The following is a 271,269-nucleotide window of genomic DNA, read 5'->3' on the forward strand; positions in this document are numbered from 1 at the left end:
TGTGAAGAGCTATCAGTTTGGTGGAGGAAATGTTTGTGTGCTAAGAAGGTTACAGAATAAATGCTTCAAAAAAATGAAGAGAAAGCACAGGGCGGTTGTGATTATTGACAACACAAAGTGTGGAACAGTAGTTTGAGGATTGCATTATTATAGTTGTTGAAGACTTCATGCACTTTGCTCATTTCCTAGGGAAACATCTGGCTTGTTTGAAGTGATCATTGCAATTTAAATTATTGGAAAGGCAGCCTGCTTTGTTGTGCTTGGGATGGACAGGATGTCAGGGAGAAGTGCCAGAGACAAAGTGGAGTTGTGCAAAGACTTTCTGCATCTGATGGTCCTGATTCAGAAAGCTGGGGTGTGCTGTGTTCTAGGAAGAGTTTTTCAGGGAACACACAAGCTCAGATCTTCAAAAAGTCTTCAAGGGTATGTGTTTGAAGTGGCTGAGTGTCTACGGTTTGGCATTGGGATGAGACTTAACAAGGCTAAGTGCAGAGTTCTACACTTTGGCCACAACAACCCCAAGCAGCACTACAGGCTGGGGACAGAGTGGCTAAAAGCAGACAGGCAGAAAAGAACCTGGGGGTACTGGTAGATAGTAGCTGAACATGAGCCAGCAGTGTGCCCAGGTGGCCAGGAGAGCCAGTGCCCTGGATCAGGAACAGTGTGGCCAGTAGGACTAAGGAAGGTTATTTCTCCCCTGCACTTGGCACTGGTCAGGCCACACCTTGAGTGCTGTGTCCAGTTCTGGGCTCCTCAACTCAAGAGATACTGGAATATGTTCAGAGAAGGGTGACAAAGCTGGTGAGGAGCCTGGAGCACAGCCCTGTGAGGAGAGGCTGAGGGAGCTGGGGGTGTGCAGCCTGGAGGAGAGGAGGCTCAGGGGTGACCGCATTGCTGTCTACAACTACCTGAAGGGACATTGTAGCCAGGTGGGGTTGGTCTCTTCTCCCAGGCAACCAGCATTAGAACAAGGGGACACAGTCTCAAGTTGTGCTGGGGGAGGTCTAGGCTGGATGTTAGGAGGAAGTTGTTGGCAGAGAGAATGATTGGCATTGGAATGGGCTGCCCAGGGAGGTGGTGGAGGCACCATCCCTGGAGGTGTTCAAGAAAAGCTTGGCTGAGCAACTTAGTGTCATGGTGTAGTTGATTGGCTAGGGCTGGGTGCTAGGTTGGCCTGGATGATCTTGGAGGTCTCTTCCAACCTCGCTGATTTTATAATTGCTTTGCTGTTCAGGGCCCTAAATGGAAGCTACATATTTTTTCTGAGCCCTGAGCAGGTATCATGACTTCAGTGTACTGAGCTTTTAGAAAACAGGGCCAGAAGCAGCTGGGGTATATTACACAGGGGAAACATTTCAGCCTTTACAAGTACATATAATCATCCTGATGAAATTCAAGTCTCTTTTATTATCTGAGACAGTAAGATGCTGGTGTTTTCCCCAGGGTAATGAAAAGCTGGAACCCTTCAGCAGGGATAATGTTACATGCTGGATGCAGTGGCGAGGCTTTAAGTGGGAGGTGAGCTAAGTGGAGGGAAACGCAGGCCAGTTCCACACCACTGTGTGTCCCATGCACTGTTCCTTCCAACAGGTGCCTGTGAGGGAAAGCACTCATGACCTTGGCTGCCAGGTGTCCTGTTTGGGAGAGGAGGGTCACAGTATCACAGTATCATCAGGGTTGGAAGAGACCTCACAGATCATCAAGTCCAACCCTTTACCACAGTGCCCAAGGCTAGACCATGGCACCAAGTGCCACATCCAACCTTGCCTTGAAGTGCCCCAGGGACGGCGACTCCACCACCTCTCCGGGCAGCCCATTCCAGTGTCCAATGACTCTCTCAGGGAAGAACTTTCTCCTCACCTTGAGCTTAAATTTCCCCTGACATAGCTTGAGGCTGTGTCCTCTTGTTCTGGTGCTGGCCACCTGAGAGAAGAGAGCAACCTCCTCCTGGCCACAACCACCCCTCAGGTAGTTGTAGACAGCAATAAGGTCTCCCCTGAGCCTCCTCTTCTCCAGGCTAACCAATCCCAGCTCCCTCAGCCTCTCCTCGTAGGGCTGTGCTCAAGGCCTCTCCCCAGCCTCGTCGCCCTTCTCTGGACACGCTCAAGCATCTCAATGTCCCTCCTAAACTGGGGGGCCCAGAACTGAACACAGTACTCAAGGTGTGGTCTAACCAGTGCAGAGTACAGGGGCAGAATGACCTCCCTGCTCCTGCTAGTTTGTCAGAACATGACCAACGTGTGCTTGCCTAGATTACTGTTCCTGAGCCACTGTGCACCAGATAAATGAGATGAGAGTATCCCTGTTGTTACAGATCTTCTGTTTATTGACTGTTGAAATGCAGCTTTGGGGCTGTGAATCTGCTTTTTGAAACAGATGAGTGGAAAAAATACCTCTTTCAAATGAGTTGTAGGAAGGCTGAGTAGGGTAGGAACAGATCCGAGGGCTCTAATAGCTCACCTGGTGTGCTAAACTGCAGGGCACACCCAGCTGCGGAGTGGTGTCGACACAGCAGAGGGACCTGGACGGGCTGCAGAGGTGGGCCCAGGTGAACCTCCTCGTGAAGATCAGCAAGGGCAGGTGCAAGCTGCTGCAGCTGGGGCTCGTTGTCAGCGCAGGCTGGGGGAGGAGGTGTTAGAGAGCAGCCCTGAGGAGAGGCCCCAGGGCGTGCTGGGGGCACGAGGGGCTGGGCACAGCAGGCAGCGCAGGCTTGCAGCCCGGAGGGCAAATCGTACCCTGGGCTGCCTCGGAAGTGTGGGCAGCAGAGCCAGAGAGGGCATTCTGCCGCTTTGCTCTGGTGGGACCTCACCTGGAGCTCTGCCTCGTTATGGGAAGGACATGGACCTGATGGAGCAGGTACGGGGCGGGGGGGGGGGGGCACAAACGTGATCAGAGGGTTGGAGCAGCTCTGCTACGAGGACAGGCTGAGGGAGCTGAGGGTGTTCAGCCTGGAGAGGAGGAGGCTCGGGGCGGGGACCTAATAGCAGCCTGCCAGTACCTGAAACAGGCCTAGAGGAAGGATGCAGAGAAGCTGCTTACAAAGGGTGCTAGGTTGGACTGGATGATCTTGGAGGTCTCTTCCAACCTGGTTGATTCTATGTAAATCTATGTAAAAAGGACTTAAAGTGCAAATGTGCCACATACAAGGAACAGAAAAGCATCTTTTTAAGTCTAACTTCAATATTTTACCTGAGGTTTTGCTCTGTTCCTTAAGCTATGGCTCACACAGCTGTTCAAACCCCGGAAGATACAGATATTTGCTTTCTTGCAATCCAAAGAGTGACTTTTCTTGAGGTTTTGGATAATAGTTTGATATAAGAATAGGGTTTTTTTTTCCAAATATATAATAATCATCGTCCCTGAGGCTGTTCAAGGCAAGATTGGACGTGGCACTTGGTGCCATGGTCTAGCCTTGAGCTCTGTGGTAAAGGGTTGGACTTGATGATCTGTGAGGTCTCTTCCAACCCTGATAATACTGTGATACTGTGATAAAGGCCTGCAGGGACAGGACGAGGGGCAATGGGTTCAGGCTTGAGAAGAGCAGATGTAGATTGGATGTTAGCAACAAGTTCTTTACTATGAGGGTGGTGGAGCACTGAAACAGGTTACCCAGGGGGGTAGTTGAGGCTCCTTCCCTGGAGACATTCAAGGTGAGGCTTGAGAGAGCCCTGGGTGACCTGGGCTGGTGGGGATGTCCCTGCTGAGTGCAGGGGGACAGGACTGGATGAGCTCTAGAGGTCCCTTCTGTGCTGGACCATTCTAGCAGCAAGCTAGTGGAGTTCAGAATCACAATGTTGTGTAGAAGCTGCAAGGTTTTGTATTTTTTGATGTTTATTGTGTTTGGGTTTTTGTTGTTCAAGGTTTTTTTTTCTTTTTTTTTTTTCTTACAAAAGCTCAGTTTTCATCTAATATTCATTATTTGCAAGGCCAGTTAGCAAATTAAAACAAATAGTACCTTGTGAGCATTTCACCTGTTTCCTTTCTGAGGGGGCCCACACCTTCCCTAGTCTTCTTTTTACCGTTAATATACCTGTAAAAATAAATTCTTGGTGTTCCCTTTGCTTTCCCTGGCTAGATTCAATCCAAAGTGTGCCTTGGCTTTCCTAACCACACCTCTAGCTGCTCGGGCAGCTTCCTTAGATCCCTTATATACATTCCAGCTGTCCTTTCTTCCACTCCTTGTGGAGTTTCCTTTTGTGTGAGAGCATGTCCAGGAGATCCTTGCTCAGCCAGGCAGGCCTCTTAGCATTCTTTCCTGTTTTCCTCTTTGTTGGCACACATTGCTCCTGGACACTGAGGAGGTGATCCCTGAATACTGGCCACCTGTCCCGGGCTACTCTTCCCTCTGGGGCATTGTTCCATGATACTTTGGCCAGCAGATCTCTGAAGCAATCAAAGTCTGCACGCCTAAAGTCTAGGGTCATAAGCTTAGAATGCATCCTCCTGGTTGCCCCGAGGATCTTAAATTCAACTGCTTCATGGTCACTGCAGCCAAGGCTGTCCCTGAGCCTCACACTGGTGACCAGCCCTTCCCTGTTGGTGAGAACAAGGTCCAGCACAGCACCTTTTGTTGTGCATATTTATTTCCTACCGTTTCTGCATTGCTTGGGGTGTGTATTCTATTGCTTATGAAGTAGGGCTTTTGTTTTGCATCAGCTCTTTTTATTTTACCATTCTAGTGATGCAGACCATGGGCTGTTTCTGTTCCAGTGCTGTGATTGCAAGCCTGGATAGCCTCCAGTGCAAGCTATTGTTCTTTCTTTCTTTGAGTTGCAAGTGACAAGTGAGGTCTAATTTTTAAATTTATTTATTAGAAACCCTAAGCAACAATCTTCCCATTTTCAATCAGGGTCACCATTCATCCAAAGCTAGATCACTATAATTACCCTCAAGCTAAACTTAGCATTCTCCCTGCTGCTTCCTATTTCCTGTCATAATGGGAATTGTTCAGACCAGCTAGGGTTGGAAAGATGTTTCAACAGAGATAGACAAAATCAAGCACCATTAGTGAGTGGATTTACTAATATGGATAATTAGGAGTCACTTAACTGATTTGTGTATTGTGCCTAGGTTCTTTTTACAGATGCACAGGTTGCAGTGTGTTGGAGGGGGTGCTCAAAGGTCATCTAGGCCAACCCCCCTGCAGTGAGCAGGAACACCTTCAACTAGATCAGGCTGCCCAGGGCAACATCAAGTCTGATCTTGAATGTCTCTGGGGATGATGCCTTAACCACATCCCTGGACAACCTGTGATAGTATTTCACCACCCTCATTGTGAAGAACTTCCCCTTGATGTCCAACCTAAGTCTACCCTGCTCCGGTTTGGAACCATTTGCCCTCATCCAAACCCTTCTAAACAGTCCTTCTCCAGCCTTCCTGTAGGTCCCTGCTGAGATACTTGCATAACTATTACTATGGTACTTCTGTGGTTCTATGTCTCAAGTTGTGTCAGGAGAAGTATAGGCTGGATGTTAGGAGGAAGTTCTTGACAGAGAGAGTGATTGGCATTGGAATGGACTGCCCAGGGAGGTGGTGGAGTTGCCATCCCTGGAGATGTTCAGAAAAAAGCCTGGATGAGGCACTTAGTACCGTGGTGTAGTTGAGTGGACAGGGCTGGGTGCTAGGTTGGCCTGGATGATCTTGGAGGTCTCTTCCAACCTGGTTGATTCTATAATTCTGTTCTAATATGGTTCATTCCTAAACTGCTTGGCTTAAACACTTTAGTTTCTTCCTTACAAAGAGGCTGAATGAATTATCCAAGGTCAGAGGCTGAATTTTTAGAGCCAAGTAGTAGATATACATCCTCTGACTTCCATTCATGTGTTTTGATGACTAACATTTCTTACTCATTTATTCTTGATCCTATGAAAGAGGTGACAGTCACTAAAGTGTTTTTTATTAGCAACCCAGGAAGCAGAGGAAGCAATATTCACTGTTATTAAAGGTTACAGCCTTGTCACAGCTAGGCCAGAGGACGAAGCATTGATTACATTTTAAGCCAGATTTTTGTCTTTCACCAGAGCTCATTTTCAAAAGCAAGAAGTGTGGGATCCTTTAGCTGAAGGCAACAAGGTCTTCATGTTGTCACCTTCTTGAAAACTTTATTGCCACCAGTTTGAGGTGACTCTGCCATTTTGTGGTTGTTACTCTCCTGTGCACCTCTGTTGCACGGCAAGCACAAAAGGAAAATTAAAGCACGCTACCCTAAAAAGAAACCGCGAGCTTTAGTTGCCAGTTTGGTGCTAACCCTGTGCAGCAGGGACTCCAAACATCTGTCCCGTGCTTAGCTCACCCAGAAGAGGGCAGTGGCAATACACCACTCATCTTAGAGTGCTCCTACAAAAATGCAGCAGGGCTTCTTCCCTCAAGATGGTAGCCCTTGTGGAAGACCTCTCTGAAATACCAAGCACTAGCACGGATTTTATAACAGAGTGTATTGATAAGAGATGGGGTAGGTGTCTTGGGACCAGCAGCTGAGAGCCAGTCAGCATCCCAGTAATCCATATGAAATGCAGATCCTATTCTGTGGAACCCAATGTTACAGTTTTCTTTTGGCACTAGCATCAGTCCAAAGAGAAAAAGGATTCACTGTTGAGACCATCTAATTAGAGTCAGGTGAGTCAGTGCCTTTTTCCTTCAGTCTCATTATTGGCTCATTCTCTCTGCAGAAGTCTTACTAAAAAAAATAACCTGTTGCTTTACTTCAGCAACATTCTGAACTCTTTGTTTCCTTTGACTAACTAATGTCATGGGTCATATTTTACTGAAAGAAATGCTGGCATGAAGGGAATGTTTTACAAGTCTTTCCATGAACCTGAGCTAGATTGCACTGGCAGGGGGGCTGGTCTGGATGATCTCTTTGAGTCTCTTCCGACCCCTGACATCCTGTGAGCCTGTGAATGTATTTTGAATGGATGTTCCAGACAGAAATGCTGAAATGGCAATCTTGAAATATTCTCACATTTCACAAACATCAATCTGGAAAAAGAAACAACAGAATAGAACCACAAACATTCAGGTAATCATGGTAGTGGTATGAGTGACAGTGAACAGGACCACCAACAGAATGTTTGCTCTCAGTCTGCTGCCTATGAGGCTACTTGAGTCTTAGATCTAAGCTAAATGCTCATTCTCTTCAGATATTAAAGAAGTAATCCTGTCAAGCTCATTGTACATATTTTTGATAGAAGCACTTTATTATCATTTATCTTGCAATTGCATCCATTTAAAGCATCCCATTTACTGCAAGGTAGTTCTTTAAGCATCCTTATGTCAAAATACAATCTTGCCAGTATCAGCATTTGAGATGCTGTATTTTGGTGGCTGTGCTCTGGAGAGCCTCTTTGTGGACTACTTCTGGCTTCATGTGGCTGGAAGGTAATTTGCTAAATGACTTAAGTGGCAATATTTTCTATCATGTGCTGGGGACATATTTGGGCTTGTGTAAAGGAGAGGACTGCAGCTAAAGGAATGCAGTGTGGACCACAGGCATAGTGCATCTCATTGGGATGTTGTAGGCTGCTCACCTTGATTTATATCTTATCTGGGGCTTTCTGTAGGAAGAATTAACTGTGCATCTTCTGAACTTTCTTGTTTTTCTTATTGGTGACAGATAGAATAAATTGCTTGAAAATAATCTTCACTAAGCTGAATTACAAGCTAAAGGAACAAGTATGAATTTAATTAAAGGCACTAAAATCAGACAGGAAGGGAGATTATCTAGTAAAAACTCTTAATCTGCTGGGTAAACAGAAGTTAGTAGCAAGCCCTGTTAGGAGATGCAGCAGAGTTTTGGAATGTTTGTTTGCTCTCTCAACTTTGTTGTGTGTGTAACTGTTTTTCCTCCCATTTTTTTTCTCTTTTGCTTTATCTCATTACAAAATATTCACAAAAAATGAAAGTTGGTTCCATCTACTGCCGTTTTTTTCAGCAGTTTTTAGTGGCCAGTAAGAGTCTCAATTTATCTTCGGTGCCTGTGTCCCATGACAGACCCCAAAAGTAACATATTTCAGGTCACCTTCTCACATACCTTAATTCAGAAGTGATTCAAAATTCTCTGTTAGTACTCCTTTCCTTCACCCAAATTTCCCTTTGGTGGAATATCTTTCCCATGTCATGAATATTTTCAGTTTGCTGTTTTGTACATGCAGAGCTCTCTCACAGCTCTCAACCTGCAATTACAGCTCTCCCTCATAAATATTTAAATGGCAGTTCAGCTTTCAGACCGAGCACACCAGTGACAAGGATCAAGCTTTCTGACCTTTTGTTAATTTGCTCACTGAAATAAGATTCCCTTGGTCTCGTTTTTTGTGCTTAAGAGAAGAAATTTGCATGTACAGAGGGTGTTGACATTTCTCATTTTTGTTGCTAATTTGACTTTGGTGCATTTACTCTGATCTTAAAGGGAAAAAAAAAACCTCACTAGAAAGTTTTGTCAGTTCTGCATGAGAATGTGCAAGAGGGAATTTAAGTAAGAAAACATTTAGGTGCTTTATCCAGAAATTACAGGAATTTTCTCTCACAATGGGATGGAGACAAAATTCAGCAAACGAAGCGAAAGTGGAAACGTGTCTAGACCAAGAGGAAATTTTGCTATTCCAAATTGATTTGGTATCTCATTGCCTTTTGCATAGGTTGTTTGGCCCTTCCTGAGAGATCAGTTCCTGCTTAGCACAGCAGAAAGCTAAAAAGTAATTTGCAGGAACAATCACTGCTTACTTACAGATGGAAAAAGGCAAGTTGTTGTGTTTGGGATGGCAAAGATTTTGCCCTAATCAAGAAACAGTCTGATGAGAGCCTGGCAGTAAGTTCTGGTAATCACAGATATGGAGGGATAGGTAAAAAAGTCAGTGTTTGTATAATGTAAAGTAGAAAGAGATGTCAAAAATAGCTCCTATGTTGTAAAATCTAATGATCAGGAGGAGATGGCTGTGCCATCTGCAACATTGTAGTAAGGAAAGAGCATGAATTAACTTTTATCTCTCTTCTTTGAGAGAGAGAGAGAAAAAAGACTCAGTAGGGCTAAAGATAGAAGGGCAGAACCTATTCCTAGTCATTCCAATCTCTTTCACTGGAAGTCACTGAAGAACCATCACATTTCCCTTAGGCCCAGTTAAGAAAATGGACTTCTAAGTGCCTTTTTTTAGGACACAGAGCCTCTCATGCCTCTGATGACATGCCCACCAAATAAGAAGGATTCTGCAGGTTAATGAAGAATATTATGATTCTTACTTGGAAAAGTCCTTTTGCAGCAATGGTTCTATTAAGCTTTTCTATTTAAAATGGCAGTGGTAAACAATTAAAAATTGTATTCCACTGTTGTTAATTATAGTCTCAGATATTGACATTGAACAGTTCTGTGTTTACAGACTGCTCTTTAGATCCAGTGAATGTTTCTCACTATGAGAATGCTTAGGTGTTCATGTATTCCTGGGCTCAACATTTAATGAACACCTCTGCTGATGGCTCATTCAGATGCTTTGTCTGAGGCTGATGTTTGCTTCTTATCTCCATGGAGAAAGACCTTGGAATCCTGGTGGACACAAGTTATCCCTGAGACAGCAATGTGCCCTTGTGGCTAAGAGGGCCAATGGCATCCTGGAATGCATCAAGAAAAGTGTGTCCACCAGGTCTAGGGAGGTTGTTCTCTCCCTCTGCTCTGCTTTGGTGAGACCACACCTGGAATACTGTGTCCATGGTTGGGCTCCCCAGTTCAAGAGAGACAGAGACCTGCTGGAAGGAGTCCAGTGGAGAGCTATGAGGATGACTGGGGAACTGTAACATCTTGTCTACAAATAGAGACTGAAAGACTTGGGGCTGTTTAGTCTTGAGAAGACTGGAAGGGCATCTTCTCAACATCTATAAATATCTGAGGGGTGGGTGTCAAGATGAAGGTGCCAGTCTCTCTTTGATGGTACCCAGTGACAGCACAAGGAACAGTGGGTACAAGCTGGAACACAGGAGGCTCCATCTCAGCATGAGGACACACTTCTTTATGGTGAGGGTGACAGAGCCCTGGAACAGGCTGCCCAGAGGGGTTGTGGAGTCTCCTTCTCTGGATACTTTCAATACCCACCTGGATGCATTCCTGTGTGGCCTGCCCAAGGTGATCCTGCTTTGGCAAGGGGATTGGACTCAAATGATCTCTTCCAACCCCTAAAATTCTGTGATTGAGAGGAAGCTCAGTTTGTGTTAGCAGAGAGACATTTGTTTAAAAAATGAAATCAAATTTGAGAAGTATGAGCAATGCTTTTGTTTGAGTCAGAATACTCTCCTTTTTATCTGAAATACAATTTGCTGAAAAAGGAATGCTTCTTCTTGTGTAGTTGTAGAGATAAGAGGGTCTGCTGAAAATGAGATTAAATTTGGGCTTTCCTGGTCAAAGGATTGAAGTCAGGATTTATATACAGCAGCATGATTTTCAGAATGCATCTGAAATAGAATCATAGAATGGTCTAGGTTGGAAGGGACCTCAAGGATCACCCAGCTCCAACCCCCTGCTGTAGGCAGGGACACCTCCCACTAGGGCAGGTTGCTCAAGGCCTCATCAAACCTGGCCTCAAACACCTCCAGGGAGGAAGCAGCCACAACCTCCCTGGGCAACCTGTTCCAGTGTCTCACCACCCTCACTGTAAAGAACTTCCTCCTAACATCTAGTCTAAATCTCCCCTTTCGCGTTTAAACTCATTACCTCTTGTCCTGTCATTACAAGACCTTGCCAATAGTCCCTCCCCAGCCTCCCTGTAGCCCCCTTCAGATACTGGAAGGCCACTATAAGGTCTCCTCAAATCCTTTTCTTCTCCAGACTGAAGAGCCTCAACTCTCTTAGCCTGTCCTCATAGCAGAGCTGCTGCAGCCCTCTGAACATCTTCGTGGCCCTCCTCTGGCCTCGCTCCAACAGTTCCATGTCCCTCTTGTGTTGGGATCTCCAGAATTGTACACAGTACTCCAGATGGAGTCTGATCAAAACCATGAAGAATAACAAATATTCTGTCAGCCAGTATATTTTGGACATTTTAGGAGCCTTAAAGTCTTTGAGCCTGAACAGACAAAAGCATATACAATACCAAAGGAATCTGAAATTCAAGGAATGCTCAGCATCATATTGAACAGAAATTCATGCAAGATATATGTTGGGGTATTTTTGACCTGTTTGGATCAAACATTGACTACTTCTAAGAACTAGAATTGTGTTTTGCTGAAAACTATGTACAGGGAAAGTATTTATTTTCATTCATTAATGAAAATCTTTTTAATATACATTGGCACTTCAGTGATAATATAAACAGAAATAAAATCCCCAATACAAATATGTGCATCTTTCTGCATAGAATATACTTCTAAGTGGGGTGCAGGACTCAGAATGGCTTCCACATCTTCCCAGTGCAGAATGGTTAAAAAGGGCAGCTTTCAAAGCAAGCAGCATATTCATTTTGTGGCTAAAATCACTTAATTTGAAAGCACTTTGCTCTGGAGAGAACCACAAATTATTTATGATAATAACAATGTATGATGTTGGAAAATGTCTATTATTGATTTGCAAATGAAATGATCTATTCAGAAAAACGTAGCAGATGCATAGCCTGAAAAGTGAATGTTTTAACTGGAAAATGTATACAGAAATACAGGATGGACTTTTCTGCAGCCGTTGTAGCAAATTGGTGAAAATAAGTTTGTGTGGAAAGAAAAATCATATTTGTGTATATGGACATAGAATCATAGAATTAACCAGGTTGGAAGAGACCTCCAATATCATCCAGTCCAACCTAGCACCCAGCCCTGTCCGCTCAACTACACCATGGCACTAAGTGCCTCATCCAGGCTTTTTCTGAACTCTTCCAGGGATGGCAACTCCACCACCTCCCTGGGCAGCCCATTCCAATGGCAAATCTCTCTCTCTGTTAAGAACTTCCTCCTAACATCCAGCCTATACCTCTCCTGACACAACTTGAGACATGGAGCAAACCATATTAGAATAGAATTATAGAAGCAACCAGGTTGGAAGAGATCATCCAGTCCAACCTATCACTCAGCCCTAGCCAGTCAACTAGACCATGGCACTAAGTGCCTTATCTAGTCTTTTCTTGAACACCTCCAGGGATTGTGACTTCATAGCTCTTTCAGTGAGAAATTGAGAGGCTTCTTCATAGTCTTTTAATATATATATGAGTAAAAATTAACTATAAAATGTATGCAGAAATACAGGATGGACTTTTCTGCAGCCATTGAAGCAAATTGGTGAAAATAAACTTCTGTGAAAAAAAAAAATCCTATTTGTGTGTATGGACATAGCTCTTTCAGTGAGAAGTGGAGCGGCTTTTGTAAGTCTTTTTATGTATATGAGTAAAAAGAGAAAACATATCTAAACAGTTTGCAACACTTTTCTTTACCAGACTGACTGGATGAGGCACTTGGTGCCATGGTCTAGTTGACTGGATAGGGCTGGGGGTTAGGTTGGACTGGTTGATCTTAGAGGTCTCTTCCAACCTGGCTGATTCTATGATAGATCTAAGAAGGTCCTGAGGTAGACAGGGACAAGGATTGAAGCCCTGAACTATTTGAAGCACATCTAGATTTATGTGAATGAATTTGAACTCAGAGACATCCTAAAAATAGCTTTGCTGACCTAATTGCACTGCTCCAATCAGGTTACCTTAATCAGCTAGGCTTCCTAGAATACATCACCTATTTCCAATTGACACTCCTTGTCTCAGTATTGATTCCTGTTTTCCATGTCAGGATAGGATGTCCAAGTGTGTGATAGAAGTGTGGTGTGAAAATCCCAGTGTGCTCTCACAGTGTATGGATCAAAGTTCTGCCACGTGAACTCAGCCTTGGGAGTCACTGCAAAACTGTGACTGATTAAAGTGTCTTCAAATTGGCATGAAACTAAACAAATATTCCCTAAGCAATTGGATTTTCAGGAACTGCAAGATCACAAATTTATCAGTTGTGATGTTGTGAAATTGGAAAATGTGTTTCTATGTATTTGTTTGTTATGGATATTTAAAAGGAAAGAATGCTTGCAGGCCTGGATCAGGAAGTGTGGCCAGTAGGACAAGGGAGGTTATTCTTCTCCTGTACTGAGCACTGGTCAGGCCACACCTTGAGTACTGTGTCCAGTTCTGGGCTCCTCAGTTCAAGAGAGATGTTGAGGTGCTGGAAGGTGTCCAGAGATGGGCGACAAAGCTGGTGAGGAGCCTGGAGCACAGCCCTGTGAGGAGAGGCTGAGGGAGCTGGGGGTGTGCAGCCTGGAGGAGAGGAGGCTCAGGGGTGACCTCATTGCTGTCTACAACTACCTGAAGGGAGGCTGTAGCCAGGTGGGGTTGGTCTCTTGTCCCAGACAACCAGCAACAGAACAAGGCGACACAGTCTCAAGTTGTGCCGAGGTAGGTCTAGGCTGGATGTTAGGAGGAAGTTGTTGGCAGAGAGAGTGATTGGCATTGGAATGGGCTGCCCAGGGAGGTGGTGGAGTCACCATCCCTGGAGGTGTTCAAGAAAAGCCTGGATGAGGCACTTAGTGCCATGGTCTAATTGACTGGCTAGAGCTGGGTGCTAGGTTGGACTGGATGATCTTGGAGGTCTCTTCCAACCTCACTGATTCTATGATTCTTGGAGCAGAGGTTAAGGCCAGCCCCATACTGTATGAACTCTTGTGCTGGCTTCATTGTTTTGCAAGTTGCTCTTTGTTTCTTATTTTATATACAGCTATAGAGATGATTAAAGAAGGGTCTTAATTAAGAATTGTAATTAAACTTATGGAGGAAATTACAATGGAATTGAAAATTCAGAATGAGCCTGTGTGATGTAAAGGCTAATGGTGTTAAGGCAGTAATCTCTATGAAGTAATTGATTCTGTAGCCATTAGTCTTCTCTAATGAGATTAAGGAGGAGGTGGCATGATCTTGCTAATTAATTTGATTTATGACTTCAAAATATGAAATAATATTACAAAACTGGGCATTGTTAAATATACCAGGAGGCTCTCAAGTAGTAGGACAAATACCATCAAAGTATTTCTGTATTGCCAGTTGTAATAAGGATGGAGGATCATGTTTGACTTATAGCCTTGAAGATGAAAACAAACATATTGCAGTCATAATTTTTCAAGGGCCTAAAAGGTTGGTTTTTTTTCCTTCCTCAGATAGCAGTTTTCATAATTTTTCAATGCTTGCTTCCTAGAAGGTACTACCATATAAAAGCTTTTTGGTGGTGTAGAAAACTTCTTACTTCGCCATTCTCTCCCTTGTTCACAGATATATAATTTACTGATAGCTTCATACGCCTCTGTCGAGGGCAAGATTTGGTGGAGATGTAGAATTGTTTTGTTTCTTTTTGTTTCTTCTTGTTCAATGAAAGAAAACATGACATAAGACTTCAAAGCACATGTGGAGTGGTTCTTCTGCTGGCAAAGCTGTATGAAGAGTAAAGCTTGTATTTTTGTGTCACGTGTAAAGGTGGTTGCCTGCAGCCAAATCACTGCACTGTAACCCAGTTGGATATTACAAACTACACAAGGTCAGGCATGGGCTAGTGATGTGGTATGAAAGTAAGAACTGTCCCTGGAAGCTGCAGGCAGTTGTACTGAAAAAAGGATTGTATTGTTTTATGTTTCCTTGGGATTTGATTTTTGGATCAGCTCTTTGGTCTAGATATAGGAGGGACTGTTTGTGGGGGTGTCTGGAAGTTGTGGTGATGGCGCCTTTTGGGTAAGATGTAATACCCTTTTTCCCCCCTCTTTTTTTCTCCTTCTTTTTAAATGGTCAAGTTCACACTAGTTTTTGCACACAATGCAGTGCTGCTTCAATCTCACAATGGGTTCAGTTTTTCTTATTAGTGAAAATGTGTGGGCAGATGTAAAATTTTGTGATTTTTGGCTTTTTAAACAAGGTGCCCTATGTGAACTGCTGTGGACAAACAGAGCTCATAAGCCTGCTGAGGCATGCAGTGTTTTTCTGTGTTGTGGGTAATACAGTGTGCTGTGCACCTTGCCTGACACCCTGCAATATTGTATTGCTTTACCACGACACAGATAATTAATTCTGTGATATTTCTAACATGAAAAATGAAGAGGCATTTTCACAGTGCTGTTAGTTCAGGGTTTGCCTTATTGTTACCTATTTAGACTCAATAGGACTGGAATAATTCCTAATAAATTAATCATAGACAATAAATAAAATATATTGTCCAGCTTGGCATGTGTGTTAAATATATTTTTCTCACACCCATGCCTGCACCCACACAGTGCAGAGCTGTGTAATTATTATACAGTGTAATACTACTGATTATTCCATTGATACTGAATATTTCTCTGATAGAGAAGAAAAGGGCCATGCATTAAAAGCAGAGGCAGGTCAGGATAAGCCTTCCAGTTTAAGAGGAAAGATCGAAGTGTGTGTTGTGAAATGCATTGCATTACAAACACAACATTTAAGAACTGCTCCAGCAGACTGGTATCTTTATGATCGTTGACACTTTGCCTTTTGTGTTGAGTGTTACTGTCCTGTGTAACTTGGCTACTGATTCTTCATTCACAATGCATTTGTTATTTGCAGTAGAAGATCAAAGTTGATTGCTAAAGGGTTTTTAATATATAGCTAGAGATTGTAAAATGTATGACACGATGACAGCATCGTTTCTGAAACACTGTTCACACCCTGTCCAGTAAGTAATATTGATGCAATTTGATTTTGTAGCTCCATTGTTTTATCTACAGAGTTGGTAAAGCATTTATACCTCACCAGTCAGAAAAGGTTCAGCTGTGACAAAATACATTGGCTGTTGTAATGTGCATGAAATATTGTTTAAGGCCCTATCCAACATGACTTACAGATTTAAGAAGACTTTAAGGAAGGTGTGACTTTATAGATGCTCCTTAGAATCTCAGTATTTGGATTTAGACCTCTGCCTTTTGCTGATGCTTGCCTTGTGCTGATCTCAGCTTGGAAAGAAATATATGATCACATAAAGACTTTGATCTATAATGGGCCATGATAAAAAGTCTCATTATGCTGCAGCTTCTATGTAGCAATGCTTTGGATCATGTGTTATGAAACAGCATAAAAACTAAGTAAAGTTTAAGATACTCTAAAGCAATTTTTGGTTCTCAAACACTGATTTTTGCCTCTTTACTCTTTTCTGAAGGTCAGTCACCCTGAAATATTACAGCCTTGGAACTGTTTATTGTGATAAAGTCTACTTTAGACAATAGTGAGCCATATGTATTAAATATACTTTAGATTATATAATGAGTAAGTATAATCAAAAGTTTTTTTCGTAGGGATGGGGTGAGGAAGAAGATTAAATTAGTTAAGATTGCTAAAAGACTTGCAGAAAGGTCAGTTGTAAAAGCATCACCCAAGAAAGATAAAATGAAAGATCAATGAAGGTAATAAAGGAAATGTCAGAAGGCAATATCCCCAAGGAAAAGTTTGTCAGGAAAGTGACAGATAGTCCAGTCAACTGAACACAAGGAGAAGTAATGTCTTACCTGCATTCACAGCAATACTGTAGATATTAGATCTTTAGACTTGTGAAACTCCTCTTGGCTCCTTGTTTAGACTCAGCCCTTTGCAAAGAGGAACATTTCAGAGCAAAGGCAACAGCTCTGCTTGAATCGCTGACTGCAGATTCTGTGCTTGAAAACCAAGCCTTGAGCACTTCAGAAACTATTCTCTTCCAGTGCACCTGCAGCTCTGAGCTTACATTTTCAAGGCCAGTGCCCATAAAGCATCCTGCTGCTCATAGCCACAGCCCCTGCAGCAAATAGCATTGGCACAGGTGTGAATGTGCTTCACTGAATTTATCTTTTTAAGAACTAAGGCTGTCTCTCCAACTCAAACTCGGATAAACTCCTACTGCATAAAGTGGCTTCTCAAAACTTCTCTTCTGCTAACAAAAGGCTCTGTTATTATGAAATAGAGTTCTTTAGCCGTCAGCATGCACCTTAATGAGTCATTCAGATAAACAGGTTCCACTGAAGATTGAATTACGATCCTATTCATCTGACACAAAGCAAGCACCAGTTCCTCTCTGGAAGGTGATGAATAAATAAAAGATCCTGTGTTTCCAGGCCTAAGCCTCACAGAAATGTAAGGATGCCTGTTTTCAGTGTGATTTCCCATGTCCTACAAGTACAGCCTTCGTGTTGCCATCAGAATTAGGTTGGTGCTGATGAAGACATCAAACATTATGTAAGTAAAGGCACTTAAAAATAGATGGAAACGTGGGGGTATGAGTGGAAGTATCTATCATTAACTCTGAACAATCTGTTAGACAATAACCTCTGATATTTAGCTTGTGCTTATAGGATGCAATTTGTATGCCTTGCCATTACATGTGTGGAGGGGCACTATCTAAAGTTATTTTTAGAATTCCAGTTTAGTGACAAAGATGAATTTTAAGCCTTTGCTAGAACATACTCATGCTTATCATCTGCTGAGGCCAATAAATGTCAGCTCTTCTCTGTTGTTATGTTATGGGTTTTAGCACAAATTCATGCTGCAAAGAGTGTTGTGCTGCATACACCTAACAACAAGAGTGATGTCTCTGATAATTTCCCGGTTTAGCAGGTGATGTAAAATTAATAAGAAAGAAAAAGGGGGTGGGAGGAAGTCATGGATCAATACTGATGGGGATGACAGTAACCTTGGTGTGTCACCTGGCTTAGTCTTACTTAGTTTTCATAGGTATGGAAGCAGCTGTGAATTTTAAGGACCATTGAATGCCTCTGGCACGTGCACATAGGGAAGCTTTTCTTGGGCACAGGGAGGAGGCACAGAGATGCTAATGTGAAAATACAGATTTTGAGAGGTGAAAGGTGGACACGTTGGCTGAGCAGAGGTTAGAACTGATACTGTGATGTATCTTGTCTGGTCTATGTCCTGTTAAAAACCAAGTGCTGTTGACTTTGCCACTATCAGTGGGTCAGTATCAGTTGGCTTCAGTGACTTTGAATTGTGCATTTCTTCATAACTGATGGTCTCTATTGAGTCATTTTGCAAATGGTATTTAATTGTTGGCCAGAACACAAAATGCTACACAAAGGGTTAAGTAGTTTTGAACTATCCTAAATTCAGGCTCTTTTAAGGTTCCTTAGAAACATGTGCATTTCAAATTCTGATAGATGAAAATGGAGGTGGTTGTTCCCAAACCTTCTTGCACAAGGAATTCATGTATGTTGGTGTTGCTGAGTCCATCCACAGGGAAAAAAAAATGAAATACTAAAAAGTAATTTTCCCTCTTAAGCTGTGGAGCACCATGAGTTGTGTGGGTGAACTAACAAAGAAGCTCCAGGATTTCTAACAGTATTTTGTGTAAGCTTTGTTGGAATACTACTGTTAACATAAAGAGGCATTCTGACAAACTTCCAGGCTCTAATGCTAAATTTTAGTCACATTCTTTTTCCTGCTTAGTTCTGTGCTCCTACATGTTACAGAGAAAATATTAAAACTGATTTTTTTCACTTACCTTTTGAAGTTGATTTCCTACAGAGGGGCAATGACCACAAAGCTTTAAGTCTTAATTTGGAAGTCTATGTTAGATTTCAGTCTCATTGCTTGCCCTGACAAAATGTTTATTCATCAAGGCTGAATATATTAGTTCAGATTGACTTCTGTTGTATATTTAACTTGTATATTCTTGTGTATGTGTGTGTATTTATATATATATTTTAAAATGTATTTATTGTTTTCAAGCAGCTTTTGGGAGCAGACACAGTGAAAAACTTGATAATAAACCATGCTGTGTTGTAGAAAGAGCAAGAGCTAGTCAGCTACTGCAAATGCAGTTTTGACAGATTGGTTACTTGACTTGTTTTGTTTTCTTCAACACAGTTTGGAAATGATCCATCATGTCTGCAGCCTGCAACATCACAGAAAATATTTGATCAGACCCAGTTTTTAAAAGAGACCCAGATTTCCAAGTCTGATGTCACCACCTTAAATCAACAGCATTATCATTGGCAGTTTTTAGTAAGTCCTGGTTTTGTTTTTGCTATTTTATGGCAGTTGGTGAATTTAAAGAGGAATCCAGTTCTGCAGTCCATGCTGCAGCTTTTTGGTTGGATGGGTTCTTTTGTTTGCATGTGCACTAATGTCAGATATCAGAGTACTAGGTTGGGTTCCTTGGGGGAGAGGGTGTGGATTTGGGAAAAGGAGAGTTTGGCTCCACAATCATACAGCAAAAGATTTTGTGTTGATTACTTAGACTCTTATAGATTGATAGTAGTGTTTCAATGATATACATATGTACCTGGGATATAGTTTAAGCAGAACTGATGTTATATCTGTATTTAAAGTCAAGAGGCAATCCAATAACCAGACTGGTGTGTTGGTATATTTGCTACTAACAGCATATGCCTTCATTCTATAAACGAGCATGTATGTCCTGTGTGAGGAATATGTGCATACTCTGAGTCCTTTAGACCCTTCAGGACTGGCAGGTGTTAGGAAAAATAAGATACTGTGATTTACTTTCCAATGATAATGAATTCTGAGGAGCATATATTTTGGTCACTTACTTGATCCACACCTCTTGGATCAACTTACGAGTTAGAGCCCATATATGACCTTTGATCTTCAAAGCACTATTTAACCATTAACTAATAGAATAACCTAAAGAGAATTCATAAAAAGATAACCATTTTTCAACTTTGTGTTCTCACTATTCTTGTATTGAATTGAACTGAAAGTAAAGGCTTAAAGCTTTGCTTTAGGAGCCTGATATTTGAAGCTCGAGGTTCTAAATTTGGTGCTGGACTTATCCATTTGAAGGATATGAGTTTGATTGCATCAGAAGTAATTATATTTAATATGACAAGAAAAAAGTGCATAAATGTGGTATTTTGAAGGGCTTCTAATGCCTTCTTTGCATCTCTGCTTCTGGAAAGAATAATTACGTAGCTGGGATGTGAACTGAATATTAAGTTCTGGGAAAAAGAGTCAAGTTGATCTTCCAATGTTGTGTGCAGAAATTGCTTCAACAGAAGAGAAGGCATTTGAGAAGTTAGGTAGTTCTTTGCAGGCCCAGAGCTGGTATCCTTGCAAAAGGCTAACTTGGGGCAAAAATGGGATGCTGTTCAACTCAGGAGGAATTTTCTTGTTAATTTCATTCATGCAAATAATTTGTGTTTTCAAGAAGCACGAAGTTGTGTTGCAAAACAAGCTTTAGGGTCTGAGATTGACTAAAGGATTGATAAATATTGACAGCAGTTTGTTTCAGTCCAGTGCAGGCTGTATCTTTGCATCCATTGCTCAGTTTGTCAGTGTTTCATGGGAACACAAAAAGTCTAAATGACTGATGGGCAGTAGCAGCCTTCTAGATACAGGTAAATTTTGGACACCCCGACCAGCCTCTGCTCAAACCACTACTTTTTACGTAGAGCTACAGTGTGGATGTTGAGAGCTAAATACTCTGATGCCAGAGTTAAGAATTCCTAACAGAATATTAAATAATATTTCTTTCATATTGTAGTTACAGTACCTTGGGGCTAAATTTTATGTTACTGTTCACTCCTTTGTGAATTAATGCTGCAGCTATGTCAGTAGCAAATACTTTTAATCCTCTGCACTGACAATGAGAAGAAATAAGTGCAGTTTTTCATTCTGCTACTGTGTGTTTCAGCAGTGGCTTCACTGCAAGAGGAAAATGCTGTGTGTTAGTAAACAGAGACCACATTTTTATCTACAGATGAATGTTCCCTTCGCCTTCTGTCATTAGCTTTCTGGGTACATAAATATAACAGACTTGCAGCAGTTACCTGTTAGTTACCAGGCAACAGCAGCATTTGACACTGGCTGCAGCTGCAGTGAATGACGTGCAGCTCCCTGATTGTAAATTAAAGTGCTCTGAATTTTGAACTGAGGTTGATAAAAAGGACATTAGTGCAAGCATAATGCCACCTTCACCATAGTAGCAACGTGACAGCAGAGTTTCTATAACAGCAGCAGTTTGCTGAGATATAACCCTTTATCATATGTTCACAATGGAAAAACTATTATTGCTTTAGTCTTTTGTGATACATAGTTTTGTCTAAAACAAACACTGTCCTTCATTTAAGCCTTTTTTTTTTTGCCACTGTGCAAAGCTGGAATCTCGTTCTTCCCAAGCATTTGCTTGGATTCATTGTTTGCTATGGTCAGAGCACTAGATATTTACCCTAACAGACAAAAACCAGCCAGCTGTGTGCCCATGTGGCCAAGAGAGCCAATGGCATCCTGGCCTGCATCAGGAACAGTGTGGCCAGTAGGAGAAGGGAGGTTATTCTTCCCCTGTACTCAGCACTGGTCAGGCCACACCTTGAGTGCGGTGTCCAGTTCTGGGCTCCTCAATTCAAGAGAGATGTTGAGGTGCTGGAAGGTGTCCAGGGAAGGGTGACAAAGCTGGTGAGTGGCCTGGAGCGCAGCCCTGTGAGGAGAGGCTGAGGGAGCTGGAGGTGTGCAACCTGCAGAAGAGGAGGCTCAGGGGTGATCTTACTACTGTCTACAACTACCTGAGGGGACATTGTAGCCAGGTGGGGGTTGGTCTATTCTCCCAGGCAACCAGCAATAGAACAAGGGGACACAGTCTCAAGTTGTGCCGGGGTAGGTCTAGGCTGGATGTTGTTAGGAAGTTGTTGTCAGAGAGAGTGATTGGCATTGGAATGGGCTGCCCAGGGAGGTGGTGGAGTCACCATCCCTGTTCAAGAACAGACTGGCTGAGGCATTTAGTGCCGTGATGTAGTTGATTGGCCAGGGCTGGGTGCTAGGTTGGACTGGATGATCTTGGAGGTCTCTTCCAACCTGGTTGATTCTATGAAAAAAAGAACTATTTTACTGTATATGTACTTTGAGTACTGCTTCCTATTCACAATTGTTTTGCAGTCTCTAAATAATGACAGAGCAGTGAGACTGGATATTAATATAGCTGATCTAGGAACATTTCTGATTATAATGCATGATGGTTAGTCTAGGTAGCTGGCTCTGCAAAACGAACTCTAAGGTTGCCTCTCTTTCCTGTGTCCTCTCCTTGGGTGAGAATTTTGGCAACGAAAGCAGCAATATCCATGGCCAAACCCAGTATATGGATTTTGATAAGTGCTGAAATATATTTAATGAGAATGTATTTGCATTTTTATCATTTGGGGGGCCTTTTCACACTTAATGGAACGAAGTGCAAATGAGCTATTTTAATAGTTTAGTTCCACTTTGTCATAAGCATCATCCATTTTTCTCCACCATCTCAATGCACTGACTTATATCACCTTGCATTTCTACCGATAGCTTCTCGATTAACTGTTGCTTGTGCAAATGTAGAATTCTATTTAGATTTTGTTGATAGGGTGCCAGTATAATAAAAACCTTTCCTGTCTGCAGGCTGTGAGGAGAATTTCTGTCAAAAATAGATGTTAATGTGCTTTTAAAACCCTTTTTTCTAATCAGAGTTCCAGCAGGTTGTTAAATTCCTGAGTGAAAGCAGTGAAAGATATTTAAAAGCCCAAACAATGAAATATATTCAGTACAAGACTGGATTAAATTAGTAGCCATGAAAGCAGGTTGACCTTTTTTCTTTCTCCCCTAGAACATACTATTCTTACTCTCTCAGTTTAAAAAGATTGTTGACTCAAATATGACCTTTTAATACAAACACTCTTGTAACATACTTTCCATCTTTTTTCCTCTTGGTGGACCGATCAGAGCTTTAGGCAGGATAGGTCAAGGTGGGGCATTAGCTAGGAGCAGGTACTCTCAAACACTGTTGCTGTTGCTGCCTGGGACTGGGTGGTTTAAGTGCATGGTGGTGGCTATTAAGTGAGCTCTGGAGAGATGAGGCATGCTCAGATGTTCAAAACAACAAAGGTAAGTAAGGCCTTTAGCAGAACCTGGAAAGTTTTGCCTGTGCCAGATGCAGTGCTGCCTTGCTATGACTGTGGAAGAAAATATGCTCCCTACTTTTTGAGTGTAACAGGTCTGTAGGTGAAATTTGTCTCAAGAATGCATACATTAATCCTGTTAGGTTATAAAATTCAACTGTAAGGCTTTCTGATAACCTTTACTGTATGATATATTCAAACTGTGCAGATTCTTATACTAAAAACAAGACTTTGGGGGGTCATGGCTGCAGATTTAGAAAACATTCCAGAATTTATATATATATATATAGGGGTGTGTGTGTATAAATGAGATGAGCAGTGAATCCACTGTAAACAGACAAATGCAATGAAACATTCTTATCTCTGTTCCTCTACAAGGATGAAAATAAATGAGCTAATTAAACTCTAGAGAAAGTCAAAGATAGATTCAGGAGCTAAATGCAGATTTTCACCTTCTCAGGTAGTGCTTGCAGAGCATATTTTTTTTCTTCTTGCCCTTTGTATTCTTGTCATCTAAATGCAACCATCCAACAAGCAGCCAGTGATGCAAAGCTTCAGAGATTCCACCTCCCTCCTAACAATGATATTCTGAACCTGGAATGTGAGTTAGGGTTCTGCTTAGGAGACAGTGTCTAGGTTTTATTATTATTATCTTTTGAATCTTGATGTTTGTATTTATGGATGTAGACTCTATTTTCATAAACCTCACTACCCACTGTTCTGTTCATTGCTTTCTGAAAGGGCATCATCTGCACAAGCCTAAATATATATATTATCATTCTCCTAAATGTACTGTTTGTTGTCACAGTCTGTTACCTTATAAATTGCCTCAGCAAATGTAGTGCTTCTATCAGGCAAGAAAGCTGAAGGATCTCAATGTGTTATCACTTAGAGCAAAACAAAAGGCGTATGGAGCAAGGTGATTTATTACTTCATTTGTCTGAGACACATTATAAGATTAATTTTTTTGTTTACACTTTTCCCTGTCCTTATTAAATTTGCTTCTTGTTTAACCATCTCTAAGACAAAATAGTATGTCTGAGGAGAGAACATGATTTAATTAACTTTTGTCCTAATGAATCAGACTACAGAGTTTTGCAGTAGCTTCATTTGCAAGGCTTCTTGTCCAGCCAACTGGTTGGAGATAAAGTATTCAGGCAATATGAAAACAGGTATATGCTGGACTGCAGTCTCGGAAATACTGGCAGCTCTCATGTGAATGGAGACTTTTTCTCCTTGGAGAATGTTGAAACATCTTTTGGGACCTTCCTATGGATTTTTTGCTTTTATTTTGTAGGGCTAGAAATTAACTTCATTGGCTAAAATAGTGCTAAAGCACTCATCTCTTGGGATGTTCTTTCATACTCTTTCCTTACACAGCTGTCTAGAAGGTACGTGCTCTTGGTAGGTGATTTTATGTATTTTGGGGATAGTTGCCTTGCTTCTCAAATCTAATGACACTGAGATCTTGTTTTTGGGTTGCACTGAATGTTCCTCTAAAGTGGCTGCACTGGTTAATTTTTTTTTCCTTTTTTAAGAGGAAAATAAGAAGTGATAGTTTCAGGCACATTCAACCATTAGTTCATCCTTACCTGAGAGGCAGTGGGTGGAAGAGGGAAATGAGTCGTGCTCAGCATAGCAAGGAGATAATGAGCTATAAAAATAATTAGCAATACAGTTAAAAAATGTGCTTATATAGAACCAAAAGTTTCTTGGCTCTAGTGCATGATCTCAATGACGTAATTGAGCCTATTCATGTCAGCAAGGCAAATATGATTTAACTCTTTCTCTGTGTGGGCTTTTTAGAATTTGTAAAATGTGAAATGTTAACAGAATGCAATTGAAAGCAAAGCTTGCTACGTTAAGACCATGCATGAATGCATTCGGGAACTTTCTGGTATCCTGAGCAGTTGATAGCATGTTTGCTGTAGTTGCCATGAAGGTTTGCTCGTCGTTCCTAGCAGCTGATATACCCAAACCAAAATGGCATAGGCATCTTCACTTGCAGCAAAAAGGTTAATGTGAACAATGGAAATATGCTCTAGCAGCAATACCATTTCAGTTAACAGGAGATAAAATGAAGTTTTATCTCAAGTTGTGACAGAGGAGGTCTAGGCTGGATGTTGGGAGGAAGTTGTTGCCAGAGAGAGTGATTGGCATTGGAATGGGCTGCCCAGGGAGGTGGTGGAGTCACCGTCCCTGGAGATGCTTAAGAAAAGCCTGGATGAATTACTTATTGCCATGGTCTAGTTGACTGTCTAGGGCTGGGTGCTAGGTTGGACTAGATGATCTTGGAGGTCTCTTCCAACCTGGTTGATTCTATAATCCTATGAAATTCTAAGCAGACCTTCCAAAGAAGACTAGAGAATGCACTTTGATGAGATTTGATCTTTTACCAAAAGTCAAGGCTAATATTTAAGCAATTTTATTGAGATATGAAACCATCTATGTAACTGGATACCTAGTAAGAAAGGGATGACCCATTATCTCCTTACTAACAGCTCCCTAATTCCCTGTGGGCAGACAGGATTCACTTGTCTAGAGCAGGAGGGTGTCTGAGGAAGCTGCTAGACTCACAGCTATGGTTGCACAATGAAACTGTTTCTGGCTGCATCACTCTGTTGTGTTCCTGTAATCATATGACTAAGCCTCGTAGCTCTAAGTATTCTGTCTGAGCTACTGTTGGTATTTAAAGAGCCTGTATTTTTGTTTGTTTGTTTGTTTCTGTGCTAGCAGTTTCCCCACGAAGTGCTGACATATTTGTGTGCCATTAACCAAGGGCCTTTGCTCTTTAAATTTCTGGTTTAGTTTTATAAGATTAGGAGTTAACAGGTGGCTTGAACAAGTGTCTAGGTCTTATCTTTCTCCAAAATAATATTTTACAACTTTTTGGCCACGTTGCTAATAAACTATATCCATTTTAATAAATAATAGTGACAAAATTGTCTTAGGTTGATTTGTCCTTATCACAGCAAAACACTGAAGAAAAGAGCTGTTCCAGATGATCCTGCTCTGGCAGGGGGGCTGGACCCAGATATCTTTCGAGGTCCCTTGCAGCCCCTGATATTCTGGTGAACTGCCCAGTAGATGAGCTCCATATGCTTTCAGAGGAGGAGTGCTGAAGCCAAGACCTAGCAACTTCACCTCAATGCTTTATTAGATATAAGAGTATGAGAATTTTAAGTGCACACTGAAGACGCATGTGCTGGCCTCGGAGTGATGTTTGGTGCTGGATTTCAGTGTGTGCTACAAAGCGGCTCATGGGCAGCAGTCCAATCCCAGAAATGCACTGATTGCTCTGATTACTTTCTCTGCTAGTTAAAATGAGAAGCAAGGCCAAGGATGTGAGCAGGCAGAGTCAGCCTGTGACTTAGAGATGTGAGATGTTTGTTTGCTTGTTTCCTCTTTTGCTCACACGGATTTAACTGGAGCTGTGCTGGAGGAAAGCTGGCCCAGCCACCGCCCTGATGGTGCCTTATTTTCTTTCTGGATTAAGAGGGAGCTCCAATCTGCAAGGCCATCAGTCTGGGCCCTTTCATCAGCACCGAATCACTTTAAATAGGAGAAGAGTGCATGTGATTATCAAAAGCGTTTCCATTTATAACACGCTGTGGTAGTTCAGCTCAGGCACCAGAAAATAAGAAGGTTCTGTATGAGAAGAGTGATGAATGTGGAAACTCAGGAAATAGAAAGAGGTGGCAATAAAATATACACTTGGCTGTCGCTTTGTGGGGTTGTGAGTACCTACCAGCACTCTAAGTGTTGGTGTTCACTTCACTGTTTAGCCTGTTTGTGAGATGTGTGCACCAGCAGAGACATTAGAGATTGGATTCTGAAGGAAAAGTGATTAGCATATTTTAAGGTTTCCTGCACTGACTGCTTAATGCAAATGTACTTAGCAGAAAGATGAGACTCTTCGTGATGCTCTCTGCGTGACAAAGGCTAAAAATAGTTTTTATTAGAACTTTGGCTGCAGTTCTACTAAATTTTAACGGTTTGAGGGAAAGGGAAACACTTTTGAAAGGTTATAATTAATGAGTTATGTGTCGTTGTTGTGTTTTTTAAGTACTCCAAAATAACACGAAGGAATTGGGACAGGGATGCTATTTTGTGCCTGTGGCATTTGGATAGTTTGCAGCCTAGCTTCCCACTTGAGATGGGGGTGGCCTGTGCTGTTGCCTGCTCTTAGCAGCTAGCCCTCTGCAGCTGTTAGAATTTGGTGTGTGCATTTGAAGATGATTGCACAGAAAGAAACTTCTGCTCTGTATTTACAAAGCAAAATATTATGCCTACCACTCTCTCATGTTGAAAGGAAATCCAGTATAGTGTCACTTTATTTGAGCCTAAACTGTGTTTTGCATAGTGATGTAGTGCTCCTCTAGAGGACTGGTGTTTGCTCTAGAGGACAATCTGTGAGATTTTGTTTTTAAAGGAAAAAAGAATGGGATGGGGAGGGGTGTGTCAAAGAAAAAAGAAGAATAAAAAGAAAAGTAAAAATGGGGAAAAGACCCCATTCAATCCTCCGTGCTTCCAAAAGAAGCATTTGGATGTATTAGCATCCTTGTGTCAGATGTGATGTAAATATGGATGAGTGACGGAATGGAAGACATAAGGATGATTCACAGCCTTAGCAAGCCAAAAGTAGTGAAATAGGTAAGCTGCTCTGATGGTATGGTGTTCAAAGCTCTTCTAGGAGTTTCCCCCAGCATATTTTGACAACCAGTGATAATTTGCAAGCAGTTTGGAATATTTCAGCCCAGCTAAACCCACCATGTGAGAAGCTTATTTGTGTTTTTTGAAAGGTTGGATCTTTTGAGGTCGTTAAATTCTGGCCTTTGGAGCTTGAGAGAACTGATTTTATCCCCCTATTTCTGGCATAACATTTTGTATTTCAGCACTTAGACTTGTATTATTCTGTCAGTTGGCTTCTAGCAGAAACTGCAGATTGATTTCATTTGTAAAGATAATCAAGATCTTTTACATTTCAAAATGTTAACAAACAAAAGGCTCAGTTCATGGCTAATTTTATCTCAACTGTAATTTTCAGTCTTAATCTTTTATTTCCATCTTCAGCTGTGCTCCTGTAGGAACAGTTCTGTGATCATGGTGCCCACTGTAAGGGAAAATTCTGAATAGAGCTAAACGAAGCATTTTCATGTTAAAACCTTTTGTCTTCTAATTAACAGTTTTCTATATTTACATTATGATTTGAAAAGACAAGAGAGAATGTTGGTCATATGCTGACCTCTATGTGCATGCTTGGGTTTTAGGCAAGTGCAGTTTCTTTGGGACATAATCTGGAAGAGGAGGAAAGAGTCGAATGTAGGCACTGAACTTCAAACCCATGAGCTATAACTTTGTAATGTAGGCACTGAACTTCAAACCCATGAGCTCTAACTTTGTAATGTAAGCAGTAGGCTTGCTAGAGGCAGTTCCTGATTATACAAGAGAGATCTTGAATTTGCTGGATGGTGATTACGTTATGGATCTCTGAAACCTGTCTTTAGATGCAGCAGGCTCTAGGGCAATATTAGGTTCCAGAGCTCCCTAACAATTTCATCTCAAACTTGATTAAGCCATTAAATTGCAGATCATTGCTGACAGTAAATTAATTCTTAATCCAAGTCCTATTCTGCACTACAGTGGGAGACTTTTGCCAGGAGGCCAGTGGCTTGAAAATGGGTAATTAAATTCTGCTGTAAATACATTTTTATCTATCCTTCTGTTTGCAGGAGCTGGCAAACAAGCGAGAGCCATTAATTTATACCTCTAATTTGCTTTAGTGGAATAAGCCCTCTTCTGTCAGATTCTGAAATGTAAACCAAGGCCATAAAGTGGGGAGGAAGTGACAGATAAAGAAAGCTGACACAAATATATTCAGGAGAGAATCTGTTCTTCTATCTCTCTGGAAATAACGCTGGCTAGTTTGCAAGTCTAGAATTACTTTGATCTGAAGTTGGTGTCAAAAAGTTAAAAAGCCTCTGAATACAGGAAAAGTAACAATAATAGCAAGATGTATTCTTAGCATTCCTCAGTTATGTAATTAATCCCTTATGACCCAACTTTACAACTTCAAGAGGTAATTTTAGCAGGTTGATCATCTCTGGTGCACACAGAGTTGTGCATTAGTTGTCACATAAGTGATTGTTTTTTATTGCTTGGGTTTGAACCAAAAGGGTTTTTATTCTGACGCATCAGAAGGAAAGTAGAACCATGATTTCTAGCATTGTGTCATCTCTATGCTCTTCATATTTCTCTGAAACAAACTCATTTTTCCCACTTTGCTTTCATAGTTCTTGCATTTTTTTGAAGTCCTGATAGTTGGGCAAGGATAGTTGATTGGATAGGGCAGGGTGATAGGTTGGACTGGATGATCTTGGAGGTCTCTTCCAACCTGGTTGATTCTATGATTCTATGAGAGTCACTCTTGTTAAGGAAAGATGTCTCCCAGTTCCTGTTTGAGAAAAACAAGTTTCTCCACATTATTTGCCTATTATAGCTTTCAGTATTCTAAGAGTTCAGGGGTACTTCCAGGTCTCCTGATGGATTTAGGTCTGCCACAGGGAGTCTGGCTTTCATTTACATTCTTACAAGATTCATCTCAGGGGACTGAGGCTCATCCAGGACTCATGGAAAGTTTGAAAGGAGTCAGAGTTGTGACACATTGTTTAGAAGGGATGGTTTGAGTGACTAGGGGAGAGAGCTGCCTTGAGAAAGGACCAAGTATGAGTAGTTGAGTATGTCTGTGTCTGAATACTGGAGGGAAACATCTTCCTTGCTTTCTAGTACTTTGTTTCAACTATTTTGTAATGATGTGAATAATTTTCTAGAAAAGATGGAACGAGAAGGTCTGTGGAGATGTTTTAACAGCATTACTGTCCAGCTGTCTTTAGCTGTGAGTCAATCTGAACTGCATTCAAAGTGTCTCTTGGCAACCTAATGACATTAGCCTCAGCAGTGTGTGGCTCATTTGCTGCTCCGTGTTTAATGCTGCAGACAGAGCTGAGTTTTTGATAAGAGGCATTGGAAAGTTCAGCAGGTAACTTTCAGCAGGAAAGTTTCAGCTCTGCAAAAACATGTCTATAAACCCTATCTGAAATGAGCAGGTCCTGTAAAATGGACACCACCAGGAAAATGGATTTTTTCTGTCAAAAATCATGGGAGAAAGAGCTGTAGTTCAGTAAACCCCAGAGGTGCTATACTTCATCTACCCCTGAATTCTCAGGTTAGTAAACCCAGAACAAGAGGAGAATAAATTTGAAGATTTAACACATAAAGGTGGGGTACTTGATAAAATGCAAGTTAGGGAGAAGCCCTAAATGGGAGCCACAGAGAGACAAGGAGGAGAACACAGCTGCAGTTATGAGAAATGCTTTTTGATGGAGATGTTTATTGACAGCTGCCTTTGTCCATGAGTAAAAGAATTTACTTCATGTGAGGGTATTTTTGTAATGAGTGCTTTGCATTAGAGCTATGAAATATGTAGTCAGCAAGCCTGTGCCACCATTGTCTCTTGTAGCCTCACCCTTCTCTTAAGTGACAAAATTCCACAAGTATGGTAGTTAAAGGATAGGGTTTCTGGGGCTCTGTGCAATCATTTTTGTGCAAGCCTATGGAGACTTATGAGCTTGATATTTTATCTTCTGAACAGCATGAGCATGAGGGCTTATAAAGAATACATGCATATAAACATATGTTTTGGTGTTTATATATTTTATAGTGAGAGGATGCATATTTATATAGATAACATTATGCCTATAAATACATACAATAGTCCATGTGTGTCTGTTTAAAATCCACAGGCTGTGATTTGTTGCTTTGCTTTCCAGTGTTATTAAAAATTTAACCATGTCTCCAGCTGAGACACTTTGTCATTTTGAGAGCAATGTAAATGTTAATAATTAAAAGCAATTAAAAAGTGTGGTAAAAGTCATGTAATTTTCATAGATTGGCTGACTGAATAATGGATGCCTCCTAGATTTTCTAGAGTGCCAAAAACATTATTAAACAAAGCCTTCTGCCCTCCTAGAAGTCTTGTAAAAAGACAATAACCTGTTTTGTCACTTGGGGAATCCAGCTGAGGTTTTGGACTGAAATTATAAATTATGGATTCTGGAGAGTCCCACAATCACCATGCTGTGGACTGCTCTGAAGGAGCTATTTCTTTCCAAGAATCCAGATGTACAGGATTCATAGAATCAACCAGGTTGGAAGAGACTTCCAAGATCATCCAGTCCGACTTAGCACCCAGCCCTGTCCAGTCAACCAGACCATGGCACTAAGTGCCTCATCCAGTCTTTGCTTGAACACCTCCAGGGACTGCGACTCTACCACCTCCCTGGGCAGCCCATTCCAATGCAAATCACTCTCTCTGTGAAGAACTTCCTCCTAACATCCAGCTTATACCTTCCTCAGCACAACTTGAGACTGTTCTGTTGCTGGTTGCCTGGGAGATTCCAACTGACAGGTCAAAAGGAATATAAGTAGAACTCTATCTCAAATGCACTAAGTTTACGTCTTCTGTAATGACCATAAAGCCAACAACATAACCAAATTTTGAAGGCTCAGAAGAAAATACTGCATTTCCTGCAAAGAAGAAATTTTGATCTCTTTTTTTAATGCAGAAAGACCTAAGAAAACAAAATGCCTCTTTAGAATTAGTCAGGGTTGGAAGGGACCACAAGGATCATCTAGTTCCAACTCCCCTGCCATGAGCAGAGACACCCCACACTAGATCAGACTGGACAGAGCCTCATCCAGCCTGGCCTTACACACGTCCAGGGATGGGGCTTCCACTGCCTTCCTGGGCAACCTGTTCCAAAGTCTCACCACCCTCATGGTGAAGAACTTCTTTCTAACATCCAGTCTGAATCTACTCATTTCTAGCTTTATTCCATTCCCCCTAGTCCTGACACTCCCTCATAGCCTAAAATGTCCCTCTCCAGCTTTTTTGTATGCCCCCTTAAGATACTGGAAGGTCACAATAAGGTCACTTCAAAGCCTTCTCCTCTCCAGACTGAACAGCCCCAACTCCCTCAGTCTCTCCTCACAGGAGAGCTGCTGCAGCCCTCTGATGACCCTCGTGGCCCTTCTCTGGACACCTTCCAGCACCTCCATATCCCTCTTGCAATAGCAGTGCCAGAACTGGATGCCGTACTCCAGGTGGGCTCTCGCCATTGTGGAGTAGAGGGAGAGGATCACTTCCTTCGAGCTGCTGCCCACACTTCTCTTGATGCAGCCCAGGCTGTGGTTGGCTTTCTGGGCTGCAAGAGTACATTGACAGCTCATGTTTAGCTTCTCATCCACCAGCACCCTCAAGTCCCTCTCCTTGGGACTGCTCTCAAGCCAGTCACTGCCCTTCCCTTCCTTCCTTGGCAAAGGAAGAGCATTTGTTCTGGTTTTCTGAAAAGACTTGTTTATTCTGTGACCACTGCTCCTACAGAGTCCTTAGCATTGGAAGTTGTAGATTGGGGAAGGGCTTTTAGGCTCATACCTTTCTGTATACTTTCTTTGTGATGGTGGGAGAGGACTCAAAGACCTGTATTGGTATTGGCAGTATTTTGAAAACACGGAGTTAATATAAAGGAAAGAGTTGATTCTGAATCATTGCAAGCCACATATGTATTCTATTGAAAGCTCATCCCATCTAGTTAGTAAAATAGTTTATATTTTTCAATGCAACTGGGCATCACCTTGAAAAAGAGAAATCATTTACCAGAAGGAAATGTTGGAAACGAGTTAAGAAATCTGATTTTCTTCCTGTCTTTGCAATGTCTGCATGCCATAATTTTGTGTGCCTTTGTGTCTCCATTACCAGCCTCAGAGCTAGACTTTCAGATGATGATTTAGAGAACAAAAAAGTTTGATGAAACAAACGTTTGACTTTGCTAGTGATTGTCTGTGAACTGTAATGTATGCGTTTGTCCTTGGTGGATAACTGGGGAGGGGGAACTACTTTTGCAGAGCATCACCAGTGCAGAAAACTGCTGTGAGTTTTCCCTACTCCACATCTTTTTGCTGCTGTATTGGGGCTGGGAGCAGGGTGGGGTGGGAGGATTGTTTCATTTGTAGGCTTTTTATACTTAATTTTGGAATTTAGTTTCAGTTCTGTTCCTTGGGTTCCAGCCTTGTGAGTGCATCTTCTTGTAACACGAACCAAATCAGATTGACAGATGAGCTGGGACATACCCTTTACAAGATGTCAACTATTTGGATTCTGGGAAGAATTTTCCTGAAATAGGCCTGTGTCCTTATCTATGAAATGAATAATACTGCAGTACTCCTGTGTAACAGCATTTTTAGCACTTTCCTCAGTAATTAAGTTTAAAACAACTCCTCAAGTGGGACTGGGAAATCTCTACCTCTGGGAAAAAGTAAAACCATACTTAGTAAGCTAAAAAGAATAGCTGAGAAGGCACTGTGAAAAAATGTGTGTCAAACAAGGTTTAAGTAGCTGCACACTGTGGGGTGTTAGTTAGGTGTCTGCTGTTATAGGGAGTGAAGTTGTTTTTCTTCAGAGTCATTATTAACCATTTAAATCCACTCAGGATTGCCATCTTGTTGTCTTAGCCACTGCATAAGAAAGTCATCTGTGCTTTAGCACACTAGATATTTTTGGACTGCAGTTTTTCTTAGAGAAAGCACAGATTTAGTAATGCCATTTTTTTTTCCCTGTGAATTCTTGTCAGGAGTTTGATAGAGCTAACAACTAAGAATAAATGCAGAAAAATGTTTAGTCATTTCAAGCTGAGAGCATGGAGTGACATTTTTTTCAGTACCAAATGTCGTTTGCAGGCTTCGATTTATACACTTCTGATTTGTGAGTACAAGTAATAGACATACACTGCTCAGTGTTGAATAGAAATATAGTGATGACTTGGATAAAAGCAGGTGGTTTTGAGTTTTTATTTCATAATAACTCTTTTGATTTTGAAAAAAAAAATTGAAATATTTTCTGAGTTATCTGAAAATATGTTTCAGGAGCTTAATTTTGCTTCTCTTCTGCAAATAGAAGTGATCTGCATTCTCTGTGACCTAAGATAGATTGTATGGTCCTGCTCTGGCAGGGGAGTTGGGCTCAATGATCTTTTTTGGGTCCCTTCCAACCTGTAACATCCTATGATATAGTACATATGATGTTTTGGGAGCCCTACATTAATGGATACTTGATACAAAAATTAGATTTGCTTGAAAAACAAGTTCCACAGCTCTGAAATACTGATGAAATAAGTGCTACAGAAGCCCTGTAATAATGTATTTATTATAATTTTCCAAGGCCAAGTTGCTAACTTGATCTGTGAATCATTTGAAGTCCTCTGGGCATGCTGCTGCTTTCTCCGTCTGGTTTCCATCAGTTCTGTCCTTCTCCAGACTTCATAGTTCTAAGAGCATCTGTCAATGAACGAGAAGGGAGCTTGTGTCCCAGCTGCAGAGCTGTGATCCAAATGTGACTCAAATGATCACAGGGAAGCTGTGGGGTAGGGATGAGGTGTTCCACACAATAGCAAATGAAGGAGCAGGTTTCTGCAGGAAAATGATGGTTCAGTCCATGGGCAAATGTTTCTTGCCCACAGCCTCAGCCCATTAGTGGAGTGAAAGATATAGACAGTTGATAAAAATGACTGCTTTGTAGAAGTAGATTCTATTTTAAGTGGTGGCTTAGAAGAAGCAGAGCATTCTTGTTTTCTTCCAGTTTCTTTCACCAAGCCAGTGAATAAAAGTGAGTTAACTGTTTCTACTTGTGAATAACAGCTTCAATATTTTCCTTTCCCACTTTCTTCTCCCACAATTCTTGTTTCGAGTATTTTCTTGAGAATATGGCAATAAAAGTTCCCAAGCAGGTTTGGTTCAAGTTCCTTTAATGTCTCCCACCATGTAAATGCCTCTTCTGGTTTCTAAGAAGGCTGCAAAAGCAGAGCCTGTGTTGAGCTGTTAGAACACATGCAGAGATCTGTGGAGAAAAATGAGCCTTCCTCACAGGCTGCAGGAATAACGAAAAGGAGAATAATGACAGAAGCTACTGCTGAACAAAACAAATTATTTTTAGAAGCCCTGTTCTCTTAGCTCCCCCAGCTGAAAAGAGAAGCCTCTGTGTCTGCCTGTCAGTGTATAGCATAGATACACTGAGTATGTGTAATAAGCTTCTTCAGAAGAACAGGAAAGCCCCTCTGTGACTTCTGTGCTATCTGTGCTTTTGAGGAGCCACTGATAAGAGCAGTGAGTTTTAGGTCACAGTAACTCAACTGTCTTCACAGGTTACTGTAGTTGTGGTGGGCACAGTGTGGTTTTGTAGCTTTGGGTTGTTGGTGTACACTGATTCTCTTCTACAGTCAGATAGTATTAGAAAAGAGCTTACTTTAATTGACATAGGTATTACCTAATTGTTAAACTGAAAGAGTAGAATTCAGAGGAAGAGAGTTAGAGGTTTCTCTCAAGTTAGTGGCCTAAAGTCTGCAGTGTACTGAATGATTTCCATTTTCTGTACCTTTTGTGAACATATTTTCTTGTATTTTTTGTTGACATCCTTTGAACTCCCATCATTACTGTGTGTAATGATAAAGAGGAAAAATCAAAGAAGAAATGTTTGGTAGCTGCTTATCATATCCTCCATACTCATATGTACCAGTGTGCTGCCTAGGCTTACAAGATCAGAGCGTACATACGTAGTGACACAGACCAACAAGTAATACACTGCAATGCTTAAAGCTCTGGTCCAGTGTAGTAAAAGTTGTCACTGAAAGTGTAAATACTGCTCTTCTAATCTGTGGTGACATTTTTCTGCCATAGCAAATGATCATCCTGGTAAAGAGCAGTAAATTTCTGAATCTGCAGGATTCGACTGGAGACTCACAGGCTTTCTTCCATATGCTTGTTGACAGCTTCCCCATGTTCAGTGAGAACGCAGCAGCACCTCAAAAGCAGTAAAAAGCATTTTGCCTTGGAAAATTCACCCGTGTATAAAGCAGGGCCATCCTTTGCCAGTGGCTAGCAAGGTGATTGAGTCTAACGAGGGGGGTTTATTCTAGGAGAGAAAAGTGATTGTGCGCTCACACCAACATTATGGAGAGGAGTAAATTTCCCCCTCTTCCCCTAAGTAATGCAGTAGTCAAAGGTAACGACTCTGGGAGTTTGCTGTGCTTTCCACAGAGGCTTCTGATTATTAGTGGCTGGTGGGACACCCTTCTTTTATTTGTCTGTCATTTCAGTTCACTACCAGCACTGTGCAGTTTCATTTGGGTCTCACCTTGATTCTTCTTGAATACTTACCAAAGTTAATTGGGAATTTGGTCTCTGGGGGTTTTGTTTTGCCTTTCTCACCCTGACAGCAGTACTGGTGTCCAGTCCAGTGAACACCGTGGCTTAAACATGGATTGTGTCTAGCACTGAATCTTTTTCTCTGTATTAATTCATAGAGAGTATCAAACATATGTGAAGCTAAAACCTGTACGTGATAAAGAGACCATTGCTGAAATATCAGGAATTATATTAATTATCTGGTTGGAGATTTGGCAGTATATTTGAAATCCACACTGCAGGGCTGATGAGATTAGTTCAGATCAGGAGATGGCAAACTATGCTGTTGCCAGCTTGTTCACTAGTCTTTCAGATTTTAGAAGCTAAGAATTCAGTCCTCTGAAATCTTTGAAATCGAAGACAACACTCACAAGATTCTAGTTGGCAAGTAACTGCTCTAGGGCAACAGTGTCAGGTAGACTGCACTTAAAACAAGACATTTCCTTCCTCACTTTTGCACAAAGAGGTTTGAAATGTCAAACACTGGTTCAGAATTCTCATAAAAACACAACAGGGAAGTTAAAATCCTCCATGGAAAGAATATTAGCTAGGAGAACTGTGCGGTTCTATTTGCAAAGCACTGCCTGGCTATGTGTTGGCTGACATCTAAGCACTGAGTATTGTTCCTTTCTATGTGTTCTGATACAAAACAAGCACCAATGAAAACAGTAAACAGCAACAATGGAATTGAAAAGCTTTGCTGGGGTTTTTTTGAAGGTTTAGTGCTTGTGTTTGCTGAAGTCTGAATCGGTGTTTAGAAGGAGGACTTGCCTAGAGGAGGTTATTTTCTTTCAGTGTGCATTTCACTGGACAGGCAAGCAATTACATCCTAAACTGAGAAATTATTTTCTACCACATTATAACAGGATGAGATCTATTTTGGCATTTCAGGAACCTTTCAGCACAAAGAAAAAATGATGCCATTTGACAGTCTGGCAGAGAAGAAAAGTTCAAAAATTGGATTGTTTTCCAACCTGTCCAAGGATCAGGACAGGGGTTTTCATTTTTCTATGCCAGAGATGCAGATTGCTATTACATTCAGTTGCCCATCTGTCCTCTGCAAAGGCATATCACTTCATTGAGGGCAATTTGGGACCCTCAGGGAAAGCTGCTCTTTCTTTTTCTACATGTGGCTCAGCTAGCAATGGTTAAGAGACTGAGCTTAAGGAGGCAACATTCACTTAAATCCAGTCGTTCTCAAAAGAAGAATAAAGTGATGTTAAGTCATTTGGTTGATGATGTAGTTAAAGTCCATTTAAGGTGATGTAGTCCTGGCAGCACTGAGAATGAGTCATGCTCAATTATGCTGAAAACTGCAAAGAAAAGGCTCAGATTCTGGTCCTCTCAATCAGGCACAAAAACAGAGTGCAGAACATGCTGGCAGAGTTTTGTTTCCTCTGGATAAATAAAGCACCATCTGAATGTTTGAAGGCTGCAGTAGTTTGCATTTGGTCAAGCTCCTAATCAAGTGGCAATTTCCATTTTGACAAGGAGTGAAAGGAAATCCTCAGTTTGAAGAAATAGAGTTAACAAGCTTCCTTCAGCTGGTGCCTATTCAGCAGGAAAGACAAGCAGAAAGGTAGCATGGGTTCTCTAGCTGGTGCAGTGTCAGTAAGAGGTGTAACTCAAACTTTCTCCCTTGTGGTTCAATTTCACTGCACTTGTTTTTTGAGGAGAAATTGCCCCGAGGCTGTATTTTTTTTTTCTCTGCTGACTCGCTGTGAACAGCTCCTCAGGTCTCTTAAGCAGAACTAAACTTTGCATAGCTGCATGAAATCTGAAATGCCTGGGAAAAAATGGATTAAGCAGATAATCTCCTATGATAAGTCAAAAACAATTGAAGCATAGGAGTTTAAAAAGCAGTAATTTTATATGGATCTTTTTAATTTTTTAAAAGGAAGGTTATGTTTATTACATACTGCCAATAATGAATACTGTTCTTAAGAGGATTTCAGAGCATTTTGAAATTATGCCTTTACCTATAATTCTGATGATAGGTAGATTGCTTGTGCATAATGATAAGAATTTATTCTACATCTAATTCAAATGAAGGATACTGATTTTGTCTGTTCATTGCTAGTATTATTTGTGAAAAATGGAAATATGTGAGGGTTTTGTGCCTTCTTCCACGCACTAGGTGTAGTGCTATAAAGGATAAGTAGAAGGGAAGAGACATTATCTTTCATATAAATACCACTTTTGGCCTTCACAAGTTGTTCCAGATCAAATCTTTTATTTGAGAAGAAGCCAGAAATAGACAGGAGCGAAAATCTTCTGAACTGTAATAAGCATAAACAGCACAAATCAATCTGAAAAATAATTTCCACCATTAAATGTAGCGTGAATTGTAGGAGAAGAAAATGTGATTAAATCAGGCTTGGAGGAGAAAGCCTTTAACATCTTTTTCGATGGAATTCAATTTAGTGTTAATTTGCTGGAAGCTTACAAAATAGACCAACAGTAAACCACTAATGGAGGGAAAGGATCATTAATGAGGGGCAAATGAGCAAATTTAGGAGAAAGTCAGAGCATTATCATTGCTATTGAAGTAAATGATGAATGAAATGCTAGGTCTTGTGTTCTCATCCTGCACTATAGAAGGTTTCATGGAGGAAAAGCATATTGTGTTTTCGTCTAGCAGGTAGAGACGTGTTTGAATTTTGCCTGTGACCTATTTTACAATGTAATTGTTGTTAGTTTATCACAGCATTGCTTTAATTGCAAATTCATGGCACGCTTTAAGCTGGTAGATAACACAACTTTTCCTTTTCCTTCATTTACCATATGCTCTTTCCCCAGCTTTTCCATGCAGAGGTCCTCTTTCAAAGTGCTATCCTGCTACTGGGTATGTCAGGTCTTTCAAAGACCTGTGGTTTTATGCTGCTGAGGTTCACCTGATTTTATATACATGGCTTTGTCTGTCCTGTGACCATAGCTGCAAGAGTAGTTCTTCAAACTGATAAAAACCTCATTTTGCTATTATTTGGAGAGACTTGCTATCTCTGATCATGGGTGTATTTTTTCCCCCTCTTCTCTTGAGCAGGAGAACATGCTCAAAAAAGCAATTCATCTGTTTCTAGATTCTGCAAAAATAAATTGTATGCCAGACTGGCTTGCACAAAAATCTTACACTCACATTAATGGTGCTAGTATTTGAAAGTAGGAAAATAGTAGTTGACTGTGAAAACTGAGTTTGCATTCCTAAAAGCAATTTTGGGTTTTATAAATGTCTGATTTCTGTCAGCTAGGGTTCACACCAAACTGACTGTAGTGGAAGGAAAGAGCTGGCAGAATGTCCAGAGTTACCCCTGAATGAAGTGAAAGGTAGGCTGAGTGCCAGGGCAACAGAAACTTTTAATAACCAGCCAAAGTGTGGTTTCCTTTGGGTAAGAAGTGTAAATGATTCCAGAGCTGATCAGCTGTCTGTCTTACGTTTTGCAGTCAAAAGATAACACAGGTAACAGTTCTCCACGTCTGGAATTTTTGGTTGGTCCAGCAGCAATCTTTAAGTCTAACCTATAAAACTGGAGGTTTTGCAGGTTGCTGAGTTGTATTGCAATTGATTTTTGGTTTGCTGAGTGGAGCACAAGTGTGTGTGTGTGTGTGGATATAGTTTGGCATGTTTGCAAACATACATAATCCTTTCTACATGGCTCACTTTTTCTGGGGGAAGAAGCTGATAGAACATTAAAAAGTGGTTTGTCCCCATTGTAAATCATAGAAGTGTTGAGGTTGGAAGAGACCTTTGAGATCATTAAATCCAACCTCACAATTCCACCCCTACTGCTGAGCTACTCTTACTAAATCACATCCCTTAGCACCACATTCACATGTCATTTAAATACCCCAAGGGATGATGACACCACTACATCCCTGGGCAACCTGTTCCAATGCTCGATAACCCTTTCCATGAAGAAATTTTTCCTAATATCCAACCTGAACCTACCTTGGCACAACTTGAGGCTGTTTTCTCTTGTCCTGTCACTTGTTGTATGTGATAAGAGGCTGACTCTCCAACCTCAGTTGTAGAGAGCAATGAGGTTTTCACTCAGCTTCTCTTCTGAAGATTAAACCACCTCAGTTTTGTTCCTACACTATGAATTGTGCTGTAGTGGAACAAACTGTGCCCTAGATTACAGCAGGAAATAACCTGAAATAAATGAAGATTATACAGAAGAGTAAAATGGTGCAGATTTTGTATGTTGAAATTGCCCTCTGTTGTGGTTATCTCTCTTGGATATATATATAAATAGTTGGAGAAGGCCTTTAAGATCATCAAGTCCAACCATTTGGAGAATAAATCTTGTGAAGAGCAACTGAAGGAGCTGGAGCTGTTTAGTTTGAAAAAGAGGAGGCTGAGGGGAGACTTCATAACTGGCTACAGCTACCTGAAAGGACATTGTGGAGAGGTTGGTGCCGATCTGTTCTCACAGGTAATTAGTGATAGAACAAGAGGAAATGGCCTCAAACTGCAACTGGGTAGGTTTAGACTAGATATTAGGAAAAAAAATTTCCCAGCAGGAGTGGTCAGGTATTGGAATGGGCTGTCCAGGGAGGTGATGAAATTTCTGACCCTGGATGTGTTTAAAAGTTGTTTGGATGTGGTGCTTGGTGATACGGCGTAGAGTGAACCTTGTAGAGTGGGGGTATTGGTTGGACTTGGTGATCCTGAGGGGATTTTCCAACCTGAATGTTTCTGGTATTCTCTAACTCTGCCAAGTCTGGTGCTAAACCATGTCCCTCAGCACCACATCTTCACCTCTTTGAAACCCCTCTAGGAATGGGGGAAATTCAACCACCTCCCTGGGGAGCCTGTTCCAGTATCAACATTGTGGAAGAACTTTTTAGTAACTGAATATGTGACTAAATTTACTTACATGCATGTCAAGGAAACAAAGGAAACTCTACCTTCCTGTTTGCCTTGTATTTATGGTAGTTTGGGTGTCCACACATGCAGGGAAATAAACAATGTGTTCGTGAGAGCCTCTGTGGGGCTGAAATCAGTCGTTTACCTATGATGGGTTGGAGCATTAAGTCAAAACTGAGTTTATATGATGAAATGTAAAAGATTTAATCAAAAGCAGCGTTTTTAGCTGCTGCTTTTCTTTCAATAGATTGTGACTGTAAGCCCATGATTTTCACATATTTACATCAATTTTCCACAGTCATGGTTCCTCCATTTCACAATGCATATTAATGCTGAAATGGTAATTAACCAAAAGGCAGCCTCCTCACAAATGTAGATATCATTTGCAGTGAGATGCTAAGAAATAATTCTCCTAGATGTACATTCCTGTCAAAATGTTTTTGTGAAAACAGAAGTTAGTTTAGTGCTTCAAGCAGTGGAAAGACCTTAAATAGCAGCTCTGGAGCTATATATTCTGCATTAGAAATTTTAGGAGAAATATTAATCTTTGATGTGCTATTATGCCTGTTAGAATGATAGACATTTTGATTGTCACTGGAGCAGGGGGATCTGTCAAGACGTCTGATCTCTGGTACCTCAATGATCTCTGGTAATGACGTTTTTGCAAGCAGGTGTCACTCTTCAGTAGATAGCTGGAAAAAGGAATCAGCGATATGAAATCCATGGTATGGGAAGCCTCATAAACGTGCAGCCATCTGAGGCTATCTGTAATTTTCAGTTTAATTCTTCATAGCCGTATCAGAAAATTCAGTGATGCTCAACTTCATTTAAACCTGGTGTCAGCGAGATGAGATTTCATCTAGATCTCAAGAAAACGCCTGGCATCCTTTGCATTTGACATCTCTACTCTACCACACTTTAAATTCATGTATAGCTGTTCCCACAATCTGCTTTTAAAATGCAGAAGGTAGCTAGCTGATTTACTTCTCTGTTCAAGTGACAGATGAGACATCATGCAGTGTCCCTTGGAAGCACAGAGGCAGAGCTGATTTTCAGCTAATGCTGATGTTGCTTTTGAATTAACGTGTTCAGAAACGCAGGTAAACTTTGTTCTTTTGAATATTCTCTGCTACCTTCTGGTCTACTTTCTTTCTTCCTGAGAGACGTCTCATGAACAGTAACATTCTTACTGTCTTTATCAGCTCTTCATGTGCCTAGAAATGCTGCCTGGCTCTTCCTGAGACCCATCATATGAACTTAAACATTCTTACTGTCTTTATCAGCTCTTCATGTACCTAGAAATGCTGCCTGGCTCTTCCTGAGACCCATCATATGAACATAAACATTCTTACTGTCTTTATCAGCTCTTCATGTGCCTAGAAATGCTGCTTGGCTCTTCCTGAGACCCATCGTATGAACATAAACATTTTCACTGTCTTTATCAGCTCTTCATGTGCCTAGAAATGCTGCTTGGCTCTTCCTGAGACCCATCGTATGAACATAAACATTTTCACTGTCTTTATCAGCTCTTCATGTGCCTAGAAATGCTGCTTGGCTCTTCCTGAGACCCATCGTATGAACATAAGCATTCTCACTATCTTTATCAGTTCTTCATGTGCCTAGAAATGCTGCCTGATTTCAAAACCTCTATTCATAATGAGATATAAATTGAGTGTCCTCTTTCATTAACCTTCTGTTTTGAAATTCAGCCCACTGCATTTCAGAAGCATCACTTAAATTTGTTATCTGTTAATACCGAACCCAAACTAATTTTCTTCTGGCTGTATTAGAACTAATTAGTTTGCTGGAGGACTCAAGATCTCTCAGCATTCCTTGCTACAAATAAATATATCAGGAAGGGAAAAAAAAAATGTATGCAATAAATGAAAGTTACTTCAGTGTGAATAAAAACTATGTATTAAGGAGATTCATAATAGACAGTGGGCAGTATGTGGTCTAAAGTGGTGGAAATTTCTGCTCATTTTTTAAATGTTCTCCTGGGATTTATTTTGCATACAGAATTGTAATTACCTTGCCAGATGTCTTGGTCCTTACTACATGAATAGATTTTTCAACCTCAGGTTTGCTTATAATTGATGGGATGGGAGAGCTCAGCAATGACGCTGTCATTGTCTGTGTGTTGAGGTTGGTTTCTGTGTGTTGTGGTTGAGGAGGTTTCTATATAAAGATGAAACATCAGGCTCACTTTAATCAAATATAATCTTTTCCACATTATTTTTTTTCAGTTGATGATTCATTTAAAAGAAATATTGTTTTGATAATTTCAAGAAAGATGCAGCAAACAAATTTTATCTTTAATGAATAAAGATACATTATTGCTGCTCATTGTTTCCCTCGGTTACACTGATAATAATGCACAGCATGGTGACAGTCAGAAGCTGGAAGTGAATGTAAATTCAGGCAAAATAAAATTGGGGGTGGTCTGTGTCTTCCCAAAATTTAAACTGAATTAATTATCTTCAGCTTTTGAGGTGGTTTGTATTACTGTTGGTGTTTGTAAAAATGGTCTGTGAATGGAAAAAAAAGACAACTGGTGAAGTAGATAACAGAGTAACTTGATTTTACTATTTCTGGCATTGATTGCAATCCTGACATATTGGTCTGGAGCACAGCTCTGTAAGGAGCAGATGAGTGAGCTGGGAGGGTTTAGCCTGGAGAAGAGGAGGCTTGGGGGGGACCTTACACTATCTACAACTACCTGAGAGGAGGTTATAGCTACATGGGGGTTGGTCTCTTCTGTCAGGCAATCAGGGACAGAACGAGGTGGACACAGGCTCAGTGTGCACCAGGGGAGGTTTAGGCTGGATGTTAGGAAGAAGTTCTTCACAGAAGGAGTGATTGGCATTGGGATGGGCTGCCCAGGGAGATGGTGGAGTTGCCATCCTTGGAAGTGTTTAAAAAGGCACTGGATGTGATGCTTAGAGACATGGTTTAGTTGATTAGATGGTGTTGGGTGGTAGGTTGGACTTGATGATCTTGAAGATCTTTTCCAACCGGATTGATTCTGTGATTCTCTGATTCTGTGATTCTCTGGTGTTAGGGTTTATATCAAATCATACCCTGTATTTAACAGAATTATTATTTTGTTAATCTGTTTCTCAAATTTGCCTTTTACTTGCTTGAAAGTTAAAATAAGTTTGGATACCAGCCTTTAGGGCCAGGCTGTCCAGTCTTTAACTTATTTTAAGGCTCCTCAGTGGGTCAAACCAGAGCAGAGATGCACACTCCATCAGTTATTAACAATTCTAAACTGTTTGATGAGTTAGTGTTGATACAATAGAAAAATGTGATAATGGTTTCTAGACCCATGCTGCGTGGTAATTGAATGAAGGCATTGTTCAGATTAAAAGGCATTCAAATGCAGGTGTGAGGAACGTTACCATTCAAAGCATCCTCATTTCTCTCACGCAATGAAGCTCCGAGGCTTCTATTTGAACTATATTTGTTAGTATGAACTGTATTTGTTAGTTGAACTATATTTGGCAGTATCTTTCAATTAGATTAAAGGCAGGTTGAAGTCATAACTTCTATAGAAGTTATTTTTTAGATACATAGGGTTAGGATCAGTTTTTTACATTGTTTTGAGGAGTAGTAAAATAGAGAAAGTAAGACAACCTTTGTGACTAGAGTTCTTCAGCATAGCTCTTTCTCTTTTTTCCCTTTTTCTTCCTTGTCCTCAAAGTGTTTCCTGAGAACTTCCACAGAGCTTCGAATCTGTAGCTGCCACAGCAACTGATTTTTTATGAACTGGGAAAAAATGAATACAACAAGCCCTAAAGCTAAATATCATTAATGTTGGAATTATTTCCTTAGTTTTAATTCAGTATTAAATATTTTCAACACTTTATTTTGTCAAGTGCAGTATTATATTGCAGGAGTGGTAGTAAAACCTTTGCATTATGTCACCAGTTAAGAGATTTCCTTGAGTGGGCTTTTTTTCACTGTCCACAGTTTGTTTGTGGTTGGTTGGTTGATTGGTTTGTTTGTAATTTCCCTTTCATATGTAATCTGAGTCAAATTTTTACCTTTTCAGTCAGTTGGTAAATCATAAATATTTTGCATCATAAATCCTCTCCTTCCCATTTCCCTCTTTAAGGAAGATTATTTGCTAATCATCTGGTATTTTTTTACAGGAGATGAATTAGAATCATAGAATTCTAGAATCAGTCAGGGTTGGAAGGGACCACAAGAGTCATCTAGTTCCACCTCCCCTGCCATGCCCAGGGACACCCTACCCTAGATCAGGCTGGCCTCAACCACCTCGCTGGGCAACCCATTCCAGGCTCTCACCACTCTCAGCTGAAGAACTTCTTCCTCATGTCCAGCCTGAGCCTACCCACCTCCAGCTTTGCTCCATTCCCCCATGTCCTGTCATTCCCCGATAGCCTGAAAAGTCCCTCTCTGGCTTTTTTGTAGGCCCCCTTCAGATACTGAAGGGCCACAATAAGGTCACCTGGGAGTCTCTTCTGCAGACTGAACAGCCACAACTCTTTCAGTCTGTCCTCATAGGAGAGGTGTTGCAGCCCTCAGATCATCCCAGTTCTATGCTGTGATCAGACTCTTTCCTGCTTGGTTGCCCTAATGATGGCCAGACTTCTGAACCATTTTTTACATTGCTTGTATTTTAAGTGCATCTTTCATGAAGTATCAGCCAATGTACAAATCAGGACATCAAGGATTTTATGTTTTTATGGAGGATATAATGTGAATTTGATATGAAGTGACAGCCAGAAAGATTTTCAAAGCTATATGCAGCATGAGTAGTGCATCCTTGTATTGAAAAGGTTTTATGGGCAAAATCAAATTTCCTAGCGCTCAGGCTGTTTTGAGTGACAGAAGGCAAAATCCCTTTGCTGTCTCTGTAACTGGTTTATTCACCTCCTTTCATAAATGAGAAAGTAGGGAAACCATAAATTCTGTGGCTCCCTAATGTGTCAAGGTTTTAATCTTGAAAATGACTATGGATAAACTCTGATTATTTAAATAAATGCAAATGCCTGCAGTCTCAGAATGTCCTGGTCAGGTTCAGAGATACAGCACTAGCAAAACAGAAAGGGAGTGAAAGCTTACAGGGTCTTTCTGTTCATCCTCAAGCAGTTAATTATCAACCTTTAAACAATAAACCAAAATGCAAATATTTACTGATGTTGCAGGTCACAAAAAGCTTCCCTGTCTCAGGTACTTAAGGAAACCAGAAGCTCAGCATGGCTCAGCAGCCTGCCTTGCATAAATGATATCAATCATACCTTACCAAATTACCCATTTTAATGTGCTTTTGCCTCATCTCATCAGGTGGCTGAGAGGTGTCAGGCACAAGAAGGCCCTCCCCCTGAACAGCCCCCAGGGGAGTGATGTTCTCTTTCCAGGCAGTGGCTAAAAGGTCAGCTTCAGCTAGTAAGGCAGATTAGTTTTAATTTAAGGGTACGATGCGGTACAGCTTGAATGAGCAGAAAGCAACTCTTGACTCTTTGTTTGCCTGTGGGATTGAGAAGGGAAGATGGATGCAGTTGCATGTGCACAGGACTGCTTTCTGAGTAAGTGGGGGTGAAATACATTTCCTTGCTACCACATGTAACTCTAAGTAATGAAATAATTAATGGTTTGAGACTGAGGGTAATAGATACCTAATTAGTCATGGAGAAGCAAATTTAAAACTAATTGGTGATGCCAAATAATATGTTTGCTAAGACCTGGAAATGGCAAAGAAATAGGTTTGATTGCAACTTCAGTGGAGATTTCTAGCTGAGGATTTTCTACCCTGTTAAAAACAGTCAAGACTTTATCTGGATTTGTGTTAGAGCTTAATAAAGGGGAAAATATTAGGGGGTGCTGATAAATCCATATGCCACTGCTCTTAAGAAGTTAGTTCCTTTCCTCAGTTGGGCCCTTGATGATTTAGTTTCCTTTTTATTTTATACTGAGCAGAGTAGTATATAAATAGCTTCCTGGCAGCATTCTTTAGATGTAGGAAAGAGAAGATAAGGAGAAGTAACATAGGGAATGTATTGTTTGGATTTTCTGTAGTTTCTTGTTATATATTAACACAAAGTATTTTGTCTTATGCTCTGCTCCATTCAAAAATGCGTAGGGAATTGTTCTTGTAGACTACTGGGATGTAGAGCAGATTTATAACAGCTAAATAAGAAGTTGTAGTAGTTCTTTAAAGGCTTAAGGACCTGTATGTTTGTGTAGAGTATGATACACAGGAGGATTGTTCATGTTAGTATCTGCCTCTGACTGCTTTCATAGTGCTGTTCACTGCCAGACAAATCATCCAAGACCACATTTCCAAAGTGTTCACTGCTGGTGACTGCTTCAGTTTCTCAGGGATCTCTACAACCAGCAGAAGAATCCAAAATGAACATTTATTTCTGGTCTTCATTACCCAGTTTCTCTCTGTGACAAACACATATCATGTATTCCTCCCAGGTTTACCATACAAACGATTGACAAACTCTGCACATACATTGTTATGTGTACCAATATATGTAAGCATTATTCTTGTGGAGCTATTGTTCTCATCCTTTTCATTTGCATGCCAAGCTGCAAATTGTCTTCAAGCAGCTATTCTTTAAACCTTTTAATAGTAGTTATCTTTTTCCATATGCAGAAGATTTCTTGCCTTCAGAATTATATATTAAGTAGAATTTATTCTAGTGCTAGTTTTGTCTCAAGCTTTGAAAACTAATGTCATATACTTAGGCAGGGACTTTAGTCTAGTTGGGTAGTGCCTAATGTGGAGTTTGGTAAATTACTGACATTCAAGGTTGAATTAAAGTTCAGGTGATAAAGTAATGGCACATTGCTTGGAAGAACATCATCACTTGTGGTGAATACTAGCATTTGCCAGCTATTGTCTTTCTCCTTGATATCCTTGTGACAGGACTTTAGATGATACTGAGTAGAACAATAAGAAGCAGCCCTGCTTTAGTTAGGTGATAAAGACATCTTCTCTGTTATGGCACTGCGGAAGGATGAGTGTGTTTTTCACTCGTTGCTTGCTCAAGGACTGTGAGTAATGAATATATCCCAAGTTCTGTCTGGCAAACTGTTCAAACTCCTTGCTGTGTGTCTTGAAAATCCTTAGAAAAACCACATGTGCCATTTTTCACACCTGTAAATACTCACATGGTAGAAATATCAGGCTTTGTTAAGGCCATTGCATTTTCCTAGCCAGTGGAAAGAATCTGTGTTGTTTAGAATAATCTGTGTAGCCCTTTCAGATTTAGTGTTGTATTAAGAAATCACATCAGATTCCTTTCCCCCCCCCTAGTTTTCATATCATGTTGAAAATTGTTTGGAAACAGCCTCGATTAATAGAATCTGATGGATGGTGATCTCCCATTGTTTGAGAGCCTTGCTGAGGAAAAGAAGGCTTTGTGACTTAGCTGCATGCCTGTTCTCTCTGAGGAAGGAATGCAAAGTGTTATTTTGATCTCTGCAAGTAGCAATTAAGTGTTTTGAGGTCAGCACTTACTTGCAGACATTTTTTTTGTCAGCTGGGCCAAAGAAAGACAAACCTGCAGTTTTGTACAGCTTTTATGAAAGAAAACAATATAGTGAAAGAGTAGTGTGTTTTGGTTACCTCATAGATATATTTAGTGTTTCTATATACAATCTTAGCTTAACAGAAGATGAAAAATTGATTGTTCAATCTTACTTGAAGGCTGTAATGTTATCCGTTCTGAAAACGGAACATTTGGAGCATGAAGAGCTGGTTTTGAATGATGCTTCTGGCATCTAACCCTGAAAATTATTCAGCATATTTGTCTATTAGCTGTCTTGGAATGAAAAATGATCTCCTGTTTTCAAGTCACTTATAAATTTTACAAGTTGTCCTAAGCACTGCTGTTTCCAGAGTCACCCAATATATATTTCTGCCTAACAAAATTATTGAGACAACTGAATGCCACCAGAATTCACACAGGATTTTTAAAGCATTTGCTTAAAAATATTCCAGTCTACAAAGAAAAAAACATTTAACTTTGTGAGCTTTACTTGATACTATGCTTAGGTTCAGAACATTTCATCCTTTCTTAGTGCCACTGGACTGAGTTTTTCACCTGCTGGGGCATGGCGTTACCATGACAACAGTTGATCCTGTTTGCTGTTCTCTCCTCTTTGTGCATGACAAAAAGGAAAGCCTTTCGAGAAATATTTGTGAAAGCTGATCTAATGTATTTTAATTGGCAGTGAAATAACAGCAAGGAATGGCTTGCTCTGTTTCAGTAAGAATAAGGAATTTCAATTACAAGAAATAGCACAATGAGCTTGACAATTTAATCAAACTTGACAAGATCCCTCCACAAGCTCTATTCCTACATAAAAGTGTCTGCAACTGACGTGTTAAGCAGAATACTAACATACATGGTCCTCAGAAGATCCTCTGAGGTATTCTTCTGAGACATCTCTGAGTTCACATTGCTGTTCACCAGTTTTCTGTCTGTGTCCTGTTGATCAGCAAATGGAAGCCTTAATGCCTTAGTAGGTAATTGAGTAGATGCTTTCTGTTGCAGCTTTCTCCCTAATGAGCTCCAGTGGTGATCAGAACAACTTTGTTCATGTGTTTTAGCTGATGAATGTAGTTTGCCTGACAAGTTCCTTTATGAATTATTACAAATAGTGAGTGGAAATTCATGCATGTGCAGAAATCACTAAAACCACACTGAGCTTTTCAGGGTTTTCTTTTTTAAACATTTGGTACCATTTGGTCTGACCTAGGAAACTAAGTTAGATTTTTGGCACATACACTGGACTTAAGGCTATAGAACAATTTACTACCAAATTGACATGTAAAAAATAAATAATAATAATGTAGTATAATGGTAAAATAAAAGGGAAAATATTTGTTAAGGGGGCAGTAAGGAATTTTCCCTTCAGACACTGTCAGCTAAATATCAGGATTCAAATGGGGTTAAATGTTTAAGCCACACTGTGTTTCCTTTGTTCCTTTATACAGGACCCAGAGACCTTGTTCACTGCTTTCTCCCTTAGCAGTGGATAATTTTTCCTTCTCTTGGGTATCAGTTTTCCCTGAAGGAACTGGGACTTTGCCATGGTAAATGAGAATTAGCCCCTCTGACTCTCAGATGCACAGATTTGTTGTGTTGGGAAGTGAGTGTAAAGGTAATTGAAGGGAAGTACCCTGAATCAATACTGATTTTGCTTTAGCCCACGAATCAAATTATCTTTCTAATACTGTCCAAGGGAAAACACTGCTGTATCATTAAGTTGAAGATTAATTATTACTAAACTCTGCAGAAAAATAGTTTCTATTTTATTTTTGGCCATGTTTATGTTTCCAGCAGCTGGATGTTATTTGAAAGGTAAACCAAGAGGTTTACCTGAAGAGGTTATTCTGATGGAATACTTTGGCTAACTTGAGGTGAGGGGGTGTCTTCAGGAGGGTACACTGAACAAAAGCTAAATAGAGCTCGTTGTACAGGTGCTAAATTAGGATCAACTCTGTTGTCAGTGGTAGAATTACTTCGGTGCAAAGAGCATACTAAAAGTTAAACCTATCAAAATAATTTTTATGTGGTTTCTGATGAAAACTATGAATATTGCATAATTTTAATTATCTGAACAGCCTCAGGCTGAAAAGTGTTGCAGTGCTAACGCTGCATCAGTAACTTGTTACTGATGAGAATTGACCTCTCCATTACCCCTTATTTTATTTGGAAGTTGATAGCCCTCAAACTGATTGTTCAGTTAGCAGTTCTACATTTGTATGTTCTTTTTTTTCCAGAACACAATTAGATATGATTTTGTCATTAAGGATTTAAGCATATGTCCAGTAAAAACAACATTTAATTGAGGAGGTTTTAAAAGCTGATACTGAAGACATAAGGGATAGAATTTCTGTCTTTGCTTGTTGGGATACTGTTGCTTTCTGCAGAAGTTAACAAGAAAAAAGTAATTCCACTTACTGACAGAGGCTTCATTCCATCTCTGTTGTGAACTGCAAGTGTGCAAAGACATTTGGGGGTGCTGATTGATACCCACCTGAACATGAGCCAGCAGTGTGCCCAGGTGGCCAAGAGAGCCAGTGGCATCCTGGCCTGCATCAGGAATGGTGTGGTCAGCAGGAGCAGGGAGGTCATTCTGCCCCTGTACTCTGCACTGGTTAGACCTCACCTTGAGTACTGTGTTCAGTTCTGGGCCCCCCAGTTTAGGAGGGACATTGAGATGCTTGAGCATGTCCAGAGAAGGGCGATGAGGCTGGGGAGAGGCCTTGAGCACAGCCCTACGAGGAGAGGCTGAGGGAGCTGGGATTGGTTAGCCTGGAGAAGAGGAGGCTCAGGGGTGACCTTATTGCTGTCTACAACTACCTGAGGGGTGGTTGTGGCCAGGAGGAGGTTGCTCTCTTCTCTCAGGTGGCCAGCACCAGAACAAGAGGACACAGCCTCAGGCTGTGCCAGGGGAGATTTAGGCTGGAGGTGAGGAGAAAGTTCTTCACTGAGAGAGTCATTGGACACTGGAATGGGCTGCCCGGAGAGGTGGTGGAGTCGCCGTCCCTGGGGCTGTTCAAGGCAGGATTGGATGTGGCACTTGGTGCCATGGTCTAGCCTTGAGCTCTGTGGTAAAGGGTTGGACTTGATGATCTGTGAGGTCTCTTCCAACCCTGATGATACTGTGGTACTGTGGTCTTTTGCTTTGAGCATCAGGTTCAGCTCTTACATTCCACATACCTCATGGGGAGAGCAAGGCTTCATAAAATACAACTCCAAGATCCAATGCTACATAATGTTATTGTGCCTGCTTTTTAAATGTTTTCATGACTACTTCCTTCAGCCACAGTACACACAAAATCCAAAAGCAATGTCTTGAAGAGAGCTTGCATTTTTAGTAATTCATTATAAGCAGCTGCAGCTAGAATGTCTGCTGTGTTATTTATTCATGAGTGTGGGTGCTATGATAAAACCATTGCACTTAGGTATACATACATTTATCAGTTGATCTATTTTCATTATTAAAAGAGATGAGAGGCTCTTGTCATGTTCATACTATGTGCCATAGGTGAGGAAAATAAGATGGAGAGTGTGATGAATTTTTTTTTTTCAGTGATGTCCATAGCCTGAACAGCAACACATCAGGGATCAGTACTGGGACCAGTTTTGTTCCTGGATAAGGACATTGAGTGTACCCTCAGCAAGTTCTCTGATGATACAAAACTGGGAGAGGTGGCCAGTGGCCTGTCAGGTTGTGCTGCCATCCAACGAGATCTGGACAGGCTGAGAGCTGGGGGAAGGCAAACCTTATGAAGTTCAGTAAGGACAAGTTCAGAGTCCTCCATCTGGGGACGAGTAACAACAGGCAGCAGTACAGGCTGGGAGCTGCCTGCTGGAAAGTAGCTCTGGGGAGATAGACCTTGGAGCCCTGGTGGACAGCAAGTTCTGCAAGTTACATACACACCTTGAATACTGTGCCCAGTTTTGGTCTCCCTAGTTCAGGAGAGACAGGGACCCACTGGAAGGAGTCCAGCAGAGAGCTATGAGGATGAGTGGGGGACTTGAGCATCTGCCCTATGGAGAGAGACTGAGAAACCTGGGGCTGTTTAGTCACAAGAAGACTGAGATGAGATCTGATCAATGTATACAAATATCTGAGGGGTGGGTGTCAAGTGGATGTGGCCAATCTCTTTTCATCGATCAGCAGCAATAAGACAAGGAGCAATGGCTACAAATTGGAACACAGAAGGTTTCACCTCAGCATGAGGAGAAACTTCTTTACAGTGAGGGTGACAGAGCACTGGAACAGGCTGTCTGGAGAGGTTGTGGGGTTTCCTTCTTTGGAGACTTTCAAAACCTGCCTGGGTGTGTTCCTTAGCAAACTCCCCTAGGTGATCCTTTCTTGGCAGGGAGGTTGGACTCGATGATCTCTGGAGGTCCCTTCCATTCTCTAAAATTCTGTGATTCTGTGAAATCAAATATGATAATATATAAGATTCTGAATCTGGGGAATCTTCCAGGACCTCGGATGCATCTGATGTTGATCTCTTCTTTTCCTCTCTGATCATGCAAAACATGACAGTGATTACCTTATCATGTAAGTCAGTGTTCTTACAGAGGTGTTGGATTGGAGATAACAGAAAAGATTGTGGGACGAGTTATGAGAAGTAGTTGCATGAAAATCTAGTACTCCAAAAGACAAGATGAAAAAAGTCAATGAAATGAGCTGGTAGCACAAAGCTTGTTAACTTAGGAGTCTTACTGAAGTAAAAAACAAAGCCATACATTAATTATTTGTGCTTCCTACATAACATCTGGTCCTAGTCACTGTAGTGCCAAGACAGTGGTGATTTCCAAGTCCAATAAACTGCTGCAGTTCCTGTGTTCTTTATTTAGTAGTGCTTTTTAAGAAGCACTATTTTTGTGTAGTGTTTCTTATGCTAAATTCAGCCTACTGATTAGAAGAGCAAAGCTGCATTTGTTTTCCTTTGTTAGAACAAAGTATAATTTGCCTGGGTGAGTTTCCTATTTTTAAAATGAAAGAAATGCAGGAATTTCTGAGTAGATTTTCCTTTATCTTATGAGTGGTAGTGGGGAGACAATATCTTCATGCATGCAGAATTCTGTATTTTTCTGTAGAAATTCCTTACATTTGAAATGTTAACATCACAAAACATCCAACTTCTTTCCTGGACAACTTGCTAATACATGCTTCATCATGGTAACTAAGAGGAAGGATCAAATGAAGTAGGATAACACCTCAGGAAAAAAATACTCTAGTTTGATTAATTTTCATTGCATTTAATAGTTTTCCATTAACTTCTAAAAAATTACATATTATAAGTGCAACTTTATAACTGTCAAAGTGGAAGTCTGTGCTGCATATAGCGACCCTCTATTGGATGGGGGAGGGACATTCAGCACCTTTTGAGTGCTTCCTTTGAACCCACTTTTATTTTACAGGGATGCATCCATTCACAGGATCACAGGAGAGGCCTGGAACACAAACCCTATGAGGAGAGGCTGAGGGAGCTGGGGTTGTTTAGCCTGGAGAAGAGGAGGCTCAGGGCAGACCTCATTGCTGTCTACAACTACCTGAAGGGAGGCTGTAGCCAGGTGGGGTTGGTCTCTTCTCCCAGGCAACCAGCAACAGAATAAGGGGACAGAGTCTCAAGTTGTGCCGGTGGAGGTCTGGGCTGGATGTTAGGAGGAAGTTGTTGTCAGAGAGAGTGATTGGCATTGGAATGGGCTGCCCAGGGAGGTGGTGGAGTCACTGTCCCTGGAGGTGTTCAAGAGAAGACTTAGTGCCATTGTCTAGGTGACTGGCTAGGGCAGGGTGCTGGGTTTGCCTGGATGATGTTGGAGGTCTCTTCCAACCTGGTTGATTCTATGAGAGGATATTAGGGGTTGGAAGGGACCCAAGGAGATCATCGAGTCCACCCCTCTGACAGAGCAGGACCACACAGTCTAGCACAGATCACAGAGGAATGCATCCAGACAGGCCTTGAAAGTCCCCAGAGAAGGAGACTTTCTGACATTACAGTCAGTTATAATGGAAGAGGTGTTAGAACATGGATTAACAATATTACAACAGCAGCATCTCTTGTGAAAGCCATTTTCCTATGCCTGTTTCTGGTTCCTTTTTGCTTAGTGCTGTGTTACATAGGGGTTAGACCTATGCAGGACAGCCTGTATTTTTCTTGCATCAGTCACATGCTAATTACAAGGAGAAAATCTGGCAGGTTTTAATGTCAGTTTGTTGTACAGGCTGTGCCTCTCACCCTAACTTTGTTAACTTGTCCATGCTGAAGTTCTTAAAAAGATCTACTGTGTGATATCCCAGATGAGTCAGCTTTGCATTTGAAATCTAGCTCTTACAGGAACTAAAAAAGGAATTGGTGGTGATGAACCTGACCTTAGAAGTGAGTCATTTACAGGGAGAAAACACATGAGAGAAGATCAGAAGATTCTTCATGTTTCCTTTTTAAGTACCTGCAGACTATAGGTCTTGGATTAATAGAGAACTATCACAGGGCACTGTAATCAGAGTGTTCTGACACAGTCATTCCGGGTTACTGGCAGAAGTAAGTCTCAAACAAAAAGAGCTACAAATAGGTGAATAGTCTATAACATGTTTTAAAGCAAAAAATAATTGATGGAGGAGCAAAGTAGCACACAGGGGCAACAGATGCCTTTCTCCAGGCAATGTAGAACCTTGTTACCCAGACAGTGGTGTCAGATTGTATTAAATCTACAGAAGTCATCCTCCTACCATGAGTTTTTACAGTCAGTCCTCATAACCGTAGGACAATTTTTACTTCTGTTATGCATGCACAGTTTTGCCCTCATTTCTGCACATAAAAAGATGCAACTAATATATAAGGTAAGACAATTTCCTTTTGATTTCTCATATATTTAATTTTTTTGTGGATGCTTCTTTCTTAATTGTCTTATGTTTTGTTCAGTATGTAGTGGTCTGTGAGCCTTTAAATCTGTGCAGTGCTCTGGGCACCCCTTTAAAAATAGCACACTGAAAGGACTACTTGTGTTTGTGTCCATTTGGGAGGGCTGTCAAATTTCTGATTCAGTTCAGAGTATGAAAATATCATCTCCAGTGTTATTTTCTTAAATTAAAATGCCTGTCCAGGCTGAGAAGTATTCCTTACATCCAGCAGGAAATATCCTTGCTGTTTGAAAGTTTGTCTGACATGCTGAAGGCGTTTCAGAGTCTCTTGGCAAATTCTACTTGTGGCCCTGACATGAGTATGGAATGACTCACATAGCACCACATATGTAAGATGTGTTAGTATGGTTTGTGCTTCTATTTAACTTGGTAAAAAGCTTAAGCAGGAGCAGTCTATCAGGCTCTGTCCTCACATATTATATAAAGTTTGGGTTTGGTTTTCTCTGTAGCTACTTAGAATCAGTCAGGGTTGGAAGGGACTACAAGGATCATCTGGTTCCAACCCCCCTGCCATGGGCAGGGGGCACCTCACACTAGATCAGGCTGTCTAAAGCCTCATCCAGCCTGGCCTTAAGCCCCATCCCTGGAGGTGTTTCCACCACCTCCCTGGGCAACCCATTCCAGGATCTCACCACCCTTGTGGTGAAGAACTTCTTCCTAGCATTCAGTCTGAATCTACCCATTTCTAGCTTTGTTCCATTCCCCCTAGTCTTATCACTACCTGACATCCTAAAAAGTCCCTCCCCAGCTCTCCTGTAGCCCCCCCAAGATACTGAAATACTTGATGCTAATCTGTAGCAATACTTTTTTTTCTGGGGGAAGAGGAAAGAGTTCTACTTAGAGCTTCTACTGTTGCTTTAGTTTTTCATAGTAATGTTTTTATTTTAACATTCTTGAATGCATTATAGACTAGTAAATTGATTGCTTCAAACCCCTAATGTTTTTAAAGTGGGTATTGTGTAGAACATTAGAAAAGGGATGACTGACTGTTCAACTAATAATTGAAACCTGGTGTCAAGACTGGTGAGAAACTGTTGTGAAAGGCTGAAATATTGCTTCTCTTTCCCTTGCACATTAGCCTCCTAACAGTTAGTCAGGATTTGCCTTCATGTTGTGTCTTGGACTAAGTGGCTTGCTGAGTTCTCAGTCTTTGCTCTACTTGTCTTCATAAACAGCTGCAGTGGATTCATTTGCATAGGTTCAACGGTAGACCTCCTCTGACTCTAGTAAAATGCTGTTTCTTAGGCACAAGTAAATTGTCAGAGTTGTTACCTACAGTGAATAAATGAAGAACAGGGGAGAGGGCAGCAGTGGGGAAAAAAAAAAGGACAAAACTCTCAGTTTGTAAACAGGAGTCAAAAGCTATTTGTATTAAAAAGTAGGATAAGGGATGAATGCATGGTAATGCTTTCCACAGATTTTTTTTTGGGGGTGTGTGTGTGTGTGCAGAACTGGTACTAGTTTATTATGTTCAGAAATCTTAATCCTGTCAGACATTGAAATGAACTGTGAAATCCCACAATATCTCCTCTTAGGTCCAAGCAATAAGAGAGTGGTGCCTCTTTGTGCTCCCTTCAGAATTTTAGTTATTAAACTGAAGTGGGGAAATGTGCAGCAGAGAATCCCTGGCATTCACAGGCCAGGTGGAGGGAAGAAGCTCATATCCAGCCTACCGGCAGCGTGGCTGTGATTTGTGATGGCTGCCCTATGTATTTGCTGACCTCTTCTTTCTGTTGACTTGGAGGTTCTGTTTAGAATTGGCAGTTGTAAGAGCTGAAGCGAGAAGTGTTGCCCTGTTGTTAATGCATTCAGTGCCAGCTGCCAAGTGGAGAGAATGGAAAAGTACTTCATTTATTTCAGTGTAGTATCTTATGGAAGTGTAGCCTTCATGTGAGAGAAGCTGGGATTTTCAGAAAATTTAAATTGTGTTTGAAGTTCCAAAGCTCTTTCAGCATGCAGTCATAAAATCCTGATGAAAACAACTCACAACATGGTAAAATCACAATCAGATGTGGTGGATTGCCCCTCAAATGTGTGTGCCATTCTGGTCCATGTCAAATGGACATACACCCAATGGTGGTGTGACAGCATCTTTAAGAAGAGCAGCCTTGAACTAGCAACTTTCAGGGACTAAGTGTGGGCCAATTAGAATTTATACTGGAAATCTGAGTTTTCTGGTTTGTAGATGGAAGCAAGCAGTAAAAATATCATTTTGCTCTGTGTTATTGGAGTTTAGTTCTAGAGTAACTGGGATCAACTTTGGTCTCTCTTTTTTTAAGGCTTATATTTAACTAACTGGGAAAATATTGAGGTCTATATTAGGGGACCAAATCTCTGAAGTCAGTGGATGAGACAGAAAATGACTGTCGCGGAGGGTATTCTGCCACCTACACCAGTTGTGGCAGAGGGGAGAAATTAATTGGTGCCAGATGAGAGTCTATAAAAATATATCATTTAGTAACTTCAATGTTCTGAACTTTCACCACCCCCAGCCACTGATTTTTTTATATTAATGTTTGTTCTATGTGATTGTGGAAGACATTCTAGGAATAATATCAAACAGTAACTTGTTAATAATTAGCAAACATTCAAACTATAAACAGAGAGTAATTTCCCTGCCCAGTAGATGGGCCCATGCTCCTTCTGCTCTATGGCAGAAGGCAGTAGAGAATTACAGAGGTGTTAAAGGATTCACTCTCAAATTCTGATTAATTATCAATCACCCTCCAGAGCTACATCACAGCCTATATAAATTCCCAGTCTTCAGGGATCTCTGCCTGTGGACGCCGAGGCTGGAATCCTCCCAGCTTCAGGGGAAAGGACAGTTTCTGACCTTGTTCTCTGCCTTCTTCTGAACTCTCTGTGCCGGGATTCTTAGGCAGCACCACAGGTGCAGAAGGAGTAGGATGCTGTGCAGTCTCAGCACGGTCTCACACTGACCACACAGGCCGGTCACGAGCAGACAATCCAGAGTCTGCTCCTGGTAGCTCCGCGGCAGTGGAATTTACCAGGCATTAAAAAGGCAGTGGGCGTGCAATAGGGTGCACGGCTGCACGGGAGACTGAGCTCCGTAGGTAGAGGCAGGCAATACAGGATCTAGTCCTGGTAACTCAGCACAGTGGTGTGCAGGTGTGCACGGCTGGCTAGGAGCCCGTGGGAGACTCTGTCTCCGTGAAGTAGATGCACTGTGGGTGGGCACTGCGGGTGAACAGGCAGGCAGGCAGCAGGCAGGCATCAGCAAGAGGCAGTGCGGGTGAGTCTGACTGCTTTGTTTGCCTGTGTACCTCTGTTTGTCAAATGTGGGCCGAGATTAACGGCCCTTTGGCAACCACAATGACCAATCAGCTTGGCAGTTAGCCAGAAGCATACCATAATAGGCAAAGTCCACAAGTCTGGACCTCCCAAATATGGGGATAGCATGGGCCTAGCACCCAATGGGCCATAAGCTAGGTGCATAGGCTTATGCAGCCACCTTGCGCAACCAGGGGCCCTGGGCAGGCCAGACTTTATGGCACCAGGTTTGTTATGCCCCTTTGTGGTCATTTATGTGTTTCCTTGTGGCATGGGCAGAAAAACATGTCCAGGCAAGGCATGAGTAAGCCTATTTTCGGGCCTATGGGCCCTCCACGACAGTGACAAACTGTGGTGGTGCGTAACTGTCATTTGCACAAATCTCAGTGATGTTTCACAGCCATGTGGCAAGAGGAGATGGCTAAGGAGCACTGTAAGTGTATTTCTTCAAGTAAGCCCAGCTGGAAACTGATCATGAGGCATTCTTGGAGGTAACTTAACTGTTTGTTGAACTACTATTCCCGTTCCCCTTTGGGTAGTCATGTGTGCTGCTTCAGTTAACAGCATCATGAGTTACTTCCAGAGACAGGACTGGTAATACCATGCAGTAGATAAGCTTCTGCAGCTGAATCTGCCAGAATTCTCCTGTCAGAGTCTCTGTTGTAAAGGTTTGTTGTTGCTGAGATATGACTCAAGTCAACAAATTGAAACTAATGCTGTGGGAACTTGAGCTGACAGCAATTATGACCTGAATTATTTCCAGAAGACACAGCCAATAAAGAACTTGGCTGAAATGTACAAGACTTTGGTTATTTTTGGCTTTTGCCAGATCATAGAATCATAGAATCAACCAGGTTGGAAGAGACCTCCAAGATCATCCAGATGTTATTACTCTGAGACCTTTGATGAGCCATTTAGGCTTTCTTCCTTAATACTGCTTCTGAGAGCAAGCAATTTAAATGTTGTAAGCACACATGTATTGATTTCACTTCCAAACACACTGATAAGACATACAAATGCATTCTATGTTTATTGCAAATGCTGCAAGTGGAATTTTTGCACCTGAATTTTAGTTGCTGGGTCTCTCTTGGTGCATTATTTAGGCTAGAAGTGTGCCATTAACTCTTGGTTGAGTTGGGATGGGGAACATTGGTGGGCAAATGCAAAGGAAGGCTGAGAAAAATAGTCACTTTATTGAGCAGAGGTATATGTGAAAATAAGCAGGACCAATGAAAACAGGATAGTTAGTGCCCTACTTCTCTTCATCCTTGCAAATAACAAGACATAGTGTCTTTTCTTCAGGTAGGATTAACAGCCAGCCCAGTTGCTGTGTCTTCTCTCCTAAACTGTTTTCCATTCTGGAGAATTTAAGTAGGGTGTGAAAGAAGCTGTCCTAGATTGCCTTCAATTACTCTTCCCCCTCCCATTTGTGTTTAAATTCCTTTTAATAACTTTATTAAAGCCTGCTAATGTGTTGTCACTTGTTCCTCCCTCAAGTCAGCTGAGCAGTATTGATTTGTAACAAATGCTGACTGATCCATTAAAGTCAGTGTCAAATATGGCTTGGCAGAAGCCTGCGTTTATAGCGCTCTCCAAGCTGGTAGTGTAGCTTATTTTCACCTCATCAAGTGCAAAAGAGATAAAAAATGCTCTACAAGTGACTGTCAGCAATTAATGGGACACAAGGATTTATTTGCATATCCAAGGAACTGTTCTGTGCAGTTTGTTAGTATTACAAAAATATTTACTGATTTAATTCACACCTTTGAACACGCACCCTGAGCTAAGAAAACCTTCTTGCTTTGGCCCTCCGAGCTGTCTAGCGTCTCACACAGCCTGGCTGCCACTTTTAATTGCACCCTGAACAACAGATTTAACAGGCTGGAGAAATTCTAATTGCTGAGCTCCTTATGTGCCAGGTGATAGGTTTCTGCAATCAGGAAACTGTGAATATTCTGCAGTTTGTCATCTTAGCTTGATTCAGTGTGGTAAGCACTTAACGCTTCCCACAGATGATGAGATGTTCTGATACTGTATGATGATGGTGCTGTAAGGTGTCGTTATTTAAGCCCAACTGATTCTCACTATGCTTTGTGTTCAAATTTAACTATTAGTCTGACAGTCTAGGTGTGGGCAGAAGTGCAGCATCCTCTGCCAGATTAATTGATAGCTTAAAAAAGTCACTGTTACTGAGAATGGCCTTCATTGTCTGAGATGAATTTATAAAAGCTGACATTTTGATCTCGTTTTCTATAGATAAAAAATATTCCCGTGATCATCTTGGGCCCAAAGAGTGGTGGTGAATGGTGCCACATCCAGTTGGCAGCTGTCATTAGTGGTGTTCCCCAAGGATCAGTGCCGAGCCCAGTCCTGTTCAATGTCTTTATTGGTGATCTGGATCAGGGGATTGAGTCCATCATCAGTAGGTTTGCAGATTATACCAATCTAGGAACAGGTGTGGATGTGTTGGAGGGTAAGAGATACCTGCAGAGGGACCCTGACAGGCTGGATGGGTGGGCAGAGGCCAATGGGATGAGATTTAACAAGGCCAAGTGCAGGGTTCTGCACTTCGGCCACAACAACCCCATGCAGCACTACAGGCTGGGGACAGAGTGGCTGGAGAGCAGACAGGTAGAAAGGGACCTGGGGGTACTGGTAGATAGTAGCTGAAGATGAGCCAGCAGTGTGCCCAGGTGGCCAAGAAAGCCGATGGCATCCTGGCCTGCATCAGGAACAGTGTGGCCAGCAGGACAAGGAAGTTTATTCTGGTCATGTACTCAGCACTGGTCGGGCCACACCTTGAGTACTGTGTCCAGTTGTGGGTTCCTTAATTCAAGAGAGATGTTGAGATAGTGGAATGTGTTCAGAGAAGGGCAACAAAGCTGGTGGAATTTCCTAAGATCCAATCTAAACTTATTCTCCTTCAATTTAAATCCATTTCCTTTTGTCCTGTTGGTGGACACTCTTATAAAAGGTCTCTCTGCAGCCTCCCTGTAAGTTCTCTTCAGGTCTTGGAAGGCAGTTACAAGGTCCCCCCTCCAAGTCTCCTTTTCTCCAGGCTGAGCAATCCCAGTTTCTTTAGCATATCCTCATAGCAGAGGTGTTACAGTCCCTGGATCATCTTTGTGGCCCTCCTCTGGACTTGCTCCAACAGATCTATGTCCTTCTTATGGTGGGGACCCCAGAACTGGTGGGATCTCACAAGAGCAGGGTGAAGAGGGAGAGTCACTTCTCTTGATCTGCTGGTCACAATCCTCCTGATGCATCCCAGGATACGTTTGGCCTGCTGGGCAGCATGAGCACGCTGAAGTAATGCAGTTTAGGAAACAATCTGGATAAACAGTTTAACAATTTTTGTTGTTTGTTGTTCATTTAAAACAAATTTCATGTGCAAAGAAAAGGATATGATTAAAATAGCAAGTTTTTTTGTTCTAGTGGTATAGAAAACACTTAAATATTGGAATCTTAAATTCCTCTTCTAGGGTTTAGGTTGTGAAAGATAACAAACATTTTCAGAAGATAATGTATAATGCAGCTTGCCCAGTATGACAGATTGCAGCTTTCACAAGGAATTCAGTCTAAGAGATGTGACCTTGTGCAAAGAAGAGATGGTTGGAAATACCAGAGGATGCTGCAGTTCTTTCCTGAGCTGCATGAATTTGTGTAACCTGAGAGAGCATTTCCACTCCTCTATTTTGACCTTTGACTGTGTATTTGAGTTTTATTTACTCTTCCTTTCTTTGCTGTCTACATGAATAAAAATATATTCCTGAGGTTGTAGCTAATACTTGATCTTTACTTAACTTCTGACTTCCAGTGGCATTTATTTGCCAGCCACTGTAGTACATAGATGCTTCTACCCAGATTATGACAATGTTCCTATTAGAATGTTTATACATCCAGACATTATAAATAGATGTACATTAGAAGTTAAGCAAAAGATGTGGCTATGAAAATGGGTGTATGAGTATAAAATCCAGGTTTCGGCTTTTGACATCAAAATGTGTTCTTAAGACCTAAGTTTGACAGCATTTCTTTTTTTCTGGGAGCCAGATCTCTCTCTCTCCCCAGCTCTGTAGGAGGCAGCCAGGTTTGAGCCCTTTGTTACATCCACAGGGAGATATTTATTGTTCTTTTTACAGATACCAGGCCTGTGAAGTGAGGCCACCTCTCTCTGATCTTTAATCAGATCATCTACTGAAAACATATGGGTTTACCATGGAGCCAACTGGAATTGCAAACTAATCTGCTGCTTCTGCACCTTCAGTGCCTCTGGCTCTGTGCCTGATATTACTCTTAATAGTTTGTTAATACCAAATAATGCAAAAACATTGCTTCCTTAAGCACTTAATAGGATGTACTGTAATAGAGACAAGTGGTCTATAACAGTCTTTACTTCTGCTTTAGGGAAATGAACTGAAGGATGCTGTGCAAGAAAAGAATCGCCTGAGCCTTCAGTATGCAAATATATGTCACAGAGCACTGCAACATGACCAGGTAAGATCATGGGCACAGCCCTCAGACATTATTTGTTACAGAAATCAGGCTGCAGGGTAAATAAAAGTGGATTGTATGTCTTCTTTTTTTTCTCTCACTCCTTTCTACTTTAGAACATAAACTATTTTATTTTAAAATAAATTGCCAGAAATTCTTTTATGGGAAAAAAGTTCTTTTCAAGTGAAAATTTAAGACACTAATAAACCTTAGAGAGCTGCATCACTCCTCTGATTCCTGCTTATTTAGTATTGCGAGTTGTATTAGGATTTTGGCAAAAAGACTGTTTTTGGTGATTTTGATGAGACCTGATTGAAAAATTATCTTCCTTTTCTGAAAAAAAATACAGATAGAAATAATTAGTATCCAGGAGGGTTTTTTTTCCCCTACCCTTTTTCATTTTAAAGTTTCTCAAGGAAAATGTTTAAAAAACTCTTGTCCAGCAGCATGGCACATGGCATAGTGTCAGCTATTCCAAGTCCCAATTTAAAGCCTATTTCAAAAGTGAGCTTTTTTTTTACTTCCAGTTATTTTTTGTGCCTTTTATGGGACAAAAAAAAAATCTTTCTGACTACAGTGTGATTATATCTGTGGCAAATACTGCATGGCGTGACTAGCATGGGAGGAGAGGTTGATGTGGCTTACCTCACCATATATGCATTCAGTGGAAGAAACATCATGAACCAGCCACTTTACAGGGCTACATTTAGCTAAAAATAAAACTCCAATCTGGGATTTCTACAGGGCTTAAGTGAGTTGCTCGGCAACCTCATTCATATCTCAAGAGCTGTAACTCACATAGGCGCTGATGAGAGCCCATCCTCAAAGCCTGCACAACAGCGGTAGCTATGTACTTGGAGATCTCTGACGTGCATGTGTCACCAAGTAGCCCACTGTTGAATTCCCAAACCAAAGGAGGTCTGAATAAGTCCCTGACACAATGGAGATTAGTAAGAGATGGCTAAGCTGATCTATAGATTTTGTGTGTAGCACCTGGTATTGAACCAGACTTGACATCTCCTGTTGCTGAGGATTTTAACTTGTTATCACATGGAAAGACAGTGTGATAATACTTTCTGATAGGAGGATGCCATGTGTATCACAGCATCACTTAATTTTATTCATCCATCTGTCTAGAATTTCTCCCTTTCCTAATGTTTTTATTGTTGTTTACATATTTCCTTTACTTCATGAGGCACATAAAGATAAAATCTCACTTAGGCAGGTTTGTATTCTCTCTGCCACAGGAATAGCATTAATGGAGTGAAGGCTCCATATCTTGGTGACACTAAAAACGTTAGCCCTCTGACTATCAGAAAGTGAAGAACAACACAGTTAACACTGATTTATTATAGGTAATGTTTGTCTCTTACTGTAGTGAAGAGTTTGAGGTGCACCTAGTAAGAGCAATTTAAACTATAAAGCTAAAATGTCAATCTTTGATGCATTAGCCTCTAAGTGAGGAATAAAATTACTTTCTGCTGTTGTAGTGTCAGAATTTGCTGTGCTGTAAGTGTTTGTTTCTTTGAATATATTTACTACTGCCAAAGGCATAATGCAATAATTCTGGGTGCCTGTTTTACTAATTTAATACCACAGTCTCAGCAGAGTGAAAGACTTACTTTAAGCGTATCCTCTCCCTCTTAACAATATAAACAATATGCAATCTTTGCAGAATACTCTGAATGTTAACAAACTTGGGGTTTTCCTTCTTGCATAAGAGGCCTTCTCAGGGAATTATTTGAGGGGTTCTGTTTGTTTGTTTGTGGTTTGTTGGCTTTTTTTTGTTACCACACACAATGAGATTAAGGACAAATTGTGCAGCTTAGATTCCATTTTACTATTCAGAAAGTGTTAAGCTCTACCACTTTGGATGTGGAGGTTGGAGCAGAATGATAATAGAGTTAGGGCTCAGCCCTGAAGGGGAAAACATGCCTAAAATAATTTATTCTTTTTCACCCTTGAGAGCTGGCCTGAAAACCAGGCCAACTTTGTCCAAGCAATTGGAACTGGAGGAGTGTTTGTGTATTCTGTTATGTAGCAGAAATAAAGCTCCTGCTCATTTTTGCACAATGCAGTTGCTGAAATTTGACTTTTAGAAAGGAGTAGGTAGAAGGCTGGGTACCTTTACATTCACAGGTAAGGGGTACATAACTTACATGATTAGCTTCAGATGCTCTGCATAAGAGAGACAAAGGTGCTTCCCTGGAGCTGAGTACTTGAGAAAAGATTTTGTGTCCTTAGGAGTGCTGTAACACCAGGCTCTGACTCATTTTCCTGCTCATCTGAATATATATATATGGGTGAGTGGCTTTATGTTAAAAAGACCAGGCATTACACATTCACATTTTTTTTGCTCCCACAATACCTGAAATCATAACCATTTTCATGGTACTTTCTGAACAATGTCAGTAGTTGGAGAAATTGGCAAGCGTCTGAAGTCTAGAATTAAAGCACATGCTGGGTTACAAGGTTGATGAAGCTTTTCACCAATGAAATAAAATGCCAGCTTGTTTTGGTTAGCTGGTTTTCAATAACTAGTTTCTGTTAAAATATTCAAGAAGGGGAAGATATTTTAGCACTGTTTTGCCCTCTGTAACTGACTCAAATGAGGATACATTTGATAAGTGTGTAGGTATGGGATGAAAAATGAGTAGGTTGATGTGTTGAATAGGGAAACACCACAGATCAGAATGTTCCCCATTTCTGTCATGAAATTAGAGCTGCTTATCATGGCACTCTGTTTAGGTCAACTGTTTTTGCCACTGGGAGCACTGATGTTTTGATGTGCTCTCTGTGTAATTCAAATTCATGTATACCCCATATGTTCTTAAACAGCCTGCTTGGAGAGAGCGTTAAATTCACATTTAAGAACAAAGGTTGTCTAAGCAACAACAACAACAAAAAAGGCAAATCATCAAGTTTTATGCTGCCTTATGGATTGTATAAATGTGTGTATCACAGCATTTTGTGTGATGCACAATCTTCAGAGGAGGAAGTCCTGGCAAGAATGCCCTGGAGAAATACTAAAATCTGCCACTGGATGTAACAAGAGTAATTATTGTAGGGTAGTTGGTAGGTTTGGTTGTGTTCTTTCCAGTATGCAAAGTGGAAATATACACAGAACTTTTTTCAGAACTGATCTGCCAAATGAGAAGGTGTAGAAATGATTAGAACCATTTTAGTGAACCTCAAATTTAACTACTTTAAGTATGTGCTTTGGGATCTGAATGAATGATTCTACAGTTCTACCTCTCTTCAATTCATCTGTTTCCAGAATTACGTCAGCAGCCTGATAGGTACCATGTGTTGTCATAGCCTCTTCACTGCCCACAGGGCAAAGCACATACAAAGGGCCTGTGCTCACTTGCTTCCTGAAATGTTTCAGACTGTAGTGACCGTTAAGTTTTGGACAATTCTTTACAAAGGTAGTCAGTTGATATCTGTTGTTTCAGAGATGGGGAAAAACTAAACCCTGAGGAAAACTTTTCTTGAAAGTTGTTCAAAATATTGTACTTAATTCATCCTCAAGCAATAACAAAATGGCATTTGATAGTGAGACCTCATGGCTTCCTTTTCCCACTCCATTCTTCTTCAGCAATATACACTGACTGACCTGAGCAATGATACCCAATGCAAAGGATATAGAGAGTTAATAGATTCTGAAAATCCATTGTTTAATGGTTCCCTTAGTTGTAAAGAAATGAGGGAAAAGAAAATCTTTGCACAGGAAAAAAAAAAACAACAAAAAATCCTGAGACTGACAATAATTGCATCAGTTCTTGTGGAAAACATGATTTGTTCCCTTTTCCTTTCTCTTTTTTTCCAGTCCACTGCACTCTAAAGAGTCCTCTTGCAAAGATGAATACGAAGCCTGGCTGCAACCATTTAGATTGTTTGGTCCATGGCAAAATTTGCAAGTACAAACTGGAGCCAGAAGGCAAATAGAAAGGCTGAATCAGTTTCTAAAACATCACTTTAGAAAATGGCCAGCAGATATTCATGTCACAGATTGCTTAATGCAAACAAACCAACCAAACAAAACCCCCCAAAAAGCAATCCAACGTAAAACCTCCGAACGAACAGAAGTGCCAAACAACAAACACCAAACAAACCAAACCAGCAGAACAAAACAAACAAACAAGAGTAATTTGCGCTTCCTCTAAATGAAGTTAGAATGAAACATGAGGTGCACCAAGGTTAGAATACCTATGCCTTATCCCAAACTTTGCCTTTCCCTAGCCAGTAATCCTGCCAGCACTGTTTATGCTTCTGTGCTGTGTTGTAGCTACAAAGGAAGATATATACTTGGAACTCTGTTCACCAAAATCATTATGGTTCACTCTTTTGCTTTCTTCCCTCTATCAGCATTGCAAGGAAGTGGAAATAGAATAATAGAATCAGCCAGGTTGGAAGAGACCTCCAAGCTCATCCAGTCCACCCTACCACCAGGCCCTATCCAGTCATCTAGAGCATGGCACTAAATGCCTCATCCTGTCTTTTCTTGTTTGTTTGTTTTTGACCAAAGTGTTTATTGCTGGTGTGTTTTCATGCCAAATGTAAAATACCAGTTTCTCATATGCTGCAAGCTGAGCCAACCCTATTGTTATAGATCAATTCAGGGTATAAAGTCATAAAATAATCAAGGATAAGAAAATCAAAATTTAAAGTGGTCTGAAGTGATAAAAGAACATTTCCACAGTAGGATGAAACAGTTTAATACTGAATTTTCTCTGTGTGTTTATGAAGTAGTCACTATTGCTACTGATTCACCAAATGCTGTTCAAAAAGACCTAGCCATACTGATGGCTAAACTGACACCAAGTACATTTTATGGGAAAACAAATGCTACTTGATGAGTATCTGAACCTTTCAAAGCCTCTGTGTGCAAATACGTTAAGGGAGACCAAGGGTTTTGTTGCAGGAGAATGTTTTTGTGGTGTAGAACTGATTACAAATGTTAACACAGGCTGATCATGTATATTTAGATTTATTCTGAAGTTCATTTACACTAGAGAATAGTAGTGAAAAATGAACTGTTGAGTTATATTGCCACAGATATGTTAGATCTCTCTCTCCTTACAAAGCACACCCGTCTCTGAAAGCCTCTGATTCTGAGAAATTAGGATTTTTTTGATAAATATATTTTGGTTGCCAAATTGCAGTCCTTGTCCAAAGGAAATGTATTGTGCATATATGGATATGAGTTGCACACAATTTCCTCCATGAACATTCCCTTCCACCTCTTACCTTTCTCTCCTTTTTCAATTTTAATATGTGGAAATATTTGTGTCAGACACTGTTTTCCCTTAATGAGCTGTTTGGGCAATAATCACATTGTTTCCCCCCTCCCTAGGTAAAATCAGACTATGACCATCTTAGAGAAACCCTTCTCAAAGTGACCAAAGAACGAGATTTGGCTGTAAAGGGAAAACACCAGCTCCAAGCCAAGCTGGAGAACTTAGAGCAGGTCCTAAAGGTATGTATAATGCATTGAAATCCAACAGTCCAGTACTTCTGTTTCTTGCTTAATCTTCCTGATGTTCATTTAGTGAGCCACAGACACAGAAGTGCATTGCAAACTAAGGGGCCGAATGCTCCTATTAGTTATGATAAAACACATGGAATGCAATAGACCAAGTACCTACAAGGGGTCTCAAACTGTCAGAGGAGAGACATCTTTAGAGGTCATTACCTGATACATTATAAATAACTGGATGTAGGTTTTAACTACAGAGGTAAGCAAGATGAGAAGCAACTATGCCAATGAAGGAAATAGGAACAGCAGCCAAAGTATTTTACTTTAGAGAGAGCTATGCCTACCAATCTAATTTATTGGAGCTTCATGAAACAAGCTTTTCTACTAGTTTGTATTGCCTGTGCAGAGTGTATCTCATTGTTAGGGCAGGGTTGGAGAATCTGCCTTGGGAGAGAGTAAAGCAACTTAGATTATTAGGATAAAAAACAAAAGTTAAAAAAAAAGGGCATGCAGTTACAGCTGTTTGCACCAATGGAGGAACTGCACTGGAGAGAGATAAACACTTGTCTGGAATTCAGGCCATTCAGAAAAATGAAGGATGTATTGGGTTAGAATGGAGCATTGATCCAGTGCTGAACCTTATTTTGATAGACTGCCAAGGAGCTCCTTATTTTTCTTCTCAAGCCCACTGAAGTGTCAAGTAAAGGAGGGATGGATGCCTTGAGAGTAGGAAGAGGTGGAAATGAAAATAAGGGGTCTGAGACTTCAAATTTTGGGCAAAACTCTTCTTTGCAGAATGCTTTGCTAATGCTAAGTGACTTCAGCCAATGCTTGTTGTAAGTACAGCCACTTACTTAAAATTGGACCTATTAATAATTTTGGCTTGCATCAGACCCACTGTAAAGGGGAAAATTAGTTTTGCTGTTGGCTGCATCACAGTAGAGATGCACAGTAGTGATGAAAATGGCTACCTGTCATTGTGAATTTCAAGGAGAGGTTTTATTTTTAGCTTGTTACACTGGTAAATACATTCTTGAAACTACTTCTCCAGCTTTATTTGATGCTGCTCAAGAGATGAGGAGAAGGTTTTTAAGTGCAGATGGAAGTTTCCAAAGTTTCCACCCCTCTTGCTGAGCCTCCAGAACACTGTAGGGTTATCAAAAATAAGCTGGCTGCTCCATAAACCAACATATTCCAGCAGCTCCTGGAACAAGTTGAGCTGTTGAAATCATATGCTAGTCAATGCCATGGGTAGTAAACTGTTATGTGTTCTTTTATACAGTGAATTATCAGCGTCCTATTCCCACCTGTCAACAGGTAGCACTGATGCAATAAATCTAAAGTTATATGCAAATAAGTAATAGCTCCACTGGGAAAGGAAAAATAAACTACTTAATTAAATAGAAGAGTGATACACTGTTATCTGTCTTTAGACTTTCCCTGGGAGCAAGTAGAAAGTTTAGCTCTGGAAGATAATTTACTCTTCCTGTTATTTTCTTCTTTTCCTTCTGGGGAATACAAAACTGACAGTTCCACAGACCTTTATCACTAATTTTCTCTGTTCCTGTGAGCCATGTGCTACTACCTGTAGAAAACAGGATCAACAGCTTGAAGCTGTTTCAACAGATATGGCTTGCCTGTGCTGTCTGTGTAATGATTGTACGATTCTGCAGCTTGATAACTGCAGAAACTCACTTCTTCAAGTAGCACATAGTAGAAAGATAAGAAGGAGGGAACAAAAACAAGAGAAAATATGAAAAATGAATTCATGGCTGATGAGACAGATGAGGATTGGCCTTTACTCTGAGTAAATTAGAATTAATTCTAATTTTACCAAACCAAAATACAAGTTATTATTCCCTGAGCAATAAAACTCATCTCATACCTCCTTCAGATACTGCTTTTGTTAGGTTTGCATGGTTTTGAATATGAAACTCTCCTAATGCTGGAAAGTGTTTTATTTTCTTAAAACAAATTAAAGAATGTACTTTCTTCTTTGGCCATACCAAACAGTGTTCATTTTACCATTCTTTAGCTTATTTATTTGCATTTGACTTATTGCTTCCTCTAAATTTCTTCTGCAGAAGAGCTCAATCTAGTTATTGAACTACTTTTGATTAACTTCCACTGCAATAATACTTCTAATAGATGTGATAGAAAGCTTCTGTAAATCTCACTGTTCTGCTTAAGAACTTCAAATGTTTTCCTTCACTGATTCTGTGATCCTGGCTCTTCATATTCAGTAATTCTCTGTCTTGAGCTGAAGCCATCTGAGCTGTTAGAGTACCTTGAACAGACTTGAAACCCTACATTTCCTTTTTAGCGCTAAACCATGCCCAAGCAGATGCAGTTAATTGTGAATTTCATGTGTGTTAGCATATGGTTAGGAAATTAGTAGTTTGAAGAAATGGTTTGCAGCTTTCCAGCCATTGGAAAAGTTTGAGGGGTATTTAGCCTAGTTTCTCGTGTCAAAAGAGAAATTCAGTTTCTCTTTTGAGAACTTCAGGATGTATCAACTGAACAGAAAAAGGAAGATGAAGAACTGCTGAATTTGCTAACTTCTGAGAATCTTCACAGTGTCTCTCAGATAGAACAGTTCTGATTTTCTGATGTGTTCAGCCAGCTTTTCCCATTCATTCCACTGTAGTGGTGTTCACCCATCTGCAGGCACAGATGACAAGTCCTTTGATAAGAGTACTTGGGTGCAAATTAAATTTGCTCCCCATTCAGTAGCATGTATGAGTTCTGTCTCATAAATGAGGTGTTTGAAAGCCATTTGAGTTTGTTCTACCATTAACCAGTTGCACATTTTAGAGCTGTGAAAGTCACTGCTGTAGGGAAGAATGGGTTTCTTTGTTCCCTTTGCAGCTGTAGGTAATACAGTGGAACCACTGAAGTGGTTGGAGATAGGATGGACCTACTTACTGGCAGTCCTCCTGCTGCCCATGAGAAAGCTGGAAAAACAAGAGCTGTTTGGGCAGATCCCTTAAGTGCTATTTCAGAAACATTTTATACTGCACAGTTGCCTAGCTTTAAGGGTTGAGAGAAAACTATGGTATGCATGATGTCCCCAGCCCATTCTCTGCCACATAGCAAGATCCTTGCCTTTGATCTGGAAGATGCACTGAAAGGGTTCCATTTTCACACATTCTTTGAAGGGTACATCATTATTTGCCCATCATTTTGAAACATGAAGTCCTTACTGTAGTTTTTTCTGTGCAGCTTTTGGATGTGGATTTGCTTTCAGATATTAGGGTGATATTACTAGAACCTCTAGAAAGGGTGCAAAAAGGGAAGTGCAATTTGCACTAACCTGCCTCGTGTCGAGAGCAGCAACAGCATAGACAAATGGATCACCACCACCTCACAAAGTATGGCAATATAACCATTGTGGAAATCAGCCCAGAGGTGCTCTTCTAGTGATATCTGCAGTCCTTTTCCTCTGCCCTAACCACTCAGGCTTGGAAGAAGAAATGCCAGGAGCTCATATGCAAGATAGGAAGCACAGATCAGATCTTTAGACAGAACTGATCTTTGAGCAAAGCAAGAGAAGAGGAATTGCTTCTGGTTTGGGGAATATTTACTTGCTGTGCCAGAGGAGGGACAGATACTGGGGTGAAGAGATCCTTGCTGCTTTAAATGCTAATTAGAACATGACAATACTGGAATGGCTGAAAGGGATTTTTAGGTTGACATGGATGCCCAATGGTCTTTTCTGATGCTAAAATCTGTGAGCTGTGTGTTTAGGAAACAGAGATTAAAAGCTGAGGAGAATCGCAGATCATGTATCAAAATCTGTTTCTTTATTACATTTTATAGATTCACTGTATGGTCATGACATAAATTATTCATTGATCTCTGAAAAAGTCTAGAAATTATTCAGTACCAAATTATTTGGGTGCCAAATCTGGTATTAAATCTTGAGTGAGTGAAGTGGGACCTTTGTTGTTTTTCTGATAATTAAAGATTTTAATTAAAGTTGTGGGAATGACTTAATTTTCTCTCCACGTAAGGAATGTGCTGATGCTCCACTGCTGTCAGGTTTGACATAAGACTTGATGGAAGCTGCTGGGCTCAGCAAATGTCACTTCATGCTAATTTGAAACATGAGTTGATACTAGTCTGCAAAATAGGTTATGTTCATTCCCAAGAGATGAGGATCAGATCCATTCTTTTTGGTCATTATTAAGCACTGAGAATAGATATTACCCATCAACAGATCCATTTCACTTCTCTGCATTATGCAGTATTTAGAAATATCTACAGTCAGAATACTGAAGCCTCACAAAGCTCCTAGAAAACAAGGCATAGTTGAGAGTCAGAACAGATGAACTGGGAAAATATTTGCTGATTTGTCATTGTTATTATTAATCAGCACAACAAATGAAAATAAATGAATCCTAAGCAGAGGTGAAGACATTTCTGCTTCCTTTGCAAACCAATCCTGAGTGAAGGAAGTCAGCCTCATTGTGCTGTCCCCCTCTTCTGAGCACAGGAGCACAGCTCATTAAGGGTTAGCAATATGCTTGAGGAAATTTTCTCTGCTACGCAGTAAGAGATATTTTGGTCTGCTCTTGTCAATTTTAGCCACCCATTTGTCTTTCCAAGTGCTGACTCCTAATAGCTTTGTGTGCAATAACTTATGGTGCTGCAGATAAGACATTATGTCTCTGCTTGGAGAGTATTATGGGAATAATATGTAATTTAGAAAATAAAACTCTTTAATACAAGTTCCACCAGAGAAGAGATCAGAATCTGTAAAGAGATCTTTCTTAACTCCCCTTTATTAACAGTGTTTGAAAGTTATAATGATACTGGCAGAGTGATATTAACCTGTAATGAAAAAAAGATTTCTATCTGCAGAGGATATCTTGACAGTGTTCAGCTTGTGCTCTTCCCAAGAACCTTTCTCATATTGCTTTAAATCATTAGTGGCAACTCTGCTCTGAGTGTGGCATAGTCACTTCTGTCCAGATCCATGTCATAGTGTTGCTCTGGATAATTTGCTGCAAATACTAGGCAGAGGTTAGCAAAAGTAAGCTATTTCTTTTGGGTCATCATTTGCAAAACGAATCACAAAACTGCATCCTAGATAAAGAGGTCCTTAGGGAATTGTCAAGCTAATTTTTTTTTTCTCTCCAAGCTTTGATTTTTCAGCACAAAACCACCTATAAATGTGTGCCTGGTGAATAAAATGGGTGCTGCTCACTTGTGCAGCACAGAAGCCATGTTGCTGGCAATGACAGAGTCATATATTCTAAAAGAGATTGCTGGCAAAATGCCTGAGTTTAGCATTGGCAATATGCCTCTAAGTGCTGACCGAATTAAAGTCCTATCCAGTTTCCTGCTTGTCTGTCAGTGATACCAGAGAACTTCTATGTTTATCTGCATGGCTTGGAGTGGCAGCATGTCTGGCTGCAGGTAAAGTATATTAGTGTCTCCTGATGGTTTTTCTGCTTCCTTTGCAACAGCATATGCGAGAGGCTGCTGAACGGCGGCAACAGCTGGAGTTGGAGCATGAGCAAGCCTTGGCTGTTCTCAACGCCAAACAGCAGGAAATTGAACTCCTGCAGAAGGTAAGTGGAGAAAAGGAAACCAGGTGAAGTAGCAACTTGCAGTGATAGAGCACAGGCCATGAAACAACTTTCCTGGTTTAAAGGAACTGGTTGCCGTTCTGGAACGTTCTGTGTGATTCTTGATGCTGTTGTTACAAGGTGATGTTTACTGTTGGGTTTATGTGACTGTACTACTGATATGTAAATGTTTATGCCAGTAAAGATTAACCTGATCATAGAATCAACCAGGTTGGAAGAGACCTCCAAGATCATCCAGTCCAACCTAGCACCCAGCCCTATCCAGTCAAGTGGACCATGGCACTGCCTCATCCAGTCTTTTCTTGAACACCTCCAGGGACAGTGACTCCACCACCTCCCCAGGCAGCCCATTCCAATGGCAAATCACACTCTATGAAGAAGAAAATTGATACAACTATATGTTTTTCCTTTGTATCTCCATTGACCCTCTCTATATTTGGCTCAAAAATGTTTGTGTATTCCTTAAATGTCAAGAAGGAACCTGGTTTTAATTTCATGATAATCAAACTATAGGGAATCCACCATTTTCTTGGCAGTTTGCTGAAGCATTTAAACTTTTATACTGATACATTTTGTTAGGATTTCTCCAACTTCCTCTTCCAGACATTGGCAATTCTTACTACCTTTCTCCCCTAAATGAGATTAAAATAAGTCCTTGTCAAGGCATTTATGCTTCACAGCTGACCTTGTTTTTTATAAAGTAAACAGTTGTTTAAGTACCTCATTTTCAAACTCTTTCTCTAATTCACAAATCACTTTAAGACTTTTTTTCCTTTTCACACTGCAACTTGTCAGCATTTCTTATGCTAGAAAGAATAGGATATTGCAGCCTCACCAAAGTCACTTAAAGCTGCAATTGTCTGAATGCTGATGTTGATTTTTTCCAATTGCTTGACTAGATCAAAACACAGAAATAATAACGTTAATGATAATTTGGTAGAGAATTGGCATGGAAGAAGATCCTCAGCAGGATAAAACAAAATATATCAAATATAATTTGCTTGAAATAGAAAGTTTTACTCAACCAAATGAAATCTTCCAGTTCATTTTCTCTTAGCTCTTCACAATTAATCTGGTCAGGCATATTTCCAAATGCCATTTCTTGTTGTATTCAGCTTCTACATAAATTCTTGGACTTAAATTTCTTGGCAAAGCAAAGATATCAAAGCACTGTACAGCATTTATTCTTGCTATTTTTCATTACATCCATTTAATAAATCCACATGACCTGGGTCTTTTTGTTACAAGTTGGAAATAGGAGACAAATATCTTCAGTACTATTTTCCTCCAGTCATTTTTGCTAAGCTGTAATGTGAGACTTCAGGCACAAACGAGTTGTATTGTGTTTGCTATTTTACTCAATGTGGCTAGCTCAGCATCTGTAGCCAGTGATTAAATTCTTGTTCAGCAGCCCTGAAGCAGCATGGAATGCAAGATCATTTATGGTAAAAATTATTATCTACTGATCATTTGCAACTAGGTTCCACTAGAATTTTAGCTTAGAATTCCTATGCTAAAGTCCATTGTTAACAATTTGTCTGTGCTTCACTTAAGGATTTAAGGAATAATTCATCATTCTTACTGGTTTCATTCCTTAGCCTGAAATATTTGTTCTAGGACTTTGCACAGACATTTCTGCCCAGGGAGGTGGTGGAGTTGCCATTCCTGGGGATGTTCAAGAAAAGCCTGGATGAGGCACTTGTTGCCATGGTCTAGTTGACTGGATAGGGCTGGGTGCTAGGTTGGACTGGACGATCTCGGAGGTCTCTTCCAACCTGGTTGATTCTATGAGTCTATGAATTCTTCATGTGATTAAGTTGCTATTGTGTGTTTTTCTTTCATTATTGCATTTCATGATAAGGATCTATGACAACTTAAATGAGAATTCTGCCTGTCACATCTCTGGGCAAAGTCTGCATGTGATAGTCACTCAAGACAACACTCAAAAAGAGAGAAAAAAAAAATCTTTTCAGCCCTTCCAAGCTTAGGTATGTTGTGACATGTTGAGTTCTCAGTTTGGTTGACGTACTTAGTTGGTTCTGTAATGCTGTTGTTAATCACAGAATCACAGCATGTTAGAAATTGGAAGGGACCTTGAAAGATCATCCAGTACAACTCTCCTGCCAGAGCAGGACCACCTAGAACTGGTCACACAGGAATGCATCCAAGTGGATTTTGAATGTTCCCAGAGAAGGAGCATTCAAAAACTCTACGGGCAGCCTGTTCCAGGACTCTGTCACCCTCACAGTGAAGAATCATAGGATGGTTTAGGCTGGAAGGAACTTCAAAGCTCATCCAGTTTCAACCCCCTGCCATAGGGAGGGACACCTCCCACTAGAACAGCTTGCTCAAGGCCTCATCCAACCTGACCTTGAACACCTCCAGGGAGGGAGCAGCCACAACCTCCCTGGGCAACCTGTGCCAGTGTCTGACCACCCTCACTGTAAAGAACTCCTTTCTATCATCCAGTTTAAATCTCTCCTCTGCCAGTTTAAACCCATTACTTCTCATCCTGTCATTACAAAACCTTATCAATAGTCCCTCCCCAACCCTCCTGTGGCCCCCTTCAGATACTGGAAGGCCACTCCAAGGTCTCCTTGAGGCATTCTCTTCTCCAGGGTGCAGAGCCCCAACTCTCATAGCCTGTCCTCATAGGAGACATGCTCCGTCCCTCTGAGCATCTTTGTGGCTCTCCTCTGGACTGGCTCCAACAGTTTGATGTCATTATGTTCATGTGAAACCTCCTATGCTCCAGCTTGCATCTGTTGCCCTTGTCTTGTCATTGGTCATCACTGAGAAGAGCTGTAGTATAAAACTGAAAATAAGACTGCTGTAGAATTAAGACTGAAAAGCAGATTAATACACTGTAGGTAGAAGAGAGAGAGTATCCCAAACACTGAATGATAATTGGGAGCATGTGCATACTGTGCACTCTTCAACCTTGTAGAGAGACACCCAAGCTACCTGTAGTTCTCTAGGCATGCTAGTGGAGATCAGCAGAGACTAATTTGTTCTGCTTGAAGCCTCTGGTGATACCAAACACACCAGCTTTTCAGCATTGTAATGCAGTGTGCATTGTCAGAAAACTAATTGAAACAAACCTGTTACCTCAGTAACTATAACAATTTACTTCCATCATTAAGCTGAAATTGCTGGCTCGCTTTTCATCCGGAGCTGACCTCAATGTACCTAGTACATGTGTGTTAAATGCCTTTTTTTTATTAGAGTCATCTAATTACTTGAAAAAGTGCCATGAAATGAAAGCTGTAACTCCAGGCAGTAACAGGATGCCATTTGACAGCATATCTTGTTACTGTCAGAAAGTTGCTGATGAGTCACAGAAATGTGCCCTTCAAAACAAAGCAAGTTCTTGGTACAGTCTGGTGTGCTTGCTGTCACATCTTGATAGTGTAAATGAAATTTCGTTGTGCTCTTCATATATGGACAGACTGATCAGATTTTCAGCCTAAAAGGAGGCATATGATACTGTTCATCAAGGTTTTGTGATTATAGGGAAGCTGATGTGCTTTTTCCTCTAAGAAAGCCTTAATACAGGTCAGTTGGATGTAAAAGAGAGATAGCTACTGATGCAGGTTTTCTAATCATTTATCAAGAGCTCATATTTGGGGTAGACTTTATTAAACTTGTCATGATGGATAGCACAGGGCTTTCTGCCACCTGTCACCTTATGTTTGCTAATGCTTGTGGAGCCAGTATTTTATCAGATGCTAGCGACAAGACTGCTGCAGTACAGGAAGAAATATGACTCTGCTTGCAGGACTGAAAGTGAGGTTATTACTATCCATGACAGTGAAGTATAGTTTGGGTATATGTTTTTTATTGTGATGTGTTATGTCCTGACCCAGCTTCCACCAAAACCAGTAATGGAATAGGGTGTTGGTCATGGCAGTATCTCAGTCATTAAATCAGAATGTCCGTGGGGTATTTCCCTCTGCTAAACTGCAGAGTTTTAATACTGTTCTCTAAAGTGGAACGTGCAGAATGTGGTCTTTGGGTTAGAGTAATATGGAGCTGAAAGGCAAAGTTAGTGCATCCTGATACAACGGTTAATTACAAGTGTTGCTTATCTTCAATAAGGAAGAGAGTGAAAACTGAAATGAAAATGAAGTGAGCCTTACACAAAGTTACAGTGTGTGTTTGTTTAGAAGTTCAGACTTTGCAACCAAAATGTGGTAGCTGAGTTTCTAAGCTACATAACACCCACACACACACACTTTCTACTTTTATTGATTCCTTCTTTTCTTCTTTGACTCAGCTGATTGGACCCTGAATGTTACACTCATGTTCACAGACAGCTTTTCTTGTGGTTGCCTTGAAGTGTTCTGTGAGCTGTTTGCTTAGATGATAAATACTGTTGCTGCATGTAAAGAATGAGCTGGATTGGTGTGTTCCTTTCTCCTAGCTAGTATGGTAGGTTTCTGCACGATGAACTTCCTACAGTGTAGAATAACAAGCTTATTTTTCAGTTTTAACTTAGAAGGTTTCAGAGAGACTTCTGATGTGCTCTTGCAGTATGTTGAGCGTGCTTATCTTGCTCTTAACAAAATACCCATGCTATTGAGCTTTACTGAGATTCAATCTTCACAAAATAAGCAGTTATTTCAGTGGCATGGAACCAAAGCACTGTAATAATATTGGTGGAGTTGTCCCTTCCAGACTGTAATTTGCTCTGGATTTGAGCATACAGTATGCTGCTTGATGTGATTAGAGCACGCTACATGTGACATGACTAATTGACCTCTCTCTTATCTTTTTTTCCCCCTCTCTTTTTTCTTTGTTTTGAAAACAAGGCTCAGGTTGAAGCTAAGAAGGAACATGAAGGAGCAGTTCAGTTGCTAGAGGTAAGATATCCATTTTTACCTTGGAATTTCTATGGAATTTCCATTCTGAATGTGTTCATTTTAAGGTATTATAATTTTTTATAGTTTCAGGTGATGTATAAGCAGAGAGGGTTTTTTTTTCTCTTGTCATTTAGTTGCATCCTTTACAGATTGTAATTCAATTGGAAATGCATTAAGCTGAGATGTTGGAAATTACATGTATCCCTCAATTTCCCTTTGTATAGAAAACCAAACCAGTTTTTCTGGCTGAGGAAAGGAAAAGGCACTAAATGGTTATTAAGTATTAATGTACATACCATAAAGAACACACAAAACCATAAATTGATGATGGCAAGTGCCTTGTCAATATTGCATTTAGAAGTCTAGTTTTAGGAGGAGGTAATTTCTAGTCTCTTCACCTTCTCACAGTTGTTCTTCTCTCTTTGTACTTGTCATGCACTGGTGGAAAGTGATTTTTCTGGTGCCCTGATCATCTTTTTTTCTTTAAATAAGAAAATAAATATTGAAATAGTTTATTTGTATCTATAAAAGTTCATATTCCCACAGAAATTGTTTGCTCATAGGCTTTCATTGTCATCCTACATAGTAAGTTTGTTTTGCCTTTGAGAATATGAGATTAAATTATTATTTAATGCCTGGTGAAGGAAAACATAAGCATCAACAAAGCTAGCAAGTGATTAGTTATCTCCCTCAAGCTAACCAGATTTCCTATTTAGTAGATTTATCTGCAACCTCCAATTTGCATAACCCCATCAAAGTTTCCTCAGCTTTTGCTTTTTATTGCCATAAGCCCATTAATTTGTAGCATTTGTTTTAATCTGCTTTTTGCAATTTGAGATCAGCAGCAGTGTTGCTTTCCGAGACGTTCTGTGGCGTGGTTTGTGTTAATGCATGCTTTTACACATGTCAACTGTTCTAATACAGTTTTGCTTTGAAATGTAAAAGTGTTCAAAACTGCTTTTATTTCTTTATTTCACATCTCTTTGTTTATTTACTGTGTCTTGTTTGGAATTTATTGCTTTGCACTTCATCCAGAACACCCTGGACAGCATGCAGGTATTTTAGGGTGTAAATTCTCTTTTCCCTGTCCTGAATCCTGCACTTTTTCCTTTAAAATGAGTATGATAGTCCTGCCTCACCTTGCATGAGATGTGTGCTAGAGCCATTGTTATGCAGCATGCTTGGCATTTAGTGGCCTAATACCAAATCACCAAAATCAGATTTATTTTTTTTTCCTATGAGAGATTAATCTTCAAATTTGGCATGATCAAATGAGAACTCAGATACTGGTTTTGAAAGGTAATTTTCTATGAGCATGCCCAGTAAGAATGGTTTGGTAGTTTATTCAAGAGTGTAGCTTTCTGCCTGTGTGGATTTTGTCTGAATTCAGACTCTTTCTTTGTTAAAGCAGAGTTTTATGTGATATTTTCTCCTGAGGCTGATTTATTCAGCCACCTGCTGAAAGCCACTGCCGCTACATAAACAGTTAAACTATGAGATTGTATCTCCATAGCGGAATGTGAGAGCTAATTACTAGTCTGAATTCAAGCCTGACCACCTGGAAAGTTGCTCATCCTCTCCTCTGTCTTGTGTGAAAAGTATCTGTCTTGCAATGGATAAAGCCAGCTTCATTTTCCATTTAAGGAGCCATTAAAGCAGTAAAACTGCATTGTATGAGAAACTTGGCAAGTCCTAGGTGGTGTATGTTTAGTATGTTCTGTAGTAGAGAATTTTCTTACAACCACTGCCATAGACAGATCCCGTTTTAGGGAGATCTGGTAGACTTGGCATTTTGTGCTGTCGTTCCTGAAAGAGGCAGCGTGGGCAGAACCATGACACAGGATAAACAGGCAGTACTGCTCAGAGTGTAAGCGCATGGCTCGCCCTGCAGTCACGTACATCAGCATGTAGATTTGCCACAGAGAGGTGAGTCTGGCTCACAGCAAATCAACCACCTGCCTGAAGTCAAGAAACAAAGATAGGCCTGGGGATTCCTCATTAGTGCTGTTGTAGGTCTCACAGCAGTTCTTTCTTTATAGGTACCAGCTTTGTGCTCACTTGTAACTCGCAGCCTTGATTAGATACAAGTAGTAATGACAGGATTCGTACTGTCACAAGAGAACAAACTAAAGACTCTAGGTGCTCAGAAGAATAGTCAAAACAGGCATATACCAGAATCATAGAGTGATTCAGGTTGGAAGTGTGATGGTTTGGGTGTTACCTGCCCCCCCCCACTCTTATGAAAATCACCCAGACTAGACTCAGCTGAGCTGGAAATTAGAATGAAGCTTTGTATTTACAGCTTAGCACAATATACAAGCAGGTATTTACAATATCTACAGCTATAGACAGAAATACACAAGTTAAAAAGTGATACAGAAACACTACAGCCCTCCCAGAAACCAGAGTCCCCAGGAGGGGCTCCCTTTCCACCCTTCTACCTTATCCCAGACTTTGCCTTACATTCAAGGTGAGTTTGGATAATTGGTCAGGGGGGTTAGGAAGCAAATGGATTAGTTAAACAGCAGGTTAGAGAGAAGTGCAGGCAGCCAGACCCAGAGAACAACTCTGTTACCTATGTTTGTGTTCTTGTTTTTATACATCTCAGCAAGCCCATGAGTGATAGTAGGCATCAGCACAGTCTGAAGTTGTGCCGGGGGCGGTCTAGGCTGGATGTTAGGAGGAAGTTCTTGCTAGAGAGAGTGATTGGTATTGGGATGGGCTGCCCAGGGAGGTGGTGGAGTTGCTGTCCCTGGAGGTGTTCAAGAAAAGCCTGGATGAGGCACTTAGTGCCGTGGTCTAGTTGATTGGCCAGAGCTGGGTGCTAGGTTGGACTGTATGATCTTGGAGGTCTTTTCTAACCTGGTTGATTCTATGATTCCTTTTCACAGCCTATAATCTAATTCCTCCCACTAAAATATCTCAGCTAGGCTCAAACTAGCACAGGAAGGGATCAAAGATCATCTAGTTCCAACCTTCCACCATAGGCAGGGACACCTCCCACTAGAACAGGTCGCAAATGAGTCTTTAATAAGTAACGCTAATACAAGTAATTAATATTTTTCAACCATACTTTTAAGGGCAGCCTTAGCATCTCGTTGGAGTCTGGATTGTGATGTTTTTGTGTTTTATTTTGTGCTAGAGTTTCCATAACTGCATGTGGAAAGGTCAGTATCTTTTCTTAGAGAGTTGAATAGCTCATCTCTTGGAAAAAGGGGGATATAAGACCCAAACCACTTTACTACTTTCTTTGTTTCGTGTTCTTTAAACTTGTACATCAGTTCATTCAGCATATTAATAAATAGCAAAGGCTCACATTTCAGTTGCACAGAGCAACAGAGAAAAGATGAAAGAAAAAAAAAAAAAAATCAAAGATTTTAATGTTTGTATAAAAGTCTGCAGTGTCTCTGTACCTTACTGTTTTCTGTTTCATAATGAGTCAGATAGATACCCTGGGACTCTTTTTTAGCAGAACTAAATTAATTTGTCTCTTATGAACACAAAGAAATTCTATCCTCAAAACTCACTGGGACTTTTAAAAATGGATTTGTTACTCCCTCAAAAAAAAAAAAACAAAGGAGCAAACAGTACCACCTTTTGTGGTAGGAAATTTGGATTTTTATGTTCTTCTGGGATTGTAAATGTTATATCTTTACCTGTGATAAGATCTTTTGTAGGTTGTATGTAATATGTGGTGTGTTCTTGATATGTGTTGTGTGAAGTTTTTTTCTTATGTGAACTGAGAACATTTTTTCCTCTTTCAGTAAAAAGAAACCTTTAGAACAGTTGAATGAACCTAGCAGATATCCAGGCCTTGTTAGTGTGGCTGTTTGAGTTGGTGTATACCGTGAAGGGGCATTTAATGAAGCGATGTGTGTTCATCATAAAGCATCCGTGATGGTTTGGGTGTTCCATGCCTCCCAACGCTTTAGAAATCACCCAGACTAGACTCATCCAGCTCTGGAAATATGAATGAAGCTTATATTTACAGCTGGCACAACATACAAGCAGATATTTACAGTATATACAGTTATAGACAGAAATATACAAGGTAAAATGTAATACAGAAACACAACTCCCCTCCCAGAAACCTGAGTCCCCAGGAGGGGCTCCCAGCCACCCCTTCACCTTCCCCCTACCCCTCTCAACCTTACCCCAGTCCCAAGGAAGAATGGAGGTTTGGCCAGGGGGTTAGGAAGCAAAGTGGATTAGTCCAAAATGGAGGGTGAGGTTAGAGAGATGCAGCTCAGCTCAGCCAGCAGCCCAAGCAAGAGTGATGCCGAGTGTCTGATTTATGTTTTGTCTTATGTTTTTATACATCTCAGTAAGCCTATGAGGGAAGTAGACATCACCATTGTTTTTCTGTCCACAGCCTGTAATCTAGTTCTTCTCACCAAAACATTCTAGCCTGCTTCAAACTAACACAGCATCAGAAGAATATTTAACACGTTAGCTTTCATATAAAGAGCCTATTACTGCCTCTGTTGAGCTACTCCTGCTTGCAGTGTTTGGGTCGCAGCACATAAGCCATAAGTGCTCCCTAGGTCTCAAATGGCACTTTGCCAGACCACAGACTCTCTCCCTGTGTGAAAATCAGAGCTTTCTGATTCATCAGGTTTTGCCACAGGTGTTAATATGCTGTCTAATAATTCTCTGGGTACTCCACATATGTGGGTTTGTCTTCAGGAATATCTGGCAGTGTATGCAAACAGGATATGCAGGCTATTTGTAAATGAAGATTGACTTTGAAATGCATTGCACTGAAAACATTAATACTTCCTAGTCAGCACACCAGCTGATCTTTTAAGTTCTGTTTTGTTAAAACCTGATGCTTCAAGATTAAAACAAAATTGTTTGCCAAGAGTGACATTTTGGTACTTAGCACAAGCTTGCTAACAATATCCTCTTGGCTGGTGTCTGAATTACTTCTGTGTGGTTTGGCATCTGTAGTGAGGAGCATTATTTTTTGAAAGGGAATTCAGCCAGTAGCTAGGCCAAACATACTGCATGAGCCACTGGGGGAGGGTGGTGGTGGTGGTGGTGGTTTTTAATGTGTAAGTGTTAATCTAGCAATTCAGGAGGCTTCAGTTGAATAGCAGAGGATGGGCAAACCTCAGAAGTATTACCTGAGGTTTAGAACAAAATGGGAAAGAACAGAAAAGTGGCATTCAGGTGTATGTAGAAGTTACAAGCTGTAGGATCTATTCTTGGCAGTGTTTTAGCACTGCCAAAACATATGCTGAACTTCCCCTTTATAGATTTGGGGTAGAAGAAAAACTTACTTCAGTGTTTCAGGGCTGCTAAAAGGTTATGTGCTAAAGATGGGTGAGGATTTAGGGAGAGAAAAGTGTGATTGCAGGCCTGTTTATCCCAAATAGTTTACCTATCCTGGATTCCTGGTACTGTAGAAAAATCTGCTGCAGTCACAACTGGCTCTGATCTCAGTCAAATGTCTGTGTTGTGTCTTGCTTGCACAGGCCAAGGTCCGAGAGCTAGAGGAGAAATGTCGGACTCAGAGCGAACAATTTAATCTCTTGTCCAGAGAGCTGGAGAGGTTTCGACAGCAAGCAGGGAAGATTGATCTCCTGAGCAGTAACGTGGTGGTATCCTCAGATATCCCTGGTTCTCCTGGTAAATCTCTATCCCAGTTAATGAATGGAATAGCCACTTCTATAGGCAAAGGTAAGGACCAGCATTTTATTTGTGGTTGTCTCTTCTGCCTTGTAGGATTTAAGATGCAACTCAGTGATGTAAACAGAGTCTGACTGCACAAATGCAAGATAGAGTTTGCTCCTGTTTCTGTTTTGTTGACTTGCTTAGATTTCAGACTATCTCTTAAGCCTTCACTGAGGTTGTTTCTGTTTTACTTGAGCAGAATTCTCTAGTTGCTGTTGGGTGTAGTAGAATCATAGAATAGAATCATAGAATCAACCAGGTTGGAAGAGACCTCCAAGATCATCCAGTCCAACCTATCATCCAGCCCTGTCCAATCAACTAGACCATGGCACTAAGTGCCTTATCCAGTCTTTTCTTGAACACCACCAGGGATGGTGACTCCACCACCTCCCTGGGCAGCCCATTCCAATGCCAATCACTCTCTCTGGCAAGAACTTCTTCCTAACATCCAGTCTATAGCTCCCCTGGCACAACTTGCACAACTTGAGACTGTGTCCCCCTTTTCTGTTGCTGGTTGCCTGGCAGAAGAGATCAACCCCCAGCTACAGTAATGAGTAACCTGTTCAGTGTTAAAACTGTGTCTTCCTTATGTAAGTAGAGGTAAAACAAAAGAAGAAAGAAGACAATCAAACAGGCAAAAAGCAAATCCAACCAGACAAAAACTTACCAACCACTCAACCAAAAAAAAAATACCCAAACCACCACAAAAACTCCCAACCAACACAACAAAAATATCCTCCAAAAGCACACACATGCAAAAAGAACAAGGAAAAAAAACCCAACAGCAACAACCAAACAAAACAACCAACTAAACAACCAAAAAAAGAACCCAAACAAACAAAAAAACACACCCAATCAAACCCTTTGATTTGTATTGGTGTTCCTATACCTGTAGTTCCTGGCATCTTAGAACAATATGTGTTTTAACAAGATCTGTGTTGAACTTCTGCTAGGTCATCTGTTGCCAGAGGCAGCTGCTCCTCCTAAGTACACAGCTTTGTTAATGATTCATTATTCATAAGAAAATTGCAAAGGTTAAGGCAAAAGGGTTACCTGAGGACACTGGAAAGTAATTTGCATGTTAGACTGTATTATAACCCTCATGGAGGCTGAGGATTGTGTTTGCCAGTTCACTATCATCCCTGCTAGAATGATTTTAACTGCTTCTTCTGCAAAGGAACATTTGTAAGGTCATTACCATTACTTAAAAATACCTTCAAAGCTGTTTTAAAATAAGTATCACAGGATATTAGGGGTTGGAAGGGACCCAAGGAGATCATCGAGTCCAACCCCCCTGCCAGAGCAGGACCACACAGTCTAGCACAGGTCACAGAGGAACACATCCCGACAGGCCTTGAAAGTCTCCATGGAAGGAGACTCCACAACCTCTCTGGAGAGCCTGTGCCAGTGCTCTGTGATGCTTACAGTAAAGAAGTTCTCCCTTGTGTTGAGGTGGAACCTCCTGTGCTGCAACTTACACCCATTGCTCCTCGTTCTATCCCAGGGAGCAGTGAGCAGAGCCTGTGTGTGTCCCCACCCCCGGCCCTGACCAGCCCGCAGGTGTTTATAAACATGTCTTAAATCCCCTCTCAGTCTTCTTGTCTCCAGACTAAAAAGCCCCAGGTCCCTCAGCCTCTCATCAGGCAGTGCTCCAGTTCCCTAATCATCCTTGTAGCCCTCTGCTGGACCCTCTGCAGCAGATCCCTGTCCCTCTTAAACTGGGGAGCCCAGAACTGAACGCAGTACTCAAGATGGAGTCTCACCAGGGCAGAGTGGAGGGGGAGAAGAACCTCCCTTGATCTGCTGGACACACTCCTCCTAATACACCCCAGGATCCCATTGGCCTTTTTGGCCACAAAGGCACATTGCTGTCTCATGGTTAACTTGTTATCCACCAGGACCTCCTCCACAGGGCTGCTCTCCAGCAGATCACCTCCTAGCCTGTGCTGGTGCAGTTTATTATTCCTCCCTAGGTGCAGGACTCTGCACTTGTCCTTGTTGGACCTCATTTGGTTCCTCTGTGCCCAGCTCTCAGTCTGTCCAGGTCTCGCTTGATGGCCACACAGCCTGCAGCTGGATCTGCAAACTTGCTGAGCAGAGACACTCTGTGCTCTCATCAGTATCACTGATGAAGATGTTGAACAGGACTGGACCCAGTATGAAGAGGAACTGGAAAAATGAAATAGTCTTGACTTTTAAAATTCCATCTTCACAAGCTTCTGGGAAAATTCTGTGGCATAGGGCCTAGGAATCACAAATCATTTCCCTGTTGTTACAGATGAGCAGTCAGTCATTTTCAGTGAAGGGTGCTAAACTCAATGTGAAACCAAGTCAAAAGGAACCAAGGTGACATCTTCCTTTCATTTCACTTCAGTAACTTTGCACTTTGTATGCCTTGGGTTTTTGAACATGAAAAGTGAGCTCTTTGCAGCCTTGCCCACTGAGGTGTGTGTTAGTTTATAGCCTTTTCTGGAGCTGCACATCTTACCTAAGTGGATATCAAAGTGCACTAAATGGAGAATTCAGAAGGCATTACCTGAGAGCACAAGAATCTAGCAGAAATTGCCTTAATATCAACAGGATTAACTCCTCATGCCTCTGAGGACAGGATTTCCCAAGCAACAATTAATTTGGAAGGAAAGGTAATTAGAGATTGAAATATCCTCTAGGCAGCTAACGAAGGTCCAGTCTGTATCTCTGGAATTGCTCTAAGTAGACCCCAGTCCTCAAATGAAAACAGAATAAATGTTTTTTTTAGGTCTTTTAATCAAACTTTCCAAACTAAGATTTATTCTAGAAATATTAATGGAAACAGCTTTTAAAACACCCTTCAAAATACAACAAACAGAAATCTTCCAAGAAATCTTTGACTAAAGCCACAGACAACCCAGTGTGGTCTGTACTGAAGTCATTTAAATTTAGGTCTTGCTCTCTAAACCTTTTCTCTTAAGTTACTGATTTTATTTTGTGTGTGACTTGGAATTCAAGGCCTGCAGCACCAGTGTATGAGGATCAGAAAGCTTTGGGCAATGCTTATTCTCAGTATGAATGCCCTGGAAACAGGAAAGAAGTGTTTGAGCAAATGGGCAGGATTCCTCAATATCGAAACTCACCATTTCACCATAATGCTGGGAATGCTACAGCAGGTTCTTCAAACCAAAAGTGTGATTATTTTTATTATGTGTGAGGAAGAAAGAACACAAGGACACAGCTTTCAAAGCAAAGCAAGCGAAGGAAATGAGCTCAGTTTATGACCAGCTGCTTCGCCTTAATTGGTGATGTTTGAATGTGTCAGGAAATGAAGTAAACCTAGGCAGGCTAGATGAGAATGTAAAAAGTTCACTCTGAGCATTTAATAATGTCACAATCAGATATAGAAACCTTAAGATTTATTATTCATTGCATAAAAGACTTATTTAAATGGCCCTTCTAGATAATTTCGGTAGTTCATGGTGAATCAGCAATTCCAATAAATAAAAGGGAGAGTCTAATTGTCCTGCAAGTATCTCCAGCTTTAATGCTGCTGAGACATCTGAATTAAGTCTGGTGCTCTTCCTTGCCTCTGTCATTGAAAGGGTGTTCTTAAGATTTCCTTGGCAGGTCTTTTGCAGTCATGGGAAAATAAAGGCCATCTTCAGAGTGTGTAGATTGTGCAGGACTTTGCAGAGTAAAATCCTGTGGCTTTATAAGGTTCTTCTCTAGTATTTAGAGGAAAAATAAAAGGAGCTGTTTTCAAAGCTGCTGCGCATTGTTATGAACTGACTTATTGTATTTTTTACTTTTGACTCTCAGTTTTTTTTCCAGAGTGAAATTTTTAAAAGGAAAGACATTTGTTGCATGGCACAAGTAACCAAATGAATAATAAAATAGAGGGCACTGAAGGTGGCAACAAATCCAGTTGGGAAGGCAGATCCATTTTGCATAGCTGGATTTGGGGCAGAAGCTCTGTTTCTACATATTGATGGTTATGTGTATAGACATTACTTTGATGGGAAGTGAGATATCCAACTAGGCTGTGTCTAGTGATTAGAACCATCTGGAGCCATAGATGAGTTCAGGCACATGGTGCAATTAAAAGTACTACATGGTTTTCTGTCCTGTGTATTAAGGACTCAAGGAAAATTGTATATATCTGTATTTACAAGTGGAAAAAATAAGATGGTTAAATATCTGCCAGCTCCTTGATATTCCTGGGCTTCCTGATAATGTGTGTTGCTATCCTGGTTACCATCTGCTACATATACAAAGCAAGGGCTATATTATCCAGGAACCTTTCTCTGCATTTTGTATTGGAGTGCAACTAATGTAATAACAAAGCCTGAGAAGTCCAAGAGCAGTTTCCTTTGAATGAATAATCACACTTGAAGCAATTATTTATAGACTTGGCGCTGACAGACTGATATGGCAAGCACATTAACAGCAAACAGAAGGAGCTAAATTGGCTAAAGGTTTCTGAACAGGGATGGCTTTTCTGTTACATATGTGAGAAAGGTTCCAAGAATAAAAAATGTGCCCTTTCCCAGCCTGGGGATTGCTGTAAGCAGGGCTGGTTGTAATTAATCTTTTGTATGATGACTTGTGTATTGCCCTGCTGCCAATGTGCTTAAGCTGGCCTGCTGTAAATTGCAGCCATGTAGAGAAAATTAATCATATTGGGCTCGGGAGCACACCAGCAAAAAAACCCTCTGTTGTTCTAGTTTGGAGGTTTTTCCTCTTCTGTAATATGAATAAAGAGGTTCCGCTGATACTTCTGGTTGATGTGTGGCTAGGAAGCTTGAAATTCAGTAGCAAAACATTGCTGTCCAGGTTTCTGGACATTACTGAATGCTGAACCTGTACTTATCCAAGATCAGATAAATTAGAGCACAGGTTATGTTAATGAGAGAGAAAGGGGAAAGCTCTCTCTATATCTGATTGTGTCAGCAGCACTCTAGACTGTTTTGCTGTAACTCTGCTGATGCTGCAAGTGTAATTAAGCTCAGTTTACAATACCTGCTTGGTTTTGTGTGGTTTGGGGACTAAATTAACAGTAAAAGGGGAAAATGTAGAAATATTTTTATATTACACTTTATTAATAGTCTTTCTCTTGCAAACCTCTTGTAAGGCTACCTTCTTGGGTCTTTTAAATGTGCAGTATAAACTATTATCCTTTTTATTTTGAAGTGCTTTATAAAAGCACCATAAAAATGTTCAAAAAAACATTTTTGGAGATTTTTTTTTCTCTTTCTTAGCCTCTGTCTTCCATTTTTTAGATACTGGGAAGGAGACACTGTGGTCCAGTTCTGGGCCCCTCAATTCAAGAGAGATGTTGAGGTGCTGGAACGTGTTCAGAGAAGGGCAACAAAGCTGGTGAAGGGCCTGGAGCACAAACCCTATGAGGAGAGGCTGAGGGAGCTGGGGGTGTGCAGCCTGCAGAAGAGGAGGCTCAGGGGTGACCTCATTGCTGTCTACGACTACCTGCAGAGAGGCTGTAGCCAGGTGGGGGTTGGCCTCTTCTCCCAGGCAACCAGCAATAGAACAAGGGGACGCAGTCTCAAGTTGTGCCAGGGGAGGTCTAGGCTGGATGTTAGGAGGAAGTTCTTGCCAGAGAGAGTGATTGGCATTGGAATGGGCTGCCCAGGGAGGTGGTGGAGTCACCGTCCCTGGAGGTCTTCAAGAAAAGCCTGGATGAGGCACTTAGTGCCATGGTCTAGTTGATTGGATAGGGCTGGGTGCTAGGTTGGACTGGATGATCTTGGAGGTCTCTTCCAACCTGGTTGATTCTATGATCAAGAAATATCAAGCAGGTCCTCTGGGAACTTACTGCCCTGCAAAAAGCCAAACCATTTCCCTTCATTTAAAAATTACAGTCCTGTCAACTAAATCATCATCATTTCTGTCACTTTCTTAAAAGATAAATGCATGGCTTGATTCTACTTTCCAGTACCTGGGAATCCCTGAAAGAAAAAGAAAGGTTCCAACAGCAGCTTTCTAGTGTTGGGCATATTAAACAGCATGTGAGGTAACTTCTCCTGAGATATCAAGGTTCCCAGAGCAAAAAGTTACTTTTTTTCTCATTAGGGGAAATTGTAGCTTTGATTTTATTTACCTTTTTAAATTAAAATATCTTCACTTTCTACATTCCATTCCATTCCATATCGCTGACTTCTGTAGTTTACCAGGAGGCTGGGAATTTACCAAAATGCTGCTTTTACACTCTGCAGTCTACTTACCTTTGTTGGCTTTGTTCTGTTTGTTTGTTGTTTTTTTCCTAGGAGAAGAATGTAGTCCACTGCTGCTCATTAGTCTGCCTGAGGTCAGTTACTTATGCTCATGTGTGTTTTGTTCACTGCCAGGTCATGAAAGTCCTTCTGGAAGCCGGTGTGTGATTTCAGAGTTTATACGACCCCTTCAAATTTCTGGAGACAAACCAGAACAATTGTCTGTCAAACCTACATTCCTGTCCAAGTCAAGATCTGGGACCCCAAGATGCAGATTTGATTCAGACGTGAGTGTTTTTAATTTGTGGCTGAAAATGTGTGTTATGAGGCCAAGACTTCTTCTCTCTGGGAGACTGCTGTGGGTTGATTCCCCTGGTTTTAAGAAGTTAAGAGATGAATGTCCTCATTTCCTATGGCAGCTTGGGAATATGACATGAACTTGATATTTTCAAAGAAGTCTCAGCTGATGTCCAAGTTACATAGCATAAAAAAGTGGGTGTGTGAGAACCTCAAGCTTCTATGTAAACCTCAGCTTTTGAAGATGCATTCAGAGTGCTGTACTAAACCTATGCGTAAGAGGTTTAATTCATCAACCTGGGAGTGAAAGTTGCAGGATGTTGTCACTAAGTTCTACCATTCAACTTTACAGCTTGCTTTTCCTTCCACTTTTGAAGGGTTCTGTTCTCTTATAAGTAGAATTCTAGTAGAAAGGCAATGGGAAGCTCAGAAGAGCTTTACAAAGCTGCCACAGCCAAGTTGGACGAATGTTAAATGTAAGGAGGTGTAGCACACACACACTGAAAACTTTATAGAGGGCTATTATTTTCTATTAACTGTAAGCCTGATTTATGTGGGCAAGCAGCAGTGAGGCTTTTACCTCTCACTTTACATCCTGGAATCAGAGTCTTAATCTTTGCAGAAGTAAATAAACTGAAACTGTTTGTGTATATTTTCTGTCTACTTTATATTCATTGCTGCTGAAGCTGTGGATGTTGATAAAATCAAAAGGTTTTCAAATGGATCACAAGCCTGAGTATGGTGTAGGATATTCAGCAAAGTCTTAAGATTGCTGTATAGTAGGGATTCCATGGGCATGTCCAAGGATAATCCACAAATAAATGTATGTGTATTTAAGTGTAGTGGCACTGCTGAAAATTGGGAGCATTCACTGCTTTTTGAAAAGACCACAATAAAGGCAACTCAAAGTAGTCAAACCATAAAAAGCAGCTTAGCAGTGAGATTTAGGGAAGCAGAACTAACAGCAAGGAACAGAAGAAGTGCATGTCAAATTTAATTCCCTTTTCCTATTATTTCTGAGTTATCTCTCACTGAGAATGCCAAGCCTTCCTTTGCAGAATTGTTCCTTGTGTACCTTCTAGAGTGTAATTATGTGATACAACCTTGCACTATGCAAGCTCCCAGAAATTAGGCTCCATTCTTTTTTAGAGATATCCAGACCCAGGAGGAGAGTGTGTGAATAAAACCTAAAGTCTTTGTGACATGCCCATAACAAGGTGCCAGGATGATAACCCTTGGAAATGTGGTTGTGTCCTCAGTTGCTACACAGAGGAGAATACCTGATAGCTGGCTACTACCACCCCCCCACACACTGGAGGAGGGGTGCTGGCAGGACCGTGTGTGCTGTGCTAGCCCAACAACTAATCCACCTCTTAGCAGTTAATTCAGAGGAAAAGCAACTTCACTCAGTGGCTTTCTGGTGCACTTTTGTTCTATTCCAAGGAGCTAAGGAGGGATCATTTTAGGCCTGAAAGTTACAGTTCAATATTCACTCTTTCCAGACTGTAAAGTTTTGGTCACTTTTTGGACTACTTACATTTGATCCCACTGTTAAACCTAGCATTTCTGCCTCAATGAAAGTTCTTTCAATGTCAAATGAAAAGTTGCTCTTTTTTTTTTCCCTCACTGAATATGCTGGTAAATTCAGAGGAAAGTCATTATTTCTTTCAGTTAGTGGAAAGGGTGGAATTCAAGAGCTACTGCTGCTGTGGATTGGGTTGGCAAGGAGATACATCCATTGCTACCTGCACCAGCACTGAACTCAGCATTTGTCTGAAGTACTTAGTCACTAATATTAGGTTTCTATGATTGTTTTCTGATGAAAATATTGGAGTATCATCTGTGGTTGTCTGTGTGATCATACAGCTGTACTACACCCAGAAGCACCAAGCATATCACTTACAATAGGTCATCTTGCAGTAGCTGAGTTCACTGTACTTTAGTAAAAGCTTGGTCAGGAGGCTAAGGTGGTCAGCGAGACCGCTGTGGTTAAGTCATGCCTCTCTCTTTAGTTAGCAGCATGACAGGGAGTAGTCACCTCTCCCTCAGCCACCTCCATTGACCAAATGACACAGCCCCAAGCTCCTGGTGCTTTGTCAGCTCTGCAAACCTTTGAGAGAAACCAACATTCAATATCAGAGAGGTGATCTGAATTTGTAGCAAGATGTCATGGAACTAGCTCCCTTTCCTTGCTGCATTAGAATCCGAATTGCAATTCCTTATAAGCCTAAACCCTCCTCAGTGAAATTAACCATTCCTGTTCCGTGCTGTACTTCAGTTATTCTGTGTTGTTTGTGATTGTTGTGTGTTCATTGATTTTTCTCTCCTGTCAGGAAAAGAATTCAGGCATCTATCTTTTTTTTCCCCCACTACAGATGGATAATGATCAGAATTCCAATACCTCAAAGCAGAGATATTCTGGGAAAGTCCATCTTTGCATCGCCCGCTATAGGTAAAAATCCCAGCTCATCACATCTACCATACATATCTGTCTTATTCAACATTGGAGTTTGCTTCACATTTATTCATGCACTGAATTATTACCTGGAACCAACGTTATAGATAGCAAACTGTCTGCACTGGCTGCAAAGTTGTGCCATTTCCAAGTGCTTCCATTGTCAGAGAAAATTTACCATGACATGGCTCTTTCACCCATCTGTGCATTCGTAGCCTTCACTGTCTAAATGAGATGAGAATGTGCATCTTCTGTGCTTTATAGAGGATTTCTCAGTCTGCTGATATAAACTTCTTTTTCATCAATGCAAGAATGATTTAAAAGCTCCACTTGTATTTGCTTTTCACATTAATAATTCAGATTAAAGTACTGTCAGGGTCAAATTTTCTGTGGCTAACGAATTGTTTTCAGGTTGAGTATGGATTTAAGTACTTCTAAAGGAGTTTTTGTTTATGAGTAGCTTGTTTGAGCTGTAACTCACTGGTTTTGTCTTTAATTTGTCTCTGCTGAAGTTAATAAACTTGTGCAGAAGTCTGCCATATAAAGCAAAAGATATGCAGTGACTGGAGAAGACCTGCACGACTGAGTTTGCTCTAATTGACTTTTGGCCATTGTGTTCAAGGAGACCTGGATAAGAAACACGTAAGCGAATTGAAGAGGATGTGGGTTTGAGTCTATAGTGCTTCAGCTGCATTTCATGGCAGCTTGATGGTGATAGAATTCCAGCTCACAACACCAGTGCAGACTGCGCTCAGATTATATGTTTCAGGCAGGAAGCCGAAAGACTGAACCGAGGAATTTCCTTCCTGTGCAGCCTGAGAACTGTGCAGCTCTGTCTGATCAGCGTTCATTGTGTGTGCTTGCCAGTGAACACCGTTTCTCCTTTGTGCTCCATTGCAGCTACAACCCCTTTGATGGACCAAATGAAAACCCGGAGGCAGAGCTCCCCCTTACGGCAGGAAAGTACCTTTACGTGTATGGAGATATGGATGAAGATGGCTTTTATGAAGGTATCTTCTTTCAGTCTGTGAATTCCTGCAGATTCACGGAGATTTAAATCAGTTCATCTGTCAAACATGCTCCCGGTTCTTTCCTTCATCTACTACCAAATCAGTTGCTAAAATTACCTCTATAATCATTGTGTTAATTAAGAGGAGTTCCTGCACCAGCATAGCTGTTCCTTGCAGGCAAAGCTAATTATAAATATTTTATATTGTCAGCTTTTCCTGCTGCCAAGATTTAAGTTGACGAGAAAGCTTACTGGCAGTTCTGCTGTTTTGCCTCACCGAGTCCTTAAGTTCTCAAGCTGGTGAAGGGCCTGGAACACAAACCCTATGAGGAGAGGCTGAGGGAGCTGGGGTTGTTTAGCCTGGAGAAGAGGAGGCTCAGGGGTGACCTTATTACTGTCTACAACTACTTGAAGGGACATTGCAGCCAGATGGGGGTTGGCCTCTTCTCCCAGGCAACCAGCATTAGAACAAGGGGACACAGTCTCATGTTGTGCCAGGGTAGGTCTAGGCTGGATGTTAGGAGGAAGTTCTTCACAGAGACAGTGATTGGCATTGGAATGGGCTGCCCAGGGAGGTAGTGGAGGCACCGTCCCTGGAAGTCTTCAAGAAAAGACTGGATGAGGCACTCGATGCCGTGGTCTAGTTGACTGGCTAGAGCTGGGTGCTAGATTGGACTGGATGATCTTGCAGGTCTCTTTCAACCTGGTTGATTCTATGATTCTATGTTGTTTATGTAATGTTTTCACTTACGTCTTCTTCCTTACCTTGTCTGCTTGCAAGGCAATGGCATGCAAGAGAGGTGCTCCTTCAAGAATTTTAATGGCATTGCTCTTTTTCACCAGGGGAACTTCTAGATGGACAAAGAGGACTAGTCCCTTCCAACTTTGTGGATTTTGTTCAAGACAACGAGACCCGGTTATCGAGCACATTAAGCAGTGAACAAGATCAGAACTTCATCAACCGTTCGGGTCCTGCTTTGGAAGGAGATCTCCTGGAGATAAGTCCACCGAGTCACATAGACTCTACTGTAATCAGCAATGGCGCAGGGACTCTGGATGTGAACATTGATGAAATTGGAGAAGACATTGTGCCTTATCCTAGGAAAATCACCCTTATTAAACAACTAGCCAAAAGTGTCATTGTGGGCTGGGAGCCACCGGTAGTGCCACCCGGATGGGGAACCGTTAGCAGCTACAACGTTCTAGTAGACAAAGAAGTGCGGATGAACATAGCCTTGGGAAGCAGAACGAAAGCTCTTATAGAAAAGCTGAACATTTCTGCCTGTACATACCGAATATCAGTTCAGAGCATTACAAACAAGGGCAACTCAGATGAACTGCAGTGCACTTTGTTAGTTGGGAAGGATGTCATAGTAGCCCCCTCTAACCTGAAAGTGGACAACATCACCCAGATTTCTGCTGAGCTCTCCTGGCTCCCTACCAATAGCAATTACAGTCACGTCATCTTTCTTAATGAAGAGGAATTTGACATTGTCAAGGCTGCTAGCTACAAGTACCATTTTTTTAATTTGAAGCCCAATATGGCCTACAAGGTGAAGGTCATGGCAAAGCCCCACCAGATGCCCTGGCAGCTTCCCCTGGAACAACGAGAAAAAAAGGAAGCCTTTGTGGAATTTTCTACGTTGCCAGCAGGTTTGATATTTGTCTCTCTGCCCTAAAACTCTCTGGTTAACTTTCTCTGAAAACCCTAGATAAATTGATCTAACCTTTAGCTTTGTACTCTAAACTCCATCACTTTCATGAGCAGACTGGGGATTGTTAGATTGCTTAATGGTATCTAAGATGAATTTCTGTCCTCTTCTTGTTCCTGGCTAAAGACTGAAGCATTTTGGGGAGACAGACAGTCATGTTCATCATCATCACAAGTCACACACGATGTGTTTTAGCAGATTAATCTCCATTTCTATTTAATTTGTCCAGTATTTCTGATAGTAATTTATTTTGATTGATGTGAACCACACTGGGGGAAAACAAACAAAGAATTATCACTTCTAGCATGCTGTTTGTATGTTACTTAAAGCACTTTTAACGTGGTGACTCAACCCTTTTCTGTAATGAAGACAGACGTGTTAGAAGAGCACATAGTCATTTAGGAGATGTGCATGCTTTTTGGTTGTGAAGTTATAATCACATTGCATGATTTGAATTTGTGGAGATGAATTGGTTGTGTGTTGGAGAGTCTGGGGTTGTTTTTTCCCCACTGTACTTTCACAGTAGGAATGCTGGTGTTACCAGTTACTGCTCAGTATTTCAGAACAGTGAAGTAGCATAGAAAACAGGAGCACAAATACTATAGTGCATTTAAAGGATCGTGTCATAGTTTTTGGTGTTTATAGATGTACCTGAAAAACTGGAGCATCTCTCCTTATACAGCCATCTAAGCAAGGTTGTCTCATCAAGGACACGTAGAAGACTCCTTATATATTCAGTCTTTAAGTATGCCTCTGAAGCAGGGACAGACAAGTACAAGTGGCTCCTGGCAAGCAAAATGTCAGTAGCATGTACTGTGCTATGTCTCAATTGGCTCCCTGCTAGGATTTGACTCTAGCAAAGGGACAGGAATTAGTTCTGGTCTCTTCCTTGGCTTGTCTGACTTACATGTAAGGAGACAAGCACAACAGCAACGCTGCTTGAGTAGAGAGAGAGAGTTAGGCCTGTATGTCTACTGCTTTTGATGCTGTTGATTTACAGCTTCAGTGAAAACAGCCTCAGCTCAGGCATTTACTCTTTGTGTCTTAAGTGATTCCAGTGAAGTAGTGCTGTTACAGAATCTGATAGGATGGGAGTGCATTTTAAACTTTGTACGTGTTCTGTGAGAGTCGTAAGACACTGCTTAGATGATGGCTTGAATTTATGAGATGAGTTAACTTCTTTGTATTTTGGGAAGGACCTTTCCAGTGAGTCTTTTTCAGGCCAAACACTAAACATGCTGCATCTCCCTCTAGTTGCTGAAATGTGCTAAAGCAAAGAATGAGCTGTTCCCTGCTGAGGAGCTCAAAAATACAGCAGCTTCTGCTTTCAAACCCAGAGATCCCAGAATCTTCCCCACCACTTCATTTCACAGAGGGCATTTTTACAAAAGTCCATCAAGTTTTCACTGCTGTGTGTAGTAAAAACTAGCAGCTGTTGAGTGGTTAGCGGCTGGTGTTTGTACTTCAAATGTTGTTGAAACAAAGGGAAAATTAGGTCCATGGAATCACTTAGCAATGGAAGTTGCCATGCCCAGGGAGGTGGTGGTATTGTTGTCCCTGGATGTGTTCAAGAAAAGACTGGACGAAGCACTTAATGCCATGTTCTAGTTGATTGGACAGGGCTGGGTGATAAATTAGACTGGATGATCTTGGAAGTCTCTTCCAACCTGGTTGATTCTATGTATTTTGTCTTGCAAATGTTACTGGTTTCGAGTAATCAAACATTTATTCTTCCAACCTAGAGTTAAAAGAAAGAAGATTAAAAATACCTAGACCAAGTGTCTTCAATGCAACTGATACTATTTTTTCTCTCTTATTCTGGATTATTTTTCCACCTTCTGTCAATTGGTCTACATTCTAAGGGGACACGTTTCAAAGATGATTTTAGAGTATGCTGAGAGAGCAATACAGGTATTCTGTGAAAAGAGAATCTTTTGTTCTTCTGCTTCTCTAGAAGATGCCTAGGAGTGAGTAATGTCAGGTAGACCTTTAGTTGTGGTGGATGTCAGGTGTAGCAGACAGTGCAGCATGAGCTGGCCACAGACAGCTGCTGAAGTTTGTACTGACATTTTTCAAAGGGCTACAGAAATGTTTACAAATGAATACTTGTTCTTGCTTTATTTGAAGCTGGGAAGCTCTGCTCTTTACTCTAGAAGCTTCAGTGCTATCCTTGTATCCTTTTCTACTATCAGCTTCTTGTACCAAAAAGGGAATGGGGATCGGGGGATATTTTTTAATTTTCCCTGTATCAATCTTAGGGGTTTTTTAGGAGTATATTAAGCAAATATGAACTTGAGGTAACTGATTACATTTCAAAGCTAGGGAGAGCGGTTGCATGGAAAGCACAGGACACTTAGAGGTCACCTTTACATTTTCCCCTCTGCATAGATATACATGTTTTGCATGAGTTATGCTTGAAACACATTGGTTACTATTGGACCAAAGCTGAGTGACAGCTCTTTAGTTGCTGAGCAATTGAATTTCTCTTCTTGATGCATCAAAGCATTAGAACTGCTTAGATTAAAATGGAAGTAGTTCTCTCTCGAGCGCTCCGATCTAAATATCAACAGGGTTAGGACCTATGTGACTGTTATGGGTTTTAAGTTAATTTAGGTAAGAAATTCATGAAGACCAAACTGTAGCAGAATTCTGAAATGAACATTTATGTTGATGGCCAAGACCATCAAAAGTCAGCAGGGGCAATTTCCTGTTTAATGATGAGGGGGAAACAGAAACCACACTAAGCCTTGGGCATCGCAGTTTATTAAACCTCCCTCTATTACAGCCTGTGAAGGTCAAGATAGACTCCCTGGGGATTGCTTGGTTTTGTGAGATTGGAAGGAAGGTGACTTCTCCTGCAGGAAAAGATTAATGTCATTGTCACTGACAATGTACTGGACTAGATTAGATAAATTCTTTCTTGTAAGCAGAGGAGCTTTGCTGGATTGGGAGTGCCAGCTGTCAATAAAATAGAATGGTCAGGGAAGCTGAAATCCAATCCTAAATCATCATCTACATCTTGCCCAAGAATAGTAGTAGGTCAGCTTGGATGTTTTCACCTTACAAGTTAGAAATACATTCTAGGTGGGATGGTATAGACAAAAAAATAAATGTTGTGCCTGTAGTGTCCTGAGCATTATCATATTTTTATTTCCATTCCCACTAGAGGATGAAATTCAATGACAGCAAACTCCTGAAGTGCACTGACACTTTGCCAGCACATCTGGAGGCAGAGGCTTTTGTGATATTTACACTTGTACCGTGAACTGTTGGGTAGCATTGAATGCACACAGTTAAAATACTTGAAGCTTTTTGGGGAGATGAAAAGAAATTGGTTCTGCCTAGTTCATTGGCAAAGGCAAACTTGCAGCAGCCAAGTTGGTGTTGTCCTGGCTCTTGCACAGAGATGGCTACAGCTGATCCCTGCTTCTGAAATGTTTTAGCATGGAACTAGAAACTAGATGGAACTAGATGATCCTTGTGGTCCTTTCCAACCCTGACTGATTCTCTGATTCTAAACACTTCTCAGGGTCTGCCTGTTAAATTAACACAACAGTTAAATAGTAGTGAACTAACAACCTCTGTGACATTTTTAGTTTAGCTTTCTCTCCAAAGTAGAGCTATTTATAGAAGGGTCATAATGTCTTTTAATTACGGGTGTACTTGGTGTGCAGTTGCACTGACATACTGTAAACACCTGAGAAGGTTAGTAGGCATATTTCTTTTCCTCAGTGCAGAGAGAAGCCTTTAAATCCAGTCATCTTTTAAACCAGCATGCTGCTGGTTGAAAAGGTTAAAGTTTCAGCCTGCAGTCCCCATTGCACCTTAGTGCCAGTTTGCTTCCGGCCCATAAATCATGACATTGAGCCACTGATGGTCCAGGGAGACAGACTTTAAAAGTGATTTCTGCATATGTAGTGTGCATTCACTGCAAATACATGCCAAAAAGTCACTGGCTGTCACGTGCAGCAGCTTTCCTCTAACCGTGCTACTACTCCTGGGTCTTTTTCTCCCTGCATTTTTATGTTAGCATCTTCTACATTCAGAGTAAGTAGCAGTTATGAAGCCTGGACAGATGGAAATAGGTCCAGAGGAAGTTACAAGTACAGACTACCTTGAAAAGAAATATAGATGAGTCAGTGACTGTAAACTCACCCTGACTCTGTGACCTGCTGAACCTATGCTTCTGTTGTTGCACAATAATTGCAATAAGGTTACTTTAGCTCTTCAAAAGAAAATGTTTTTGAAGTGCTTTGAGGATCTGTAGTTCCATCTCACAGATGTGTCAGTTGATGCATATACTTCTGAACTAAGGCAATGACCAGTCTCGTCTGTCTTAGGTCCTCCAGCTCCACCTCAAGATGTTACTGTACGGGCTGGGTCCGCCCCTGCAACTCTACAGGTGTCCTGGAAACCACCAACTCTGACAGCAACAGGGACCTCCCATGGCGCCAATGTCACAGGCTATGGTGTCTATGCGAAAGGCCAACGGGTGAGTTCTCCTTCCAGCGCTATGGTGACCATCTACCCTAGGTGAATCCCAGCAGACAGCTAAAGGCAACAGTGAACATGTGACAGCACGTGAACATGTATGTGAGGCTTTCTCAGCTCTCAGTAGGACCTGCCTCTTTGTGCATAAATTGCTTATTAGCTTCCTTTCTTATAAGCATTTAAGTTTTTTGGACAAGTGAGTTGAAAGGATTGATGACAACTGGTGCTACCTGGTGTGGAGCCCTGATGTGGGCTCTTGCAGCTCCTTCTCTGCTGGCAATAACTCACTTCATGTTAAGACACTGCAGGTGGTACTACACTGGCGTTGAGAGGAGAGGAATGGATATTTTTATGTTAATAAATTGCTTTTTTTGTGTACTCAGGTGGCAGAAGTGATCTTTCCAACAGCAGAGAACACACTGGTGGAGATAGTGAGACTGAGAAATTTGGAAGCCAAGGAAGTTACCGTTCGAACACTCTCTGCGCAAGGGGAATCAGTGGACTCTTCTGTTGCTGCCATTCCACTTGACCTACTGGTGCCTCCAACCCCTCACCCCAGAACTGCTCCTAAATCTAAGCCATTAGCAAGTGCCGGAGCCCCAGAAACCAAAGAAGAACATTTAGGTCCACATTTGAAAATGGATGAGTCGTGGGAGCAGACTCGTTCGGCATCCCCAGTTCATGGACACATGCTTGAGCCGCCTAACTTTCACAGCCCACTTCAGGGGAGGAGGTCTCCATCACCTAACCGAATACTCCCTCAACCTCAAGGCACACCTGTCCCAAATACTGTTGCAAAAGCCATGGCAAGAGAAGCTGCACAACGAGTTGCAGAGAGCAACAGGGTAAAGGCAGTCATTTTCTTAAAGCTTTATTTTGTGCTGACTTAATTCATTGTGACACTCTCTATCAAAGAGTTTGTTCATCATATGCTTTGAGGAGCAGCTAATCATTCCTAAACCCTAAAGAGCTTTAGTTTGAGAAGAAGGTGTGTGCTGCAATTCTGTGCCATCTTCTACAAATATGCTTGTAACCATAAAGAGCATTGATTAGCCTTTGATTAGCAGAGAAACCCTGTAACATCAGGAAATGTCTCAAGAAATGCAGAGCATCTCATCTGAAAAAAATGAAAAATCATCAATGGTTGTGCAGGAGTCAAAAGGGAGGCTTCTGCCTTCGTGGGAAAAGTCAGTCTTTGAAATTGTCAAAGACCAAAACAATAAAGAGCAATTAAAAAATGCATCTGGAAATAGGCAGGTAGATGGAAAGTCCTTATTGTGAGAGACTTTTGCCAGCTTACAAAATGAAAGCAGAGCCTCATTTCTCTAAGGGAGATGATGAGTAAGTGAAGAGCTGTCAGGTAAGGGCCATGTTTGTATTCTAAATCCATCAGCTTTTCCAGAATGGAAAAGCACACAAAGCACTGGTTTGTACATGGTGGATCCACAGGCAAGTTTATGTACTGACCCTTCAAGAGTGCCACTTTCTTAGTGCTACACCTTCACAGATGTTTACAACTGCTTCAGCATAGCTGCCATGTGGAAGCTCTCCATTACAGCTACTATTATAGCCACTAGAAAACCACTGCCCAGGGGAGACTCCTTGGTTTTGAGACCATTAAGACCCATGGCTGCTGTGGTGACTCAGACATTTGCTAATTTAAATCTCATATTTGAAGCTGTCAGGTCAACACAGCTGATGCATATGCATCCTGACAACGTGCTCTGGTTTTCCTACCCAAGCATACAGTATTTGAACACTCCCAGTGCCCTGGGCAGCTGCTTTCTCATCACAGGCTCCTTGCAACTGTCCATTACTTGTCTCAAGGTCTGGTCTCACTTTTTTTTGTGTGTTCTCTTGGTCCTTCAGCTGACAGTCATCAGATGTTACATCCAGTTTTTGGTTTGCCATCACATCTCCAAAATAACTCCATTAATTTTGACAGTTTACACATACCTTCATTTATTGATGGTCCCTGTTTTGGGGCAGAGTTCAGCCAGTGGTGATGACAGAGCTTTGGGGAAGCTGAATAATTCTGGATCAGTAAGGTCTGCTAAGTACATGTATATGTGGGTGTGTATATTTCTTCCTTCTGTTGGTAAGTAAAGCAAACTAGGAGAAATGTAGTTAAGGGAGAAAAGGCAAATATTTTCTTTAGGATTCTGAGGTGAAAGTTGATTTAACCATACAGAGAAAGAGGACTGAAATATCTTTTCTGGATTTGAAAACTGCTAACATAACATAGGCTCTGAACCACATTTAATTGCATTAATTTTAATGATGCTTGAAATGCTTAATTCAGGGCTCTGAACTGAAGTTTACAGATGGATTCACTCTAAATCAAATCAAACTCTGCCAGCAATACTTTCCACGTTTAGACTCCAGTACTAGAATTTTACCCTTGCAGTAGGCTGCTGAAGAAGAAGCTGTGTGCTTTCTTGTTGCCTTTCATGCAACCTGTTAGATGGCTGCTGGTTATTGTCATGAGAGTAAGAAGCAGAGGGTGAGAGTAAGAAGCAGAGGGTGAGAGTAAGAAGCAGAGGGTGAGAATCAGCTCAGAGCAGAGGAAAGCACAAAGCCTCATTCCACAGCTTATTCCTTACTGAGGTCAAAATTGCTGTAGTGGCGAGATCATCCATTATCCATCTGCCAAGGGGAAGTTAGTGTCTTCATTAAGCAGCCTGTGATTGTAGAATACTGAGTGTTTTGGTACAAAGAGGAGCAGCAGCTGAGTCAGTGGTCACATAAAAGCATTGCATTGTGAGCAAGAGTGACACAAGCAAAATTTCTTGAAAGTGCCTAAAAGGTTACAGTCAGGTGAAGTGAACATTTTAAACCATGAGTATACTTAAATGTTGTGTTCTTAGTCCTTGTCTTATGTTTGCTGGTTCTTCCATTGCTTGCAGAAACAAGTCTGCTTCACAATTTTCCATTTCTTGTTGCTTTGCTAGATGGAGAGGAGGAGTGTTTTTAGTGAAAGGAGCAATGCAGCCCACTACACTAACTCAGATGATGAGGAAGATGGCTATGATTCCCCTAATGTCAAAAGAAGGGGGGCTTCAGTTGATGATTTCCTGAAAGGATCAGAACTTGGAAAGCAAGTGAGTAGCCTGGTCTTGCTATTGTGTCCAACATGAAACAAGTCTTTTTATGGAGCTCAGCAGGCTATCCAGGTCGCCATCTGATTATTGTGGCTGTGTTGGTAAACTGTACAGACAAGCAGCTAAATTGTGGGGAGGAGGATGAATGTCCTGTTATGGGAGCCTAATGGGAACTGAGTGTTTGGCACCACACATCTCCAGATCATTACCCTGTGCACTGCTCTTGAGCACTGGAAACTGAAAGACTGGAATAGAAAATGTGAGTGGAATGTCATGTTTGGGCTCTAGGCTTTTCCTATGTCATGTGTTGCTGGTGCATATGAAAACATACCCTGAAAAAAGGGAAAGGGGAAAGGACTTTTTTGTTCTCTAAAAGCCATAACCTGTAATTCTAATTAGCAGAAAACCAGCACTGTGTCTATTTCCCATGCTGTAATGAACAGAAAGATGTTGCCAGACAAATTTTTCACATCTATGCAGTTTTCAGTCTGATCTCACTGAAAACAAAGTAATTTATTTCATTACTTTCAAGAGAAATGTAAATTCTAGCATAGAGATCTTTTCTTATGTCTTGGCATAGTCAGATACTTTTGTTAGCCAAACATCTGACCTCCCATGTAGAAGGGCCCAAGCAACAGCTTTCCATCCTGTACCAGTTCTGAAACTTTCTGGAATTTTGGTTCCAATTAGTATGGAAATTCCAAGTGTTTATAAATGTATAAACGTTGCTCCAAATTTCCAGCATCCTCAATATGTCACTTCAGGATTTTTATAGAATCATAGAATCAACCAGGTTGGAAGAGACCTCCAAGATCATATGGTCCGACCTAGCACCCAACCCTGTCCAGTCAACCAGACCATGGCACTAAGTGCCTCAGCCAGGCTTTTCTTGAACACCTCCAGGGACAGTGACTCCACCACCTCCCTGGGCAGCCCATTCCAATGGCAAATCACTCTCTCTGTCAAGAACTTCCCCCTAACATCCAATTTTGTTTAGTCCCATCTTCTCACGCAGTGATTTTTAGAATGCATGCACTCAAAAATGAGAATCATAGTTCTTTCTTTAGTCAGAAAAATGGAAGAAGATACTGTTTTATGCAAGCTGTTGATATGCTCTGTAGACAGATAATCAGGATGGGGGTAGAAATTCAAATACTGAAATTCAGAGACAACCTGGGACATTTTCAGTGCTAGAAACCAGGGGAAATTACAAGTGCATGGAAAATATAGCCATAGAGGTTTCACTGGAAATCTACATCTGTAAAAGCAGCCAGTTATTGAACACGGGGTATGAATGCCCTGTTCTATACAAAGTTAATTGATTGCAAGCAGAATTGTATAGTTATTGCTTATATAATATCTTAGTTACACTTTGTAACTCTTAAAGTAGTGCTTGAATTAAAAGCCTGCTTTAAATAATTGAGTGCCTGTTATTAGAACCACAGTGGATGAGTCTTGCAGACAGCCTCTGTAGTCTGATTGCCTGGGCACTCAGAGCTGTAGTGCAGCAGTGAAGCACTTAGCTTGGCAAGTTGTGTGGCACTGTGCCAGCATAACCCCCTGTGATGGTTTGGGTGTTACCTGTCCCCCCCCCCCCGCCTTGGAAAATCACCCTGACTAGACTCAGCAGCTCTGGAAACTGAATGAAGCTTTATATTTACAGCTTAGCACAGTATAAAAGCAGAGAGTTACCAGAGAGAGAGGTGCAACAAAGCCCGGAGAGCAACTCTGATATCTATATTTATGTTCTTGTTCTTATACATCTCAGCAAGCCTATGAGTGCAGTAGACATCACCACTGTTTCCTTTTCACAACCTATCATCTAATTCTTCTCACCAAAACATTCTAGCTAGCTTCAAACTAGCACACCCCCTCAAGTCTATTTGAACAGAGCTGAGAACAGGAGTGCGGGAAACAGGACCAAGAGTCTGCTGGACTGGAACTGATGAAATAATAAAATTGAATGTAAGAGCCACAAAGTTTAGAAGTGAAAAACAAAGCATTAAAATATCCTCTGATCTTCAAACTTCAAAAAGAAACCAAAACCATTGTGAAACTGCACGGGCTTTTTCTTTTTTTAACTAAGATGACCCTAATATAATGCATCCAAAGGATCTGAAAACATTTATGAGCTTGGCACCAAGAATTACTGCTAAAGGCTTCACCCTCCAATCTTTTTAGTTCCACAGCAAAGAATTAAAAGAGGAGAAACTGCTTATTGCAGGCATTTTCTTCTCATTGCTGGGATTGATTGGTGTCAGCCTGTTCCATAGCTGAGGGAATTGATCTGGTAGCACAGAAATTACTGCTTTGTTGGTATTGCTGGGGGAAGGAATGCAGTCGTTTTGAGCATGCTGGTACTTCAAACATTCTACTGCTCTCTGTCAGATGACTCCATTCGGAAATTTGCCCTTGGAAATACAATGAGTTTTGTTTATGATCTGATCTGTTAGGTGTAACATTTATCAGAGGCCACTCCCATGTAACTTGGAGCGAGTCCAGAGGAGGGGCATAAAGATGATTAGAGGGCTGGAGCACCTCTGCTATGAGGGCAGGCTTACAAGAGTTTGGGCTCTTCAGCCTGGAGAAGAGAAGGCTTTGAGGAGACCTTACAGTAGCCTTCCAGTATCTGAAGGGGACCTACAAGGAGTCTGGGGAGGGACTATTTACAAGGTCTTGTAGTGAAAGGGTGAAGGGTAATGGATTTAAACTGAAGAGTGGAGAATCAAACTAGGTGTTAGGAAAGGGTTCTTTACAGTGAGGGTTGTGAGACACTGGAACAGGCTGCCCAGGGGGGTTGTGGATGCTTCCTTCCTGGAGGTGTCCCTGCTTATGGTGGGGGATTGGAACTGGATGATCTTCGAGGTCCCTTCCAACCTAAACCATTCTGTGAAACTTCAGCAGTTCAGTAGGACATACTTTTTTCTCATCCTCCTACTAATTTGAAACTTGAAGGAACTTGAAGTACTTGGACTAATCTTACAAGACAATTCATGTTTTAATCAGTCTATTTCTACAAAGTTTAAAAGAATGAAAGCTTGAAGTTGTATCCACAAGCTATATCACACAATGATGGTTATATCCTGCAACAACCAAATGCTGATCACTTTTAAATTACATTGTGATGTAACAAACAGCTGTGAAGAACAGATGATATGTGAATTATCCTGGGGCTTTTACAATTTGGTCAGCAAGTCCATTGATGCATGAAGGACCTCTTTAAATCAAGGGAATTTAATCAAGGCTAAAACTACATTTGGTACTGTGAATGCAAATGTCTCTTTTCTATCACCTATGTGATTAAGATTGGATGTCTTGAATTTGGGAGCATAAATGGGCAAAAAAGGTTTCTCTCCTTTCTCTCCTTCTCTCCATGATCTCTCCACTAGAACACAGCAGCCAGCCAGATGACGTACTTTGCATGTGGTTATTAGTGTGATAGTTAAACCTAGGAAATGCTCTAGTCCTCATTGGTGTTAGAGAAGGATTTTCAGCTTTGCAGTCATTAAAGATTTCTTCTTTCTTTTCTTGTCAATTAGCCTCACTATTGCCATGGTGAAGAGTACCATACAGAGAGCAGCCGAGGGTCTGACTTGTCTGACATTATGGAAGAGGATGAGGAAGAGCTGTACTCTGAAATGCAGCTGGAGGATGGAGGAAGGCGACGAGTCAGCGTGACTTCACACAATGCACTTAAGGTAAGTGACTGCAGGGGTGCCTTAGGAGTACCTCCATATGTCAATTCTTCCTTCAAAGCATTTCCTGTAGTCAATTATGGATTTTGCAAGCCATTAAAACTCACACTGCTATATAGACCTAGAACTGGGCTGAAAACTGTTTATGATGCCAGAGCCATTTTAATACATTTGTTACTATTTTTTTTCCCTTTTCATTATTTGGTAGCTAATCTTTTAACCAACTGACTGTTTTCCCATATGTAATTGCTGGAGTTGCAGTTTCTGTTCTGTATCTGGGGACCTTTCACATGTCTGTACAACAATATCCCACGTGTGCTATCAGGGCAGTGAGTTCAGAGCAAGGAGATGTGTATAAGCATAGATACATGTATAAAAACTTACATTTTTCATATCTGAGTAGTTTGTCCCTGCATCAACTGCTGTCTCTTCTACAGGCTGGAGAGCACACTTGTGCAAAAGTGAGTTGGGTCAGCTTTTGTGATAAATGAATTATTAGAAGTCCTTGTGCTCTGATTGTTAAGGAATCACTAGAGTCAGTAGGAAATAGCTCTCAGAAACACCGCTTTAACACCACACAGGAGTATTTAAGCACAAAAGACAACTTCAGTGTAACAACTGAATCAGATATAGGATGTTGAACCTACCCAATGCAGAATGTATATTTGTTCATGTAAGTTGTGTTTGCTTTTTATGTGTCTAGAAACTACACCAAATTGTGTTTTCATAGAAAGTTGGATAGCTTTGAATGATAGGGAAACCCACATGTGGGGTTTTCTTTCTTCCAATACACTGCTATTCAACTAAAACCCAGTATTGTTTTCTTATGTAATTTTGACCATTCTGTAACTGCTTTCATGTACTATAAATTTTATCCTTTTATTCTGATATTATCCAAAATGAGACAGGTAATTTTTCAAAGGAACAAATAATCAGTGTGTCTATTATGCTGCTAACAAAGGTTGAAACTGAAATCCTTCTGCATGCTGCTTCTGTCCCTTTCCACTGGGAGTAAGTGAATTATCTCTGGACTGTTCTTTATGCATCAGAAAGTACATTACTTCTTGGTCTCAAATTAGTATTGCCAATGTTGATATTTAAATACAAAGGTCCAGACTCTTACTTGGTGTAGTAAATCAATTTACACATGTTAAAGTCTGCTAAAATACTTCTCTGGCTGTAGAAGTGTACAGATGGTTGAGTCATTCTGCAGAAAAGGAGTTCAGAGCATGAGTGCTTCCTGGGGAAGGACTCATGGATGTCTCAATCTTACCTGGAGAATGTGGCCCACTCTGCTGATATGTTTTCTGATGTAAAATGCAGGTTAGATTCTGCTCCCACAGGGCTTGATAGTATCCCCTTCTTTCTAGAGCCAACTTCACTTTGCAGCATCAGTAGTTAACAAAAACTGGAAAACGTGTTTGCTGAATTTTCCATAAGTAGATTCCTGATTATCTTACATCTGGAATTATGCCAACCATGCCCTTGCAGCTGTAATTAAGATGCCCCCAAGTAACAAGAAAACATTTTGCATGCAGATGCATATTTGCTTTACTGGGAGATGACTATTCTCTCGAGAGGTTTCCTGATAAAAAAGGCTGGCATGGATGAGCACAGGGAACATTCAACTCATCTGATGTTAAGTGTTCTAAACTGTGGGATATCTGAGCTCAAATCAAAACTATCCTTGTTCATATTTATTGACTTTTTTCCCACTTTTATGGCAGGTTCTCTTGAAAGTTTCACAGGTGTCATACACATTTTAAAAACTAAGGAAAATAAATGAAACAAATACAGTCCTAAAGTAACTTAGAAAGTTCCTAATGTCTGAAAGGGGAAAACATTCAAAAGTCTATTCAGTTTTATGTGTTCAGAGAGAGAGAGAGAGAAAGAAGTCATGCTGAAGTCTCCAAGATGATCCTGTCATTGTTCATGGGTGCTGTTGTGTTCAGAAACCTGCCTGATCTGGGCAGTGAGTAAAGGACAAGGAGAGGTGAGCTCTGTCATGGAGAAGCTATAAACCACATCAATCAAAACCAACACCTCCTGCAACACTATTCTCTCTCCTCATAGTCCAACAAAGGTACTAGATAGGATTCTTCTGTCACACCAACCTGTGTTTTGTGTGAATCGTAGAATCAGCCAGGTTGGAAGAGACCTCCGAGATCATGCAGTCCAACCTAGCACCCAGCCCTAGCCAGTCAACCAGACCATGGCACTAAGTGCCTCATCCAGGCTTTTCTTGAACACCTCCAGGGACGGTGACTCCACCACCTGCCTGGGGTAACAGAAAAATCACAAAGGTATCTGTCCTGTTCAGGATGTTTATTTTACCCAGGCTGGGATAGATTTTACTTACTTCTGGTAGAAGCAGTGACTTTGCCTCTCTTCTGCTCGTAGGCTGATACTCAAATACTGGGTTTATCCAGCAGTAGCAGCTCAGGATGAGTTTTGATGTCAGTGCAGACTAAGTGACAGCAGAGAGCAGTCTGCTTCTCATAGTTCTTTCTGTGGAAGCCAAACTTTTTTTAAGTGGTGCCATTTTTAAACAGTTTTACAAAGGAAACTAAAACTTCCTTAATGATGTCTGCAGGATAGCTTTTCTCTGGCAGGAGATTTAGGAGTGTTTGCTCTTCACATAGGATGCTCTAACAGATGCAAAGCCAGCAAGCTTGCTAGAAGAGAATTTTCATTCTCAGATATGGGTTCTGGCTGCAAGGAAAAATTAAATAGCTATTTGGCATGGGGCGAGGAACACACCAAGCATCAGTGCTGTGTCTTAATACCATTCTCATTCACCATGCAGCTTTTATTGCTTTGTTTTAAATGCATGAGTTTATTCTTGTTAAGATCATCACTCAGTCGTTTGTACGGAGCCCTCACGTTGTATCTGACACCCAGCAACTTCTTAATCACATCTTTATTTTTCAGAGAGTCTCATTCAAAGCATGACACGCTTTTCACTAAATAATCTGCATGTCTTATGTTTGCCATTGCTCTAAAACTAATTCTGTCTTTATTTTTCTTTTCTTCTCCCCTTTCCCTCCCACTTTATTTTTGTCACACACTGTTTGTTCCCTATCTGGTTTTTAACATGACATAATCTTAAGGAGTACGCTAAGACCACTGAAGCCACTTTTTTGGAACAGCCTGACTTTTCACAGCAGATACATCACAGTAAAAAGCTTTTCAGTATTCCAGAAGTAGCTGAAGAGGATGGTGAATACTCTGAACTGCTGTACAAGCAGGGTTTAGGTATGCCCTATAAAAAGAATCCCACAATAGCTAGAGACTCTAGACCACCTAGGCCCTACAATCAAGACCAGCAGCACAACTTCTGGTACCCAGCCAAGCACAGAATTTCAGGCACGGAGGACTTTGCCGCAGAGGACAAAGGATGCAGATATAGCCGGTCCTTATCGAGGAGCCCAGACAGTGGACTAGACTGTGGAAGTGAAGAAGAGGAGTCTCGGTTTAATTTCCGATACACTTGTGATTCGGTTTCTGCCAACGTGGCCTCTAGCTGCTGTGCAGAGACTGCTCACTGCTCCTGCAGGAAAAGCATGAGGCCTTTGCTTGCTCGCAGGAAAACTTTAACCAGACAAACCAGCATCGAAGAAGACTTTGGTGACCTGGGGCCTTCCTTTGTAGAGCCCAGGAGTGAACAGGTCAAGCCCAGTTATGAGAAAAAGTATGAGACTCAGAAATGTAATAGAACAGATAATTTCTCTAATGAAGATGTTCAGGGAGGCTGGAAGACCGACTTAAAAATGGCTGACTCTAGGGCAGCTGGCCTGCTTGCAAAGCCATCCCACAGAGATGCAGAAGACTCTCTGGTGTGTGAAATAAATCTTCCTTCTAACATCTGCTTGCTGAATCAGTCTGTTTTCTTTTGTTTGTTCTTCTTCTGGGGGGTCGTTATTTATATATATTTTTTTTTCCTGGATTAATTTTCAGAGTCCATCCTTTGGACCTAATCTGCTACATTTTCCCTTTTTCTTTTTCTTTTTTCTCTTTTCCTTCTTCCCCATTCATTTTAATTTGCTATTCTTCATTTCCCTTTGCAGTTCTCTTTTGTGTCATGCCGAAATCAGTTTAATTTGCTTCACAATGATTTTCCTGCAGAACCAATTACAATAATGGCTGCTTTTATTAAAGGACAACTGAATCTAAATTTTAATTAAGGGTTAGCTGAACTATAATTTTTTTTCCAAAAAGACTGTTTTTCTTTATTTTGCCCATCTAAATGTTGTCTTAAAAAACACCCTCTACATTGTAACTGGAAAAAAAATATTTCATCTGTTGGTTTTTTTTTTCATTTTTTTGGTTGTTCTTCTTTTTAATGTCAAGGAGTTCATTCCATCATATTGTTTTTATTCAGCTCATTCCTAGAATGTTCAGGATATCCTCCTTACCATGAAACATCTCTGGACAACAATCAAGATTCTCCCCCAGTATGCCAGTGACCCAGATTTATGGAGTCACAGTTTTCATCATATTTCCATTTTCTGCCTTAGCTCTGTAACTACTTTGTCGTCCTTTTTAGACCATCTCTTCTTGCCTTTGAAGTTGCAGACTGCATCTCTGCGTGAGAATGCAGGCAAACAGCTTCTTCCAAAGGGAGAGGCCAGGGCCGTTCCCTATCTTCCAAGGATGCCTCTGTGTGATCTTGCCTATTTGCATTTCTGCCTATTAATCTATAAGAGAGTCTCCACGCTTTGATAGATGCATCCCTAGGTTGCCCTGCTCCCTAAAGACCAAAGCAAGTTCTTTACACCCTCAGTCTGCGACAGTCCAGAGTGGAAACCTCAGATCTAATACATCTCATGTAAGAGTAGAAATCAGCTGCCTGCTCTTCAAGCCTAGCAGTTTATGCTCAAGTGATCCTTAGCAATTTCTCTCATTAAAATCAGTGCCCAAGCTGTACTAATCTCAATGGTTGCATCACAAACTCTGGAGAGCATTAGAACAGTGCTGTTACTTATTAAAACAGCACCATTTTCTGCAAGGGTAGTGAACAGAAAGAGACAGCTGTGATGTGAGACGAAGTGTGTCTGCATTCCCTTCTTCGTGTCTCAGTGACCTCTAAAAGGCTTTAACAACCGAAGGCCGTAGTAGAAAAGCTGTGTGCTCAAAGCCAGAAGGACGTGCACTTAGAATCACTCGTTCACATGCTGCAAACTGGACAATGCTATGTGGCCACGTACCCAAAAGGCTTCCCTTTTCAGAGCACTCCAATCTCCACAGCTCTCATGACTGGTTGTGCTACTCCTCAGAAGACTGTAACATCATCTTAGCAGCAACAACAAAGGCAAAAGAATATTAAACACAAAATTCTGCTTTGCTTTTCTTTTCGTTCTGATGTGTGACTGCTGGTTACAAAACTCTGCCAAAAATCAGGGAACCATTTTTTTTCTTTTGCAGGTTTGCCAGGCCACAGTATTTACTTTTCAGCTAACCTTTCAGTTAAAAGCTAAGTTTAGTTGCCTTTAGCGCTTATGCTTCCAAATGTGATTGACCTGATTAATGTCCTACCATGTAAACCATAATGTTACCATGCATGTAACTTACAAACCTGTTTTTTTTCTGTTGTGTTTTTTTAGCTTTTAGGTAATCCATCATCTGCAGGACGGCCTGAAAGGGTGGAGCATGCAGGGCGAAGGTCCTCTCATGGCAGTGCAGTGCCACAAAGGTCTCGACCAATGTTGGTCCCTTCCATTGGTTAGTTGGACAGATTGGTGCATTTCTGTTCTTTGCAGCCTCAGAGTTGGGAAGGTGGTCCTTAAAAAAGGAAGCAAGGCACTTGTCTTGTACCATGGTTATTCTTAGTTTAAATGGAAGTAGAGCGCTCCATCAATATATGAAGGTCCTGGGGTCTCACAGGGTAGTCACTGACATCACTGGAAGTCATTTCATTGAGTTTTGAGGGTATTGAAGCTTTTCTAAGCTTGCTTAAATTTAGATTTTACCTAAGAAGAAATTTACAGGCAGGCAACTATATAATCAGTGAAATGAATGTACCTGTTCAGCCATCCATTCAGCCATCCATCTTTTCATTCATCAACCATCATTTTGCATTCACTTTCCATTTTCTTGACTACTTTTTGGAATTTATCAGGAAAAACGGAAGCTGCTAAATATAACAAGTTAGTAGAACTTGCACATATTTACTAGATTTCCTGTTTCTTACAGAATTATTGCTATCTTGGTTTACTTACACTTTATGTGCTGGTGTGTACCGGAAAATCCAAAAAGTAGTGCAGAAAAGATAATGGAATCAAGATGCTATGGACAAATACATATCTGTTAAAACCTGCACTCTTTACTGACAAGTGAGGGACATTCACATTGAAAACCAGGAAACAGAAGCAAAACAAATGCAGAAAGAGTTTTGTTTGCTGTTTGGAGAACTTGACTTTATGAAGATGTAAAATTGGTCCAGTTCCTGACCCCAACCTGGACTTTAATTTCTGCTTTTCACATTCTATAATTCTATATCATTAGGAGGAGAAGGAGGCAGTGTTAGGCAATTCTCATCTGACATTCATGTGAATAAGAGATACCAAAAGTGGGGATTATCAGAAGGAAGGAGGCTAATCACTAAGGAGTGTTTTTATTTGTAACTATTAAATACTTCCCCTTGCTTTCAAAGACTCAAACATAAATGCTTGTACCATAAATTAAAAGTAAAATCTCCATAGTGGACACAACTATTTTGTTACCTAGAAAATAGCAATTACGACCTACTAAATCCACATATCCCCTGTAATGCATGAAACTTCAGTGTCTTCAATATGGGATGGCTGGTCAGAGGCTGATTCTTGTCTTGCATCCTGGTGTAAACCAGGATAATCTTCACAGATGTCAATGAAATCACACTGGTATGAAAATGGTATGGGGGAGAATCAGCTGCCAGGAAGGCTCTGTTGACAGTTTACTATTAGCTAAATCAAACAGCTCTCAGTTGATGGTGTGAACACTTAGATTTTCATGTCCTCTTTACTTCCCCCCCCCCCCCCGCCTCTGAAAGTAGCCTTTTGTCCTCAGGCATACAGATTACTGGTTTATGTTTGGACTACTTATAGCAAGTTTTGTATCCAAGCTCTTTCTCTTATATTATCTGCTAAAACATGATATTATCTTCTTTTTTTTATGACTAATGAGAGAGTAAACAGCCTTGTTTAAATAAATCCTTTGGGTTTCCTTTTAATTAAAAAATAAGGGATGCAATTAAATTTATCAAAGCTCAGTTTCTGTTGTCAAGGTTAAGACACAGAAATTTAAGTAATGCCTTCACTGTTTATTAGCTCAAAAGCAGCAGCTTAGGAATCTGATAAAGACATTAATTTTTGATAGTCAATCTATGCTCAGATGAGTAATTAAATTGGAAATACAAATATTTTATTTCTTGCAGTGTAACTAAAAGAATGAACAAGGGTATTTTGTATTGTTGGCAATGCACAGATGCTCTTTGGAGATGCTCTGTTAGTAATAAACCACTAAGCATTATATACAGCATCTAACAGGAAAATTATTTACTCTGAAGCTGTCAAAATATGCTGTGGGTGTTAGAGATTGAGACTGACTTTTTTGACTGAAAGACCACTAATTACATTACTGAAAGATGTCTGCAATATGTCTTACTTTCAGCATCATACTGCAGTAAATCACTCTGAGGATAAACGAATACAAACACCTGATACAACTCTGCCCAAAAGTTGCTCCCTGTAAGCATAACCTAGGAGGTATGAAGCATATCAACAGCTTAGATAAACAAAGCATGGTAAAAGTGAGGTGTCCAAAAGCATGTAGAAGAGCTTTGTGTAAACTTGAGCCTGCTGTTCAGAGCTCCCACTGACAAAGGAAGCTTCCCATGAATAAGGGTTGCAAGTATGGGTTTTGAAGAAGGAAGTTATTACAGCTGTGTCATTATAGTACGTAGCCCCACAAAGTGAAAAGCAGAGTAAAAAGGAAGGAAAAGGAGAAAGTAAATACAATGGAGCCAAAGTTTAAACCATTTAAATAAATAAAACTGGTGCTGGCCTCAGGATATAGCTCAAAAATGTGGATTCTGAATTTCTTGGCAGCAGCTTATTCCTTTAAATGTAGGACTTGAGTTTTTACAGAGTTATTCATCTAAAGAGTCCCTTAGTGACAGAAAATTCTTAGGGCAGCTCTAGGAGGTTAAATTTGTGGGAAAGACCTGCAGAATTGTCATGTTCTTAGGATTCCTTTCTCCAAAATGTTCTGGAATTTAAATCCATTGAAGTACTTTTTCCATTAAGATATAAAGACTTTAGATGAGTATCTTCTTGTAGGTAGGATTTAAGTAAATTAACTAATTTTTGGTTTTAGGTTGATTCTTTAGAAGGTGAAACACAGTTTACAGTGCTCTTGACCTTGCAGACCTGGCAGGTAGGTTTGTTTAAACCTCCTAATGAAAGATGATTCCTAACCAAAGATCTAAATGATTCCTAACCAAAGATCTAACAAGCAGTATTTACAGTGTATGGATTTTTAAAAAGCACAGAATTCAGGTGCTTTAAGCAAAAGGAGGTGCACATTTCCATCATTCCTCTGCTGAAGGACTTTTAGAGGCTGAGCCATCTGGCAGAGCTTATGCAGTCTGTAGCCTTCCTGCTGTACGCAAGTCAGAAAACAAGGTAGGCAAAGCCTGCGGGCAGGAGCCTCCACGAAGGCAACTCTCCAATGCTGTTTTAATAGATCATTCCCTTTTTCTCCATAGAAATTACAATGGACAGTAACAGTGAAGGCGGTCGGTCTCGGTCAGGTAGTGAGGGAAATATTTCACCTGTAGAAGAAGAAGCAGCTTATTATCGCAGCACTGGTGGACACAGGAAATGGCCCCAGCAGCGTACCATGGCCGCTGACTATAGATACGGTATGCCGAACGTTGTTCCTCCTTTGTGACAGACACCTTGTAGAGCTGCGTGTTAACAGGCGCGGTGTGGGGATGACAGCCTTGCATGCAATGCAGAATGCCAGGGGAAATAGCTCTTAAAGCCTGCTCCCAGGTAAGTTTCTCCAGCTCAGCTGTAAGGGACAAACAGCCCTTTAGTCCTCTGTCCTGAACCTCTGTGCGGCCACCTTTCCATACTCGACTGAGTCCAAGCACACTGCATTGCATGAACCTTTGTGAAGCTATGCTGCTACTAATGCCAGTCAGTATTTACTGTACACACCTGAGCAACCATTCATCCAAATGAGCACATCTCCTCTTGAGCCATGTAGACTGGACAGGCATGAACAGTAGCTGGTATAGCACAACTCAGCATCCCATGAAGTTCTTTACCATGAGGGTAGTGGAACACTGGAACAGGTTGACGGTCCCATGCCTGGAGATACTCAAGGTGGGGCTTAACAGGGCTCTGGGCAACCTGATCTAGTTGAAGATGCCCCTGCTTATTGCAGAGGGGGTTGGACTAGATGACCTTTGGTGGTCCCTTCCAACCCAGACCATTCTGTGATAATAGGAAGCAGTCACCAAATGTTATTCTGATTTTTGGCTTGGGCTACGTGAACGTTCAGGGTCATTTCAATGACTACAGAACTGGCTGTGTCACTGGTTGAAGGCAAAAAAGAAATCATTCTTATTTTTAGGAATAGGTACATCACAATGACTTCTCTCACATGAGTAAAGCAGTTATACCCACTACTGATAGTATTTGTTGCTTCATCAACATAGAACTAGTTACATGATCAGCAACTCATAGTTCCGTAACACAGTAAATTGAAACGTTTAACGCTTAACCCATCAAAGCAGCCCAGACCATATAGAGAGCTGTAAAAGAGATTAAGGTTTTGTTGGTATCTGAAATGAAACAGAAGGGGCCCTTAGAGTTTAGGTAAATTATAATCTGCCACTGAGTTTCAAAGCAAAGGTACCTGACTGCTTGTGTATATTGCTGTAGGTGTAGTGAATTCAAGGCAGCTGTGGCTGCAGCCATGCATCAGTTGGGAATCTGAGTGGCTGCAGCCAAAGACTGTTCTACATACACAGTTACATGTGTGTGTGTAGTTGTATGCTATATGTATATGCCTCTCGAAAGAGTAAGCTAAGTAGCTCATGTGCTAATCAAGGTATTTGCGCTCTGCTTCACTGAAGCAAACGTCACTATTCTGAGTCAGATTGTTACAGGCCAGTGCTTTTAACAGAGATCATTTGGCCATAATTCATGTTTGCACCCAGTCCCTGTTGACCACAGTTGGAGTTGGTTGCAAAATTAATTATTTTTAAATTTAAAACCCAAATCAGAACACTCCTTAACCCACCTGTTTCACGCTGCCTGGTGGGCCCAAGTACCAGCCTCAGAACAACTGCAAGCTGACTGTGGGAGGAGAACAGAGCAGAGAAGAGTCCCATCCTTTGTGTCCCATCGCTTTCTGTCCCACATGTGCCCTTCTCCCACACTTCTTTTCTGTGCTTTGTGCCTGCCTAAAGCTTCTTGGCTGAAATATTTCCCTGCCCTTTTGCTGTTCTGCATTTTCCCCTACTCACATTCTCTTGCACTCTGGACTCAAGAATTAGTAGCTGTTCCCTTAAAGCTGTGACCCTCTGGAACATCTTTTTTTTCTGGTAGTTTAAAAATATCAGTTGTTGAACAAAATGCTGCATCTGACTTAAGAGGCACAAAAGAGGACTTTTATCTGAAGTGTTCCATATTGAATGCTCAAACTATTACCAAAAATGCACATCTTTAATTTGCTGGAGAATGATTACAGTAAAAGTTGAGTTAATGTGAAAATGTGTTTGGGAAGATTTTGATTTGGTTGAACTCCATTCTCATCATAAGTCATTACATCACTTTCTCAATTTACTCATTCTGAAGGATCTTCTAAAGTGGATGCTAAGTGTTGAGTCAGCAAAGAACAAAAGACTCCCACGGAGCTTAGTGGGACTTGCACAGTAAGCCATGTTTTTGCCAAGTGGCTCATGATTTTGAGGGCTTTGCTTTGGGGGCTTGATATGAGGTGAAAAAGTCTAATTTTGGGGAAAGTGCTGCCACTTTCCAAACAAAACTAAAAGCCTTGGAAACCCCTCAGTCCAAACACTCATTTTAAGATGTTTTAGCCTGACAATTTTCTAATTCAGTTTTACTGAAGTCCATCCTTAATTACATTGTTGAATCATGGACTAATTGCATTCTTCGAGTCACTTGGAAAGTCTGAAAAATATATGATGCAAAATGTCAATTCCCACTGTTCATGTCCAAATTGATTTGGTACCCTGCAGTGGACAGAGTTCAGTGCAGCATCAGGAGTTGGGAGATTTGTGGATGATCTTTCCTAATGAGGCTGAGGTTAAATGCAGCCCTTAGCTAACCATTTCTGTTGAGGTTTAATACCTTGTGTTAGCATTTGGGTTGGGGCACTGCTGGCTGTGCTTAAACAAAATCATAGGCAATGGGGTTCCCAGCCCTGGTATAACTAACAGTACTGAAATCTCTTTCTTCTTGCCTGTCTGGAGGGAAGAGGATACAACCATGTCTTAAACCTGCTACCTAAAACATGATATGTCAACACAGCTGGGATGTGCTTGCTTGTGTCCATGAAGAGCAGAAGCAGCTGTGCTGGAAAACAGGGAGATCCAAAGCATGGGTTTTTGTTTTTTTGCAGTGCTGGTAAAGCCTCTCAGACTCATCATTATGTCACTCCTGACATGCTTCATGAATTTAGTAACAAAAAACATAAAGAAAACATCTGACCTGTATTCAGCTGTGTACATGTCAGTGTGGTGCAGACCAGCACCACAAGCAATGCATGTGGATTGTATGTGCTTTAAAAACAACCAACCAACCAAATTGCTAGCTTGAAAGAACCCAGCACCAAGCCCCACAGGACATGCCTTAACTTGCTGGCTTTCTTTCCCTGAAATGCCATATGTGTTTCAAATACTAACTGGAATCGTGGAAAGATGGAGCCAGCTTGTGTTCCTGACTTGTTCTTTTCTGCCTTTACTCTCCTAGATGGCTATGGTGGTCATGACCATCTTTCTCCAGACATGTATGAAGAATCAGAAACAGACCCTGGCACAGAAGACATTTCCACTCGAATATTTGTTGCACTCTTTGACTATGATCCGCTGACGATGTCCCCAAATCCTGATGCTGCAGAAGAAGAACTGCCATTTAAAGAAGGACAGATCATTAAGGTGGGATCTAAAACCAGAGGAAGCAAAGGATGCAGATTTACAAAAAGGCTTTTGTTCCCCGTGGGGAAGGTTGTGTGATTAGAGTCCAAGGTTTTTTTTTTTCCTCCAAAGGTTCATGCTTTAAAACTCCCTGCATCTTGAAACTAATATGTAGTGCTAATGGGTTAAAAATAATTGGGCAACGGGCAAAAATCTCAGAGCTGCTCTAGATAGGGCCAGATTCAAGATGCTAAAATCAGAATTGTGACTCTGAAGCCCAGCATTCCATTGCCACAAATCCTGCAGGAAAAGCTGCTTCAGACAGGAGATGTCTTCCCCGCAAAGGTACCATAAGTGCTTAGTGTTGTACCTTCAGACCTGCAAGAGCTACTGTGGTTTTTCAATGCTGAGTATACACGTAAGATTAATTAAGTCCAGAAGTTAGGCATTTTTCTTCTGGAAACAGTGAAAGCCACTCCTTTTTCTGTTTGGTGGAAAATAAGCAAGCTGCCTGCCTTAGTGCGGGATGGAGAAGCCAAATCATCCCTGTTTCAGGGCAAGGCATGGTGTTAGGCTCTGTCAATGTTTTTAGCCACCCTTCCACCCCAGCTTGCCTCAGCTCATGATAGCTCAGCTGCAAGGCACATTTGTTCAGTCTGCCATTTTGAAGTGCTGGCAGATTTTCCTGTGGTGTCAGCAAACACATCTCCTCCTGCAGCCTTGCGTCCAATCGATCTGGTGCAGAATGAGCAGAAATGAGACCAGCAGAAGGAGCGGCTGCTGCTAGTCCCATGGTAACGGCGATTTCAGAGTGATCTGAAACAGAACCTGGAAGAACATGGACTCCTTTCTTACACCAACCATTTCAAAGACAATATAGTAGCCTGAGCTGTTAAAATACTGCCTGCCTTCCACTCTGCTGGATTGTGCCCTAACACAAATGTCTGTATCCTAAATCACAGTTTTTACAGGCTGAACAGAGGTATCTTGCTTACCTGTTCACATGATAAACGATCCATGCCAACAATATGGAATTTAAGAACTCCTTTTACTTTGCAAGAATGTTCATGCCACTGAGTTACTTTAATTATTTCCTCACGAGTAGGTGTGTTTGGCTCTGAAAAGTCTAGAGAGATCACACAGCTGGTATTTACTCTCAGTGGTTATTTTCCCTTTGGGACCATGGTGATTGCTATGTGATCTGCTGCTCTGAATTTCCTGTCTGATTGATGTGAAAGTGGATATTTCTGGCTCAGCACAGGGAGAAGCCAATGACTTTCAGTAATGCCTCTCACTTATTGTGCATTTCAGTGCTAAGAAAAAAATCTCTGAAATAATAATTAACATAATTCCAGGTTTATAATATGAGTAGGCAAGAATGCATACAACTCCATACCCAATCTGTAGTCCTCTGTCTGTGCTTCACTGACCACTTTTCTGCATCAAAACTCCCAAATGCTAACACCTTTACTGACCAAGATTATCACTCTTTGAATAACAGGTTTATGGGGACAAAGATGCTGATGGATTCTATCGTGGGGAAACCTGTACAAGAATTGGCCTTATCCCATGTAATATGGTCTCTGAGATCCAAGCAGATGATGAAGAGATGATGGACCAGCTTCTGAAGCAAGGCTTTCTTCCTTTAAACACACCAGTGGAGAAAATTGGTAAGCGCAAATGATATGCCTCATTTCTCTTGGCTGTTGGGTGCTGTTAACCTGGCTGGGTCTGCTTTGCCTTTTGTTTCTACTATGTGCAGATGCATCTAAAATCTCTAGCATGGGATACATTCTGTGTCAGTATCTGATTGACTTGATTCTGCTAATACTTCATCTTGGTGACATCTTTTGCTGCAAATGAGAACTTGTATCTTTGCCACTCCACTCATTGCTTTCTTCTTTAAAAACAAACAAAAAAAGGCAGGTAGTCACCTGAAAGATGTCTAGACACGGAACATGATCCCAGTGCTTTGGAGTGTGCTGCGCTGAGGTGCTCTGCGATACGCTCACTGCTGCAAAGCATAATCACCTGTTTGTTGTTATTTTTACTTTGCTGCACTTTCCTACTTTAGCAGTAATTTAAAGGGATGGTGGCAAAGGGTTATATGTAATCTCATTTGAGATAGCACTAAATAGTTTGAGATGTCATGGCCATTGCAGGAACAAACCCTTTAGAAAGCAGAGTCTGGCCAAACTATTCCATATTCCGAACCACTTGTGTTTTATGACTGGTTCAGTGCTGTGCACAGGTACACAGTGCAAGTATAGATTGCTTTCTATAAATACATTTCATACAACTAAATATGTTTTACAATTGTCAGTATGATTCAGAGAGAGTGTAAAAGGCTGGAATTGGTTCACTCCTGTTTAAATGTGAACTGTAGAAATGGTTGCTAAAAAAAAATCCAAAGAAATCTTTCCCATCATTTTTCTTAGATCGAGTACAACCTTATCACTTCCAAAATCCTATTAGTAAATGTGCTGTCATTTTTTTGTTTGCTTGTTTGCCTTCTTAAGATATTGAAATATTTTTGCATTTTCCATTGCCCATGAAAGGGAAGGATGATTAGGTTCTTAAATGCTGAACTCGGTTCTTAATTCTCATGTGTTTCCTTATGCCACATAAACACAAGTCCTCCCACTCACATGCACTATCAACCTCACTGCCCTGGGGTGCACACAGCCACCTACATGTACAGTTGTAAGGCAAAACTTAGGGCTGGGCACACAGTGAGACCCTACAGCTGTGTCTGAGCAGTCTGGCAGATGACAGCCTTATTCTGCAGAAAGTCCAGCATGCGTCTGCATCATTTGCAGTCTGTAAGAATGAGATACCCAACCTGTTGTGACTGTTTGGGTGTTCCCCACCCCTCCTCCCTCCCCCACGTTAGAAATCACCCAGGTTAGACTCAGCCGGTTCTGGAAATATGAATGAAGCTTATATTTACAGCTGGCACAATATACAAGCAGATATTTACAGTATATACAGTTACATACAGAAATATACAAGGTAAAAGGTAATACAGAAACACAACTCCTCTCCCAGAAACCTGAGTTCCCAGGAGGGGCTCTCAACCACCCCTTCACCTTCCCCCTACCCCTCTCAACCTTACTCCAGTCCCAAGGAAGAATGGAAGTTCAGCCAAAGGGTTAGGAAGCAAAATGGATTAGTCCAAAATGGAGGGTGAGGTTAGAATGCAGCTCAGCTCAGCCAGCAGCCCAAGTGAGAGTGGTTATCTATGCTTTTATTTCTTGTTCCTATACATCTCAGCAAGCCTATGAGGGAAGTAGACATCACCATTGTTTTCCTTTCACAGCCTGTAATCTGGTTCTTCTCACCAAAACATTCTAGCCTGCTTCAAACTAGCACACTGCTTTTTAGGAACAGCTGTAAACACAACTGAGAGCCTAGTGAGGTGAAGAAGTGTCCAATTATGTTTCTGCTTCTAGCAGTGAAGTCACCTGTGGGTGCAGAAAATATCTTCCTGAATAGCTATGGTTGGATCTTGCTGCTTTAAGTCTTGCTCAAGGCTTTCAGTTCTTCTCAAAGTCACCAAGTTGTAGCAACAGAACACTTGCAAAAATAAACCCACTACTCTACATGTAGCTGCTCATGGTTTGGACAGCCCAGATTTTGTGAATATAATTGGATTTTCTTGTACCAAAGGGGCAGTGTCTCCTAAAACAGCTGAGAAATCAGAAAATCAATCTTTTGGAAAGAGAGAGAGGCAGTTTCTGACAAATGCCACCCTGCATTAGATTTTTAAGCAATTCTTTTTACCTTTGGATGTTTCTGAGAGAGGGCTGTTAGCAACCTACACCCAGCAGTTCACCTTTAAATATTCTAACACTTTAGAAGTATTCTTTTCTTTTCACTATGGATACAACTTGTGAGAACAGTTAGTATTGTCTTAATTTTGAACTAAATACAAATTCTGAAGAGCAGAGCTCCATGTGCTCAGACCCACAGGCTGCCCACGTGGATTTTTAGCAGAGGCAGGCTCTAAGTGCCAGTCTGTCTCATACTGTTGCTCTTAATGCCGTATCAGACACTTTAGATGCTGTGTTCATATGACGATATTTTTCTTAATCCTTTGCCCACATGGAATCCTTAACAGCAGAACTTTGAACACCTTCCTATCTTTTCTTCTTTTATTTGTATGCATTCCTTTCCTGAAGTCAACTGTGACCGTTTCAAAGAGAGCACACACTCTGTACACCGCAGATCCAGAAAGTCTAAAAGAGGTCTGTGTTAAGAACCAATAACTTGATTGAAGCTGTAAATTAGCTGAAATTATTTGAGCTGTCTAGATTTAATATATATTTTTAATGCCTTTGAACTTTTGGAAGCCAGGATTTGGAAAATATTGCCCCACAGCAGTTACGTCTAGGATCCTTTTTGGATTCTCTCCTTAGCTGATCACAGAGAGGCCCTTGACCCTGAGCAGTGGGCAATGACTTGCCCCAGAGAGGTACTTCAAAGTAGAAAGTGCAACTGAGACAATCAGTTAGGTACTGGTTGATCCAGGCTTTGGGGGATGAGGTTCCACCAACTGTTGCAGTCTGTGCCTTCATTTTGGATCTCTGAGTTCTATATAAATCCCTTTCACCAATAGCTGGGACAATAACAGCAAAGCACCCACTGCAAAAGTGATGTCCTGACTGAACTGGTGGGTGAGGTGACAGCTGTGAGCATGTGATGCTCAGGATCTGCTCTTACATTAGCTGAACCTGTAATGCTCACCCTCTTGCTGGAACAATCACAGGATGCCTCCTCACCTTAGGTTTCTTTTGTCATACTGCGTAACACTCATCAGACTTGCCCTCAATGCCTGTCTGTAAGTAGCACTAACAAGCATGTTCCTCTTGCTGCAGCAACCATCTGCAAGAATCATGCTAATGTTGTTCAGATTTACAATGAAACCATTTTGGACCACTGTAAATGTTTGCCATCGAGCAATAAACATTTCATGTGGGTCCTGGAAGCTACATATTTTACTTCTTTCCCTCTGCTCCCCACAAGGGAAACTTGTAAAATTGAACAGTAATTGAGAATGTGCTTTTATAGTCAGTATTGAGAACTCTGCAGAGCACTTGCATAATGGGCAGCCTCTTTTGCCTTGAGACAGCTGAGAATGTCTGTTTCTCCTTCCAGTCTCCCAGCAGAGGATGGAATAATCCCAGGCACAAAATTCCTTGTGACTAGGAGAGTGGGGAGGGGAATAGACAGCAAATGTGAAAGTTTGACTAAAATAAACAATCATGACTTTTGACTGCCTCCATATACTCTGGTATAACCTTGGAATGCTAGTTTTGCAGGTAAATACTGTTCAGAGGATTCAGTGGCTAAGAATGACAAGGGCACCACAACTGTCAAACTGTTTATGAAAGGTCCATGCTGTGTCAATGGGTTTGGTGATCTGCTAGAGAAATACCAACATTGTTACATCCCCAGTGCTGTGGGGAAAGTTGCACTTTGCTTTCCTTTTCCAAATAACTATGATAGCTTTCCTTCCCTTCCTCCCCTTGTGGTGGAACAGAAAGGAACAGGCGGAGCGGCAGACAGCACTCAGTGTCTACAAGAAGGATGGTGGCACTGTACGATTATGATCCAAGAGAAAGTTCTCCTAACGTGGATGTAGAGGTACTGATCTACCTTCTTCTGGTTGTAGAACTGCAGCAGGCAGTAGTGATCAGCGCTGCACTATTCCACATTCCAGTGGATGCGCAGAAGCCAAGAAGTTCAGAACTGCAACCATTGGTTAGGATGTTTAGGATGCAAACAGATGTTTAGGATGAGCTTATGGCTGCTGCAGATTTATGGTTCTTACTCAAACAAAAGCAAGGTCTGTCCACTGTAGGAGGTAGTTAATATGGCACTATACATTATGTAATCAACTATGGGGAGCTGTTGTGCAGTGCATGTGCATACATGTCTGTATGTAAAAAGCATGGAGTTAGGGCATTATGATAGTTATTATACTTACCAGTTTTCAAATTTCCTTTAGATAATGATTATTGTAGATAAGCTACAACACGAGTCCTAGCTCATGCCAATAAACTACTAGTGCCACATGCCTTCCACACTCTGTAACTGACAGTTCCTCTGAAAATCAACCCCCCCCTTTACAACTCAAACCAGAACAGTATAGCTCAGTATGATGGCATTTGTAATACACAGAGAGAGAAATATTTCAGTTGGAAGAGGCCTCTAAGATCATCAAGTCCAACTTTCAACCCATGGCTGTTAAACTATGTCCTGAAGTGCCATGTCCACATGTTTCTTGTCCTTCTCTCTCTTGAGGGCTCTGAGCTTTGTGAATGCATGTCTTGTCTACAGTATCTTTTTTAATATATACAACAATTTAAAGATACCTTAATCATCAGCTGACCAGTAGCTAGATCTTCATTCACACAACAGCTGACCATTAGCTAGAGTTAGCAAGCTAAAAGAGAGTAAACAAAGGGTTTGCTCTCAAAGTCCAATTTGGTTTCACCAACCGTGTCTTAACATAAAGGAGACAGAAAAAGGTGAGTGGATTTCCTATTAATAAATAACATGTTAACCTGTGGCTAACAAGACTCACACTGTCCTGTTTCCTTTTCCTGCAGGCTGAGCTGACATTCTGCACAGGGGACATCATCACTGTCTTTGGTGAAATTGATGAAGATGGGTTTTACTATGTAAGTTGGCTTCTTCTCTGTGACTGTTAGAGCAGTCTTCACCAGCATGAATCATTAAATGCCAGCCTGGGGATGGTTATCTTGGAGAAGAGGAGGCTCAGGGGTGACCTCATTGCTGTCTACAACTACCTGAAAGGAGGTTGGAGCCGGGTGGGGGAGTTGGTCTCTTCTGCCAGGCAACCAGCAACAAAATGAAGGGACACAGTCTCACGTTGTGTTGAGGGAGGTATAGGCTTGACATTAGGAGGAAGTTCTTCACAGAGAGGCTGATTTTACTTCACAGTTCCAGTGTGTTCAGCCCAGAAAACAGGCCTAGCTGTCACTTTTCCAATACACTGTAGAGTTAAGACCAAAAGAAATAATGCAGCAGTTCAGTTCCTGCTTCTCCCCTGTGCCTAGATAAAGAACATGGGTTTGTTTGTTTCCCACTCTGCATGACAGCTCTTGTGGTTTCCAGCAGCAAGTGAGCTCTTAAGCTCCCAGGTGACTTTAGATGGGTGTCTTCTGCTCCTCACTGGCTCTCAAACAGTCAGAAATAGTTTCCTGCCTTCTTGGAAACCAAAATTTGCTTTAGTCAAAACATTCACTGAACTTTTCACCATGTGCAGGGTGAACTTAATGGACAAAAGGGGCTGGTTCCTTCCAACTTCCTTGAAGAAGTGCCTGACGATGTAGAGGTCTATCTGTCCGACGCACCCTCACGCTTTGTCCACGACACGCCGATGCGTACAAAAGCAAAAAGGGTAAGCAACCGCATTAGAAAAACTTAAGTTTTTCTTTTCCATTCCATTCTGTCTCATATATAATTTAGACATTACTTTTAACATTTTTAATCCATTTGCCCATTTAAAATTAACTTTCAAGTATATAAAAGCTAAAGAAAAATGATTTTACTGAGCCCTCTGCTAGCTCATTACAACTGTAAATGAAGACACTAAATTGACCATTTGATTGCAGTCACTGCAGTACCTTCAGTTACAATTTAAGTCTAAGTAGTTTTCCCTGGTAAAAGTAGATGCCTCCCAATGCTTCCAACCTTCTCTCGTGACAAGAAATATCTCAATGAAAGCAAAAGTTGTTGTGGACACAGGCCTGGTACTCACATTCCTTTAAATACAAACTGTAAATGGCAGTGCTTCTCTTTTAATCCTTATAACTTCCTATTCCAACCAGCATTAGTTAACTGCCAGAGACTTCTATTTTAAGAAAGACTAATGTTTAGAGTATCTCATTTTTTGTTTTGTTTCGTCACTGCAATACTTTTCTATATTATATATTTTATATATATTTTTATTTCTTTGCTCATCTGCTTGGAAACAGAAGAAGAGTGTTCATTTCACACCTTAATAAGGCAATGTAGCCTTCACGTAAGTGAGCAACTGAAGATACCAATAGAGATTTCAAATAAAGCTACCTGGCTCTCTAATGCAAGTCTTGAAACTTAATTGTGGGGGAAAAAATAAAAAAGAAAAGAAATATGTCTCCAAAAGCCTTGGCCACAGAACAGGCTGTCTGCTTTTACTGGATCTAGTCAAGTCAATGTAGTGGTTTTAGGAGACAAATCCTTTAAAAAGGAATCCTTGGAAACAAATCAATTTGACTTCACTTTATGAAGGTCAACATTTGGAACATATTTCTTCCTGAGCTAAATGTTTATGTTTACATAGAAAGGAGAGGTTGATGTCTAACTACCCTACAAACAAAAGCTGCATATTGCATTGTTAGCCAACCTGGGATGTAAAAGTTCCAAGCTCCACTATCTGGAGAGAAGCACAACTCCCCCAACCCTTAAGGAGCATGCAAACAAAACACAAGCTGATACGTGCGGTAGTTTACAAGGGTATAGTTGGTTCTGAAACTCATTACACTGAAATATAGCTACAAATTGTCTGCCTTAAAAATGCGTTTTCCATAATCGATTATACCCCAGTTTGCCTACGGCCAACTACTCGACCATTCTGAAATGACCCCTTCCTACAGTACAACCTGCTCAGATTTTTCTAGAAGTGCACATTTGAACTATCAGCAACTGTTGGTTTACCAATGCAATAAGTCTTGGAATGAACCATGCAGCTCACTGAATGAATGCATTAGACTAAATATCTGGTATCTTCAGGTGTACGTTGGGGTGCTTTACCAAGTTGTTTTCTTTTCATTAGAATTAGACCTTGATTTAAAATCAAAGTAGGCTTGAAGCCCCTTTGCTTAACTCACTGTTGCACAACCAGCCAGTAAATTGCTGATGTTTTAACTTGACCTACAAGCTAACAGGGGTCCCTATGGCATGGATTCTACGATGATAATACCATCTTAACTGCTAGTACCACATGTTGTCAGTCACACGGGCACTATAGTTAGGGTAGGCTGAGTATAAGTAGTTTTAGCATTTTTTTCATTCAAGTGCTTTTGATGATTTAAAAAAATTAACATTAAAAAATAGCTGTTAAAAATATTTAGGAATGCTGTCATCTAGCTCTAGTCCGAGTACTCACCATCATTCAGCAACCTCATAGCTGCAGCACACACATCAAGCAGCCAGGGTCTTTAAGCTTTCTTTGATTGTGATTAAGGTTCATTTTAGCTTTTTCTTTTTCCTTTTTTTCTTTTCTTTTTAATTCTTTTCTTTTAAGCCAGTGTGCCATCCTATCAAATATGTACATAAAGATTGCTAGCCAATTTTAAAGGCATTTTAAAGATGTTAAAAATTAAGTGATCGTATATCAATTTAAGTGATTTCCTTCTGAAAACAGTTTGGCTTTGATACATTGCTGATCTTTAGTAATTAACAAAGTTGTGTTTCTTAATACAGCCAAAAGTATCCCTCTTCATTTCTGTACTTAAGTACTGAAATGCAAAACCCCAAACTATTTTGTGGCTTTTGTGGCAAAAGCTGTGTGAAACGAGTCCTTCTATACAAAAGTGTACCCAAATTGGAATTTCTCTGTTCTTTGCCTTTTTTTCCTCAAAATGTACCTAGTTTCCCTAAGCCCATATGGTATTTTAAGCCACAAAGAAGAAAGGAACCAGCCCTTTTGTTTAAGGGGGTAGTGGGATAAGTGATGTTACCAACTTTCTTGATGATACTAGCTTTTAAGCTTTCAAACATTGAATAAATTATAACAATGTACCTAATAGGTTCCTCCTGAGAATACAGGTACATCACGGAGAGCACCATCCCCCACAGTTCATCTCCATTCTGGGTCACCTACGTCACCTATGGGTTCTGGTAGTCCCGGGAGAGGCAGGGATATGTCCTCGAAAAAGAAAAAGGGGCTGCTTTCCAAAGGCAAGAAACTGCTGAAAAAGCTTGGTGCAGTGAAATGATTCATGTTCTCCTGGACAACTTGTAAAGCTTCCAGTCTGTGTATTTTTTATTTTTTTAACATCAAAACTAGGGCTTTCATGACTATGCAGTGCAACTTTACCAAACCTTCGCATTTTTAACTCTGACATCAATAGAATCCTGTGAATTGCTTAGTCAGAACAGCAAGAACAAAGGAAGTGGATTTGTTGTTGCAAATTTTTTTTTCCTTAAAAAAAAAAAACCCAAACAAACAAAGAAAAAGTAATTATTTTCAGTGGGATTAAGACCAGAAGAACATGGTTTTATTTGAAGTCAACTTACCACCTGCAACTCCATTGGATAAATCTCAGCCTTTAGCCTCCATTAGCCATGAGTGGGGGGAAGAAAACTATTCACTGATTCCTGGTCCAGAGAGATCACCCCACAGTATCTAATCCTTATCATTAACAAAAATGGTCTTGAAACTCCTAGTTTAATCAGCCTTGATGTTTTGCCTTATTAATGCACAATGATTTGTACTGTCTAATAAATATACAGCGTATACTTTGTATGTACTGTGTATTCAACTGTCTTCATCTTCCCTCAAACATGGTAATTTAAGATCAATACTGTGTTACTGACTCCTCCATTCAATGTCTGATGTAACTCCTGGGAGTTTGAAAGTGCTGTGCAAAATGCTCTTTTTTGGGTTTTGCTGCTTTTGTTCCTTTCTTTTTCTTTTCTTCCCCCCCTCCCCTTCTAAAACAAATGTCTTCTATTGATTTCTGTTGTCAACATTTTCACTATTAGATGCAGTGTAAGTTATTCAGAGACTCACCCAGTTTCAACCACATGACCTCCAGTTTTGGAGTTCCTGGGTCACTATTCTAAATTACCAAGGGTTAAAAACAATACCAAAAAACAAACCAAAAATTCCACAACTTAACAACCCTTTACTCCCTGACTTTTTTTACCTGAGGAAGTACAGTCCTAAGTTAAAAGGCATTTTCATATTGTTGATGTCAGCCTCAAGATAAAGTGCATGTCTCAAGTACAAAAATACAAATCAAACTGTGTTACACACACACAAGCCGTAGCCAGTAATAAGGCTGCAAGAGGTGATAATCAATTAACTGCAATATTGGCATCTCAAGAAAAACACTCTGATGGCAGTCATTGGCTGTTACTATTTTGTAATTCTTGTCCATTTGTAAATTGTTTTTACTGTTTATACATACTTTTCAGACTGCCTTTCTTTTTGTAATTTATGGAAGGTTTATAAATGAATGCTCAAAGCTTCCCCATTGTGTCTTCAGATAACAATGTAAATTACTGTAAGATACCGTGTGCTAGATTATAACATTTAAGTAAAAGAAAATAACTGGCCTAAATTTGTGGTAAAGTACTGTGTGGATGTGTGCATGTGTACAACTGTTGTGTATTATATTTTATATAAATAAATGATTTGATATTTTGTAGAGTGCAGTATGTTTCATGCATGTCCTGTATCAGCTGCCCTCCCTTCCTAAAGGCTCAGACACCAAGAGTAGGATTGCTTACTGTGCAGCAACGGTGCAAGCTCCATGTTCGCCCACAGTAACCACTTCCCACCCTTCTGTTGCTGAATGAGGCAGCTGCAATAGCTCCATCTCTTTTTTGCCCTCAAATGACAGGCACCAGATTGAACACCCACCACAGGCGTAACTGATACATAATTAGGAAGAAGTGCAAAACAAAGCAGTGAATAGGGAAAGCTGCTGCATAACATAAAGGGTCAGAATATTGGTCAAAAACCCCTATGATTCTCTTCATTACACGTTTCATGTGAAAGGAAGAGGTTGGTGCAGTTCTCTCAGCCTAGGAAGGAAAAAAAAAAAACAAACAATAGCAAGTAGAGAGCTCCCTCATTATTTCAGAGCTGTTGGCAGCTGCTCAAGCTCGTGGTGGAATAACAGTTCATCTACACACAAGTTTCCAGAGGTCAAGAAGGATTAGGAAGTTACTCTAGCATTTGTCACAGAGTATGCCCAGTGCTCAGTTATGACATATGTACACAAATACATCTACACATGCAAGGATGAACACAGCAACTTTATTGAAATCTCACAAAGAGAAGGAACAAGGCCCACAAAAAGTCAGTTACTCAGCACTAATCCAAGTCTTCCACATGCACTATTCTGACTCAGCAGGTGGTGATGCAAAAATCTGAAATCAACTTCCAGCAACACAACCTGAGACCTAAACACTTCCTATTACTTGGAACAGCACAACCAAAAAACCAACTACTAACAGGACAACCATCTACCTTTTTGCACACCAAGGCACCAACGTTCTTGCTCTCATTTAGCAAGCATTCAATTAAATGTCAATCAAGAAACTCAGTTTCTTCCAGTTATGAATTTGTAGTTCTGTAAACAACAATTAACTCAAACTATGCAGTAAATAAGTTACAAGACTAAGAAAATGTATGTCAACAGATAGCCAATGCTAACACAGCCCTATACCAGCTCTCCAGCTTAATCAAGAGACATCCTTTTTATGAAAAGAAAACTCTAGCCTTAGCCAATAAAGGTGTTCCTATAGCTGTGGTAAACCAGAAATAATCCTACCTCTGACACTCATTCCTGAACCACTGACCCTGTACACAGACCCTCCTCTTCAGCTACGCCAGCTTGAAAAAGTCCCAGGTCACTTCCCTCTTCTCCTGGGGAGCCACGTGCAAGCAAAAGACAATTTACTGCAAATCACTTACAAGGGCAAGTGCTAAAATGTTCTGCAGCACTATGTAATCTTAAGCCAGAGACCTGGTAACTAAAAGCATCCAACAGCCTCTTTTTAAGATACAAAACAGTTTAGGAGACAAAGTTTTACCCTCATTTTAACAGCCAAGAAAAACAAGGAAGCAACAACTGCATTTTGAAAATTAAAACTGGAGAAATTCAGAGTTTGGTCCACACAACTACACATCTTGTATTTCAAAATAATTCTGAGTAAGACTTCCCCAAAACATAAATAAGAACTGATAAACTTCTGTCAATTTCAAAAACACTGCAGTAAATAAATACTAAAAAAACAACCAAGTTTGAAGTGTTTAGATCTTACAGCAAGCAGAGATGGAGTCTACTTTGAGCTGCTACAAAGAAAAGTTCCACAACTGTACATGCTTATTATCCCAAGAACACATTTATAAAGAACAAAACAAAACAAGACACAAACCCCTGATAATTCAGCATTCCTGGAAAGGAACTGTAGTTTTTAGCGAGTAAGTTCAAAGGTAGTAAAGCCTGTCTGAAAGCAGGAGGTTTGGTTCTTTGTGAATACTCTGACCGACGAGGAAAGCCAGTTTATGAGCATATTGGCAAGGAGCAGGTACTCTGATAACACCCTACAGAAGACACCAAACAAAAGGAATTATTTTCAGGTCATTTTAGCCAAGCATCATTCTCTGTAACAGAGATTCTTGGGATTCAAATGTCTGGTAGATGTAAAATGTCTGTTCCCTGTAGTTTACACTGACTTCTGAAAAGATTGCACACACTGAACAGAGTTTTTAAAGAGCACTTTATAAATAGAGATGCAGAAAATTTCCCAACTGCATTCTGCTCCTTCCTCCAAAACAGCCTCTTTTTGCAGCTCTGCACTGAATGCTGGATCTCACAAGGAGGTAGGATATCCCTAAGTCCTGTGTCATATTTATGATCACTAAACTGACAAATCTAAAGCACACCTCTGGCAAGAGCTGACCCTAAGCTGATCTTGGTATGCAACAGAAGCAGCCTTCTGGGCAATGGAGGATCGTTTTCTATCTCCATACAATTAAATGTTTCTGCAGGTAAGAAATCATTTCATTTTTGCCTTTGACAATGTGGGAAAAATACTCAAAACACCAGGTATTTTCTAGTGAGAATAAAGCTGACTTTACTCTTCAGCTTTCAGAGACTGATCATGTAATCTATAGAACATCCAGCTCTCAAGCCAAGACTCTAGCTCGAGAGGCACCCTGGCAAGCTTTTTGGATCTGCAAGGGTATTTTTAAGGATACCCTTTTCTACATTCTTGTGAGTTGTTACTGCAAAGAGATCTGCAGTCTTAGAAGAAAAATATCACTGTTAAGAGAAACAACTCACCGGCCAGTTATAGTACAAGTGGCAAAGTTTGTAGGTTAAACGTTGCATATGATCTGGTTTCAGTTTGCTGGTGTCATAAACAACATTATAATGAGTCGGTGCAACACAACCATTTCTCACAGCCTGGCTCACAATAAAGAAATCATACCTGGAATAGAAAACACAAAATATTCTTTGACTTGATCTTGTCTTGATCTTTTGACTACTGGAAAAGTTTTCCTTTGCTACCAGGGTGCCAGCAAATCTAAGCGTTACTTCTACACTAACTCACCATTCTGGTCTGGTAACCTCCACATCAACCACAGTACCCGGGGGTGGGTTTTTAAGTGCTTCACCATACCGTACAAAGAACCTGGTATTCATTCGTTTCTTCACAACTATCACAGTAAGTCGTGGACTAAAGAAAAGAGAAAATTATTCTGAAAAACTGTACTGAGAGTATCTTAGGAGCACACAGTCTAGAGCTTCAAATTAAAAGCAATTTTAGAGCTCTTCAGACCATTAATTTCATGTATAAGCCTTCACTAATTCATTGATTTAAATGAAATAAAGCATTTTTCACAACTGTAAGATTTTTGGTTTCAGGTGCAACTGTTTCTCACCAGTCTGGCTTACATTTAACTTCATAGGGAGACAAAAACAGACCAAAAAGGGATATTCTAAATAGAGATCTGATTTCTGCTATCTCTCGGCCTCATCTTTTCCTACAGGAAACAGTGTTTCAACTGTATTTTTGGAAAACAGCAAGCCATTAACAAAAGCTAAATTTCAGTTCCTACTGGCCTGTAAATTTATTTTTTGTTCCATCTGCCTGCAGTGTCAGGAAATATTTCCATTTTTCACAGCAGATTAAGAAACTAAGTCACTGCAGTTGGTAAGTTCTAAAGCAGAATGTTGAAAACTGCACAAAAGGGGCTGAACAACAGACAGATCTTCGAGTGGAAAAGAAGGACCTACTGGACATAAGTGATTGAGCAATCATCAAGCAGCTGGGTAAAATAATTACTATATGCATCAATAATACCTAGAGAGCTTGTGTATGTGTGTGTCTTGCATATTTATATACTGTGTTCCAAAACCTTTTCCCATTCTGTTACAGATTAGGTATCTCAAATCCTGTCAACAATCATCAGAAAAGCAGTTACTTGAACTCAAGTCAAAATAGAGATGAAAAGATGACAGTCATAATCTGTAACCTCTTTATTTTAGTGTGTATTTCTCTTGCAGCATAAAAAGGGGGGTTGCAGAAACAGACTTACTTGTAGTCTTTGCCCACACTCTTCAAGCAATCCAGAAACTGAGGTACTTCATAACTAACCAAAGCGCTCAGCTGTCCATCTCCTACACCATCGCGATACACAATAATACGAGAGGGCAAACACTTATTCCACTTGAACCATTCTCTTAGAGCAGCTTAAAAACAATAAAACCAGCAAAAGCTGTTAGCTATAATGAGAATTGATTCCAAAACAAAGATGGTCTCTTTATTACTGGGAAAACAGCAGTAAGTTTTGAAACTTAAAGGCCCTTGATCTTTCAGTAAGCTGAAACAGGTATGCATCATCATAGGCAAATGTTACCTGCAAAATCATCTGGTTTAGCTAAGTGCCCATACAAAAAGAAAGGAAATTATCTGCTCCACTGGCCTCTCTCAGCAAGAAAGCTGTCATCCTTTACATATGCCTCCTTTATAGCACTCTTGAAGGACACTGATAAGTAGTATTTACTGTTACAATTAAATATGAAAGAATGTACACATAACCCTATTATTTTTCAGCAATGTTTACAACTGTTTTTTTAATCTGTATTTATCTAAGTGTAAGATGGCAATGCCGTCCCTCAAGGCAGCTGAGAAGGTGTGTTCTGGAGGAAGCTAAATTTCCATTCCTTAGACCTGACACAAGAAGAAAAGCAAGCTTTCCCTTACTTTGCAAGCAGGCTTTGAGCCCATCCACAAGTTCTTGTCCACGAGTTTGAACAGCACAGCGCGAGAACCACCTGTGAAAAACAAAATAAAGTCAGACCTTCAAAGCAGTTTCCAAGCTTACATCAATGAAGGTATTTTTCAAATGGCTGTGACCACTTGAGTCTTTCTGGCTGTTGTGGGTCAAGGCAGTCAAGGAGGAGCTGGTGTACTGTGAGCACGTTTCCCTGGCAAAGCCCCCATGGTAGTTAAATGCTTTGCCACCATGCACAACTCCTCTCAATCAAAACACTTTCACACAAGCCAGCTCAAAAGACAGAAGAACACCCAGACTCCCTCCATTCATCCCAGCATCTGCCTCCTCTTCCACACACCACGGAAGAAGGGCAAGGCCCCTAAAAGATGTGGTGGAAAAAAACCAAGTCACAATATATAGTTACTGTTAACACTATAGAGTAATCAATCATTTGGATACTTTCATGATGACCTAATGAATTCGAGTTACTTTTTAAGTTAAGGGAAAGATAAAGATTTACCTTTTTGTCATTGCAATCTTACCGTGACATTGTTTGATTCATGCTAGCAACAAATCCTGCAATTGACTGCTTCCCAGCTAAAGTGTCATGATAACAATCAATTCCCACAATCATTACTTGCTTCAGCTTAAAACAAATCAATACAGAATATGTATTAGTATATTAAAACATACCAATGCACCTACCATCTCCATCCTATCAAGTAACAAGATCATGACATAAGATGCATGGTTTTAGGACACAAACTATGAGCACTGAATTCTTCAATTAAATGTCTCTATGTCATACTTAACTTCACATCTCTTTTAACAGAGACAAAAAAATCCCCCACAAAACTAAAAGAACACTCAATTGCTTTGAGGCAAAAAAGCTTTTTTTCAAAACGAGGTTCAGTAATGAAAACAATTACCGTTTAAGAAGAAAAAAATTACTTACTGGGATCTCAACAGTCCAAAGTTCTCCACCCATTTTACAGTTCATTTGTAAAGCAATTTTTGTGGCTACTGCCATAGCTGTCTGAGGCTTGCTTAAAGTGCGAGCAAGCACACACTGACTTGGGATGGGACAATCTGTACATAAGTATTTCTTGATAGCATCGTATTTATCTTTTCGGGAACTAGATAAAATAAAAACTGCCTTTAAAGACAAAAAAAAAGATGTTTTTAAGAAAGTGCATCTTCAGATTTAAGTAACAATTGTAGTGCTTCAGAAAAGTTTTTTATGCTCAGGAGAAATAGTCAAGCGCTCACAGAAAAGCAGTATCTCTAACAGTTTCAGTGTCTACTACTGCAAAGCCAGTTCTTTTCCAGAATGATATTTAGAGTTAGCTTGGGGTGTGTGAATAGAAGTATGAGCAGGCATGTAAGTTAAGTACTCAGAAGCCAAGAGTTTTACTTGTCAGAACATATCCCACTAGTCTTAAAACAACAATTAAGAGCGATGTAATGATGTGAAATCATGGATTCAAATACTTACTATGTTTGTGTCATGTGTAATACTTTCTTGTATAGCTCTCAGATAAGCTTCTGTCCTGTCATCTACTTCTATCCTGAAAGGGAAGGGAAAAAACACACTCACAGAAAAAAAACCCTAACAGCTATTGAAACTTCAGCAAAAAAAACATGCTCATTATACATCAGTACTGTATGAAGTGTCACATGTACAGCTATTAATAATGTACAATAGCCACATATTTTGAAGATTAAAAGGCATCATCCCAAACTTAGGCCTTCAAAGAGCAACAAAATGTGAGGTGACACACAAGTATCTTCATCTGTGCTTGGTATGAGAACAAAAAATACATCTGGAGTCAGAGAGAAAAATATCTATTCTTTCTTGTACTAAATACAGCTTCACTTGAAAAGGTTTGAATGACTGTATGCCTAATACTGGTTTTGGAATGCTTTAACCCCCAGTGAAAGCTCCCACAAAAAAAAAGCATAAGTAAGTTAGCCAGTATAGAAAAGTGAACAGCTTCCACACTGAGAGCAACCTGGTTCTATTAAAAATCTCACAGAAGTCTGTAGTGTGGCATACTCCTTATCTTCCCATTTAGCACCCTAAGCATGCTAACAAATACAACCTAATAAAACAATTTTTCTATCAGCTTTCTAAAGACACTTACATTGTTGCCCGTTTCATTTTGATTCCCATAGATGGTGTGACTTTAAACAGATTCTGAACTAATGCATTAGCAACATCATAGTTGCGCCGTGTGTACATTAACACCCAGTTATCCAGTGGCTTTGGACAGATTAAGGGAGCTCCTCTGGTTTCCTTTGACCAGTCAGCCAACTGAGGGTTGTAATCAAACTGTAAATAAGAGATGGCAGAGAAAGAAAATCAGCATATTACCAACAAAAACCTACAGCACTTTAGTTAGAAACCTCTCTAGTCTCCTAATTTATGTATCTGAAAGTACTTTGTTTAGACAAAGAAAGACACCATTCAAATGCCAAGCCAGAAAAATCTTCTGAGGTTTCTGGAAATAACTTGTAAGCAATTTAAGAAGTTTGTGAGTCTCCTGTTTGGACAAAGACTTGTGCATAACGTTTTCACTCATAATCCTTCATTTATAAACCAACAAGTGGCATTTCCTTCCTTAAGAATTTGTTCCATCAGTGATATCCACAAGATTTTATAAGTTGTTTTATTTACCACATTTCCTGATTGAAGGATCTTTTCTCCCTGAACAACTCTTCCTGGAAAGGATAATAAATTAGAATCGAAGTTTAAGCCCCAGTCTTGGAGTTCCTTCTGAACATTTTCATCACTGTTAAAAAAAAAACAAAACAAAGACATTTGCTCTTGATGAGGTATTTCTTTTTAAAAATGGGTAAGACTGGATTCCAAAGTTTTAAGGCAAGAAAGAAGTCTATCATACAAGTTTTTCAAGACAAAGACAAAAGTATAGCAGATACTAGGGTAGCATACTTTTGGATGTAGTCTCTGAGTCTTCCAATTTCACGTTGCCTTTGCTCAGGTGGCAGCCGTGTATGAATAGACAAGTCTTTCATCATATTAAAATCATTACGCATCTTCTCAGTTAATCCTGTTAACAGTGAAACCTTTCCTTAGTCCTCTTTTACTCAGAGAAAGTAAATTTTCAAGTCATGCATATTAACTATGCACATATCGCAGACACAGAAAGTGATGTTAGTACTTTAAAAGGTTTCAGTTACTCCCTGTACATGCATTCTATATAGAAAAAAAAATATCTGGAATTTTGCACATTGGAGGGAACCACACAAGACATGCAGTTCTATTTACACTTCTAAAGCAAATCAGTGCTGAGATGTGCTGGTATTGCAAGTACAAAGTGAGTACATCAGAGGAAAATCCACGTTTATATAGCCTACATATTTATAGTAAATCTCTTTTTCCACTGAAGTTTTACCACCAAAACAATCTACAAGTTACCAGTAAGCCAATGTTAAACACCATTGGTAGGGACTACGCAACATCAAAACCTCTTAAACCTTTCAGTCTCACTTGAATATCTAATCTTTAGCTACAAAAATAGTTTACAAGCTCACATTTATAAAAGAAAGAAATTCCATTTAACTTAGTATGTGGCTGGTGTCAAAATAACAGTTTAATGGGTGTTATGGTTTGGCAGATGCTTTGATATGAAAAAAAATGCTGGAGTACCTGTTAGGAAGCACAGCTCTGGAATTAAAACCACAGGGCCTGTCAGACCGATGGCTCTCCTCTTAGGCTGACTGATCAAGACAGGCTGGTTCAAGTCAGTAATTTCTTGATTGTATTGCTGCATTAGAAATACAAACTGAAAGTTAATTTATTCATAACAAACACTCCATTTTCTTAATAGTGATGTTTACTTCTTAAAGTGAGAATTTTTCCTAAAATAAACGAAACCAAAAGCACCAGCAACCTTTTCACATCTAACTTGAGAGGAACTGGTTTTGTCAGAAAAGGCCAAAGAGGGGAAGTACTAGTCTCTGTTGAAGACAGCTGTGGATTTGTAAGAGACAACATACAATGTTTCTGCCTCACTTGAGGCAGCGACATCCACAGTATCTAACTCAAGATTAGGATCCTAATTCCAGTTCAGTAACAGACAAGGCTCCTGTCCTACAGAGCAACTTAAGCTATTACAGAAATCAAACAAGGGAATTTCAACCCTCCAGCCAACCTTACCTTGATGTGGCAAGGGCTGGTTTGTCCAGCTGTCATTGCATGAGTTTAAAACAAAAACAAACAACCTCAAACAAACAAAAAATGCAAACACAATAAAAATCTCCAACGAACCACAGAAAGAGAACACAAACTGACAGTCAAAGATACTTCACAGTTTAACTTTTTCTTAATGAGAATCAAAGCTCAGAAACCATCCAAAGAAAGCATTTAAAAACAAGCAAACAATGAAGAGGCAAAAAGGCAGATAAAATTTATCATTTCTAAACTCCATCATGATCTAGAATGGATAATACAAATTTTGCTTCTAGTTTATTAAGCGTCCTACTGTTTTACAGCTGAACCAGATGGCAGAAAGATTTCACAACAGTGGCAGGCTTCAATGTCAGAAAGACATGCATAAAGTTTGTTCAAAAGAATCTTAAGTATCAAAGAGGAATTTCTTTTCAGATGACTGTCAGTATATTCTACCTCCAGTAAATTATCTGCAAATTTGCTGAGGGTATGCTCCGGCCCATTATCCAGACCATTAAGATGTTAAATAGGGCTGGACCCAGTACTGACCCCTGAAGTACACTGCTGGTAACTGGACTCCAGTCACCAATGGACTATTCACACTCTGCACATTACTTAAGGTTCTCAAATCACAGTATCCACTAAAAACAAAATTCTGTTAATGATAAGTATGCATTACAAATCCATGCACCATAAGTAAAACAGTGCTCTAACATTTCAAGCTAAAGCATAATACACACAGAGGCACTACATTTCCATACCCTCTTGTAGTAGTCCACAAAGCTGATCTCAGTACCATCTGCTTTTCTAAAGATATGCTCTGGTTTGCCATCCCAATCAATGCCATCAATCCTGTAGGTTTTGTTATTGTACCTAAACAAACAATTTCATCAGTTTGTTTACAACCTCAACTTAAATAGTAAAGAAATAAAATTGCAGAATGAAAAAAAAATTCTCATTTACTTGAAACCTTTGCTTCTATTAGCAGCAGGAAATTCAAATTTTCAGTTGCAACAGGCTGTCAATTCTACTAAAAGCTATACTAATAACACCAAATGAAAATAGAAAATTCCTGCCTTTCTAACTGTTGCCACCTTGATTAGTTTGCTAGCTTGACAACACCAGCATTTTCATGCTTTATGTTTTATTGTATACTTCAGGACATGGAACATACAAAAAAACCTAAACAGATTTCTAAAGAGTTCAAAAATACTTACTTTGTAAGAACAATTAAACCTATCAGCTCTTTAGCACAGGCATCTCTAAATCTTTGCTCTTCAACCTGGTAATACAGACTGTACATAAAATCCAACACTGTTTCACTGCGAAGAACCTTGTAGCTGACATCTGCACATAACATAATGTTTTCCTCGTACTGAAGGATAGAGCTTGTGAAGCCTGGCCAAACCATCAACCTGTCAAAAGACAAGTCTTAGCATGTTTTAAGACATCTCAGTTCTCACCTCCAGTTTTTCAGACACCAGAAAGCAGTCAAGACACAAAGAAATCATTATTCAAATATAAACGAGCTCCTAAAATCTCATAAAATTAAAAACTCAAACTTACTCACTCAACAGCCTTAAGGCTAGCCAGAAGCACTGTACCAGATCCCAACAGAGACCATGGCACTACACGAGAGTCAGCAATACCACAGTTCCAGAACTACTGGTGGGTATGGCCAACTATCAATTGTCATGGCAGATTAGATGGACTTCAGAACAAAGGCTGGACACTCTTGAGCTTTAGAATTAAAGAATTAATTTGCAGCCTTGTAAATCTCAGCATGATTTCCGACACTGGGGTAAAACATAACAGCAGAACACATAGTGGTAAGGAGCAATGAGATCTTGCACATAGAAGAAATGAAATTAGGAGAACAAGGTCTCATAGTTTCCAGACACCAGCTTTTAAGTCCCTGGTTTTATTACCAGATAAGCCACCAGAGCATTAACAAAATACTGTATTTTCTCCCTGTACCCCTTCTATACTTCAGTACACTTTCTGCCAAACCTGTGATTAGGGATGGAGATTGGGTCATTGGGGTTGTAATAATTGCGTCCAATCTGCTGCAAGTTCAGCATCTTCAGAATCCTAGAAGTTGAAATGTGGATATCATTTACTGTTATGATTCCATTTATTAAACTACACCTGGTCCCATTCCTCTGCACAACCTTATCTGACTAGATAAAACAGGTATGAATGTAAACTTTTCATTAAACTCAGTTTAGAAAGGCTGTGGACACTTACTAATGACAAGTGATGGTTAAGTTTGCACACAACCCAATCCTTCACCTATCAGTTGAAGGTAGCATAAATAACCTACATTTCAAAAAAAACAGGCAGTCTAGGTACCAAGGTTAAATGGAAAGACTAGAGCAAAAAGAGTAATTTGCCAGTTCAAGGTCTGGACTGCTTTAAGCAGCAAATCACAGACTCATAAGGAGAGCAGAGTTAGGAGTGGCTGCCTACAAGTCAGCAATCCCAGTATCAATCTGCTTGCTAAGGGAAAAGATAAACTCATTTCACACCACCATCTGCCAGAAATATTCATGTAACCGCACGTTAAAATGTCAGCCACAGAGTTAACAGTAGCTACATAAGCTTAAAAATTGACATCTGTAGTACGATTTCATAGTCCCTTCATTGGAAATGAAAAGCTTGAGAGATATACTTAAATGACTACTTAAAAAGAAATAAAATGAACAGCAAACCTTCTAAAAATTATGTTGTAAAAATGTAGACATGTAGGTGAAGAAGGTGGCAACTCATTAGTCAACGTGATTGTTATCTTCACATTCTCTCCATTTCGAGTCCTACTAAACACTTCAGTCACCTGTGAAAGTGAAGCTAGGTAAGACAAGAGGCAAGCAGGGCTATATCTACACTTTACTCCACTAATATTGAATAGGAATTGTATATTAAGATTCTAATTAATAATTCAAGGCTGCTGAAACAGGAATTTTATTTCCTGCAATGACTGCAAACTATGACATGGAGGCTACCCGCAAACCAGCTGAATTCACAATGAAGACGGGGAGAACACTTACCAACTACCAATACAAAAAAAGGACTCATCTTAATGTAATAAACTTAACATATTGACAATTACTAATTCATCTACTAGCATGAAAAATGACAAATATTTAAACAGTGAAAACATCTTCTCCCTCTCCTTTTTGCAGGCTCAAATTCACTATGGATGACTCTGCCTCCATCACCGATTATACCCAGTCCCTTGAGTGATGCAATGAGTGGCACAGGACAATGGCAAGCAAGAACCACCATCAATTCACAGCATTTTCCTGCTGCTGCTCCTTTCTTCTGAGATTTTTGGTCTACTTTGGCATTCTGCCCCCCCTTTTTAGAAACACAAAAGGGTCACTAACTTTTCTGATCCGCTTTGGTCTGTGGTGTGTCTGTCATAAAGCTAGCTAAAATAGCTGTGTACAGCACAGAACAGCCTCTAGCTTCTTCCCATAGCAGCCACTCCAGGTCCCTTCCACCTCCAAATCCTTGTCACCTATACTAAATACATCCACCCTCTCAATTAAGTTGGATGCTAAAATACGTAAGTTATGCAAACATAAGGAGAAAGAAAACATACTGTCTTTACTATCCACTTCTGTGCAGAAGTCTGCAGAACCTAAACATTAGAACCAGAAGTTTATTACAAAGTTTCTCTACACAAGTAAACCAATCTACACTAATGTAAATGTGGCTTGTGGGACATGTTTTCTAACTTCACCCAGGCCAGTAAGAAACAAGAATCATCATAAAATACAAGTCAAAATAAGAAACAAAATAGCATATTGGTATCACACCTTATTGTCTAGTCTTTTTGGCAAGAATAATATTGATCCATCAAATGCATGCGTCTTTCCAAGTAAGTTTTCGTGCTGAAAAAGCAAAGCTGATCGAAGGCGGCGGGCTTCCATCTCGGGACTGTAACAAACGTGGTACTGATATAAAGCCCACTGTGGTCGAGACATCACACGAAAGTAATTTGCAACCAGTTTTACCACAGTACCTGAAGTACCTAAAATGAGAGGCAAACATCTTAGTAGTTACAAAGCTGTTCATAGCAATTAACAGTTTTAAGTAATTCACAAAAACTAAGCCATTCAGACACAGATTAGAGATCAGCTGGGCTCTGCAACTGCCCCAGCTATACGAAATGCTCATGCAGGCACAGAGTTAGTATAGATGCTAGCCCACTTATTCAAGTTTTTTAACATTCCTTCAGTACTTAGAGAAATTCCAACATCAAATGAGGTAAGTAGTCTGTCAAAGGATTAATGCCAGGTGCTACAAAACTGAATTTTCACCCAAATACACTCCCTTTGTGGATAAATTAGCTTTTCTTTACATGAATCATAAACGTACAAATGAAAACTGAGACATACCCACATTCCTATTCATATGTGACAAGGTGACATCTAAGATTTTTTTCAAACAAGTAAAACAAAAAGCCCCCAGTAAGCAGTAGCTCTACATTAAAGTGTTTCTACTCATTGTTTCACATCAAATTTCACTCTTTTATACTTAAAGACACAAATCTAACACATTTCAGACTGTGTATGATCCATGTTAATTTGGTTTTCATTATCCCTTTTTTCGTATCAAAAATATACCATTTCAGATGAAAACTAATGAATTTTACCATACACAAACCATGTCTACTATACTAAAAAATGTTGCATATGTATGGTTACATGTCAAGGAAGGCAGCCTATCATCTGTTATTTAAACTACAGGCTTTCCTCAAATTCCACTACCAGGAGGAGATCTCCAAAAATTCAGTTAGGTGTTACCAACTGGAACTTCTAGAAGCAAACCCAGAGTCCTGGTTGAAGAAGTGAACATGAGAAACACCACTTATGTCTAAATAGATGCAATTTAAAACGCTACACAACTTGTCTCAAGCACTTTGCCATCAGAGATGTCATGCTTACTGCTCCTCGTCACATATCAGGAGCAACTTACAACTTTTCTAGTACACCATGAAGATTTTTTAATCTGCCTCTCTAGGAGACACTACAAGCAAAGACAAAGCAAAACTGTTTTTCATTTCAACTTGCTTATATGTTTATAGTCTCATCTGAACATACCAGTTTTAGATTCTTGCACATGTTCTATGGTTTGCCGAGTATTTACCCCGAGGTCATGGAAATCTCTGTGATATCCACCCCTATCTGCTAAAGACAGTTCCTGAAGTCCTGCAGAAATCTGAAGTCCTGCAGAAACCTGTAATCCTATTTGTTTGAAAATTTGAACAGGATGAGTTAAAATTAAGTCTTATATACACATAAGATCTAAATACAATTCAAATTCAAAAGTAGTGTACATATAGAGGTGAGAGAAACCATGAAGTTTTAAGATTCAGCTTTTGCTATGTAATAAAACAGTGGTCAGGTAAAGCATTAACTTCCTGAGATTTATGGACTGTTGCCTACTAAGATGACAGACAGCTCACTAGCCAGATGAAAGACATCAAAATGCTGAAACACACTGTGATGTGAAATAGGTAAGGAAGCTAAGCTTTCTTAAAAAAAATAATGAAATATCAATATGGCACTCACCATTAGTATTCATGTAGTTAATTGTGACAACTACTCTGCAATTTATTGTTTTCAACTGTTTTGATAAATAAAACAGTACAAAGAAAGCAGAGTATACTTAAAATAGATTTCAAAACTCCTGCACCTTAGAAAGATAACAAGGTAAGTAGTGTGGGCTTTTCTACATCTTTGTAATAAACCTCATTTTGAAAAGAAAACTTAGAAATACAGTTTAACATCTTAATTGCATTCTCTTCAAACACTTGCTCTTGCAGGCAATGAACTTCTTCCACCCTCTCTGACCTTCTGGTTTTTTCTCCTTTTGGTCTCGTGGAGCGCTGCGAGCTTGCCTCTGTCGTCCTCTGCTAACAGGCTCCTCTGCTATTGCAGGAAGAGCTCGTGGCTGATGAGGTTGCTGACATGGCACAGTCTGTTGAGCCTGCAATAGTTGGGATCAACTTTTTTCTACTGCAGATGAAGAGTGAGCATATTTCCAAGAGCATGGCAAAACAAAGTCCCTAACTGAAGACAGTATAACCAAACACTCAAGTGCAAGACCTACCTAAGATTAATTTTATTTCCTGTATCAAGTAGCAGAGTTATGACTCTGTAGTTCTGTATTTGTATGCACACAAACATTTCCATAATAAAAAGGAGTAAATAGAACTATAAACCTGATAGAATACACAGATGCATATATATCATCAAATATATTAAAATAGGAAGCAGCTGAGCTATGGTGTTTCAAAGCACAGCTGAGCTCATTAAAGAGACAACTTACAGCTGCAGCCCCAACAGCGGGAAGAGCAGTCCCCTGTGCTGGAGGTCTTCCTCTTGCTCTGGCTCTAGCTCTTCCTGTCATCTTGTAAGACAAACCATCTACAGCATTAGTGTTCAATCTTCTTCCTCTCCCACCCTTACCCAAATAACTATTATGTTCAATTTCACTGCTTCAGTGAAATAAACCACCCTCTGCAAAATTGCTCCTGGATCTCCCCCTGCCTTGCCCTGCAGGCGTGAAGGAGGTGAGCAAGGAGCCCTTCCGACACGAGGGGTGCCCTCCTGAGAATCGGGCTGTAATTGGCTGTGGTCTCCGCGCCGAGGCAGTGGTAACTCTGCTCTTTGTCAAGGAAGGGTATAAATACTGAGGGACTTTCCGCCTTTGGGGTTCCCGCCTTAGAGATCGTGCCTGCCCGAGACTTCCCCCCACCCTCGCCTGGCATGATTCTACAGAAAGAGCCCAGCCCTCCAAAGGATTGCTTCACCCATTAACACCTTTTGTGCAGACCTGAACACCTCTTAACGATTCTCCTACGGCGAGAGCGAGAGGACAGGCCGCTGGACCAAGTCAGCCTTACTGTGAGTGATTTTGACTCAGCTTTATTATTAAGTGGGAAACGCAATTACAGTATCACAGTATCAACAAGGTTGGAAAAGACCTCACAGATCATCAAGTCCAACCCTTTACCACAGTTCTCAAGGCTACACCATGACACAAGTGCCACGTCCAATCTTGCCTTGAACAGCTCCAGGACTCCACCACCTCCCCGAGCAGCCCATTCCAGTAGCCAATGACTCTCTCAGTGAAGAACTTTCTCCTCACCTCAAGCCTAAATTTCCCCTGGCGTAGCTTGAGGCTGCGTCCTCTCATTCTGGTGCTGGCCACCTGAGAGAAGAGAGCAACCTCCTCCTGGCCACAACCACCCCTCAGGTAGTTGTAGACAATAATAAGGTCACCCCTGAGCCTCCTCTTCTCCAAGCTAAACAATCCCAGCTCCCTCAGCCTCTCCTCGTAGGGCCTGTGCTCGAGGCCTCTCACCAGCCTCGTCGCCCTTCTCTGGACACGCTCAAGCATCTCAATGTCCCTCCTAAACTGGGGGGCCCAGAACTGAACACAGTACTCAAGGTAAGGTCTAACCAGTGCAGAGTACAGGGGCAGAATGACCTCCCTGCTCCCGCTGACCACACCATTCCTGATGCAGGCCAGGATGCCACTGGCTCATGTTCAGGCGGGTATCAATCAGCACCCCCAGATCCCTCTCTGTCTGGCTGCTCTCAGCCACGCCGACCCCAGCCTGTATCTCTGCATGGGGTTGTTGTGGCCAAAGTGCAGCACCCTGCACTTGGAGCTATTGAATCCCATCCCATTGGACTCTGCCCATCTGTCCAGGCGGTCAAGGTCCCGCTGCAGAGCCCTTCTGCCCTCCAACCCAGCCACATCTGCCCCCAGCTTGGTGTCATCTGCAAACTTGCTGATGACTGACTCCATGCCCTCATCCAGATCATCTATGAAGATGTTAAAGATTTAATAGCTCAAGCCTTTTCCAGCTTCTGACTTCCAAAATAGTCAGATTACCTATGGTATCCTGTAGATTTTCTCAAGCAAACTGACTTTGGTAACTAAAACTAAATTAATTTCTGTATATAGTTTTGGGGCCGGGCTTCTGGGAAAATAAAATAACTCTATTTTTCTATAAAATTCCTGACTCGGCCACATTAATTCCCTACCTCCACAACGCCATAACAGGTGGTGTGGGGAAGTTACACTTTCTCGTAGTCGAGTTTGAACCGCCTGGCATAGGCAGAGGCCTGCCACCACAAACTCTGAAAGCTGTACTGAAAGCAAACGAGATTGGCGAGCACGGCAGACCCACAACCTCAGCCAAATGCAATTCAGGGCCTAACCTCACTTTCGGTTATACTACTCTCAATTCAGGCCAATTTGTTACTCTGCTCTAGGAGCAGCATGCCCTTCACCCAAAGCACTCGACAGCCCTTACGCACGTCGTTATCCTCCCCTCCCCCCGCCACTTCACCGCCAGCCCCGCCTGGCCCTCAGTGTTACCTCAGCCCGGGCCCAAGTCGGCAAAAGGGACTGACTCTGATCCTTCTCCGGTGACAGCCCACGAGCTGTGCCCTTCACGATGTCACCCGGCTGTCTTTCTGCTAAGGACAAGGGGCGTCGGCGTACACAGACCAGCCGCCCGGGTGCCGGCACAGCCCCCGCAGCTCCGAGCCCTCCGTCCGCCCCCTCAGGCAGGGTTATGAGGCGGCACGCGCTAACGCTGCAGGGCGGGAACGAACGCTCCCCTCTGATTGGTTCCCGAGGCCCGAGTGCGGCCGAACAGTGCCGAAGGGCGCACCTGGCCGGGGCGAGCTGCACCGCAGGTGGTCGGGCAGCTTCGTGCTTTGATTGTGTTCGCAGCCGGGCAAGGTGGTCAGCGCTCCTCGCTTGCTCAGTCGGGAGGCAATTAAGACTGACCCTCGGGGCTGCACCTGGTGGTATTGGTGCGCTGTTTTCTACAGAGTCCCTGAGCTCTGGGCGGTCTGTGGTAGGGAGAGACTTCAGTGCCCTGGCAAAGTGGGGGCTCCACGGGCCGTGTGCCGTTGCGTCCCTGAGCTCTGGGCAGTCTGTGGTAGGGAGAGGGTTCGGTGCCCTGGCAAAGTGGGGGCTCCTCGGGTCGTGTGCCGTTGCTGCGACCTCTTTCACCCTTTCGTCCTCCCTGTGTGGCGTCGGGCTGCCAAACCCGGGTTGTCAACCTTTGTGAGTGGAGAATTTCCTCGCTAAAGTTGTCTCGTCGCTCCGCTTCTAGTTTGAAAGAGAATTTTAAGTTAACCAGAAGGTGGAGCACTAAAACAAGGAATAAAACTCTGAGGTTAAGTGAAGGACTGCGTTTGTCGGCAACGTTCACAGAGGTGCCGCTTAGATTAGTTGCTCTTTTCCATGCCAAAATGCAGACACATTGTTGGCAGTGGACACTGCTGAGCCGGGAAGCTGTCGGCGGGAGTGACTGACGCAGTGCGATGAAGCAGCAGAAGCTGGAAGCATGAGCAACCATCTTCTCTGTGCAATGCATTCTGCAGCAGACTAGCGATCAAACTGAAGTATAAAAAGCATCTTTTGCTTACTTACCAAGGCTGCTTCCATCGCTGTGATTGTAACAGAGAATCACGACTTGTATTTTAGATACTTCACAAGAGAACTAGCAAATGACATCTTGTATTTTGGATACTTCACAAGAGAACTAGCAAATGACATCTTGTATTTTAGATACTTCACAAGAGAACTAGCAAATGACATCTTGTATTTTAGATACTTCACAAGAGAACTAGCAAATGACATCTTGTATTTTGGATACTTCACAAGAGAACTAGCAAATGACATCTTGTATTTTGGATACTTCACAAGAGAACTAGCAAATGTCATCACTTGTAAACAACCTCAAGTGGGAATGGACTCTAGAAAGACTTTCCAGGCTTCTGTGGAAAGACAGGATGTCTAGACAGCACCAAGGCTTAACTGCACGTTTTCTGTTGGCTTGAAGTGTGCCTTTCCTTAAAGATTAGATGGCTGTGATGCATCTGGAACCGCTGACCTTACCCTGATAAAAACACATCCTGATCTCACGAGGGCACTTAAAAATTTTCAGGAGGGACAAGCTTCTTTTTCTGTACTCACTCCAGGTAGAAACGGGAAGTGGGTCACACTATTAATACTGAAGCTAAATAATTCGACTAACTCTTTTTGTTTGATTTAGTTTGTCAGTTTGTCCCTAAAGCCATTTTTGTTGTGCTTGTTGGTGTCAGTGTAGTAGCCCACTTGGGAAGACAAATTCTCTTTTACAAGTTAAAAAGAAAAGCTTTCAAGTTACAAAAGTGTGGATGCTGCTTGCTTGCAAAGAACTGAAGTACTTTTAGCATGTGATATTACAGTATCTCAGTATCACCAAGGTTGGCAGAGACCTCATAGATCATCAAGTCCAACCCTTTACCAGAGAGCTCAAGGCTAGACCATGGCACCAAGTGCCACGTCCAATAATGCCTTGAACAGCTCCAGGGACGGCGACTCCACCACCTCCCCGGGCAGCCCAGCCCAACCTATCACCCAGCCCTGTCCAATCAACCAGACCATGGCACTAAGTGCCTCAGCCAGGCTTTGCTTCAACACCTCCTCTTTTAACACAGAGGATATTTACATATAAATCTGGATAAATAACAAAATCAGTACATAGATGGGGCATGTTTAGTGCTTTTAAGAGCACTGATTAATGCTTGCCATGGGGTGTGCAACCACAGTGGCAACTTTCATTGTTTGGTAGCCTGCAGAACTTTCCAGAGGGTCAGAGGGCTAAAGCTGCAGAAAAACAATATGCAGATTTGCTTGTCTCAGCAGTACTTAAAGATAAACATAAAAATGTTGTCACTTACATTATGTAAATCATGAGAAAGCAGAATGTGTGTTTTATAAGTAGTTATGTTTATCCATTTAAAATACCTGCCATAATAATGTTTATGTTTTTAATGTTAGATTCCTTACATTTCACTGCAGAACTTCATTATCTTTAGATGGGAGCTGTTAAAAGTATTTGATCAGTCTGGCTACCTACAGCAATTCCTTAGAAAGTGAAAATAAACATCAACAATGAGCACCTTCAGTTTTATACCTGGGTTGTCAGACAGTTAATTAGTACTTAATGAAAGGAAAGTTCCAATTTGGTTTTCACAATCTTTCAGACGTGTTTTTTTTTTTCTTAGCAGTTCAAGCCCAGCTAAAACTGACTCTGCAGGTAAGCATAATGAATTTGCAGAGTCAGAGGGAATGTGAAATGGCAAAGCCCCAACTGCAACAGGTGCATCATGTCCTTCATCCTGGCTAGCTTCTCAGAAACACTAAGAAAAAAACGACGATGTTGAAAGTGGCAACTCTTAACATTTTTCTCTTTTTTCTGTGTTGCCAAAAAAGCTCTCAGTGCTGGACTTCAACACGTCAAAATGCCACATATGAAATAATTTTTTCTCAGCTACTTGGCTTGTGCCTTACTTTGATGTTTGTTTTACCCATGATGCAGTTAGTTTTGCCTTCTGTCTCCTGTTGCTACAATAAGCCATTTCCCATACATGTCATCTCCAAAGGGGAAAAGACTGCATGGAAACAGAACAAAGAAAACAGAACAAAAGAAAATCAGGGATTTTTCCAAAGGCCCATTTGATGTACAAGTATAAACAGGAAAAAGATGCCTGAGGAGGTAGGAGCCAGGAACTGTACTAGCAGACAGCTGTTAACTTGTGTAGTTAGCAGCACTTTGGGATTATGATGATAAATAAATAAATTATTCAAATGCACACAGTGAAGAAAGTGCTCACTTCAGTGCCTTTAGTGTAGTAAGTGTACTGCAAACTCCTAGCAGTGTAAACTGAATTCTTAACCTCTATGCCCTTCTTGCAACACCAGCTCCAGACTTTGTTTCTATCCTCAGAAAAGGGAAAACCTAAAGATACCAGAATAAGAATCATTATCTGTTGAGATGAAGCAAGAAAATACAAGGGATGCTTCACAACAGAGCTCAGCAATCATACGTGTGGCTAGATTTTAAAAAGCCCAACATGTTGCTCCTGAATCCTATTAAATATTTGTTCAAAACATTCAGATGGGAATTGCTCAAAAATAAACTAAACTTCGAGTTCCTGTGGTAGATATTAAGTATTCACGAATCAGAACCACAGTGGGTTTACATTCTTAATTAGTTTTTTTTTCTAAAGTAAGGGAAGCAAGGTTTTGAAGACCAGCTTACTATCCCAAGGATTATCTCCTGAGTTTACACTCTTGCTTTTTCCCAATGCAAGTTTTTAATGTCACATTTAATTTACTCTAAGTATGCTCAGGTTAGAGGAACTGATGTGTCTACACTCTAGAGCCTAGTTTACTTAGTACCTTGGATAGAAGGCAGGGAAACTAGTATTTGCATATCAAAATAGAAAGCAAAAGGTATGTTATGGAGAAAAATGCTACTAAGGAAATAATAGCCAACTTGATGCATAGAAAATTAACTCCTAGGAAGAGAGAATATGTATTTTTCAACTTTGTATATGCAGCTTGCTAGTCATTTTTTTTTTCATCCCAAATTTCTGTTTTTCCTTCAGATCCTTACCATCTTTTGTTTGAGCCCTTACTCTTCATAACTTCTCTTAAAACATTGTGCACTCTATTCGTGGACTCTCTGGAGGACTCTCTCCTGTTCCCCTTGGCAACAATGTGTTTTGTTCCAACAGAAGCAAACTTTTTCTGTTTCGTGTGTTCTCTGTTTACTGGGGTATCTAATCACTGCAGTTATCACCACAGCTCATTCCAAGCCCTGTTTTGTCAGACTGTGCCCTAAGCCCTCTTTTCCTGAAGAGAAAAAGGCCTCTTACTTACAAACCCATCATATCCTTGCCAACATTTCCTGTGCTGTATCAACTTAACTGTTAATTTCTGCCCATTACAAATCCACATCAGTCTTAGCTGACATTTAATTTGCATCCAAATCCCGGGCAAAGTGAGCAAGAAGTGATTTAATGTAAGTTCTCAATAAATAGCCATATTAAGTGGAGAGGTCACGTTAATCAGACAGGAACAAAGCCTCCAGAAGTTAATACTGTAATTAGATTTGTAAAGTGTGTTTTAAAAATAAGTATGAAATTTTGTACGATTTTTTCTTAACCTTTATTATCTAAACATTTTAACTAACGAAGAGGGAGAATTAGTTTATAGAGTATATTAAAATAGAGCTGAAAGAGTATTTTGATTCAAGTATTCTATAGTAAGATATTGTATTATTCCAAAAAGCAATGGGGTATATTTCAGGAGAGAAAACAGCAAGAATCCTCCAGTTTAGATAGATTGATTTCAGCTCGTTTAGCAGCCCTGTTTGATCTAATTGTCTTTTTATTGCTCTGAACGTTCCTGAATTATGCAGAGAATTTGGGTTATGTGATTTAATGTTGGATTAAAAAATGTCACAGCTTAACTTTCTTCAAAATAGTGTAGAACTTTGTTCACAGTCAACGAAGTTCATTATTTTTTTGTTCAAAGCCCAGCTGCAGGCCTGGAGCATTTCTCATAAATATCAGGAAGTACCCGAAGCCACAGTCAGGATTAAAGAGTTGATCTGAACCTTAGATCTCAGCTTTAAAGCTGTAATGTACAGTGAATTTGGTTTCATGGTAAAGGAAATGGTAATTGCTGAAGTATGTTTTCTTAAGTTGCAAAATCATTTTTGAAATGTTTTCATTGAAACTTCTGTCAGTGCTGTGCATGAGAATGAGGGGACTTGCAGCACAGCATTTGTGCACTCAATTTGTGTATTGATGTCATTGGCTGCTCCTGTGTGCTCAATATCAGATCCACAGTCACGGTCCAGAGGACTAAGCAAGTAAATTCACAATTTCAGTATACTTGTGCAACAGGGTTTTTTTTCTGATAGATGAGTTGAGTCCTTGGTTATCTGTCAAATACACTTGGTTCTCATGAGAACCAAGAACAAGTAATATCATTAATTACAGAAACGCAGAGTAAATTCCTCAGTGTAGAAGTAAAGTATTAGAAAAAGCACTTTGCTCCTGGCTCCCTACAGATAGAGTCTGGTCTGCAGGGCTGAAAGGAGTGGAAGAGCACAACTAAATATCAAACACGTTTCTGCATGTCTCCTACACCTGGGTAGCTTCATCAACCAAACCACACACCCTGTATTCTGTTTCCAGAGCACTTTATATAATCTGAACATTTTATTGCACGAAGGCAACTGTCCTTATTGTATTTACAAGGAAAATAACGTGGACATTTGGTGCTCCCTGACCTTTTACATAGATTGGTTCATTTAAACATGTACTTCTTTCCTCAAGTGGCAATATTTACTCATATTCTACTGCTTCAAACATAGAAGTGATCCATGTCATTCTTAGGATTGACTGCTGCAGTTCTGAAAACTTGGCTTTCCAAGATACTTTACATAGCAGGTTCAGAACGCATCCTTCATACAGCACTTGCACAGATAGGCAGCATGGACAAAAGTATTATCTGCACTCTTCACAGAAGTTTCAGTGAATCTGTCACAAGCTATATGGCCTATAAAGGCAGTGGGTCTTGAAAATTTAGTGTGGCAGTGATATAAAAACATGGATGAACACTGAAGTCTATATTGAGCCACCCTCAGTTCTGTATGATTCCATACAGATGCTGTCAGAATTTCTTCAAGGATTCATAGTTTTCAGAAACTTTGATGGATTAAGTTAAAAACATTAATAGGATTTTCTCTTTTTCTCTTATGTATGATTGTCAAGACCTGTAGTCACTTTTGTCATCTTGTATTGCACCTTCTTTTATGACAACATGAATATTTCAGTGGCGTCAGCATTTAACTTCACTCTAGATGCAGTCTAGTGAGTACCTTGGAAATTAAATGCATTGTTCCATGTTTAAGGTTGTCATTGTAAATTATTGAACATCAAAATAATGAAGGCTTACTGTCAGCTTTAAACCTTTCCCTTAAATCTTATTTTAGCATCTCTCATTTAGAATTAATCAATCACAGTGATCTGATATATAAGACAATAAGTTAAAATGAATAGACCTCAGTCTCTACCGCTACATATTTAAAGGAAGCACATTTGTCACTATAGAAAGGTATTTCTCCTGCGTGTAAAATGAATTAAAAATGAGTGCCACATAATAAAATGATGCAAAGATTGCATGAGAAAAAAAAATGAGTGCATTGTTTCATTATGAAATGTTTCAGCCTAGACCTTCCTCTCAGGGCACATGAGTGAGGTATTATGCTAAAACAAACCTGTTATGAAACTGGGAGCACAAGGTATGAAAACCTTAACAGAGGCTGCACTGGTGTGTTGATCCCTCCCTGATTTACTTGGTTGTGGTTGTGTGGTGATGAGGTGATTCCAAACTATGGCTGTGACCTCAGACACCAAAGTTGGGTCAGGATCCTAATAGGTTTCTTGCTGCTTACTAGATCACTAGTCTGGTTTTCACACGAGTTCAGTCGTTCATTTGCGTGCCTGAATTACTGGCACAGGTGTCAGTAACAGCAGAACTAGCAGAAGTTATCTGGGCTCTGATGGGAATCCACTCTCACAACTGAAGTCATTTTGCTATAAACAGTATTGAGCAAATAATTTTCAATTTCCTTTCCTTAATAGTTGGGTCATTTTGATAACCAAGGCTTCACCTAGCGAGAGTGACAGGTTTCTGCAGAGCTCCTCATTCATTCTAAGCACTCCAGGAATAAACACATGGATTTTAATTGCATAAATCACCTAATGACAAATTTCCATTGAGGTACGTGGAGGAACAGACAGTGTATGGCACAGAACCTGAATACCAAACTGATACTGAAATCTCTGCCTGTTCTTGAAGGTGCCTAATTTCATATGCACTGAACTTTTTGGTTATAGATTTCCCCAGGCACTCAAAGTTACTCTTTTTTACTGTCTTGACAAAACTGATTGGGTTCTTTGCACTAAAGAGACAGGAGAAAAGTCACTCCAACTTAGATACATGCAGAGTTTTCCTTCTGGAATCAAGCCTGCATCCACCTATAAACACAAAGGAGCCAGAGGGTTTCAAGTCCAGCGTGTAGGTGGCAGGCTGGCTATTTGGAACTCCTCCTGAGTCTTATTGGCTGTCCAGAGGAACTCTGGCCGATAGGCAGGCTATCGAGACCCCTGCTGATAAATTCAGGTGCAAAGTTGGTGATACTTGGGTTCTATTTTAGCTATAAACTGCTTGAAGTGAGTCTTTTTCAGTGATAGAAGAGTTGTGCAGTCACTGAATATGCAAGATAATCTCTGAGATGCTCTGGGAACCTCTGTAGCCACCTCTGAAGGGTGTTGGGAATGTACAGATCCCTCCCACCAGCTCACATTGAGAACACAGACAGTGTTTTGCTTTGTGTTATGTACACACAGACAGGCAGTAGTCTGTTCCCAAAAATGTAGGTCAGAAATGCCCGCTACATTCAGACTTCTGTCAAGGGAAACAAAACCTCACCCAGAACACAGAAAGATGTTTTGAAAACAGATTCTCTTTCACATGGCTTTGTCCTGCTTTTCTCATTTTCAAACATAGAGTTAACTCCTCCCTGACACTGTGATGTGAAAGAAGTCTGGCAGGTGCCATGAAAACACAGTGAAATCTTCCAGCCTCCCAGTAAGAAGCACTAGCTTCCAACCCTGAGTAATCATTAAGTACATTTTAAAAGCAATTATTCTTTTAGAAGGACATTCCCCCTTCTCCCTCCCCCCCAAAAAAAACTTCAAGGTCCTTTAATGGTTTCCACCAAATTCAGGTTTATGGTCTTATGGTGGTAAATAGAACATCTGGCAAGAAATACAAATGAGTGCCAGTACCAAAATATAAACCATCTCTGAGCCATTTGTAGTTTGTCAGAGAGTAAAGGACAGAATAGTAGTGCTGGGAGATTGATCAGTGTTCATTTGAAATGAACTGCAAAAGTAATTATTAGGATTTATCCTTTATGATTAGTGAAGAAAAATACATGCTGAAATCTACTTTATGTAATTGTACATATTCCTGACCCAGTCAATGAATGTCCTGAGTGCATTCAGCCAAACATGCCTGTGACACTAAATTAGTGTCCTTGGGACAGCTCCCTAACCAAAACTAGGATTTGCACAACTTTTTTATCCTATGGTTCACTTATTTCTGTCCGGCTTACTTTTCTGATAGGTGCTGACAAAAAAAAAGTTATTTTAAGCAAAATTTGTGCAGGAAGGATGCTTTTCCTGAAACCAAGATGGCCAGTCCTGCCCTGGGTATGTCAACAATAACCCTCAAAGGAAAACCATAGAATCGTAGAATGCTTCAGGTTAGCAGAGACCTCAAAGATCATCTATAAAGCAACGATCTTGTTTATTACTTGGTCTTCATCAACTGCGGTTGCATTCAGGACTTGCCTACTGTGGATTGCTCTACACAGTTAGACTGTGTTATTTCATCACTGTCACTACTAACCTTTTGATTATCATCTCTAACTATCTTAATAAGGCAGAAATAGTGAACTAGTAAATTCACTTGATAGCACCTCCTGAACTAAATATATGATGGCTGATGCTAGAACTGCTTACTCCATGCATTTTAGGTAGGAATTGTGAGCTGCATTTCACAGCTACTGTTCAGGGAAGTTAAAACAAAAAAGAAAGAAAGAAATACACAGATTCCCTTTCACTTATCTTTGCCCCTTGCTTTTCTTTTTACCCTTCTTTCCACTGGAGGGATTGCATGGACCTAGATGCCACCTAGATAATTAAAACTCTAGTTGGGTTGTTTTTTTTTCCTCTAAAGCTGTTTAGTAGACTCATTGCAATGGCTATATTGATATTGCCTGACCATCTGGTTTATATACAGCCTACACAGATGCTAATTCTTTCTTTAATTAAGAAGATATATAGATTAGGCAGATGCAATGGTTTATTGTAACAAAGGACCTGCCCAGGGTTTTTGCAAGCAGACAAAAAAAAATTGAAGACGTCACATTTCAGTCCAAAAAAAAAAAAAAAAAGCAAGTAGGGCATTAGTGCAATGCTTTTGTATTGTGCATTTCAAAGTTTGCACCCAGTGGGTGGGGCAAAAATAAATCAAGGCCTCCTATGGTGAAAATGTATTTGGGATTCAAGTATCTAGAATCTGACCTTATCTTCTGCTCCCTGGGATTGTCAGCTGCTTCAGGGGTCATCTGATATATACCTCCTTTTCTCACTTCTGAGAATTTTTAGCTTGGAGTGTGTTTGAAAACACTTCAGAAAAAGGGTGGAAAACACAGAGTGCCTTCTTTGAAATACACTCCTTTGTTAAATTCCTTTCTCAAGGGTAAAGAGACTCTCAAACACCTGAGGGCAACAAATGACTCTATTCAACCCTCTCACAAATGACCTAATAAACTCCCAGAGGGTTACAATAGCTTATTTGTCATCATTTCTTGTCAGCTATTTATAGCACCAATGTATATTGAGGCAAAACAATAAATACCTGAATTATTTTCTTCATTTTGAAGATTCTTTAAAGCCCAAATGGTGCTTTACAAATTTAAACCCAAATAATTAATTTTGTAATTGAGTTTAAATAATTCTCACGCATGTTTATGTTATGCTAAACAAAGTTTGCATCTACCTACACGCACAGATCTCACACCATTTCCTTCTCTTCCCTTGGAGTATTTGCAGGTAGTGACTTTATAAAATTCTAGTTTGATTAACTTTTAAAACACCAGATGCCTGATGGGCCATGTTAGAAATGATCCTGCTGAACAGATCATGTGAGATCTTCTGTGACTGCTGTGAGAAGGTTTGATGATCAGTGTGGTAGTAAAGATCTTGATCTCACTAACAGTAATTTGAAGGTGTAGTTACTCCCTTGTGCTTAAAATCTGGTTTGGGTTGAATTCTGGTCTGTCTTACTACCCTTTGCTCCGCTCTTGCCTGTATCAAAACTAGAGGTACTGACAGATATATTTAGGATTACATTTGATATTATAATGTTATACTTAATATTATAATATATGTTATATATCCCATCAAGCAGGCAAGGTACTTATGTACATGGCATCACTGACTTGAACTGAGTTGGGCAGATGCCTGTTAAATCAGCCTAGCAGAAACAGCTTTACCATTATCACCAATGCTTTGTAAGTCATTCTTCTGCAGTATGACCATACCTCTAGACACAATGGAACAAAATGACCGAGGGCTCATTTAGTTTTCTTTTGGTGTCTCTTTAATTGCAGTTTATTTGCCCAGATCAATTCAAGTCAGTGGAACTGCCAATTTGCACTATCCTGCTGAAGTGGCCCTAAGAAATGTAGCCACATAGTGTATTCTCTGGGTTCTCTCGAGTGTTTGATGTAGAGTGCATCATTTGTAATGCAGCATGGTATGTAAAACAAGTCTTTGCATCTCTTGCAAGATCTCCTGCAATATCCTTTGACTTATCAGCTTCATTGTCATCCCCACTTCCTTCAGATATTTCTTTTGATGTCTGTGATGAAAACACCCTTCTCCTGGCTGCAGGAGTGAAACGTCTTGGTTACTGGTTTCACTGGTCCATATGCATATGCATATATGTATATATATCTATGTATGCATTTAAATTTTTGTTGCTATTACAGGGATTCCTCTTGGGAAAAAGAATAAAGAGTCAGAATTCACAGGAGGCAATCCTGAATGACACTCAGATACTGCTGTGATTATGGTTGCAGCAGACACAAAATTTAGAAGAGGGAAGCATCATTAAGGGCTGTCAAGAGAAAGATTCCTGTGCCCCAGACAAGTGTTAGAGAAATGTAGGTACCTAAATCCAAAACTTCAGTCTGCATAATTTCTTTAATCTAACCCTGTATAGGCCTAAAAAAATTCCTTGACCACTTAGTTTTCATACCCTCACAGTTCTGCCTTCTGGACATAGGGGTGGAATTCTGCGTACAGCTCCTATCTGATCCCTCCTGGAATGCAGGATCTAAAGGGAAGACCAAAGTGCCATTTTCCAGAGGAGCATGCCAGATACATCTTAACAGCCCTGGGCTTAGCTCAGTGCAGTGTTTGTGGCCGTTCGTATTTTAAAGTAACACATCTGACTCCTATATGTGGTGGTGTCGTAGGTATAGGCTCAAACTCAAAAAATAAGGTAAAGAAGAGAGAAAAATGTGTCATTAGTTTATATTCACCAGCAAGGGGGAATTGTGGGTACCCATGTGGGTGTAAAAAGTTCTTGTTTTCAAAGTCTGCTCAGTGCTGTGCTGTGTCTCTTACTCCTACTTATCTCCTTGTAAGCAGATTAAAGATGTCCCGAAGGAAAAATATAGTTCACTGCAAGTACCAAAGATAAATCTTTTTTCCCCCCAGTTTTCAAGGATGACAGTAGGAAACAAAAGAGAAAATTCAGCTCATGGTAGCTCTTAATTTTAAGAAGAATTAATGGTTCTGAGCAGTGCACTAAATCAACCTGTGTCTTAGTAGGTATTAGTCGCCTTACCCAGTCTCTGCTACCTGAAAGTATGGAGTTTGATCAGAACTAGTTACCTGGACTCGGTCAGTGGGGATATTCTATGCCATATCTAGAGGACATTCTTTTCCATCCTGAGTATTGATGAGATGGTCTCATTCTGCAGGTGCCAGTTTCTTTCCGTCAGCAATAGATTCTTCTAAACTAATCATCAAGGTTTGTGCCTGTTTTAGATGGCTGAAGTTAAAAGAAAGTAATCCTGCCTTTTTGTAGATGTTATAATTTTGTCTGTAGTCACTGTGTTAAAGGAAGGATGAATGCCTTTAGGCAGCTGCAGACAAAGGAGCAAAGGGAAATATATATGCTCACTAATGGCTGGAAAACCTCTTCCCGTTGCAGTCGTATTCCCTTATACATAATGGTTGATGGGACTGAGAGACCCCAGTCTTGCAGGGAACTCATCTTTTCTGACATCAGATGACACACAAGTGAGTTAGATTTCAGGCTCACAAAATTGTCTGCTATTTATTGTTGCTCTGTATCAGGAGAACTTCTCATTGCTTCTGAAATGTTACCTTAATAGGTATGATCAGTGATAACAACTGAGTGTTAAAAACACACCCAGGTGTCTATTGTCAAATAGCTGTTTTGTAAGAGCCTGTTCTGAGCTGCTTTAGACTCGACATCCAAAATGCTAACAGCAGTGATCATAAATGCTGTTGAGGTATTGTTATTATGGATCACTAATGCTGTTGAGATATTGTTAATACAGACACATCTTAATGTATGTCCTCTTCATCTTTTCTGATTTAATAGATAGTAAAAAAAAGAATATCAGTCAGACCTAAGGGAAAACAAAGAAAAAAGAGAGATGCTCTAATATGGCCACAATGTAGTGATAAAATCAAGTGTCTCTCCGAGGCTAAATTTACGTATTTAAATGATCTTTGCCTTAAACAATGGTTGTAACCAGACAGACATATGGTAAATACGTCCCGACCCATTATGCTCTATTCAGACTAAGAAAGCTGGTCGGGGAGGGGGAGGTTTGGTATTAACGGTGATCTGGTGTTATGTACACTCAAGTAACCCCTTCATGGGGAAGAAGTTGGGGGGGGGGGGGGGGGGGGAAAGAAAGGGAAAAAAAAAAAAAAAAAAAAAAACCCCCAAAACTTTGTGAAAAGGGGAAAAAAAATCTTAAAAAGCAAAGCTGAACACTTTGCTGCTGTGCAGGGAAAGTGAGAAACGGTCCCCCCTGCCGGGGAAGTTGATGAATAATCCGCAGATCTCAAGCTGAGCCTTGGGCTCAGAGCGGCTGGTATCCCATACTAACACTAATCAACCAGTATGAAACATCCATTTTAAACGCAAATGAGGGGGGCCTTTTCAAAGGAGACCCAAAGAGGGGAGGGAGGGGGAGTTCAAAGCTCAAAATGGTTCTTTCTTTCTCTCTCTCTCTCTCGCTCTCTCTTTTTTTTTTTCCTAAAGAAGACAGAAATATGGTTGGTTATTATCTAAGTTATTGCTACAAAGAATTTTGAAATTAAAAGATAAGCTTTCAGAGGAAGCTCGGTAATTTTCATAAAGAAGGACTTAAAACAGATGTGCCCTCTTTAATCGGGGTGTGCTTGAAAAAATAGAAATGCATTTTTAACGTAGCAGGGGGAAAAATCATCTATCTGGCTACACATTTGTCTCCTGGGCAAAAAGAATTAGGAAAAAAAAAGTCTCCCTACATTAAGTATCTCACACATAGCCAACACTAGAACTTTCTTATCAAGGGAGAAGTTGGGTAAACGATCAGCCAGTGTTTAGAAAGCAGAAAAATATCTTATGTTTTTGCACTGGTTTTCCTTTCCTTTTCTTTTTTCACTTCTTTTCACCCCCTCAGGCTTTTTCCTATTCAAGCCACCGATGAAGTGAATGAACATCTTCATCAGGGTCCGATGTGACTTCTAGTAGAAATCTTAATATTTACTGGTATATTTTTGGTTGCCTTTCTTCTTAGTAAACTTTTCCTTATCCCTTCTGTCTCCAGTAGCATGCTGTGGCACATGAATTCTCTATTCAAAACCCTTGCCTTTCTTCCAGCAATATGGGACTGCCCTTAGAGAAGGCAGCCTTTAAATACCAGAGAAGGCTTCCTTAAATAAAGGCTAGAGGCTGAGATGTTAAGGATTCAGCGTTTTGTGAATGCTCTTCCTGAACACTGAGTTTTGAATGAGCTATTTTGTTTTCCTCACCTCTGTGCTGAGGGAGGATGGCTTTTCAGTAGGAAGTTATTGCTGGAATATGGACTAGCAAGGCGCTAATTTGATTTTCTGGAATAAAGTAACACAACAATTCTCTCCTCAAGAAAACCACATGTCCTGACTGGTTGCTCAACTACAGCTTGTAACAAGTCTGACAGCTGCCACGGGAAAGTTTTTGTACAGAACTTTACTGACATGTTTTGTTAAGTGCACAAAGAGCTAATAATCCTGCAGCATTAAACCTGGGTGCCTTTTGGCTGGAGCAGCAAGGAGCTGTAACTTCTCCCTTTTCAAGAATGCCTCTTGTTTCTGACAACCCACCCTTATTTCACCCAAGGCTTTCAGAGCATGAAGGAAATCTCCCACTGGTGTCAGTAAACCCGGCAGCTTCTCCATCTATGCTTTCTTCTTGTTGCTACCCAAATTGGCTCAGGTTACAAGAGATGTCCTGACTGATCATTGCCTTCTGTCACACCACACCTGCTTGCACTGAGGGGACACTGACCTGTGTCCTTGCAGTACACCTTGTGAAGAGTTACTTTGAGCTGGTCGGTTCCTGGTGCAGCCATGCTTCAGCACCACTCTGTCAATAAGCCCTTATTCCCATCAGATTCTTTCACCCAGGAAATCTTTTTGGCATAGCAAGTTTTTAGTACCAAACTGGTGTTGCTCTTTGGAGGCCTTAAAGAAGAGCTATGTCAGGAGAGGAAGGTTGTCTGGTTCAGTTTTCTGACCTAACAAGTTCTTGCCTTTCATAGTATCACAAGAGTCTAGAGTAGAGAGAGAGTTTGAAAAAGGATGGTAGGGTGGGAGTGTTTTCAGACAGCAACAAGAGAGGGAAGGCTCAAATGGCTGTTGTATTTTTTTCTTATTAGCCATAGCCCTTGGTCTGCACATGGATGTACTCCCAACCTTCCCAACTCCAACTCCCAACCATAGGCAACAGCCTTTGCAGTTGCTTTTTTGTTGCTGTTGCTGTTGTTTTTTGGTTGGTTGGGTTAGGTTCTTTTTTTGTGGCACTTGGTTTTTAACAAGTGGCTAAATTATGCCAGTGGTTTGCTACTCCAAATGTCTCTGTAGTGGCTGTATATCACCAGAGTGCTTTTCCCACAGGGCTTCTTTCTCCTTGTCTTGTGCTCACCAGGGCAGGAGGGAAGGGAGCTAGACCAGTGCAGCAGTGTTACACCACAAGGTGATTCCAGGGAAGTGAGAATTCCCAGCTGGGCAGTGAAACTGTTTGGTTCTTTTGAAACAATGCTCATAGCTGGATGAAAGGTCTGATCCTCCTTATTTTGTATGAATATATTTTTTGCTGTTAAACACGTGCATGTAACAGTGCAGTCACATAGGTTCAGATACTACTTTGCCATGCACAGCTATAGTCTGGAACCTGATACTGCAGATTCAACAGCTGTAAATATGCCACGGATTTTGAAGGGAGTTGTCTAGCTGTAAGGAATGTGGTCCTCCCATTAGCAGTTATGTCAGCTGGCAGCTGTACTCACAACTAAGCCATGGAATAATAAAACAACACCTAATTATTAAAAGGAGTCAAGGACAGCAGGAGACCTGCTTTGACTTTTGTCCATTTATGACTTAAATATTACGGCCACCCAGCAGTAGGAGAAAAGCAATACAAGCCTTTGACATAAAAAGCATCTATTATCTAGTTTTCTTTTTGTCTAAGCCAAATAATGTTCTTGATAAACATGACAGCTCTCTTAGTGAAAAAGTCAGAGGGAAGAAATTTCCTGAAGAAAAATGAGATGCCAGATGCAAATGTTTCTGTCTCACCATATAGAAACCATAGGCTTGAGGTACAGCAGAAGCTCTAAGAACTATATTCACTTTCCTCTAAACATTAATGTTTTGGTTTGGAATTCTTTATAGTGATGTAGTTGTAACCTAACAGAAATGTAATGTTCTTTTTGCTTCTGTATCTACAAGTCTGCTTGCAGGGCTCAATGGTAACTCCTTATTTCTGTGCTGACACTTCACATGTTTAAGTAATGTCAGCTGCTTCCCATTAATTGTTTGTGGATCATAAATCCAGTCTTCTTTATGCCCCATATTAGACCTCAATCATAGAATCAGACAGGTTGGAAGAGACCTCCAAGATGATCCAGCCCAACCTAGCACCCAGTCCTATCCAGTCAACTAGACCATGGCACCAAATGACTCATCCTGTCTTTTCTTGAACACCTCCACAGACAGCGACTCCACCACCTCCCTGGGCAGCCCATTCCAATGCCAATCACTCTCTCTGGAAAGAACTTCCTCCTAACATCCAGCCTGGACCTTCCGCAGCACAACTTGAGACTGTGTCCCCTTGTTCTCTTGCTGGTTGCCTGGGAGAAGAGACCAACCCCACCTGGCTACAGCCTCTCTTCAGGTAGTTGTAGACAGGTGGTTCTTTGACCTTTATACAGTGTTTCACTACATACTCTGCCTAGCTGCTGCAACTTTGCTGTTTTATCAGTGTCCTTACAGTGGTACATACTCAGAAGAGATACAGTATGTCAATCAAGCATAATTTACAACAAAACACATGATCTTAGAAGATGTACCCCCACATTAAAGGTTATAATGGTGCAGCGTGCTCATCTCAGTTATGTGAATTTCTCTTCTTCTCTAGACATGAATTTACTGTAGCTTAGCACTTGTAGACCATCACAATATTTGCTTTTTGCAATTCTGGAAAAAAGGCCAAGCCTTGTTTGCTGTGCTCCCGTGAGATGCCTTATTGAGATAGAAATTAGATTAGCATCTGGGCCAAATTGACTGTATTTCAAAACAATCTGCTGTTCTGTGTACCTCTCAAATGTCTCTGGAATTGTTTTCAGTCAGAATTCTTTTGGCTCCTTTTGCTTCAGCAGAAGTTAATTCTGTAATAGAACAACGCTCATTAAAATTAAGAAACTGTTAGTTACACTGCAGCTGTAGTTAAAGCCAGTCCTTGATGTTATAAGAGCTGTGCACTATTTCCAAGATATAATTGATACCCATGATGATTTATTCAATCTAGGCACACATTTTGCTAAATCTTTTAAACACTTTGCATTTAAAATGGAGTGGTTTCTGCAGTTTAGATTATACACATTTTATGCACAACTTTATTTCAAGTTCTATTATGTAGCATATTAAATGTCTCTTGATTCTGTTTATGCATTCGTTTGAGTTGACATAAGATGTATAGTTCTTAAGTGCCATTGATGGCCTCTACAGAACAATAGGCTATTACTTGGATGTCCTACATTTGTTAAGCAAATCAGTTCATTTAAGCTATATTTGGTTTCTAGTCAGTACAGTACTTGCAGCATTAACATTTCTGATCTGGCCTATCAGTTGTAAAAGAAAACAAGTATGAAGCCTCCTTCATGATTTGCTCTTAAAGTGTAATTGAATTCTACAGCCAAGTGCATTAATCAGGGTTGGTTATTTAACAGAAGTTCTCAGATTTGTGAAGCACTTTTTGAAGTTAATGTTAGCACCCTGTTTTTCTTCAGAATTATTATTTACAGCCAGTTTAGATGAGGCTACCAAAGCAGTGGGGTTTTATCCTCAAGCCAGAGAGAAGTGGGTCATCTATTCTATTGATTTCTGTAGCATTTGTCTGACATGCAGTCCCTGGAGAATACAAGGCAGATCAGAACTCACAGCTCTTGCTGAAATTAGTATATGAGTTGGAGTTTGCTTTCATACGCTATTTCGCTGTGTCTCTGCATTCAGGCACATCATTTGGTAGTTCTCCCATACACAGATGATGCTACTGTAAAATACTCACATTTAAACAAAGTTCTGTCTTACTTTCTTATATTTTTTTTTATTTCAGCACTTCCCTCCACTTGCTCATCCACTTCATGCTGGAAATATCATTGTTTCTGTAGTCTAAACTCCTTCCCCAGAGGGAAAACTCTCTCCTGGGCTGAGATTTAGCTACAGAGAGGAAGTATGAGCTGAAGGAACTTAAGAAAGGAATAGCACCATCATTTTGGTTGGAAAAAAGGCTGAGACATAACCTCTCTCACACATCAAGCAGAGATTAAACAGAAAAGGCAACACAAAATAGGGATGAAATCATTTTCTCACAGAATGCTTTCTCAGCATAAAGGAATTTAAAGGAAATCATGTCTGTAGGATTCCATGGAACCGTAGGAGAGCTGTGCAGCTGTGGCAGAAAAAAAAGCAGCAGTGGGTTCAAAGCAAATTTTGGTGGGTACATGGCCTGTGCAGAGACAGCCTCATCTTGATTTAAAGAATATGGTGGATTCATATTCACTTTTCACAAGCTCTTTCTTGAGAAGATAAACCTTGTAGTCAGAGAACAAAAACTTGTAGAAGCTCAATGAGAAAATATTCTTAGTGTTTTCCCTCTAATTTTTCCTCCCTACAAATTTCTGGTGGTCTAAATTGTGATCCAGTCCTGAGGCAACTGAGAGAGGTGACTTTCCATCTAACCTACAAACATCCTCATTCTGGTCTCAGCTGTGCTTTGTCTATGTTAGCACAACTGGTGGCTCTTCTTTTGTTTGCCTTGTACTGGTGCCAAAGGAAATACTCACTTTTGTCTAAGACGGTGGTATGGAGCAAGAGGAAAAAGAAGCATTTAAATAACAGAATCATGGACAAATACATCAGTGTGGTGGGGTTCCATAAAAGTGAGGAAAGGAAGGACAGGTCTACAAAATCACCAGCTTCATCTCTCTCTTTCTAATAATGTCATGATTTAGTACTAGAAAATGCATCTTAATCTCTTGCATCAGTATTAATTTCATTCAAAGAAGCAAAACTTGCTCAACAAGCTTATGAACATGGGTAGGATGGTGCTTTCCAAAAGTATGCCTGCATTGTCAGTTTTCCAGGACCCGAGTCCCCTAGTGCCAAAAATGTGCATTGCTGCATGCCTGTGGCCCTGATTCTTTATATATGAGAAGGTAATAGACTGGTCCTCTAAAAGGAAAAAAAAAGAAACAATATGAAATGATTCTCCAGCTTAATTAAAAGCATAATTATTAAAGCAACAGCTAGATTGAGGATCCAGATTGTCTGAGAAGAAAAGTTCATAGATGTTTTTGCATGTCCTGTCCTCAGTTCAGACATCAGATCCTCACTGAGCAGCAATGGTACTACACTGGAACCTGTGCCAGGTTACAGCAATAATTGCAAGCCCCCCAGGATCCAAGCTCAGAAATTTTTGTATGTTCTCAGGAGACAAAGATGAGTGATCATCAAAGGCAGAGGAACACAGCATGACTGTCATAAGCCTGAAGTTACAACTTAGACATGCAATAGAAAATATCACTGGTACCTCTCCAGTGCATAGCCTGTAGTAATTAAAAACTTGATCCCTGCTGTTTTATCATCTCATTAGCAATGGGGGCACAAGACTTTTATCCTTGTTTGTCAGGAATCAAACATACCAGAGGAACTCTGATTATAAATTGATGAAAGTAAAGTTAAACTTTTAAATAAGAGCAGTTTCAGTTCACAATGTTTTTAAAGCTGATTAAAGAGATCTGATTTCAGTTTAAAAAAAAAAAATTGTACCTAAGTCCAGCACAGATAGTAGAGGTCGTCACTGGGGACAGGGTGTGGAATAGCATTTGGAAAAGGGCATGTGCTTTTAAAATGTACTGGGTGAGAGGTAAATGCAAGCCCTTCCTGACAGTTTCAATAAAACAGGTTTCAAACTTTTGGATGTCTTTGAGCATTTAAAAAATCTGAAGTTTGTGATGAATTTCATTGTGTAAAGTTATGGGATAGTGACACACCGTGTCAGTGAATACACTGGGATATATTGTCTCTATTAGTGACAAATTCTGTTCATCTCAGTAGTAGGGGCTTCGCCTCAGATACCATGCAAACAACGAGGTGAGCATTTGTTTCAACAGGATTATGTTGAAACAGTAATCAGGATTGCAGGATTATGGTCTAATCAAAAGCCTCTTGAAATCAATGCAGAAGACTCTATTTACTTTTGTGGCATTTAAATCGGTCCCTTTAAGAAGAATACTTCAAATAGTTCCAGGATGGTTCCACGTTTCCAGAAATGTTGTCATTTTATTGCATTCTAATAAATCTCTGACCTGAGCAGTGGTACTGGCATTGAACTGGGCAGAGGCAAATTTGGTGGGAGAGAACTGACATTCTTCTCTTTTGTTTGATACCATCTGAAATCACATTTCCCCACCCACACACCTTTTTTTTCTCCCATGAATCTCTGTTTCTCCTTTCCTTTCCTCCTCCTCCCCCTCCTCCTCCTCATTCTTCTTCTTCTTCTTCTTCTTCTTCTTCTTCTTCTTCTTCTTCTTCTTCTTCTTCTTCTTCTTCTTCTTCTTCTTCTTCTTCTTCTTCTTCTTCTTCTTCTTCTTCTTCTTCTTCTTCTTCTTCTTCTTCTTCTTCTTCTTCTTCTTCTTCTTCTTCTTCTTCTTCTTCTTCTTCTTCTTCTTCTTCTTCTTCTTCTTCTTCTTCTTCTTCTTCTTCTTCTTCTTCTTCTTCTTCTTCTTCTTCTTCTTCTTCTTCTTCTTCTTCTTCTTCTTCTTCTTCTTCTTCTTCTTCTTCTTCTTCTTCTTCTTCTTCTTCTTCTTCTTCTTCTTCTTCTTCTTCTTCTTCTTCTTCTTCTTCTTCTTCTTCTTCTTCTTCTTCTTCTTCTTCTTCTTCTTCTTCTTCTTCTTCTTCTTCTTCTTCTTCTTCTTCTTCTTCTTCTTCTTCTTCTTCTTCTTCTTCTTCTTCTTCTTCTTCTTCTTCTTCTTCTTCTTCTTCTTCTTCTTCTTCTTCTTCTTCTTCTTCTTCTTCTTCTTCTTCTTCTTCTTCTTCTTCTTCTTCTTCTTCTTCTTCTTCTTCTTCTTCTTCTTCTTCTTCTTCTTCTTCTTCTTCTTCTTCTTCTTCTTCTTCTTCTTCTTCTTCTTCTTCTTCTTCTTCTTCTTCTTCTTCTTCTTCTTCTTCTTCTTCTTCTTCTTCTTCTTCTTCTTCTTCTTCTTCTTCTTCTTCTTCTTCTTCTTCTTCTTCTTCTTCTTCTTCTTCTTCTTCTTCTTCTTCTTCTTCTTCTTCTTCTTCTTCTTCTTCTTCTTCTTCTTCTTCTTCTTCTTCTTCTTCTTCTTCTTCTTCTTCTTCTTCTTCTTCTTCTTCTTCTTCTTCTTCTTCTTCTTCTTCTTCTTCTTCTTCTTCTTCTTCTTCTTCTTCTTCTTCTTCTTCTTCTTCTTCTTCTTCTTCTTCTTCTTCTTCTTCTTCTTCTTCTTCTTCTTCTTCTTCTTCTTCTTCTTCTTCTTCTTCTTCTTCTTCTTCTTCTTCTTCTTCTTCTTCTTCTTCTTCTTCTTCTTCTTCTTCTTCTTCTTCTTCTTCTTCTTCTTCTTCTTCTTCTTCTTCTTCTTCTTCTTCTTCTTCTTCTTCTTCTTCTTCTTCTTCTTCTTCTTCTTCTTCTTCTTCTTCTTCTTCTTCTTCTTCTTCTTCTTCTTCTTCTTCTTCTTCTTCTTCTTCTTCTTCTTCTTCTTCTTCTTCTTCTTCTTCTTCTTCTTCTTCTTCTTCTTCTTCTTCTTCTTCTTCTTCTTCTTCTTCTTCTTCTTCTTCTTCTTCTTCTTCTTCTTCTTCTTCTTCTTCTTCTTCTTCTTCTTCTTCTTCTTCTTCTTCTTCTTCTTCTTCTTCTTCTTCTTCTTCTTCTTCTTCTTCTTCTTCTTCTTCTTCTTCTTCTTCTTCTTCTTCTTCTTCTTCTTCTTCTTCTTCTTCTTCTTCTTCTTCTTCTTCTTCTTCTTCTTCTTCTTCTTCTTCTTCTTCTTCTTCTTCTTCTTCTTCTTCTTCTTCTTCTTCTTCTTCTTCTTCTTCTTCTTCTTCTTCTTCTTCTTCTTCTTCTTCTTCTTCTTCTTCTTCTTCTTCTTCTTCTTCTTCTTCTTCTTCTTCTTCTTCTTCTTCTTCTTCTTCTTCTTCTTCTTCTTCTTCTTCTTCTTCTTCTTCTTCTTCTTCTTCTTCTTCTTCTTCTTCTTCTTCTTCTTCTTCTTCTTCTTCTTCTTCTTCTTCTTCTTCTTCTTCTTCTTCTTCTTCTTCTTCTTCTTCTTCTTCTTCTTCTTCTTCTTCTTCTTCTTCTTCTTCTTCTTCTTCTTCTTCTTCTTCTTCTTCTTCTTCTTCTTCTTCTTCTTCTTCTTCTTCTTCTTCTTCTTCTTCTTCTTCTTCTTCTTCTTCTTCTTCTTCTTCTTCTTCTTCTTCTTCTTCTTCTTCTTCTTCTTCTTCTTCTTCTTCTTCTTCTTCTTCTTCTTCTTCTTCTTCTTCTTCTTCTTCTTCTTCTTCTTCTTCTTCTTCTTCTTCTTCTTCTTCTTCTTCTTCTTCTTCTTCTTCTTCTTCTTCTTCTTCTTCTTCTTCTTCTTCTTCTTCTTCTTCTTCTTCTTCTTCTTCTTCTTCTTCTTCTTCTTCTTCTTCTTCTTCTTCTTCTTCTTCTTCTTCTTCTTCTTCTTCTTCTTCTTCTTCTTCTTCTTCTTCTTCTTCTTCTTCTTCTTCTTTTCTTCTTCTGGACCTATGTCTTTCATAGCGAGTAGGAAGCCACCCTTGATGTTTTGGGTCATTATAAGGAAGGATACCATTCATTAGTTCAGAGCAATGGTGAATCAGATATGAGGAATCTGAATAATCTTTTTCTTTCAACCTAGCAAAAGACAAGTCTTTTAAGCCAAGAAGACTAATCAAGGACTCAAGAACTTTTTTCAAGCAAAAATGGGAAATAAAGCAAAAGTGATGATACAGTAACTCGTTATTTTACTGTGGTGACTTCATGAGAAATAAACTTATCAGGTTCAGCAGAATTCATTATGTATGAGCAAATGATCCATCAAACCCCTGTATTTAAAATGCTGGTTTTACAGCAGATAAGATGTGAGATGGTTGGTTAAACAATCTTGTGGCTTTTTTGTGGGCCCCCTCCAGGTGCTGGGAGGCCACAGTGAGGTCACCTCGGAGACTGGATGAGGTACTTAGTGCTATGGTCTAGTTGATTGGCTAGGGCTGGGTGCTAGGCTGGGCTGGATGATCTTGGAGGTCTCTTCCAACCTGGTTGATTCTGTGATTCTAATAAAAAAACTCTGAACTGGTCCAAGTGAAAAATAAAGAATTGGACAGGTTATTTTCTGAGAAGTTACAATGAAGGATTTGTTTTTCAAGATGGAAAAACATATACTTCGAATTTTGACCATTCAATGAAATTGAAGTTGAACAAACAGAAAAGCGAGGGAAGGGAAATCTATTTTACAGCTGAGCCTAACTGACTTATAGAACTCATTGTCACTGTACAGGCTGTGGAGGGAAGAACTTAATGGGGCTCTGCAAAGAAACATACTTCACAAAAAGCTTTCTGGGATTCTTAGAGCTGTTTCTTTAAAACTGCACTTTTTGGAGGGATATAAAGCTGTATGCTTCAAGGCACAACTCATTCTCAAGCTGTTGTGGCTTGGGGAGAAGTCTTTCCCCACAGGCAGGTTACCTCTAGGTTACTAACTGAAGCATTCCTTTCCCCTTCCTATGCAGCATCTGTTAGTAGCTTTCCTAAAAGACAGGATACTGAGCAAGCTACACCACCAGTCTGATCAAGTATGGAATTTTGACTATGTGTCTAAATGAAAACAGAACTCAGAAGAGTAAAAAACTTACAAGCAGTGGGATATTCTTTCTCTTCAAGGATGTTTAGTCAGAATTGTGTAGCTTCCAAGTGGACAAAGGAATAAGAGGAAACACATTACCAAAAAAATACCAAAACAAACCAACCAGACCCCTATATTTACAGTAAAACTTGAAAACATAGTGAAGAACATGTGCTAAAAGCTTGAAGACAGCGAGCTTAGGTAATTGGGTAGATAATAATGTAGAGCTGAGGTTCCCATTACAAAAACAAAAGCTAAAATAATCTTTCAGTGACTTTCAGATATTTTCCTGTGGGCCATGGCAAATCTGAAATCTGCCTGATTTCCTCTTAGATGAATGTGACATTATTCCTAGTGAAATATAAATTACAGTGGTCTTCCACTACATGATCATACAAACAGAAAATATTTTACTTTCTGTCTAGACATCTGAAAGCTTCTCATTTTTTCAATGATCTAAGGTAGGAATTATTTTTCATACTGCTGCTAATAATCAGCTACACTGAATTCTGATAGGAAATTTTGGTACACCTGGTTTTCTGGTTAAAGAGAAATAGGAGGGAGGAAAAAAGCAAATGAGAGTCTTAGGAGGGAGGAAAAAGCAAATGAGAGTCTTCCACCAAGCCACTTTGAATCCTCAAACTGAAAACAAAGATACCTCAGCCTAAGTTAACCCACATGGGCCAGCAAGACATATCCAGAATCTCCTTTTTTCCCAGCCTCAAACTCTTTAAATTAACAACAGTTGAGGAATGCATCATGGTATGTATGCTGCAACCAAGGAAAGAAAATGATCTGTCAAGACTGCTGTTTGCTTCTATGTTTAACCATTCCTAGTGTTCAGTATTAGCACAGATGATTCATTACTCTGGATTTGGTTTCAGGTCCATGTGAGGTGAGCATTGTTAGAAGGAATAGGAAGCCTCTTAATTCACATAGGCCTTTTTCTCAGGGTAGCTACTGCTCCTCAAGTGAGATTGAGGGGTTTGCTTCATTAACTTTCTGTTTGTTTTCCCAGGTTGCTAAGACTAGGATGTGCACATGTGTTAATATTAAAAGAGAAAATATTTCTACTTCTTCCATCCCTTTCTTTAACCTTTTCTTCCATTCACCATTATTCAAAGGCAGCTATGAAGCAAAGTCTTATTTTCTATGCATGTTCTGTGTTCAGGGTTATGTGCTTTGATAAACAGATTTGAACAGGATGGTCAAATGGATGGAGATGACAAAAAAAAAGGCATCAGCTAAATAATCCAGATCCTATTGGAGGAGAGAGAGAAAAAAAAGGCTAAGGGAGCAGAATAAAAGAATTCATTCTCAAGTCTTTAGTTGCCTTCTCACTACAAGTTTCACTGGAAATTGCTCAACATAGTGGCTTTATTTAGCCCTGCTAGTCTTTCAATTTCTAAATGAATTCACTTTCCTCCCATACTCCACATATATCTGGCTTGAAAACTAGCACTCCAGGAGAGCAGGGAAATGGACCTTCTGCATCGTGAGGCAGCTGGATCTGAGAGAAAACATCCCTGAAGCACTATAGCAAGTGGCTGGCTTCTGTGAAGTTTTCAGGAACACAACATCACTGACAAGTTTCCAAGAGACCTGAGTACAAGTTGGTGGCAATTGGCTCAACATCCTGTTTAACACCTGACAAGTCAGAGGTGGATTCAGTCTCAGAGAAGAGCAAAAAGCACTGCTGTTTCAAGGTGAAGCTATGCTTGTTAGCATCATATGCTTTAAAGCTTTTTGTTGCTGTTGTTGTTAATCAGTAGTATGGAATTTCCTGCTTCTTCCTCCAAATTTCCCATCCAAGGAGAGTCAGGAATTTTGCAAGTAGCAGCTACTACCATCACCCTTTGACTTCAGCCTGGATAATGTTCTCTGTGCCAGAACTGATCTCCACTGTGTGCTTTTCTTATCTTGAAGCTGAAGGTGGTGCACGTGGGAAAACATTCAAGGAGTTTCCATTGAATTAGTAAAACTAATTGTTTACTCAGGCAACATCCAGAGAGAGGGCAGGAGCAGTGGTCCATCAGAGTGATTCTCTGACTGGTGTCAATTTCAACAGTTCAGTGGATGTTTTGGACGTGGTGCTTAGGGATATGGTTTAAGGTGAATTTCTAGAGTAGGGTTATAGGTTGGACTTGGGGATCCTGAGGGTCTTTTCCCACCTGGGTATAAATGACAGCAGTTTGCCTCTGCTGCGTATCTGCCCTTCTGCATTTAGCCATAGTAGTTGTGGTTTGCTGCATTCAAAAACAACCAACCAACCAATAATATTTCTTACTGCATGCCAAAATGCACCACACCCTATGAACACCACTTTAATATGCATTTTAAGGGATATAGGTGTGTAGGTTTGGGTTCTCACTCAATAAATTAAGCAAAAAACCCCCCAAATTTCAGAAAAAAAATCAGGTTCATTAATCACACCATCATTTGGTCTGAATAAAATTAAGGTAACAAAGATCTCAAAGGTCTTAGGAAAAAAGAAAATATAGAGGAAATGATTACTGGAAGGACACAGACAATTGTGTTGCCTAAGTAAAATCTCATGTGCTGTAGTCTGCTTATAGTTATTGTATCTCTGGCCTGTAGCTGGGTAAGGGAGTAGGAAAATGTTACTTCTGTTCTGAATGGTGGATTCTTCCCAGATACTATTCTGTGTTGTTATTTTGATTGTGCAGGAGTCAAAGAGCAGCTGCACATGCAGGTTACAGACCACTGCTTACATTCTCCATCTGCTCCAAGACCCTCTTCTTTCAAGTTGTGCATTTGTTTAAAACAAGTACATTAAAGCTCACAGCAGTGTTTCTAAAGTGTAGTTACCCTGAAATTAATCCTCTCTGGTTTAGCCATACTATAGTCTAAGAAAAAAATGGGTAGTTCAGATAGTAAAGAGGAATCAAATAATGCTTGCTTTGAGATTCAGAATGTTAGGAGTTTCTTACCAGAGTTCCACATACACCATGCAAGATCCTATGTAAGAGAGCCTGGCACTGGCAATACCAGGCATACTTACAGTCCAGTTACTATGGGTACAGAAGCAGAAGACCACAGAAGCCAAGAATATTACAAAGACCCTTGTCAGGATGTCTAATACTCACAAAGAGCTATGGCCAAGAATAGCATATGCTTGCTCCTAACTATGCACAGCCCTCCAAACAGATAGGCAGCTGCACCGATGGCATGTTCTCCTGCCCAGGGGCATAAACTGTGAGGACAAAAGAATTTAGAGTCTTGAAGACCGTGGAGATACCTGTTAGAGTCTGAGAACCAACATGTTTCCAGGGTTTGGGGGCTTCTAAGCGGTTTTGTTTCCACCCAAACTGCAGAAGGAGGCAGGAAAAGGATGTACAGCTCAGACCATGCAAAATCTCCATTTATTCTTGATCCCCGCTCACATTGTGATGAGAGCTGCATTTGGCTTTTCCCTTGGGGCATCAACAACAAAGCCTCATTGGCCCATCTTAAACTGGGGATTTCAAAGCTGCCTACAGCATTTGCAGGCCTGCCGAGCATTCCCTAAACCCCATGTATGGTTTTTCAAGAGGATTGCTCCTTGAATTGTTTTTTTCCCTTTCACTACCCGACAAGTGGTCCAGATTAAGGCCTGAGTGCTTCCTGCAACTATGGAATGCCTGCAAAAATAAAACACATCTTAAACAGGGTGACTACTAGGTCAAGTCTATCTGCTCTAACAATTGTCTGAGCTGAGCAGAGTTTAGGACAGAATCTGGACTACAGATCTCTTTCTATAAACAAACTATAAACATTGCCACGGAGAAACTAAAGAAGTCTCTTAAAATCATATATGTACCAGCAACATATAAATCAGACCCACTCTATAGCAGGCAAAACAAACAGCTAATATTAGCTTTCCTTTTATTCTTTTTTTCTTTTTTGGCACTGCTGTCATTCATCTGAGATGAGGAGAAACACTTCATTCCCAAGCACAGAAGGAGAACTTGAGAGATAAATATGTTTCTGACTCACCCAAATCAAAGCTGACCCTGTGGTTGAAGTTGGTGATAAAAAAAAAGAGAGGGGAAAAAAAAAAAGAAAAGAAAGTAAAAGAAAACTGTTCCCCTTCACTACCAGCAGAAAAGAAACTTCAGCAAAGATAATGTGAAAAAAAAAACAGAGGGAAGAAAAAGATTTCTCACCCCCAACTGGCTCTTTTAGGATCTTATCATTACTCTAACATTTAACAGACAGCCGTCTCAAGCGTGAACCAGCCATTCTCCCTCTGTAAAAGTCTTTTTGCTTAGCCAAGCTTAAAAAATAAACCCCTTCCTTTCAAGATAAACATTACACAAAGTGCAGCAGCAATTCAGCAAAAGTCACTGCAGCACACAGCCAGGCTATATAGGATGTTAAAATACAATCTTTCCTTATGCTTATGTCCATGACTCATGCCCAAGGCTTGATGCGAAGTCCACTGAAGTCACCTAAGTGCCCCAGCTGGACATCTGCAAGGGGGAAGTTTGCTGACAAAAACTTCCCTGCTGATGGGACTGCACAGATGCCTTGGCCTGGAAGAGCACCCAGGTGATGTCCTTGTTTATGCATCCCTCCTCAGGTTATGGTAAAAGCACTTAGGCAAAATTTATTCCTAGTCCCATCTGACTGGGAGCCCCACTGGAAAATCTGAGAGCTGGAGACAACTGATTGTTCAAAGAAAGAATCCCTTTTGCTATGTAGGAGCTGTTGGACCCGAAATAGATGTGACTCATGCAGCTGCTCAAATGAAATAATTGCATCTTGGATTGTTTGCATTTGTCTCTGTTATTTCCTACACACAGACAGAAGCAAGCAAGTGGAAATTATTCAGGTCAAACTCAGGCACTTAAAAATAAGGAAATGCCAGGAGTTGAGATGCTCGTGGAGCAGTGTTAGCCTCCTGCTGTGTATACATCATGGAAGAGTTCTTAATTACATAATTACCTTTTTTTTTCTTCCCAGAGAGCCTATGCCTCATTCAGCACGTGGAGACAGATTGGTGCTGTTCAATGCTTCCCTTTATCACCAGCTTTTGCTGTGTACCTCCCTGCCTTGTGTACAACACTAACTGGCTTTGAGGCAGAGTTAGTAATTGCCTAATGGACCTTTCTGCAGCACTTAGCACTGCACTATCAGTATTTTTAAAACATAACTTAGACTCAAGATAAATAACAGCATCGTTTGCCACTTTGTTTGCCAGAATGTTTTAACACAAAACCACAACACATTTATCCTTCATCTTACTCCCAAAAAAACGACTGAGGCAGTCAGCTGAGATCACAGAGTTCGGGACAAACAGACAAAGTTCAGTAGAACTGTGAGTACCTGAAAGTTATCTCGTACCAGGCAGCCCTGGGCAACCTGCCTCACAGAGAGTGCAGCTGCCTGCATTTGCTGGTTTGCGCAGGAAACGTATGCTTCCTCTTGAAAAAAACCCAAAAGTACAGTCATGGCCTCTCCTCCAGCCCCAGAGAATTTATGGGCTGGGCTAACTCAGACAAATAAAATAGGCAGTCTATTAGAAGTCAGGGAGACAGCGTTCATCATAGCAACACTGGAGCAGACTCGCCCTGATAAAAGGGGGTTAAAGTAGGAGTTTAAGATACCTTGTGTTTGGCACATGCAAGAAGGTATCTACACCTTCTGCAGACACTGTTGGATTAAATGGAAGGTTTCTGATGAATGTTGCATCTGGCCCAGTGGGAATTGATTGGTAGGATGGATAATGGATATGAGCATGATAAGGGGTATGTTGGGTGAAATAGACTTTGGGGAAAGTAGCCACATTTGTTTGTACTTGTCATGCAACAGTAGTCTGGTGTAAGTAGAAAAGGAACTCGATGAGGACAGATGGGATACACTGGTGATATTGCTTGTTAATGTGGATGTGAAAGGGCAGATCCAGTAGTGCTGCCACTGGGGAACAAATGGCAACAGATCACATAAATCAGACACTTCCAATTACCTCGTGGTTATATTGTGTGAATTTTTATATGCTGAATATCTCCATAAACTGCACTGAAATTCTCAGCTGGCACTTTCTCATCCCATTTCATATCCAAGACAGATACAGCAGGTAAGCAGAAGTCTGAAGTCAAATGCCCATAGGAGAGAAGTTACCATCAAGGAGCAGTGGATATAAGCTGCAGCACAGGAGGCTCCACCTCAACACAAGGGTCACAGAGCACTGGAGACTGCTTAGGAGACTTTCAAGGCCTATCTGGATGCGTTCCTCTGCAACTTGAACTGGATTGTATGGTCCTGCTCTGGCAGAAGGGTTGGACTCAATGATCTCTTTGAGTCCCTTCCAACCTCTAAGATCCTGTGATCCTATGATCATAGCCATCACTAGAAAGACTTGACGCTGAAGGTGCTTTGCCTTTACAGGAAAAGAACACCTTCAGCTACTAAAGGATTGGCCATTTGGAAGTTTTAACTCCAAGGTTTGGCTTTCCATTTGGTCTCTTTAGAAGCAGACATCGGGTTTTTTTTTGTCTTCCCAGTTGTGCACAGCCACTAGCCCTGGTTGCTGCTCTGTCAGGTAGAGCCAAGCCTGGGCCCCACAGCAGGAGGGCAATCGTCTCTGCTTTAGAATCATGAAATCATTTCAGTTAGAAAAGACCTTTCATACGATGCCCACTAAACCACCATGCCCACTAAAACATGTCCCAAACTGCTGTCTCTCAGCTTCCTAACCTGGCAGCACTGCAGTGTATGGCACAGTAGCTGTTGTGTAGTGCATGTATGAAGGTTCTTTGAGTCTTCCAGCTATTTTGCCCAAGAGCAGTAGCACCAAAACCCAAGGAATGAAGATGCTCAAATGCCCAGGAAGCCTCACTTTGCATAGTCATACCATCATAGAATCATTAAGGTTGGAAAAGACTTCCAAGATCATCATGTCCAACTTTCTACCCAATACTTCTTAGACCATGTCCCAGAGTGCCACATCTACTCATTTTCGAACACCTCCAGGGATATTGACTCCACTGCCTGCCTAGACAGCCTGTACCAATGCCTTGCCACTTTTTCAATAAACAAATTCTTCCTAATATCCAACCTAAACCTCCCCTGGTGCAGCTTGAGGCCCATTGATGGGTTGGACTGGATGATCTTGGAGGTCTCTTCCAACCTTGTTGATTCTATGATTACCTCCTATCTTGTTGTTAGTTACGTGGGAGAAGAGGCCAGCACTGGCCTCCTAGAGCCTCCTTTCAGGTAGCTGTAGAGAGTAATAAGCTCTCCTTAGTCTCATCTTCTTCAGGCTAAACAACCCTAGGTTATTCTCCTAAGACATGTTCTCCAAACTCCTCACCAGCTTCATTGCCCTTCTCTCTACCCACTCCAGCACCTCAACATCCTCCTTACACTGTGTTGCCAAAAACTGGACACAGTACCGCATTACTGTAGTAGAGCCATACCTGTATTTCCTCCCTGTCCAGGCAACAGGCTGGAGGCTGGCTGTGCAGTGAGACTGAGCCCTTTCTTTATCTGAAAAAGAGAGCAAAATACCCTGAGCGTTTTCTGCCTTTGCCACACACGCACACCAAGCAACAAGGACTTACATGAGCCTGCGCCGCACAGCTCAGCCAGGCACATTAAGCTATCAGCACATCATCAAACCATCACAAACACTTCCTGCCTGCCTTTTCCCTGCTTCTTGTTATTTACCCTTTGCCAGGCAGCAGCAACCACAATCTGCAGCTTAGCAGCTTGCACTACACCGAGAAGAAAGCCCAGTGCAAAGCAGTGTAACCACAAAATGATGTCACTCAGCAGCAATTAGCTTTGTTTTCAATGTACACAAACTTTGGGGCTGGGGAGGAATTACCATGCAAGAGCAATTCTGTGGGGAAACAGGTGAGTGACTCTGTGGCTGGTGGGGGGATCTATTGCTTCTCTTGGGATGGATAAAGTCCATATTTCACCAAAGCTATTGCAAGTCCAAGCAGTCTGGCACAGAGGGAAAATTGGCAGTTTGTATCTGATCTGAACCCACAGGACAAACAGGAGCAACCTTGCAGGCTTTTGCCCTCGCACAGTGACTGACGTGGTTCTGTGAACAGCTATTACACGTCTGAAAATTGACATACTACTGGTAGCAGCACAAAAGGCATCCTCTTTCAATAGCTCTTACTCAGCAATCAGTGTCCAAGCCTTCATGTTTTCTTTTGTTGGGGGGGGGGGGGGGGGGATCAGAAAAAAAAATAAAGTAAACCACAATCTGGTTCTGTGCCAACAATATTAACCAGCTTCTTTTAGAGCCTTTGAAGTTAGCAGGGGGCAGCCAATCTTGTGGTGCAAGTAAAGAATGATACTTTAAGCGATTCCTTTTCATCCCTTTAACTTAATGAAAGATTAATAGCCTTGTTATTTTTGTTTCTGCTTTATTTTCTATATTCGGGGGGGGGGGGGGGGGGGAGAGGGAATAAAGGAGGGGGGAGGGGAATTTTTTGGCACTTGTTGAAACTGCAGTGCTGCCTGTAATGATTTTATGGATCAGTGAAGCACTGACTTGTTTGGGTGTTGGGTATTTTTTTTCCCCTCCTGTCTGTGAATCCTGTTTAACAATTCAGGACACAAAGGCACAAAGAAAGTTACCTACTCTTGAGTCCAAAAAAATAGCCATGCATATACTTTAGGGAAGCAAGGGGAAGAAGGAGGAAGAAGGCTTTTAGAGTGCATAGACCTAAAAGAAAAAGTAGTGAGGGGGGGGGCTTAGCAAATCTTTTCAGTGAAAGAGCTGCAGATTAGTTATAAAAATGTAATCCACTTCCTAGCTGAAGAAAGCAGCTTTATGTCGCTGCTGGCTGTGAAGATACAATGTGGGGTTTAGAACCACATTTATTTATATATTTTCAGTGCAGGCCAACGAGGCAGCATTCCTGGCTTCTCATCACCATCCAGGGTGGAGGAGAGATGAACCTTTATTCCTTTTTCTTTCTGTTTTCACCCTTTTGGGGGGTGGAGAGGAACCACAGGTCTCAAAAATACCTCCTTAAATATGATTGCAGCCAACTCCCTGCTTCTGTATCCATGTTTTCTGGGCTGTGCTGTGTAGTTGTGTTTTACCATGTGTGCAACTTCGGACAAAAGCCATAGTGAACCTCCTGAGAACCTTGGTGCAGTACTGTTTCAGTTTGCCAGCTGAGGATATGGCCAGGCAGAGCTCCCCTCAGCTTGCACACCAGTTGAATACGGACATGTTGTTGCTGGTTTTAATATTACAACTCTGATACTGGATTTTGAGCATGAGGTGGATGAATGAAGTGTGGCCCAGGACAATTGAATGAGACACCTGATAGTGCTCTAAATAAATCCATTATAATCACTACTTACAATGAGGATTTTTAACTTTGGATCTTGTATTCAAAAGCTCTTTACACATAATAGATCTAAGGTAGAGAGTGCACCTTCACTCCAGCTTAAGCAAACCAGAAGAAGAAAATCAGAGAATCATAGAATCAGCCAGGTTGGAAGAGACCTCCAAGATCATCCAGTCCAACCTAGCACCCAGCCCTAGCCAGTCAACTACACCATGGCACTAAGTGCCTCATCCAGGCTTTGCTTCAACACCTCCAGGGACAGTGACTCCACCACCTCCCTGGGCAGCCCATTCCAATGCCAATCACTCTCTCTGGAAAGAACTTCCTCCTGACATCCAGCCTGGACCTTCCGCAGCACAACTTGAGACTGTGTCCCCTTCTTCTCTTGCTGGTTGCCTGGGAGAAGAGACCAACCCCACCCTGCTACAGCCTCCCTTCAGGTAGTTGTAGACAGCAATGAGGTCACCCCTGAGCCTCTGCACACCCCCAGCTCCCTTAGCCTCTCCTCACAGGGCTGTGCTCCAGGCCCCTCACCAGCTTCATTGCCCTTCTCTGGACATGTTCCAGTACCTCAACATCTCTCTTGAATAGAGGAGCCCAGAACAGGACACAGCACTCAAGGTGTGGCCTGACCAGTGCTGAGTACAGGGGCAGAATAACCTCCCTCGTCTTGCTGGCCACACTGTATTACTTCCATTTTATGAAAGCAAAGTCATTAGTGTTTCAATTCCAGGGGCAAGGGTGAGGCAGCTTTACCTTGAGCAGACCTTTACTATAAATATTTGCATTTTATATATATTAATTCTATCATTATAAGTCTAGTATAATTTATTTCTATTTACATAATGTAATAAATTACTATATTCAACAAATTACTCCTGCAGAATCACACATGGATTTGTCATAGAGCCAGGACCCTATTCTGGATTTCTCACCTTTTAAGCCAGGGTTTTATTTGTTTATCCAGCATGAAGTTTCATTCAGAATTTCACAGTGATTTTACAGCTAAAGAGATCCCTGCAGCATCCTAAAGCCAGTATTTACAACCTTGCTAAATATGGTTATAATTCTTTGGTGGCCTCTTCTTCTTCTCATTTCTTGTTTAACCTGGCACTATGTTTTGCATCTGATCTGATGCCCAATTTAATTCTTCAGCTAGTTGCAAGAAAGTACGAATCAAACATGTTAATACAAGTACTACAAGCAGTGAGTGAACTCCTTTCATCGTAAATTGTCCCTCAGTGTCTGACAGAGGAAAAGGATGAGATCCAGTGTTTTTAAGGGGGAGAGGCACTGTGATGTATGTTAGCAAAGAGACTGCAGAAATGCAGGAGTGGGTATCACATGCACAACTTAACTAAGCTTGCAATCCAAGTTCTTTATCTGAGCTAGCCCTAAGGTTGGCAATTCCACTGAGCCAGCCTACCTCCGTGACATGGAACTGTCCTGACAGGCAGAGTATTACATGCTTTAAAAGTTGTCTTCATCAGAATTCAGAGGAAGGATGGTCCCAGCGCACAAAATAAAACCCATCACTGCTCTTGATAACTTGTCTGTTTCAAATGAGAAATCACAGTGGTGTAATACTGCAAAAATTAAACAGATTTTTTTCTGCTATTATACCAAACAGCCTACTTAATAAATGGGTAATGAAAAAGAATAATTTATTATAGCTTGTGAATTTTGACAGTTCTAAAAAGATGTTCTTAGAGTTTCCCCAAAGGGAGAAGGAGGATGTTTCTTCCTTAACACACTGGCCTTAGATGTAATTTCTCTGTCTGTAGAATTTTGCTCCTGCCTGGTAGAAGGGATTAGATTTTTTTTTTTTTTCCTTACATCATAACCTATTTTAAGCAATTATAATCTATGAGTAATAGATCATTTTCATTCACCTCTCATGGGGAGAGGAAAGATGTGAGAGAGCATTCTGGAGCTTTAATTTATATCAATGTTTGCATTACTATTAAATGAATTAAATGGGTTCTACAAATGTTCTCTCATAGATCTGCAATAAATTATGGAGCATCTCAACCTGAGACATTTAATTGTCTCTTTTACCAGCCTTTTCTCTTGTTTTGTTTATTTTTTAGACTGGTTAGCACAAATAGTTCTAAAACACACTGAAAAAAACCTCAGGAGACTCTTGGGCATTGCAATATAGGAGATAACTTCAATCATTATAAGCATTGCATATCCAGGTGAATTGCAGGAGTTTGCAGAGACCCAGGGACTGCCTTGGCAGCAGCAAAACCACTTCCAAATACTGACAGTGCTATGAACCATTCCTAAAGGGAAGCGCTGACCCTGGCAAAGCTGAATTTTCCCTGCTGCAATAGGACAGGTTAGTCCAGGTGGAGCCTGGTGCTGCTGCAGCAAGTCAGCTTACAGTGCCCTAGCAGATTTTTCAGAACTGCTTAGATCTTCCTCTGCACATTTCAGCGTGCAGTGTTTTCTGAGTGGCTTGAAAAGCTCCACAGAAGACCCCTAGGAAGATGCAGAAGCTCAAGGAAGCCCTGCTACTAAGGAATTCCTGCAACTGAGACTTAGTATTGGGCCAATTTTCTTTCATGTTGCACCAGTTTGGGATTTGCACATTGCTGTTTGTGGGATGAACACTTAAAAAACAAAACCCAAACCCACTTTTTTTCATGGACCAGCAATGGGACTACTTTAATCAGAACAAAGCACAGGTAGAAGAGAACTATTTGTTATTCTATTGCAGTTTATTTTGTTCCTGGATGTTAGGAGGAAGTTCTTCACAGAGAGAGTGATTTGCCACTGGAATGGAATCACTGTCACTGGAGGTGTTCAAGAACCTGGATGGGGCACTTAGTGCCATGGTCTAGTCAATTGGATAGGGCTGGGTGCTAGGTTGGGCTGGATGATCTTGGAGGTCTCTTCCAACCTGGTTGATTCTATGATATGCAAAGGCAAAGTCTTTATGAAGAAAGGTTCTGAAGAAATACAGCTATTGAGGCTAAGTAGAAAACTGTCCTTCCAAACTGCATTTGTTTCACAAATTCTCATTCTATTATTAATAACTCCTATATGGTTATTCCTCCAAATAATCTAAAGAGAATTCCTCTGATCTAGGTAATATTAGTCAACAGAGGCCCAAGCAGCTAATAGCATTATGTGACTGTGCAGAACGCACTAGCTGGTGACAAAAGATTGATCTTGTTCCGGCAGCCATGGCCCACATGTCAGGCTTTTGTAGTTCCACTCCATCAGAATAAGCATCTGGGAAAGCTGATAGAGGGAAGTTGATTGCTCCCTCTACACAGATAAGTAATTCTTATTTCCCAGATTTGAAAACCAAGGCAGTGCATCTTGTTCTGGGATGCATTTACAAAGGCTACTGCAAGAGCTGTAACCACAGGTTCTCCCTGCTGCCTGGAAGTCAGTTTTGCAATGCCATTTTCAGCAGCTGGTTCTGTAAAACCTACATGTAAAAAAAAAAGTCAGCAAGATATATCTATTTTTCCAAGCTTAAACCGATTTTCAGGCACTGAATTGTCACAGTCCTGATGCAAATGATTTACCAGAATTGCAGATTTACCTGCTGAGGGTCTGGACACAGCTTTGATCTGTGACATGAAAACTGTTTCTGGGGAAATGCAGGGAGAAGTCATCTTTGATGGCCCTCCTGTACCTTCAGGTCACAACTCCTTGCTGTTTTTTGCTCTCCCTCTAGAAGTCACTTTTAACACTGCCATATTTTTCTACAGAATATTTTTGCCATCATGGTTAGTGTAGAGCAATAAATGAAATTTGCCTGGTATGCTCTTTCAACATTAATCTCCACATTTTAAAGTGGGGCAAACAGAGGCAGAGAGGTTAAATGATTTCCATAAACCCTGAGCCAAAGTCTGTCTGGAATGAGAAGATTTGCTAGTACCTGTAGCTATCTCATTCTATGAATGAAATACCCACAAGTGCTGATGTGTGATGGTTTTTGGATTTACTAACTGTTAGGATTAATTTTACCCAACACATGCAACGCATTTAAAAACAGCTTTGGTTTGATGTGAAAATGAAGGATTTGGGTTGCACTTTGCTGAATCAGGTCTCAAAAGAATGAAGAGAGATGACATTCTGAACTTCTCTTCCTTTTGTTCTTGATGTACAACTGCAGTGACTGATTCTTCTCAGATTAAAGGTTCTGGCCATTCGGATCTACAGCAAGCATCTATCAATGGAACTGGTGGCTGGGGGTTTTTCCCTTGTTAGTTTAACCAAACATGGGGTTAGCATTTAGATACACATTCCCAAAGCTGGCCAAAATTGGTTCATTTCAATATCACATTAATCTGGATGTACCTCTTCAGTGGGTTATTTTTCATGGTCTGATTGAAGGGAAAGGAAGGAAACCTAAGGATTATAAGGAAGCAAGCAAGAACATAAGATATCAGGAAAGAAAATAGTGATAGCCAGGACATAAGGACAGAACTATGTAGCATGTGACTGAATTAGGAACAGCTGATCCACATCCTGGCAGATCCATGGAGCCATCATGAATGTTCTTAATAATGCAATTCCATCCAGACTGTGTTATTAGTTCACTGGAGATTTTACCCCCAGAGCATCTGCAGACTTTGATTTGGATCCAGGGGATTGCTTAGCAGCTGGAAAATTTTAAAAGCTGATTGGGAATTTTGTGTTATGTAATTTTCTCCTCTTGATGAATGGGGAAGTTAGACATGTGACTTCAGTTAGCACTGATGGAAGTCACCCTTGCATTAGCCTATATGGAAAGGAGAAGGCACCCTCAAGGTCTGGATATGTGGCAGCCTGAGCTTGTTATTGTAGAATCATAGAATCAGCCAGGTTGGAAGAGACCTCCAAGATCATCCAGTCCAACCTAGCACCCAGTCCTAGCCAGTCAACTAGACCATGGCACTAAGTGTCCTATCTAGGCTTTTCTTGAGCACCTCCAGGGACAGTGACTCCACCATCTCCCTGGGCAGCCCATTCCAATGCCAATCACTCTCTCTGGGAAGACCTTCCTCCTAACATCCAGCCTAGACCTCCCCCAGCACAACTTGACACTGTGTCCCCTTCTTTTCTTGCTGGTTGCCTGGGAGAAGAGACCGACCCCACCTGGTTGTTCAAGCAAAGCCTGGCTGAGGCACTTAGTGCCATGGTCTGGTTGACTGGCTAGGGCTGGGTGCTAGGTTGGACTGGATGATCTCTTCCAATCTGGTTGATTCTATGATTCTGTAACCAGAATGCTTCTTCAGAGGCCTGCCTGAATTCCATGTAACAGGAGAGGGGAGAAAAGATGAAAATTGCTGAGCTACTAAGAAATTATTACCTTATTTCTGACACTTTCTGAAAGTTTAACTTTTCAGCCAGAGCACTATTTTAACTTGTTTGTTTATTATTATGGGTAGCTCTAGTTGTAGAGATGTCTCCCTCAGTGGGAATGTTCACCTAATATTTGTCCATAAGTGGACACATCCTTGTCAAATTTCTTTTGAGCTTTTGGTCTGATGTTGGTCAATTAAACTCCTCTGTGAGATGAACCATTTTCATCAGATGCTGGCAACAAAAGAGTTTATCTGGAGAAAAAAGTATCCAAGCTAAGCTATGAACAAAGGCATGCACATTTTATTTGGGTGGCTCCATCCTTATCACTCACAGGCTTGTGTAAGTTTTAGGTCTCACAATGTTTCCATCTCTAACCTGCTCATTTAAGATAATTGTCTGTTTGTCACTTTGCCTTTGCCAGAGATATCTGACCCCCTTGCCTGAGCTGACAAAATAGCTCCCTACTCAGATTCAGGCCACTTAGTCAAGAGATTAGGCAGTTTAAATAGGGGCTGAGGTTATCTGCCTGGAACAGATAGCACCTGTGGGATGTGTGGCCCCACCAAACACTGCCAGCATGATGGCAGGAGGCAGCTGGGGCTGCTTAAGATGTTGAAGCCGTACAGTTCTCTTGAGGAACTACTTATGGGGACTATGTATGACTTGAGGGCCACTCGTGACTTGTAGGTCATGCATGTGGCACGAGGATCCATGAGGAGGACAAATGCAGATCCTAATTTGCTTTTCCCTGGCATTCATAGGAAAAGCTCTGTGCATTCCATATCCTGTTCCGCTGTATACATTTCTGACACGGATCTGCAATTAGCACTAATTATGTATTCAAAGGCAGAGTAAGGATGTTCCTGTTTTTCTAGAGGGGGTGAAAAATCATGTTTCTCTGAGCTTAGCTTTAATATCTCTGCATCCTCATTCTCTATTTCAAAAGCAAAGCTGATGCCACGAGGCACTGCAGGAATTTGGAAAATATGCTTTGCTTTTGAAACAGAAGCTTCAAATCCACTTTAAATCCCATATAAAAGTTAGCCCAAGAAAGTCAATGAATGGATCATGATCAAAGCCTCTTTATTGAATTTTCTATCAGCTTCCAACAAAATATGTTCTAAAAGAAACTGACTGCATCAAGTGCTTTCCAGAAAGCTGAAATGATAACTCTCAGTTCATGATAGCTGAGAGAAGTAAGAGATGAAACCCCAGTGCCCACATAAGATGGCACACTGCATGTTTTATTTGAGTTGCCAAAGAGTTCTGCATTCAAAACTACTACCTAGGAAATTTATCATTTCAGCTTTCAACAAAGAAATGGAAACACTGTGTTTGTTAAGGACTACTGACAACCAAATATAGTCAAAATGCACGGAACAGTATTCTGGGGCTACCTTTGGCTTATCTCTGCTGTGCTACCGCTAGGCAAAGCTTCACTTATGAAGACAGGTACTGGCCCTTAAATTTATTGATTCTAATTGTTCATATTGAACATTTCACATGGGATCCCTCCTTGCTTCTTTCCATCTGCATGGCAGGACAAAGTCAGAATGATTGGAAGCATAGAATCATATAATCATAGAATCAACTAGGTTGGAAAAGAACACCAAGCTCATCCAGTCCAACCTAGCACCCAGCCCTAGCCAGTCAACTACACCATGGCACCAAGTGCCTCATCCAGGCTTTTCTTGCACACCTCCAGGGATGGTGACTCCACCACCTCCCTGGGCAGCCCATTCCAATGCCAATCACTCTCTCTGGCAACAACTTCCTCCTAACATCCAGCCTAGACCTCCCCCGACACAACTTGAGACTGTGTCCTCTTGTTCTGTTGCTGATTGCCTGGAAAAAGAGGCCAACTCCACCTGGCTACAGCCTCTCTGCAGGTAGCTGTAGACAGCAATGAGGTCTGCCCTGAGCCTCCTCTTCTCCAGGCTGCACATCCCCAGTTCCCTCAGCCTCTCCTCATAGGGCTGTGCTCCAGGTCCCTCACCAGCTTTGTCGCCCTTCTCTGAACACATTCCAGCACCTCAACATGAGCCCAGAACTGGACACAGGACTCAAGGTGTGGCCCGGCCAGTGCTGAGTACAGGACCAGAATAACCTCCCTTGTCTTCCTGGCCACACTGTTCCTGATGCAGGTCAGGATGCCATTGGCTCTCCTGGCCACTATCTACCAGCACCCCCAAGTCCCTCTCTTCCTGGCTGCTCTGCAGCCACTCTGTCCCCAGCCTGTAGTGCTGCTTGGGGTTGTTGTGGCTGAAGTGCAGAACCCTGCACTTGGCTTTGTTCAGTCTCATCCCATTGGCCTCTGCCCACCCATCCAGCCTGTCTAGGTCCCTCTGCAAGGCTCTTCTACCCTCCATCACATCCACACCTGCTCCTAGCTTGGTGTCATCTGCAAACTCACTGATGCTGGACTCAATCCCCTGGTCCAGATCAGCAATACAGATATTGAACAGGACTGGGCCCAGCACTGATCCCTGGAGGACACCACTAGCAACAGCTGCCAACTGGAAGTGGCACCATTCAACACCAATCTCTGGGTCTGGCCCTCCAGCCAGTTCTTGACTCATATCAGAGTGAATCTGTCCAAGCCTCTAGCTGCCAGCTTTGCCAGGAGCTTGTTGTGGCAGACAGTGTCAAAGGCTTTGCTGAAATCTAACAACCAGTTTGCTCCACAGTCATTGCTCAAAGAATCAGCTGAGGTGTTCTAAGTAGCCAAAGCAGCTGGTTACTGAGCAACCATTTTAGTCCAATATTTTGCTAAGAAGCCTCAGGATGAAAATCTTCTGCAGTGTGTGGTTTTTGTGAGTCATTTGACAGAGTTCTGTACCTTTTACAAAACTACAGTACAGCTGGGAAAAAAAATCACCCATTGAATGTTTTCAGATTCAGATCCTGTGATAGAATATTAGTTTCAGGCATATTTTTTCAGGACTTGTTAATTGCAAGGAAAAAAGGGATTTATTCCTGAAATTTCCACATAGGGAACTATCTGTTTAAACTGGCATTAAGGTCATGAAAGGCTCATGGAGTCAGGCACATTTAGTTTAATAGTTTTCGTTTTATGATGTTTATTCTCCCCCTCTACTGGTGAGACCCCACCTGGAGTACTGCATCCAGTTCTGGAGCCCCCATTACAAGAAGGATGTGGATGTGATGGAGCTGTCCAGAGAAGGGCCACGAGGATGCTCAGAGGGCTGGAGCAGCTCTGCTATGAGGACAGACTGAGAGAGTTTGGGCTGTTCAGTTTGGAGAAGAGGAGGCTCCCAGGTGACCTTCTTGTGGCCTTCCAGTATCTGAAGGGGACCTACAAAAAAGCTGGGGAGGGACTTTTGAGGCTATCAGGGAGTGACAGGACTGGGGGGAACGGAGCACAGATGGAGGGGGAGATTCAGCCTGGATGTAAGGAGGAATTTCTTCTCCATGAGAGTGATGAGAGCCTGGAATGGGTTGCCCAGAGAGGTGTTTAAGGCTAGGCTGGATGGGGCTCTATGCAGCCTGCTCTAGGGTAGGGTGTCCCTGCCTGTGGCAGGGGGATTGGAACTAGATGTGATCCTTGTGGTCCCTTCCAACCCTGACTTATTCTATGATTCATTTAGTAAGAGACTTGCACATGGCTGATTATACTGAAGTTTTGGGATTTGTTGCCTTTGTGATGAAGTAGGAAGGGTCACACTTTTGTGTTTGGCAGACAACTTTCACCCTGTGAGTAACAAGGCAAAACACTGCAGTCTGCTAAAAAGGTGTGCTTATCAGTAAGCCTCAGGAAACAATTCCCCAAACTGCTGTCTTGACAGGACACACAAGCATTGCTAAAGTCATTACAACCTAAACCACCTCAGAAGACAGATCCAAAGGTTAAAGCACTGGAGTGGAATACCCAGACATCACTGTAAAATGTCAGATATTCATATTTATCTGTACAGGCACTAAAAATGGTAGGCTAAAATAGAGTTAGATGGTTGAGATTGTGCCTTGTGTGCTAGTCTGAGCCTAACTGGGATGTTTTGGTGAGAAGAATTAGACCATAGGGCCATGAAAAGGAAACAATGGTGATGTCTGCTTCACTCATAGGCTTGCTGAGATGTATAAGAACAAGAACATAAACACAGATAAGGGAGTTGCTCTTGGGCTCTGTCTGCATGCACTTCTCTCTCTTGCTGCCTAACTAATCTATCTGCTTCCTAACCCCCCCCACCCCTGACCTTCAAATTCACCTTGAATGCAAGGCAAAGTCTTGGGTAAGGTAGAGGGGTGGGAGGAAGGTGGGAGGAAGGTGGAAGGGTGGTTGAGAGCCCCTCCTGGGGACTCTGGTTTCTGGGAGGGCTGCTGTGTTTCTGTATTACTTTTTAGCTTATATATTTCTGTCTATAGCTGTAGATATTGTAAATATCTGCTTGTATATTTTGCTAAGCTGTAAATATAGCTTCATTCTTTAATTTCCAGTGGCTGAGTCTAGTCTGGGTGATTTTCTTAAGTGTGGGGGGCAGGTAACACCAAAACCATCACAATATGGCAACTCCTAAAGTACTGAGTTGAGAAATTCAAGGGCCAGGTATGGTTTTCCAGTACCTGGAATCTGGTCATGCTGTAAATTATGTAGTGCTTCACAGTTCCTACTGAGACATCAATCTGTGAGCTGACTGGCAAATGAGTTTTCAAGGGGTTTTGGTGCTGTGACTATGAACACAAATACTGATCTCTCTTTTCATAGCAAGTTGCACTACCTTCAGTAGTGTTTTTCTACCATTCAACAGGACACTTCATAATGCTAACCAATAACAGCAAGGGTGCCAGAACCCAGCCTTTAATCTTTTGCTAACTGAGTCATTGCTGAGGTGAATAATTTACTACAAGGACAAAAAGTTGAGCAGTGATAGAAGGAATTTGCTGAATTATGATTTCTGGTTCCTTTCTGCAAGTCTCTGGCAATAAAAATTCTAAATGCTGAGTTAGACAAAGTTAGGTTCAGTTTATTGTTTCAAGCCTGTTGTGCCCACAGCATTTCCTTATGTTTGAATCCCAATCTAGGAATTGTACTGCACGACAAGTCTCATAATAAGCATTCATATGCAAAAAAAGCCCTGCACCTTCAGGATGTCCCAGTGTATGTGAAAGTTCCTCTGTGTTTAAATCGTGGCTGTGGCTTCACAAGGAATTGAAAATATTCTCACCTCTTACCTGAGATTTAGCATTTCTTGGTGTTTAGTAGTAATGCCTCCCTTTCTCTGACTGCTGCCTGCCTGTTCCCTAAAGAGATCAGAAAATGGGTAGTTTTATTGGTGGGGTGCAGTGTTGTACTAAAATGGAAGAGAGTGTGGAAATGGGAAACACTAGACTCAGAGAAGCCATTTATCTCCTAGGCTCAGATGTACCTTTTTGTCTTCTCATGGCCAGTCTGGCACCCCATTATGTGACCTAACACCTAGAGGGACAGTATGAGAGTTGGAGAGGCAGGTGAATACCAGTGAGGAATAGAGAAGGATGTTGAGAGAGAAAGGCTGACTGAGGGAAAATATGTATGGAAGATCCATGAGATTTGGTATTGGTGCATCAGTAAGAGAACATGCCAAGGAGCAGAGAAAATAGAGAAAAAGAGGGAGAAAGATTGACAGGCTAGGAATAGTCTTCCAGTATAAAAGCCAACCAGAATGGGTATTCTTGACCACACTTCAAGCAAGTTTTAATTTCAGACTGTTTCAGAAATTGAGTTTAGGTCCCATGAAATTTTCTCTTGTCCCTTGGTTTGTGTCCTGCCCTGTGTACAAACCATCTCTGGGGTTTGGCACTCTGACAAAATTCTATATAAAAATAATGTTTACCTTTCAATCATTTCCCATGTAGCCCTCTTTTCTTCTGTGTATTTTGTGCTCACTTCAATAGTTGAGAGCCCTGCATTTTTAGCTACCACCTCATAGCCCTGACCTATAGCTTTCCCCACATTGTATATAACCACAGAGAGGACTGTGATGTTACATACAAAAGAGAAATAGGAGTGTTGTAAGGTCATATGCTTCTTGCATAAGGGATTTCAAAGGAAGCAATTGTTTAAAGGACTGAAAGATGACAGAAAATAATCTGTGTAATCCAACAATCAAACCCTGTATTCATTAGTAGAGGGAACTTTGTTGGGTGCCTCAGAAAATGGAAAGGTGAGTAGTCAAACTGAGAGCAGCTCTTTAATTTCCCACATTTCAAGGCGTAAAGAATAGGCTCTGTGTGTTTGGACTATTGTAGTTTTGACTTTCATATTTCTAAACCTCAGGATTTAGATCTGAATCTTGAAAGTGATTCAGACTTTCGCCAGTTCTCCTGTCCTCAGCTGAAATACAATGCGGAGTTTTGGGGAAATAATTGTGCAGCTATGACCATTCCTTCAATAAGGCATTTTCTACATGAGCAGAATTCTTTGAAGTGTGGAGCCATGAAGATGGTGAGGGCCAAAGGTGAAAGCTGTGCAATAGAAGTGTACATTCCAATCAGAGAACGGGTTGGAGGGGTGAAGGAATTAGTCTATTGATATTCAGTGCTTTGACCTGCTAACAATAACTGTGGCACAGGGGTTATAACAGCAGCACATCCCTACATTGTGTATCAGTGGAGAGAGACAGACCTTATCTGCTTTAGTTCGCTTCGGAGGAGAAATCAGTAGGGCTTTTGCCATGTGGTCACCAGCCGCTGCTACTGGGGAGAATGGGGGGGGGGGGAATACTCTAGAATTCCTCTATCATGCCATTGGCTCTAATAAGAAGTCAGCTGCAGATCTGCAATATGATGGGCATCTTTCAAACTGCCTTGCTGGGAGAGAGGAAATAAACTAATAGGGTATTCTGTGATGGATTTTAAAGGGCATTATAGACCGAGGAAAGCAACTCCCTGCTGTTTTTTTTCCCCTTTAAGATTAAGAAAGAAAGAAAGAAAGAGAGGAAAAAAGCCTCTTTTTCACTTTGAAAGTATTTTTTCTGAAAAATAATCAAAGCAACACCAACAATTTTTTGACACCAGAGAATACTTTTCCCTTGGTATACAGCACATTTATAACACAGCTCAGCTAGCCCTGTGGGTAGAATTTTGTGCTGGGGATCTGCAATTTTACTAACACAAATCCAACAAGATTTAGGCCATACAGTGGAAAAGGCAGTAGCCAGTTGACATTTAGCTAGCAAGGCATGTTAGTCTCTAGCTCTGGTTCTGTCTCCAACCTCTACCTCTAGCAATCACTTCCCTCATCTCTGGTTTGCTTTCTCCCCTGCCGTTTGTCAGTACCTTGGGCAAGCATTGCATATCAGCTAGACACCAACATAATGCATATAATAAAACAGTAAAACACTGTGTAGCATGAGACAGAAATCAGTGAGCAGTTTAGATTCTGTTTGTTCTCAGCATTGCAAAATGTAGACATGTAGGTAAATTGATTACCTCACCTAGATCATTTGTTTGGCCAGTGTAGAGCTGTTTTCAGGTTCTGGTCTGGCTTCTTTTTTATGAACTCAGACTGGAAACTTGTGGTTTCCCCCCCCACTCATATAAAACAGATCTTGAGCTTAGTATTCTACCTTACCTAATAAACCCTTCACTGCAGCTGCCAGCCCACAGAAGTCAGAGGCCCAAGATGAATGGGCTGCCTGCTCTGCTAGGCTCACTCCTAAGAGGCAGAATTGCTCAGGTGTTACTGGGCAGGGATCCCAGGTATGGCAGCTGAATGCCTGCCATGGCATTACAGGGTGAGCAGACAGCACCCATAGCACTGTAAGAAATAGCCTGGGAAATGCAAATTATTCTCATTCCCAATGATTTTGAAGAGAAGATGAAAAAAGGCTTTTCACTTGGCAACAAGATGCCAACATTTGGGAAAAAAATCTTTTAGCTCTGTGGCAGAGCTCCCAAGGCAGGCTGGGGAGATTTCTTAAGAATAAATAGTGCATTTTACCTCCAGAAGCTAGTCAGAGATGAAGCAGGAGTGATGCAAGACTTGGTCAGTACTTTATCTATTGAGTCAACATGCACTTTATTAAATTGCTTCCCAACGAAACCCCAGGCCAGAAAACTCTGTAGTCTTTTGTTTAACATATTCAAGACGCAGCTCCATAATGGGGACCCAAAGGACAGAGAGATCACCTTTAATTTTACATGTGCTTATTCAAAGGCTACTTCAGAAGGGAAGGTATTTGAGTGAGGACAGCGCTCAGCGGGTGTAATTGCAGGTGAGGTTATTGCCATCTGGGCAGTAACCAGTGCAGTCTCTAACACAAAGTCAACTGCAAAGCTGCTGTAAAAACCTGCTCTCAAGCAAATAAAAACCAATGGCAGGTTTTCATTCAAAATGGAGATTTTAATCCTGCCAATGTTGACTTGAATCATACATTAAAATAAAGCAAGCTTTATAAACCCCTCATTAAGAATTCCTAAACCTAACAGCGAGTGAACTAATACGCTGAGCTAGCAAACTGTGAGCTGCTTGAATGGCTGGTGTGGAGCATTCAGCCCAGCTTGTACAAACAGATTTCTTCAGAAGATCATAAAACTAATCATTTCTATAATCATTTTGATATATTGCTGCAACCACATCTCTCTTTGTGGGGCCACTGACAGAGTGGAAGGTAGCTACAGGCACTGGTGGCTTTTCAGCATGCCACACCACGGGAGTGCTCACAAAAAAAGCAGAGGATTTGCCCAGTGTGGCGTTTTGTTACTTTACCCTGAGGTGAACTTCAGAGAGGTAATTTAGGAGGAGAAACACTCCCAAACTGTTTGAGTAGGGCTCTGATATGCCAAAGGCTATCTCTAGTATGTTAGGTAGACCTTGCTTTATAGAAGACTAGAGTCGATTCGATTCTTGTTAGCTGTTTAAATTTCCAGCCTAATTACAGATTTTTCATAGTTTCAGTTATGTGCAGGATGTTATTTTTCAAAAAATAAACCCAAAGTTGACACAGTGGTCAGTGTATTAGCTCTGGACTTGTAAAACCTGTGTTCAATTTCTTAATCTGCTCAGACCCCTCGTGTGACCCTGGGTAAGTCATTTCACACCTCCTTGCCTCAATTTCCCACTTGTGTAATGGAGATAAAATAGTATGCCTAACTCCCAGGGACACAGTGAACAGGGTTAACCTGACAAATCTCAGTCTGTTTGAATTACTGCCTTTTGCATTACTGTAGTGTCGAGGATGTGGTGTCAGGATTCCACAGAGGGAGATGGTTTTACACGCGGCATAAGAAAATGAGGGATTTCAGCTCATAAGAGCTGCCATTTGAAATAAAAAATGGATACAAACCAGTGGGACAGCCCAGCAAAATAATGAAGCATTATTAATCATTATGACAGGTTGTGATCTTCAAAAAAGCAGCTGCTAAACAGTTAAAAAGGAAACTTTTTGGTGGTGTAATGTAAGGCTGTACCATGAATAAGGGATCACTCTCTCAAAAATTAAGGCTAGTGTAGGAGGTAACACAGAGGTGTTTGAACAATTAAGTTGATTAGTTAAAGCTTAGGTATTTTTCTGCTTAAGCAGAATAAGCAACTAGCACAGCAGTGGGAGACAGTGAATAGAACACATCAGTTAAATGTGGCTTAAAATACAGTCATGTTTTCAGCTCTGCTATTATCCTTTCATTAAAGTTATTAATAGGTTTGTTATGAAACTACTGTTGTGAGCACCGTCCAGCACAGCCTGCTTGGCTAGTGGTCAGCTAATGGTGTGCATGAAGTGTGAGAGCAGAAGCCACATCTTTTTCTCAGCTGCCCCTGTTTTACTTCCCCTCCTAACCCTGTAGTGAATTTCTAGTGGTTTTCTTTAATTTCACATGTTGAAAAGACTGAGTGATCCTTTTCCTCAGATGGTCTTTCTAGAACCCCCAACAGAGTGTGAATAATTATTCCCACTCTGTTGGGGCTTTGATAAGACTCTTATGGCTGCCTTTTGCTCAGCCTCTCAGCCTTTGTTCCTGCTAAAGTTATTTTGCCTTTTTAGGATATGAAGAAAGAAATAAAAAGGTAAAAACTGTAACATCATCAGGTGAAACTGCAATTTTAATAACAGCAATAACAATGAAAATACTGACTTGAAAATGCTCGGTCAAATCCCTTTGGTAAGTGCATAATCATCATGTGCTTACTTCTATTTTTAAAGAGAGCACAATTCAGAAGAAGAACTGGCTGGAAGGGAGTGTGAGAGGTGTCTGGAGCTGAACCCTGACTTCTGTGTGGAAGCAGTGTCCTGACCATCCAGTTTTGACTGGACACAATCTGTGATACCTACTGGATGTCACAAGTTTGGACGTTTTGGCAGCCTGGTTGCAAGTATTGAGAAACAGGTATCTTTAGAATCACATGTGAATAAACCAGGAGGCCCTATGATAAAGGAATCAAAGCACAGAGCTGCCTTCTCTTCCCCACTGAAACAGGCATAGAAGGTATTACTGTTGACTAAACAAAAAGCTTTGTCTGAACGTGTGTATGCTCTGATGCTCACGGGACTCGGGAAAGAGGTTAATCCTAAATTCAAACATCCCTTCAAACACTGATCAGCTATCTTAATACAAAGGACCACACATTACAAAGAGGACTGTTTTAACCTTTCTCCCTCAGTTCACGTTCTACCAAACAAACAGGCCAGAGGCTGCTCACTGTTACAGTAACTGCAGTCTGAGGTAATTCAGTAAAGCTTATCCAGGTGTAACTGCAGACACATTGCAGCCTAATGCACACACACACAATGACAGATGAATAAAAGAAGAAATAGCTTCAAGAAAATAGGTTATTCCAGACCTTCCAAAAGCAACCTCTAGTTGATGTTTGGGTCTATTATTAGGATTAAATATACCTGAAGCCTTTGGGTTTCCACAGCCATCTTATTTTAGGCATTGCAGTTCTGGGTAGCAGCATGAGATCAAAGTAATGGTGCATACAGATATATTGGCGTTTTGAGATTGGAAGATAAATAATTCATACATTGAAAACAGAGTTGGGTTGGGGATATTATAGATTAATTCCATCTCAGACTTTTTTTTTCCTCTCTCTCCTTCCCCCCCCCCCCCTTTTTTTTTTTTTTTGCTAGTGGGAGACCTACTGCCCTTGTCCCTTTCTTCTGATTCCTGAATCTGCCACAGGCACTGTTAGAATTACAGCAGTGATAAGAAAAAATCAGGCGTGGGATTTGAATTAATGCTTTTAGACAAATCTCCATTCCATCTCTAATTCTAATGCTAATTACATTTGCAGATCAAAGCCTGTTCGTTAAAGTTTTGCTTTTGAATACATGTAAAGATTTTACTTTTTTGTTTGATTCTCTCCCCCCCCCCCCCCCCCCCCCCCCTCCATTTTTGGAGAAATGCTTCTTCCAGTAGAGACCAGATGTTCCTAAAATATCCCTTTGGAACAGCACAGCTTTGGTTCTCTGTTTTCCTTTCTTTGAATCTTTTGTATGCTTTGGGCACTGCATTGTTACTGTACAGGCAATCCATCTTTCTGATTTATTTGCTTGCTGCTTAGAAAAAGCTGCTGATAACTTAATAAGTGAATGTAAATAATTGCAAATACGTTTAACTGCAAGCTCAGCATTGCCAGCTGCAGGTATTCAAAATTTGCATCAGCTTCAATAAGATGATGAGATTACAATGAGTAGATTTAAAATAGAATATCTTGGCACCTGAGTTATCTTTATATTGCCTCTGACTCTCAGATTTACACTTGTCATCTGCTTCCACTACTAGGAGCCCTAGAAGTTATTTCTTCTCTTCTGTTTTGCTTTTTGGTTGGTTTTGTTTCATTTTTCACTACATGAAACAGAGCCCTTCTAACATGGACTCCTTATACTTGGGTTTTCAGGAGCATAAATACCATGCAACTTGTGATAAAACCATAAAAGCTGGCAAAACAGGCACAGGTCCCATTGCGCTCACATTTAAGCTTGGCACGTCCACACATGTTTGGAGGAGCAGAGCCTATTTTGCAAGTGTCAGATAATGAAAGTCAGGGAAAGTCAGAAATTTTTAACACCACAACATAAGTCAGAGATTTTTAACACCAGAGCCTCAGGGGTTGTAGCAAAAGAGTACGAGCTCATTTCGGGAGGAAATAAAAAGAAGGGAAAAGAGAATGGTGGAATCGAAGTGTGAAAAGAGGGGATTAGGTGGTGAAAGGGGCTGGGTTGCATGCAGGAGGAAGCAGAAAAGGTTCAGAGGGTGAAAAAGCCAATTAGTGGAGTATAAATCTAAAAAAGCCAATTTCTGAAATAAAGAGGTGTTAACTTAAGGCAGCTCGAGAGGATTAGTCAAGGAAGTGGCAGGCTGCAGTTAGGAAAAGTGAGATTCTCAAAGCTGACCAGGACCAGAAACAACTGCACTATATTACATAGGTTTATTAGGTATTTAAACTGCATGATGAAAGCTGGGCCCGTTTTTTCAGGTGTGATGCAGGCTGCTTCATTCACGTCCCCCCCATAGGTGTGCTTCAGATAGCCCAATTCTGGTTTCTATCTGCAGGCAGCAGCAAAGGGCCTGCTGACTCAGGCGAATTGCTTGTGGAATCTCCTTAGATGTTAGGCACAGTGTGACTCTTCCTATCTTTGCAGCACCAGGAAAACAGTCAACAACAATCATTACCTTAGCTACAGCAGAGCTGTTCAGTGGCTTCCATTCCATCAGATCTGACAGTCACAGAGTACAAAAGGTCCCTGCTCAGCGTGGGGCACCCTTTCCATACCTTTCCCAAACACCTAGGTGTATTTCAGACTTGATCCTGGTATAGAGCTAAAATCCTCCTGCATACATGATAGTAGTAGCATTTTAACTGCCTATTGCTGCTTCAAAAAGCTTTGGGTTCTCATCACCAGGAATTCTTTCCCTGGATATTTTTCCTCAACACGTGTATTAAGTTAAAGCATTCTGGTGTTTTCCCATGGCTGACTCTATTACTGTCTCCCTGCCACTGCTGCAGAATTGTGCAGCTCCTCTCCTGGGGCAGGCATGATGTTGTTATTCAGACATAACTGTGTAAGGAAAAAGAAGAGGAACGGCCATTGCTTCTTGTCCACCTGATATGGACATAGAATCATAGAATCACAGAATCAACCAGGTTGGAAGAGACCTCCAAGATCATCCAGTCCAAACTATCCCCCAGCCCTATCCAGTCATCTAGACCATGGCACTTCTGGCAATGGGAAACTGGAAAGTCTGGAGGTAAAAGAATCAAGCCAGAATCAAATTCTGCTCACACATATCCATATACATTTGCAACCAAGTCACTAATTCTCCATTTTAGTCAAGGTGTACAGAGACTTTTGGATATAAATTGAGAACTCTGAAAAATCTCTCCCAAGTGACTGTGTATTTGCTAGGCAGCATGCAATTACCTGGGTGTTAAGAGAGCATGTAAAGTGCTGCCAGGAAAAAAGCTACTTGCAATATACAACTAATTCTACTGATACACAATCCCCAGGAATTTGGTATTTATGTTTGAATAGCATTTGCTGCTCTGTCATTTACTCCCTTGAAGTTTATATACATAGGCATAAAGATCAAACTTGCAGCTATAGAGATTTGCCTTTGACACAAGTTTACTAGGACATATCTAACTAGAAGATATGATCGTCCCTTCTGTCTTCTACAGTGCTGCAGGATGGAAGAGGATAGGTTAGCTAGATTCATTCTGCAACCCTAAAAGCTTATGGTCAGGAAGCATCTGCATGCAGTTGAAAGACACAGTCCCATATGGAAGAAAAGAATAACAAATTAAAACATGAACTGTAGCAGGCTGGGCTTTCAGCTGGGTAAATCAGCATTTCTCCCTTAAACTCACTGGAACTGTTCCCATTTATATAATCTAAAAATCTAGACAGTTATCTGGGCTTGCCAGCTCACTGTAGGGATAAACATAGCTTTAACCAATTAAATGTTCATTAGGGGCAAGATGGAAAGGATGGGAGAGGCCAAAACTCGGAACCAGTCAGCACTTACGCTCTTGTTATTTTATCAAATGAAACATTAACATTTTGTGGAACATCTTTTCCTGCATGGGTAAGCATAAAGCCTACTGTAAATATTGGTTTAGCTCTACTGGGGAGTTATTTTATCTATAAGTTTAGGGGTTTTTTTTGCTTACTGGTATGTCAGCTTTCTTAGCATAGCACAGTTATCTCAGTATAAAAGTGCCTCACACTTATCACTACATTTACAGGGACCATAGATGTGATATGGATACCTTAATCGGTAAAACTGCTTCACAATGGTCTCAAACTGCCATACTGTGATATAAAATCACATGTGTACAAGACCTAACCTGCAGCCTACCTCAATATTAATCTGACAGTGAACACCTGGAAATAAGAAAAGGACAGGAGCAGTTAGCCCAAAATGTAATTTCCACGTTATGCCCAGGAGACTGAAATTTACCCTAGCATAAAGAAATAGCAAACAGAGTCATGCACCATGGATGTCTCATTTAAAGCGCAGTTGGATTCAGAACTCTCTGTCCCCCCACAGTCCGCCTTGATTCACACCCTGCAACTTAATGGTGGATTCTAGCCACAAGAAATATAAGCCCATCTATGCATGAAGTGTCATCAGTCTCTGACACTTCTCCTTTTGTTGGTTTTATCACTTGAGGTAGCCTTCTCTTGTGCTGGAATACTGCCATGATGACTCACATGCAATCGCATTTGCAAACTTGGACATGCACATGTTACAAGCTGTTCTTTAATGAGTGTAAGAAGGCATCTCATAATCCTGAAGCAGAACTCTTTCCAAAGGCACACAGCTAGAATGTGTTGGCTGTTTGGTTGTTTTTTTCCCAAGCTTTTAGAAAAGGTGACAGAAAGTAATACGAGATGAAAACATAAACCAGAAAAAGAACTAGGCAAATATCTTAAATCCAAACCCTTTTTAAAAAGCCTTTACCCATAGGATGTTTGGTTTAGCTGTTGGTTAACTTTTCTCTAGTGCTGTGGCTCTAAAGCTTGGAGTTTTTTCATTGTGAGCACCTGCTAGGAGGATGGGTATGGCAGACTGCTCATTAACTCTGTGACACTGAATTGCAGTCATCACCCTTAGACCACAGCACTCACATTTAGTGTGTCTGTCCTAATAGAATTCTCACTTTTGTGGTTCAAAGTTCTGCTTCCAGATTTTCAACTATTTTGGGATTGGAGGAGGGCAGGGAGATTGTTTTTGTGAACATCATGCCTCTACAGACATGAAGAAACTCAGCCAACAAAGTATTACAGCATTTTCCTAAGAAAGGTGAACTAAGAAGATCCCTCTCTGGCTGAGAAATGAAGAAGAAACCCTAAGAGATCTGTTAAGATCCTTAAATTGTTAATTTCTGTGGTTTCTCAACTAATAATGGAGTCATATTAGCACATTTTGACCCAGTTATGTAGTCTGACATGATGACACAGTATTGTGGACCATTGCTATAGCAATGGCTATCCCCATCTTGGGCAACAGTGCTAAGAAGATAGCAGAGCAGGAACCAGCAGTATTCCTTCCAACACTATACATCAGGGTGTGTCTGTAGGTGTGTTCTTTTCCATTGCAACAGGACCAAACAGCAAAGGGGCAGCATCACTGCTGAATGAGAAGCTTTCACAAAGCCCTCACTGCACCACTGACAGCAGTTTTTACAACGTGAGGCCCATTTCCCTCTGTATCTTGTATTTTCACTGGGATCTCTGACATTCAATGCATAAGATGAATTCTTTTTACAATGTACCACTGAGGTGAGAGGATATCATCCTTTTTAACAGATGGAGAGTTGCACAGTGATATTAAATCTGGGAGTATTCATTCATTTAACCTTTGTGGCACAGAAGACTTTATTTTGTTCAGAACAGTTTTTATTATCAAGTGTAAATTGTTCTGCACTTCTGCCAATCAGACTTCAGAGTCTCTGGTTAGATGTGGGCTGGGGGGCAACATAAATTAATTACCTTTTCTGAAAAATACTATTTCACATCTGGTTCTGGCATTAAGTTTTGCAGCTGAATTTGGTTGCCTAGGACAGTTTCCTTAACTAAGAAACCATCTTCCTTCTGCAAGCTTGTGATTAAGCACACATCAAATTCTACATTAATTCTTCTTCTATTCTTGGTCTCATTGGCTCCAAGTGCCAGGCTCCTGATCCTGATGATCCAAGTCTTATCAAGACCTTTATGCAATTGAAATTCTCTAGGGTCTTCACATCTCCCTCTCACCTTGACAATTCTGCTTCCTCCTGACACTACCTACTTCCTCCTCTAGACTTTAGTATTCTCTTCACCCATTCAGTCTCAGGGATGGAGCAGGAGAAAGGATAGTTCAACCAAACCCAGCCTTGGTGAGAGATTGAGGTATTCATATTGCTCTTAAATCTTTAGAGGCTTTAGATGATAAACTTTAGCAAGTTTCAGCTGCCTGTGCGTGAACTGCAATAGCTCCACTGCTTTTATCCTCAAACACTCACTGTGAATTTTCAAAGGGGAAGCAAAAAGCCCCTACACAATGCAAAGAACATCATCCTGCCAAATTTCAAGTTCTCACTCCAAAGTATAAAGTCTCTAGAGTATTTCAAAGCAAATCTTATCAGATCTCTAGCACAGGATCATCTTATGGCTTACGTTGGTCACCTTTAATAACAGGTTGCAATACCAGCTCTCCCTATGATGCAAGCCTTTGAATCCACACACTAAGTTATATTCCTGGAGGCATATCTACAGCTTTTATCTACATCTGTGGCTGCCATATGTAAGCCTCTAAAGACAATTTAATTTTCTCTTTTCTTTCAAACTGAAGTCAGGATTACCTTTTGCTTTCACTTAACTTTGTAATCTAACATCCCCAAATGATATTTCCCAGATTATCAATGAGCTTCTGATTTGCTCATGGCAACTGCCATATAATTGTGACAGAGGAAATCTTTGTGTTTTGAAGTGTCCATTCTTTCTGCCTTGTTCACTTTTTACTTGCAGTCATTTCCTTCACCACTGAAGCACCAAAGAAGTCGTACCTGACAAACAGGGAAACTGCTCTGGCTGTTAGCTGAAGCACAGGTTTTGCAGCAGCTTCCCAGGGCGAGCTGTACAAAGAGCTTTCTTACCAGGGAAAGTACTGACCTGGGCGTTGTCAAATCTCTTGCAGAGACAGGTCAGGTGAGTCTCTGATCATATATTAAACAAAAGTAATTATTTTAATTCAAAGTAGTTTAAAGGAGAGAGTATAAAAGACTTCCTCCCAAAGATTTAATAGCAGAATTCATATTAGGGGATTTAAATGTGGACTTAAGTTCACTAAGAGGGAAAATTATTGCATGAAACATGCATGAAAATTGAAGCTGCTCACAAACAAGGACAGATTAATGCTAACTTTCCCAATCTAGGCAGTTAAGGAACAGTCTAAATGTCTGGGATTTCAGGAAAGAAGACAATGTATTAAGAGTAGAAAATCAGGCCACGCTCTGTTCTCGGGGTGAATCCACAGCTGTAAAACATCTATGTATCTCCTAAACATCTATGTATCTCCTAAAATAAAGCTAGGTTGGCATATGGAGGCTTGGCTTGGACCAACTTCTCTTCATTGGAGGCATAACAGGACGCTTGGCATATGAAGGCTTGGCATAACAACCAACTTCTCTTCATTGGAGTCTGGAAGCAAAACCTCCAGGCAAATAAACACCAATATATTTTCCTGGAGATTTCCTGGATCTGTCTTTTTTATGCACCACCCTGCCAGAGCTCCAAATACACAGTAAAATCCAGGCTGAAGTATATGTACATTAGTTTATAAAACCACTGCAAAGGGACTGGCATCTACTCATCTTGTAACCCAAATCTTAGTTTCCTCATTGACCATAGTTCAGTGCTGCAAATAAAAGTATCACTCAAGCGCCTTGTTCCGCCTTTTGTAACAACCAGTGATGACATTTTGAACCTGGACCTGACATACCAGGTTTCATCTCAATCCCCTCATTACTATAGCAAGAGGGAGAAAATTATTTTCAAGGGGAAAACTGAATTGTTTAAAGCTGATGAATGTGTAGGCAATGAAAGACAGCTGAGCTTGCACTGCCCTAAAGAAGGGATGTTTCCTGCAAACTGACAAGCCTGCATAGCTTGTGCAAGTTATGCACATGTGGAGTGAGGAAAAGGGGCTCCAATTAATGTGTTTATAGAAGAAAATGCTGCTTCCAGTATACTGTTCCCCAGCTGAGCTGAGAGTGAGTTCCCAAGATAAGACTCTTCTTCTAAATAAGGTAAGAGAAGATTGGGCGATGGGAGGTTCAGATGGCAAAGCGAATTTGCCTTGGTGAATTTGAAGTGCTTACTTTGCACTCCGCAGCTCAGCCATTTACCTGTTCTCTGGGTGCTTTTTTATTTACTGTCAATTTCACAAACCTTGTCCTCTGTTGATAAGGAGTCTTACTGCTCAGCTTAGCCCACCCATTTCCCCTCTGCTGCCCCAAGCTTTTATAATGTCCCATTTCTTTTGGTGACTACAATATAGTTGTTTGTAAGCCCTCTGACTGGACAGCAGTGCATGCTAATTCATCAAGCCCGACAGAATGTAAAATCACAACACAATAATAAGAATGTTGTCTCCTTCCTGATGCATAATTAAAGCGTGGTCATCCAGGGAAACTTGAGTTCCCTTCTCCAGGGAAACCTTTTGTAATTCAGAGCAGTTAAACCCACTAGTTATTCAAGTAGGTTAATTCTCCCTCCAGTATCTTCTCTGAGATAGGTATCTTGAGAAGGATCTCTGATGTGGGTAAATAGTACATCTATTCCACCTCAGGCTCTGATTTCACAAGCTTCACAAAACTGGATTGACTCCATACTGGATTAACAGACTTCTAGCAAAACCAACTTGTGCTACAGGAGATGTGGTGACATAGCAAGTTCATCTTGGTCCCAATCACATACAGTGATCAGGTAATTCATTGACACTCTCAGTGGGAACAATGGTGCTGTGCACTCTTTCCCAAGTGAATCTGTTTGGATTCTCTTCAACAAAACAGATGAAGTTACACTGTGGCTGCTTAAAGCTTCCTACTGTGCCTTAGATAAACTGTTCTTTCTCAGCTCCTATCCTGGGGTGCTATGGCTGGCTAAACTGTCATGACTTATCTAAAGTGTACATTAAGAAGTATATGAAATGCTCTAGAGTAGATAAAAAAGAGAAGTATAAAATGAAATATAAATTTGTCTCTGTCTCCATTTTTGAAAGCAAATTGTATTCACAAAGAAATTAACATAAATATGAAGAGGATAGGCCCCTCCTTTGGAATGATGGTAGGAGGGGGCCAGCAGTCAGAAGACTGAAGTCCCACTGCATACATATTGGTGATTTCAGTGGTAGCAGCATAGATTGCAACCACGTCATTTGCTATCAAGTAACTGCTCCCATTTATGAAATTCACGTGCACATGAAGCACAAAGGCTATATACTGCTTACATTCCAACATCCATCATGTATATTATGGTTCCTCCCAGCATGCTGCAAAAGAGGCAAAAGTCTGCAGGAGTAATTTGCTGACATGGGTTAGGAGTTGAAAGAAGAATGGCTTCACTTCTCCCTCCCACCTTTTTAATTTTATTTTCAGCACACACAAGCTAAGTTGTAATCTTATGGCAACAGAATCCCACACTGTATGAGGAATCTGCTGCTCCCAGCCTCTACTCATTACCATTCTGGCCCATCTTCTTGGAGGCTTGTGTTTGCTGACCATAACTGTTTGTCTGCACAAGCCCTTGCAAAGCTGTGGAAGCAGATGGAGGCAGCTGCATGAAGCAGAGCCACATATCCACTCTTGTGATATACCTGGAGATTGGGGGACAAATGATCCAAGTTAAAACTAGCTCCCCCCCTTCTATTTATTTTACTTTATTTTTTTGTAGCTTACTATTTGTTTCCTTTAATGGTACATCAATGTGGCTAAGAAATTTGTCTGGTACAGACACAGTGACTTTGATTTATACTGGTGGAGCATCAGGTTACAGCAGTGATGTTTCAGGGAGTAAAGAGTGAGGAGAAAAGAGAATTAGTTCATAGGGTACCGCATATTTTAGAAAGCCAGAAACTTCTGAGAGTGTCAGAACTGTTCCCTTTTCTTTGCTCTGACTCTTCCAATTTTTCCTCTTGCACCAAAATAGACTATTTGTTTATTACAGCAGGAACTAATATTTTCCCTGTAGCCAGTTAAAAGAAATACATCCTCTTTGTGGCTTTGAAAATCCCTACAGGATTATGAATGAATACTTCAAGAGTGTATTATAAATTCAGACATGTCTATTGGGCTTTCAAGTATCACAGCGGGAGCTTCTTACTGAGGCAACCTGAGGGTAAAGGCTTTCCCACCTTTCCAAAGTGACTCCTCCCACAAAATTTTCTTAGGCTGAAGTTAAAGAAAACCCCACCACCCTACCTAGTTGAGCTTCTTAGAGCTACTTCGTTCCAAGCAGAACTGAAGATAGATATAATTTAGTACAATCACATAACCAGACATTGCTCTAGAGCCTGCTCATTTTTTTTCCTGCTACATTCAGTCATTCAATGTCTTGCATACCCTTTAATGGTAGGTTGTTGTTTGAAACCAATCTGCTTCTTATTTGAGAGACTAAGCAGGTTAGTTAAAAGATCTCTTTTCCAGCATGTGCTGCCCTAGATGCTCTATGAGCACCTGTCATTATCTCCTCCAAATTCTGCTGTTGCGCCTACTTGCCAGCTGGCAGCGTCGCAGCGTTGTGACAGCGATTACAAAGTAGGATTAGATGTAGCCCATTTCTCCCATCCCCTGCTGCGAGTGCTGAACCAGCAACTTTGCCATGTTTTGATCAGATGCTCTCAGCACTGACTTATAAATCAGGGACAGTACTAAAGGGAGAGGGGAGGAATCCACAACAAAGAGGCAAAATCAAGGGCAGCTTGGATGGAAGAAATGGGACTAAAGAGTTTAAAAAGCACATAGCTTTGAATCTATATGTACTTACTTCTGAAGGGGATGAGAGGTGTTGCTACTTTCAAAAGAATTCACACTTTGTCAGGTTTTCAGATGCACATTGCCCCAGTAAAAAAAAACCTCCAGTGGGCTAAGCCTGAGAATAAACTGCAAGATGAAAATGAGTTTTAGCTGGAAGTTGAAGGGCAGTTGTTAAGAAGCCCTGTCAGACAGTCTTTGAAATTTAAGAACCACCTGCAGCAACTGGTGTAGGTGGTACTTGTAACACTATGCATGATGCTGACTTAATGGCTCAGGAGAAGTTGTGCATGGGTGTAACTTCTTCAAGATTACCAGAAAGGCTCAAAGACATAAATGCAGTATCTTTATGAATAGCAGCTAAAAATACATGACAGCATCGAGAAAATTGTCCAAAAGGATGCTGTGCTAGCTTGAGCCTGGCTGGGATATTTTGGTGAGAAGCATTAGATGACAGGCTGTGAAAATCAGGAAACAATGGTGATGTCTACTGCACTCATAGGCTTGCTGAGATCCATAAGAACAAGAACATAAATGTAGATAAGAGATTTTGCTCTCTGGCTTTGCGGCTGCACTTCTCTCTCTCCCTAACCTGCTGTCTGTGTGACTGATCCTTCTGCTTCCTAACTCCCCTGGCTGATCCTCCAAACTCGCCTTGAACATAAGGCAAAGTCTGGGGTAAGGTAGAGGGGCGGGAAGAAGGTTGGGAGCCCCTCCTGGGGACTCTGCTTTCTGGGAGGACTGTTGTGTTTCTGTATTACCTTTTTAAGTTGCATATTTCTGTCTATAGCTGTATATATCATAAATACCTGCTTGTACATTGTGCTAAGCTGTAAATAGAAAGCTTCATTCTTCGATTTCCAGATCAGCTGAGTCTAGTCTGGGTGATTTTCACAAGTGTGTGGAGGGGGGGCAGGTAACACCCAAACCATCACAGATGGCGATCTTGAAAAGATTTTACTTGATCTGTTAGGTATCAGGAAAACTGTTGTCATAGAATCATAGAATCAACCAGGTTGGAAGAGACCCCCAAGATCATCCAGTCCAACCTAGCATCCAGCCCTAACCAGTCAAGCAGACCATGGCACTAAGTGCCTCATCCAGGCTTTTCTTGAACACCTCCAGGGATGGCAACTCCACCACCTCCCTGGGCAGCCCATTCCAATGCCAATCACTCTCTCTGTGAAGAACTTCCTCCTAACATCCAGCCTATACTTCCCCGGCACAGCTTGAGACTGTGTCCCCTTGTTCTGTCAAGGTGGCTCAGCGTTGTAGCACTAGAGGAAGATTTAGCATTGGCAAGTATTCTTACAAGATAGAGAGCACAAAGTATGGAGATGAGGAAACATGTTGTATTTGATCATGTCTAGCACCTAAGTGTCCCAGTGCTTTGCCAGTATTTTTTGTGGAAGTGGTTTCCACTAAAGAACTAATCTTTTGGAGTAAGCGGCACAAAGAAAACTTCCAGAACAAGACAGGCTGGTTCTTGCACTATATTGCTGTGCCATTTGCCATAGTGCAATTGGAGTTGAATCTAAGTATCTGTAGAAATGTTTATTGTCTAAACCCATACTTTACAATGCAAAACCCCCTGGGTAGGGAAGAAAAACATGCATATGACAATGAATACACACACCCCTTCCAAATTGTTGCAGAGATACTAAATTTAAAGCTGTATGAAATTTCTCTCAAGTCTCTTGAGTTCTTCTCCTCTTGAAGAACTATTTAAATCATAATGCATATAATGCATGCATGCACTTTTGCAGAATGGTGGTCTAAGACACAGCCCCTCCTCAAATATTTCCCAGTACAGTCTGGGACTGACCTTTGGAAAGGTGTCAGAGAGGAGCCCCACTGATCATGACACAGGTCCGTGTGATTTCAAATCAACACAGTGAAATGATAATAAACCCCTCTGATTTCATCCAATTTTAACTAGTAGGCAAAAGCCTTCTCTTAGTTACTCCATTTCACAGTGAAATTTTTGATCTGAGTGCACGACTTCTACCTTTTCACCGGTGAAACTGAAGATCAGCTCTGTCCTGTGCTCTCTGGCTGGCTTGTTAAACTTGTTAATTTGTATTTATAACTATAAATACAGAGATAATGCCTCGGGTCAAGCATTTGCTAAAATTCTCTGGTGTAAACTCATCCGGTATAATATATCCCTTAGTTTTAGTTGGCAAATATAACAGAAACAAGAACAAAAGCAGTAAGATCTTAGACACTTGAAAAAACAAGATTGTTATCTCCCTTTTTCAATTGCTATTAGTGAGAAAAGTAGCCAGCAATATGTAGGTCATCATCAGTAGCTGCTTTGATAGTCTGAGAACAGTTTAAAGGAAGGAAGAGGCTTCTCTTTGTGGTTGAATAAGTTACTCTATATCCATGAAGTAGCTATGTCTCACCCTCAAAGGGAGAAGCATTATCAGCAAATGAATGAACAGGGCATTCTGTGTTATGCCAGTAGCACTGTCTTTGAAAACAAGGGAGACAAGAAAAGTAGATTCAGTGTGGCTTTTATTTTCCTGCCTACCATTGTAATGGAGCCCCTCCATTAACTCATTCTTGTCAGGCTGAATTGAAAGTGACAGTTAATAACGTACACCAGCATCTGCTTGTACTTGATGCAAGAGCAATTGAGCCCTGCAGTGTCCTCGCAGTGTGTGGAGAGACCTGGCTCATGGGAAGGGGTAATACCTAATACTAGCAGAGTATTAGATACAGCTGGGGGAAAAATATGGATGTGCCCTTGGGCCAACAAGCTCTCCTTGTGGTCACCTCCAGTTCCCACTATGTACCCACTATGTAAAATCTGGGGAATATAAATATCCTGACTCAACTCAGTTATCAGAAGTTCCATTCCTTACTAATACCACTCCACTCAATTAAGCTGCACTGTCTTCCCAGCAGACAGGAGCTGGATCTGTGCTAGAAAATTAATGACTTTTACTTTACAGCTATAGTCAGTGACTGATCCAGATGTTAGCCTCTTCTGTAATGTTACAATTCAGCTCAGAGAAGTGGCAGGGGAAACTTCTTCAGCCCCTGTAGTGGCACTGTTAGTGCAATGTGGCTGTGTCAAAACAGGGAGCCATCAGGAGGAGGCCTCCATTACACTGACATAGCAGCTTGTGAAGGACTGAATCCTGGGCAGGCATGGCATCTGGCACTGAGGGTCTAAGTCTTGCTCTAATTATCTTTCTAACCCCTTAGACAATTGATATGATTACCACTGTACATTGCACTATCTCCATGCAAGGGTTCTAACCTAGGGAAAATTACATTAGCCAATGCATCACCTGACGTAGCTGTGCAGGCAAAACTTTTGCAGGGCTCTAAAATTTGCAGTTGGGCTTTCCCAGAGGGCCTTGCAGGGCTCAAGTCAAAGTAACAAATGTGTAATTGGTTTCCAAGCAAGCTTGGATTAAGTCATTATCTGTCATTGCATAATAAGATATATCACACCCTTCAGTCAAATTGTTTAAGAGTTCCTTAGCGTTTGTTCTTATCATTACACTTGCAGTCATTTTCAAACATTGGAGAGTGTTGGTGCTGAGTTTCATTGTGTCCTTTCTATCAGTGTGTCAGACAGCAGGTTTTGGTACACTCACTTTATTCTTTTTGTCAGCTAGGACAAATTCTGCCTTTAATTATACCCTACACTAAATGAATGCTTGCATTCAGAGTGCTGACGTCTCCAAGTATTGCTACATTGATTGTCTCACAAACTATTTGGCTGGAGTTTTTACATGGTCATGTTGCCTTTTGTTTTCTTTTTCTGGGGGGGGATGTGATTTATAGTGTTTCCCTTTCATCTTCCCCTGTGCCCTTTCCTGAATGGACTACATGGAAGAAAAAAAAATCAAAAGTGGGACATATTTTCCTAGTGATAATCTTTACTAGTTTAGTTTCTTTCCTTCCCTTTCCATCCCTCTTCTTATTTCACTAGATTCTTTTGCAGTGGCCTAGATTTAACAGCCTTTTACAGCTGATTCTTGTAGATGCAAAGCCCTGCTAATGTCATATTGTACTAGTCAGAAAAAGTTATTTAGGGCAGGGACAGTCTTTTTGGTCCATGTTAGCACACAGATGTCTTGAGCCAAACTGAAACTCAGCTGCTGCTGCAGTATGAATAGTAACAGGAGAGCTAAATATATCTGTGTCTATAGATCTGTAACTGTACAGAGAAAGAGGAAGGTAAATGTAACTAAAATTTGAATGAAAGCTACTCTTCACTCACTTTATTTCTGATCCATAATGACCTTCACTCCCCTTTGTTTTTTGGAGGTCACCTGCTTCCTTACTTGCCCTTCTGCAGCCCCTGTCCTCAACCTTTTCATTTCCTTAAGATCCTTGCCCCTGAATTATTGGTGTATTGTTCACAGCTACTCACCATAACAGAAGGTAACAATAGTAATGATCCACTGAAACAACTCTTAAAATTGTTAGCTAAAAATTCTAGAGTGTCAAAGTAACCTAAAGGGCACAAAGCACAAACATGGCACTACAGGTCCAGCAAGAGATTCCCAGCTTCCCTCCCAAGAGCTGCTTATTTCTGCATGTTCATCTGTTCTGTTTTGCTGATTCAGTGTTTGGATCACAATAGTGCTCTACACCAGGCCTGGTACCTGTTTTGAAAGCAAAACCAACAAAACCCGAAGCTTGCTTCTACTCTTCCCTCAGTTACTATTTCCAAACCATAAAATGTCACAGTTCTGCTGTGGAACACAACCAAAATAAAGCACTGATTCAGAAGAAAAGAATAAAATGGCCAAGAATAGGCAGGAATGAGAATTTCTTCAACCTGGTCTAACAGGATAGGGAACCACAGGCTAACAATATGCAGAGGCAAGAAAGAGAGAGAAAGAGAGAGAAAGAGAGAGAAAGAGAGAGAAAGAGGGAGGAAGAGGGAGGAAGAGGGAGAAAGAGGGAGGAAGAGGGAGGAAGAGGGAGGAAGAGGGAGGAAGAGGGAGGAAGAGGGAGGGAGGGAGGGAGGGAGGGAGGGAGGGAGGGAGGGAGGGAGGGAGGGAGGGAGGGAGGAAGGAAGGAAGGAAGGAAGGAAGGAAGGAAGGAAGGAAGGAAGGAAGGAAGGAAGGAAGGAAGGAAGGAAGGAAGGAAGGAAGGAAGGAAGGAAGGAAGGAAGGAAGGAAGGAAGGAAGGAAGGAAGGAAGGAAGGAAGGAAGGAGAGACAGGGGAAAAGGGAAAGGGAAAGGGAAAGGGAAAGGGAAAGGGAAAGGGAAAGGGAAAGGGAAAGGGAAAGGGAAAGGGAAAGGGAAAGGGAAAGGGAAAGGGAAAGGGAAAGGGAAAGGGAAAGGGAAAGGGAAAGGGAAAGGGAAAGGGAAAGGGAAAGGGAAAGGGAAAGGGAAAGGGAAAGGGAAAGGGAAAGGGAAAGGGAAAGGGAAAGGGAAAGGGAAAGGGAAAGGGAAAGGGAAAGGAAAGGAAAGGAAAGGAAAGGAAAGGAAAGGAAAGGAAAGGAAAGGAAAGGAAAGGAAAGGAAAGGAAAGGAAAGGAAAGGAAAGGAAAGGAAAGGAAAGGAAAGGAAAGGAAAGGAAAGGAAAGGAAAGGAAAGGAACTGTCTTGTTTGAAGAACTTGCAGCTAACTCAAGAGCTGCTATTCCCTTCCCCTCAATTGAGTGCCTGTATCATCAAAGGGCTTTTTGCATCCACAGCATCCAACAAACTAGCTTGAAAGTCTCAGGAATTTAGATAGCATCCTCTGCTTGGATTTTGAATGGGGCCTGCTGGATGTGATACTAAGCTTTGTTCCCCAGTAAGCTAAAGATCCTTTTCTCTGTTTAAGTGCCTGTGTGTGAGACAGAGTGGCTGTGTCAGAATGGATGATCTCAGCTTCTTGAGTGGCTTTAATTGTGTAGGCTAATCATCCCATACAGGCTGATTTAATTTACTTTGTCTGTGACACAGTGAGCCTCTGTGTAGCACAAACAATACAGAATAAATAAACACAAATATTAATCATTCCTGGCATTGCAACCACTGAGTGTTGCAGGGGACCTGTGTGAAAATGCCGACGAGCAATGCAGAGAGAGCTGGAAAGAGCTGCATGTCTCACTTTGGTATCACTTCTCTGCACTAAATTATTCTGGACAAAGGAACATTTAATCCTTAGAGCTCGTGTATCTGAAAAGCATCTGATTCGGTTTTGAAATGGCATGGGCTAGTCAGGTGCTTAGGACTTTCAGAATATTTTGCAAAGAGAGAATAGTCCTGTCCCAGTTTCAGAGAATGATCACAAAACCTAAGATTAATCCCCCTGGGGACTCAGGCTTCCCATATCAGAGCAGGTAAGTCATTAATTACTTTCCAAGTACTTTACAGTGTTATAAGCAGAAAATCTTTTGAACCTCTGCTCTCTGAGCTGTCCATTCGCTTATTCTCTCAGCCAGGCTGATGTGTGAAATACATGTTTGCGCACGACAGCACGGGCTTTTTGGCAGGTATATCACAAATACCTGCATTTGTAACTTGCTCACTATTATTAGAACGATTTAGGAAACAGATTAATCAAAACAGATTAAAGTGATGTTTGCTATTAAGGATCAGAAGCCTGTCAAGCAATCCACACAAACACAGCTATTTTCAGTCTCTGCCGTTTACTGTCTGACTTCATCTCCAGACTCCTCTCCAAACCCTCACAAAAACTTAATCTCCCTTTTCTCAGGAATAATCCAGATGTGCAGCTTCTCTTCCTGGGCAGCAGGAGGAGGTAGGGCTCAAATACATTTATTTTCAGTGGGATCCCACGGTACTTGCTTGCACTTGCCTCTGTAGCCGTCTAGCTAAGCAGAGACTGCTCTACATGAGTGCAGAGAGTAGAAGTTAATAATAAAAGTTCTTCCATAAACACAAACATATTGTACCTGTAAACAGCTGGAACTACCCTGTCTCCAGCCAAACTGCATGAAAACAGAGCTGTCTCTAAAGCAAAGCTGGAGAGTTCAGAGGCTCTGTTATGGCAGCTCTGGGATACTCCAATGTTTTCTGGTTTTAACTCAGAGGTCGAATTAACAGAATTTCTTTGCCTTAATAAACTCATTTAAACTAACAGGAACACTGAAATTAAATTGCATGTACTTTCTCATGCTAGTATTTAAATTGTTTTAATTGCTCTTTGAAGTTTCTGTGTTACCTTAGGTGAAAGGAATCAAAGATGGCCATGTCTCCATTTTTATGGGTTTGTTTTTTCTTACTCTTTAGACTGTGGTGAGGCAAACCCAGAAGCAGGTGTGTTTACATTGTCCTAGCTGCTCTTTGGTAACAACACTGATTTTAGAGTGAATAAGAGGCTGTAATTCATTGAATATTGCCAAATTACCATAGAAGCCTACAATATCTGCCTCTTACTTTTTTGCTTGTAATCCTTCTTGGGTTTTTTTTGCTTCTGATGTTAATCACAGAATCAGAATCACAGAAACATCCAGGTCGGAAGAACCCCTCAAGATTCACCTTCACTCTACAAAATTCACCTTAAACCATATCCCTAAGCACCACATCCAAATGGCCCTTAAACACATCCAGGCTAGGTGACTCCACCACCTCCCTGGGCAGCTCATTCCAGTCCCTGATCACTCTTTTTGTGAAAAACTTTTTCCTAATGTCCAATCTAAACCTCCCCAGTCTCAGCTTGAGGACATTCCCCCTTGTTCTGGCTCCAATTACCTGTGAGAAGAGACCAGCAGCAGCTTCTCCACATTATTCCTTCAGGTAGCTGTAGACAGCAATGAGGTCTCCCCTCAGTCTCCTCTTTCTCACACTAACCATCCCCAGCTCCCTCAGTCGCTCCTCATAAGATTTATTCTCCAGGCTCTTCCCCAGCTTTGTTGCCCTCCTCTAGACCTGCTCCAGCACCTCCACATCTCTCTTGTATTGTGGTGCCTAAAACTGAACACAATACTGAAGGTGTGGCCTCACCAAGCCCAAGTCCAAGGGAACAATCACCCCCTTGCTCCTGCTGGCCACAGCATATCTAATCCAAACCAGGATGCTGTTGGCCTTCTTGGCTGCCTGGGCACACTGCTGGCTCATATTCAGCTGCCTGTCTATTACAACCCCCAGATGCCTTTCTGCCAGGCAGCTCTACAGCCACACTGCCCCAAGCCTGTAGCATTGCCTGGGGCAACATTCTCATGCAAAAAAAAAAAATGCTCTTATATGGGAAAAAAAGGTGGCAACACAACCCTCAAAAAAAATTAAGAGTCTTCCATCTTGTGGTTTGTTCTTTTGTGTTTTGTTTTTTCCACAGAGTGAACAAAAAGCAAGCCCCATATCTGCCTCCCTAGGAAAATGAGGAGAACTTCCTATTATTTGTCTTATGCTCATAGTAAATTAGTGGTTGTCCCCTGGCCATAGAGCTCCTTGTTCAGAATGTCTGTCCTTCCACCTTAAGAGGCTGCATTGACCACACTCTGTGCTCAAGTTTGTGCCTTGAAAGAACAAAAAAAGGCATCCAGTTTTGATTAAGTAGGTGAGAGCTTTCATTGTACAGTCTCTCCACAAGCTTCTGATGCACCTGATTGTTACTCCAGATATAGATAAGTAAACAAAATATCTTTCTTCTGTTAAAGAGGTTTAGCTGTGTAATCAAAAGTAATTCAGTACCTGTTTAGCCTTGGTACCAGCTAACAAGAGGCAGATTCCACGCCCTGGTGGAAGAAAGATCAAAGGCTCTCTTGGCATTAATGAATGCTAAGCAAAAAACCCCAAATATTTAATCAAGAGGGAACAAAACCTTGAGACTCATGCAGCTGTGAGCATTTTCACACATTTTCATAGTTTATACCTGAATCATATCTAAGGGTTTGTTACCAGACAGATGAACAGGATTAAAGTCAGGTGGCAAAGGGTAGGATTTTCAAAGTGTTTGTCAAACTGCCCTAGACTTGAATGGGGCCTATGTTGGGCCAATAGGGGAACAACTATTACAGGCTGTCACTTCTGAAAAAAACATTGAATGTGATGGAGTGTGGTTATGACTCAGAAATTCAACAAATGCTTTAGAGGGAGGCAAGAAAAAAAGGATGCACCTGACTGGTTTTGTAAGGCTGGTTACAAGTGACACAATCATTCTTTCACAACCAAAGTGGCAATCAGCTAATATCCTGAAGCAGAGGTTTTGATTACCCAGCTTACAAAACACAATGCCAACTGTCACACAATTACCCTAAACAATTATAATCATGCATTGTTTTAATTGCTGTTATGCTAGGGAGCCTTGGTGAGTGACTTTGCAATGCCCCAGCACATACAAAAGCACTGGGAGTTCTCTCACCAGAGAGTTTGTGGAAGACAGTGGGCAGGAAAAACACATGAAATCTGCCCACTAATACTGGTCATCATGAGAAGAAGCAATCAAGAAGGAGCAATCATGTCACTCCATCTGTTTAGCCAACACTATTTCTCTATAGCCATCACAGCAGAGAAGACATTTGAAAAGGTATTACAGGGATTAGAGTGCAATTACTTAAGAGATGTTTAAGAGATGTTCCACTTGTACACGGAGGTAACACAAACCAGCAAAAGGGCTTAACTAAAAAATAATGATTAAGTGATAAAGGCGACAACTAAAAAGGAGCAGCTGTGGATATGACACCCAGCTACTGTGTGAAAGATGTTAGGCAATGAAATCCACAAAGAGCCTTTGTAAGTACTTGAAGTGGTGGACAAGAGGCATCTGGTAAAGGCAAGCCATGAGCAGATCATGCCACAGCAGGATCCAGCCAAGAAATCAGGAAGATAATGTCTACAGAAATGTGTTGATCATAAAATTAGGATAAGGAAAAACGTTTTAGCTACTAACCTACAATGTGAAGAATCTGCATATCATTTTATAGACTGGATGTTAGGAAGAAGTTCTTCACACTTCTTCACAGAGAGAGTGACTTGCCATTGGAATGGGCTGCCCAGGGAGGTGGTGGAGTATCTGTCCCTGGAGGTGTTCAAGAAAAGCCTGGATGAGGCACTTAGTGCCATGGTCTAGTTGAGTGGCTAAGGCTGGGTGCTAGGTTGGACTGGATGATCTTGGAGGTCTCTTCCAACCTGGTTGATTCTACGATTCTATTCTATGATCCATGTGGACAGGGAAGAAAAGTTTTTTAGATGTGTTGTGCAAGCAGAAAAAGGAAGCTTTTCTACACAGCTTGGATATAATGATCTATGGAGGGAAAAAAAGGTCCAAAATAGAGTTAAGGTGGTACACTCAAGTGGTGTTGTATGGTGACAGAAAGAAAGGAGACATCATATTTTGTAGACAAACTGTTGTCAGAAAGCAGTGTTGAGATATTAACTTTGATAGGAGAGGAGATCTTCTTAAGAGCTAAAATGCCAACAATCAACATTCTGGTTTAAAAAACCCCACACGAACAGGAAAACAATACACCAGATAAAAACAATTCTAACATTAAAAAAAAAATTAGAAAACAAAGAAAAAGAAAGGAAATTATCTCACTTAGGTCATCATTTCTGTTTTGGCCACCCTGCCTCAGTAATGTCAAAGCTGGCACCTTTCTGCCCATCACAGGACATGTGTTTACGCTTGTGCATGATCATTAATTGCAAAAGCACCTTTCAAGTCTTGATGAGATGAGTGTAATGCAGGGCTATTACTAAAAGTATAATCCTGCAGATGAGACTTTAATTACAATGATGCTCTACAAAATGGAGAGCATCCTACTTATCCCTCATAGCCCAAGTTGAAACCGGAGGACTGGCAGTTAAAAAAAAAAGAGCATTATTTGACTGTGCAACTGGTGCAGTTACTGTGGAAATCAATAAGCCAGGGAAAAAAATAAGCAGAAGATTCTATGCAGATTGTAAGTAAACCACATGAAAAAATCATTTATCTTGGAGTGAAATGTTCAGGTGATGAAAACTGGGGAGTCTCCAACAAAATCAATGGAGTTTTGCATCAGTTGAATACACTTTGGTCACTTCTTTACCTTTTTTTTTCTTAATATGGTTGAAAACCAATGGTATATATGTGGACTACATAGTAAATTGAGAAATCAGCTGGCAGATGAAATTTTAATGTGGGTAAAACCAACAAAAACTGAACTGCTAGAAAAATCTTGTTTAACAAATACTTACAAGAAGTGCTTCACTTCTTTGAACAAAATTGAGATGCTGAGTATTTTCATTATTCATTATTAGGAACACAGAAGAGACACTGCTCCCTCAATCCATCAAAGCACAAAAGAAATCTATGTTGTACAGAAAGTGAACAGTAGAAGAAAAGAAAACAACAACAACAGAGTTATATTTCCTACCACAAAGTCAGTGTTCATTCTTGGGGATCACAGGCTCACAGGATGTTAGGGGTTGGAAAAGATCCAAGGAGATCATTGAGTCCAACTGCCCTGCCAGAGCAGGACCATCCAATCTAGCACAGATCTCAGAGGAACACATCCAGACATGCCTTGAAAGTCTCCATAGAAGGAGACCCCACAACCTCTCTGGGGTGCCTGTGCCAGTGCTCTGGGGCCCTTACAGTAAAGAAGTTCCCCTTGTGTTGAGGCGGAACCTCTTTTGCTGCAACTTACACCCATTGCTCCTTGTCCTACCCCAGGGAGCAAGTGAGCAGAGCCTGTCCCCCCTACACTCCTGGTCAGCCCTCAGATATTTAGCAACATTTATCAAATCCCTTCTCAGTCTTCTCTTTTCCATACTAAAAAGTCCCAAGACTCTCACTGGACACTGAAATGGGCTGCCCGGGGAGGTGGTGGAGTCGCCGTCCCTGGAGCTGTTCAAGGCAGGATTGGACGTGGCACTTGGTGCCATGACCTAGCCTTGAGCTCTGTGGTAAAGGGTTGGACTTGGTGATCTGTGAGGTCTCTTCCAACGCTGATGATACTGTGTGATACTGTGATACAGATTCAGAAAATGCACTTTGCAACCCATAACTGTGCATGGGAAAGGATCTACAAGATTACAGAAACAGAAAAATCTCACAGAAGAAATAACATGTGCCAAGGTTACACCAGGACCTTGGGTATCTGTAGGGTTGTACAAAGAGTTCAAAAGTTTCAAAGACAAGAAATGTAAACGTTTCTCTTGCACCTACAAATTCTTCCATCTACTGTTAATTGGGACAATTACCAACAGAATTACCTGCCTGCTTACCTAATGCAGCACTTCACTACTTCGATTTGCATTTCAGTGGTACCCACAGCCTTCCTAATTGCATCCTCCACTTTCACTGAGATCTGCTCATTAAATCAAAGGACCGAGGGCCTAGAGGTTTCTGGATCCTTACACAGGCTGAGTCACCTGTGGATTCTCTTGTGTCACACCTGAGTAGGCAGCTAAATGGGATTAGTCATTCCTGAGAAGTAGTCATCTGCAGAAACAGATATTGCCATATTGACAAGATGAGGAGTAATGGCTTTAAACTGGAAGAGGGGAGATTTAAACTAGATGTTAGGAAGAAGTTCTTTACAGTGAGGGTGGTGAGACACTGGAACAGGTTGCTCAATATAGAGGCTGTGGCTGCTCCCTCCCTGGAGGTGTTGTTATGGGAGGGGGCATTGAAATCTGAGTTTGGGGTGAAATGCAATGAGGCTGACTCAAAAGTTACTAAATAATTGATTAATATACACAAAATAATTCCCCCAAACTTCTCTACAACTCTCCACACAAGCTCTTGGGTGCAGTTAGCAGAACTCTGTTACAGAATGTCTCTGTGCAATGGGATTTTGAAAGGGTTTAGACAGAGTCTGGAGGCTTCATTCACCGCTTGTGAGGCTGATTAAATTCCTTTAGCAAGCTGAATAAAGCACTCAGAATACTCACCAGTGCTAATGGCTGTGGCCCAAAGCACAGGCAGCAAAACATCCAACAGAAGAACTGTGGTGAATTCCCCAGGGCTGCCATGTGGCAATGGCTGCTGGCTGAGGCGGCTGAGGAGCGGCAGGTGAGGGAGGAAGGAAGGAGCAGGCAGCTCCTTATTCACCTGTTCAGCCCTGTTATAGGCCATGGCCGAGGCGAATGGTCTCACTGGCCACACAATCACCCAACCACCTCTGGCAGCCACCCAGACAGACCCAAACCAGGCAGCACCCACAGGCTGCTCTGCTCCAAACATGGGGGCGCATTCGCCTGGCAGGCGGCAGGGGCGTGGGCCCTGTGAGAGCCCTCTCAGGCGACCGGATTGAACCGGACTGGGCTGCCTGCGCTCCCTCTGTCCTGTTTTCCCGCCTCGGGCTGCAGTGCAGGCAGGCAGGGAAGTGTGTCTGGACAAGACAGGACATGCTCAAGCCCATGTTGTGACCCTTGGGACTCTCCACCACAGGTGTTCAAGGCCAGGTTGGATGAGGCCTTGAGTGACCTGTTCTAGTGGGAGGTGTCCCTGCCTATGGCAGAGGGTTGGAACTGGACGATCATTGAGGTCACTTCCAACCTAAACCATTCTATGAGTCTATATTCACAGGCCTCAGAGAGGATGGAATTCTGAAGATTTCTACTCCAGGACAAAATTTAGTACTAACTCCCCATACCACCATTCAACCCTTAAATTACAGATCATCTGAGTTTAAACCCAACAGATTACATCTGCAAAACACCCTTCAATCCAAAGGTAATCAGGTAGATTGTTTTAGCTTCATAGTGGTAAAAATGTCACTGCTGGCTAAGCTGTCAGCCCGTGGCTTGGATGGTAACACTCTGTGCTGGGTTAGGAACTGGCTGGAGGGCCGGACCCAGAGAGTGGTGGTGAATGGTGCCACATCCAGCTGGCAGCTGTCACTAGTGGTGTCCCTCAGGGATCAGTGCTGGGCCCCATCCTCTTTAACATCTTCATAGATGATCTGGATGAGGGCATGGAGTCAGTCATCAGCAAGTTTGCAGATGACACCAAGCTGGGGGCAGATGTGGCTGGGTTGGAGGGCAGAAGGGCTCTGCAGTGGGACCTTGACCGCCTGCACAGATGGGCAGAGGCCAATGGGATGGGATTCAATAGCTCCAAGTGCAGGGTGCTGCACTTTGGCCACAACAACCCCATGCAGAGATACAGGCTGGGGTCGGAGTGGCTGAGAGCATCCAGACAGAGAGGGATCTGGGGGTGCTGATTGATACCCGCCTGAACATGAGCCAGCAGTGTGCCCAGGTGGCCAAGAGAGCCAGTGGCATCCTGGCCTGCATCAAGAATGGTGTGGTCAGCAGGAGCAGGGAGGTCATTCTGCCCCTGTACTCTGCACTGGTTAGACCTCACCTTGAGTACTGTGTTCAGTTCTGGGCCCCCCAGTTTAGGAGGGACATTGAGATGCTTGAGTGTGTCCAGAGAGGGGCGACGAGGCTGGGGAGAGGCCTTGAGCACAGCCCTACAAGGAGAGGCTGAGGGAGCTGGGATTGGTTAGCCTGGAGAAGAGGAGGCTCAGGGGTGACCTTATTGCTGTCTACAACTACTTGAGGGGTGGTTGTGGCCAGGGGGAGGTTGCTCCCTTCTCTAAGGTGGCCAGCACCAGAACAAGAGGACACAGCCTCAGGCTGCACCAGGGGAGATTTAGGCTCGAGGTGAGGAGAAATTTCTTCACTGAGAGAGTCATTGGACACTGGAATGGGCTGCCCGGAGAGGTGGTGGAGTTGCCGTCCCTGGAGCTGTTCAAGGCAGGATTGGACGTGGCACTTGGTGCCATGGTCTGGCCTTGAGAATTGTGGTAAAGGGTTGGACTTGATGATCTATGAGGTCTTTTCCAACCTTGTTGATACTGTGATACTGGGATAGGACAAGATGCAATGGGTTTAAGTTGCAGCAAAAGAGGTTCTGCCTCAACACAAGGGGCAACTTCCTTACTGTAAGGGTCCCAGAGCACTGGCACAGGCTCCCCAGAGAGGCTGTGGGGTCTCCTTCTATGGAAACTTTCAAGGCCTGTCTGGGTGTGTTCCTCTGTGATCTGTGTTAGGTAGCATTGCGCTACTCTGGCAGGGGGGTTGGACTCAATGATCTTGGGTCCCTTCCAACCCCTAACATCCTGTGATCCTGTGATCCTTCTGCCTAAGAGAACCACACAAGAGACACTCATCCAGAAGGGTCCACAGAAGTGCTACTCCCTACGTACCTTTCACAGGCACTTCCCACCATCACACAGGGAAGTTTGGACCTGAAGTAAAAGAGTGAGAGGCACACTAATAATGACTAATGGAAAATACTAAATAGATTGCCAGTGTTTTATGCCTCCTAAGCACTGCATTCGTTAGATGGCCTGGCTATCAAGGCTCTGTTACACACTGCAGCCAAAAGAAAAGAAATCTAAAAACCTCAATGAACTCTGCCAGCCTGAACTGGGAGAAAATTCCCTCTTTCCTGACCTCAAATCAGGCAATCAGCCTAACTCTGGGTGTATGAGCAAGACTCATCATTCAGGCATTTGTAACAGTTTAATGCCACTTGCCAAATCCACCCTGAAGCTGTGGCAAACATCCAGTGCTTCCGAGAAAGATAGAAAAGGGGGTTTAGAAGCACGATGTAAAAAGGAATGTTGAGCTTTCCACAGAGCTCAGCTGTGAATAACTAGGGGGAAAAAAATAAAAGAGGTAAAAAATAGAGCTCACATTGTACAGACTGAGGATGACAATATCTCTCTTCCATGCTCACAAAAAGAAAGAAAAGACCAGAGTTCTTGGGCAAACTGTTGTCAGAAAGAGGTGCTGAGATTTTAGTTGGGATAAGAGAGGGCATATCTTTTGTAAGAGCTAAACACCCTCCCCAGATAATTAAATCAACAAAATTTGACACTTAGGGTTTTAAAATAGTCAGAACATGCCAAATTAAAAAGGAATGCTAAGCAAGTAAGGTCTTTTTTGTTGCCTCTGAGGGGAAAAGTAGTCAAAGTATACATCAAAATGGAAAATATCCTTTCTGTCTCTTACAGGTAGCCAGTCAGAATCCATACACCACAGTGTTTGTAAAAAACAAGCATGGGAGGAAGCAGCATTCAAGCAGCCTTTCAAATCCATTGGGGATAGCTGTAAATCAAATGCCCAGGACTTAAATACCAGGTGAATACCTAGCTCAAGACTCCCTCCTAAGCTACGATCCTTTCCATACATTTATTGAGCTCATTTCCCTTCACCTTTTCCTTAGCTTCAGCATTTCACAATAGAAAACAAAGCCTGCTTTTTAACAACAGCTGCCCAGGGAAAGGAGTCAAGAGAAAAGGTACATACATACATAGTTTACAACAATACTTTCAAAGGCCATTCTCACTATCATAGAATGCATCTCTGTAGCTTGGTGAGGCTGGTGGGACTAGTTCTCAGTGATATTGCTATCAGAAAGAACAGAATCTGTCCTATCAACTTGAAAATGATTGTTCATTCTGTATGGTCCATCATTGATTAAAGCTTTGCCAAGAGCTAATAGGCTTGATTTACACAGGCTGATGCATTTTATCTTAAAACCTGGGTATTCAAAGTAGAAACCTGTGCTCACTTCTGGTAAATGATATGGCAAACAAATGGAATTGCTGTCTTAAGTCTATAGCTCACCAGAGCATCCCTTCAAGTAATTGAATTCTTAGTTTAGCTAGGAATCCACCCTTGTGTCTTCACTAACAATGCACCTATTTCTTCTGGGTTTGTTCACCTTGTGTCATAGAATGGTTTAGGTTGGAAGTGCCCTCAAAGATCATCTAGTTCCAACCCGCTGCCATAGGCAGGAACACCTCCCACTAGAAGAGGTCACTCAAGGCCTCATATAACCTAGCTTTGCACACCTCCAGGGAGGCATCACCTTCACTGTAAAGAACTTCTTCCTAACATCTAGGTTAAATCATCCCTCTTCAAATTTAAACCCATTACTCCTCATCCTGTCATTACAAGACCTTGTCAATAGTCCCTCTCCAGCCCTCCTGTAGGCTCCCTTCAGATACAAGAAGGCTAGTATAAAGTGTCCTTGAAGCCTTCCCTTCTACAGGCTGAAGAGCCCCAACTCTCATAGCCTGTCCTCATAGGAGAGCTGTGATCATCTTCACAGCCCTCCTCTTCTTCTTGTCATGTACTTACACCCTGTCTTTTATCTTACCTGCCTAAATACTATGGTCAGTTGTTAATAGATAAGAATACTGATTATGGTTGATACTGGTTTAATCGGGTTTTGGCAACTTCATTAATGTGGTTGTTAGATATACATCAGACCAGTTATTACTCTGGAGGAAAGGCAACAGAAGTGAGGAGGCTGTTTCAGTGGGCAAGGAAAGATAGCATAAAAGTCATGAGTGGGTGAAGGAAACCAAAGCTTGGGTGGAGCAAAGAGAAAGGGGTAGGGTGTGAATGGAGATGATGGTAAAGCTGCAGGCGAAGGTGACACATCCTGCACAGTTACTACAATGCTTTTAATTATCTCTCATGCCTAACATTCCATTAGCACCATGCTGACGTGGGTGGAGACCGATGGGCGGAAAGGGGCATGGGTCCCCTGCTACCCTTACGCAATTCAAAACACAGTGATAGCTGGTAAATCCTTTGAGATAAGGATCCCTTCTTATTTATTCATTCCTCTAAAGATCAGTTGAGCTTTCTCTAGGTGTTCTACGTTTCCTGTGTCCATAAATGTTATTTACGTGCTGAAGCCACAGTGTGACAGGCATACCGGTTTTTGCAGTTCTTAAGATCACTGGAGCCAGTCTTTCTTGTCCATACTGTTCTCACTGAGGGTGTGTGACCCAACAAATAGGCAGAACAGATTAAAGAAAAACAGAAACATGGACCACTTTTCCCCCTTTTTTTCTCACTGACAAAATTCCTGACAGCAAAAGATGCTCTTCTTAGTAACTGCAGCAGCCCTGCTTCTGAATGCTGCAAACGCTCCCAAAGCGCAGTGACCGATCCCAGACTATGGCAGGATCATGAACAAAGAGAACCTGGTTTAAAGCAAACCTCAAATAACCTACAGTGCTGTAACAGTAAACACAATAGACTGCAGTCACATCATTTTCATTGTGTTCTTCAGACACCTATTTGGGGAACAAGAGCAGGGATGGCATTTGTAAACTTGCCTTATAATTCATTCCTTTCTTTGTGAGAATGATTCACTGTGCTGATGGCATCACCTGCCTCAAATTTGTGGTTTTTTTTTAATTTATCTGACACCTAGGAACTGGGCAGAGAGTGGTGGTGAATGGTGCCATGTCCAGGTGGCAGCTGTCACTAGTGGTGTTCCCCAAGGATCAGTGCTGGGCCCAGTCCTGTTCAATATCTTTATTGATGACCTGGACGAGGGGATTGAGTTCAGCATCACTAAATCTGCAGATGACACCAAGCTAGGAGCAGGTGTGGATGTGTTGTAGGGTAGGAGAGCTCTGCAGAGGGACCTTGACAGGCAGGATGGGTGGGCAGATGCCAGTGGGATGAGATTTAACAAGGTCAAGTGCAGGGTTCTTCACTTTGGCCACCATAACCCCAAGCAGTGCTACAGGCTGGGGACAGAGTGGCTGGAGAGCAGCCAAGAAAGGGCCCTGGGGGAGCTGGTAGGTACTAGGCTGAACATGAGCCAGCAGTGTGCCCAGGTGGTCAAGAGAGCCAATGGCATCCTGGTCTACATCAGGAACAGTGTGGCCAGCAGGACAAGGGAGGTTATTCTGCCCCTGTACTCAGCACTGGTCAGGCCACACCTTGAGTCCTGTGTCCAGTTCTGGGCTCCTCAAGTCAAGAAAGATGTTGAGGTACTGGAACATGTCCAAAGAAGGGCAACAAAGCTGGTGAGAGGCCTGGAGCACAGCCCTGTGAGGAGAGGCTGAGGGAGCTGGGGGTGTGCAGCCTGGAGAAAGAGGAGGCTCAGTGGTGACCTAATTGCTGTCTACAACTACCTGAAGGGAGGTTGTAGCCAGGTGGGGTTGGTCTCTTCTGCCAGGCAACCAGCAACAGAACAAGGAGACACAGTCTCAAGTTGTGCCAGGGGAGGTCTAGGCTGGATGTTAGGAGGAAGTTGTTGGCAGAGAGAGTGATTGGCACTGGAATGGGCTGCCCAGGGAGGTGGTGGAGTCACCATCCCTGGAAGTGTTCAAGAAAAGCCTGGATGGGGCAGTTAGTGCCATGGTGTAGTTGACTGAATAGGGCTGGGTGCTAGGTTGGGCTGGATGATGTTGGAGGTCTCTTCCAACCTGGTTGATTCTATGATTCTATGATATCACAGCAGATCTCAGGCACATCTTCAGTGCCAGTGAAACGGCACTGAAAACAAGGTGTCCTCCTTTTGAGATGGAGACTATTTGTTCACCATCTCTATTTTCATCACTCTTCCTGAGAAAATTTAAGAGGACACTTGATTCTTGGCTGTGGTGACAACCATGATAGGCCCAGTCTGCTCCAAAGTTTTGGAAATAATCCTGCATTTTTTCTTTCACATTCCTGCTCAGAACTGTTCTAAAAGCTTTTTCTAAAGGGAGAGCAGAATGCTTTGCCAGTCTTTTTGCAGTTCTGAACTCAATTCTAGAGCTACCATCATGCCTGTAACACAAAATTAATTAATGAAAACTCTAAAATTGCTGAGGGAAATTTCTTAGATAATATGTGGAAAATGCCAGACTTTGGCAGGAGACTTTCAGGTTGTTCTCTTCTCCCAGGCACCCAGTGACAGAACAACAGGACAGTCTCAAACTGCAGCAGGGCAGGTATTAGCTAGACATTAGGAAGAAATTCTTCACAGAAAGAGTGATTGGCCATTGGAATGGGCTGCCTGGGGAGGTGGAGTCACCATCTCTGGAGGTGTTTAAAAGGAAGTTGGATGAGGCATTTAGTGCCATGTTTAGTTAATTAGAAGGGTTAGCTGATAGGTTGAACTCGATGATCCTAGAGGTCTTTTCCAACCTGGTTAATTCTGTGATTCTGTGAATCCAGCTTGTGCAGACAAAAGGAATTACTGTATTGAAGAAGGTCTTGACTGTACAGACTATACACTATCAGAATAAATTATCAGTAATCACAGAATCACAGAATTTCAGGGGCTGGAAGGGACTTTCAAAGTTCATCCAGTCCAACCTCCCTGCCAGAGCAGGATCTCTCATACCAGATCACACAGGAAGGTGTCCAGGAGGGCTCTGAATATCTGCAGAAAGGGAGACTCCACATCCTCCCTGGGCAGTTTGTTCCCAGTGTTCTGGAATAAGCAAAGGTTATATTGGAACACCCAAAGCTGAGGTGCAATAACTGTTCCATGAAGAGCTACACTGGGGGTGCTAGAGCAGTACCTTGCAGTCATATTAAACCAGCAACTATCTGCTTTTTATTGCCTGTAAAAGGAGGTTTTAATTGCTCCCAGAACCTCCTCATATACAACACTTTATTAAAGTCTATAAAATAAGAAACCACATTTTTAGGCACCAGATAGTGTGTTGTATTTCATAAAATATGAGAATTTGGGCATTCACATCTCTTCAAGTATACCAAGATCCACCCTCTCAAACCTTCTACCATTCAAACTCCCTTTCAAAAAACAAATCCCTTTTCTTGCTCTGCCTTAGCTTCACTCCTGTATTTAGATTGGTAATTCAGGGTTTTGGTCTCACTGAATTTAAGAGGATGAAAGAGTCAGAACAGAGGCAAGATATCAGTCTTGCCTTTACATATATATAAAAAAAGCTGGTTCTTCATTGCCCAGAGGAATCCAAGAGGATATGGGAGGCTTGCCAAGGTATCAGCTTGCCCAAGAGAGACATGTCTAATGGCTTCATGAATTTTTTTGAACTGGGAGCACACTGGCCAGATACCATCAGTCAGCTCTAACTTGTTCCTGAAAGACAATGACACTCTGCTCCTGCTGTGTTCTCAAAACACCTCTTCTGAGCACTGTGGGAACCACTGCTTCATGCAGATGTCAGATAGTGTTGATGCTGTACCTAAAAACTGCAGCTTCTAGCTCAGCTGGCCAGGGGTAATATAGCCCACTCCAACCCCGGGAGTTAGTGCCTGCAGCCATTCAGCTGCACCTTCCTTCTGACATGTCCCTTCCTCACTAGCTGGGAACAACTCACCTGCACTGTAGCATTTTAGTTCACTGTCTATAATAGGATGACACAGCTTTGGTGTTAATATTTACATTAGCAAATGTAGTTTGAGATGATCAGATGTGACACTAACTGAAGAAATCATAGAATCGCAGAATCAGTCAGAGTTGGAAGTGACTACAAAGATCATCCAGTTCTAACTCCCCTGCCATGCCCAGGGACACCCTACCCTAGATCAGGCTGCCCACAGTCTCATCCAGCCTGGCCTTAAACACCTCCAGGGATGGGGCCTCAACCACCTCCCTGGGCAACCCATTCCAGGCTCTCACCACTCTCATGCTCAACAACTTCCTCCTCATGTTCAGTCTGAATCTCCCCACCTCCAGCTTTGCTCCATTCCCCCTAGTCCTGTTACTCCCTGATAGCCTAAAAAGTCCCTTCCCAGATTTTTTTTGTAAGCCCCCTTTAGATACTGAAAGGCCACAATAAGGACACCTGGAGCCTCCTCTTCTCCAGACTGAACAGCCCCAACTCTTTCATCTAAGATCTGTGATATTCTGAGCATTTATTTTAGTTGGTGCTTCATGTTTCTGGGCTCTACTGAAGGACCCAGCTCGTTATGTTGTGCACTACAGAGTGCACGAGGTATTTTAAGGGAGGGACACTTTGCTGCCATTTGTACTGTACTAGCATTTATTTTCAATCAGAGGTGTGAGAGATACCACTAACACATTAACCATGTGTCACTCATCCCATGGGAAACACAGAGAACTAGCAGAAACCAACCATTCCTTCCCTAACATGAAGTGCTCTCATTAACTTGGGAATTTGCTTTGCTGATTGCTTCTTTTGTTTTCAGAAATTAGTTCTGCAAATGATCATAATGAAAAGGAGATAATTTAGGGAGGCCTTAGTCAAAAAAAAAAAAAAGGAAAAGGAGGAATAGAAAAGAACTTCATTACACAGTTTCTTGAAGTGCTGCTTGTACATTTAAAGTACAAACTCAAAAGATTAAGCCTGCTTTGAAATAAAATTTACTGATCTGAAATATCAGCACACCCAATATTTCACTGCAAGTTCTCTCTATTGTCAGATTGTGATGAAAGAAAATTGGATTTTGACATACACATTTACTAAACAATTCAGATTATGACTATTTGGGTGCTGTATGAACAGACACAGTGAAAAAATGACTCACGAATGACTCATTGTGATGGAGAGTGATCATCAGAGCCACATTATGAACTTCTACACCAGTCGCAGGCTGATTCTGTACTTGTTAAAATCAGTTGCAGCGCCTGCACTGCAGCAGTGCTTTGGAAGAACTACTTTAGAAACAAAAATATATGATGGTTTTGTCAGGTTCGTTTGGTTTTAAATGCCCCAGAGTGTGGAAGGATTAATTGACTGAAATTCTGCCTTTTGGTCTGCGTATGAAAGAAAGAGGTTGAGCTCCAGCCTAGACAGATCCCTCTCCCACCAGTGACAGAACTGTGCATTTCAAAGGCACCTCCCTGCAAGTCCAAGGAGCATTTTGTTATGCACATGTAACTAACTTGTTTGTTTTTGTTGATGTTTTTAAATGCCAGGTTGTAGATATGTCTGTTGTGTTAAAAACATCAAACAAGGAACTAGAACATCGTTCTCGTGCATTCCGAGTTCTGTTGTAGACATGAGTAGTTTGCTTAAGGTTGCATTTCAAACAGCAGCTCTTTGATGCTTTAAATACCCAGTTGAACAGTGATCATTAACACAAGAAGGTGGGAACTCGCAGTCAAATGGAGATGAGTTGCTGGAGAAGGACATTAACGGAGGTTGCCAAACCGAAGCAGCTTCTACATCAAAATTACTTCAAACTAGTATGAAAACATACACAACCCCCCAACCTGTCACTGCCAGTGCTGATACTTAACACCTCCACTGCCACCGTGAGTGATAATGCTGAAAAAATGTTCTGTTTCTCTTCAACCTGGAAAAAGGAATTCTTCCTCGGACGTGGACTGGGGATTAGGCATTACAGGATTGGAAATCACAGGACCTCAGCTGTGCTCTTGACTGGCCTTGAAGTGAGTCTGGGCATGTCTGCATTGCACAATGGAGATCTACGATCTGCACAGGTTGCGGTGCAGAGATGAAAGCTGCAAACCCTTGTCACATTTCAGCAAGTTTCACAAAGGTCACTACAGTGTTTTCAGCCCTTTGGAGCTGTATGTTTCTCAAGTTTAAAATAAAACCATTAGTTTGCTTTCTGGGCTCCAGAGACACTTGAAGTCTCAGGAGGCACAGATTTGAACATAGAACCTGTACAATGGAAACAGAGCCTCGAGTTTTCAAAACCACTTCTGAATTACTGCTTTCAGCATTTTGTTTGGCTAGGAAGCACACACTATTTATAGAGAACTTGAATCTGAATTTTTGGGGTTTTGGGGGGGTTGGTTTGTTTGTTTTAATCAGAGAGCATATGATCCTCACTCTGGCTGTGATTCTGCTTTGGTATTACTTGTGTCGTGCCTGAAACCCTGTGGATGATGACAGCCTGAGGAAGAGATGACAAACTCACAACTGTTCCACTTCATCATATTTCCAATAAGTGTGTACACAGAAGAGGGAGGCTTCTGATTGTCAAGTGCTGAAATAAACAGATGTTTGGACCCAGTCCAGTCATTCTTAAGTTGATCTCCACTTTATTCTTTAAATGTGGCAACCCCCCAACCTCATCAGTGTTTCCTGTATACATAATATAAGCAGAATCTGGTTCATTAAGTACCTTGTTCAAAGGTCACTAATCATCAACAGTCCATAGGAAGCCAAATTTAGACATTAAACCCTAGAGTTTAGAACATACAATTTTCTGCCCTTAAAACTGTGGGTTTATCATATCTGACAAACAAAGGTCTCTGAGTAATGTTCAAAGCTGATGACAGAACTTCTTAATACACCCCTTCACAATCCAAACTATGTGGGCTCTAAGGGTGGAAATTTCAAAGCAACATGCAGGAGAACCTGTTGCCCCAGATAAGTTAATTAACAAAGCCAGTAATGACTGGAGTTCTGAATCTGGTTATACTTCAAACCTTATCTTGTCGCTGCATTGTCATTTGTTTCGAAAGCCATACGTTGGCAACTTTGGTTTACCAAGAGTTGTAACACCATAACACTCTTCTTTCTAACTGTGCAAAATATTGTGCAAACAACTAATCAGACTCCACTGTAAACACTGCTACATTTTCACCAGGGAATCATGGAATCAAAACCTGTGATTTTCATTTCTGTATCCACGAGGAGAGGAGTGGGTGAGAGCAGTGAAAATCAAAGCTCCCGGAAACCAGTTTGCATTAATGCACAAAAACTAAGCAGCAGAGTTTGTGTATCTCCGTGTACCTTTAGGACTTACACAATGGCAACTTCCTCAAGGCAGTTCCCTCTCTCTCTCTCTCTCTCTTTTTTTCCCTGGAACTAACTCACAATTTGCAAAATTTCAGCTCACACCATATAGGTACACTCCGTGCTATCAAAAACAACCCTACAGCATTCAAAACTCAGAAGTCTCATTCACACAGTTGTCCTTTTTAGGCATACAAAGGAAGTTCTTGAAGAGCCAGTACAAAGTGTGAAAATAAATACAACATTTAGTCTTCTATTTATGTTCCTATCTCATTAGCAAGACTGAAACAAAGCAAAAGGGATTGAAGCTATTTCTTTGTAAGATGCTTCCCAAATGCTGTGCAGCAGTATAGTGTGCACTGTCCACGGATGGTGCTAGTACACTTGAAAAGTTTTGGATGTGTCTTTCAGGGAAGATCTCGAACACTTCAGTACAGCAGAATTTTACAGTATCACTCCAAACTAGCTAACCTGGAAGTCAGCTGAAACACAGGCTCACATTTGCTAATTAATTTTTCTGGATAATTCTTTGGTTATGATTGATCCAGAATTAAAATATATTCACTGGTCTGTACCATGTCACCTCGAATTCTGAGATGAGTTGTACAAAGACAGAAATGAGCACAGGGAAAAGAGTTAAGCCAAGTTCTAGGTCCCAAAACACACTGTCTTGAGCTGACATCAAGGTTTTTGTCTGTCCCTTTTTAGCCATGACAGTGTTTGAAACAGCCACTCTTGTGCTAAGTAATTTTGCTGCTGTCATAAAGAAGGCACAAAGCTTAGTTAATTTAGGAGCTGTGTTTGTGAATAAAACCCCAAACCCAGCAGCTGTGCTGTTAAGTGGGCCTTAAACTGTCAGAAAGGCACAGTAGAGCAGTACTATTGCATTATGTTTATGGTACTCACATTATGCTTCAAGTCCATTGCCGAAGGGAGAAATTACTGAAAGCACCTAAAAACATTTGCAAGCTCAAAATTACCTAAAGTGGGACTTGGTCTTCTAGACCCTACAGTTCAGATACATTCTACCTGGTCCAGTCCTTACAACTGGCTTTATTGTTATTACTATGCCTACACTAGGAATTGCATCAACTTCATTAAGTAGTTCTTTTAATTCTGGTTTCAAATTGACCAAGTCATTCCAAAAATCATATGTAGACATGTAGCTTGGGTTTTACTCTTTACTAATTGTCAGTGAATAACTTAGAGAAATGTTACCAGCTTGTCTTATGTCAAACAAGAAAGGCTTGCTGGAAGAAACTAAAAGGCTGCATTGAGATTGTTGCAAAAGGATGAGAAGTCTAGAGAAGCTGTCATATCTCATTACTAAAATCAGTATCTTAAAGAACAAAAAAGGTTCTTTTATGTAATTTTAAAAAGAAAAAAGAAGACAGGATTAAAAAAAGAACCATCACCAACAGCAATTAGAAGCCTATAACCTCAATAGAAATCTCTCCTTTCTATAAAAATACATTTAGAAGACAAAATGCTGACAATATGAAATAAAACTATTTCAACTGGATTCAGTAAAATCTCAAAAAGAAGAAAAGTGGTGCAACTGAAAACAAAAAAGATACCAAAGGTACAGCTTTCAATACCGTAACTTCTAACGTAATCAAATTATTGCAGTGATCACAGTCCGATGTTAAAAGTTGTTTAAAGAACCCTGAAGGTCACAATCAGCCTCATCACTGCAATCTGTAACGTAGCTATACACGTAGCATTGCTATAGCTGTGGGCAACTAAAGATAGGTGACAGGCTGAAGGCAGAAAGAATGTTTCTATTACACCAGCTGAGTATAACTGGGGAAAACTTGCAAGCTTTGAGGCTTACAAACCTCTCCTCAGGCTAACAGCTTTTGAGTGCAAGGTGGTTCCCCCCCCCCCCGTTTTATCAATTGATCAAATGTTCTCTCTTTCTTTCCTGTTTATTATTTCACACAGACAGATATTAGTCTCAGATAAAGGAAACATAAAATAACAAACATGCAAGACAGAACCAAACAATGCTTCTCTTCAACAAAAGACTATTTTCAAGTTTAAAGCACCTGCTCAGAACTGGCAGTCCCTTCTTAGCCTCCTGTGTTCATGAACACCTTTGGTAGCTCAGAACTTTGAACCTCTGCTTCTTACCACAGTCCTTATCCAAAAAGAAAGATAAAACACAAGTTTTGAAATATCTTTTCGTTTATGTCAAACAAAAAACCTCAAAGCACTCACAGCTACTGGACAGTATCACAGAAAGCTGTGTGTGGGCAGATTAGAGACTAAAAGGATGGGATCACTTGAGAGGAGGGTTAGAGAAGCAAGTCACATGCAGATGATGAAAGACTGATCAGCAGTGGAAGAGAGGGGAAGGGGAACAGAAGTGCTGATCAGTGAAGAAAGGAGGAAACAAGGAGCACATTGTGGTCTCACCTCAAAATGTTGCTGCTCATCGTTAGCTCCCATAGATACTATAGGTCTCAGCCCTTTGGAAAAGGTAAGACTCGCGAGCAAAGATGTAAATTAACTGAAGAACTTTTGACAGAGAATCTTGCCAGCAGGAAATACTGATTCATTAATATTGAGCATTCTGCAAGAAATCTAAGTGCAGTCTTCTCCAAAAGCCTAATTAAACTTAAAAAAATCTATGACTCTCTTCCAACATTAGCAACATCCACTACTTTTTTTCCCATTTCATTTTGAAATGACACTTGGCTTTGCTACATCATTTACTGTGTTCGTTCTAACACAGTAGCACATTTTGAAAACAGAACTGAAATAATTTCACTGCTTTGTTTGGTTGGGTTTTTTTTCCTCATATCATGAATTTATGTCATGGTGACTTTCAAAACATGTTCTAATGTGAAGAAAAAGAAAAACTAATAATGACTTTTCCTGTAGCACATGCTTTCCCTGACATAGGAAGCTTGATTCAAAGCATACACTGAAGTTATTTGGCCACCCATTGATTTCAGTGGAGCAGATCTATGCGGAGATTTTGAAGAATAGAAGGAAGAAACTAGTGACAACAAATTGAAGGAATTCCTTTTTAAACAATGCCTTCCAAATATACACAATACTCACTCAGTCCTGCCTTTGATGTGTAACTCCCAAAGCTTTAACTTTGCTATTACAGGAAAAGCAGAATTGGGCTCTCAAAGCAGACAGACACGAACCACATCTGGTTTCAGCCAGACCAGAATTAACTAACAAGATACCACCGACTGCAGCGTGGATTTCCACCTAGATTGGCAAGTCCCTAACATGTCCTGCAAATCTAACATTAGATAACCAGTGGGAACTCATTTCTGTGCTTTGTCATTTGGCTCTTGATTTCTGTGGTTTGTCATTTGGCCCTTGGTGAGGTCAAAGCCTTATTTTGTGCTATTTTCTATAAATACTCATTAGATTCCACAAGTAAGACAGAGCTATTTGGAACAGTATTTATTAAGCTAAAATCTGACCTGTCTGTTTCACAAAACTGGTGTGTCTCTTCTGCATAAACATGTAAAGATCCAGAAAGTCCAAGCTGAACAGATTCATGGGCTATATATACTATTGTTTTGAAATAAAAAAGAAACCAGGTTAGTATTAGCACCCAGGCTGATTTGAACTTGTAGCTCACTGAAAATAAAGGTTTTGTAATGGAAATGTTGATACAACTTTAACTGTAACCAGCACAAACACTGCTACTCCAATACAGTTTTGAGTAAGCTCCATCAAGGAGTGTTTTGTAAATGAATAATGACTTTGCTTAAAGCCAATCAACATCAAGTGCGTTAAAAAAGATGAAATAGTGCTGGAAGGCAGTGGGAGGTAGAGGAGCCTCAAAGTGCAAACAGGTGCTGATCTCCCTTCAGGGGGGATTGAGTGGCACAGACCTTACAGGCCTGTCACTTCTGATCAAAGCAAGCTCCAAGACCACATAATCACCATCACCCACCTTTTAAAGGATGCCCTGATTTATCATCTGTCAGTGTTAATAACTTGGCTACTCTGTCTAAAATACTTAAGAACATTACACAAGGATAACATTTCATTTTTTTTTCTTTTTAAGAAATGTGTAAATGTTTTAAACTAAAATGCACTGAAGTTCCTCCTTTGAGGCCATCTGTTGTTGGAGACCACCTGTCATCAAAAGACCACCTGAGCACATAATATCCCGTCATTACAGAACTATCCCCTTGAAGCCATGGATTTTAAGTGTTAGAATAAGAAGGGTGTACGTTACAGACGTTGTTGTTACTGGGCTTTTCGTACAGTTTGAAGCCATGGGATGACAGCCATATGTGAATAATGGCTTCATAATAATATACATATGAAATGCTACTTCGGGAAAAATCTGATAAGAGATCTGAACATTCTTTAACCGAGCTCCTCACATCCTTTCAGCTATGGTCTTTGCACTGCACTGTTCAAAGTGTCCTAATACATCACAACTAAAACTAAACCTTAAAACTACTGAGCTTAATTTTGTTTCTAAGAAGCACCAGCACTTCATTGAGAAACAAGACTCAGATTATTGTAATCAGAACTTTGAGGTCTTTGTTTCTGAATCTTGTTTTCCCTGCTGATCTCAGACTCTTGACTCTAGAGTGAACAAAGTACTCTACCAAGCCAGTCTTGCCAAAAAAGGAACTGTCTGCCTTTCTTCTACCTGTCCCTACCAATGAAAAGGAACTGTCTGCCTTTCTTCTACCTGTCCCTACCTATGAATCTCTACCTGAATGCTGCAACATAACCTGCATCATCATAACCTACACAGTTTGCGACAATCTCTACCCTCATCAGTAATCTACAGCTCTGACAGGAGAGAACAGGTCACTCCTACAGAAGCCTATGCCAAACATCTGATTCTCTATTTACAGAATATGCACACACCAATAGAAGGATTTTTTTTTTTACTATACATTTTTATCTGATAAATGCCACTGGACTGTGATAAAATATCTTTCCAGAAGGACATTCTGGACTTGTGTTCCTTCCTCAAAAAGTTTGCTACGGAGAGACTGAAATTGTTAATATATCCACATAGAGATTCTATTCTAAGTCTGCTGATAAGCAAATACCCCATGGGTCCTGAGAGTCTCCACAGAGAAAAGATCTATAAAATTCAACCAATAAAAATACAAGCATGGTTTAACTAAAATATAAAATTACTGGGGGAAAAAAGAAAGAAGTTTAATAGAGAATATTTTGGTGATATTTCCTTAGACTTTTTTGGGGGGTTATTATTAGTATTATTACTTAACTAACATGCAGCCTTCTAAGACAAAAAGAAAATGATCTGTTAAATTATTTATAATGCTATGTTAAATCACTGAAATGAGATGATGGTAAGTATATCACTTTCCCTTAACAGTTGTAGACTTCCAATTCCTTAAATAGTAACTTCAATATGAAACTGTTAAGACTGTTAGGAGTTATGGAGCAGTTAAGAAGTACAATTTCTGAAATAATGAATTCTCAAGTTGTCCCTAAAGACAAACATTACACTCTGCTGCAACTGCAGTACATTAGTCCTGATGTACATATCATAATATACTTGAAGAATCTAGTTTGCTCACCAGTAAAAATAAACAACAAAAAACCTGCATAACCTCAGAGCTAGAACAAAATCTAAACACCTAGGTTATGGTTTATCAAGAATCTATTTGTAACATGATGTACCTAGCTAAGCATATTTGGCATTTTCATAGAGGAACTTGCAGCTCTGCCCTGGGGACAATGAAGGGCCTAAGCTGACAACTGATTAAACTCAGAATGGCAGCAGGAATTCAGCCACTGCTGAACGTCTAACTTCATTTTGTTGTCTCTTCCAGAATGCTAGTAGCTGGCTGTAGCCATCAACAAATAATTTTCGATAGTCTACAAAAATAGTGAGATGTTTATTTCAGTGACTAACATATTTTAGGGTGCAGCCTGAAACCATTCTCAAAACAAAGCTGCCACTAGTAAAACCAGCACAAACTTTGACGTCAGATATGGAATTCGTGTGAAGCGGATACGCTGCCGGCAAGGTGACACCCATCAGAACAGCACACGTATCTGAAGGATCCCTGTGGCAATTTGCAGTACACAGGTTACTTTAAAACTTTGTCTTTCCTAGCATCTAATACCATTGACCTTAGCTAGAACATACGCAGATGCAAAAGCATTAATTCAGCAGATTCAGAAGAGGGTTTGTTTAGTGCAGCGCCCTACTTCGGCTCCAGCAGGGTGTGCTCTGACAGGATTAACTTCCAGGACATCTAAAAGCTGGGTATCAAACAGTGACACGTAGACACAAAGGAGGAAAACCAAACTTCCTCTTCCTCCAAAAGATAAAGTTTGTATTGAAAGCTGCTTTGCATATGTGCATTTTTGGACACAATTATTATTAAACTATCCCACAATGTAATTATTGTCATTCCAGTTCCTAAGTCACTGTAAACATTTTAAAAGGCTACAAGACAAAAACTGATCTGTCACACTGCAGAGAGAAACTGAAAAACCAGTCCACTAAAAAAAACCTTGCTATTATAAAGTTTCCAGCCACATAGCGGCTGTCACAGGGATCCTCACTCTACCATAACCCATTAAGACCTCTCTACTTTCTATGATAGATACCCGATAAGAGGTTTTCTGGAACAGCCTGTATGAGAAAGTGAGGTTACATTACTATCTCACCAGGTAATCATACAGCCTGTTAGTTAAGTGCCTGGAAAACTTCAAATTCATACATACCCATGCTCCACGACAAACTTTCTGAAGATGTATTTAAAATGTATCAGATCATTTTCCTAGTGTTCAAGTTCTGTATTTACATTTCCCCTCTACTCTCTCTATCTTTTTCTCTCAAAATCTTTTTTCTCCCAAACAACAGTGATACTTTCAGTAGTAATAGAAGGTGGCGGGGAGGGATAAATCCCTGAAGAGTAGAGACTGAATTGTATTCAAACTGTGCTGAAGCAGCCGGCGATCTTTAACATGCTGAACGTACCCTATGCAAATTTTAAAGGGGTGTTAACCACGGATCATTGTTGTAATCTCGGTGCTTTGTAAACATGGTACTACTCTACATCACTGCAGCTTTTTTACATCACTAAAGCTTCTTCCCATTCAGTTTTCTCAGTTGCAGAGGATCACAGGAAATGGAAACTTCACCGCGTTTATTTCATTCCAACTTGCAATTTCTTTGGAGTAAATTATTGTTCTGTCTGCTTACAGTTGGAGGAATAGAACAACTGTTATATTCAAAAGGTGCTTTTAGCAAATAATCGAGGGAAAAAAAAAGACAAGTTTATTAACCACGAAGCACGTCAGAGAAAGTTTAGAACACACAAAATTATCAAACTAAAGAACATATTTTATTTTTAATAAAATAGTGGAGCATGAAAAATAATTGTATATTACAAATATATACAGCAGAAAACTGTGCACCCCCAGCACAGTAAAGAGCATCACTCCATACAAAGCTTCCCTTTGCAGAATCTAGTGCTTCTTGATCTATTCATAGTGAGAATTTGTTTAACAATAGAAAGAGTCAATAAGCCCTTTGGGGTCTCTTTGAATTGATTCCCCCCCACCCCCCCTTTTTTTTTTTTTGCACAAATCAGTCCAAACGTGTATAACATTGGCTTGATTTCCATTAAAAAGCCACAAAATGTAACACTAAAGGGTTTCTGAGGACTAGACCTCTTAGTTCTTTTGTTAAGAGATTTCTTTTGTTGTCTTTATGTACAGCAAAATACTTGTTTCTCTTTTCATGTCATGGTAAGGAAAAAAATGTATTGCACATTATTCTTATTCACAAAGTTTGTGTCTGGTGCAGGAAGTTTCTTTTAGTGAAAAGAATATTGGTGAGCATTATAGATTGAACCTATTTTTAGGCACTCCAAACCCACTAGACTGAGATGAGTTGTAAGGGATTTCTCTCTTTTTATTTTCAAGCCAGTCTGCAGCGGCTGTCACAGCACAGAAACTGAGGACAGGACTCCTCGGGACCTTACTTTCCTGAAGAGACAATGCTCACTTGGGCACTTTCACAATCAAATCATTGCTCCATACAACTTGACTATACCTTGTTACTCAGAAACCTGTAGGAAACCCAGCTCAGCTACAGGAAAAAAAGTTAAATAAGGTGTGGGGGTCTGTTTGTTTGTTTTTTCAATAAAGCTGAGAGCTGGATGAAGAACCTACCTACAAATTAGTAACAGAAGGGAGCGTTTTAATTCACAACATTTCTTTCACTGAAAACCTTTCCATAAGTACATTTACCTTCAGCTTTTCACCAGGTCCCGAATTCAGCATTTTTCTTTTTTGCCTTGTGACATTAAAAAGCTGTTCTGACAAAGAAAAAAAGCACCATTTATTTTCTAACTTACGACTGCTACCGTGGGCATTTTTAAGTTTGTAGGGCCAAAGTCTTTTCTAAAGCCTGGTCATACACAAGTGGGTGGCTGCAGTGTCGATTCGTATTTTGCAAGGTGAGTTTTCTGTGGATGCTGAGGTTTCTTGTAGATTCCACTAGTAATAACGCTTGCAGGTTTTCTCCTACTTCTCTTCTTTAATCTTCGACTACAAACATTTTGCCAGGACTGAAGAGTCTTGGAAGTCCAGATCCACATCCCACTAGTAATGCCCACAACTAACAACATAAAAATTTTGACCATAAAGATTTCTACTGCTGGAATAGAGTTATTCATCATGCAGTCTAAATTTTTTGTCTGATTGTTCATCTTGCATTTCTGTTGAGTAGCCACTATTTTCCAGTAATCCATATTAAGTCTTTCATAAAAGTAGCAAGCTATCACACAAGTCGCAGGCACTGTATACAAGACTGAGAAGACACCGATCCTGACCATAAGTTTCTCCAACTTGTCAGTATTTTCTCCACCTGTTTTCATTACCCTCCTGATATGGAAAAGGGCCACAAACCCAGATAGAATAAAAGAAGTGCCAATGATTAGGTAACAAGCCAAAGGAATGAGTACAAACCCTGTCAAGGCATTCACATCCATGCTTCCAACATAGCACAACCCTGTCAGCTCATCTCCAGCCACCCTTCTCATAACTAGGATCATTATGGTCTTCACAGCTGGAATAGCCCATGCTGCCAAATGGAAGTAGCTACTGTTTGCTTCAATTGCTTCGTGCCCCCATTTTTTCCCAGCTGCTAGAAACCAAGTTAAAGTCAAGATCACCCACCACAAGGAACTTGCCATACCAAAGTAATACAGGACCAAGAACACAATGGTGCAGCCAGTACTCTCCAGTCCTTCCTGGATGACATAGAGTTGGCCGCTGTCCCTATCACAGGCAATACTTTCAGCACCTGAAAAGAGGCGAATAATGTACCCCACTGAGTAGACACAGTAGCACATTGAGAGGAAGATAATGGGCCTCTCGGGGTATTTGAAACGCTGAGGATCTATCAGAAATGTGAGTACAGTAAACGCACTGGAGAAGAAGCACAGAATGGACCAGATGGCAATCCAAATGACAGCAAACTGTTTGTCATCCTTGCTCCAGTAAACATCAACCCCTGGAGTGCAGAGCGGTGCGCAGGAAGCACTCTTTTCCACATGGTGGAACTTGCCAGGATTTTCACAGGAGGCTCTGCTGAGGCTGTCCTTATGTTGCTGCAGATCGTGGCCACCGCTGGGCCGCTGTGGACGAAACATGGGTGGCAGCATGCTGGATCCTCTGGGCGGCTCATCTGATCCATTGTTGGGGGCTTCCATGCACAGGTAATTGGGGTCGTTCTTGTTGGGCAGTTTGCTGCAGTCTAAGGAGTCTGGCCATTTAAAATTGAACTGTTCCATAATAGGAGAGCACTTCAGCCTGGCCTGCTCACACATAACCCTGCAGGCTGGGATCGGCGTAGAAACCTGCTCTGTGCACATCGGAGCATAGAGGGAGCAAAGGAAAAATTTCAGATGGCTGTGGCACCCATACTCCACCAAGGGGGCAAACTCATGCAGCTGAATGGCAGCTTCCCTTTGGTTCTCATGTCCCATGAGGTTCGGCATCCTCGTCATGTTGTACCCTATATCCTTGCACATGGGGATTTCTATCGGCTGGCACCTCCCGTCACCGGGCCGGTCAACGTCTATGGAGCTTATCCCGCTGCAGGAGCAGGTCAGCCAGCAGAGCACCAGCAGACTGCTGACCAAGTTCCTCACCGTCGGCCCCATCGCGGCGGCCGTAGCGGCGCAGGCAGCCCCAGGCGTGCGGCCGGAGCGCGGCTCCCCCCTTCCCTCCCTCCCTGCCCGCCTCCCGCCGGGGCCGTGCGGGGAGGGGAGCGGCGGGAGTCACTTCAGCGGCCGCACGTCTCCTGCCAGGGCCAGCATCGCCCCCGATGCTGGGGAGAGAGCCGGGCGGCGGGGGCTGGTGGTGCAGGGCTCAGCATAGCCCGGGCCGCGCCGCTCCGCACTGGCCCCACCGGGCGCGCTGGGGGGCGGGTGTGCGAGCAGCGCCGCAAACGGCCGGCGAAAGAGAAAGTACCCCCTGTCCGCAGATGCGCACAACTTACTGCGGGGAGCCCGGCAACTTTTCTTTTCCCCGGGCTTCCACTTCTGCGATCCGTCTTTCCACCACCGTTCCTCCTCCTTCTCTTCCTCCTTCCCGCTGCTGCCTCCCCGGAGCACAGGCAGAGCGGCGCCGGGATACTTAGGGGCTGTGAAGATCCGGGCGATCACCTCTTCAACTTGCACATGTCCCAGGCGGCTTTTTGCTGCAGCGGCTTTCGCCAGGGATTCTCCTCTCCCTAAAACGGGTCGCAGTTCCGTACTTTCTTGCCGAGAGGTGGAGATTGGTTTATCCGAGTGCAGAATAAAGGAGGAGGAGGAAATATCTAAGCTACTGAAGAGGGGGGTGGGAAACAATCTCTGCCCCACTCCCCTTCTCGCCTGGCTGTGCTCTGGGTCTGCAGTAGATGGTCTGTGTGCGCTCCGCGGAGCGGGGCTGGCTCGTGTGCACGGGGGCTGTGCCCGCTCCGCCGCCCCCGCCTCAGCAGACACTCCCGGGGCTGCAGGGAGCAGCTGGGGTTTTTAGGGGGCGGTTGAGTCCAAGGATAAAATAAAAAAAACCGAAACAACAAAACCTGTGCAGGATCCGCCTCGCATACGACATCCACTTTGCATGAGAAAGGTGAAGCTGACACGGTGATTACTTTCCAATCACTCGGAACGCCTTGAAACCTCCTTAAGGACCCCTACAGGTTTTCCTTGATCAGCACAGATTAGAAAAAGCCCCATTTGTTTCTCTCTCCTCCTTGTCTTTCCTTCCTTGCTCCTTTCCCTCCCGTTGCCCTCCCTTGAAAGTTTAACAAGCTCTGTTCTCTAGAAGGCGTCAGCCTACCCTCCCTCAGCCAGGTAGGAAGCAGGGAGAGCGAGTGCCTCAGACTCCGTGGCTCCTGATCAGAGGGATGAAGGTGGTTCCTCTGCCTGCCTTTATTGGAGGGGGGGTGGGGGGGTGGGCGATGCTTTAGTAGGGAGGATGTGGGGAGGAGGACGCATTTTATGGCGAGCGCTATAAACTCTTCGCTGCCAGGGTCATAAAACAGAGTTGCTTTCAGTCTGGAATCTCAGCTGTTTTCAAATGTCGTGCTTTGTCTCGAATACCTAAATGAACAGGACAGGCAGGATTGCTAAAAAAGTACTTGATCATGGTTTTAATCACGGTATGGCATTACTTGAAAAAATAGTTTTTTTCCTCTCTCTTCTTCTCCCCTCCCCCCACTTTTCCTTAAATAAAAAACCCTAAGAATACTAAAGCCATACCCTGGGAAAGTTACTTCATCCACTATATAAAAAATACTTGCAGATTTTGGAGATGAAGATCACTCTAAAGTGAGTTGTGTTTACTTTTTAAATTAAGCTTTCTGATTGATTTTGGTCTTGGTCTGTCAGAGTGAGAAGGAAGAAGTTAAATCCCAAGCCAAGCTACAATACACAGGTCTGCAAACTGAAGAGGAGCACTGTGATCAGAAGTCAAAAGATTAACTCTACTTCCCCCCCCTCCTTTTTTTTTTCTTCTTCCCTCTGTCCTTTGAGCTTAGTTTTAGCGAACATATTAATGAAGAAGGAAAATCTTTCTTTCTCCTTTTTCGTGCTCACCCACACAAACCGAGCTCCTCTCCATTAGTGCCTGTTTCTTATCGAAATGAACACGGATTCTCCTGGAAACTACCAAATCCCGCAGGGTCAGACTTAATACCCCACCAGGCTCTAGAAAGGAAACTGTTGGCTTCCTCAATTGTGATAAGGGTGAAATGGATCCAAGCAGGGACAACAAACCAGGGCTAATGTTTGTCTTTGAAAACCCTGAAGATGTTGATAGGTTTTGCCTAGAAGTAAAAAGCCATCATAAAAATGTTTTTAAACAGTATTGGCTTTTCAGTGGATCAGGGAGATTAAACTTAGAGTATTGGTCTTAGGGGGCTGACCTTTCCTTGGGCACCTTTAGATTCCTTAGGGAGTGTTACAAAAGCAGGCAGTGCTATGTGCAAAACCTGCTTTATTTATTTTAGTGTGTCTGTATGTGTGTGAGAGTGTGTGTTGGGGCATTTCCATTCTTCATTAATCTAAGCCTGTTTTCTTAGTATTTGTATGCATCCTGATTCCTCTTCTAGAGAGCTCAGTGGGGGGTAGCAGGAAAGTGTAGGGAAAGCTTTTACGATGGACAAGCAAATTCTACTTTAAAAAGTAGCATCCAAATGATAATAATAATTTAAATAATGCCTAAGATAAAAGTATTCAATATTTGTTTTGCCAACTTGATTGTTTGGGAGCTTGCTTCATGCCTTTTTTTTCCCCCCAACAAGTATTTTTGCAAAGCATGTTGTTATAGCAGCATTCACATTACAGTTAGATAGAAAACAATGCAAGAAATAATACATGGCCTGTTTTCTTCTATAGCACTGAGAGCAACCTTTTACTCCTAAAAGGCAAAAAGAAAGAGAGAAAGGGGAGGGGAACCCCCAACCTTGGTAGCTGTGTCTCTCTTAATTGATCTTTTATGTGCCAATTTAAATCAGCCTTGTTTTTCTAGCCACTATGTTAGCCAGTGCATCCCACTTCAGATCATTTCTTTTACTTTCTCTATTTTTAAAGAGCTATCGAGGGCTATCTCCCATTCAAGGAGCTTGAGTCAGTGAAACTAACAAATAGAACATTATTATAGAAAAATGAGAGCGCTGAGAAATCAGCAACTGGAAGATACCTCTGTAACTAATAAATGAAAAGAGTCTTTTGATGGCTCTAGCTGAAAAGATATTTTATTTTATTTTTTTTTCTCCTGTGTGTGGGATTTGAGATGTGTGATTCTATGGAGCAGCCAGGCACCCCTGCTGCTAGGCCCTGGCTAGTAGTTGGCCCCCCTCTGGCAAATGTTATGGAGAATTGGGAGGAATTTTATGGCTGTCTTTTCCCTCAGCTCTTTTTTCTTTTGTCTTCTTTGAAGAATGACTTTAGACATTTTATTTACATATTTAACCATGGATGAAAGAGGAAAAAGAAAGCATTTGGGCCGTTGTGGGAATAGTGATATGTTTAAATTAATGGAAATCTTATTAGGCTTCTAAAATTTTAAGCAAAAGATTTTTAATGAAACTTTATAATTAAACATGATTTCAAATAATGTGCCAACTCACAGGAAAGATACATTTCCCCCTCTAGTTATCTGTCTCCCCAACTCCCAAAAAATGTGCAGTGGAATCATCTCTATCTTAAGTCCAGCTCTTCTTCTGTCCCATAAGCAAAAGATGAAACCCCCTGAATATTTAATAAGACATGTCATAATTCAAACCATAACTAAATATTTTGTAGGTGAAGCAAACCACAAACAAGAAAAAAAAGACACCAGCACCCCTCATCCCTGCGATGGCAAAGTTTAATGCTGTGTAATCTACTGCGGTGACTGTAATAAAATACTTTGATATGGGTAATGGTGAAAATCAAAGTTGCATCAATTCTATGTATGTTCAAGTCAATGGAAATTACAGTGTGAGGCAAGGTTTTCTGAAATGGGATTAAAGAAAACTCAAATAATCCATTTGAGATAAAATGTCCTGACACTCCAGCAGCAAAGAGAAATGAGATGATAGGCTCGGGGAGCTGAAGAGTTAATTAATACATTAAAGATCGTCACTCAAATAGCCTAAAAGTCCTTATGATTAACAGTAGTGTGTTTTGACAGAACAGGGACTGATACTGACAATCTGATGTTTCAAAAGTCTGTAGCTAGAGTTGTTTTCCAGATGTAATATTTTTTTTGGCCAGCTGTTTATTGCACTAGAAATTCAATAATCCCATCCCCATCAATATTTGTTCAATAATCCCATCCCCATCTATATTTGTATGCATTCATTCAGACTGCATTTCATCGCTTGCATCTGATGCATGTTTCATCCTGGTTACAAATTCTAACACGTGTTTAAAGACAATGTTGGAAATGCAAAAAACAGCAACTATGGGAGAAAAAGATCATCCATTAAGAAAAAAGAGGAGAAAGCTGAGAACTATTTTAGCAATTTTAGAAGCCTGCCTTTACTGCTAAATTTCTATTTGTAAAATTAAATAGCATGCAGAGAGAAAAAAAAAATAAATGTTTGCCTTTTAAGCCCAATGGGCTTATTTTTTTGCTGGCCAGAGCATCTTTGTAGCAGTTTTCCTCCCATATTTAAATAAACACGTCTGCCTAATAGGACAGGCACGCTGAGAAATATTCCCAGGCAAGTGCGGATATTCACAATGCACAGAAGTTTTAATTGCCCTTAGAAAGCTACCACCTCCAGCAGCTAAAAGAATTAAAAACAAAAACAAATCATAAATGGATGAGTGCGTTGTATAGTATTGCTCTAATACAATTTAGCTGGCTATTTTAAGGGCACTTCCCTTGAAATGTGGTTTGAAATATTACCAAAGGTTCGACGGGGTGCATTAGTGTGAATTGCAAATCAGAACATTTCTTTAATCCCCTTTTCATGGCCTGGCTTCGGATCAGTGGCATCTAAGGGACTCCCCACTGATTCTGGCTCAGGAGGAACCATTCACTAGGGCAGCTTCCCTCCTCTATTCCCACAGTCCAGAAAACAACACCACAGACAGACACCCTCCAACTAAATTAGATTAAACTCCTTCTCTTCCACAGCACATTAGCCTTTTCACTGCCCAAGATTCATTATTCAGCTACTCCTAATTTAAAGATACAGTATTTTTCTCCTCCCAGGGACAAAAACAACAAGTAATACCAACGTCAAAGCAGAATAAAAAAGATTCCTGGTCAGAAATATGCCAGATAATTCTAAAATTACAGAAAAGTAGAATTCTCTTTTTCATTTACACCCTGATATCACAGGGATATAGTTTTAAAGCACAAGCCACAGCAGAAAGTTCTTTTAAGGCTAACACCAAGGAAGGGCTGGACTAGCAAAAAAGAAAATGCACACACATACTTCTTATGCACACCATTTGATAAACTTCCTTCCCAGTTCTTTTTGCATGCATTGTTTGCATATCTTTCAGCCAAATTTGGGCTCATAAAGGCATAGGCTTGATGGGAATTGTTGTGAAATTAGGCTTGCTTGTTAAAGTTCCAGGACAGACATACTAGGTGCTTAAAAAAAGAGTCAAGTAGCTATAGGGCATGTGTGAGGATTCAATGTTTTGGGGGACTCAGGGTTTTTTTCCTGTTCATGCTAGTTCACTGCTTGTTTCAGTGGTGGAAGAAATGGCCTGTGGGCGTTGATGTGAAAGATCATTTCCCACTGTCTATAAGTGCTGAAGTATTTGTATCCCAGCTTCCGTACCCATCCTGTAATATTCAGAACAGACTGAGGGCAGGCCACAAGTGAAGATTTAGAATATGCAATTAGGAAAGGGAATGAGATTGATGAGAGGCTACCAGGGCAAGGAAGAGTGAGCTGGAGATCCCATGTGCTTTGACATGAAGCTTTTCCATTTTCAACCCCAGGGCATGAGAGTCTCAAAGATGCCATAAAGTATCATTCTGTGTCCACTACTCGTGTCCTGTTTTACCTAAGTAATCTTTTTTCCCACTATATTAATTCTTAGTTTTTGATACTTTGACGACACTTTCTACATCTGTGATGTTTAAACCTTTGTAAAGATCACCAAGCTTGTGTAGGGAGAAGGCAACAAACAGGACTGCATATTCTTTTGGTATTTCCTTAACTGGCTAGGTTAAAGAAATCATGCAAATAAGACACTTATCCAGAAAGAAACAAAGTATCTGAAACCCAGCATAATTTCAGACTTCCATGCGTCTCAAATGTGCTAAAATCATAATAAAATAAAATAAACAATGTAGAAGTTTGTCCTAAAAAACTTGAAAAACCTCCTAATTGAAAGTCAGTGACAGCTACACTCTGTGGTTTTCTTACATGCTTTTTGCAGTATCCCTGTTCCATTAGAAAATTGCTTTGTCTGTTGCCAGCTGCTCAGCAGCAGAGCACTGGGGTGCAATAGCCAAGTCCCTTCTCTTTATCTGGTATCTTCCAAAGATAGTTATTACTCTGGCATTATTTCTCTGGTCTTTTTCAATCCAGAAAACTAGTTTGTGCTTTTACTCTGCCACACTTCATAATGCCTGTATGTTTGTCCCATGTAAGAGGAAGACAACAAGTTCTCAATTTTATCAGTAGTCTCTAAACTGTCACTTAAGATGATTTGGTAGTTTGGGAGATAGGCTGAAATTTCACACCTCCCTATGTGAACCCTCATGTCTTTTCGCCACCTCTGCTTCTACTGTTATAGAATCAATCAAGTTGGAAGAGACCTCCAAGATCATCCAGTCCAACCTAGCACCCAGCCCTGTCCAGTCAACCAGACCATGGCACTAAGTGCCTCATCCAGTCCCCTCTTGAACACCTCCAGGGACAGTGACTCCACCACCTCCCTGGGCAGCCCATTCCAATGCCAATCACTCTCTCTGTGAAGAACTTCCTCCTAACATCCAGCCTAGACCTCCCCTGGCACAACTTGAGACTGTGTCCTCTTGTTCTGTTGCTGGTTGCCTGGGAGAAAAGACCAACCCCACCTGGCTACAGCCTCCCTTCAGGTAGTTGTAGACAGCAATGTGGTCTGCCCTGAGCCTCCTCTTCTCCAGGCTAAACAACCGCAGCTCAGCCTCTCCTCACAGATTTTGTGTTCCAGGCCCCTCACCAGCTTTGTTGCACTTCTCTGGACATGTTCCAGCAGCTCAACCTGTTGTTGTTGTCTTAAAGTAATTTTTATTTGCATGAATTAAAGTCTCCATTTAAACCTTTATGTATGCTTGGCCCAGTTTTTACCTAACTGTCAAATTGTTAGTAAGCCTTGGAGGAAGGACAGCAGCATATTGGAAGAGTTGGAAAGTGACTTACAAAGTAATGCAAGGGCCATTCTGGCCCAGCTTTAGCCCCTGAGTGTGTTGCAACAGCTGATGCATACTTCATCCAGTTCTGGAGCCCTCATTACAAGAAGGATGTGGAGATGCTGGAGTGTGTCCAGAGAAGGACCACGAGGATGCTCAGAGGGCTGCAGCAGCTCTGCTATGAGGGCAGACTGAAAGAGTTGGGGCTGTTCAGTCTGCAGAAGAGGAGGCTCCCAGGTGGCCTTCCACTATCTGAAGGGGGGCTACAGAAAAGCTGGGGAGGGACTTCTTAGGCTGTCAAGGAGTGACAGGACTGGGGGGAATGGAGCAAAGCTGGAGATGGGTAGGTTCAGAGTGGATGTGAGGAGGAAGTTGTTGAGCATGAGAGTGGTGAGAGCCTGGAATGGGTTGCCCAGGGAGGTAGTTGAGGCCCCATCCCTGGAGGTGTTTAAGGCCAGGCTGGATGAGGCTGTGGCCAGCCTGATCTAGAGTAGGGTGTTCCTGCCCATGTCAGGGTGGCTGGAACCAGATGATCCTTGTGGTCCCTTCCAACCCTGACTGATTCTGTGATCCTGTGCAATGCATTAGCTTTCAGACATGTCCTCCCTTTATCCTTGTTTTTAACACCTCCTTATGTAAGCCAGAGAGGCCTAGGCCACCTCCTTTGCCCGCTGCAGAGGATCCCAGGATTCTTACTTGTTCATTAAGTAAATGGTAAAGATCTCTCAGTCTCTTTTATCCAGCAGAGTTCCTTTATAGCACTGTGTGTTATATTGTAGTGCACTTCACAGCGCAGGTGGTGGCAGCCACAGTAACACCCTGTTCTGAAGTTCTGAATAAAGGTTTTCAAATCATTTTTCAGAAGACATGTAAGAAGCATTTACTATCCTAATACTGGGCTGATTTTCTTTGATTTGCCACATTATCTCTTTGGAAAGTTTTTACTCTAACATACTTTTTGCTCTAAATGTCTGTCCCTATATATATAAAACTGGGGAAAAAATCAAGTTGGAAGCCTGCAATGTGCTTGATGTTCTTGTGCTTGATATAGACCACTGTAATAAAACATAGGCTGCTAGATCAGCCCCTTTAGCATGTAGAAAACAATCCTAGCATAAGTTGCCTTCTTGTCTCAAGTTCAGTTCTCTTCACAAGAGCTTTTTAAACCAGACTGTAATAGAGATCTGTGCAAATGTGGATTAATGCTTTTGAAATCCTTGTGTGGTATTGTAGGTAAGTCTGTTTGTATTCAATCTAAAGAAAGATAAAATGTGATATAAAATAAACAGGCCACACCAGAAGCTGAAAGGAGAAAGAAAGAAAATTCTAGCATTAAAATTCAAACCCTTCTCCTAGATTAATCTTTTCCTTTCTCAGATGTTTACCAACATCTGTCACTTGCTGGACAATGCTCCAAAAGGAGATCTGAAAGGCACATATGGTGTGTGTGTGTGTGTGGTGCATATAGCATTGTCTTATCATGTCTTCTTGCAGCAGTAGATACCTTGTCAATGGTGCCTTGGTAACTGCACAGTAATGGAGTGCTGGACAGTTAGTGTGCTGCCCAGTGTGTACCTCTTGTGAAGCAGAGTGAAGACAGCAGAGTGTGGTACTGAAAGTCACCGAACGTCAACATAAGGGAGCAGCTTTTTACAGACAGCCAAGAATTTCTCCATCTACTGCAGAGACGGAGTGAATTCATGTTCTTTCTGCACCCGTGGAGTACAGGTGTGTCTCCTGATTTCCTACTGCTTATCCCTGCCTTGCAAACTCAGTGCCATCACCTTCAGCATATAGAACAAAAATTAGCTATTTTGGTTAAGCTTGCTTAAAAAGAATCAGTGCAAAGGGGCAGCTGTCTGAGCACACTAAACCTGTGCACCACAGAATCACAGAATTAACCAGGTTGGAGAAGACCTCTTAAGTCCAACCTATCACCTAACCCTTCTAATTAACTAAACCATGGCACTAAGTGCCTCAACCAGCCTCCTTTTAAACACCTCCAGGGATGGCGACTCCACCACCTCCCCGGGCAGCCTGTTCCAATGGCCAGTCACTCCTTCCATGAAGAGCAATCAGTGCAGTTCAGCGGAAGCAGTCATTGTCTTGCCAATGACATAATTCTTCACAGCTATAGCTGTTGTGGCCCATTCTTATCATAGAATCACAGAATCAGCTAGGTTGGAAGAGACCTCCAAGATCATCTAGTCCAACTCTCCCTGCCAAAGCAGATCACACAGGAACACACCCAGGGAAGTATGGAATATCTCTGGAGAGGGAGCCACCACCTCCCTGGGCAGCCCATTCCAATGCCAATCACTCTCTCTGCCAACAACTTCCTCCTAACATCCAGCCTAGACCTCCTCTGGCATAACTTGAGACTGTGTCCCCTTGTTCTGTTGCTGGTTGGCTGGGAGAAAAGATCAACCCCACCTGGCTACAACCTCCCTTCAGGTAGTTGTAGACAGCAATGAAGTCACCCCTGAGCCTCCCCTTCTCCAGACTAAACAACCCCAGCTTTGTGTTGTACCCATTCTTACACACTTCCCTGGGCATCTGCTATAGGATACTGTCAGAGACAGCATATCCTGCTAGGTGTATATTTGGCCTGACCTGCATATCCATTCCACAGTCTTATGTTCTTAGGTATGGTGAATGGATGATGTAGATTTAATCACTGCTGTATGTTGCTCTTGGACTTTCTCCATCTGGCATTTAAAGGGTGTGATGGCAATCACACATTCTCTCAAGCAAGCATGAAAAGTGAGAAATGTAAATACCATTGTTTGGAATGCTATTTATTATTTCCAGATCACCAAAGAAGGAGATGATTTGTGTATCTCGCAGGCAAGAGGCGTAAGAGAGACTGATCCAGTAGTTAAGGCAGGCATGTGGGAATTCACAAAATAAGCATAGAGGTCACATACAAAAATTGGTTCTGTCCAAAAGCCACAGCTGATGTGCTTGTAGTATAGCCCTTCTCTCATTTCATGACACTACAAACTAACTGTAGCTGGTTGGCAGAGTCTCTAATCCAGGATGTCAGACTGCAGGAGACAAGAGACTTTGTTAAGCTGTATTTTGGGCCACAGTGTCTGTCAGCCATCTAAGCCCCATATTCTCTCAGTCTAAACCACAGTCTATCCTCACATCACAAAATCCAATCTCTTCTTTTCTTCTGGAACCCAGTTCACCACACAAAGCCTGAGAAGGCTGCATTTCCCATATCAAAGCAGGACTTGGACAGAAATGTTAAAGCATTATTAGCCTGAGAACCAGACTGTCTCAAATCCACAAACTGCCAGCATGGCACAGAGTAAGATGCATAAAAATCTCCCATCCAGTGAAGTTATACTAGTGTAAAGTACACTAGAGGAACTGTTGTATCTGTATCACTTGTGGATGTTTAGATACTTTTCCCCCTTTTTAGTTTTACTATTACTAGGAAATGATTAGTAAGGTGGGAGAAAAGGCCCACTCAGCCTGAAATCCTTGTATCTACATGGGGAGGTGCAGAGAGAACAGTATGGTTTAAGTGTAATGGTACAGTATTGATGGAAGATGCCTCCATGTACACAAGCCCATTGTCAAATTTCTGTCCCCCCTGCCTTTAAAAGAAGAATCTGCTGCTTGGTGTTAGGGAAGTGCTCAGACATTGGAGCATGCTGTTGCTTCATGGGAGACAGATCAGAAGTTGCAGACATTTGGGAAGATGCAAATCGACATTTTTAGATGGATTGCAAGGTCAGTACATGCAATATTCTGGGTTGGGCAGTCTTGTGTTCCAGAGCACACACCAGTGTTACATGTTGCACACATTAGCAGCCACATATACAGAATCAATTCAAAGCAGCTGTTGGAGATCAGAATTTTTAGGGGAACTATAGGTTGAATTCCTCCATATATATATAAATATATATTTTTTTTTTTTTTTTTTTGGAAGGGGGAATGCAAAGGAGGAGGGAATGAAAAATTGATACTGCTCTGTGCTCCAGATGAAAGAACAAACATGATTTTATTTTCTTTAATGACTGCACTGGATTCTGAAATGAAACCCAGCGAGTAAAAAGATCCTGTGCAGATTTCAGGAGAGATCATGTAGTCTGTCCATGTGCTAAGGCAGGCACATTTTTTAAGCCCTGCCATGTTCTGTAAAACTGAAAAGGGGTTATCCCTGTAAGCATTCTGCTTCTCAAAGCCATCCCTCTCTCTCTCTCTCCAGCTACCCCAAGTCAGTGGATATTTCAAAACAAATATCATCCTAACTTTAAATGTCATTTTGTGGATCCTCCCTCTAAGTTTAGAATTCCTGTATGCTCTGCATTAAATATTATTAGAGCTCAACATAGAGACAGCACTCTTTTTTTTTTTCTTTTTTAACTCTCAGTAGAGTCAGACACACACAAAAAAAGGCCAAAAAAAAAAAAACCCTGACAAAGCCCCAGCCATATAAATAACTGAATATAATCCCCAGTGCAGATTTTAAACCAACTGAACTGCAAATAGGTAACCTTCACTCTGAACTCACTCCAGCTGCAGGTTAATGCAGTTAATTGCAGAGCACCTGGTCTGAGCCTCAGGTGTATGAATCATCCACCAGCACACCTTTCAATCTTTTATTCTTATGTAATGCCCTGGGGCAACTGACAGTGCCTGTTTAAGCTTTGTTCCTGGTGGGTGTGCCAATAGGCTGTCAGAATTCCCTTATTATATGCAAAAAAAAAGGTTGTACTTTAAAGTATGTGTGTGTATCTGCATGGCTGTGGTTTGAGGATACGCTGTTTCCAGTAGCAATATTGACTTCACAAGTACCTACCTCCCCTCCAGAGCAGCTCTGCTGCGTCTTGCTGCTCCCAGCCTAGGTGTGCATTCCACCAGTTTTGTTAACACAGCAGTTTGTGAGGTCGTGCTGGGAACTGGATCAGGAAATTGAGTCCTCTTAAAAATCAACCCTAACAAAATTTAGAGTTTTTTAACACTGCCACAGTGCATAGCATTAGGTAGTGTTGCTCCTGGAATCAGCATGCTCTCCAATGGGGGCCTAGGAGTGTGCATACATAAAGTAAGGGGTATACATATGCATTAATGCAGATCTAAGTGTTAGTTCATTTGTATGTGTTTGTAAGACAAATATCTTTCAGTGTCTGTATCCATACACACTACATCAGCCACTCTTACAATACATCCTTTTACACCCAAGGCTAGTCAGTCCTCTTGAGGTTGTCTTGAACTCCATAAGTGAATTTCATAGCAATTGCAATTGCACAGTAATTGCATAGCCTTTATCCATGGAAAGCCTGTTCTTGGACACATCTATTTATATCATAGAACAAGGAGACAGAGTCTCAAGTTGTGCCAGGGGAGGTCTAGGCTGGATGTTAGAAGGAAGTTCTTCCCAGAAAGAGTGTTTGGCATTGGAATGGGCTGCCCAGGGAAATGGTGGAGTTGCTGTCCCTGAGGGTGTTCAAGAAAGGACTGAATGAGGCACTTAGTGCCATGGTCTAGTTGACTAGATAGGGTTGGGTGCTAGTTTGAACTGGATGATCTTGGGGGTCTCTTCCAACCTGGTTGATTCTATGATTCTATAACATCAACAGTAAAAAAGCAAAGTGAATTATCTGTTTACCTAAATATCATACTGTGTGTGCACATAACATATGTACAACCACATGTGTTTTGTAAATAAATACCTATGTGCACATGTATCAGGCACTGAAATGCCTACAGGGTCTTTTGGTATGGGTGAACTACTTGTAGATACTTGTAAATTCTTGTTAGTCTGAGATTGATTATGTCCTGCTCATTAAAGTGGTTTGCAGCTTTAAACTGGTAAATATCATTTAAAAAGGGTGGGACAGTGTTTTGAAAATAGTTGGCCACTGCCTTATCGTTCAAGTAGAGTCTCACTTAGCATAGATTAACCAAACTGCATTTCTTTACATAGGTTTAATGCCACTGTGTCACAACACCCTTCAACTGCAGGAGGGACACAGATAAAGAACATGAAACTAATGGAAGATTACTGGAGAAAAAGTTGTGAAGAGAAGGTAAATGGGCTGCACTGAACGTGTGCTTTATACACAGAACTAATGACAGCTTGTCCATGCATTGGGAGAATGACAGTCTGGCCATTAGAAAACTGCCCTCTCTTTGGCAATCCTGATTTCTTGTTTCTTTGATGTGTGTTAGCACAGAAGATTAGGTTACCACTTGACACACAAATAACAATCAGACGTTGTCACAACAATCTTGATGTTGTCATCTTCTCCATTATGCCATGCTACTACGTTGTCTGGCAAACTACCACTCAAATGCAAAGCACACACTTGCAATGATTATGAGTCCACGGTACTTATTCTAATCTACCTGATCCTCATTTTTTTTTGCCTTCTGCTTCATTAACTATCCCCTTATGTAATGAATAGGCTGTGAGTGTAAAATACCAAATTTCTGATTTCGTAGCATTTGATATTTGCTTTATCCAAGCACAGTAAAGGATCAAACCTAAGGGAAGTATTTAGCTATATACTGTGAGCCTCCACGAGTAAAAGCCTTCTGAGAAACTCGGGTGCTGGCCTTCAGACAAAAAAAGGGCAGACCTGCTTTCACAGAAATCAACATCAAAACTGCTGCTGACTGACATGGAGTCAGGACTTTGTAGCTGGAGAGGACACGTTCAAATGCAACTTTGGAGCCTATAGTGAGACCACACCTCAAGAGTGAGTGAGAGATCCAAAAGAGCAGAGCTTTCAGCTCCCCTTGCATGCTACAGATGAGTTCCAGTGTGTAGAAACAAGAATTTCTCTCTGCGATGCCTGTCTCAGGCTAGATTTTCTCTTGGATGACCCATAGGAAGAATGATGTCTTTATCTTAAGGTGTGGATAAGGTCTAAATACTCTGAAGAGTTTCTTTGGTTACACTCTGTTTACCATCAGTCAGAGGGCACTAATCCAATCAATATCTAGACAATATCTGAGGTCATTAGGGTGTATCTTCCTGCTTTGTAATCGGTATTGGTTCATTCAGCTGGGATACTTCATCATATACTGTAATGACACAGATGTGCATCTAGACTGATGTGAGAATCCAAATCATGCATTGTGATCTCTGAAATAATCTGCTTGAGTTTAAGCATAACTCATCTACTATAAATTAAGTTCAGCTTTCTGTAAGGGCCTGAACAAGGTCTCTGCCTCACTTAAGTGCTTTAAGTAGTGCCAAAGTGATGCACAGAGGAGAATTTCCCTGTGAGAAATGAGGTTCCTCTTATATTCTGTCTCTACACCAGAATATATTAAGAAGTCAGCAGCGATTCCAAGTCCATGACATAAGTGGGAAGTTCCTCCAGCAACCCTAATTTTGTTCAGTTACAGACTCAAGAATTTAGACTGATCCTTTTAAGATTTTCACTATCCTTGGCTTTAGCTTTATTAAAAATTCAACTTGAAATTCAGTGAGATGATACTGTATGTTACTGGGATAAATATGGTTTGATTATTTATTTCCTGGTTTGCTTTCCATGTCAAAATGGTGAAATAATACTCCTCTATTTCTACTGGCCCTGGGTATTCCTGGAAGTCTGTTTTCCAATTCTGAGACAAGTGTTTATAAAAATGCTCTGTCAAAGGTAAAGCAGAGAACAGATACATCCCTTCTTGACTCTTATGATGAATGCTTGCTGACATAGGTCATAAACTTTATAGCATTGATTCCAGACAAAGGCCTACTGTTATGTAGTGGGGTTATCTGTAATAGGGAAAAAAAAAAAAGAGGAGCACTTGCTCTTGCTTCTATAGTTCTGTTTGATTATATTATTATTTAGTTGATATTTCAGTGTTTGGGGTTTATTTTAAGAGGGAAAGAAAAGAAGTGTGGACTTCATTTTGTTCAGCTTCTAATCTCTTGCCAAACATTTTAGCTAGAAGCATTTTCTACTGACAAAATTTAGCCTAAGCTGTAACAGTTCTGACTCATCTGTTGCTGTCCAGTCTCCTTTGAGAATTAGCTTTCTGTAGCTAAGGCAAGTTTTGGACCTCAGAGAATCTTTTAATCTTCCTTACCAGTGGAAATACTTTTTTTGTACCTGGTATCTCACTGCCTTATGAAATGTTAGCACAGGAGAAACCCACCCAAGTTTATGGGGCTAGGGCAAGCAGTCAATCAGTGCAAACAACAGTGCCATACAGACAAGATTTAATAAGAAGAATGAATGGAACCAGCTAAGCCCCCAGGGACAGATGAACTTACTTCTCATTTTCTGTTTATTAAAACCATTCATATCAATTTGTCATGTGGAAGCATTTAGTTCATTCATGCACAAGTGTAATTTAAAAATCCTATTAATAATGCTTTAAAATACAGCCTGTCAGATTCTTTACACACAGGTGATAAGGTAACCAGAGTGGCAGTTTAATATATCTAATTCCAATCTCATTGCCAGATTAGCTAAGCAAAGGCTCAAGCTCACTTTGTCTGTAAACTCTCTGCAGCTAATAGAGTTCCAGAAGGCATGAATTTAAGAAAGTACATCCATTCACTGATCCCTGAAGGCCAGATACAAACTTCTCTGAAGCTGCTAAATTTCCTTTTCACCGATTCTCTCAGCTTTGCCTTCCTGTTTGCTCTAACTGGCTGTGAACTACATTCAAGAAACTTGTAGGAGTTCTTGGGAAAGTCAGAAAGATTATTTTTCTTTTCTCCTTAGGAGTAAGAAGCACCTTGCAAGTTCTTCCCTTACTGTGACCAGAGGATACTCATTCTGTCTAAAAGGCACTTGATGTGTTCTGAATGTTCACTGCAGGCCTTCTTATCCATGCCACTGAACGGAGCCAAAACACAGACCTGCCTTACTGGGCAAAACTAAGTCAGGCCAATGAGTTGTGGGAGAACACTCTCTGCAAGGTATTTAATAGGAAAAGAGTTTCTCTTCAAAAATTAAATTACTAGGGGGGTAGCCCTGTCACCTTGTTTCTCTGCACCAGCCCTTGTAAAGATGTATGTGTTTTTGTGGGTCAGAAAGGTCACGTTTGGCTCAGTGTTCTACCTGCCTTTGCAGTGAGCTGTGCTGCTGTGCTTGATCCAAAGCTTGCTGAAATGACAGTCTCCTGATTTACTTGAACTATCTATACCACAGACCCTATGTATGTCAGCTTCAGAATATGTTGAATGTCTGTTTCTGAACTTTGGGAGCGTCATTGCCAAAGAGCAAGCTGAGATGCCAAACAGAAGTTTTCATGGTGTGGCCTTGGCTTTGCCTTACCCTCTTACATTCACTGCCAATAAGCCACTTAGCTGTAGCAAAACATCCATCTTCACATATGTAATTAGTATCACACCTACAGGCTCTGTTTCTTTTAAATAATCCTTTGATGGATGCTAGAGATATTAAGCATATTATTAGAAGGAGATTGTGCTTAAAAGCAGCAAAAAACCCCGTGATGCTTCCTAACTGCTTTGTTCTTCTGAATTATTGCCTGGTAGAAAAAGAAAACAAACCTATTCTCTCTTCCAAAATAATAGACAAAATGCTGCTGCAGATTTAGTGGAACTGTTTCAGGTTCAAGCAGTTAATAATAATCTAAGGCAGGAAGGAGAGGAAAGGCAACCTCAAGCTCTCAAAATTCATGGTTCAGTAATAGCTCAGTACATGACAGCCTATAAACTCGAGGCAGGGAACTGAAACAACAGCTTAGCATGAAGTGACCAGACCAGACCTCCCTCCTTAAACTAAGAGACTACAGTACCTGGTAAAGTTTTACAGCCCTAACAAGATCTTTAACAAATTAAAGCCACTGAAACTATGACTTTGTTCTTTCTTTTCAAGCTGCCCACCTTCCTATTCCTATCCAGCAGTGCTACTGCCCAAGGGATGGTTTTAATTCAGGTCCTGGAAAGGTACAAAGCTTAGTATTCACACAATAAACCTTTCATGGAAGAATTTCTATTTATTGGAATTGTTTAATTGTTGTAGAAGCTCCATTATAAAAAATACTTATGTAATTTCTGTCTCTCTGTTATAATTGACTAAATCTATTAGAATATATTCATAGCTGAGGGAAGACTGGGATCCCTGTGACTGCACTTACATTTGCATTATTTATGTAGCAACAAGAACTAGATAAGGCAAAGAAATAAGATCCTTGATCATCATCTCCTTTGATCATCTCCCCCTTCCCCCACCACTTATGCAGAGCATACCACAGAAGTATTCTGGTTCATAACTGGAGTTAGACATTTTGGTTCCACAAATACTACACCAAAATGTACCCCACATTTGAAGGTTTGTGTGGTTGTTGTGTTTTGAGGCTTGACTGTGGCAGTACTCACACCCCATATGCCTGAAATATGAGCTACCCTGTGTTAGCTTCCTGCCTAGTAAACTGGTAGTTAATGTGTAGTGCAAGGATGAGAAGGAAACACAAGTGATACAAATATTCCTTCACCAGAAATCAGTCTAAATTGAAAAGATCTGGACCATCAGCAGTTCAGTTTACTCTGAAAGATACACCAGCTCTCAGCACAGAATACAGGTTCTATCTGCTTCCCCTCTTCCAGGTAGGTAGGTGTGCTTGTGTAGTATTTCCCACAGTTCAATGGATGTCCAGTCATTTTCTTACTTTCCTTCCTCTAAGAGTGTTCTATTTTCTCTGGACTTAATTCTCAGCTAAAGAAAGGTGCCCATCAAAACACAGGCAACGAGCCAAGGAAGTCCCTTGGCATACAAATATGAGGCAGACACAGCAAGGATTTTCCTTCACTTGCAGCTCAAATTTCAGCTTTAAAACTCAGTCCATGAACTGTCTTTCCATTCTATCCAGGACAGTTCTTGGTTTTAGTATGAAGCTACCAGAAAGCAGCAAGTTGGTACCAAGACTTTGCATACATAAAAGGAAAGCACGTTCATACACATAATAGGATGGAAAGCATGTCAGTGAGCAGAAAGAAAATGCTGAGAAAATCCTCTCCTATTACATGTGTGGAGATAGGGGCTTAGTTCTAGATAGTCTGCATTTTGAACTCGTCATCAGGTTTGACATGTGCCCTTCCACTGCTTACACAGGAGCCTAGGAATCAAACAGAAATCCTGAGGATGTTGCACTTGAAATCAGATCCGCATTTGCTAGGGAGCTTTCATGGGCCAGGTGTAAAATCTCCAATAAACATTAGACACAACTCAAACAGAGAAAGCCACCCCTGCTTGACAAGCTGCTAACCACAAGGCCACAAAGTACAAAGAAGCAGCTTCTGCCATCAAGATGCATGGTATTCTTAACTGACACCCATAAAACTAAAATTAGTCAAAACACATTCTTCACCAAGGCTGGGAGCTGCGTTTGCTGCACACTGAATAAAAACCCCCACAAAAGAAGAAGTTCCAGTTGCTGAGAATGCACTTGAAAAGTACATTCCTGAAATAGCCTCACTGTGGGTTTAAAGCTTATTTGATGCTATTTGGAAGGGTCTTCACTGACTTCAGTGATTATTCTTTAAAAAGTAAACCAAACTTCTCTCCCCTAAAAAAAAATAATGGAGAAAATATTATCCAGAACAAAATAAAACAAAAATATTTTTTTTAACTGGAAGTTTTCTAAGTTAATATAAATATTATGGAATCTTTTACCTCCAATTATCTCTAACTCCTTCTACAAAATGGTGTGTTTCTTTGATGACTGCATTAGTGAAGGAACATGTCTATTAACCTGGATGTCTCTATTTCCACTGAAACTTGTGTAATGTGATGCTGGAAAATTGCAGGAGAAAACCAGAGCTTAAAAAGGCAAAAGATTAGAAGCCAGGAGAATCTTGAGAGGAAAAGGATGGGGAGTCCCAGGCAACGTTGTTGTACTGTTCAGACAACTGCAGTGATTGACTCCTCTTTAGTGCCTGATGGCCCCTTCTAAAATCTATCTGCATTGTCTTCCTGGGCTTTGTGTCCAGGAAGAAGTGTGCCCAGGTGGCCAAGAGAGCCAATGGCATCCTGGCCTGGATCAGGAGCACTGTGGCCAGTGGGACAAAGGAGGTTACTCTTCCCCTGTGCTCAACACTGTTCAGGCCACACCTTGAGTACTGGGTCCAGTTCTGGGCCCCTCAGTTCAAGAGAGATGTTGAGGTACTGGAATGTGTCCAGAGAAGGGTGACAAAGCTGGTGAGGGGCCTGGAGCACAGCCCTGTGAGGAGAGGCTGAGGGAGCTGGGGGTGTGCAGCCTAGAGAAGAGGAGGCTCAGGGCAGACCTCATTGCTGTCTACAACTACCTGAAGGGAGGCTGTAGCTAGGTGGGGTTGGTCTCTTCTGCCAGGCAACCAGCAACAGAACAAGAGGACACAGTCTCAAGTTGTGCCGTGGGAGGTCTAGGCTGGATGTTAGGAGGAAGTTGTTGCCAGAGAGAGTGACTGGCATTGGAATGGGCTGCCCAGGGAGGTGGTGGAGTCTCTGTCCCTAGAGGTGTTCAAGCAAAGCCTGGATGAGGCACTTAGCGACATGGTCTAGTTGATTGGCTAGGGCTGGGTGCTAGGTTGGGCTGGATGATCCTGGAGGTCTCTTCCAACCTGGTTGATTCTATGATTCAGATCAAGCTGTTAGCAGGGAAGCAGTCAGAGTAAATGCATCTTATGTAAATAAAAGTGTTCCCAGCACAACAGTGGGTAATACAATATCCTGGTGTTCTTGAAGGTAATAGCTGTCATAACCAGAGACTTCTCTGGCTGGTCTGAAACTCCATTTCTATATGGTGAGTCTCTAACGCTCGAAACAGAGCAGACAAAGTGCCTGCAGCAGGCTGCACAGTGGTGGAAACGTATATACCCGTTTACATTCAAGTTCAGATTACAAGCAGTTAATGAACAATGTGTTAATGCATGGCAGCTGCTGATTACAGAATTTAAGAGCTGAGTCTGGTGGTTATAAACCATAGCTTACGGACGTCTAGAGGAGATCTATTTGTTCCTCCTCTCTGATTTCCAAGCTGTGGAACAGCAGTGCTGTGCAGCAGGCTGTCCTGACAGTTTGCCGTCAGAATAAAGTCTTACTGCTTGAACTCTCAGTGTAAGAACTAGGATGGAATAAAATTATCTTTCCATCCATATAACAATGTCAACTCAGACTGGACTTCAAAACCCATTAACCATGCCTCCAGATCTGAAATGATGTTCTTTTCTTCCCTGGTAATTTACCAAGTAATTTAATTTCATTGCAACAGATGCATTTTCATTTCAGAATCTACTGCACTTCATTAGGCTAGTCCAAAGGAAGGCAAGAAAGAGAATATCTAGAGGTCAACTGTGATATAATAGTGATGGTGAGAAATACAGAGCTAATGTTATCTGCAGATAGCAACATTATTACGTTTGCATGTGTGTAAATATATATACATGTAGATAAAAGTATACAAACAGACTGCTTGAATGGCACCCTCTTGTATTTATCTTATTTGAAGCTTGGATATGCTTTTTTCTTGTGTGGAATACTTTATCTCAGTGGTAGCCTGAGACCTCTTCCCACTCGTTCAATTGGTTGAGCTTGAGTGTTTGTTCTTACGCTTCTCTTCTCTAACAGATCATCCATTATGGTCCAGTTAAAAGAAAAGGTTAATATCAGTCCTATAACAGTGGGTTCAGCTATGGTTGTCTGTAAACATCACAGTACCATAAGCACCCCAAGAGAATATTCACCACATAGTGGGTTCCATCAACAGATGCAGATGGCTGTACTTTGCTGTAGGAGATGCAGATGCGTGTGATCTATTAGAAACAGTCCAGAATTTGTGGATATTGGTGGTCATGTACCCAAAGCTAACAGCTTTGCTGGACAGAAATTAATGCAGCCAGCAAGACAATTTATGTGTTTTCAGAAGCTGACAGTTTCTGCAAGTCACTCAAACAAGGAAACAGACTGATCACTGTCAGCTTTTGCATCCTACTTTGGCATCAATACAGGGAAGAAGGAGCACAACAGTGAATCATAAAATGGTTTCTGTTGGAAGAGACCTCAAGGATCGTCTAGTTCCAACCCCCTGCCATAGGCAGGGACACCTCCCATTAGAACAGGTCACTCAAGGCCTCATCCAGCCTGGCCTTGAACACCCCCAGGGAGAGAGCATCCACAGCCTCCCTGGGCAACCTGTGCCAGTGTCTCACCACCCTCTCTGTAAAGAATATCTTCCTAACATCCCATTTAAATCTTCCCTCTTCCAGTTCAAACCCAATTACTCCTTGTCCTGCCATTACAAAACTTTGTAAACACTCCCTCCCCAGCCCTCCTGTAAGCCCCTTCAGATACTGGAAGACTACTACAAGGTCTTCTTGAAGGCTTCTCTTCTCCAGGCTAAAGAGCCCTAACTCTCATAGCCTGTCCTCTTAGGAGAGCTGCTCCAGCCCTCTGAGCATCTTTGTGACAGTGAGGGAAATGCTGCCTGTGGAATGATAACAAATTCATCCCTAGCTTTTATTGTCTGTGCATCTGCATCATACAGCACAGATTGAATAATGCAAAATAATTTTGTGTTGCCACTTGGGCTTGGTTCTTTTACACCTGCATAGCTGTGATCATGCAGAAAAACATCTTGTAAATGTAGGTCCTATATCAGGGATTGAGTACCTGCTGGTAGTGAAGCCTCAGGCTGTCTCAAAGCAGAATAATCACACCAGCCCTGCAATGTCTTCCCTGGTTAATTACCTCCAGCCTTTACTGGAGGTACATGCATGAGCTATAAAACCTTCCCAAGGTAAAGCAGCACTGCTTCCTAGCAAATGCTGTGCAAGGTCCAAGATTTGCTGAGCTTCCAACTAAGTGTGAGTGCAAATGCCCATGGTCTATATTCAGACAGAAGAGTACTGCAGACCCTCATTATTAACACCTAGCCACCATTAAGTTGAATTCAAATCTTGTGATAGCAGCATAAGGTTTCATAACACTTAGAAGGTATTTGTTTTCTTACAAACTCCCCTGATATTAAATTTGGTAAGGTAAAAGCTGGAAGGGTGAAGCAGTGTGCCAGTAAAAGTTTGTTTTCCTCTGCCAAGGAAACTGCTGTTTTCAAGGCAGATTCAATTAAAGGCAATGGATGTTACCTTGAGGAACTACTTTGTTTACATTTCAAAGGCCTAGTCCTCTTGTTAGACAGATACTGTTTCATGCAGCTCCTTAATGAAAAGCATTTGTTTGGTATTATACCTCAACAGCAAATTAGATTCTCCCAAGACAGTTTGACTATGTGAGAAAGCCTTTGTGACTGCCCAGTCTGCTGTGGTGTCATTAAGATAACAACCCTCACATCTGCTCTTTCAAATGCTTTCTGAAGGAAAACCTAAAAAAAATTATTTGGATCTATTACAAATTGAGAGAGTTTATCACCCCAAGTGGGTTTAGATAACTCATATGCCCCCAAAGTTGCTGAACTCAGCTTGCAATAAATCATAACAGTGAGCATTCTAACTTTTTTTCTTACCACTAACATTAACCAGACTGTCAAGGTCCGATTATAGCATGCCAGCAGTGGGTTTTGGAAGGGTTATCACTGTGTTAGGAAGTGAAAATATTGAAAGAGAAGCAAAGAAAATGACTGAACCATGTTAGATATCTCCTACCTCTTGCTTCTCTTGAACTGCCATTGAAAAAAGAAAAGGGAAATCTCTGCCTCTACTCAATATTTCCACTACTGATGGCTTGAAACGAAAATACAAGCCTACCTGTAAGTTACATTCAAGGAATCTCTGCAGTAAGATCCAGAGAAAGCTTCAAGAACACCACTTACTTTGAGGAGGAAACTGCTGTGATGTAAAATAGCTATCAAATGGTTATAGATAAGGAAGCTACCGAGGAAGCATTTTAATTCTCATCACTGTAGTGGCAAGCTCATGCTAGAAAAGAAAGGTGATTTATGTGGCAAGAAATCTATATGGTGAATATTGGAGTACATGCCAATCAAAAATCCCTTCAGCTAAATGAACTCTACTATCTAGAAGCTGTGTTATCTTTTCTGTTCTTCCTGGTATGCCATTGCAGTCAACTTTGGAGTGCAACCATGAAATATTTATCCCAATACAACAAATGTGTGTAGAAGAAAACACCATCATTCATATTTATTTATATTCATATCTCAAAATCATTCCACTGTTATTTGTCATGTACAGAAGCTGAGTACATGTGAGTCACTTGCCAACTCCACATTCAGTCCCTGGGCCAGCTAAACAAGGTAATGTTCATTTTACCAAAGGAAGCTCCAAGCACTGTATTCTCAGACAGAAGAGCTTGAATGACAAGTCACTCATATTAGGAATTCCTTGTGTTCAATCAGCTACCCTTGATGTGAGATAAAGAGAGTTGATGAAAACAGACAGAACCCAGTTTCAGTCTCCTCTTGGGAAGAGGGAAGATCTTTTTTACATAGGGACAAATTCATTCCTGGCATAAGGCTTTTTACTTCAGTGGAATTATAGCGAGGATGAAAACAGGTCATCTTGTTTTGTACTACATGCTTCACATCAGTGATGAAATAAACTGGGTCTCAAAGGAGGGGTGATAAAAAGTCAGCACTCGTGCTTTGTTGTGATTTCTTTTAAACCCATGAAACCTTCTGACACTTAGTTTTTAAAATATATTATTTTGATTTATCATTGGCTTATGCAACACTGTGCAATGACAACTAAAAGCTTTTCAGGGAAAAGAAACCACTGCTTTCTGAAATCATCCTGACCCAGCAGAGCATTTGTATCAGAGTCCTCACAAAGAGATCAGAAATCACCTGCTTTTGTATCCAACTGGAAGGACAGAAAACCCAGAACTAAACCAAAGCAAAGTGCGACGGCGACAAAAACAAACAACAAAGGCTTTCTAATTATTCTTGGCATCTCCATTTCTGTGTGCTTGATTTGTGATGCTTTAATGAGTGCTGAGTCTCAAACAAATGCTGGCTACTTGCTTACTGGGAATGAGGTGTATCAAACCAGGCATCTAAAGACAGCTTATGGGAAGATTCAAGGAGAGCAAGTGTAGATGAATATTTCTTTTATGATTCTATCCTGGTCTGAACTATAGTTTTTGTAACCTGAACATCTCTTTTGTAGTACTCTGAATATATTTATATCACTCTCTAGTAATGGGTGAAAATGCTGCAGTCACACTATTAGGCAGAGCCAGCTATATTGCTTTGATCATCCTGTTATTTGGGTTCTTTCACGACAGTTTTAAATGTCTGAGAACCATACAGTGATGACTCAATTGTATCATTAAAAACAAACAGCAGCCTCATGTTAACAATCTCTAACTGCCCCTGAAAGATGTAAACAGGAAACACACACAGAAACATCCAAGTTGGGAAAGACCCTCAGGATCAAGCCTGGTGCTGTTCATACAGATGATGTTTCAATGATTTTTGGTTACAAATAGAGTCACAAATTAATAAAAAACTGTTTTCACAAGGTGCCTGCTAGGACTTTGAGCTATTGTTGGACCAAATAAATAGACATTTCCTGCTGTTCTTAAAAGAGATCTTATGTCACTGTGTTCAACAGAACTGTATGAAAAAGTACCACAGCATTTTAATTTAGTTATGTCATAATAAACTCTCAGTGCTACATCTGACATAGTGTGTATGATAGCTGTGATGCATTTTTATGGTTAAAGATATAATCTCTCCTAAATATTAAGAGCATTGTGCAAATTAAAATGAACTTCAGATCTCAAAACTTATCATAGAATCAAGCAGGTTGGAAGAGACCTCCAAGATCATCCAGTCCAACCTAGCATCCAGCCCTGTCCAGTCAGCTAGACCATGGCAGTCATGAACTGTTCTTGTAGTGACCATACATCTACTAGAAAGTTTTCATTGTGCTTTGCAGCGTGGCCAGAAATACAGCCACTGAGCCAGTCAGAGTTTTGAAATGTGAGTAGAAATTGAGATTATTAGAGCTCATGTGGTGTACATATGGAAAAAGGTGAATGTTTTCTAGGAATGGGATGGGAAAGTAGTTTCAGATCCAGCCTAGAACCAAAATTTGTGGAATTGAACATGGCTCCTTTGTCCATTTACAAAACACACTCCAAACGTATCCTGGTTTCTTGATCATCTAGACCTAAATAGCATGTACCATAGCTTCCCCTCAGCATTTTCACCTGAGTTCCTAATTCATGGAAATTGGGTCATGGGGTGAGAAGACAGCAAGCAACCTAACATATCTGCATGCCTGAGGAGCTAGGACGTGGCTGAAATGGCCCTATTGTAGCTAACACACTGCTCAAACAAATTAATACAGATTAGTTCACGGGAAGTAAATCAGTTAGCATTTGAAAAACAAACCCAACAACATAACAAAACAGCAAGAAAATGTGAAAAATACTTAAGATTCTTAAATAATTTCTTAAATATGCTTAGAAACACACAAATGCTGGTTCTTATTTCCATGACTTCATAGTGAAGTGACTATGTGACTGAAAAGCTGCCTGGAGATCCCTTTCCACTAGCTAGTTTACACAGCAGACAAAGAATATGCCCTGAACTTTCCTGTAATAAGGATATTCTGGAAAAAACAAAATGCAGCAAGTCCAAGCAAAACAAAAACCAGGAATCATAGAATCACAGAATCAGTCAGGGTTGGAAGGGACCACAAGAATCATCTAGTTCCAACTGGGCAAGGACCCCCTCCCAAGATCAGGCTGCACAGAGCCTCATCCAGCCTGGCCTTAGTCACCTCCAGGGATGGGGTCTCAACCACCTCCCTGGGCAACCCATTCCAGGCTCTCATCACTCTCATGCTGAACAACTTCCTCCTCACGTCCACTCTGAACCTACGCGTCTCCAGCTTTGCTCCATTCCCCCTAGTCCTGTCACTCCCTGATAACCTAAAAAGTCCCTCTCCAGCTTTTTTTGTAGGCCCTTTAAACAAACAAACAAAAAACCACCAAACCTAAACCAAAGAAAACCTCTGTGTCTCAAATTCTGAAAATGCATGCAATGCTATAAAGTGCCACAAACCAGAATTGCGTTGATTTTGCTGAGAAGCCTGGAGTCAGTCAGGTACCTTTAGATCCATTTCCAAACACTGGGTTTAGAGGTTCTATCATCAAAGTGAGACATCTGCTTAAAGGCCTTGGTATGTCTATTGACTTAACTGACATTGCATAGGAGGTTTAGTGACTTATACTAACTAACAGAACTCATTTTCTACTGTACACTCCAGCCAGTTTGATACAATCTACAGTGCAAAACAAATTGTGTCAAGAATTATACTGCTTTTACTGAAAAGCATCCTCTCTGTAAACAACAGGAGAAACCATATCAAACCAGAGTGGCCGAACAAATGTTTTCAGCACCAGAAAGTGTAAGGTGAGCAAACTGCTGCCCTAAGGACAAGGTGAAAATCACTAGCCCCCCTTCCAAAGCAAACAAAGAGTAGTGAGATGTAATTTGATGCTCGTTTTCACCAAGGGAAAACATTTTGTCAGTCACCTCTTTTTTTTTTCCTTTTCCTTTTCTGAGGTTGCCTGAACATTGTTTTCTTGCAATGTGATACTGCAAGAGCTCTCAGTAACTACCTTAACAGCTCTCAGGGGAGGGCACTTGATCAGCAAGTGGACTAACAAGGCTGAGTTATGCTGTACACTTCACCTTGCTCTAAGATTCTCAAGCAACTTAATAAATAACCAAGTTAGATGCATTTTCCTTCTCCTTGGCCACAACACTCATTTTACATCTGGATCAAATGTGGTCTTTTTTCAAAAGCATCCGTTTCAAAGCTAGCAAAATATTCAGTCTTTAAGAACTCAGTGGAAGCTACACTACAGGTTTGCAGAGACTGAAGATTCCCTTCCCCCTCCCCCCCCCCCCAATACCTCAAATTTTAAAGCATCAAAACCAGAGGACTTTAAAAAAGAAAAAAAACCGGACATAACAGACTTCTTGACAATCTGATACAAATCACATAATCAGAATTAGAATCCAGAGATTTAAACATTAAGCATTTTGTCCCCTCCATGTTAGTGACCACCAGAGACAGGCTGCATGTCTGTGTGTCGAGGAATGCCAATGATATGGATTTATTTCTGAGTGGGCTTACAAACAAAGCAAAGCACCACAAAAGCTTGTACTGAAGTTACAGAGTTTTCTTATGCTTTGATGAAGAAACTATTTCACTTTGATTTCAGAGCTTCTTTATAGCTTTTGAATGGCAGACAGCCCTTTACATTATTAATAAATGTTTTGAATTGAAAGTCTTTAAACTAAAAAAGTTTTTTTTTGGGGGGGAGGAGTTTTGAAAAACCTAGAAACAAAGCAACTCATCATAACACATACAAGATAAAGCTTTTTTTTCTTCTTTTCTCACTGAACTTCAGTTTAAAATATCAGAGTCACGATTTTAATCACAAATTCTATCTAATGTTGAAATAAATGCCAAGACTGATTATTAGAGGAGCTGTCTTTATAAATCTCCCATCAAATAAAAATGGAAGGTGAAATCCCTAAGTGTGTACCAGGAGGGATCATTTTATCATCTCAGTACAAAGTTCAGTCCTGTACAGAGGGCAAATCCACAGCCTGTGCATTGAACAGCGGAGAAGAATGGTAAACTCCAGCTTAAGAAGCTCCTAATCTGACTCATGCCTGAGAGCAGCCTATTTTCCGCAGTGATTATGGAAGGAGTGGAGGAATTCCAATATTCCAAGCTAAAATTACCCTTTGAAAACCGAAACAAACCAAAACAAAAACTCACTTAAGAACAGGGTTCAATGTCCAGTGCCAGTGGAAAAGCTTTTCTTGAACTGCACAGAAGCAAATTACTGTAAAAGAGCTGTGCAATGATGCATCTGGCCTGAGGGAATTCTTCTAGATCTGCTGCTATTTTCTTGTATTGATCTGAATTCCTTTACTCATTAAGTAGACAGGCTTAGTGCAGAGAAGAGTTTTCTTTTCCCCTTAAGTCATAAAGCAGCAATAGATCTACTGTGGCTTCTGAACACAGTGCAAAATCCAAGCAGCTGTGCTGGTTCAGAATTAAGGTCCATTTAGCCCAGTAACCCGTTCAGCACAGGGTAAGTGACTCTCCCTAGGCACAGCCAGCAGCACAGAGAGATGGAGCTGCAAGCACAACAGATTACATTAAGCAAACAAAGCATAATTCCGTGGTCCAGAGATAAAGGCCATCACACATTAGTGAAGCAACACACAGTTGCAGTAGGAATGTGTTAGGAGAGTAGCAACCAACCAGCCGAGGTCTGGAGAAAGGGGTAATAGAAGGCAGCTTTATAAAGTAAAAAGAGAGAACAGGGAGGGGAGAAAATTAAAGTCAGGATGGGAAGTGGAGTCTTGGAAAAGTTCAGTAAGAAGGTTCAAGAGCTAAGTGTGTCTCAAATAGCTTTGTGTAGGTGACCGGAGAGGCAACTCAAGTTGACCTCAAAGCAGCTCCTGTTCTTTCTTCCACACACTTGTCTGCTGCCATCTAATGCCGTATTCTGAAGGAAGGAGAAAAGAAGGGGATTAGCCCACTTCTGTCTCAAGGAGGAAGATGGTGTGAGGTGGAACCAAAAGCTCTTAGTAGCGGTGTTTTTATTCCTGCAACTGCTGAAAAATGGGGCTGAGAGTTGCAGCGTTTGCTGCATAGATTGTTCCCGAT

The 271,269-nt window shown here is 41.2% G+C and overlaps 3 protein-coding genes across 13 annotated transcripts; 1 reads left to right on the forward strand and 2 right to left on the reverse strand.

The window, feature by feature from the left end:
- Positions 1–2,660: 2,660 nt before the first annotated feature.
- Positions 2,661–131,399, forward strand: RIMBP2 (RIMS binding protein 2). Of its 9 annotated transcripts, XM_064168792.1 has the most exons (25): positions 2,661–2,856; positions 18,834–18,971; positions 63,144–63,233; positions 68,587–68,709; positions 74,181–74,285; positions 79,115–79,165; positions 84,643–84,847; positions 91,177–91,328; positions 93,714–93,790; positions 94,694–94,803; positions 95,646–96,455; positions 100,855–101,006; positions 101,389–101,850; positions 103,957–104,106; positions 107,646–107,804; positions 110,912–111,637; positions 113,405–113,522; positions 116,548–116,703; positions 119,789–119,973; positions 121,454–121,622; positions 124,134–124,199; positions 125,495–125,598; positions 126,567–126,638; positions 127,247–127,381; positions 129,774–131,399. In XM_064168792.1, the coding sequence occupies exons 1-25, from the start codon at positions 2,839–2,841 to the stop codon at positions 129,960–129,962; spliced, it is 4,722 nt and encodes a 1,573-aa protein (XP_064024862.1). In that variant the 5' UTR covers positions 2,661–2,838; the 3' UTR covers positions 129,963–131,399. The 9 variants fall into 9 exon arrangements, with proteins under 9 accessions (XP_064024862.1, XP_064024857.1, XP_064024858.1 ...); XM_064168787.1 differs by lacking the exons at positions 124,134–124,199; positions 129,774–131,399 and adding an exon at positions 127,959–128,064 and having other exon boundaries at positions 2,662–2,856; XM_064168783.1 differs by lacking the exon at positions 124,134–124,199 and having other exon boundaries at positions 2,663–2,856.
- Positions 131,400–131,991: 592 nt separating this feature from the next.
- PIWIL1 (piwi like RNA-mediated gene silencing 1) lies at positions 131,992–179,834 on the reverse strand. Of its 2 annotated transcripts, none has more exons than XM_064169008.1 (21): positions 179,817–179,834; positions 146,520–146,600; positions 146,042–146,177; positions 145,289–145,432; positions 144,002–144,216; positions 142,892–143,013; positions 142,191–142,271; positions 141,398–141,595; positions 140,942–141,053; positions 139,659–139,776; positions 138,942–139,059; positions 138,666–138,780; positions 138,133–138,320; positions 137,484–137,556; positions 136,944–137,144; positions 136,531–136,634; positions 135,976–136,046; positions 135,308–135,461; positions 134,320–134,445; positions 134,049–134,196; positions 131,992–133,306 (listed from the first exon to the last, which is right to left on the reverse strand). In XM_064169008.1, exons 2-21 carry the CDS (start codon positions 146,598–146,600, stop codon positions 133,190–133,192), a joined length of 2,622 nt encoding a protein of 873 aa, XP_064025078.1. In that variant the 5' UTR covers positions 179,817–179,834; the 3' UTR covers positions 131,992–133,189. The 2 variants fall into 2 exon arrangements, with proteins under 2 accessions (XP_064025078.1, XP_064025079.1); XM_064169009.1 differs by lacking the exon at positions 179,817–179,834 and adding an exon at positions 148,584–148,755.
- A 59,152-nt stretch (positions 179,835–238,986) lies between these two features.
- FZD10 (frizzled class receptor 10) lies at positions 238,987–243,736 on the reverse strand. Of its 2 annotated transcripts, XM_064168531.1 has the most exons (2): positions 242,820–243,736; positions 238,987–242,184 (listed from the first exon to the last, which is right to left on the reverse strand). In XM_064168531.1, the coding sequence occupies exon 2, from the start codon at positions 242,147–242,149 to the stop codon at positions 240,731–240,733; it is 1,419 nt and encodes a 472-aa protein (XP_064024601.1). In that variant the 5' UTR covers positions 242,150–242,184; positions 242,820–243,736; the 3' UTR covers positions 238,987–240,730. The 2 variants fall into 2 exon arrangements, with proteins under 2 accessions (XP_064024601.1, XP_064024600.1); XM_064168530.1 differs by having other exon boundaries at positions 238,987–243,736.
- Between the last annotated feature and the right edge of the window lie 27,533 nt (positions 243,737–271,269).

This window comes from Pogoniulus pusillus, chromosome 30 (assembly GCF_015220805.1).
Source record: "Pogoniulus pusillus isolate bPogPus1 chromosome 30, bPogPus1.pri, whole genome shotgun sequence".
Taxonomy (NCBI): Eukaryota; Metazoa; Chordata; class Aves; order Piciformes; family Lybiidae; genus Pogoniulus; species Pogoniulus pusillus.

Coding starts and splice junctions, on each gene's coding strand:
- RIMBP2 (XM_064168792.1), top strand. Junction 74,286..79,114: donor AAATTGAACTCCTGCAGAAG/GTAAGTGGAGAA, acceptor TTTGAAAACAAG/GCTCAGGTTGAAGCTAAGAA. Junction 126,639..127,246: donor ATGAAGATGGGTTTTACTAT/GTAAGTTGGCTT, acceptor CACCATGTGCAG/GGTGAACTTAATGGACAAAA.
- PIWIL1 (XM_064169008.1), bottom strand. CDS start 146,600: ATGACAGGAAGAGCTAGAGCCAGAGCAAGAGGAAGACCTCCAGCACAG. Junction 141,054..141,397: donor GGTTTAATTGTTCTTACAAA/GTAAGTATTTTT, acceptor TTGTTTGTTTAG/GTACAATAACAAAACCTACA. Junction 138,781..138,941: donor CTCAGAGACTACATCCAAAA/GTATGCTACCCT, acceptor TTTTTTTAACAG/TGATGAAAATGTTCAGAAGG.
- FZD10 (XM_064168530.1), bottom strand. CDS start 242,485: ATGGGGCCGACGGTGAGGAACTTGGTCAGCAGTCTGCTGGTGCTCTGC.